At 45.0% G+C, this 276,579-nt stretch overlaps 3 protein-coding genes across 5 annotated transcripts; 2 read left to right on the top strand and 1 right to left on the bottom strand.

The window, feature by feature from the left end:
* Positions 1–97,229: 97,229 nt before the first annotated feature.
* sgsm3 (small G protein signaling modulator 3) lies at positions 97,230–212,541 on the top strand. Its single transcript, XM_073033464.1, has 25 exons — positions 97,230–97,360; positions 102,927–103,009; positions 106,480–106,552; positions 106,769–106,850; positions 112,849–112,934; positions 123,938–124,001; positions 126,027–126,235; positions 131,603–131,710; positions 135,626–135,769; positions 143,721–143,916; positions 150,978–151,123; positions 159,588–159,683; positions 168,138–168,269; positions 168,947–169,001; positions 173,675–173,805; positions 176,501–176,656; positions 183,815–183,869; positions 191,899–191,948; positions 196,276–196,428; positions 196,806–196,876; positions 204,572–204,620; positions 207,703–207,788; positions 208,813–208,935; positions 210,083–210,143; positions 211,121–212,541. The coding sequence occupies exons 4-25, from the start codon at positions 106,841–106,843 to the stop codon at positions 211,202–211,204; spliced, it is 2,265 nt and encodes a 754-aa protein (XP_072889565.1). The 5' UTR covers positions 97,230–97,360; positions 102,927–103,009; positions 106,480–106,552; positions 106,769–106,840; the 3' UTR covers positions 211,205–212,541.
* Positions 212,542–225,255: 12,714 nt separating this feature from the next.
* Positions 225,256–238,259, top strand: LOC140719322 (ER lumen protein-retaining receptor 3-like). The gene is made up of 5 exons (XM_073033873.1): positions 225,256–225,440; positions 227,085–227,185; positions 231,534–231,692; positions 236,359–236,611; positions 237,287–238,259. Exons 1-5 carry the CDS (start codon positions 225,350–225,352, stop codon positions 237,325–237,327), a joined length of 645 nt encoding a protein of 214 aa, XP_072889974.1. The 5' UTR covers positions 225,256–225,349; the 3' UTR covers positions 237,328–238,259.
* A 225-nt stretch (positions 238,260–238,484) lies between these two features.
* Positions 238,485–266,137, bottom strand: LOC140719320 (probable ATP-dependent RNA helicase DDX17). Of its 3 annotated transcripts, XR_012096892.1 has the most exons (14): positions 265,980–266,137; positions 265,107–265,260; positions 261,631–261,727; positions 260,146–260,279; positions 258,256–258,321; positions 257,564–257,705; positions 256,251–256,411; positions 255,897–256,069; positions 255,693–255,803; positions 255,111–255,172; positions 251,505–251,564; positions 249,288–249,373; positions 245,280–245,513; positions 241,988–242,123 (listed from the first exon to the last, which is right to left on the bottom strand). XR_012096892.1 is itself a non-coding variant. In XM_073033871.1 (13 exons), the coding sequence occupies exons 1-13, from the start codon at positions 266,024–266,026 to the stop codon at positions 241,471–241,473; spliced, it is 2,094 nt and encodes a 697-aa protein (XP_072889972.1). In that variant the 5' UTR covers positions 266,027–266,137; the 3' UTR covers positions 238,485–241,470. The 3 variants fall into 3 exon arrangements, 2 of the variants coding, with proteins under 2 accessions (XP_072889972.1, XP_072889973.1); XM_073033871.1 differs by lacking the exon at positions 249,288–249,373 and having other exon boundaries at positions 238,485–242,123; XM_073033872.1 differs by lacking the exons at positions 241,988–242,123; positions 245,280–245,513; positions 249,288–249,373 and adding an exon at positions 249,646–251,332.
* Between the last annotated feature and the right edge of the window lie 10,442 nt (positions 266,138–276,579).

Below are 276,579 nucleotides of genomic sequence, written 5' to 3'. Positions count from 1 at the left end.
AGGGTGGTGAGGGATTCTGTCCCAGGAGTGAGGGCCACACCCCACCACTCTTGGGGGTGGGCAAAGCTTTCTCATCGTTCCTCTTATCTCTATCGTTTCGACGCGCGGCTTGTAATTCCACACTCCCCAGTATGTACTGAGAACAGGAGCGCCTTTAGGGACTGAGTGCGAAAGTACCAAGTGCCCTTTGAGGTACTGCCTTCCCCAAAGGCGGATCTGTTCTAGCCCATCTGTCAGGAGCAGAAGCCCCGTGGGCGTTCGCGCTCAGCGCGGCACTTCCTGCCGGGGGCAGGTGCGCGATATGAAGCGGGGTTCTTCAGAAGCGGAGCCGTGAGCGTGTCCCCCGTACGTGCGCGGCGAGTGGCGGTATCCCTGATGCCCCCCGAGGAGCCAGGCAGGACACGGAGTAGTGAGTGACCATCTGCGGCGACGCTGCCGGAGGGTGGGTCACAGAGAGGGGCCTCGCTGAGTTACGGTGCGCGGGAGGAGTTCAGCGGGTCGGGCAGCGTCTGTGGGAGGCGAGGAGCTGTCAACGATACGGGCCGAAGTCCAGCGTCGGGCGTGAGAGTGGAGATGGGAGACAGCCAGCGACGAGGGGAGAGGGGCAGGGTCTGAGACAGGGGTCTGGGGCGAGGTAAGACGAGCCTCTTCACTCCGTTCGCCGCAGCAACCGGGATATTCCAGCGGCACCCATTAAACTCCTCATTCTCATATCGGCCCACGGCCTCCTCTACTGCCACAATGAGGCCAAAGGCAGGTTAGAGGAACAATTCCTCATATTCTGTCCGGGTAACCTCCAACCTGATAGCACGACTATCCTCATGGCTCGCCCATCACCTCCTCCCCTTTATACCTTGGTCTACTGTCCTCTCCTCGTTCTTCTTCAACCCTTTACCTCTTCCATCTATCACCTCCCAGCTCCTCACATCATCCCACCTCCCCCACCCACCCACTTTCCTCCTCATCTGGTCTCACCAGTCACCCTCCCCCCTCAAGAATCACTAGTCTTTGAATGGTTCCAGAGAAATGGAAAATTGCAAATGTCACTCCACTCTTTAAGAAGGAGGGGAGGCAAAAGACAAGAAGGTGTAGGCCAGTTAGCCCGACTTTAGTGGTTGAGAAGATGTTGGGGTTCATTATTAAGAATGTGCTTTTGGGGTACCTGGAGGCGCAACGTCAGCACAGTTTCCTTAAGAGGAAATCTTTCCTGACAAATCTGTTGGAATTCTTCCAAGAAATAACAAGCAGAATGGACAAAGAAGAGACAGTGGATATTGTTTACTTCGACTTTTTAGATTTAGCTAGATGCTAACATAGATTGAGCATGGGCAGGAGGCAAAACTTGGAATTAAGGGGGCATTTTCGGGTTGAATGCAGGGGTGTTCCACAGGGATCTGTGTTGGGACCGCTTCTTTTCCGGTTATCTATCAACAATCTGGATGGTGGAACCGATGGCTTTCTGACAAGTTGGCAGACGATACAAAGCTAACTGGAGGGGCAGATAGTGTTGAGGAAGCAGGGAGTCTGCGTCGATGGGGCACATTCTGGAGTTAGGGTACATAACAAATATTGAGTTCAACAGCAGCCAGTCTTCAGATTTGCATGTGGATAGCAGATGGAATTTAAAACTCAGCTGAGAACAATGGGTTTCCTGGAGCTGCAGGGCTGGGGTCAATTGCAAAGAAAAAAGCATTTCATCTAGAGCTCAGACGCCTGCATACGCATGGACGCAGCTCCGAGTCAGCGGGGTTGACGCTCACTCCGGGTGTCCGGAGTGTGGGTGCAAAGAAGCTGTTTGAAAACTACGTGTAATTCAAGGGAAGCACTGTAGGTACATTGTAACTATAGCATTGTCCTGTTGTTACCTTTGATCTTTAGCATATAAAAATGTCCTGTAATATTGGGCCAGGCAGGCCTCTTCTTCTAAGAAGTGTCTCGAAAGCAGAATGATTCCTGTTGCTGAATAAAACGCTTCTATATCCATGAGCTTCGGTGACTCTCTGGTGACCTAGTTCACATCACAGCAGTTAAGGACTTAGATTAGGAGAATTGGGCAAAATGGCAAATGGAAGTGTATGGTCGTGCACACTGGGATAAAGGGATAAAGGCATATTTTCTAAACAGGGATCAAATTCAGAAATCAGAGGTGCAAAGGGACTTGGGAGTACAAGTGTAGGATTCCTCAAAGGTTAACTCGCAGGTTGAGTCAGTAATTAGGAAAGCAAATGCAATGTTAGCATTCATTTCGAGAAGATTAGAATATAGAAGCACGGAGTTTAGAAGAATGAAGGGGGAGTCTCATTGAAACCTATTGAATTTTGAAAGGCCCAGAGAGGATGTTTCTATAGTGGGGGAGTTTAGGACGGGAGGGCACAGCCTCAGAATAGAAGGACCTCCCTTTAGTACAGTGATGAGGAGGTATTTCTCCAGCCAGAATATGGTGGAATTCATTGCCATGGATGGCTGTGGAGATCAAGCAGAGGTTGATAGGTTATTGGTTAATAAGGTGTCAAAGGTTACTGCGAGAAGGCTGGAAAATGGGGTTGCGTGGGATAGCAAATCAGCCATGATGGAATGGTGGAGCAGACTCGATGGGCCAAATGGCCTAATTCTGCTCCTATGGTCTTATGAAATGAGCTGTCAGACAAAGTGGCCAAGATGGGTACAATTGCAACATTTAAGAGGCACTTGGATAGGTACGTCGAGAAGAGGGGCTTTGGAGGTTATGGGCTGAATGCAGGCAACTGAGATTAGCAGAGAGGATGCTGTGTTCGACGAGGACTGGTTAGGCTGAAGGGCTTGTTTCCATGACTCTTTGATTAAGGTGACGGATTCAAGCCTCGTCCATGGACACTGGCATTAGAATTCCAGTTGACAGTCCATCGCTGCACTGAGAGCCTGCTGCTTTGTCACAGGGGCTCTTCTGGGAGGGTATCACACGGTCAGAGGGCTGCCCACTTCGGAGAAGCAATAGGGCAGCGAGGTATCATCACAGAAGGCCTGGCAGCGTCAAGTATTTCATTCCATCAGGATGACGGCAGAGGCCCCAAGGGCAGGGCATTGGGGAAGAAAGGTGCTGCTCAAGAGGGTAGAAAGCGAGGAGAGGGACATCACGGGTTACGAGGCCAAGAGTTCTGGATGAGACCATTCATGAACCTGAAGACAAAGATATAAAAATCAAGGCATTTAGTAACTGGGTGTTTATAACATTCAGAGAACGCGCTTATCTAATCAGTGACTGAGGTTGGGACCAGATCAGAATCAGATTTAGTATCACCAGCAAATGTCGTAAAATTAGGTGGCTTTGTAGTAGCAGTACAATGCAATACATAATGATAGAGAAAACTGTGAATTATAGTAATTATATATATTAAATGTTTAAATTGAATAAGTAGGGCAAAAATAGAAATGAAAAAGTAATGTAGTGTCCATGGGTTCATTGTCCATTCAGAAATTGGATGACAAAGGGGATGAAGCTGTTCCTGAATCGCTGAGTGTATGCCTTCAGGCTCCTGTACCTCCTTCCTGATGGTAGCAATGAGATGAGGGCATGTCCTGGCTGGTGGGGGCCCTTAATGATGGACGCCCTCCTTTCTGAAGCATCGCTCCTTGAAGATGTCCTGGATAGTATGTAGGTCAGAGCCCATGATGGAGCTGAGTAAAGTTTACAACTCTCTGCAGTAGACAAGCACCCCCCCCCCCCCCCAAATCAGACGGTGGATCAATGAGTTAGAATGCTCTCCATGGTACTTCTACAGAAATTTTTGAGTGTTTCTGGGGCAAAGATGTGGCAACAGTTCTGGATGCTTATAGTAAGGAAACTGGTCAGAATAGTATCAGAATTAGAACTAGATTTACTGTCAACAGCAGGTGGTTTTGAGGCAACAGTAAAGTGCAGAGGTATAACATTCCTATAAACTTCAAAAAATAAATACTGCAAAAGAAAAGAATAATGAGGTAGTATTCGAGGATCGTTCAGAAATATCTAAAGATTCAGAAGTAAATTTATTATCAAAGTATATGGCCCTGAGCTTCACCTTGCCCACAGACAGCCATGTCAAAAGAAAAACCGTGGAACCCGCCCGTTCAAAGAAAAACATCAGGCTTCAAACCCCCCCCCCCCCACTCAACACAAAAGAAGCAAAAAAAAAATCAAAAGGCGTCATTCAGTTCAGATTTGTCTTTTGGCTACATGGCAGCTAAAGCAATGCAGGTAGGGTAACAAAGAAATGCAATCTCTAGCATTTCTTTTGATTAAACACGAACTCATAGCATCTGTCTGGAAGTGTGATGTGATATAGACGAAAGGACGTAGATACCACAGCCACTAACGGCGAATTAGAATTCTTGTTAGTATGAAAATAGACCTATTTTAGGTTCTTTAGAACAGCTTTATAACGGTCCTGTGAGTGCTTGATTGAAATTGCAGAGGGATCTTTCCTCTAACCCACTGTTGTTTCTATCTGGGAGTTTATATATATATACACATATTTCATACAGTTGTGTTTTACTGAGATTCTGTTTGTGCTTGCTGTCTTGTGTGCACGGGGGACTGATCCTTGAGCCGCAGCGTCACCTGGGGGTGTCATTGAGCCAGTGCGGTGCATGGAGGCGGTGTGGCAAGGGGTCCAGGCTGGAGTTGGGCCCCCCCCCCACCACCAGTGATCACTCAGGGGAGGAGGGCAAGATCTGTTGGGGTCGACTGTAGACTGTTGAGGTGACTGCGATACCATTTGTGCTTGCTCTCTGGTGTGCGCTTTGTGCTGTGTGTGACTTCTGGTACTGCGTTTTGCACCTTGATCCCGGATTAACGCCGTCTCATTTAGCTGTATTAGTCCTACTGAAGGGTCTCGGCCCGAAATGTCGATTGTTTACTCTTTTCTGTAGATGCTGCCCGGCCTGCTGAGTTCCTCCAGCATTTTGTGTGTGTTGTCATGAGTATACATGTATGGTTTTGAATGACAATTAAACTTGAATTGAATTGAAATGAATAAGTAGTACATTATCAGTGTAGAATAAAGGAAGGAAAAGAGTGTGAGATAACACTGTGGAGATTAATGTGTAGTCAGATATAATCTTGGAAGATTATAATGGAATTGGAATCAATTTAGGTCTAAATAAGAAATAGCAAAAGAGCAAAAGGGAATGGAGATCTCATTGACAGGGTGATACTGAGGAAATCTGTGGGGTGAAATTTAAAAGTAAAGTGTCACCCATTTAAGGTGAAGATCAGAAGCTTTGGAAAGCTGTGAGCGCTGTGCAGACTTGAGTCACTAATTGGCGGTCAAGTTGAAAAAGATAGACTTCGGGATTAAGAAGGAATCAAAAGCTGTGGAATCAGTGGGAAAATTGTCGAGGACAAAGATCAGGTCAGCTGTGATCGTACTGAATGATAGAAGAAGCAGATGGCTGACTCCTGTTCCTGCTTGTATGTTAGGGGGAGTGAGCCACATTTCAGTCTCGTGATCGCTCACTGCTGGAGCTTTCCGGCACAAACCGGGAATCTCCGTTGGGAACGTGAGGCGGACTCAGGCACAGCCCTGAGATGTGTGAAGGATTCCTTTCATTCCTGCTCCAGCCTTCCTGGGCAGATCGTCAGGGTTGAGGGTAACTTGCTGCCACTACAGTTGAGAGGAGCTGGAGATGTCGGACACAAACCTGGTGACGGGGGCTGTCTGAGTACACAAGGGTACTTATGGACACCCACTCATTCAAAGCCATCAGCAACACATTTACCGTACGCATACCTGGACAGAACCACATACAGACGATGACCACACACCCAAAAATAGGACACATACAAACACACACACCCTGACCATGTATGTGAAACTGTACTATAAACAGATAGACATACTAAAATTCACTCACACAATCACAGGCTAAGCACGCAAAAACATTGACCACATTCAGTGATGCCACCATCACTGAATCTCCTACTATCAACACCCCTTACCATTGACAGGAAACTGAACTGGTCTAGCCATATAAAGAGCGTGGCTACCAGAGCAGGTCAAAGGCTAGGAATCCTGTGGCGTTTAACTCACCTCCTGACCCTACCTCCCCAAAACCTATCCACCATCTACAAGGCTCAGGTCAGGAGTATAATGGAATACTGGCCACTCAGCTGGATGAGTACAGCTCCATCAACACTCGAGAAGCTTGACACCATCCAGTACAAGGCAGCCCCTCGATTGGTACCCCTTCCACAAGCATCCAATCCCCCACCATCGACGAAGAGTTGCAGCAGTGTGTACTGTCTACAAGATGCACTGCAACAACACACCGAAGTTCCTAAGGCAGCACCTTCCAGACCCACGACCATTACCATCTAGAAGGACAAGAACAGCAGATACCTTGGAGATCCCCCTCCAAGTCACTCACCATCCTGACTTGGAAACTTGGTGGTTCCTTCATTGTCGCCGGGTCAAAATAATGGAATTCCCTCCCTCACAGTACTGGGGGTGTACCTACACCCCAGGGACTGCAGTGGTTCAAGAAAGCAGCTCATCACCACATTCTCAAGGGCAACCAGGGATGGGCAGCAAATGTGACTTAGCTAGCAACACCCACATCTGGTAAATGAATACATTTTTAAAAAACAAGCATGAACCACATATGCTTACAGATATATGGACCCACATGGACCTAAGTTCAAGCTCAAATTTCAAAGTTCAAAGTAAATTTTATTACCAAAGTACATACATGTCACAATATACAACCCTGAGATTCTTTTTCCTGTGGGCATACTTCGCAAATCTATAGAACAGTAACAGCATCAATGAAAGATCAAGTAGGGTAAATGCAAATATAAATAAATAATGAGAACATGAAATAGCAAGATAAAGAGACTTAAAGTGAGATCATTGGTTGTGGGATCATCTCAACGGATGGGCAAGTGAGTATAGTTAACATGAGGAAATCTGCAGATGCTGGAAATTCAAGCAACACACGCAAAATGCTGGTGGAACGCAGCAGGCCAGGCAGCATCTATAGGGAGAAACACTGTCGACGTTTCGGGCCGAGACCCTTCGTCAGGACTAACTGGGATCTTCAGAAGGTCCAAATGGAGAAGCTCAAAAACGGACCCTGAAGCCAACTAGAGTCAGCTGGCGGCAGAGACACATTCCAAGGAAGGATATATGGCTGTAATAGCGTGTAGTTATCCTGTTTTGTTCAAGAGGTTGCCAGTTGAGGAGCAATAACTGTTCTTGAACCTGGTGGTGCAAGTCCTGAGGCTCTTGTACCTACTACCTGATGGCAGCAGTGAGAAAAGAGCTTGGCCTGGGTTGTGGGGGTCCCCGGTGATGGATGCTGCTTCCCTACGGCAGTGTTTCACATAGATGGGCTCAATAGTTGGGAGGGCTTTACCTGTGATGAAATGGGCCGAATCCACTACCTTTTGTGGGTCTTTCCGTTCAAAGGCGTCAGTGTTCCGATACCAGGGCATGATTCATTAGCACGTTGGTACCACTGTGTCACACCTTCGCACGGTAACCGAAGTAATTCAGTGTCAGTCGCACCCACATAGTGTCATAGTCACCAGTGTAACTCATTGCCAGTCACACTCCCACAGTTTCAAACTGTGACCAGTATAACAGTGTGGTCACACACTCACGCAAGTTTTATAGTAACCAATATACAGAGCAAAAGTCTTAGAGGCACATGTATAAAGCTCGGGGGGGCTAAGACTTTTGCACAGTACTGGAACATTTTACCTGTTCAAAGAAAATATCAAATACCCAATGTGCGGGAAAAAAAGAACAAATCGTGTAAACAGCAAAGAAAGAGCGAATAACACACAGAATTTTAAAGATCAAACCACAGAGTCCTTGAAACAGTCTAGGAATGTTTAGTTCAATTTAGCTCTGTTTCAATTGTTGACTGCAGGCCGCAGACAGTCCACGTCAAAGTGCCCTGATCAAAATTGTGCAAAATAGCCAAACAAGGTGTAGCCAGACTAGAAATACGTGTAATATGAACCACAGAGTCCTCTAAAGACAAGTTCAATCCACCAGCTATGCCGATCGAACCTCACCCAAGACCCAAGATTCCTGCACCTTCCTCCGGCAGCAGTGAGTGGGGGGGAGAGGGAGACCAGTCAAATGCTACTCGGTGAAACTCAAGAAGCCTCTAGTGTCACCAGAGGCTGCCAGTCTCCGGATTTCCAGGGCTTTCTCAGTCCATCAAGAATCTTTAGCTCCTTCACCCTGAGCTGTGCCAATCATGGCCCTTATGACATCGTCAATGCTTAGATCCTGAATCTAAGATGCCTTGTATTTGTTTTGCTGGTGGAAGAGAGTGTTTGTGATGGTAAGATTTTGGTCAGCACATACAATAGACAATAGGTGCAGAAGTAGACCATTCGGCCCTTGGAGCCTGCACCGCCATTTTGAGATCATGGCTGATCAACTACTATCAATACCCAGTTCCTGCCTTGTCCCCATATCCCCTATCCATAAGATACCTATCTAGCTCCTTCTTGAAAGCATCCAGAGAATTGGCCTCCACTACCTTCTAAGGCAGTGCATTCCAGACCCCCACAACTCTCTGGGAGAAGAAGTTTTTTCTTAACTCTGTCCTAAATGATCTACCCCTTATTCTCAAACCATGCCCTCTGGTACTGGACTCTCCCAGCATCTGGAACATATTTCCTGCCTCTATCTTGTCCAATCCCTTAATAATCTTATATGTTTCAATCAGATCCCCTCTCAATCTCCTTAATTCCAGCGTGTACAAGCCCAGTCTCTCTAACCTGTCTGCATAAGACAGTCCAGACATCCCAGGAATTAACCTTGTGAATCTACGCTGCACTTCCTCTACAGCCAGGATGTCCTTCCTTAACCCTGGAGACCTTCCTGTTCTTACTCCCAAAGAGGATAACCTCACACTTATTCACATTAAACATCATCTGCCAAGTATCTGCCCACTCACCCAGCCTATCCAAGTCACCCTGAATTCTCCTAACATCCTCATCACATGTCACACTGCCACCCAGCTTAGTATCATCAGCAAATTTGCTGATGTTATTTTCAATGCCTTCATCCAAATCGCTGACGTAAATTGTAAACAGCTGTGGTCCCAATACCGAGCCCTGTGGCACCCCACTAGTCACCACCTGCCATTCCGAGAAACACCCATTCACCGCTACCCTTTGCTTTCTATCTGCCAACCAGTTTTCTATCCATGTCAATGTCATCCCCCCGATGCCCTGAGCTTTGATTTTACCCACCAATCTCCTACGTGGGACCTTATCAAATGCCTTCTGAAAATCGAGGTACACTACATCCACTGGATCTCCCCCGTCTAACTTCCTGGTTACATCCTCGAAAAACTCCAACAGATTAGTCAAGCATGATTTACCCTTGGTAAATCCATGCTGGCTCAGCCCAATCCTATCACTGCTATCTAGATATGCCACTATTTCATCCTTAATAATGGACTCTAGCATCTTCCCCACCACCGATGTCAGGCTGACAGGTCGATAGTTCTCTGTTTTCTCCCTCCCTCCTTTCTTAAAAAGTGGGATAACATTAGCCATTCTCCAATCCTCAGGAACTGATCCTGAATCTAAGGAACATTGGAAAATGATTACCAATGCATCCGCAATTTCCAGGGCCACCTCCTTTAGTACCCTAGGATGCAGACCATCTGGACCTGGGGATTTGTCAGCCTTCAGTCCCATCAGTCTTCTCATCACCATTTCCTCCCTAATGTCAATCTGTTTCATTTCCTCTGTTACCCTATGTCCTTGGCCCATCCATACATCTGGGAGATTGCTTGTGTCTTCCTTAGTGAAGACAGATCTAAAGTACTTATTAAATTCTTCTGCCATTTCTCTGTTTCCCATAACAATTTCACCCAACTCATTCTTCAAGGGCCCAACATTGTTCTTAACTATCTTCTTTCTCTTCACATATCTAAAAAAGCTTTTGCTATCTTCCTTTATATTCCTGGCTAGCTTGCGTTCGTACCTCATTTTTCCCCCCGTATTGTCTTTTTAGTTAAGTTCTGTTGTTCCTTAAAAACTTCCCAATCATCTGTCCTCCCACTCACCTTAGCTCTGTCATACTTCCTTTTTTTTAATGCTATGCAATCTCTGACTTCCTTTGTCAACCACTGTGGCCCCTTTCCCCCTTTGAATTCTTCCTTCTCTGGGGGATGAACTGATTTTGCACCTTGTGCATTATTCCCAAGAATACCTGCCATTGCTGTTCCACTGTCTTTTCTGCTAGGCTATCCGTCCAGTCAACTTTGGCCAGCTCCTCCCTCATGGCTCCATAGTTTCCCCTGTTCATCTGCAACACTGACACCTCCGAGCTGCCCTTATCCTTCTCAAATTGCAGATAAAAACTTATCATATTATGATCACTACCTCCTAATGGCTCCCTTACTGCGAGATCGCTTATCAAATCCTGTTCATTACATAACACTAAATCCAGAATAGTCTTGTCCCTGGTCGGCTCTCGTACAAGCTGTTCCAAGAATGCATCCCGTAGGCACTCTACAAACTCCCTATCCTGGGGTCCAGCACCAACCTGATTCTCCCAGTTCACCTGCATGTTGAAATCCCCCATAACTACTGCGACATTACCTTTACCACATGCCAATGTTAACTCCCTATTCAACTTGCACCCAAAATCCATGCTACTGTTTGGTGGCCTGTAGACAACACCCATTTGGGTCCTTTTGCCCTTACTGTTCCTCAGTTCTATCCACACAGACTCTACTTCTCCTGACCCTATGTCCCCACGTACAGTGAGAAGTAGTCCTCCATTTCAGTTGACGTTGCCAATCCCTTCCAAAGGTTGAAGTCGTGACCAACCCTGGCACTGAAGTACCCTAAGAGAATTATCTTACCCTCTTTGGGGATGCTCAACAGTGTCACATCTAGGCAAGCCTCAAAGGCCTCTTTTTAATCCTCGTGTGAATCTAGAGTTGGTGCATAAGCGGTCAGGGCAGTTGCCCTTTGGTCATTGGCAAACACCAAACAGATCATCACGAGACATTCACTGATCCCCACAAGAGGTTCAGAGAGTCCGGCTGACAAGCCAGTTCTTTATTGCAAATCCTGGGCTCGTCATCTGCCTTTCCTTTCCAGAAGGAGGTGTGCCCACTCTTCTCCTCCTTCAGTTGCCCAGCATCTGCCAGGCACGTTTCATAAAGAGCAACCAGGTCAGTCAGGCATCTCCTCAGTTCTCTGGTGATAACCAGTTTTCCTCTCTGGTCGATCACTGGTTGCACTCCCTATCAGAGTGCGTACATTCCAGGCTCAGAAGGTCATGCTTCTTCGCTTCTGACCACATATGGTGATCCCCCTGGACGTGGTAATCCGGTCTGGAACTCTGCCAGCTTCATCAGGGATACTGCCTAGGCGTGTCTAGTCCAGTGGTATATATAACCCCTTTCATCCATCTTTCCTGATTGGTTCGTCCTCATCCAATCAGGTTTCTGTTGTCCCACCTTGTTTACAATCGAATTCCAGCTCTTACTTAGAGCGAGACTTTCGTCTTTGTTAAAGTTGTTTTCTAAATTCTTTAACGAGGAGGAAGTTCTTGCTGTAAGTAATGTTACGTATCCCGTAACTGGATCACTTACCAGCAAAGATAGAGAGGTCCGCTGAAGTCTGATGGTACCATTTTTAAACATTTTTATTTATAAAGGGGCACAAAAGTAAGGTTAATACAAACATTTAGATAACATACGTCGTCAATACTCAATCTAAAGTGCAGGTATAGTAATAATCAATCAGAAATAAGCTCTATCGTTGTCTAGGGGATAATATATTGTCCATTTGAAAATATAAAAGTCATTCAGAAGTCTGCAGGCTTCAGCCTTTTGGGAACCGCTGGGTTTCCCGTGTTGGAGAGAGAGAGAGATTGGTGAGAAAAGGAACACTTGCCCGGGTCCTTACGAAGCAAAGCCGTGGAATCAGGGGAGCAGGCTTCCCTGTTGTTAGTTAAAAGCGGTTTTCCGTGATTCCAGCCACAGACTCCCGATTCGGAATCTAACGCACGTGGCTTCCTTCAAAATGGCTTCCCGCTACGACGGGATCGCTATCGTGTCTCCTTGGTGTGTGTGTCTCTCTCTCCCATTTCCTGTGTCTATTCAGCACGTCTCTCTCTTCTCTTGGGTCATTGACCCCTCCCCCCCCCTTCACTAGGGCTCTTGCGATTCTCACAAAGGAGGGGGCTGGGATCATAACAGTAAGAACTGGAATTTGATTGTAAACAAGGTGGGACGGCGGAAAAATGATTGGATGAGGACTAACCAATCAGGTGGGATGGATGACGGGGGCATAAATACCACCAGACTAGACATACCCAGGCATCATCACTGATGAAGACGGCACAGTCTGTCATTGAAACCTCGGTTAAAGTCGATATCTGTACCTGGCTGGAAGCCCAAGAAGAGTTTATTCGTTATGTACGCTGGGAAAGCTCTGGATGCTTTTTCCAGTCAGGAAGCTTGGAGGCAGGTTATTTTTAGGGCACTTTTTCCAGCCCCTTCCACGAGTGGGGTGAGCAGAATGGATCCAAAATGGCTGCTTAGTCATGAATGCAGCTGCTGAAGATCTCCTTCTGCCTCAGTCCAAGAGCCCAGCGACTGAATGAACCACCCACCACCCAATGTGCCAGCCCGTGACTTCTTTCAGTCCTCACGATCCTGTCCCCTTCACCACTTAATGATCATCGAGGGACTTATTCTGGGAGGTCGGGATGCCTGAGTGTGACCTTGCTTAAAGTGGGGAGGCTAATTCATGGGCAGCCACCATGCAGTCCTTTACAGATCAGAGTCAGGGTCCAGTGACGTGGAATACAAGACAACTGGGACCCTTCTCTGCCGTTTGGACGTGTCATCATCTTCCACCAGCTCCACCATCAAGGTCTTCATTGGATCGCGCTTTGTCTGAGACTTCCCCCTTGATCTTAACACCATGACCTTAATTCTCTGCGGACCATCACCTTGTCATTGCGGAGAGGCTTGTGAGTTCCTGCAATCTTGAGAGCGATGCATTTGGAGTTCAGCTCTGGGTAGGGTCAAGCAGACAAAGACATCCACACATACACACATCCTGACCACACATACGTGGACACATATGCACACTGTAAAGTGGACACAGACATACTTCCTCTGTTGCAGCCCCTTCTAGGCACCCACCACCTCTGTAAGAAAAAGTTGCCCCCTCAAGTCCCCTTTAAATAATTTACCCTCCCTATCTAAATCTATACCTTCCCCTACTCTTGGAGAAAGACCACGATCGTCCACCTTATCCACACCCCTCATGATTTATATTCTTCTGTCAGGTTATCCTCAGTACACACTATATATGCCAACTGTGGTCTCACCAACATCTTGGAGTCCTGCCATGTGCAGAAGTTCGCTGATGACACGGCCATAGTGGGGTGTGTCAGGAATGGACAGGAGGAGGAGTATAGGAAACTGATACAGGACTTTGTGATATGGTGCAACTCAAACTACCTGCGTCTCAATATCACCAAGACCAAGGAGATGGTGGTGGACTTTAGGAGATCTAGGCCTCATATGGAGCCAGTGATCATTAATGGAGAATGTGTGGAGCAGGTTAAGACCTACAAGTATCTGGGAGTACAGTTAGACGAGAAGCTAGACTGGACTGCCAACACAGATGCCTTGTGCAGGAAGGCACAGAGTCGACTGTACTTCCTTAGAAGGTTGGCGTCATTCAATGTCTGTAGTGAGATGCTGAAGATGTTCTATAGGTCAGTTGTGGAGAGCGCCCTCTTCTTCGTGGTGGCGTGTTGGGGAGGAAGCATTAAGAAGAGGGACGCCTCACGTCTTAATAAGCTGGTAAGGAAGGCGGGCTCTGTCGTGGGCAAAGTACTGGAGAGTTTAACATCGGTAGCTAGCGAAGGGCGCTGAGTAGGCTACGGTCAATTATGGAAAACTCTGAACATCCTCTACATAGCACCATCCAGAGACTGAGAAGCAGTTTCAGCGACAGGTTACTATCGATGCAATGCTCCTCAGACAGGATGAAGAGGTCAATACTCCCCAATGCCATTAGGCTTTACAATTCAACCGCCAGGACTTAAGAACTTTTTAAAAGCTATTATTAATGCTTTTTGAGATAGTGATTTAGATGCATATCATATTTTTTACTGAGTTAAGTATTGTATGTAATTAGTTTTGCTACAACAAGTGTATGGGACATTGGAAAAAAGTTGAATTTCCCCATGGGGATGAATAAAGTATCTATCTATCTATCTATCTATCTATCTATCAGTTCATGCAGCTAATGCCCTGGCCAATGAAGGCACACATGCCAAGTGCCATCTTCACCTCTACCTGCACGCTCTACCTGTGTCCTTGCCAAAATTTGTGGTGCCATGGACAGTGAAGGTGTTTATCTAAGATCTCAGCAGGGTGTAGATCAACTGGGAAAATGGGCCAAGGAATGGCAGATGGAGTTTAACTTGGTCAAGAGTGAGGTGTTGCATTTTTGGTCATTTCAATCAGGCGGGACACCCCATTAGGGGATTTCCAGTCAAGATGGCGTCTTTTACTTATTCTTTTTATCTTAATTGTGTTTCAGAAACTGTTGGAGCCCGGGACTTACAGTCTGGAGTTTGATCAAATGATCTAGCGCTGTGCTGTCCCCAAAGGAAATTCCAGGGGAGGACCGCGAGTACGTGTTGTCTCGTGCAGGAGACCGGAGACGGGGTGCGGAGCCGTTATTGACTCCACTTATCACCGATTGAAATGCTGTAGAAGACTGAAACATTGAGGCAATTGCAGAGAAGCGCAGGTCAGTGGTTGCTCTTCATGGAGGACATGTCAGGCCAGAGGTCAGGAGGCCAGAGGTCAGGAAGCCAGAGGTCAGGAGGCCACAGGTCAGTCGCTCCCCACAGAAGGACTGAGGTTGAGCTGTCATTCCCTTTGATACTGACGGAGGATGTTTTTGAAATTCGGAGACATACTGTATGTGATTATCGGTGTGGACTGTAGTTTACATTGGTCTCCTTCACTGTTTTCTTTCTTGGTGCTGATCGGCAGGTGGGTGATATGTTACTATTTTTGGGTGATAGAGGGGTTGGGAACAGAGTCTGACGTTGGTGATGTTCCTTGTGAGCAATCTGTTAGATTGTTGTGTGCGAGAGAGGAGTTGGGGGTTTGATGCTGTTGTTGCTGTTTTTTTGTATGAGGGTGCTTGGGGGTTAGGGGTTTGGTGTTTTAGCTGCCATGTCTGGGCGGGTGACCTGTGAGGGAGGGGTTGGTAAGTTTTGTTTCTTTTGCTTTCTCATGAGGGAGAGGGGTTGGTGTATTTTTGTCCAATGACTGCCGTGGTTTTTCTGTAGCTCATGGCCAACTGCAGAAGATGAATCTCAGAGTTGTATTCTGTGTACATACTTTGATAATAAAATGAGCCTTTGTACTTTGAACCTTTGAACATGCTTGGTCAATGTCAGGACCCTGGAGAGTGTCATAGACCTGGTGGTACAAGTACATACAGAACTGTGCAAAAGTCTTAGGCATATATTTATAGCCAGGGTGCCTCAGACTTTTGCACAGGACTGTATTTGTCAACGTGGAGCAGAGAGCAAGTTTGTAAATCTGGCGGGAGCAAAGGATGTTGGAAATGGTGAGGGTGGAGCACCGTGGGAGGGGTGTGGGTCAGGTGGCAGAGAAGGAGTGCTGGGACGGGGGACAGGGGGGTGCAGGTGCAGACACACCCAGCCAGGCGACACCAGGCAAAGTAACTTGACTTCAAACACTTGGTTTATTGATCATTACAGAATGCCTCTCTGGTGCTTCCCACTCGCTCCTCTCTCCCTTCCCCTCTTCCCAACCATGATCCCCCTTTCCCACTCTCCGTCCACAACAGGGGCCCGTATCAGAATCAGGTTTATCATCACTCATGTATGTCATGATTTATTTTGCTGCAGCAGTTCAGAGCAACACATAAAAATCACTCCAGCACTGTGCAGAAGTGTTCGGCACAATGCCTCAGGGCTGGGAATGTCTGCACCCGGGTCAATCCTCCCTTGCCACCTGTCCCACACACCTCCTGCCAAGCTCCACCCTTGCCATTCCCAACTTGTTTTGCTCCCCTCAGATTTACAAACTCTCTCTCCGCTCCACAATGACAGGTACCTGGCGGTCTGCACGGTACTGCAGGAACACATCACCCTGGCCCAGGATTCCCTGCAATAGACTGGTGGATGTTGTATGCTGCAGCCCATTCATTGCCCACATTAAGATCGATTTGCACTTGGCCGAGTGCGCTATCGAACCGTCTCTTTGCCTTGCTGTCCGTCTGGTTGCCTCTTTTCTCTCCCCGTTTCCCATTTTGCCCTTGTGCTCTATTTCCTCTATTACTTCGGGTACTCCATCCTTCAGGCTCTCTTATTGTTACTACAGCAACAGAAGACTACCACTCGGCCCACTGGGACCGTGCTGGCCCCTGAAGAAAATCTCTCCGGCCCCATTCAGCATTGCTTGGTTGCCCTCTACCCGGCGACCTATTCTCTCTCACCTCCCCTGACACTCTGTTCCGTTAACCCACACGCAAATGTGAGTGACGGCAGCCAATAAACCTGTTGGTTTATGGAAAGCAATGGCCATCCAGAGAAAACCCACGTGGTCAAAGGGAGAATGTGGTGACTCTGCACGGCCAACACCCAATGTCAGGGTTCTCTTTAGCCAGAGGGCCGTGAATCTGTGGAGTTCACTGTGGAGGCCAAGTCACTGGGTATATTAATTAATTTACTTATTTATTGAGATAAAGCGCAGAACAGGCCCTCCCAGCCTTTCAAACCTTGCCACCCAGCAATCCCCCGATTTAATCGGAGCCTAATCACAGGATAGTTTGCCCCACTAACATGATGAATTGAGACCGAGGCTTGGGCCAACACCGGCCCATTCTAAGGATTCAGATCAATTTGGTTCAGAATGCATGATTTGTGTTTTTCCCCCCTGTGCATCGGGTGTTGGTCTGTTTTTAAATTTGTTTTTTTTCCGGTTACTTGCTTTGTGGCTTCCTGTAAGCAGACAAATCTCAAGGTTGTGTAATATTCTTCGAAAGTAAGTGTACTTTGACTCTTTAAATTTACAAAGACCAATTCAACTATTTGGACGTCTCTGGACTGCGGGAGGAAACCAGAGCACCTGGAGGGAACACACGCGGTCACGGGGAGAAGGGACAAACTCCTTACAGGCAACGGCAGGAACTGAAACTGGGTCACCTGTGCTGTCGAGCGCTGTGCTTACCACAATGCCACCGTGCCGCCCTAATAGCCCCAGATCAGCACTGAGCAGAGGTTGATAGGTTCTCGATTAGTAAGGGCATCAAAGGTCACTGGGAGAAGCAGGAGAGTGGGGTTGAGAGGGATAATAAATCAGCCATGACGGAATGGCGAGCAGATTTGACGGGCTGACTGGCCTAATTTGGCTCTTGTGGTCTTTGGAGCAAAGAGGCACTGTCTGCTGTGATATCAGACCATCAGGCTACGTCTAATGATGGAGACATCAAACGCATGTATTACCGCAATACGTGTGGTTGATGTGTGGTAACGGGATCTGAGCTAACCAGAAGTAAGTCATAACTGTTCTGCTTACTGTGCCCCACTTTGTTTTCGGGTAAATGAGTGAGTCAGTCAGACACAACTCACTGTGCCAAGCAGAATACCTGAACTCAAACTCCACCTCAATGGCTGATTTCACTGCTGTGCTCAGGGCAAGGACCCAGCCCCGTTGTCTGATCTAATGCTGACTCCATTCACACACCAGGCACGGGTGAGTCCCCCGCACACAGCTGAGCTCTGCTGAACCCACTCTCCTCAGAACCCGCACCCCCCCCACCCACAGGGGCGGCCCTCGCTCTCCCCGCCCTGCACCCTCTCCTGCTGAACTGCCTCCTTCCTCCACCGATCCCTGCTTTCACTCCACTCCAACACCCCGCCACTCTACCTCTCTCTCTCCACCCTGCCCCTCCTTTCAGTACGAGCAGCTGAGGGCCGCAGTTGATGCCGGCCGCTAACTGGTTCAGCAGAACCCACAGCGAGCGCCAGCTGCCGGAGAGGGCGGGCTGTGTGAGCGAGCAGAGGCTAAGTGCACTGCAGACCCAGTGGGCACTCCATTAGCAGCACAGCCTCCGCCAGCCGTCGCCAGCTTCTCCCCGGATCGCAGCCTTTCCTCTCCCCAATACTGACATGGCAAAAGTTAATAAGGTGAGCAACTCTTACCTGCCGCCTTCGGGAAGAGAGGAACCGGAGGAGGAGGAGGAGATGGAAAAGGAAAGGCAAATGCAGGGGGAAGAAGCAGAGAGATACAAATAGGGGGTGAAGATAAGAGGGATAGAATCTGCATTCCCTAAACCTCAGAGCCTATTTGACATGTTCCCCATTGCCCCAACTCCTCATTGGGGTTACTCCCCACTGACCCCCACAACCCCTATTGGGGTCTCTAACCCACTCCTCCCACTCCCCATTCATGCCTCTCCCCCACTGCCTCCCACTCTCCATTGGTGTCTCTCCCCCACTGTCCCACTCCCCATTGGTGTCTCTCCCACTGCCTCCCACTCCCCATTGGTGTCTCTCCCCCACTGTCCCACTCTCCAACTCTCCATTGGTGTCTCTCCCCACTGTCCCACTCTCCATTGGTGTCTGTCCCCCACTGTCCCACTCCCCATTGGTGTCTCTCCCCCACTGTTCCATTCCCCAATGGAGTCTCTCTCCCCACTGTCCCACTCCCCATTGGTGTCTCTCTCCCCACTGTCCCACTCCCCATTGGTGTCTCTCCCCCACTGTCCCACTCCCCATTGGTGTCTCTCTCCCCACTGTCCCACTCCCCATTGGTGTCTCTCCCCCATTGCCCTACTCCCCATTGGTGTCTCTCTCCCCACTGTCCCACTCCCCATTGGTGTCTCTCCCCCACTGTCCCACTCCCCATTGGTGTCTCTCCCCCATTGTCCCATTCCCCAATGGTGTCTCTCCAACACTGTCCCACTCCCCATTGGTGTCTCTCCCCCACTGGTGTCTCTCCCCCCACTGTCCCACTCCCCATTGGTGTCTCTCCCCCACTGTTCCATTCCCCATTGGAGTCTCCCCCACTGCCTCCCACTCTCCATTGGTGTCTCTCTCCCCACTGTCCCACTCCCCATTGGTGTCTCTCTCCCCACTGTCCCACTCCCCATTGGTGTCTCTCCCCCATTGCCCTACTCCCCATTGGTGTCTCTCCCCCATTGTCCCATTCCCCAATGGTGTCTCTCCAACACTGTCCCACTCCCCATTGGTGTCTCTCCCCCACTGTCCCACTCCCCATTGGTGTCTCTCTCTCCACTGTCCCACTCCCCATTGGTGTCTCTCCAACACTGTCCCATTCCCCATTGGTGTCTCTCCCACTGCCTCCCACTCCCCATTGGTGTCTCCCCACCGCCCCACTCCCCATTGGTGTCTCTCCCCCACTGCCCCACTCCCCATTGGTGTCTCTCCCCCACTGTCCCACTCCCCATTGGTGTCTCTCTCTCCACTGTCCCACTCCCCATTGGTGTCTCTCCAACACTGTCCCATTCCCCATTGGTGTCTCTCCCACTGCCTCCCACTCCCCATTGGTGTCTCCCCACCGCCCTACTCCCCATTTGTGTCTCTCCCCCACTGTCCCACTCCCCATTGGTGTCTCTCTCCCCACTGTCCCATTCCCCATTGGTGTCTCTCCCCCATTGTCCCATTCCCCATTGGTGTCTCCCCCACTGCCCCACTCCCCATTGGTGTCTCTCCCCCATTGCCCTACTCCCCACTGGTGTCTCTCCTCCACTGCCCCACGCACCATCAACAAACCACTGGGGCCTCTATCTGCCAATACTCATCCATTCATGGGCTGTTTGATCCAACACTGCCTCTAAACCCATGTCTTCTGCAAGCTCCCAAACACATGGCTTATGGAGCTGTTGTACATCACTAATGGTACCATTTCCCCTTCCCCTCCCAACTTCCCCACTGACCTCAAACCATCGGTGTCATGACAACAACTGTTGCCTCATAGTCGGCAGAGCCGGTCATTGGCTTCAGGAAGGGGGCAGCACACATTCTCCTAACTGCACCAACAGTGCTGAGCTTGAGAGAGTTGAGAGCTTCAGGTTCCGAGGAGTGGACATCATCAATCGCCTATCCTGGTCCAACCACGTAGATGCTATGGCCAGGAATGGTCTCCCACCTCCACTTCCTCAAAAGGCTGAAGAAATTTGGCATGTCCTCTTTGATACTCACCCATTTGTACTGGTGCCCCATGGAAAGCATCCTATCTAGATGTAACATAGCTTTGCAAGAAAACTGCGGAGAATGTGGACACAGATGAGCTCCGCACATCGTGGAAGTTAGCCACCCCTCCATGGACTCTGCTACACTTCTCACTGCCTCAGTACGGCAGCCAACATAATCAAAGACTCCATCCACCCTGGACGTTCTCTCTGCTCCTCTCTCCCGTCGGGTAGATCACTCGAAGAGAATATGATGTTCTCCAAGGGAGTTGTCTGTTGTTGGCTGGGGAGGCCGATCAGGGATCTACGTAACCAGGAGACGTCAGGGTGGATTCCTTCAATGGAGAGCGTGTGTGTGTGTGATTTTGTTTTAACATAGGGAAGTTAATCCACGGACAGCCACCACATAGTTCTTGACAGATCAGGGTCAGGGTCTAGTGACCGGGAACCCTTTCTCCACCTGCCTTGCTATTGCAATATCATTACCTTCCACCAGCTCCATTGCTGAGGCCTGGGCTGGATCGCTCTTTGTCTGGAACCTTACCATCATGGGTGACCCTACAGGCCCAAGCATCAGATGGCTAAAGTCCATGCCCATTGGTCTCGGAATCCCAGGAACTCATGTGCCTCTCCACCACAACAAGGTGACAATCCTGGGAGAAGAGGTCAAAGATGCAAAGGCCTGAAAACACATACCACCAGACTCAAGGGTAGCAAGCTTCTACCCTGCTGTCATAAAATTACTCAACATTCCCTATGTATGATAAGATAGACCTCATGATCTACCTCATTGTGATCTTGTACCTTATTCATTATCTGCACTACACCGTCTCTGTACTGTAACAATTTATTCTACAATCTGGTGTGGTTTCACCTTGTCTAGCCCCCTCACTGCTGTGATTCTGTGTTTGAGAGATCTGCCGTGTAGCTGTCGGAGGATAGATGTCAGTAGTTTTGTGACTTGTTGTTTGGACTGGATTCATTTTGGTTTTTTGTCTGTTATATTCTGTGTTTTCATCCGTTCTTTCTGAGTGATTTAATTTTGACCTAACTTTTTAGTGTGTGTGTGTGTGTGTGTTGGGGGGGGGGGGGTTGGGATTTGATTTTCTTGCGTTTCGCTCGATCTGTACTTTTTTTTGCATGGGGAGGTGTTGTTTCTAATTGCAGTGTGAGTGATTTAATTTCCCGGATCTATGTTTATTTTGTGTGTGGGGGGAGGTGGTGTTGGGATTTGATGTTCTCACAGTTCACCCAATTTATCTGTGTGTGGGGGTGGGGGGGTGGATTGATGCTCTTGTTGCGTGATGCAATTTGGGACAATTTGTAAGTGCTTTTTTTTGTGTGTGGGGGGGTTGATGTTTTTCTTTGAATTACCATGGTTTTCTTTGTTCTGTGGCTATCTGGAGAAGATAAATCTCAGGGTTGTATACTGCATACATTCTTTGATCATAAATGGAGCTTTGACCCTTCTTTTCTTGATCCTTGTACTACCTCAATACAACGTTGTAAGGCATTGATCTGCATGATCAGTATGCAAGACAGATTTTCACTCTACGTTGGTACGTGACAATTATTAATTTACCAATTTTACTGAAACGATCTGACCACTGACCAACAAACCCTCAACCTACGTGGTCTCCTTCTCCCAACCACTCCCAAGGTGTTAACTCACATAGGCCCTCGTGTCCAAGCTCACCCCAAGCCTCTTCCAACAGCACAGCCTGAAAAGGACCTCTCTCTCTCCCCAGCACTCCCTAAACCTTCTCCCCAAGTGTGACAACAGATCAGGTGGTTGTTGCGATAGATGTGGTTGGATGTGGCAACAGGAACTGAGGCAACAAGGAAAATGTCACCGCTATTCTGCTTACAACTGTCTGCCCTTAGTGATCAGTGAGTGCATTACGAAGTGTGAGACTCATCTCCCTGGGTCCAGCAGGAAGTCCCAACCTCACCCTTCATCTCTACGGCTGATCTCACCGCCGTGCACAAGGCAGAGGCCCAGCTGAGTTCCCCGACTGAACGTTGACTCCAGATATGGGCAAGTCCCTTGCACAGGGGAGGGCTGAGGTTTGCTGAAGCTGCACTCCTCAGCCCTTCTGGGCCTATCTGGAAGTATCACGGCTTGATATGGGAACAGCTCTGCGTGTGACCACAAGGAACTGCAGAGAGCCGTGGACTCGGCTCAGCACGATGGGAACCGGCCTCCCTTTTATGGAATCTGTCCAGGCATTTCACTGCCTCAGTAAAGCCAACAACATAATCAAAGACCCTGCCCACCATGAGGGTCTTTCTTCCTCCCTCTTCCATTGGGCAGGAGACACAAAAGCACGTACCACCAGGGTCACAGGCAGATTCTTTCTTCCTGTTATAAGCCTATTAGATGGGGCTCCCTAGTATGATAAAGTGGCCTCTTGACCTCACAATCTATCTCGTTATGATCTTGCACTTTATTGTTTCTCTGCACTGCACTTCTCTGTAGCTGTCATCCTTTCCCATCTTGTAATCAATCTGCTTTCGATATACTCAATCTGCCCCACAACTTTGGGGGGGGGGTGGGGAGGAGGGTGCATTGTTCTGTGGTGCTCCATGAGTGGCGTTCATAAACACAAGAGATTCTGCAGGTGCTGGAAATCTGGAGTAACACAAAACGATGGAGGAATTCAGCAGGTCAGGCAGCGTCTACGGGGAGGAAAAAATCGATGTTTCAGACCAAGACCCTTCACCAGGACCGGAAAGGAAGGGGGGCAGTAGGCGAGTGGACCCTGCATTCCCTCTCCTCCCCCACCTACTACCTTCCCCCTCACCTGGCTTCACCTATCACCTTCCAGCTTGTATGCCGACCTTCTTATTCCAGCTTCTTCTCCCTTCCTTCCCAGTCCTGATTTCTTATGCATTTTTACAAATAAAGTTTATTCTTAAAATGAAGAACCTCCTATGTTAATAAGACAATCTATCTTCTAAGCTCAGGTGAGTACAGACCCAACCACCTCCATCTTTCTTCATTAGAGAATCCTCCATTCCCAGGACATCCCAATGAACTGCCTCCCTACACTCATCTCTGGAACATCTGGAGCATAAAGACATCTACATCAAATGCCTATTTATTGACTAAAGCTCTGCCTTCAGTATAAAATAGTGGATTGTACCCAGACCATCATGGGTGAAGTCCTCCCGACCTTTGAGCACATCTACATGAAGCATTATCATAGGAAACCAGCCGTCATCATCAGGGACCCCCATCACCCAGACCATGCTCTCTTCTCGCTGCTGCCATCAGGTAGAAGGTACAAGAACCTCAGGACTCACACCACCAAGTTCAGGAACATTTACTACCCCTTAACCATCAGGCTCTTGAACCAGAAGTGACGACTTCACTCAACTTCACTTGCCCCATCACTGAAATGTTTCCACAACCAATGGACTTACTTTCAAGGACTCTTCATCTCATGTTCTTGATATTTATTTTTATTCTTATCACGTTCTCATTATTTATATTTGCATTTGCACGATTTGTTGTCCTCTGCACTCTGGTTAAATGCCCTAGTAGGGCTGTCTTTTATTGATTCTGTTATAGTTACTATTCTATAGATTTGTTGAGTATGCCCACAAGCAAATGAAGCAGAGGGTTATATATGGTGACGTATACGTACTTCGATAATAAAATTTACTTTGAACTATAATTCCAGATAAACTCATCCCCAAACTCCTGGACCTGGGCCTCAGCACTACCTGCTGCAGCTGGGTCCTTCACTTTCTGACCAATAGACCATGATCAGTAAATGTAGGCAGCAACACCTCCAACACAATTCTCCTCAACACCGGTACCCCACAAGACAGTGTTCTCGGCCTTTGAGTTTACTCCCCATCCACTCACGGTTCCGCTCCAACTCCACAGTACAAGTCCACAGATGATACCACTGTACTGGGCCAGACCTGAAATAAGCACAAAACAGGGTACCGGAGGGAGACAGAGAGCCAGTGGCAGAGTGGCAAGACGACATGTTTTACCCCAAAACAAGAGAGCTGGTCATTGACCAGGAAGTGAGGTGGGGCACATGCCCTTCTCTGGTCGAGAACTCAAAATTCCTAGGTGTAGGGGCTGAGAGGGAAATGGATCAGCCATGGTGAAATGGTGGAGAAGACCCGATGGGCCAAATGGCCTAATTCTGCTCTTCTATCTTCTGGTCTTATGGTGTGAACATAAGCAATTTGCTTTGATCCAGCCACGAGGAGCAACAGCCAAGAAAGCACACCTGTGGCTCTGCTTCCTCAGAAGGCTAAGGAAATTCAATATTTTCCTACTGACCCTCACCAGTTTTTGTAGATACCCTGTAGAAAGCATCCTATTTTGATGTGTGATGGCTTGGTATGGCAACTGCAAGAAACTACAGAGAGTCATGGACTCAGCTCACCACAGAAACCAGGCGCCCTGCCACGGGCTCTATCTACATCTCCTACTGCTTTGGAAAAGCAGCCAGCGTAATCAAAGACCCCCTACCCACCCCAGACATTCTCTCTTCTCCCCCCGCCATCTTCCATCAGGCAGAAAATCCAAAGCAACACACACATACACACATACACGCACACACGCACGCACACACACACACACACGCACGCACGCACACACACGCACGCACGCACGCACACACACAATGCTGGAGAAGCTCAACAGGTCAGGCAGCAACTACAGAAATGAATAAATATTCGACGTTTCGGGCCAAGACCCTTCTTCAGGACTGGAAAGGAAGGAGGAAGACGGCAGAATGAAAAGGAGCTTGAAAGTGCACCACCACCAGGCTCAATGACAGCTTTACAGACCTCTTATCTGATAAGAGGTAGTACACTTTACCTTGCAGTCTACCTTGTTATGGTCGTGGCACCTTTTCGTCTAACCACACTGCACTTCCTGTGTTCTGTAACCGTAATTGTATATTCTCCATTCTGGTACTGTTTTTCCCTTGTACTACCTCAAAGTATTGAGGTTGTGAAACTGTCTGCCTGAATGGGATCAAAACCAAAGATTTTCACTCTGCCTCGGTACCTGTGATAATCATAAACCAATTACCAGTGCAGTGGTAATGTGTCTTGCTTTAAGTAACTCGATTAAAGCTCTTTCCAGTGCTCTGGATCTGGTCTCACTGGAGTCCTGCAGTAACTTTTACACTTCAGCTCCTCTGAGCCAAAAGCCTGCATTCTATTAGCCTCCCCTCACCCCCCACTCCCTGTGGCCACCAGCAAGATGGCATCCGGTGTTTTGTGCACAAGGACCCACAAATCCCCGGCGGCCTCAGCGTTTTGCCATCTTCCCCCATTTAAACTGTGCTCTTTAATCATGTTTCCCTTCAAAGTGGATACTTCCACAGGTTCCCCCTTCATGGTTGCACTTCCCTGATGTTCCGAATGATCCACAGACATGACAAACATGAAGCATGTGTGTCCTTCCTCTAAATCACTCCAATCAGCCGCAGCTCACCACTGGCCTCTGCGGAACCCCCTTCATCCCGTTTTGTTGCTTCCTCAAGTTTGTTCAATTGTCATTCATATGTACAGATTTATTCAGTTAACCGCAATATTGTTCTTCCTGGGCCAAAGTGATAAAGTCATACACAGCACGCACAGTCACAAAATAATATTCGCACAAGTCCCGGAGTAGCATGGTCTGAAGATCAGCGGTGCATGGGATGTTGTCCTGGAGCCATGTTTCTGCAAGAACAAACACACAGCAGTTCCTCATCTCACTCTAGGTCAGCTGCAGATGAAGGCAATCTATTTATTTATTTATTGTGATACAGTGCGGAGTTCCCCCTTCTGGCCCTTGAACCCACCTAGCCCAGCAATTTAATCCGAGCCTAATCATGGGATAATTTACAATGACCAGTTAACCTACCAACCGGGACGTCTTTGGACTGTGGGAGGAAACCGGAGCACCCGGAGGAAACCCACGCGGTCACGGGGAGAATGGACAAACTCCTCTCAGAAAGTGGCGGGAAATGAACCCGGGTCACCTGTACTGCCAAGCATTGCGCTAGCCGCTGTGCTTTCTATTGTGCATTGATAAAAATTGGTGAGGCTCAAAGGGGTCATGGCAGATTTCTTTAGCCTCCTGAGGAGGTAGAGGCAGTGGTGAGCTTTCTTGGCCTGGAGTCCATGGGGTTGGACCAGGACAGGCTACTGGTGATATTCACTCTTGGGAACCTGAACCTTCGACGCTCACAAGCTCAACTCCATTGATAAAAAAACAGGGGCATGTGAACTGCTTCCCCTCCCTGAAGCACCGTATGCCTTCTTAACCACAGAGTCAACCTGCGTAGCAGCTTTGAGTGTTCTATGGACTCAGACCTCGAGATCCCTCTGGTCCCCCACACCAGCTCTTTCCACACTTAGGGAAAAGTTGCCATCACAAAACCATGCCACGGGGCTATCTCCTGCCAGATCATCATGATATGATGATACTTCCTCAAAGACCTCCAATAAGCCCATGAGACTCGCTATTCCCCGTCCTGAACTCAGTTTTACTGGGGTATGAGTGTCCAGATCTTTAATAATTGATTCCAACAGTTTTCTATTAATAACTATTAGCCTAACTGGTCTATGGTTTCCTCAGGTCTTCCATTGGCAGATTTTGACCCTCTCTAGAGTCTAGACATTTTGAAAGATTCCACCTTCACTCTAACCACTTCAGGTTCGTCAACGTCCAACCTGGGAAGAGCACCTGAGGAAGGTAATGGGCAGGTAAGGAGATAAAGTGAGGGAGGGAAATCGGAATGGGGAATGGTACAGGGATGTTGGGGGGGGGGGGGGGGGTTTCAAGTCCGAGAAATCGATGTTCATGCCATCAGGTTGAAGCCCACCAAGGTGGAATATACGGTGTTGCACATTATTGGCAGAATATAGCATTAATGGTGAGACTCTTGGCAGTGTGGAGGATCAGAGAGATCTTGGGGTCTGAGTCCATAGGACGCTCAAAGCTGCTACGCATGTTGACTATGCAGGGATTGAGTTTAAGAGCCAAGAGGTAATGTTGCAGCCATATAGGACGCTGGTCAGACCCCACTTGGAGTACTGCGCTCAGTTCTGGACGCCTCACTACAGGAAGGTCATGGAAACCATAGAAAGGGTGCAGAGGAGATTTACAAGGATGTTGCCTGGATTGGGGAGCATGCCTTATGAGGATAGGTTGACTGAACTCAGCCTTTTCTCCTTGGAGCAACGAAGGATGAGAGGTGACCTGATAGAGGTGTACAAGATAATGAGAGGCATTGATCATGTGGATAGTCAGAGGCTTTTCCTCAGGGCTGAAATGGCTAGAATGAGAGGGCACAGTTTTAAGGTGCTTGGAAGTAGGTACAGAGGAGATGTCAGGGGTAAGTTTTTTTACGCAGAGGGTGGTGAGTGTGCGGAATGGGCTGCTGGCGGTGGTGGTGGAGGTGGAAACGATAGGGTCTTTTAAGAGACTCCTGGATGGCTACATGGAGCTTAGAAAAATAGAGGGCTGTGGGTAAAGCCTAGGTAGTTCTAAGGTAGGGAACGTTCGGCACAGCTTTGTGGACCGAAGGGCCTGTATTGTACTGTAGGTTTTCTATGTTTCTGTTAGTTTGCCTAATACTAATACTCTGGTATGGAGACATTATTAACTCTCCCCATACGTTTTGTATACATTGAAGTTTGCCCTTTTCTACACTAGGGGTTCTGTTTGGGAACTGCACGGAGGCATGGCTTATTTCTGGTCAAAACCCACTTCTTTCATGCTGGTCACTGATTGGTTCGTCTGAAGTCTGCGATGCTCTTTTCCCATTGGTTGGCCTGTGCACCACAGCACCTAGTGTCCAGTTTCAAACACCTCAGGGGTATAAAGAGTAACACATGGCTATCTGGAGAAGGTGAATCTCAGAGTTGTACACTGCATACGTATTTTGATAATAAATGAGCCTTTGAACCATCATTGTGTTCCTTTTTTTAATGTGTTCTTTATGCTTCTTCTGTGTTTTTAATGCTGCTTCTGATCCGAAGTAAAAAAACATTTTGTTCTCTTTGACACTCATGCGCTGAAGGATATGATAAACAATCCTGAATCTTGACTTTGTGAACATGTCTCTGTAATGGGAATGGAACACCCATCACCCAGGGAGCGTTTATTACCCTGGATAAAGAGCGACCCTGGACAGCTTCTCTTGCAAGTGGCCTTGCTCTGAACAACTCTGCACAATCACTGTGCAGCTGTGATTCTGTACAGCTGCACAGTGAATGTCCCTTTCTCTGCATCAGGCCGCGCTTCTGTAAAATTTCATAGCAAGTTCCTCAACACTGAACTAATAAATGGCTCTGCAGTTATGAAGTGTGCGACTCTTGCCCTTAATAAAGGCGCCACTGTAGCGTAGCGGTTAGCACGACGCTATTACAGTTCGGAGTGTCGGAGTTCGGAGTTCAGATCTGACATCCTCCCCATGGAATGTGCGCATTTTCTTTGGGTCCTCACATAGTCCAAAGATATACCAGTTAGCAGGTTAACTGCTGGTTGTAAATTGTCCCATGATTAGGCTAGGGTTGAATCGGGGGTCGCTGGGTGGCTCTGCTCGAAGGGCTGGAAGGTCCTGTTACTCATTGAAACCCTAAATGTAATAAAAATGGATCTATATAAAATGGGTGACCCTTATAAAACAATCTTTCTCCTCTACATTGTGAGTGATCCTGACTGCAAATGGACAGTGATACCAGGCGGAACACCCCTTTCTAGTGTGAGAGGAATAGAGTTGTACTCTCAGAAACAGGCCATTCGGCCCACAATGTCCGTGCCAACTTTTTAGCCCATCTACTCTAGTCCCATTTGCCTGTACAACCATGCCTGTCTGTGCCTTGCCCACTCAAGTGCTTGTTAAACATCTCCCAAATGTCATAATGACATCTAATTCCACCATATCCTCTAGTAGCAAGTTCCAGATGTCGATGACCCTGCAAAAGACTGTCACCTCAAATCCACTGCTCAATCTACACAAAGTCACGGGCACCTCTATAAGCAGAATATACCGGTGCTGGTGCACACTCTGAAACAGATCAGAGGATGGCGTTTATAATCAACGCCCATAGAATAAAGGTCTTCTACCTTTACTTTGGGGTGGCAGGGTGGAGATATGTCACTAACACAGGAGGTGTAACGTGCTCCTTTCCTCTGCTAGCCTGCAGGTCACCCTTGGGCAAGGTGTAGCACCTGCTTAGCCCCTCTGTGAAGGTGAAGCCCTTCAAGCCCTTCCCAGGTGAAGGCTTGGGCGCAGGTGGTGATGGTCGTACGAGCAGCCGGTGCATGTCACAAATCCTGGTTATGCAGCCACTGACGCCAGGCAGACAATCTCTGCAGAGTACTGGTAATGGCTGAGGTCACCCGTCTTAGAACCATAGAACATTACAGCACAGAAACAGGCCTTTTGGCCCTTCTTGGCTGTGCTGAACCATTTTTCTGCCTAGTCCCACTGACCTGCACCTGTAGAAAAATTTGCCAAGAACAGTCATGGTCAGGGAAAGACCATGATCGCCCACATCGTACAACACAGCACATAACAGACAAATGGCCAAGTGACTCTATTTCACACAGACAACAGAGGCTCACATTAATTAACTGCAAACAGGGACCACTTCCCATCCCTCAAAGGTCACCTTCCAGTGATAAAAGACAGTTTCACCAGTACTTCCAACAGCCTTCTTGGCTGGAGGAACTCAGCCGGTCAGGCAGCTTCTATGGAGGGAAATGGTTAGACACCAGCTCAGGCTGAGCCCCTTCATTTGGACTGTCCATTTCTATTCACTTCCTTACAGGCATACTCAATAAATGCGTAATAGAATCAGTGAAAGGCCGCACCAGCTTGGGCTTTGCTCCTGTGCAGGTGACAATAGACTTGACTCCGACTTCAACATCCTGTCTGACTAATTTGATGAAATTTTCGGGAGAAGTAGTGAAATGTGTTGAAGAGGGTGGTGCGGTTGATGTTAATTACATGGTCTTCAGTCAGGGCTTTGACAAGGCCTCACTCGGGCGGCTGAACCAAAACGGTCTGCGCACACAGGATCCAAGGCAAACTCGTCAGAGGGCAGAGCTGAGGATGATGGCGCCTACCGGCGACTCCTTTGCTTGCATCTTCGGAAACAGCTCTCTTTCTGTCTTCAATATCTCTTCTTTCCCTGCTCGGGGTTCTTTTGAAGACCCCCCCCGACCTGGAGTTACACGCTGGCTTCGGTTCTTTGCGGGAATGGGACCCGCCCACAGAGCCTCGCGACCGGCCCCTTTTCAATACGCCAAGTGTATTTCGATAGCGCGCCTTCAGGGTGCCGGATTTCCGCGGCTCTGGAGCCGGGTGGATTCGAGGTCGCCGCTGCCACCTGGTGTGTCGTGGGAGTGCACGGAAGATCGAAGGAAGCGAGCTGGCTGCTGGCCGTGTGCCCAGAGACTCCAGTTCTTTGGGCACAGAGCTCAGAAAAAGTGACGCAACAGACTTTTAACACCAGAAATCGGCGACTTGTTTTGTTACGTCTCCCCTCTCGCTGTGAAACGGGGACACCTCTTTTTCCCTTATTAGGGACAGAGAGAGAGCCTGTGGTGTGTTGAATTACTGGGTGAACGAGTAGTCTTTGTGGTACTGCAAGTCAGTGTCTTCATTGATGCTTTGCTGCACGCTTGAGTGCTCGGTAGAGGGTGCAGGTGCTTTTTTGCTGGTGGGGATGAGAGACATCACATCACTGCTGCTTACATGTGGGAGAGGGAGCTAGGGAGGGGGCTTTGGGGTTCTAACATTCAACCTTGATTCATTCTTTGGGGCATCTGTTTTCATGGATGCTTGCGAAGAAAAAGAATTGCAGGATGCATATTGTATACATTCCTCTGACATTAAATGTACCCGTTGAAGCTTATCGAAGTAGGTTTGACAACAGAGAGCAGAGGGCTGCGCTTGTTATGTGATATCTAAGGTCACAGATGGAGTACTGTGCGCGGTTCCGGCCACTATAGGAAGCTCAACAATCATGTGGAGAGGGCACAGAGGTCACCAGGAGAACACAATCACTGGTGTTATTAACAGGCAGGTCAATATTCTTATGGACCTATAATAGGTTATGGGAAGATAATGGTCCATTGTTAAGATGGGTAGAGCAAGGGCAGATGGAATTTAATCCGGCTAAGTGCAAGGTGATGCCTTTTGGATGACTAATAACAGAACATATATGCAAGAAGAAATGATTAAAGAGATTAAAAATTAACTTTATTTGTTGCATGCACATTAAGACATTGCCACACACAGTGAATCCTTGCTGGATTATGTGCAGCAAAGATTATGCTGAGCAGACTGCAAACGTGTCCGCGTTTCTGGTGCCAACGTAGCACGCCAACAACTCACTAACTCTAACCGGTACGTTTTTGGAACGTGGGAGGAAACTAGGGCGCACAGAGGAAACCCATGCGTTCACGGACAGAACGTACAAACTCCTTACAGACAGTGGTGGGTACTGAATCCCGATCTTGCAGCTGGCACGGTAAAACTCTGGGCTAACCGCTACCCTACCATGCCTGGTACAGTGGCATACAAGTCCAAGAATCCCTGAAGATGATGAAGAAGCTGGGGAAGATTATTAATAGAAGTGTGGTCCACCTGTATGAAACTTTGGCCATGCCACAGCTGGAAAACTGTGTGGTCACCACGTTGAGGAATTGATGAGTGTTCAGGATAGCGTGCAGAGGACATTCTCTGTTATGTTGCCAGGACTGGAGTATTTCACTTATAAGGAAAGAGGGAAGTGGGTGTAGCGGTGATGCACCATCAATAACTCTCCGAGACGTGAGGTGAGATAGTGGCTTTTATTGACTGGAAGAAAGAACAAGCAGCAATTGACCACCATGCTACATCCTGGACACTGAGGGCAGGGCTCAGGCCCCAATCGCCTTTATACCGGGGTCTGTGGGAGGAGCCACGGTCAGTGGGAGGAGCCACAGGAGCAGTCAGCAGGGGGGGGGGGGGGCGTGTCCAGACAGGTATATGTAGTTCACCACAAGCGGTTAGCGTGACGCGATTACAGCTCGGGACATTCCAGAGTTCAGAATTCAATTCTGGCATCATCGGTAAAGAGTCAGTGCGTTCTCCCCATGAAGGTGTGATTTCCTCTCGGAGCTCTGGTTTGCTCTCACAGACTCAAAGACATACAAGTTAGTAGGTTAATGGACATTGTAAATTGTCCTGTGATTTAGGCTAGGGTAAAATTGGTCAGCTTGCTGCCCCGGGAGGGCCTGTTCTACACTGTATCTCTAAATAAAAATATTAATATGTTAGTCATGATCTCACTGGGTGTTGAAAATGGCTACTCCTGCTCTTACACCTCACACCTCCGTTCGCTTATCTCTTCCTCCTGTATTCAACCGTATTTGCCGTGGTTTCCTCTGTGTTCAGGCACAGGATGCATCTGCGAGACTGTTGGCGAAATTTGCTGGGATGCAGCCCACCACAGGCCAGGCAGCAAAGTGCAGCCTGTCAAAGCAACCTGGATGCTGAACATAGCAGGGGAGGGGGGTGAATTATGCAAATTGATTGATCTGCTGTGGTATACAGACAGACAGGCAGACACACACACGCACGCCTCAGATCCTGCCGCTGTCTCAACTGATGGGAAGTGTTCAGGGTCAACTTGAATTGTGCTCTCCCCCGCGATGGACTAAGAGACTGAAGTTTGATGGGATCAAGTTCACAGTCGTCACTGGCCAGAAGTAAAATGGCCCTTTGTGTTGAGGTTAAATATGCTAGACGACCGGCTAAGTGTGCCGATTCGGGTCAGAGTGGTGTCTTCCTGCCCGGAGTCGAATGAGAGACCCCAGTATGAGGGCAGATCTATCAGCAGCTGCCATCAGCAGCCATAGTGATGACCTTTGAACCCTGCATTGGCAGAAAAGAGATGATCAAAGACCTGTTTGATGCTGAGGACTACACTGAGAGCTCTCACCCTGAGGGACCCCTCCACACTCCCCCTATGTCCCTGCTGTCACTTCCCTTCCTTATGGGGGCTGTCAGTATTCAGAACTACCCCTCATTTGTTCACCTTTCACCTGTAGATTTGGTTGTTCCACCTCCCAGTCTCTAACTCTTCAAGGAGGCACAGGCTGCGAGTGAGGACTTAAATGAATACTTCTCAGCTGTAGTCTCGAGGAAACAGAGAGCCTGCAGAAGGAATTCAACAGATCAGAAAAATCGGCAAAGAGGCGGCAGATGGAATGCAGTGTATGCCCGAGCACATCGGTGGAAGGATATAGATTATCATCTAAATGGGAACAAATTCAGAAATGGGATTTGGGAGTCCTCGTGTAGGATTCCCGAAAGGTTAACTTGCAGGTTGAATCAGAGGTGAGGAAGTCAAATGCAAAGTTTGCATTCATTTCAAGAGGATTAGAATATACAGTTTGGTGCAAAAGTCTTCGGTACACATATATAGACTTTTGCACAGTACTGTAATAATTTTATGTAATGCACTGTCCTATTACCGCAAAAACAAAATGATGACATGTGAGTGATTCTGATATGAGTTTATTGTAGACTGAAACTGGGAAGGGGGAAGGAAGAGGGGAAAAGGGGAAGGGTGCGGGAAGCACCAGAGAGACATTTTGTAACGATCAATAAACCAGTTGTCTGGAATCAAATGACATTGCCTGGTGTCTCAGGGCTGGGTGTGTCTGCACCAACACCACACACACCTCCCAACCCCAGCACTCCTTCTCTGCCACCCCTCCCTCAGCGCTCCACTCTCGCCGTTCCCAACATCCTTTGCTCCCGCCAGATTGACAAACTCGCTCTCCGCTCCACAGTAACAAACACAGTACTGTGCAAGAGTCTTAGGCACCCCAGCTGTACACTGTATATATGACTTCTTGAAGAAGGGTCTCGGCCCAAAACGTCAGCTGTTGATTCATTTCCATAGCTGCTGCCAGACTTGCTCAGTTCCTCCAGCATTTTGTGCATGTTGCTTTGGATTTCCAGCTTCTGCAAACCTTGCGTTTCTGTATTGAAAGGCCTAGATAGAGTGAACGTGGAGAGAATGTTTTCTCTTGTGGGAGAGTTTAGAACCAGCCACAGAATACACAGATGTCCCTTTAGAGCAGACATGAGGAGGATTTTCTTTAGCCAGAGGGTGGTGGATCGTTGCCACGGACAGCTGTGGTGGCCAAGTCAATGTGTATATTTAAAACAGAGGCTGATAGGTTCTTGATTACTAAATACAAAGGGTGATTGATAAGTTTGTGGCCTAAGGTAGAAGGAGATGAGTTATTAACTTCAAACTTTCTGCATGTGAATGTAACGAGAGCTGTATAACTCATCTCCTTCTACCTTAGGCCACGAACTTATCCATCACCCCTGCTGCAGACCACTTCTACAAAGGAGGGATCCGTATGCTCTACGACCGCTGGACTAAGTGTGTAAATGTAGGAGGGGACTATGTTGAAAAATAAATGTGCTAGGTTTTCTAAAATTGACTCCTTCTACCTTAGGCCACAAACTTATCAATCACCACTCGTACGTTAAAGGTTATGGGGAGAAGATGGGAGAATGGGGTTGGGAGAGAAAATAAATCAGCCATGATGAAATTGCAGAGCAGACTCAATGGGCTGGAATGGTTTAATTCTGCTCCTAGGTCTCATCATCTACAGACTTCGGGGAGGGACAGTAATATTCTGGAGCAGATTAATATAAAAATTAAGATTTTTTTCATCTTTGCTTGTTACAGGTGAGGGACAAGATGACTGGAGGACAGCAAATGTAGCAACTTTATTTAAAAAGGAGAATTACAGGCCCCTAAGTCTAGTGTCAAATGGGATAACGGTAAGGGTGTCAAAGGTTCCAAGGAGATTGTAGGAGAACGGGATTGAGAAGGATAATCAGCTATGACGGAATGGCAGAGCAGACTCGATGGGCCAATAAGCCTAATTCTGCTCCTATGCCTTATGATCCTAATGATCCAGGGCAAGCTGACAAAATGAAACTTGGCTTGGTAGTAGGAGACGGAGTGGGTGGCTGCTTTTGTGGTTGTCTCTGCTCAGTGTTGTAACACAGTGAGTCTGGTCATTAGTGGAATGGCTATATCCATCAAACAATCAGGAATGAATGCTGTGATGGGTGAGATTGCAGATACATGCAAATTGGTGGTGGTGTTGACAGTGAGCCAGGGTAGTCTTAGGTTACAGAAGGATATCAATCAGCTGGTAAACTGGCCAGAACAATTACCGTAAAGCTGGAATTTTAAACTCGACAAGTGCAAGGTAAAGCATTTTAGAAGATCTAATGATGGTAGGACAAACACAATAAATCAGGGAACCCCCAAGAAGTTTGGCGGAATAGAAAGATCTCAGCGTGTGAGCCTACAGATGACTAAAAATATCAGTGTAGGTAAGTAAGACGTTTAAAGGGGGAAGTTGGCTTTTATTAGCCCAGATGTAGAATGTAGAAGTCTTGATATGACTTTATAAATTCTGCCACTATGTGGTCTGGATGTGAGTATATGAATGGTATTTACCAGGATGTTGCCTTGAATGGAACATTTCGAGGAAATAAAGAAAACCTTTTCTGTTTGGCTGCCGGTGACTAATGGTCCACATTGGTCTGTGTTGTGACCGATTCTTTTTGCATTATATGTCAAAGATTTGGATGATTGAATTACACACACAAAATGCTGGTGGAACACAGCAGGCCAGGCAGCATCTATAAGGAGAAGCACTGTCGACGTTTCGGACTGAGACCGCTCTCGAAATGGCCTGAAACATCAACAGTGCTTCTCCCTATAGATGCTGCCTGGCCTGCTGTGTTCCACCAGCATTTTGTGTGAGTTGTTTGAATTTCCAGCATCTGCAGATTTCCTTGTGTTTGGATGATTGAATTGATGGTTTTGTTTCAAAGTTTGCAGATGATATGAGGATAGGTGGAGGGGTGGGTAGTTTTGAGGAAGTAGAGAGGGTACAGAAGGACTTAGACAGATTAGGAGAATGGGAAAAGAAGTGGCAGATGGAATACAGCGTCAGGTGGTGTATGGTCATGCACTTTGGTAGAAGAAATGAAAGGGTAGACTGTTTTCTAAATGGAGCGAAAATACAAAAAAAAATGAGATGCAAAGGGAGTCCATGTGTAGGATTCCCTAAAGGTTAATTTGCAGGGTCTGTCTGTGGAGAAGGAAGGCAAATGCGATGTTAGCATTCATTTCAAGAAGACTAGAATATAAAAGGAAGGATGGAATATTGAGACTTTATGAAGCACTGGTGAGGTTTCAGTTGGAATATTGTGAGCAGGTTTGGGCCTCTTACTTTAGAAAGGGTATTCTGAAACTGGAGAGAGTTCAAAGGAGGTTCACAAAAAATGATTCCAGGACTGAGTGACTTGTCATATGAAGAATGTTTGATGGCTCTGGGCCTGTATTCACTAGAATTCAGAAGAATGAGGGGTGACCTCATTGAAACCTATCGAAAGGTGAAAGGCCTTGATAGAGTGGATGTGGAGAGGATGTTTCCTAAGACCAGAGGACACAGCTTCAGAATGGAGGAGTGATCTTTTAGAATGGAGATGAGAAGGAATTTCTTTACCCAGACAGTGGTAAATCTGTGAAATCCGTTGCCACAGGCCGCTGTGAAGGCCAAGTCTTTATGTATATTTAAGGCAAAGTTTAATAGATTTTTGATTGGCCATGGCATGAAGAGATTTAGAGAGAAGGCAGGGGATTGGGGCTGAGAAGAAAATTGGATCAGCCATGATGAAATGGCGGAGCGCACTCGATGGGCCAAATGGCCTAATTCTGCTCCTATATCTTATAGTCTTATGGCTTCAGTTGCAAAGAAAGACCAGAGAGTCTGGGGTTGTTTTCCTTGGAGTTGATGAGGCTAAGAGAGGTACAAAGTTACGACAAGCATAAATAACAAGAACAACGTTCCCATATGGAGACGTCTGAGATCAGGCGACATAGATTTAAGGTGAGGATGCGAGAAGATTGGAAGACAGTTTTTGCACCCAGAGAGCTGTTGCAGTCTGCCTGCGAAGGAGGGGGAGGCAAGTACCCACACAATATTTGAAAGTCATCTGGCTCAGTACTTGAATTGCCAACATGTGCAAGGTTACAGACCAAGTGCTGGTAAACAGGATGACGGCAGATGAATACATGATGGATAGTGCCAGTGTCTTTGCCATGCAATTCCATGAATCCACAATCTACGTAATTTTCCCATAAGGGAAAGCCAAGAGGATATTAATGCTACAGCCAAGAAAGCCCAACAGCACCTCTTCTTCCTAAAAACTTGAAATGTCCCTACTGACCCTTACTGATGCATGATAGAAAACATTGTCACTGCTAATAAATGGACCCAGAACAACCGCAGACTTAACACTCAATTCTACTTTATTTTACTTGTGCACGAGGAGGACAGCGTGACCCCTGTCACCCACATGGTTCTGCAACCAGGACAGAAAAGAGCTAGTTTTATACAGAAACACGGGGAAATCTGCAGATGCTGGAAATTCAAGCAACACACACAAAATGCTGGTGGAAGGCAACAAGCCAGGCAGCATCTATAGGAAGAAGCAGTCGACATTTCAGGCCAAGACCTTTCGTCGAGACTAACTGAAAGAAGATAGTAAGAGATTTGAAAGTGGGAGGGGGAGGGAGAGGTCTGAAATGATAGGAGAAGACAGGAGGGGAGGGGTGAAGCTGAGAGCCGGAAAGGTGATTGGCAAAAGGGATACAGAGCTGGAGAAGGGAGAGGATCATGGGACGGGAGGCGATGGAGAAAGAAAGGGGGAGGGGAGCACTAGAGGGAGATGGAGAACAGGCAAAGAGTGATTGTGAGAGGGGCAGAGAGAGAAAAAAGGGAGGGGGGAATAAATAAATAAGGGATGGGGTAAGAAGGGGAGGAGGGGCATTAACAGAAGTTAGAGAAATCAATGTTCATGCCATCAGGTTGGAGGCTGCCCAGACAGAATATAAAGTGTTGTTCTTCAATATAAGGTGTTTTTTTTACACAGAATTGGCTTATCAGTTACAGGTATTGATCACTTAGTAACCATGAATATGTAACACCCTGGGAAGGGTTTCACTACTAACATATGTAACACCCTGGGAAATGTTTCACTGCTAACATTATCATGTTAGTAGTGAAACCCTTCCCAGGGTGTTACATATGTTTGAATTCCTCATTTGCAAGATCAATTGCCATTCACAATCGAGGTGTTAAAAGTCAATAGAAATGACAAGCTTCGCAGTTAGCAAAGCAATTGTATTTCATAACCTTCCATGATCCCCAGCACCCCCTCCAGTTAGCAAAGCAATTGTATTTCATAACCTTCCATGATCCCCAGCACCCCCTCCGGTGTAAAGGAAAGCTAAGTTCTTCAAAGCTCTTTCTTGCCTAGAATGTCTGGACTCTATTTTCAATCTATTCTTTGCCTGGACATTATGTTAACCCTTGCATCTCCACAGCTTCCACTGCATCCCACCTGGATGCATTACTGCTCGGTATGGCAACTGCTGTGTGAGTTGTGGACTCGGCTCGGCACGTCTCACGAGACCAGCCTCCCCTCCATGGCCTCCACTCATACTTCTCACGTCTCAGGAGAGCAGCCAGTATAATCAAAGACCCCACTCGCCCCTTTCCCATGGGGGAGAAGATACAAAAGCCTGAAAGCACGTACCACCAGGCACAAGACTGGTTAAATCTTGCTGTTGTAAGACTATTGAATGGTTCCCTGGTACATAAAATGGACTCATGACCGAATCATCTATGATCTTGCACTTTACTGTTAACCTGGACCACAGATTCTCTGTGGCTTTAATACTTTATTCTGCATTGTTTTTGGTTTACTTCTAGATCAATACACTGTGTTTAGTTCCTTAAGGTTGTTACAGCTGGGGATGGTAATGGGGATAAGCTCCCACTACCTATAAAATGCTCCCAATGGCGTACACCTCAAACAGCCTCTGACAACCGTCCAGCTCCTGGCCTTCACGTGAGGCTCAGCTACTAAGCCCGGCGGAACCGTCTCTACTGACAGGAGAAGGGGCAAAGGCAGGTTACAGGCACCTTAAAACCAGTCACTTCGGGCAGGTGGGGCTCATCAGCCGTGGATGGCAGCTCATCTAAGAGAAGGAAAGCTCTGATCTCAAACCTCTGCTGCCTTGCGGCCAGACCCACTCGTGGGGAAGGCTTCTGGGGTGAGCCCAAGGGAAAATTCCAGAGCTGGAGCCCCTTAGGCAGTCCTACATTGTGTTCAACGCTGACCGGCAACTCCTGCTGCTACCAAACTGTATCGGTCTCTGCCGCTCCTTTGGGTTCATCAGCTGCGTGGAGAGGGGGAGAGCTTGCTTGCTCTCCATATCGTACTGCCCGGGCTTGTGTATCTAGACAGCTAGGACGCCACATTCATGGTCAACTCTGGCCGATGGAGACCTCAGACATCAGACAGACACTGTGTAATGATTTGATCTGATCTGTACGAACAGTGTACAGGACAAGCGTTTCACTGTATCTCAGCCCATGCGACAATAATAAACCAATTCCAATACAGTACAATACAATGAAGCCGGCACACTGGATGACAGAAAGCACAGAACATACAAACCTGGTGACGTTATACATTAAAGTAATTCAAAGGAAGATACGGGAGTCCGAAATGAGAGTCTAACTTTAAGCGAAGCGCGCACGTATCACGAAACGTGAATCCATTAACCAGTGAACCGTGTGCACCGGACCACCTTCCGCCATCCTTGCTTCCAGATGTGTAGGCTCGGGGTGGGGGGGAGGAACTGAGTGTCCATGGACAACGGGCTTGAGGCGCGACGTGTGGAAGGTCAGCAGGTTTGATCCTGAGGGGTAACGGCAGCTCGAGACGGTAAGTGACTGGGCTGATGTGATGGGTATTCCTAAACAGGCCACCGAAACAGGGCGAGGGCCTGTGGGTGTCAATGCGCAGGGGCAGAGTTTGAGTGGACAGCCAGGCTGGTTAGCCTGGTGCCAATAAGTGCAGTTGGCAGCTAGGTTGACCCTCTGTGCCCTCCTCCAAGCATTCTGGCATCAGCGGATCAGGGTCCTGGTGAGCAGGACCTCCACCACTGGCTCCTCTGTGGAGAACAATGGGAACTGGTAGCTATGAAGCACTTCAAAGGGTGACATATCCGTGGCAGAGGAGGTGTGTAGATTGTGGGGCAGCTCTGACAGGAGTAGATACTTCTCCCATGTGCAAAGCATCACAGAAACTTCTCCACCCTCTGATTCGCTCCTTCTAAATGTCCACTGGTCTGCAGATGATGGCCAGAGGACAAACTCACTGAGATTCAGAGGAAGGAGCAGAAGACTCACCAGAAGCAGGAGATGAATTGTGGACACTGGTCTGGCATAACGTCCTGAGGGAAACCGTGAAGCCAAACTATATGTTGGGGGACCAGATCTGCTGTCTCAACAACGGACAGGTTTGGGGAGGGCAATGAAGTGGGCCGCCTTGGAGAACTGGTCCACCACTGTGATGATCACCAGGGGCCCATCGGAAGGTGGCAAGCCCCTGAGGAAATCCGTGGCAGTGTGAAACCATGGTCATCGAGGGAACAGTAGGGGCCAGAGGGCCGCTGGTTGGAGGAACTGGACTGGGCTCATTGAGGGTAGGCAGCAATGAACTGATGTACTTCGGCGATCATGATGGGCCACCAGAATCAGTGTAGCAGGTAATTCAGGGTCCATTGTGCACACAGATGGGTCAGAGAAGAGCGAGGAGTGGGTCAACTGGAGAGCTTCAGAGCGCGTGACCGCCAGCAGGTACAAGGCAGTTGTCTGGTGTGTCGGCCAGAGCAGGCTCAGGCTGTAGGGCCTAACAGGTCTGGTTCAAGGTCCCAGGTGATTGGGGCAAGGATCTGGGAGGATAGAAAGATGGGCTGAGGGTCAGTCTCTGTTTCAGCTGGGTTGAACTGTCATGACAGGGGGTCCACCCTAGCGTTCTTGAAGGAGATGGTGAAATTGAATTGTTCGAAAAAGAGGACCCGGCAAACTCGACTTGGGTCGAGTTGGTGGATATGAGGGTCAATCCGGACTCCGTGTTTCCCATCAGCCAGTGTCTCTATTCCTCCATGGCCCATTAATGGCGAGTAGCTTCCTGTCCCCTACTCCATAACAGTGCTGTGTAGAGTTGAACTTGCACAAGAAGTAGTAACTGGCACTTTTCTAACTTGCAGCTGATCTTCAAGGAGATGGTAAAAGACTGAATGGACCTGGGGGTCCATGACAAAGATGAGGATGTCACTGAGATAGATGAACATCTACTTGCGTAGCATATCTCGGAGGATCTCATCGATGAAGGCTTGGGAAAGAGCTGGACCGTTGAAAAGTCCAAAAAGCATCAACAATTATCCGTAGTGGCCAGTAGGTGTGATGAACATTGCCCTCCACTCACCCCCTCCCCCCAGCAGATGCACATCAGGTTGTGCGTGTTCTGTAGATCCAGTTTGGTGAGGACCTGGATGCTTTGAACAAGTCACCCATCAAGATGAGAGGGTAGCGATTCTTAATGGTGAAACACGCTGAGTCCATGGTGATCAATGCAAGGACCAAGGCCGCCATCTTGCTTTTTGATGAAGAATCCTGCACCAGCTGGGGACTGGGACAGTCCGATGAAGCTGTACTGTAGTGTTTCAGCGACATAGTCATCCGTGGCTTGGGAGGTGGAGAACAGACGACCTTGGGGAAGGGTGACGCCCGGAGGAGGTCGATCGCGCATTGGTGTGCTCTGTGAGGTGGCAGGGTGCTGGTTTCCCTTTTACTGAAGGCAACGGCTAATTCGTGATATCCCTGTGGGAGTTTGGCAAGGGTGCGGGTTTACTCCGTTTCCATGGAGTTAGCGGGTGAAGCCGACTGAGGTTGCGGGCAGGTGGTCGAGTAGCTGTCCCAACTCAACAGTGAGCCAGATTCAGTGGAGAACCAGGGGTGACCCAGGATGAGGGGAGATCGGGGGGAACCAGATGGCTCGCGGTGCTCCCCAGTTGTTGTGTGCGAGCTTGGACCATCCCAGACCCCATCCATCAATGGCCGTGACGCAGAAGGAGTCAAAGCCTCACACACTCACACAAACACACAGAGCCCGGTTCAGAAAGGAATCCCCCACAGCCTCCCGTGTGCATAGGGCAGTCGGAGGATGAAGGACGACAAGGAGGGCGAGTCGGGCTGTGGTGCTGGAACGAGGGGCCCGGGGGAGCCTACCACATAGAAAGCCCCTCGTCTCTACCTGTTTTCCTGGGTGCAGTGGGCAGTTGATGCGGGGGTGATCGGCAGCTCCACGGTAAGCACACAAGCTATTTCTCCACTCTCCGACCCTCGCGCTCTTGGGTGGGAGGGGATGTTCGGGTGTCCCTAACTCCCTGGGTTCTGGAGGAGTCTGTAATGAGGGACCTGCAGCCTGAAATGGTTCTGGGAACAGAATTGGGGTTCTGGCTGGAGGGTCATTCCATAAAACGCTTGTCAACTCAGAGGGTCAGGTGATGAGGCTTTTAAAGTCATTGGGCATCCTCAGGTAGATGGCTCATCTTTCAAAAGCTCTGAGACCATGATGGTAATGATCCACATTCCAGCCATACTCTGACTTGAAGATCTTGAATTCTGCTGTGTAACTCTGGACCGACCATGAACCCGCAGGCAGGCGAAGTATCCAATTGACTGCCTCCCATCCACCTCCCAGAAGGTTAAAAACCTGGCGCATCTCAGCAGTAAAATCTTCATACTGATTGCAAATGGTGGTTTTATTGTCGCAGTCAGAGGGGGCCCAGGTCAGAACTCACACTCTCAAAGCAGAGGTGACAAAGGCAATTTTGACTCAGTCCAATTGCTGGAGCTTGACGTGAAAGATGCCCTGGGACGGGAAGGTGCGGCTTTGGGTTGGGGATGCTGGCAGCGCCCCAAAGTGTTTGGGCACTGGAACCTGGGGCTCCAAGGGAAGCAGTTGACTAGTTTGGGGTTGCTGTGTCGAGACGGAGAGTTGGTTGAAAGTGGCGAGCAGCTGGTCAGTGGTTTACTCCAGCTTCGGGATCGTGCGCTCCTGTCAACGGATGATTTCCTTTAGGTGAGCATACCCTGCCGGGTCAATCATCAGTTCACTCCTCCTGTCAGGAAACGTAGAGAAGACTTGACACAAAAGCAGGGCAGTGGAGATGACCTGGCAGTAAACAACCTGCCAAATAATAATCTGCAAAATAACACCAGAGCGACCACAAAACTAGAGAGATCAGACCCTTAACACGACAAGGTATCTGACGACTAGGAGCGATGGGTTGAGGTTGGCTAGTTCATACGAGTGAACAAGGATCGTGAATGAGAGCTGGGCTTAAATAGGCTGCAGATGAGTTGGAAATGAGTGACTTCTGTTAGCTGGGTGGAGACAGAGAAGTGTCTGCCTGCACAGGCCTGAAAGATGTCCTGTCCTTCCTACAACTGAGCAAAATTACACACAATACTCCAACCCAAAGTTTTATATAGTTGCAACAAGGCTTCCTTACTCTTTATTCAGTGCCCCTACCAATGAGTGCAAACATGCGATATGCCTTCAGTAGCACCCTAAACACTTGCATTGCCATTATCAGATAGCTATGGACTTGACTCCCAAAATCCCTCTGTACTTTCCTCTTACCTTTGACCTCCTGAAGTGCAGCAGCTCACACTTTCCCAGATTAAAATTGTGGTGAACTACATATACCTGTCTGGACTGCTCCTGTGGCTCTTCCCACAGACCCCTGTATAAAGGCGAATGAGGCCTGAGCCCGGCCTCATTCTCCAGGATGTAGTGTTGTTCATTCTTCCAGTCAATAAAAGCCGATATCTCGCTCCTTACGTCTCAGAGTGAGTTATTGATGGTGCATCAAAAATCCACCTGGCATTTCTCTGCTCATATCAGTAACTGATCCATACTCTACTGTGCCCTCTGACAGCCCTCTTCGCTGTCCACAACTTCACAATCTTTGTTTCATATGAAAATTTGTGTCCTCTGCCAAATCACTGCTACTCCTTTTCTCGAAAGGTTTGACGAGTTTCCCCTCGGTCTCCAACCGAGTTTTTCTGCACGTCTGTGGTTTTTGTTTCTCTCTCAACCTCGATGCGTTGCAGACCAAAACTTGCTTCTGCAACCCCCTCCCTTTCTAGCAAATGTCACGGGCCCCAGCCAAGCACGCATGGATTCCTGCTGAAAGTTCACCCTGAACACAATTCTCCCACCTGGAACAGAGGAATGGTTCAAACTCTTTGGTGTTTCCCGAGGCAGCTTGTTCTCTTCACATCTGATTTCTGAATGGACTTTGAACCCATGAACACTACCTCACCACTTTTTTTATTTCTGTTTATGCACTACTTTTTTAACTATTTACTACACTCCCTGCAATTCACATTTTTTCTCTATTATTACGTATTGCAATCTTCTGCTGCCTCAGCGACAAATTCCACGACATATGCCGGTGATATTCAACCTGATCCTCTGACCCTCCCTGCTCACAGACTGTTTGTCCCACCGCCATCAGGGAGGAGGCTACACATCATCCCCGCCAGGACCACAAGACTCAAAAACAATTAAATCCCCCAAGCTGTCAATCCCTTAATCATTTCCTGTCACGGTCACCTTACGTACAGACACTCCTGTGCCTAGCACCACTTTATGCACGAACAATCAGTCAATGTATATAAGTTAATCTTACGTATTTATGATTATTGTGTTTTTATTATGTCCTTTATGCTTCTTGTGCACTTTTGTGTTGTAGCAATCATTTTTTTCTCCGTTACACTCGTGTACTCAAAAATGACAATAGACAATTTAGAATCTTGACGTTGTGAAAAGGGGGCTTTAAGCGGGAAAGGCGATTAAATGAGATGGCAAAGATCTGCAATTGACAAATAAGTGGGAAAATAAGGTACTGTCCATTTTGAGAAGAAAAAATAAGAAAGGAGCGTGCTCTCTAACTAGGAGATTGCAGAGCCCGGCGATACAGAGGGATGTGCACGATTTGCAGAAGGGGACTGTGCAGATACAGCATGTAATGAAGAAAGATAACAGGATGTTATTGTTCATCGCTGGGGTATTGAGTACAGGAGGACGGTAGCTCTGCTTCAGATAAATAGGGCAATGGTGAGACCACGCCTGGCTGGGGTTGAGAGGCAGAGCAGAGATACAGCAATTTAGAGGTCAGAGCACAAGCCAAGCGAGTATATATTGCAAGGACGGGTAGAACTGATAAACCTAGTGTTGATCAGCCAATGGGAAGATAACCTTCATTGTAATCACAGAAATATGCTTGAAAGAAAGGCATTTTTGAAACATTCCAGTTTCATCTATAATAGGCAGAGCTAAATGGGAGAGAGACATAGCAATACCGATTAGGGAAAACACTACTGAAGAACCTAGGAAGGATACCAGGGAAGGCTCTTGCAATAAGGTCAAATGGATGAAAATAAAATGGGACTTTACAGCCCCCCCCCCCATTCCTCAAGTCAATAGGAGGTAGAGAAGCAGATATACAGAGAATAGACACAAAATACTGGAGGAACTCAGCAGGCCAGGCAGCATCTATGGAAAAGAGTCAATGTTTCTTTTTTGAAACTCTTGGATAGGTACATGGAGCGTAGAAAAATAGAGGGCTATGCACTAGGGAAATTCTAGGCAGTTTCTAGAGTAGGTTACATGGTTGGCAAGACATTGTGGGCCGAAGGGCCTGTAATGTGCTGTAGATTTCAATGTTCTATGTTTCAGGCCGAGACCCTTCATCAGGACGGGAGAAATGAAGATGAGAAGTCAGAGCTTCACTTTCTCACCCTGACTTCTCACCTTTTTTTCTCCAGTCCTGCTGAAGGATCTCGGCCGAAATGTTGACTGTTTATTCTTTTCCATCGATGCTGCCTGGCCTTCTGAGTTCCTCCAGCATTTTGTGAGTGTGCTGCTTGGATTTCCAGCATCTGCAGATTTTCTCGTTTGTGATACAGACGACAGAATCAGAGTCGTAGAAAAGTACAGCACAGACACAGGCCCTTCTGCCCATCTAGTCCATGCCAAAACCATTTCAACTGCCTAATTCCATCAACCAGCACCAGGGCCATAGTCTTCCATACCCCTACCATCCACATACCTACCCAAACTTCTCTTAAACATTGAAATCAAGCTCACCTGCACCACTTGTGCTGGCAGCTCATTCCACACTCTCACCACCCTCTGAGTAAAGAAGTTTCCTCTCATGGTCCCCTTAAACATTTCACCTTTCACACTTAACCTGTGACCTTTGGTTGTAGACCCACCCAACCTCCGTGGAAAAAAGTCTTCTTGCATTTACCCTATCTATACCCCTCATAATTTTGTACACCTCTACCAAATCTCCTCTCAACCTTCTACATAATAAGCAATACAGTCCTAACCTATTCAATCTTTCCTTTTAATTCTGGTCCTCCAGACCCGGCAACATCCTTGTAAATTTTCTCTGCACTCTTTCAAATTTATTTACATCTTTCCTGTCGGTAGGTAACCAAAACTGCACACAACACTCCAAAATAGGCCTCACCAACATCTTACACAACTTCAACATAACATCCCATCTCCTGTACTCAGTACAATGATTCTTGAAGGCCAACATGTCAAAAGCTTTCTTTACAACCCCATCTACCTGTGACACTAATTTCAATGAATTATGGACCTGTATTCCCTGATCCCTTTGTTCTACCACACTCCTCAGTGCCCTACCGTTCACTGTGTAAGTCCTACCATGGTTGGTCCCACCAAAGTGCAAAACCTCAAGGTGAAGAAATATTTTAGAACAGTGAGGTTACAGTTGTTGGGGATTTTAACTTCCCCAATGTTGAATGAAAGTGCCTTAGTGCGAGAGGATCGAAAAGTGACAAATTCATAAAGAATGTCTCCAAGAGAGTTTTTGACCTAATATGTCGTGTATGAGAAAGATTCAAGATTGTTTAATGTCATTGCAAATACACACATGTAAAGGAGAACAAAGTAATTGTTAGCCGGATCAGATGATACAGTAACAAAAAACGAAACCACAATAAGATAAAGAACAAAGTAATTTAAAAAACGCAATAAACATAAATACATATGTTTATACAAGCTTATACAATAGCTTATACAAGTAGATTGGTTGTATGTCTATAAAGTGTCGCTAGGTACAGGAGTGTCTATACACAAGATGGCTCTGACAGGAAATGATAAAGTAGTGGTTTTGCTGGGTTAGTGTTTCAAAGGTTGTTCAGCATTACTGCATTAAAGTAACTGTTTCTGAGTCTGGTGGTCCTGTTGTGGATGCTACGTAGCCTCCTCCCTGATGGGAGTGGGACAAACAGTCCACGAGTAGGGTGGGTGGGATCGTTCATGATGTTACTGTCTCTTTTCTGGCACCTTTATGTCCCTGGTGGCGGATAGACCGGTGCCGGTGATGCGTTGGGCGGTTTTGACTACCCGTTGTAGAGCCCTCCTGCCCGCGACAGGGCATTTTCCATACCAGGCAGTGATGCAGCTTGTTGGGACGCCCTCATCTATAGAATGACGTGAGCATAGATGTGCAAAGTCCAGCTCTCCTCGGCTGTAGAGGGGTCAGTGAGCTTTCCTGACTACGTAGGATGTGTCCTGGGGCCGTGAGGGGTTGTGCGAGGTGAGCACTCCCAGGGGTTTGAAACTGCTCACAGTTTCCACTGCTATGCCGCTGATGTAAAGACGGGTGTGAATGGTGCAGGTTCTCCTGAAGCTGATCACCATCCCCCTTGCCTTTTGACATCGAGGAAAAAGTTATTTGCCTGGCACTTAAACTCTTCCACGTCCTCTCTGCAGGCCGTTGTATCGCTGTTTGTGATGAGCCCCACCACTGTCGTGCATACACTAATCCCATTTACAGGCATTAGTTTTAGTGGATGAAAAATAGAAGCAGGAGAAGGTTATTCAGTCCCACTTGTCCCCTCTGCCGGTCAATACTAACTGATTGCTTACGTCAGCGGCAATGTGCTTCAACCACATAACACGTAATTATCTTAATGTCCAGATAAGTATCTATATATGTCTATATATGTCCTGAAATAACTCAGCAATGGAGCCTCCACTATCCTTTATTATATATTGTTATATTTAATTAATAAATTATGTGCTATGTATTACACAGGACTGTGCAAAAGTCTTAGGCACATATATAAATCTAGGAAGCCTAAGACTTTTGCACAGTCCTGCAATTTTATCTGACCCAAAATGTCGACTTACACCTCCTGCCTCTGCAGAGTCTGCTCACTCACTAAATTCTTCCAGCATTCCGTTCCACGTTCCAGATCATCCTGAAGAACATAAGGACTGCCTTTATAGTGCAACTAGCCGAAACCTTTAAATTTCTTCGACTTAAATGCTGCACATCAGTCACCGACGCTGGGTTATGCTGGTGGGAGTGAGCTCACACTGTGGCCTAGCTGGTCACTGTGATATACCGGTCACAGCATGAGACTGGATGGGAGGTCATTTGACAATGAGTTACACTGGTCACACTGTGAGACTGTGGGAGTGTGTGACCACACTGAGTTACACTGGTCACACTGTGAGACTGTGGGAGTGTGTGACCACACTGAGTTCCAGTACTGTGTAAAAGCCTCAGTCATTTACATATAGCTAGAGATTTGCACAGTACTGTAGTAATTTTATGTACTGCTGCCACAAAAAAAAACAGATTTCATGAGATACGTGAATGATGCTAAACCTGATTCTGTTACGGGTTTCCATTGTGACTGAGAGTGAGTGGGACAGAGAGGGGAATCATGGTCGTGAAAAGGGGAAGGGAGAGGGGAGGGAACAGGGAACACCACAGAGACATTCTGTAATGATCAATAAACCAATTGATTGGAATCAAATGACCTTGCCTGGCATCTCAGGGCTGGGTTTGCCTGTGCCCCTGCCACCCCCTGTTCCTGGCACTCCTCTGCCACCTGTCTCACACCCCTGCCTCAGCACTTCACCCTCGCCATTCCCAGCATCCTTTGCTGCCACCAGATTTACAAACTCACTCTCCGCTTCATGATGATAAGCACGGTACTGTGTAAAAGTTTTAGGCGCCCTAGTTAAATATATGTGCTGAAGACTTTTGCACCAAACTGTTTAATATGTTATTATATATTGCACAGTTTTTATGTATTGCTGCAAAACAACAGATTTTTACAAAATACGCTGGTGATATTAAACCTGATTCTGACCCTCTTGGGCTGGCTTCTCACCACCCCCTCGGTGAAGAAATTCCTCCCGGTCTCTGTCCTGAAGAACTCAACCCCTTAATAGTAGAACTGCTACTGCGGTTTTCGAGGTTCAGTCAGGTGGTACCCGAACTCTGCGCCTGCCCTGTCAAAGCACGTAAGAATTTTCTATGTTCCAACGAGATCACCTGAGTTCTGGAGGATACAGGCTCATTCAGACAGACAGACAGACATACTTTATTGATCCCGAGGGAAACTGGGTTTCGTTACAGCCACACCAACCAAGAATAGTGTAGAAATACAGCAATATAAAACCATAAATGATTAAATAATAATAACTAAATAATGCCAAGTGGAAATAAGTCCGGGACCAGCCTATTGGCTTAGGGTGTCTGACACTTCGAGGGAGGAGTTGTAAAGTTTGATGGCCACAGGCAGGAATGACTTCCTATGACGCTCAGTGTTACACCTCGGTGGAGTGAGTCTCTGGCTGAACGTACTCCTGTGCATTCTACTTCATCTCTGCCCACAGGACAAACCCTGGAATCCATCAATTCAGTTAGCTGGGCCCCTGTTGTACAGGTATATCCTTCCTTTGAATTAGTTTAACGTTTCGAAGTTACAAAGCATAGCATCGGTGACGAGGTATTTTCAAAACGAAGCGCGGCAAGACGTTCGAGCGAACAGAACAATGCAGCGAGGAGCAGCGATTGAAAACAAAATTGCAGCCCAGCAGGTGCAGAGCCGCTTGAGTTTTTCTTTTAAAAAGCAGCGCAGCACGTGTCCTTTGGAAGGGAGGATGCAATCGAGGTTTTAAAAAAGAGGAAATCACAGGTTCATCAAGAGCAAGTACCAGGTGATGATAATTATAAAAATAAAAACAGAAATGCCTGGCTGCTTTGGAAAGATTGGTGTGCTTGATTCCACAAGATATCTCAAGTATTCTCAGCAGATTGAACAGTACTTTGAAGCAAATGTTAATGAGAAATAAGTACGAAGTTTGCTGAGTGCTTTGGGTTTAAAAGCATACAATTTACTTTGATGTTTACTGCTCCAACCAAATCATCTGAAATGAACTTTGCTGCTATTGTGACAGTGATGCAGAAACATTTAGGGCCATTGGTTATGGCAGAACGTTTTAGGTTTCATTAGTGGAATTAAAAAGAAAGGCAGATATCCACTAAGAACTTATACTGGAGAAATTAATCTCCATCGACGGCTCCTCGGTAGAGATCGTTAAGAGCACCTGGCAGAGAATCTCACCTGGTCCCTCAACACCAGCTCCATTGCAAAGAAAGCCCAACAGCGTCTCTACTTTCTGTGAAGGCTGAGGAAAGTCCATCTCCCACCCCCCATCCTCAACACATTCTAGAGGGGTTGTATTGAGAGCATCCTGAGCAGCTGCATCACTGCCTGTTTCGGAAATTGCACCGTCTCGGATCGCAAGACCCTGCAGCAGATAGTGAGGTCAGCTGAGAAGATCATCGGGGTCTCTCTTCCCACTGTTACGTACCCCGTAACTGGGTAACTTACCAGCAAAGATAGAGAGGTCCGTTGAAGTCTGATGGTACTATTTTTAACAGTATTTATTGATAAAAAATACACCAAATAATGTCAATGCAAACATGCAGATAATATACGTCGTCAATACTAAATCTAAAAGCGCGGGTATAATAATCAATAAGAAATAGCTCTATCGTTGTCCAGGGGATAATGTATTGTCCGATGGAAATATAAAAGTCACTCAGTTCATTCAAGCTGCAGCTTTTGGGTTGGAGAGAAAGACGGGTTTAAAACTTGCCCATTCCTTTTATGATGTCAATCCTTCGAGAGTCGTTGGGAGTTGGTTTCCCCGTTGTTAGCTAAAAACCTTTCGGCCGTGGAAAAGGGCCCACTGATTCCAGGGCAAATGGAACCGGACGCACGTGGCCTTTCCCCTGGTTTCTTGCTATTACGGGATCGCTGGCGTTTCTTCTGGTGCGTCTGAGGGGCTGTTCCCACAGACCCTCTTTTTATCCTGACTCTCAGGGTCTCAGATGTCAATCAGGTTGGGGTGAGGCAATCCCTCCACCAACCTCCCCCTCGTTTCATTGCCTGGGGGCGTTGATGCATCGTACAGGATGCAATACACAAGTCCGTCTCCAAGAGACAATAGCCGGCATCAATGGGTCCGCCTCTCGGAGGCCAAGACACATTCCAACGACTTGTGGATTCTGCATATCTTTCTCTCATTTCCTGGGTCTCCTGAATGGACTCAATAGTGATCTTGCGATTCTCACAAAGGAGGGGGCTACCCCGCACCCTTCGGCCCCGCAGAGCTGTGGTACATTCATAACACCACCCTTACAGACATTTACACCACACGCTGCATCTGCAAAGCAAACAGCATTATGCAGGACCCCATGCACCCCTCATACAAACTCTTCTCCCTCCTGCCATCTGGGAAAAGGCACCAGAGCATTCAGGCTCTCACGACCAGACTGTGTAGCAGTTTCTTCCCACAAGCTATCAGACTCCTCAATACCCAGAGCCTGGACTGACACCAACTTACTGCCCTCTACTGTGCCTATTGTCTTGTTTATTATTTATTGTAATGCCTGCATTGTTTTGTACACTTTATGCAGTCCTGGGTAGGTCTGTAGTTTTTCTCTGTGTCATTTTCACGTAGTTCAGTGTAGTTTTTGTACTGTTTCATGTAGCACCGTGGTCCTGAAAAACATTGTCTCATTTTTACTGTGTACTGTACCAGCAGTTATGGTCGAAATGACAATAAAAAATGACTTGACTTGACTTAAGAGAAAGCGTACGCAGCTGAATTGAAGAGATTGTCTGAGCATTGTCAGTTTGGTAATGGTGCACTGAGAGATCATTTAGTTTGTGGAATCTTACAAGAAAGCATTCACAAACAGCTCCTAACTGAAGTACAACCTGCCTTTAAAAGAGCAGTTGAAATCGCTGTTTCAATAGAAACCGCAGAGAGAGACGCAATTGAGTTGCAGTCAGGAATGAAAGTAATCGTGAACAAAATTGCAGCATCTAAATAGACACTGGCCTGGTTGAACAAATCCTGTTACCATTGCAGCAGGAGCTCATACACGCCAGACCAATGCAGAGTTAAAGGCGATACTTGCAGAAAATGCAACAAAGTCGGGCACATACAAAGAGCATGTCGAACTGATAAAAATAAATGAACCGCACAGAGAAGAGAAAATGCTAATAAGTCAAGTTGCAACTTCAAAAAGAGCATTAATCTGCATGCTGTTGATGAGAATGTCACTGGACTGGCTACCCTTAAAATTTACAATGTGAGAACTAGCAATAGACAAGCAGTATGGTTTACGCCAGAAGTGAATGGCAAATTAATTAAAAAGGAACTTGACAAAGGATTAGCTGTTTCAGTCATTCCACAAAATGAGTGAATGGCATTTCAGATACTAAACTGAAAGCTGTAGATATCCACTAAGACCCTGTACTGAAGAAAAGATAACTCCTGTGGGAATGACTTTCAACGTGTGAAATACAACAACCAACAAGCCAAAATGAGATTGTATGAGGTAAAAACAGGAGGACCAGCATTGTGGGACATGATTGGCTGAGACAGCTACAACTTGATTGGAGATCCATACACCATTTACATGCCACATCCCCTGCAACAAAGTCAAATGAAAGTGAATTAAGAAAGGTACTGGATGATGCCCCAATCGTCTCCATGCTATACTCCATGAATTGTTCCCCGACTGAGGACAAACAGGTGTTGGTGCCAACTTCTGTGCCTTGGTTGGGAAGCATATTGGACCAAGGAAGGACCATGCTGCTCAGAGGAATTGTGAAAGTGACGAAAGCAGTGGTCCAACTACAACAGTTTTTGTAGGCAATATTTCTGAGAAAGTTAATCAGGCAGCTACTTGCAAAATATAGCTTGGTTTTAAGCTGGAAGAGAGTTCAATGAGCTTCAGGGAAGTTGCAAGCATTCAGCTTTTGTGAGTATAAAGAACCAGAATCTATTCTGTGTGCATCCAGGTTATTGCATGAACTTCAAGTGGGGGAAGAAAAAGAAGCTTGTAAAAGTGGATGCAAAGACCAAAGCCCAGCTGGATGAATGGAAGGCCAAAAAGAAAGGAGTCAATGGAGATACGAAAACAGCAGATTCGTCAGATGACGTTGGGGGTCAGGAAACCAAGAGGAGAGATCGCATCGTAAAGGGCGCAATAGAAGCATTAGTAAGAGAATATTTCAATGAACAAATACACCTTCCTAAGGTCAAGATGCACAAACTAGAAGAAGAAGAAGAAAGGTGGCGACCACTGTCAGAACCACCTCCTGCAGTCTCAGAGTCAATTCCTACAACCAAAATGGAGGAGGCCTCAGAGCCTGAGAATCTTTTCATAGCCACAAGCTTCACCTACCAAACAGAGTGATCCCCCTTGTCAGGAAAGATATTATCCCAGAAGGGTAAGAAATCCTCCACCAAGATTAAATCTATAGGCCTGAATGGGGCAATTAAAAAATGTACTATGCTGCAGATGTCTGTATAATGGTTGTATTACCTACTGTACTGTGCATATCATTGAGATGCGTTCTATCGAATTGGAATTTATAGCTAAGCAGGGGGAGCATTGTGTATTTAATATCTTAGTAATCTTGTATATATATGTTTTGGATTAAGCAATTTTCTTTGTTTAAATAATTCATGATGGGTTATTTATATAAATATATGAGACACCTGCCACTCATTTCCAACTCATGACCTGCAGCCTATTTAAACCCAGCTCTCATCCACAGTCCCGGTTCACTCAGTGAACCATCCAGTCTCAACCGATTGCTCCCAGCTTTCAGTTACCTTGTTGTCTAAGATCTGTTCTCTCTTATTTTGTGGCCCCTTGTCATTTTGTAGTTTATTAGTAAAACATTGTTTACTGCTAAATCGTCTCCACTGCTCTGTTTTTGGGTCAAGCTTCCTCTACATTTCCCGACAGACTCCTTGGAAAGGGTTCGGAGAAGAGGTTTACCAGTATGTTGTCTGGATTAGAGGGCATGAACTAAAATAAGAAGTTGGGTAGATCCTGGAACATTGGTGGCCTAGGGGAGACCTGACAGAGGTTATAAAATTGAGAGACACAGATAGGGAAGACAGTCAAAATCTTTTTTTTCTCAGAGAAGAAATGTCAAGTATTAGTGGTCATGCATTCAAGGTGAGGGGTAAGTTTGTTACATAGAGAATAGCGGGTGCCTAGAATGTACTGCCGGGGTTAGTGGTGGAGGCAGATAAAGTGTGGTATTTAAGAGGCTGTTAAGTAGACACATAAATATGGAGGGAAATGGATAATGTACAGGCAGAAGAGAGCTAATTGGCATCATGGTCAGCACACACATAGTGGGCTGAAGGGCCTGTTCTTGTGCTATGCTCGAGGACAAGACTTCATTAAAAAATCTATGATGTGAAACATTAACTGCTTCTCTTTCTACGGGTGCTGCCTGAGCTGCTGAGTGCCCCCAGCATTTTCTGTTTCTATTTCCAATTTCCAGCATCTGCAGTTGTCCTGTCTTTTTTATATTTAAACTCGATATTGTTGCTCAGCCAATGAGAATGCAGTACATAAGAACGTAGGAAGTAAGAGCAGGAGTGGGCCATCTGGTTTATCAGATCTTCTGTGCAGTTTAATAAGATCACGGCCTACTTGGCCACGGACTCGTCTCCACCTACTCCATAACCCTTAATTCCCCTGTTATGCAAAAATCTATCTTATCAGTGCCTCTACTACTTTCCCTGCGCAGAAAATTCCACAGATTGGCTACTCTATGGAAGGAAAGTGGTTCGCCCTCAGCTCCATCTTAGATCTATTTCTTTGTTTCTTGGGACCATGTCCCCGAGGTTTAGTCACGCTTAGCAGTGGAAACACATTTCCTGCCTCTTTCTTATCTATCCTTTCATAATTTTATAAAATTCTCTCATTCTTTTCTGAATTCCAGTCAGCATATTTCCAGATGAATCAATCTCTCCTCACAGGCCAGCCCCCTCATCTCCAGAATAAACCTGGTGAACCTCCTCTGCACCATCTCCAAAGCCAGTACGTCAACAGATCTGCACAAGTACTCCAGGGGTGGCCTCACCGGTACCCTGTATATTGGCAGCATAACTTCCATGCTCTTAAATTCAGTTTCTCTCCCAATAAAACCCAACATTCCACTTACCTTATTGATAACCTGCTCCGCCTGCAAACCAATCTTTTGTAATGCTTGCACAAGCACTCCAAAGCCCCTCTGCAGAACAGCATGCTGCAATCTTTAAAGTAATAATCTGATTTTTTTCCCTTCAGAAGTGGATGACCTCACATTTGCTGTTGTAGTTCATCTGCCACACCCTTGCCCACTCGCTTAACCTATCTATATCTCTCTGCAGACCCTCCACATCCTCTGCACAGTTTGCTTTTCCACATAATTTTAGGTTGAACAAGTTAGGTCTTTTTTCTTTGGAGCGTAGAAGGTTGAGGGGGGGACTTGTTAGAGGTATTTAAAATTATGAGGGGGATAGATAGAGTTGACGTGGATAGGCTTTTTCCATTGAGAGTAGGGGAAATTCAAACAAGTGGACATGAGTTGAGAGTTAAAGGGCAAAAGTTTAGGGGTAACACGAGGGGGAACTTCTTTACTCAGAGAGTGGTAGCTGTGTGGAATGAGCTTCCAGTAGAAGTGGTAGAGGCAGGTTCAATATTGTCATTTAAAGTAAAATGGATAGGTATATGGACAGGAAAGGAATGGAGGGTTATGGGCTAAGTGCAGATTAGTGGGACTAGGTGAGAGTAAGCGTTCGGCACGGACTAGAAGGGCCGAGATGGCCTGTTTCTGTGCTGTAATTGTTATATGGTTATATACAATTTAATGTCAAAATGCTGTGTTGACCAGAGCTACAGTATCTGTAGTTTTGTGAAGGGACTTCTGTTTGATTATTTGAACTCCTGAGGTCTAGGAAAAGGACAGCAGCTGATAATCTGGATAATAGATGAAATTTACAATGGAAGACTACCAGTTCGGGTGTGAAACTGGAAGAGTGGAGCAATACTGCGTCAGTATGGAGGCCAGTGACTCTGAATCTGTAGAGCCTCCAGATGAAAGAAACCTTGCAGTGTTGATGGACTGTGTTGCAAAGGCTGAGGGGGAAATAGAGTAATTTTCTTGGAATGACTCAATCTGGGAGAACAGCTCCTCAGTAGATGGGGTTGTATTTGACGATACCTCCTGCTTAACCCTGGATTTCTTCAAAATGGAGGGGGTCACAGACTGGCCCAAGACCCAAGTTATCACGTCTTCCAGCACTGCTCTGATATGTTTGTGAGTTCACTTTTGGCAGCTGATGTTGTATTTTGTCTAAAAGATCAAGTGTATCGTATTAACAACGGAAGGAAAGGTGAAGAAGGAATGTAAGGGGAAAGCACTGTGTAGTAGAAGAAGGCAGAATCATGAGAGAAGTGATAGGCAGCTGGAGGAGGAGGCACAGTGAAACTGGGATGGGGGAAGGGGAGGGAATTACCAGAAGCTGGAGAATTCAATGTTCATACCAAGGGGCTGGAGGCTACCCAGACGGTATATGAGGTGTTGCTCCTCCAACCTGAGTTTGGCCACATCATGGCAGTAGAGGAGGCCACGTATGGACATATCCGAATGGGAATGTGAAGCAGAGTTGAAGTGGGTGGCAACTGGGAGATCCTGTCTGTTGTGGCGGACGGAGCGGAGGTGCTCGACGAAGCGATCTCCCAATCTGCGTCAGGTCTCGCCGATGTAGAGGAGGCTGCACCGGGAGCACCGGATGCAATAGATGACCCCAACAGACTCACAAGTGAAGTGTTGCCTCACCTGGAAGGGCTGTCTGGGGCCCTGAATGGTGGTAAGAGATGAGGTGTAGGGACAGGTGTAGCACTTATGCTTGCAGGGATAAGTACCAGGTGGGAGATCTGTGGGGAGGGACGTGTGGACCAGGCAGTCGTGGAGGGAACAATCCTGCGGAAAGCGGAGAGGGGTAGAGAGGGAAAGATGTCCTTAGTGGTGGGGTCCTGTTGAAGGTGGTGGAAGTTGCGGAGGATAACATGCTGGATCTGGAGGCTGGTGGGGACAAGGGGAACTCGGTCCCTGTTGTGGTGACGGGAGGATGGGATGAGGGCCCAATTGCTGGAAATGGAGGAGATGTGCGTGAGGGCATCATTGATGATGGCAGAAGGGAAATCACGATCCTTAAGGAAAGAGGACATTTGAGATGTCCTGGAACGGAAAGCCTCATCCTGGGAGCAGATGCGGCAAAGACGGAGGAACTGGGAATAGGGAATAGCATTTTTGCATTTGGCAGGGTGGGAAGAGGTATAGTCGAGGTAGTTATGAAAGTCAGTGGGTTTATAGAAGATGTCAGTGGACAGTCTGTCTCCAGAGATGGAGACTGAGAGTTCAAGAAAGGGGAGAGAAGTGTCCGAGATGGACTAAGTGAATTTGAGGGCTGGGTGGAAGTTAGAGGCAAAGTCGATGAAATTGAAGAGCTCAGCATGGGTGCAGGAAGCAGCACCAATGTAGTCGTCAACGTATCGAAGGAAAAGTTGGGGGAGCAGTACCAGTATAGATTTGGAGCATAGACTGTTCCACATAACCCACAAAGAGGCAGGCATAGCTGGGGCCCATGCGAGTGTCCATAGCTACACCCTTCGTCTGAAGAAAGTGGGAAGAGCCAGAAGAGAAGTTATTAAGTGTGAGTACCAGTTCCACCAACCTGAGGAGTGTGGTGGTGTTGAGGAACTGGTGAGGTTTATTGTCAAGAAAGTAGCAGAGGACTTTGAGGCCTTCTTGATGGGGAATGGAAATGAATAAGCGTATAGTGTAATTTTTAAGGTAGGGACAACTTTGTGGGCCGAAGGGCCTGTATTGTGCCGTAGGTTTTCTATGTTTCTATGTTAACTCTCAAAGTGGAAGCAGTGACTGATTTTGTCTTCCTCAGTTCTGGGGAGGGCAGCAATGGCAAATTTAGAGAAAATACTGAAGAGCAGAGACATAACATTGTCTTTGAAGATCCTTATAGTCAAGTCTATGGTATTTCCGTTGTGATGTATGGCTGTGAATGCTGAACTATTAGTAAGGCTGAATACAAAAGAATCGGCACCTTTGAACTTGGATGCTGGAGGAAACTGTTAAGAGTTCGTTGGACAGCAAGAAGATCTACTCTAGGAGGTTGGATTATGAGACAGAAGCTCAGATATTTTGGCCACATCATGAGAAGACAGGATTCCTTGGAGAAGACTCTCATGTTAAGTAAAACAGAAAGTAAACGAAGGAGAGGACAATGGATATGACAGATAGACAACGCATATGACCTTGGGCAGTTTCCAACAAGAAGGCCAGGTGTGAGGAGTCCATGAGGTCATGAAGAGTCGGACTCGACTTAAAGACTGAACAACATCAAGTGTGTCTATTCATTATTTACATAATAAACAACAGTAGACTATGGGGGTTCCACAGTGAAGCCCCCATTTATCACTCATAGGTAGAGAAATAAAGTGAACAGCAATTTTATCCCCTAACCCTAACCCTACAATAGTCAAGAATGTACCCCTTGAGAATTAATTCAGTTAGCATTCTTGCAACTGGGAATAACCCCGAGTGCTCGATGGTGTACAGTACGGATCTCCCTATTTCAGAAAGGATGTCAATGCATTGGAAGCGGTTTGGAGAATATTTTTCGCTTATGGAATTGTGAGTCTTTGCAACTTTCTTCTGCAAAGGGGGAAGCAGATTCCGAATTTTATCAACTCGGATAAAGGGCGAGCGTTCTTGCGGTCAAGGGGATCGCGCGGTTGAGGTTACCGCTGGATCTTGTTGGATTGCAGAGAAGGTTCAAGGATGGTTCCAGAGGCAGAGTGAACCTGAGAGTGAATAGTGTGGTAGGAAGGGAAGGAAACGGCACAGTGAGGGAGAGAAGAGAGACAGAGAGGGAGGGAGAAAAGCAGAGAGGCAGACAGGCACATGATATCTTTTATTATTATTTACACAGCTCAAACGCCATCTAGAGGTTTGCTGATGACACAACCATTGTTGGCTGAATTTCGGATGGTGACAAGAGGGCGTACAGGAATGAAATATATCAACTAGTTCGCTGATTGTGGACTTCTTTAAAGGGCAAGCTGAGGGAACACACACTAATCCTCATAGAGGGATCAGAAGTGGAGAGAGTGAGTAACTTCAAGTTTCTGGGAGTCAATATCTCTGAGGACCTATCCAGGGCCCAACATATTGATGCAGCTACGAAGAAGGCACAGCACTTGCTATATTTCATAAGGAGTTTGAGGAGATTTGGTACGTCACCAAAGACACTCGCAAATTTCTACAGATTTACAGTGGAAAGCATTCCAACTGGTTGCATCACCATCTGGTATGGGGGTGGAGGGGCTACTGCACAGGATTGGGAAAAGCTGCAGAGAGTTGTTAGCTTAGTCAGCTCTATCATGGGCACTGGCCTCTGTAGATCCAGGACATCTTCAAGAATCGATGCCTCAAAAAGGCACATCCATCATTAATGAAGCCCCTTTTTACTGGGAATGCAGCTCGTTAGCCCCTTGCTAACAGCCACTGGCGAGGAAGCCACCTTTCTCAGGCTCTGTACGTCTCGGGTGTATACGACTTTGGTCCCGCGAGGTTCGGATGTCTCGCCCACCCAGACCCCAGTTTGTACGAATGCTGTGTGATTTACTATCCTCCACCCCACAATCACCATCGGCAAGAAATAACAGATCGCACACTACATACAGTTATAGAGTATACTTATAAACATTAACTTAGCCAAAGAGTTGTTAAAGAAAAGAAAGAAAAAAAAAACAAAAAGTGCCCTTTATAATTAAACAGTCAAGTGCGCACATAAGTTGGAGTTCACCTTGAAGCTGTCTGTAACTCACGTGCTGGACCCTCGATCACACATCACCTTCCGTATGTCGCTCGAAATCCACCTCGAACAGAATCCCACGGGGTTACTGGTCCTTCCTCCTTGAAGCCATTCATCCACACCAAGCACCTTGTGCAACTGGGGCAGCGTCCTCAGCCATCTTCCCTCCTGCCTTCTCCCAGCTCCCGCCCGGCGTTCTCTAGAACCTTCTCCCGCTTCCACCATCCTGACTGGCTGACGCCACGTTCCCTAAGTTGAAGAAGAAAGCCCCTTATCTCAGCTGAAACCCAGACAAGCTGAAAGCAGAGCAGGCTGCCCTTACAGAGCTGCTAAAATGAAATACCCACTGCATAGCAGTAAAGCTCTTAAGCAGGGCGTTACATAAAGACAGCAAATTCCACGACGCATGCCGGGAATATTAAACCTGAATCTAATTCTGATTCTGATTTATTATCGCCACATAACCAAGACACAGTGAGAAGCTTGTCTTGTCTACAGCTCGTACAGATCTGATCATTACACAGTGCATTGAGGTAGAACAAGGTAAAACAATAGCAATGCAGAATAAAGTGGCCAGTCAGAGGCTTTTCCCAGGGCTGAAATGGCTGACACACTGGGGCATAGTTTTAAGGTGCTTGGAAGTAGGTACAGAGGGGATGTCACGGTTAAGTTTTTCACAGAGTGGTGGGTGCGTGAAACGCACTGCCAGCAAAGGTGGTGGAGGCGGATACAATAGGGTCTCTTAAGAGACTCTTAGATAGGTAGATGGAGCTTAGAAAAATAGAGGGTTATGTAGCAGAGAAATTCAAGGCAGTCTCTAGAGCAGGTTACATGGTTGGCACAACATTGTGGGCCGAAGGGCCTGTAATGTGCTGTGGATTTCTATGTTCGATGTTCTGTGTTCTGAAGTGTAACCGCTGCAGAGAAAATGCAGTGCAGGTAAATGATAAAGTTCACGATCTTCAAAGTTCATAGTAAGTTTATTATCAAAGTACATATGTGCCACCATATACAACCCCGAGGTTCATTGTCTTGTGGGCCTGCTCAATAAATCACTCATAGAATAATAACCATAATAGAATCAATGAAAGATTGCACCAACTTGGGCGTTCAACCAGTGTGCAGAAGACAACGAGCGGAGCAAATACAAAAATAAAGAAATAATAATAATAATAAATTAACAAGCAATAAATATCGAGAATATGAGATGAAGAGTCCTTGAAAGTCAGTCGATTGGCTGATGGAACAATTCAGTGATGGGCCAAGTGAAGTTATCCCCATTAGTTCAAGGGCCTGATGGTTGAGGGGTAGTAACCGTTCCTGATCCTGGTGGAGTGGATCCTGAGGCTCTTGTGCCTTCTTCCTGATGGCAGCAGCGAGAAGAGAGCATGACCTGGGTGGTGGGGTGGGGGTGTGCCTAATGATAGTTGCTGCTTTCCAGCAACAGCGCTTTGTGCTGCTGTGCTCAGTGGTGGTCATAATGACGTAGACTGTGCGGTCGTATCGTCCAAGAGGTCCATTCCAGAATTGGATAACAGTGGGATTGAAGCTGGTGGTACGTGCGGTGATTGAAGCGGTGAAGAGAGAATGTCTGGGGTGTCTTTGATTGTTCCGACTGCTTTACTGAGGCTGTGAGAAGTTCAGAAGAAGTCCACAAGGGGGAAGTTAGATCCTGTGACGTGCTGAGCTGTGTCCATAACTCTCTGCAGTTTCTTCCAGACATGTGCAGAGCAGCTGCCATACCAAGCTATTATGCATCCAGACAGAACATTTTCTATGGTGCTTCAATAACAAATTTTGCATGCTGAAGACAGCAGAAGCCTCCCCATCTGGGTCACCCCACCACTCATGTACAGCTGTCAAAACCATCCAGCATTGATAGAGCAGCGGAGCGGGAGTAAGGAGCGCTCGTGATCGACATACGACTGGAGATCGGAGGATCAGCCATTGTAGGTAGGCCGAGACCCTCGGACCTACCTGGAGAATACCTGAGGAGGAAGGTAAAGCTGCGCAGGCGCGGGTGACGTCAGTGGCGAGCGCGGGCTTTAAAAAGCGACCCACTTTCAGGAGCGGGCAGCGTCGGTGCGGGCAGCGGAGTGCGCAGGAGCAGAGTGCTGGGCTTTGGCTCAGCAGGCTTCGGCACAAGAGGACTTCGGCAAGAAGCCTGCTTTTCATTTATTCTGACTAATCTGGGATCAAGTAATGGGGGAGACAGTTAGAGCAGTGGTGTGCTCCGTCTGCAGTATGTGGGAGGTCAGGGTCAACACAGTTGTCCCTGATGACCACACCTGCAATAGGTGCATCCAGCTGCAGCTCCTATCAGACCGAGTTAGGGAATTGGAGCAGGAGCTGGATGAACTACGGATCATTCGGGAGGCAGAGGCAGAGATAGATAAGAGTTATCGGGAGGTAGTCACACCGAAAAGACAGGAGGTAGGCAAATGGGTGACAGTCAAGAGAGGCAGGGGGAGCAGACGGAGAGAGAAGAGCACCCCTGTGGCCATTCCCATCAAAAATAAGTATACCGTTTTGGATACTGTTGGTGGGGATGACCTACCAGGAACAAGCTGCAGTGGTCCTGTCTCTGGCACTGAGGTTGGACCCTCGACTAGGAAGGGGAGGAGGGAAGAGAAGAAAGCGGTAGTGATAGGGGATTCTATAGTCAGGGGGGCGGATAGGAGATTTTGTGGGGAAGATCGGGAGTCTCGGATGGTATGTTGCTTCCCTAGTGCCGGGGTCCGAGACATCTCAGATCAGGTGCAGGTTATTCTCGAGAGGGAGGGCAAGAATCCAGCTGTTGTGGTCCATGTAGGGACCAATGATGTGGGTAGGATGAGTGAGGGGGTCCTGCGTAGGGAGTTCAGGGAGTTAGGTGCGAAGCTGAAGAGCAGGACCTCCAGGGTAACAATCTCAGGATTGCTACCTGTGCCACGTGCGAGAGAGGCAAGGAACAGGAGGATTATAAAGATTAATACGTGGCTGAGAGGATGGTGCAGGAGGGAGGGCTTCAGGTTTGTAGATAATTGGGCCTTGTTCCAGGGAAGGTGGGATCTGTTCCGAAGGGACGGTTTACACCTGAACTGGAGCGGTACTAACATTCTTGCAGGGAAGTTTGCTAGAGCTTCTTGGGGGGGCTTAAACTAAATTTGCAGGGGGCGGAGATCCAGAATGTGAGAGAGGATAGCGAGAGGAAGAATAAAGGACAGGTGGGGACTACACGGTTCCGGAATATTAAGTGTGTAGTAGAGGAAGGTGGGGCAGAACAAGTGATAAGGAGGACTTGTGTACAGAGGGATGGTCTGATGGAACATGGAGTTAAATGTGTTGAAAGAATAAGTAAATGTAGGAAGGACAACAAAATTCTAGGGGCGTATAGCCCGATGGGAGTTCGGGGAGCTGGGTTAAGCACAATAGGCAGCGATTCAAACAGAGAGAGGAGAAATGGGTTAAAAATTCTATATCTGAATGCACAAAGTGTCAGGAATAAGGCAGATGAGCTTGAAGCCCAGGTGCGAATGGGTAACTATGATGTTGTTGGGATAACGGAGATATGGCTGCAGGGAGATCAGACCTGGGAAATGAATGTACAAGGGTATACGTGCTATCGTAGGGACAGAAATGTGGGCAGAGGGGGTGGGGTGGCCCTGTTGGTGAGGAATGAGATTCAGTCCTTTGCAAGGGGGGACATAGGGTCAGGAGAAGTAGAGTCTGTGTGGATAGAACTGAGGAACAGTAAGGGCAAAAAGACCCTAATGGGTGTTGTCTACAGGCCACCAAACAGTAGCATGGATATTGGGTGCAAGTTGAATAGGGAGTTAACATTGGCATGTGGCAAAGGTAATGTCGCAGTAGTTATGGGGGATTTCAACATGCAGGTGAACTGGGAGAATCAGGTTGGTGCTGGACCACAGGATAGGGAGTTTGTAGAGTGCCTACGGGATGCATTCTTGGAACAGCTTGTACGAGAGCTGACCAGGGACACGACTATTCTGGATTTAGTGTTATGTAATGAACAGGATTTGATAAGCGATCTCGCAGTAAAGGAGCCATTAGGAGGTAGTGATCACAATATGATAAGCTTTTATCTACAATTTAAGAAGGATAAGGGCAGCTCGGAGGTGTCAGTGTTGCAGATGAACAGGGGAAACTATGGAGCCATGAGGGAGGAGCTGGCCAAAGTTGACTGGACGGATAGCCTAGCAGAAAAGACAGTGGAACAGCAATGGCAGGTATTCTTGGGAATAATGCACAAGGTGCAAAATCAGTTCATCCCCCAGAGAAGGAAGGATTCAAAGGGGGGAAAGGGGCCTCAGTGGTTGACAAAGGAAGTCAGAGACTGCATAGCATTAAAAAAAAGGAAATATGACAGAGCTAAGGTGAGTGGGAGGACAGATGATTGGGAAGTTTTTAAGGAACAACAGAACTTAACTAAAAAGACAATACGGGAAGAAAAAATGAGGTACGAACGCAAGCTAGCCAGGAATATAAAGGAAGATAGCAAAAGCTTTTTTAGATCTGTGAAGAGAAAGAAGATAGTTAAGAACAATGCTGGGCCCTTGAAGAATGAATTGGGTGAAATTGTTATGGGAAACAGAGAAAAGGCAGAAGAATTTAATGAGTACTTTAGTTCTGTTTTCACTAAGGAAGACACAAGCAATCTCCCAGATGTATGGATGGGCCAAGGACATAGGGTAACAGAGGAAATGAAACAGATTGACATTAGGAAGGAAACGGTGATGAGAAGACTGATGGGACTGAAGGCTGACAAATCCCCAGGTCCAGATGGTCTGCACCCTAGGGTATTAAAGGAGGTGGCCCTGGAAATTGCGGATGCATTGGTAATCATTTTCCAATATTCCTTAGATTCAGGATCAGTTCCTGAGGATTGGAGAATGGCTAATGTTATCCCACTTTTTAAGAAAGGAGGGAGGGAGAAAACAGAGAACTATCGACCTGTCAGCCTGACATCGGTGGTGGGAAAGATGCTGGAGTCCATTATTAAGGATGAAATAGTGGCATATCTAGATAGCAGTGATAGGATTGGGCTGAGCCAGCATGGATTTACCAAGGGTAAATCATGCTTGACTAATCTGTTGGAGTTTTTCGAGGATGTAACCAGGAAGTTAGATGGGGGAGATCCAGTGGATGTAGTGTACCTCGATTTTCAGAAGGCATTTGATAAGGTGCCACATAGAAGATTGGTGGGTAAAATCAAAGCTCAGGGCATCGGGGGGAAGGCATTGACATGGATAGAAAACTGGTTGGCAGATAGAAAGCAAAGGGTAGCGGTGAATGGGTGTTTCTCGGAATGGCAGGTGGTGACTAGTGGGGTGCCACAGGGCTCGGTATTGGGACCACAGCTGTTTACCATTTACGTCAACGATTTGGATGAAGGCATAGAAAATAACATCAGCAAATTTGCTGATGATACTAAGCTGGGTGGCAGTGTGACGTGATGAGAATTCAGGGTGACTTGGATAGGCTGGGTGAGTGGGCAGATACTTGGCAAATGGCGTTTAATGTGAATAAGTGTGAGGTTATCCACTTTGGGAGTAAGAACAGGAAGGCAGATTATTATCTGAATGGTGTAGAGTTAGGTAAGGGAGAAATACAAAGAGATCTCGGAGTCCTTGTTCATCAGTCACTGAAGGTGAATGAGCAAGTGCAGCAGGCAGTGAAGAAGGCTAATGGAATGTTGGCCTTTATTACAAAGGGAATTGAGTACAAGAGCAAGGAAATCCTCTTGCATTTGTACAGAGCCCTGGTGAGACCACACCTGGAGTATTGTGTACAGTTTTGGTCTCCAGGGTTAAGGAAGGACATCCTGGCTGTAGAGGAAGTGCAGCGTAGATTCACGAGGTTAATTCCTGGGATGTCTGGACTGTCTTATGCAGAGAGGTTAGAGAGACTGGGCTTGTACACGCTGGAATTAAGGAGATTGAGAGGGGATCTAATTGAAACATATAAGATTATTAAGGGATTGGACAAGATAGAGGCAGGAAATATGTTCCAGATGCTGGGAGAGTCCAGTACCAGAGGGCATGGTTTGAGAATAAGGGGTAGGTCATTTAGGACAGAGTTAAGGAAAAACTTCTTCTCCCAGAGAGTTGTGGGGGTCTGGAATGCACTGCCTCAGAAGGTAGTGGAGGCCAATTCTCTGGATGCTTTCAAGAAGGAGCTAGATAGGTATCTTAAGGATAGGGGAATCAAGGGATATGGGGACAAGGCAGGAACCGGGTATTGATAGGAATTGATCAGCCATGATCTCAGAATGGCGGTGCAGGCTCGAAGGGCCGAATGGTCTACTTCTGCACCTATTGTCTATTGTCTATTGTCTATGCCTGGCAGTCAGCAGATAAAGAATGGGCTGAAGGGTCTGCTTCTTTGATGGAAGTCTCTGTGAATTCAAAAGTCCCTGAAAATTATCTTAAAATTTTGAAAAACTACCCACAGGATAAAAACATATTTAGAAATCAAAGATGAGAAAAATTGAAACAGTTAAAACACTCAAAATATTTGGCAAGTGTGGAAGATACACAAAAAAATTAAAAATAACTGAATTAATGCCGAACAGTTAACTAGCTGCCTCGTTGGGGCAGAGACAGGTTTCCAGGGGACCTGCTGACTCTGCCTCAGGAGTGGAGTGGGCCCCTCAGTGAGACCGTGCTCTCAGGAGAGGTCCTGACTGTTCGGTCTGGTCCTGCCCACAACAGACAGAGGATCACTGCATGGTACCAACACTGACCTCCCTCATTCACAGCAAGGTACTCGTCAATGGTTGGTATCTGGATCTATCTCATCCAGGGAACTATCCGCACAATGAGAGCGTCCTGACACGTTGCATCTCCATCTGGTCTGGGAGCAGCCGAGCATCATAGAAACATAGAAAATAGGTGCAGGAGTAGGCCATTCAGCCCTTCGAGCCTGCACCACCATTCAGTATGATCATGGCTGATCATCCAACTCAGAACCCTGTACCTGCTTTCTCTCCATACCCCCTGATCCCTTTAGCCACAAGGGGCATATCTAACTTCCTCTTAAATATAGCCAATGAACCGGCCTCAACTGTTTCCTGTGGAAGAGAATTCCACAGATTCACCACTCTCTGTGTGAAGAAGTTTTTCCTCATCTCAGTCCTAAAAGGCTTCCCCTTTATCCTTAAACTGTGACCCCTCGTTCTGGACTTCCCCAACATCGGAAACAATCTTCCTGCATCTAGCCTGTCCAATCCCTTTAGAATCTTATACGTTTCAATAAGATCCCCCCTCAATCTTCTAAATTCCAGTGAGTATAAGCCTAGTTGATCCAGTCTTTCTTCATATGAAGGTCCTGCCATCCCAGGAATCAATCTGGTGAACCTTCTTTGTACTCCCTCTATGGCAAGAATGTCTTTCCTCAGATTAGGGGACCAAAACTGCACATAATACTCTAGGTGCGGTCTCACCAAGGCCTTGTACAACTGCAGTAGAACCTCCCTGCTCCTGTACTCAAATCCTTTTGCTATGAATGCCAACATACCATTTGCCTTTTACACCGCCTGCTGTACCTGCATGCCCACCTTCAATGACTGGTGTACAATGACACCCAGGTCTCGTTGCACCTCCCCTTTTCCTAATCGGCCACCATTCAGATAATAATCTGTTTTCCTATTCTTGCAACCGAAGTGGATAACCTCACATTTATCCACATTAAATTGCATCTGTCATGAATTTGCCCACTCATCTAACCTATCCAAGTCACCCTGCATCTTCTTATCATCCAACTCACAGCTAACACCGCCGCCCAGCTTTGTGTCATCCGCAAACTTGGGAGATGCTGCATTTAATTCCCTCATCTAAATCATTAATATATATTGTAAACAACTGGGGTCCCAGCACTGAGCCTTGCGGTACCCCACTAGTCACTGCCTGCCATTCTGAAAAGGTCCCGTTTACTCCCACTCTTTGCTTCCTGTCTGCCAACCAATTCTCTATCCACATCAATACCATACCCCCAATACCATGTGCTTTAAGTTTGCACACTAATCTCCTGAGTGGGACCTTGTCAAAAGCCTTTTGAAAATCTAAATATACCACATCCACTGGTTCTCCCCTATCCACTCTACTAGTTACATCTTCAAAAAATTCTATAAGATTCGTCAGACATGATTTTCCTTTCACAAATCCATGCTGACTTTGTCCGATGATTTCACCTCTTTCCAAATGTGCTGTTATCACATCTTTGATAACCGACTCTAGCATTTTCCCCACCGATGTCAGACTAACTGGTCTATCATTCCCCGGTTTTTCTCTCTCTCCTTTTTTAAAAAGTGGGGTTACATTAGCCACCCTCCAATCCTCAGGAACTAATCCAGAATCTAAGGAGTTTTGAAAAATTATCACTAATGCATCCACTATTTCTTGGGCTACTTCCTTAAGCACTCTGGGATGCAGACCATCTGGCCCTAGGGATTTATCTGCCTTTAATCCCTTCAATTTACCTAACACCACTTCCCTACTAACATGTATTTCCCTCAGTTCCTCCATCTCACTAGACCCTCGGTCCCCTACTATTGCCAGAAGATTATTTATGTCCTCCTTAGTGAAGACAGAACCAAAGTAGTTATTCAATTGGTCTGCCATGTCCTTGTTCCCTATGATCAATTCACCTGTTTCTGACTGTAAAGGATCTACATTTGTCTTGACCAATCTTTTTCTTTTCACATATCTATAAAAGCTTTTACAGTCAGTTTTTATGTTCCCTGCCAGCTTTCTCTCATAATCTTTTTTCCCTTTCCTAATTAAGCCCTTTGTCCTCCTCTGCTGGTCTCTGAATTTCTCCCAGTCCTCAGGTGTGCCACTTTTTCTGGCTAATTTATATGTTTCATCTTTGGACTTGATACTATCCCTAATTTCCCTTGTCAGCCACAGGTGCACTACCTTCCCTGGTTTATTTTTTTGCCAAACTGGGACGAACAATTGTTGTAGTTCATCCATGTGATCTTTAAATGCTTGCCATTGCATATCCTCCGTCAACCCTTTAAGTATCATTTGCCAGTCTATCTTAGCTAATTCACATCTTATACCTTCAAAGTTACCCTTCTTTAAGTTCAGAACCTTTGTTTCTGAATTAACTATGTCACTCTCCATCTTAATGAAGAATTCCACCATATTATGGTCACTCTTATCCAAAGGGCCTCGCACGACAAGATTGCTAACTAACCCTTCCTCATTGCTCAATACCCAATCTAGAATGGCCTGCTCTCTAGTTGGTTCCTCGACATGCTGGTTCAGAAAACCATCCCGCATACATTCCAAGAAACCCTCTTCCTCAGCACCCTTACCAATTTGGTTCACCCAATCTATATGTAGATTGAAGTCACCCATTATAACTACTATTCCTATATTGCACGCATTTCTAATTTCCTGTTTAATGCCATCCCCAACCTCACTACTACTGTTAGGTGGCCTGTACAAAACTCCCACCAGCATTTTCTGCCCCTTAGTGTTATGCAGCTCTACCCAAATCAATTCCACATCCTCCAGGCTAATGTCCTTCCTTTCTATTGCGTTAATCTCCTCTCTAACCAGCAACGCTACCCCACCTCCTTTTCTTTCCTGTCTATCCCTCCTGAATATTGAATATCCCTGGATGTTGAGCTCCCATCCTTGGTCACCCTGGAGCCATGTCTCTGTAATCCCAACTATATCATATTCATTAATAACTATCTGCACATTCAATTCATCCACCTTGTTACGAATGCTCCTCGCATTGACACACAAAGCCTTCAGGCTTGTTTTTACAACACTCTTAGCCCTTATACAATTATGTTGAAAAGTGGCCCTTTTTGCTTTTTGCTCTGGATTTGCCTGCCTGCCACTTTTACTTTTCACCTTACTACTTTTTGCTTCTACCCTCATTTTACACCCCTCTGTCTCTCTGCACTTGTTCCCATCCCCCTGCCACATTAGTTTAAAGCCTCCTGAACAGCAGTAGCAAACACTCTCCCTAGGACATTGGTTCCAGTCCAGCCCAGGTGCAGACCGTCCTGTTTGTACCGGTCCCACCTCCTCCAGAACTGGTTCCAATGCCCCAGAAATTTGAATCCCTCCCCCTTGCACCATTATTCATCTGAAATATCCTCCTATTTCTACTCTGACTAACACGTGGCACTGGTAGTAATCCAGAGATTATTACCTTTGTGGTCCTACTTTTTAGTTTATCTCCTAACTCCCTAAATTCACCTTGTAGGACCTCATCCCGTTTTTTATCTATATCGTTGGTACCTATGTGCACCACGACCACTGGCTGTTCACCCTCCCATTCCAGAATGTCCTGCAGCTGCTCAGAGACATCCTTGACCCTTGCACCAGGGAGGCAACATACCATCCTGGAGTCTCGTTTGCGGCCACAGAAACGCCTGTCTATTCCCCTTACAATCGAATCCCCTATCACTATAGCTCTCCCATTCCTTTTCCTTCCCTCCTGTGCCGCAGAGCTACCCATGGTGCAATGAACTCGGCTGCTGCTGCCTTCCCCTGATGAGACATCTCCCCCAATAGTATCCAAAACAGTATATCTGTTTAGGAGGGAGATGACCTCAGGGGACTCCTGCACTACCTGCCTACTGGACCGCATCGGACCAGATATCCCTACAAAGGACTGTGCAAATGGCCGAGAGGATCATAGGGGTCTCCCTACCATCCATCTATGGACATAGGACCCTTAATGTTGTTAAGGATCCCACCCATCCATCCAGCATCCTCTCGGACTTCAATCAGACAGGAGACTCTGATTCATAAAAACAGTAACAGTCAGGATTAGAAACAGTTTCTTCCCTCAGGCCGTTAGGCTTCTGAACTCCCTGCCACATTGTATTCGAAGTGTCACTGGTTAACCTGTTCCTTACCGTACAATATTTAATATTAATACACTTTAGTTTGTTATTTATGTATGATTCGTCTGTAGATTTTATCCTCACCTTCATAGGTTATTGTGTGTGTTATGAGTACTACTGTGCTTTAGGGCACGGTTTGGACAGATGTTGCCTCATTTCTAAATATGATATTACATGTTATATATATGTTGGAGCGTGGCCAAGTGGTTAAGGCGTTCGTCTAGTGATCTGAAGGTCGCTGGTTCGAGCCTTGGCTGAGGCTGCGTGTGTGTCCTTGAGCAAGGCACTTAACCACACATTGCTCTGCGACGACACCGGTGCCAAGCTGTATGGTGCCCTTCCCTTGGACAACATCAGTGGCGTGGAGAGGGGAGACTTGCAGCTTGGGCAACTGCCGGTCTTCCATTAAAAAAACCTTGCCCAGGCTTGCGTCCTGGAAACTTTCGGAGGCCTACACTACACACATGTATATAGTCAAACGACAATAAACTTGACTTGACGAGTATTTTTATTCTCAATGCCTCTCTAGCTTTCAGAAAGCTTCCAACCTATTGACTAAAATCTTCCAGGCCACTCATCTTTTGGAGGAAAGAATGGTATCTCTCAGTTCTCCGTACCTTAGGGAAAGAGAACTGTGTCACTCTGCACTGCGTAGTGGAGAGAGTGAATGAGAGGCTTCAGTCAGCCCTTCCACAGGGAGGGGTTTGTACCTTGGTGTGCATCTCAGACCTCACTCCCCTACAAAATGATTGATTTAACTCAGCATTTGGTAGATATAGTACTGCACAAAAGTCTTAGGCACATATATATAGCTATGACTATTGCACAGTACTGTATTTGTCAATGTGAAGCAGACAGCAAGTTGTAAATCTGGTGGGAGCATAGGATGTTGGGAATGGCGAAGGTGGAGCACTGCAGAGGAAGGTGGGACAGGTGCCAGGGGTGGGGTGGGTGCAAACTTCAGAGAGTTGTGGACACAGCTCTGAACATCATGGATATCAGCCTCCTGTCCATGGACTCTGTCTATATCTTGTGGTGCCTCAGTAAAACAGCTAAAGGTCCCACCCTCCCAAACATTCTCTCTTCTCCCCTTTTCCATTGGGCCAAAGACACAAATGCCCAAAAGCACTGGGCTCACAGACAGCTTCTACCCTGCTGTTGTAAGTCTACTGAACTGACCTCTTGTACGATAAGATGGACTCTTGACCTCACGGTCTACTGGTTATGTCCTTGTACCTCACTGTCTGCCTGCACTGCATTTGGTCTGTAGTGGTAACACTTTATTCTGCACTCTGTAATTGATTTTCCCTTGTTCTGCCTCAATGCACCGATGTGATGAAATGGTCTGTATGGATAGTTCGCAAAACAAAGTTTTTCACATGTATCTTGATACACAGGATAACAATAAATCAATTTACCCATTAATAATTTAGAGATGCAGGCTGCTAGTTGATTTTCTCCCAGTTCCCAAATAATAAGTCTGTTCCCAGATCAGACCCACCCAGCCAAGGTTCTTCATTCTATTCATTTTCTCCATCACACTATGGTTATTTTCACTCTTACACACTCTTTCTCTCTCTCTTTATATATACAGTACATATTTTTTCTCTTCACCCACCATTCCCCCAACCATCCCCTCTTACTATTTCTCCCTCCCACCTCCTCTAATCCTTCTCTCAAACTCCCCTCTCCCACATCTCTCCTCCGCGGATGTTTCATTGAACATTATGAGGTTCTGGTCCTCACCATTCCCTCCCCTCCTCTTCTCGTCCCTCCCTCTGGCGTGACGTCATTGTCACCGTAAATGAAACCAGGGGTATAGGCTGAATGCAAGAAGGTGCTGTGAAGTTAGAGGGTCAGATATCAAGGGGTAAAACAGGCACGAGAAGTTGAATACACACTCCTGTTGCTATTTCGTATGATCTTCTCTCCCTTTACCCATGGAATACATTCCCTCTCTTCTCATTCCTTTCCTTTTCCTCATCCGTCACATCCTTTCTCATCATTCTTTTTTCCTATACCTCATTCTCCCTTGTCTCTTGCCCTTTCTCCTGACCCTCTCCTGTTGCCCTCACGCCTCTACCTCTTTTTCCAACCTCTGCTGATTGTTTCATCTCCTTTCTCTCCCCTTCCTGTCCCTTCTCTCTCTGCACCATCTCATTGTCCCTCCTATCCCACACCTACCCTGAACCCCCTCTCTTATAAACACTACCTCATATTTCTTCCATCCATTCTTCCTTCTCCCTTTCCTTCAATCTCCTTCTCCTTGTCTTTCACACCCGCTTACTCCCTCTTTCCATCACATGTTCAATCCCTCTGCCTACTTTTTCCTCAATCTACCCTCTTCTTCTTCCCATCTCCATCTCCTTTTCTCTCTCTTCCTCTTGCACCCCACCTACTCTCTTCTTTTTCATCACCCTTCTCATTTCTTTATTCCACCTCCCTCTGTATTCTCTCTCTCTCTCACTCTCTCCCAGTCTCCACCCCATCTTCTCACTCCCCTCCCCTCTTCCTGCCACTGTTCCCTGGCCTATTGATTCTGTTCTTTGGTCAATAATCCATGGCCCCATTCATCTCCTCACCGAATGGGCACATACTGAATGTGGCAGGGTGAGCCAGAGCACCAGCTGATTGGTTGCATCTAGGCAGAACCATCCAATGGGGAAGCACCTTGGAGGAGGAAGCCTCGCCCGGCTAATCGCAGTCACTGGGGAACAGAAGTAGACGCGCAACTGACATCCCATAATTTAGCAAGCCTCCTAATCACAGAACCTCTCCAACGACTTCCAAAGGTCAACATGCCCTTCGTTTCTGTCCTGAATGATTGAAAGTATTTGATTGTTCCAAGGATTTTAAATCATTCATTGGTCTCTGGAGATCTGGCAAAATGCAGAAGCTACAGCTCATGATGAAACAACACAAGGGGGAGGGGAAGAGCAGAAGGGGACACCCACTCAACAGCTGGGAGAAATAAGAAGTACCAGACCTCTATACCCTCCGGAGACAGACAGACAAGGGCATCTAGGACAGGAAGTGGATGGCGGAAGAGGGGGAAGAAAATGGGGGAAAGAGAAGTACAGGAAGTGAAAGATGAGAAAGGAAGGTGAGGAAATGAAGGGGATTGAGGGGAAGGAAACAGAAGAGGAATAGAGAGGGATGACAGGAGAGCAAGAAAACAGGGGAGAGGTTGGGGTGAGGGGGAAGGACAGAGAGCATTGGAAAGCAAGACGAGACAAGGTCAGGGAAAGGAGAGGGATTTTTATTACTGGGTCAAAGAGAATGGGCAGATGGAGTGCGGGTGTTGGGAGGTAGAGGGGTAGGGAATGTGGGCAAGGGTTGGGAAGGGGAGGAGGTGGAAGGGTTAGGGTTGTAGAAATAGAGATGAGGTGAGCAGAGATAGAGAGAGTGGATTGCCGGAAGAAAAGGGGAGAGAGTGAGAAGGGAAAGGAGGAAGAGAGGCTACAAAGAAAGGACCAAAGAGGGGTAAAGAGAAAGATGGGGAAGTGGAGAGAAGGGAAAGTGAGTGAATTTTCTACACCTCTATCAAAACTTCCCTCAGTCTTTTACATTCCAGGGAATAAAGTCCCAACCTATTCAACCTTTCCCTATAACTCAGGTCCTCAAGTTCTGGCAATATCCTTGTAAATTTTCTCTGCACTTTTTCAATCTTATTTACATCTTTCTTGTAGGCAGGTGACCAAAACTGCACACAGTACTCCAAATCAGGCCTCACCAACGTCTTAACAATTTCTCCTAACATCCCAACTCCTGTACTCAGTACACTGATTTAGGAAGACCAATGTGACAAAAGCTTTCTTTATAATCCTATATATCTGTGACACTACTTTCAAGGATTTGTTGAAATGTATTTCCAGATCCTTCTGCTCTACCGCACTCCTCAGTGCCCTACCACTCACCACGTAAGCCCTACCCTGGTTGGTCCTCCCAGAATGCAACACCTCACATTTGTCTTCATTAAATTCCATTTACCATTTCTCAGCCCATTTTTCCAACTGGTCCAGATCCCACTACAAGCTTTGATAGTCTTCCTCACTGACCATTGCACCCCCAATCTTTTTTTATTAGTTTCTACAATGAAAAAAACAGTAAAAAATAAGTTTATACAGTGCAAAACAAACATATCGAATGTACAGTTCACAACAGTTAAAGAAAAGCACTCATGGTAGAATCATATATAGATAGATAGATAGATAGATACTTTATTCATCCCCATGGGGAAATTCAACTTTTTTCCAATGTCCCATACACTTGTTGTAGCAAAACTAATTACATACAATACTTAACTCAGTAAAAAATATGATATGCATCTAAATCACTATCTCAAAAAGCATTAATAATAGCTTTTAAAAAGTTCTTAAGTCCTGGCAGTTGAATTGTAAAGCCTAATGGCATTGGGGAGTATTGACCTCTTCATCCTGTCTGAGGAGCATTGCATCGATAGTAACCTGTCGCTGATAGTTACCACCCCACCCTCCCATTCCCCAACTTCAAGCCAACCTTACAGTAAAATCAGAACTTTTATCTCTACAGAGCTGTATTTATAAAAAGGTATATTGCCTACTACCTGGGCTATTATAAGTTTACACATCAGATACCGTAAACCGAAAAAAGCTGGAAGTAAAGGATTTATATGCAGAAGGAAAAAAAGGGTTGGAGCTTTAAACTAAGCGGGAAATATGAAAATATTCAAGAAAAGGTCCTCACTTTACGTCCAAATTAAGAAATGAATAATGAATCTAACCAGGACATAATGTCTCTGAGCCACTGAGCAGGAGTGTGTGGGGCAGCATCTCTCCACCTAAGCAGAACACGCAGTCTGGCCAAAAGAGAGGCAAAAGACAGTGTGCAACGTTTAGTCGGACTCAGATGCGTGTCAACCTCTCCCAAGGTGCCGAAAAGAGCAATCAGAGGGTTAGGTTCCAAATAGTAATTAAGTATATGTAACAGTAATTAAAACGGCCTGGGAGCAAGATTTAAATTTTCCCTTGCCCAAGGATGTATGGGATTCAATTCTCGTCAGTTAATTCAACCTGACTGGGGTCCAAGGGCACTCCTTGCCAGGCCCTGGGCATTTATCCATCCTAATTTCCCTCAGAACAGTAAACTCCTCCTCTTCTGTAATCAGTACACGTTCCATGACTCACTGCTGTTTTGCCTCCCTTCCGCAGACTCTGTGTCCATCTCCCGAGCAAATACAGATGCAAAAAATCCAGTCACAATTTCCTCATCTTTTCAGCTCCACGCATGGGTTACCATTCTGATCTTCCAGAGGACCAATTTTGTCCCTTGCAATCCTTTTGCCCTTCGTATATCAGTAGAAGCCCTTCCACGTACAAAGTAGAAGTCCACATATCTTTTGTGTAGACAGATTGCGGGCAAATGTGCCTTCATGTATGAGTGTGTGTGTGAGAGAGACTGGATCTTTGCGTGCGTGTATGTGTTGTTTTTGTGTGCATGAGTGTCTGTGTGTAAGTGTGTGTCTGTGTGAGTGTGTGTGTGTCTGTATGCATGTCCGTGTCTGCGTGTGTGCATGTGTCTGTGCATGTGCGTGTGTGTCCCTGTGTGTGTGTGTGTGTGTGCGTGTGTGTGCGTGCGCATCTGTATGTGTGCATGTCTCTGTACGTGTGTGTCTGTGTGTGCATGTGAGTGTGAGTTCTGCGTATGTGTGAGTCTATGTGAGTGTGTGTGACTATGCATGTGTGTATGTATGAATGTGTGTGAGTATGTTTGAGTGTCTGTCTCTGTGAGTGTGTCCATGTGTGAGTGTGTGTATATTCGTGAGTGTGACAGCGTGTGTGTCAGTGAGTGTGTGTGTGTATATACGTGAGTGTGAGTGTATATATACGTAAGTGTGAGAGTCCGTGTGTGAGTGTGTGTATATACGTGAGTGTGAGAGTGTGTGTGTGTGTGTGTGTGCGTGCGTGCGGCCGTGCATAGGGGTGAGGTTGTGTGGATTTCACTCTCCCTTGCATTCATTTATCTTCTAAGCTGCTGTTGTGCTTCCCATTCCTTTGCAGAGTCGGGAACACCTGGGCGAGCCAGGAGGGGCAGAGGTGGGGGTGGGGGGAAGCCGGAGACAACTGGCGCTGTCACATACCCATTGCGCCCTCCCTTGGTGTTGGCTCCTTCCCGTGTGGCCCTACCGAGGACAAAGGACGTGACCATGTGGTGTGCCCTCTCAGTGCAGAGCCCCCCTGAATTCTGCACCCAGCTGCTGCTGGTGCTGAGGGTCCTGGCTACGTGCTGTACTGGAGCTGGGCCGGACAGCGAGGCTGTGACGCCGGCATCAACAAGATCTTTGGCGCCAACGGCGGCCGGGGCTTCCTGCAGCGGGCCTCGAGGTTCCGCAAGTGGCGGGTGAGAACAACAAACTTCTCCATTGCCTCTACTCCCACAGTGCCCATTCCTTACCCGTGCCCCTCTCCACATCCTACCCCACCAATCCCCGTGACAACTCCCCGCTGGTGATATTAGCTTCAGACCCCTACAAATCAGAATCAGGTTTATTATCACCGGCATGTGTCATGAAATTTGTTAATTTAGTAACAGCAGTTCAATGCAATACACAATATAGAAGAAAAATAAATAAATCACAGTACATGTATATCAAATAGATTAAAAATCGTGCAAAAATAGAAGTAATATTTACTTAAGAAATGAGGCAGTGTTCATGGGTTCAATGTCCATTTAGGAATCGGAATGCAGAGGGGAAGAAGCTGTTCCTGAATCGCTGAGTGCGTGCCTTCAGGCTTCTGTACCTCCTACCTGATGGTAACAGTGAGAAAAGAGCTTTCCCTGTTTGCTGAGGACGCTGCCTTTCTGAGACATCGCTCCTTGAAGATGTCCTGCGTACTTTGTAGACTAGTGCCCAAGATGGAGCCGACTAAATTTATGACCCTCCGCAGCTTCTTTCAGTCCTGTGCTGTAGCGCACCCCCCCCCCCAGACAGTGGTGCAGCCTGTCAGAATGTTCTCCACGGTATATCTATAGAAGTTTTTGAGTGCTTTTGTTGAAATACCAAATCTCTTCAAACTCCTAATCAAGTACAGTCATTAATGAAGACCCACTGATGGTCAATGCTCTCTCTCCCCTCCATCTCCCACTTCTCACTTGTGCCGCTTTTCCCCACTCCCCCTTCCACACTCTGTCCCCATGCCTGTTATCTTCCTGCTCCCTCACCATAGTCCCTGCTTTTCTTTCATTCATATTCCAACATAACTCACACTGCAGGGAAACGGGTCATTCAGACTCCACAAGCCACACCAGTCAATGGGCACCCATCCATATCAATCCCAACTTCCTGCACTTGGCCCAGAGCCCAATGCTCGGACAATTCAGATGTCCATCTACGTCACTCCTCTGCTGTCAGTGACTCTGCTTCCCCCACTTCCTCAGGCAGTGTGTTCCAGGTACTCTCTGGTTTGTGGGTAAAAAGAGACCCCTCAGGTCCCCTCTAAATCTCTAAAGTTCTACCCTAAATCTACAACCTCTTGTCTTATTTACCTCCCATATGGGGTTGTCTACCCTATCTATTGGTTGGTTGGTATCCGTCTGTCTCAAATGACAATGGGTGATGATGATCCTGAGATGCCCCTCTCGGCCTCACCAGTGTAGTCCAAAGGAAAGCTTATGAAGCAATACGTTTGTCACCAGCTTGGCTGCAGGAGCCGCTGGAAGGATGTTCAATGACGTCCAGCCACCTTAGGGGCTACACTCCGGATTTGCTGTCTGTTTGCTCCCGTAGCCTTCGTCTCTCCTGAGGCTGCCCACAAGGCAGTGGGGCTATTTACCCATAGCTGGGGATCTGTTTCACAAGCACCAGGGTGTGTCCACACACCGGTGGGCCTGTGTACTGGATGTGCAGGGCCCAGACCTCCTCCCCGCCCTCTGTAGTTCAGCCTGAGTCCAAAAGGAGTCCAGTTTCCGTGTGTTGCCAACATGAGGCTTGCTGTTGGGAGGCTAAGTACTGGATGTAGCTTATCTATACCCACCATAATTTTATAGACTTTGGTTAGCGTAACGCTGTAAAATTAGGCTCGATTCCTACCATTATCTGTAAGCAGTTTGAGCGTCCTTCCCTCCCATTCTGAAGTCACATGGTTAAGGTTAGTGATTTAGGGTATCTTATGTTGGCACCAGAACCTTACGATACTTGCAGGCTGCCCAGCACAATCCTCGCTGATTTGATTTGATTCAAAGATGCATTTCACTGTATCTTTTGATGGACATGGGGCAAATTAATTCAACCTCATGTCTCCTTTTAATAACCTTCTCTTTAGGGTGAACAAATTTAACCTCTCCAGCCTCTCCCTAAAACACTCTGTCCCAGGTAACATCCTGGTAAATTTCCTCTGTACCATCTCCAACACTATCACAACCTTCCAACAGTGCCTGTCCGGAGATGAATCTCAAGGCTGTATAATGTATACATACTTTGATAACAAATGTATTTGTTACCCACATCCTGTGGTGCCCATACTCTCGCTCCCTTGTTCCTGCTTATATCTCATCCCTACTCCCTCCTGGAAGACATTAAAATCCACCCGCAACCTCCCAATCTCCTGCTTCCTACCAGTGGAAATTATTGTCCTCCCACTACCCACCCCACCTTCAATAGACAATAGACAATAGGTGCAGAAGTAGACCATTCGGCCCTTCGAGCCTGCACCGCCATTTTGAGATCATGGCTGATCAATTACTATCAATACCCGGTTCCTGCCTTGTCCCCATATCCCTTGATTCCCCTATCCATAAGATACCTATCTAGCTCCTTCTTGAAAGCATCCAGAGAATTGGCCTCCACTACCTTCCGAGGCAGTGCATTCCACACCCCCACAACTCTCTGGGAGAAGTTTTTCCTTACCCCCACAACTCTCTGGGAGAAGAAGTTTTTCCTTAACAGTTTCCCTAGCCGAGCCCAGTTATACTCCCAATCCGACTTTCTCAGAATTATTCCACTCCCTGTTAATGTCCCGCCCCAGTTTGTCAGTCCTTGGCTCACCCTCTTACTGTCTCTCTCCCTCACCTGACAGATTTTCTGTTTAGGTAAAGGTCCCCATGTGAAGGACTTTGGGCTCATTCGCATGCCGGGACCCAAAAGCTACATGCACCACACCCTATCCATGAACACTGATCTGGATGGTCTGCTTAGCCTGCAGGATGTACAGTCGAGCCTCCGTCTGAATAGCTACGACTCGTACCCATAAAACAGCGACTCCTTGGGCTCCTTCCGCATTGCACCGGATGGTAGGTGGTCTCGGGCACAGCAAGATCTCACGGCAGCCTTAGAGGCCCAAGGCCCGAAAAGAAAAAGCGATCCAATCTCAAGCAAGAGAGAATCTGCAGATGCTGGAAATCCGAGCAACACACACAAAATGCCGGAGGGACTCAGCAGGCCAGGCAGCATCTACGGAAAAGAGTACAGTCAGTGTTTCGGTCTGAAACCCTTCAGCAGGACTTCTGTGGCTGACTGGAGAGAGGGATGATTCATGTTAAGTGAGAGCAGGTGTGTACAGTTGCCAGAAAGACCAGGTGGGAAATGGTGGGTGAGAACCTTCTTAAAACACCTGGATGCTGAGCTGTAGGGCCAAACATGGTTGTGGATGATGAACTGAGAACGGGGGTTAAACTAAGTCCGCAGGAACAATAGGCCAGAGAACATCCTTCTTTGCTATACTCTTGTGTTGTTCTGTGAATGAATGGTCTCTTCCCAGTCCTAAGAGACGGGCTGGAGGGTTTCACTGCTCTGCTCCTCTGGCTGTCCTCATGCTCACTGCTGATACCTACTGCCCAGTGAGCCCCAGACCCTCTCAATATAAGTATGAAAAGCATCGTTCATTATTTCTGTGGTGGTACAATGTCAATGGTGGCCTATGCAGCCAACAACCCTCTCTTCACCATGCCTACATCTACAAGTAAGAATTTACTATAATTTGTAGGCTCTGACTACATAAGCAACAAGACAGCCTACATAACATTGACGACCGTTGCTCAAATCCTCTCCCCTTGCTGAGGGGAGAGGTAAGTGCAGGGATACGGCTGAAGAGCTTCAATGGGATTTTGGGAGCATGGATACCAATGGTGGAGTAATAGAAATCCCGGATACAAAACTGGAAAAACAGAGATTTCCGAGATGGAGTGTGTGGAGAATGCGTGAGGAATGCAGAGAAGGACAGGCGGACATGGAGAACGGGGGAGAAATGTGGAGGGTTTCGATCAGGGAGAGAATTTCAATCCAGCTGTTAACGCTGGGCAACAGACATGGTGGGAGATGGGTGCTGGGGATCACAGAGTGGGTGACATCTGACGGGAGGTAAATGGTGGACAACACAAAATGTTTGACATATGGTGGGAGAGTGCTGGCAGGTGACACGATGCAGATTTGGATGATGCAAGTTCAGGAAGTGTAGAAGGAGTCCGGCCAATGGAGTAACAAAGATATAGGCGAGGATTTGAGCAACGGTAGTCAATGTTATGTAGGCTGTCTTGTTGCTTATGTAGTCAGAGCCTAGCACCCCATCAGACAAGGTTATACAGGGTCTAGTTTAGTCCCATGTAGTAAAAGAGCAATCCAACCCTTGCAAAGAAGGTTCACTTGTTTGAAGAACCACAGGCTCTTCAGAGAATCAGCAGGCCATTCAGGCTCTCAAGCCTGTTAATCAGATCCTGGTGTACACCCTGACTGAGCCCAATGACTGCTCAACTGAATAGAAAATTATGCACCTCAGATTTAAAATTTACTGCTTGCCTCCCGCTCAGAAAATGAGGCATGTGGCCCTTGTCATTTTTAAACACCACACAATCCCATTTCTGCTTTACTCAGGGAGTCACACTTTACTTTCCCTCGTTTATAGACTGTCAGAAACGAGCCACGCTCCCGAATAATGGCTTCAAGACAAATTCAAGGAAACAAAGTTTATTAACAGTTCTGCAGAGCTGGGCCCCCTTCAGAGAAGGGAACCCTGAACCTTACAGGGCAGCAGGTTTTATCCTTCTTCCTTACCCCTCCCCTCCCTGACTCGGGAGGTACATAGTCTTATCCCATTCCATATTTGGAGTTGTTTTTTTTACACGTTTCTGTAAAACAATAGTCCATATCTCAGGACTTCAATGATTCCACAAACAGTTAATTTTGTCAAGGCTTCTGCATTCATAATTAGATCACACTTGTTTACAGACTTTAACCCAGACATAATTAAATCACATTTGTCCTTTGACTTTAACCCGGACCTGTCAGAAACGCACATCTTAATTTTGAATCTTACATAGACCAGGACAGCAACGGCAAGGCCAGCAGTTATGGCTCATCCACAGCTGCCTTAAGGAGTTTGGTGGTTAGCCACTTTCTTGGACCACTGGATTCATTCCGGTGAGGAAGTTCCAGGATTTAAACCCAGCAATAATGAAGGGCTGACAGGATACCTGAACTTCCAAGTCAGGATCATGTGTGACTTGGAGCAGCACCTACAGGTAGTGGTAGAGTCATGCAGCCATAGAAATCTGCAGCACAGAAACGGATCTTTTGGCCCATCTAGTCCATTCCGAACCATTTAAACTGCCTACTTTCATTAACCTGCTCTGGCTCCATACCCCTGCCATCCGTCTACCTACCCAAATTTCTTTTAAACATTCAAATCAAGGTTTGTATGCACCACTAGTGCTTGGCAGCTCCTTCCACACTCTCACCCTCGGAGTGAAGAAGTTTCCCCTTAAACTTCTCACCTTTCACCCATGACCTCTAGTTGTAGTCCTACCTAACCTCAGTGGGAAAAGCCTGCTTGCGTATACCCTATCTATACTCCCCATAATTTTGATAACCTATATCAGATCTCCTCTCAATCTTCTACGTTTCTACGCAACCTATTCAATCTTTCCATACCACCCAGACCCGCAACATCCTTGTAAGCACAAAACACACTGCAGATGCTGTGGTCAAATCAACACGTACAAACAGTCCTGACGAAGGGTCTCGGCCGAAACATTGACTGCTTGTTTCCACATATTTGTACGTGTTGATAACATCCTTGTAAGCTTTCTCTGTACTCTTTCAACCTTAATTACATCTTTCCTGTAGGTAGGTGATCAACAAGACTCCAAATCAAGCCTCACAAATGTCTTATACAACTTTAACATAATATCCTATCTCCTGTTCTCAATACTTTGATTCATGAAGGCCAATATGCCAGAAGTTTTCTTTACAACCCTATCTACCTGTGACACCACTTTCAATTAATTACCTGTACTCCCAGATCCCTTTGTTCTACCACACTCTTCGTCCTCTACTGTTCACTGTGTAAGACCTAACCTGGTTGGTACTACCAAAGTGAAACACCTCGCAATACTCTGCGTTAAATTCCAACAGGTCCAGATCCCACTGCAAGTCATGATAGGCTTTCTCGATGTCCACTGCACACTTAACCTTGGTGTCATCTGCAAATTTGCTGATCTGGTTAACCACATTATCATCCAGATCATAGATATAGATGATAAACATCAACAGACCCAGCACCAAACCCTGCATCACTCCACTAATGACAGGCTTACAGTCAGAGAGGCAACCATCTACTTCCACTCTCTGGCTTCTCCCATAAAGCCAATATCTAATCCAATTTACTACCTCATCCTGAATGCCGAGCAACTGAACCCTCTTGACCAACCTCCCATGCAGGACCTTGACAGCCCAATGATTCAAAACTCTGAAGCCCACACCCCCTTCTACACCAACTCCTTACCAACATGTTAAACTCTTTGATTTTCCTATTTCTGGCCTCACTAGCATATGGCAAGGGTGGCAATCCTGAGATCATAATCTTGCAGGTCCTGCCATTTAATTCAGCACCTAATTCCTTGAACTCACTTTGCAGGACATTGCCACTCTTCCTAGCGATGTCATTGGTACCTACATGGACCATGACCTCTGGCTGCTCAACCTCCCACCTAAGAATACTGAGGACTGGACTTCCAGTAAGATGGCTATTGCTTAGCTGCTCCAAACTTTTGTTCCGTTATTGTCGCTATCTTTGCACTAAATGTCTCCATTTTTTAAACCTTAGTTAGGAACTTTTTTGGTTTCTTTTACTTGCCTGTGAACACATCTACATTACAATGTCTAGCAAGAGTTCTAAATCCGGGAGAAAGGAAGTTCCGGTTCTGTCGGCTGAGACCCTGGCTGCGCTTGAACAACTCCGAGACGATATTTTAAAGGAATTTAAAACCGCTTTCAAACAGCTGGAAGCCAAACTGGATCGGATCAACGATAGAGTGGACGAACATGCTGAACACTTATCTCGCATCGATTTGACTTCTGAAGATTCAGAAAGTCGTGTTCGATACTTGGAAACTCTCTGTTCCAGCCTAGAGGAAAAATGTAACAAACTCCTTTCCAAAATGGTGGATCTCGAAAATCGCAGCAGACGTTGTAACCTCCGAATTCTTGGGTTGCCAGAGGCCACCGAACAGGGATCAACTGTGAAGTTTTTCGCCAAGTTTCTCTGTGAGATATTTGGGAAAGACTTGCTTCCGAACCCACCTGAGCTCGAAAGGGCACACAGGGTCTACATTCCCCCCGGAATTCTGGGCTCCCGCCCGCGACCGGTAATTTTGTGCTTTCATCAATACCAGGTAAAACACCGTCTGATTATGGAGGCACGTCGCAGAAGTACTTTTACTTTCCAAAATACAATCATTCGCTTTGTGGAAGATTTTGCACCTCAGACCTTAAAGATGTGCGCTGAGTTTAAAGGCGTAATGAAAGTGCTTTATGATCGTGGTTTTAAACCCTCTTTTCGCAATCCTGCCGATTTATGAATCAAGCTTAATACTGGAAAATATAAGTGGCTTAAGTCAGTGAAGGAGGCTGAGGCATTTGTTGCAAGTCTTCCGGCTATCCAGTCATCTTCGGAACCCGATCGGACATCCTAAAATGGTGGATAAGTACTTCTCGTAGTAAAATTAGTTTTTTCTGGACTCAGACTTTACTTAAATCACTCAGACATTATTCATTGAAACTCTAGGGCTGTTGACAATCTCTCCCTGGATTTGGTGTGTCTTTTTTAAATAGACATTCTGTGCTTAATGTTTCCCTATGGTCGTTTAAATAGTACTTGTGTAATCTATTTTATTCTTGTATAACTTTATCTATAGAGTTCTACAACTGACTCTAACTTGTTTTGGAGGTTTGAAGTCTTTATTGAAGGCCTCCCTGTTTGTTGGTTCACAGTTTAATTGCTGATTTATTTTTTTCTTTTTATTTATTTATTTTTTTCACCTTTTTTTTAATCTTTGATTTTTTTTCTCCTCTCTGTAAATGGTTGATAAGTACTCTTCTTGAATTTATAATTTTCCCCTTCGTCCCTTTTTCTTTTTTCCCTTTCTCTTACTTTATTCTTCCATAATTTTTCGCGGGGAGGTTAGTTTTGGTTTTCTTCCGATTTTCTCTGTATTAAGTTTTATATTTCTGCAGAAGATGTTCCAGTTTGTAGTTATGTTTTCTAGTGCATAAACTAGTTACTATTTGTTATAGTATTTATACGGAACTGCTGTTAATGACACAGATCTGGAAGTTATATTTGGGTTAATTTTTTTGGTAGAGCTAGCTGCTTTTTTTGGTAGCCGTCTAGTTTTGGGTTGTGTGAGTGGGGTGGATTTTCCAGTTCCAACATCACTCACTGTATTTATTGTTTTTCTTTATTGCTCAGGACATGTTTATGTTCTGATTTTATGAATCTATGTTTACATCTCTGCTCCCAGACTGCTATTGTACTGCTTGACTTTTTATATGCCTGCTGCCTTTTATGCATTAGTAATTGATAATGGCTAGTGCACTTAAATTCGTGAGCTGGAATGTAAAGGGATTGAATCACCCTGTTAAAAGGAGGAAGGTATTCTCACATATCAAACAACTCAAAGCTGACATTGCTTTCCTTCAAGAAACTCATATTCGTTGTTTTGATAACTCCCGGCTTCTGTCAAAGTGGGCGGGTCAGCATTTTCATTCATCCTTTGCCGCTAAAGCTAGGGGAGTCTCCATTCTTATTAACTCAAATATTCCTTTTGAACTCCATAATAAAATATCTGATACAAATGGCCGTTTTATTATTGTTTCTGGTAAACTATATAACACTAAAGTTGCACTAGCAAACCTGTATGCCCCCAACTTTGATGATGTTAACTTTTTTGAATGGTTTTTTCCCTCACTACCAGACTTAAACTCATACTCTCTTATACTGGGTGGTGACTTCAACTGTTGGTTAGATCCTAATTTGGATCGATCATCCTCTGTTACCGGATCACCTACTAAATCTGCCTTAGCTATCCAATCGTTTCTCTCTAATTTTGGTATCTCTGATATATGGCGTTTCCTTCATCCTACTGAGAGGGATTATTCTTTTTTTTCACATGTTCACCATACCTTCACTAGAATTGACTATTTCTTACTCGACAACCAACTTATTCCATTTGCCTACTCTTGTGACTATCAGAGTATACTGATTTCTGACCATGCCCCAATTACTCTCTCTCTGAACTTTCCTGGTCTCCCTCAGAAGAATAAACACTGGCGGTTTGATTCAACTTTATTATCGGATGATGATTTTCTAAAGTTTATTAAGGATCAGATAACCTTTTATTTTAACACTAATACATCACCTGAAATGTCATCCCAGATTGTCTGGGATGCCATGAAAGCATACCTGAGGGGTCAAATAATCTCTTACACAGCAAATCTCAACAGAAGATCCTGTGCAGATCGATTAGACCTCATTAACCAGATTAAAGAATTGGATCGACTATATGCTCAAACTAAGAACCCTGAACTATACAAGAAGCGTGTTGAACTCCAAACTAAATTTAATCTTCTGTCTACTCTACCTGTCGAACGCCAACTTCTCGAAAGCAAGAGTCGCTTTTACATTCATGGGGATAAGTCTGGTAAACTTCTAGCCAATCAGCTGAGGCGTTCCAAAGCCAAACAACATATTACAAAGATCCAGAAGGAGAACGGAGACTTTACATCGGATTATTTAGAAATTAATGATGCATTTAAAAATTTTTATTCTCGGCTTTATTCCTCTGAATCTTTGAATGACAACATCTCTGTTGATCAATTTTTAAAGAATCTGAATATTCCCTCACTTTCATCTGATTTTAAAGCCAAACTTAATGCGCCTATATCATCAGAAGAAATATCTTTTGCAATCTCTGCACTGTCCTCAGGGAAATCTCCTGGACCTGATGGGTTTCCTGTAGAATTTTATAAATCATTCTCTTCACTTCTCTCTCCTCAGTTACTTTCAGTATTATCTGACTCGTTTAATTATGGCAAACTGCCACCCTCTTTCAATGAGGCATCTATTATTCTTCTATTAAAAAAGGGCAAAGACCCAACAGAGTGTTCCTCGTATAGGCCGATTTCTTTGCTCAATGTTGATGTAAAGATCTTAGCTAAAGTTTTGGCTCATAGATTAGAAACTGTCATTCCCTCCATTATCTCTGATGACCAATCAGGTTTAATCAAAAACCGTCTCCCTTTTTTTAACATTCGGCGTTTATTTAATATTTTATACTCACCTCCAACTGGGATTCCTGAATGTGTTATTTCCCTCAATGCGGAGAAAGCATTTGATTGTATAGAGTGGAACTACCTTTTTGCAGTCTTAGAAAAATTTGACCTCGGTCAAAGTTTCATCTCTTGGATCAAATTGCTGTACCTGTGTCCTACTGCTTCTGTTTTAACTAATTTTCAGAAATCCCAGGTATTTAATCTCAAACGTGGCACCCGTCAGGGATGCCCCTTAAGTCCCTTTCTCTTTGATTTGGCTATAGAACCTTTGGCGATAGCATTTCGAAATTGTCCTGAATTGACCGGGATTTGGAGAGGGGGTGTTGAGCATAAAGTTTCTCTTATGCTGATGACTTATTACTCTTTCTCTCAAATCCGTCTACATCCTTACCTCTAATGTTTTCACTTCTTGACCAGTTTAGCCAGATCTCTGGCTATAAACTTAATTTACATAAGAGTGAACTTTTCCCAATTAATAAAGAAACACAAGAACTAACATTTCGTGATCTCCCTTTTAAAGTAGTCCATAACCAATTTACTTATCTTGGAATTACAGTCACAAGGAAGTTTAAAGATCTCTTTCGTGAAAACTTTGCCAATCTTTCATATACTATAAAGCAGAGTCTGGCACAATGGTCACCTCTATCTATGTCTTTGGTAGGTCATATTAATGTTGTTAAAATGTATGTTCTCCCCAAATTTTTATACTTATTTCAATCTATCCCAATTTTTATTCCTAAATCTTTTTTTGATTCCTTAGACTCTATTATTTTGTCATATCTGTGGAAGAATAAGCGCTCTAGAATTAATAAAATCCACCTCCAAAAATCTAAAAAAGAGGGTGGCATGGCTTTACCTAACTTTTGCTTATATTACTGGGCAGCTAATATACGTTGTGCTACCTTTTGGTCTTTCTTCCACGGCCAACCCGAGTGCCCTAATTGGGTGGCAATGGAGTTGAGCTCCACTAAAGAATTATCTATCTCTGCACTTCTTGGCTCTGCACTCCCTAGTAGTCTGTCCAGATTAATAGCTAATCCTCTTGTTAGACACACCTTGCGTATATGGGCTCAGTTTAGGAAATGCTATGGTTTCCAGGGGTTTTCTGTTTCCAGCCCTGTCGCACATAATCACCTTTTTTTACCTACTACGTACGATTCAGCATTCCATGTTTGGTATAGGAAGGGCATTAGACATTTTGAAGATCTTTTCATTGATAATCGCTTCGCTTCCTTTCAGCAGCTCTCTGTAAAGTTCAATCTGCCCAATGCTCATTTTTTCAGATATCTCCAAATTAGACACTTTATTGCTCCTTTAATTCCTAACTTTCCTGAAATGCCTGCGAAAAATGCTATGGACTTATTTCTTTCCATTAATCCACTAGGTAAAGGTTTAATATCAATTATTCGAGATAAATTAGCAGCCTTACGACGGGCCCCTGTGGATAAAATTAAAATGGCCTGGGAGCAGGATTTAAATACCTCCTTATCTGATGAGAGCTGGGACTCGATTCTCAAATCGGTTAACTCAACCTCTCTTTGTACACGCCATTCCCTTTTACAGTTTAAGATTGTTCATAGAGCCCATATGTCTAAATCTAAACTATCTCGATTCTACCCTAACATTAGTCTGCTCTGTGATAAATGCAAGAGGGGCGTGGCCTCTCTCATTCATATGTACTGGTTCTGTCCTAGCTTGGAGAAATTTTGGAAAGATGTCTTCACTACGTTATCATATATTCTGAATCAGCACCTAGAACCAAACCCCTTAATTGCTTTGTTCAGTTTCTGGGGCGAGGCAGATTTACGTCTGAGTCCGACCAAATGCCGAATATTATCCTTTGCCTCTCTCCTGGCTAGACTCTTGATCCTCCTTAGATGGAGAGATGTTGCCCCGCCCACTCATGCGCAATGGCTTAACGACATTATGGCCTGCTTGGACCTCGAAAAAATTCATTACTCATTTCTTAATTCGGATCTAAAGTTCCATAAGGTCTGGGGACCTTTTATCGAGTACTTTCATAACCTTCCTCTTGACTAGGGTTTTTTTTTCTTTTTGGTCTCTTGCTTTCAGCTCCTTTTTTTTTCTGGTAGTAGGCATTATTATCCTCTGTTGCTAAGTGTATTCACAGTCTGGGAGTTTGATTGTCCTGATTTATATTCTCTATATTGTGTTGTGGTTGGTCTGGAGTTTTTTTTTGTGTTGTGGGGCTTGGGGAGGATACTAAGTTTACTTGTCTTTAATTTAGGTGCTTTTTTGTTAAATTCTCTTCCTTTGTAGCATATTGTCATTGTATGCTTAATTTTGTACTGTATCAATGTTCCTTATTATGATTTGGGGTTTTTTAATTTGTAAAATGTATAGAAAAAACTAATAAAATAATTTTTAAAAAAAGAATACTGAGGACTCAATCCGAGATGTCATGTACCCTGGCACCTGGGAGTCAATGCACCACCAAGGAATCTCATTATTGTCCACAGAACCTCCTTTCTGTTCTCCTACCTAACTAATCCCCTATCACCACAGCTCACCTCTTCTTCCCCCCTTCCCTTCTGGGTCACAGAGCCAGACTCGGTGCCAGACATGACTGCTGTGATTTCCTCTGTTAGGTCATTACTCCTTACAGTATTCAAAGTGATATGCCTGTTGTTGAGGGGGATGGCCACTCTGCGTTGGCTCCTTAATCCCTTTCCCATTCCTGTCACCCACTCTCCTCTGTCCTGCACCTTAGGTGTAACTACCTCTCCCTATGTCCTAACTATCACCCCTCAGCCTCCAGAGTTCATCCAGTTCCAGCTCCAACTCCTCAACATGTAGTGTTGGAAGCTGCAGCTGGATGCACTTCTTGCAGATGTAGTCGTCGGGAAGACTGCAGGTCTCCCTGCCTTCTCACATGCCACAGGAGGAGCATTCCACTATCCTGCTTGGCTTCTCTACTGAGCAAATATAAAGAAGGAAAAACAATGAATGGAGGAGAAAAAACTCTACCTACAGTGCTTTTGCCTTCATTCACTCAAGCCTCTCTTCTCTGAATCCTCAAAGAGCTAAAGCCTCAGAAACCCCACTCTAAATCCAACCACTCCAACAACGGCCACTCTGCTTGCCCTGCCTTACTTTAATTTGCTCTTGCCAATGCTGCTACTCAAAGCACCAAACTGCCTTTTCTACTCAATCAGCAAACATGAGTGAGCTATGTCTTCTTAGGCTTCCAATCTCTGAATGACCAATGCTCCAAAGCAGCATATTCTCACTTGTCTACTGCTCTTGTCCATTTTTGGTGGTAGAAGTCATGGGTTTAGGAGGTGCTGTCAAGAGTAGCTGGACATACTAACAGCTTAGCGATGACAAATGCCACAGATACTGGCAGCGATGGTAAAGGAAGTGAACATTTAGTGGATTGCTTTGTTCTGAAGTTTATTGTACTTCATGAGAGATAATGCCTCCGTGCTCATTCAGACAAGTACACAAATTTGCACCCCACTCCTGACTTGTAGATGCTGGAAAAGCTTTGAGATGTGAGGGATGAGCATTTGCCACAGGATGCCCAGCCTACGATCTGCTTTAACAATCAGAGTTTTTGGATATGACCAGTTGAGCTTCTGATCCTCCCCACCTGTCTATCTCACAGTTACAACCTCCTGTCCCTGGCCACAGACCGAATTTAATCTAGTTAATCTAATGGGTGCAAATGCCTCCTGAAATGCGGTGTCCAGATAATACCCCATCCTGCCTAATACATCACAATGCTTAAAGCTCAGATTCCAGGTCATCAACTTTGAGCCTGAGTTCCTCAAGCAGCCAACACTTGCTGCAGATGTGGCCACCAAGAACCATAACGGGGTCCACCAGCTCCCACATCATGCAGCTACAACACATCACCTAATCCTATGTCCCTATTTAATTTGTTGTAAGTTGGTATCTTTTTAGTTTTATAAAACTAATATTAATGTACTCTTGTCACGTGAAATGTCAATGATCCGGATAACAGAATTGGTGGCTTTGTGGCCAGGTTTGCAGAAAACACAAAGGTGGGTGGAGGAGCAGGTAATGTTGAGGAAGCAGGGAGCCTGCACAACGACTTGGTCAAATTAGGAGAATGGGCAATAAAGTGGAGGATAAAACACAGCGTAGGGAACATGTTGGGAATTATATGGCCATGCACTTTGGTAGTAGGAATAAAACCACAGACTACTTCTAAATGGGGAGTGAATTCAAAATTCAGAGGTACAAAGGGAGTCCTTTTGGAGAATTCCTTAAAGGCTAACTTGCAGGTTTTTATTTATTTATTAATTAAATTTTTAGAAAATTACAAAGAATAAATGTAATGATAAAATAGTAAGAGAAAAAATAATATTAACCCTCCCCCCTCCCTTAACCTTTGTCTAAAGAAAGAAAAAAAGAAAGAAGAGAAAGATTGCCTGGATATCGGAGGATCCCCACATGCTCCATGGAGTTCAAAATAATTTTTATTTTTATTTTTACTTTCCCCAAGTACTTTATAATTTTATCTTCAAAGGACCTATGTATTTAATCCTATCTTTTGTAGGTATGGGAGCCAAATTTTCAAAAATATATCATTTTCATTTCTTAGATTGTATGTAATTTTTTCAAGTGGAATACAACTATATATTTCATTATTCCAACGATCCATAGTTAAATATAAATCAGATTTCCAAGTAACTGCGATTATTTTTTTGGCTACTGCCAATGCAATTTTTAAAAAAAATTTCTGATACTTATTCAATTTAAGTTTCGGTATTGTCCCTTCAACGTCTCCTAATAAAAATAATATTGGACTATGTGGGAGTTGTGCTAACTTGCAGGTTGAGTCAGTAGTAAGGAAAGCAAATGAATGTTCGCATTCACTTTGAGAGGATTAGAATATAAAAGCAGTGATGTAAAGCTGAGACTTTATAAGGCACTGGTCAGACTGCTATTGTAATATTGCGAGCAGTTTTGGGCCCCTTTTGGGAAAGGGTGTGTTGGAATTGAAGAGGGTCCAGAAGAGTTTCATGAGAATGATCCTGGGAATGAAAGGGTTAACATACGAGGAGCATTTGATGGTTCGAGGCCTTTACTTATTGGAGCTCAGAAGAATTAGGGGGAATCTCATTGAAACCATCAAATACTGAAAGGGATGGATAGAGTGGACGTGGAAAGGGTGTTTCCAATAGTGGATGAGTCTAGGACCAGTGGGCACAGCCTCAGAATACAAGGGCGTCCCTTCAGAGTAGAGATCAGGAGGAATTTCTTTAGCCAGAGGATGATTAGTCTGTGGAATTCATTGCCACAGATGGCTGTTGAGGCTAAGTCATCGGGTATATTTAAAATGGAGGTGGATAGGATCTTGATTAGTAAGGGCGTCAAAGGTAGCAGAATGGCTCGAGAGGATAATAATTCAGCCATGTTCGAATGGTGGTGCACTTGAGCTGAATGGCCTAATTCTGCTCCTGTGTCTTATGGAATCTACAGGCTATTAGTGATGTTCACCCCTATGGACTCGAAGCCCTTAACCCTCTCGACGTCAGCACCTTCTACGGGTGAGGCCGCATGTTATGCATGCAGAGAGACTGGCAGTATTTCAGATTGAGACCCCGCATCGGGCTTGTGTAATTTCTGCTCCTGATTTAACCGTAAGAATCCAGGCAATACCTGGTCAGATTATGCAGCTCTCTCAATGACTAAAGTCTGAGGGCATGTTGTACTCAACTGACCCCTACTCTGTCTGGGCTTTGTACAGCTGCAACCTGACATCTGCCTCCATGTATTCACGTCCTCAGGAATTAAGGGCACTATTCAGCCTGAGGAGTTGGATGATCTCCCTATTCTATGCCACCTAAAAGTCTCAGCACTGTAAAACCCTGGTTAGACCACACTCAAGTCAGTTCTGGTCGCCTCATTGTAGGAAAGACGTGGAGGCTTTAGAGAGCGTGCAAAGGAGATTTACCAGGATACTGCCTGGATTAGAGAACATGTCTTATGAGGGAAGGTTGAGCTTTTTTTCTTTGGAGTGAGGGGAATGAGAGGTGACTTCATAGATGGAGGTGTATAAGATTATAGGAGGCATAGACAGAGTGGACAGCCAGCACCTTTTTCCCAGGGCCGTAATGGCTAATACCAGAGGACATCTTTTAAGGTGAGTGGAGGAAGATTTAAGGGGATGTCACAGGTAGGCTTTTTACACAGAGTGTTCAGTTTCTGGAATGTACTATCGGGGCTAGTGGTAGAGGCTGAGACATTAGGGACATCTAAGAGACTCTTAGATAGACACGTGGATGAAAGAAAAATGGAGAGTTGTGGTCTATATAGAAGGGAAGGATTAGATCGATCAAGGAGCAGGTTGAAAGGTTGTCACACCACCATGGGACTGTTCTATGTTGAAGAAGCCACTGGCATTCTGCTCCTCTCGGGAGTTGTGATAAAGGAGTCTCAGGTTAGGGGAAGGGGAGGTGAAGTTGAAAACTGGAGCGTTTTGGAATAGGGTTTGAAGTATCTGATTATGTGTTCTTCTGCTAATGATGGGCAGGATCTTCGAGATGTGGCTCCGTGCCCAGCTGGGAAATGCCTCCACCTATTCTCAGGACCTCTCTGTCCCACATGGGCACCGCGCTGATGATACAATACCACCCTTCATCCCGGTGGTGTCAAACCAAGACTTCATGAAGAGCTCACTAGAATTTGGCAATACACTTCCTACTCAGAAATGACCATCTGAACTGATCCCTAGACCCTGCTACCTCAGTTTACCATCGGCCTGCTCTTTTGTTAGTATTTCACCCACGAGGAGCACAGGAACGTGGTGGGGGTGAGTGGGTAAGGTTTCAAGGTGAGTCCAAGTCGCCCTATTTGAAAACATGCTTACCACTAATTCAACATCACGGCGTCAAAGTACAGCAGTGCTCTGTCCCTACTACTGCTGTGTGAATACCTGGACCCAATTCAAGAGGATAACATGCCGGGCCTTCCAAAGAATAGTAAACTATGAGGCAAGTCTGATCCAAATAGAACTTTCAATACAACAGAGATAGCTGAGGAGATTCAATTCTAACACACTTCAATTACCATGCAATTTTCTCAAAAGCTCACAATTCTTTGAGTGTGACCAATCCAAGGGATTTTGGGTCCGGAACTGTTCACAATCATCAAAATGGGGCTGAAATAAGATTCCATACGTCGTAATTTATTTAATTGTGTACATATTAAATTTTTGCTCGCAGCTCTTGGTGTCTCCTTATTGTAAAGGTCATTTAAGGAAGTGATTCTACTGGGGAAATAGAAAGCTTTGCATTTATACAGACCTGTTTCCAATCTCAGAACACTTAAGTGATCGACAGCAGTAAGGTTGGATCACTTCTTGGACAATATCAAATAAGCACAAACCAAAAATTAATCATACAAGAGGTCAAAATTGTAAGTACAGAATTTCCATTCACATTTCTTTCTTAATATCCGCTTTATTCCTAACACCTAGTAAGTACAACTGGGGACGTTTTTCTCTAGATTCATTGTACCATCGATTCTCAAGAAAGCAGGTTCAGCCGCTGCGGCCATTGCCCGAGAGGATTTGGGGCTGCACTGAACCTTCGCGTCAGATTGAAGTAGCAGGGCCCGGGCTCGAGTGTGGATAACAAACTGATGTTTGACAGACTGTCCCATGCACCAAATAGTCTGCATAATTAAAAAAATGCCTCTAACATCTCCTTTAAATTTCCCCCCCTTTCACCTTAAATGCGTGTTGTTTGGAATTAGCTATTTCTAACTGAGGGAAAAGATTCAGTCTCCTTTATCTGTGGCTCTCATAATTTTATAAACTTCCACCAGGTTTCCCTTTGGCATTTAGTGGGCTGCTGGGCGGTGCGGTTCATTGGAAAGGCCTGTTCCGCACTGTATCTCTAAATAAACAATAAATACACCTGAGAAAGGACCGGGGAAACCCTGTCTTCACCCTGGAGGGCAGCTGAAATCAACTTAGTCAATATATTCAAGGTCAGATAAAATTCTGAGAACCAGAAGCAAGCCATCTTTTGGGTTAGTGGTGGAGAGGAGGTCACTAAACGAACTGTTATCCATTATGGACAATCAGGCACATCCTCTCCAAGACCCACTGAATAAGCAGCAGAGCCCCCTTTCAGACAGACTCATTCAGTTCCACTGTCACAAGGATCGTTACAGAAAATCTTTCCTACCAAATGCAATAAGCATATACAGTAGTTCGACAGAAGAACACACATCATCATATAATCGTCTGTTACTATTTTGTACATTATTGCACATAAATTATTATTGTGCATATTGTAATTCTGTACTTTATTATTAGTTAATATTATTATATTTATTATTGCTAAGTGTGTTTTTAAATGTTGCTGCTGTAATGAAATAATTTCCCACTCGGGATCAATAAAGTACTTATTATTATATGTTGAAAAAGAAAACAGGCTATTAAATTTGGGAAATCAGCCATGGCAGAATTAATGATGAAGAATAGCCCATTTCTGCAGAGATTTTCTATGTTCTATTCCTATATGAAGGTGAGGGGAGAACACAAACAGCAGACTGCAACTGATCCCAGCGAGACAGACGGGAGCAGTCCCACAATCAGACCTTCAGTGTCGGTGGCCTCTCAAGCTCTGCCAATCTTATTTCAGAGGGTCTGATCAACCGTCCATTCACCTCCATAGATGCTGCCTGACCCGCTGAGTTCATCCAGCATCTTGTGTGCGTTGCTCTGAATTTCCAGTACCTGCAGGATCTCATTTCAGACCATGACATGGACCCCCTGCCCCGCTGTGCAGAGGGAGGATGGGATCCAGTCAAGCAGAGCGAGTGTGTGAGAACACGGCCAACAGAATACAATGTGGACAAATTAGAGGTTGCTCACTTTGACGTACAAAATCTGCAGAGTATATTGATGCGCCAAAGCACAAGTCATCTAAAGCTAAAACCCAGGTGTAGAAAACTGTTAGGAAGGCTCGATTACGAGAGGGTCTGCGTACAGGAATACAGACGTTTTGCAGTATTTATATAGCGCCTTGGTGAGATCTCCATCCCCCTTACCTGACAAAGATTTACTTGCTACAGACTTGCTAGGCTGGCTCCAGGGATGGCAGGTTTGCTATAGGAGGAGAGATTGAGCAGACTGGGAACTGTATTCGCTCGAGTTAAGCAATTGCTTTCAAAGCGGCGGGAGGAAGGAATGATCTTAGCGTGGGATGCGGGATTTAAAACATTTGGTTCGCTGTCTTTGCTTTTAAATAAACACTGGTCCCTCAGAGTGGAGAATGCATTGTTGGGTCAGCCGGAGTGGAGGACGGGGAGAGGAGTTGAGGGGCGGGAGCAGAGGCCGGCGCTGAGACTAGGGGACACCCGATCCCTCCGACACCACCCCGACCCCCGAGTGAGGACCAGACCGGACCCAGGGGTGGGGTGGGGAGGGAGACCTGGCCCCGGCGCCTCCACCTTAACCCGGACTTCCGGCTCGGACCCGACGCGGCGTAAGTGGTTCCGGGTGAAACAGTGACGTGTCAGCTGGAGCGAAGCGGCGACAGGTAGGTGTCGTGGCCCCTCGGCCCGTCTAGCCCGGCTCTCCCACAAAGGGGAGACGTGACACCCCGGACAACATATTGATCCTCCACCGGTCCGGTCATTCTGACCATCTGCCCCTGGTCCGGGCTCCCTACCCACCTCCCGACCGGTCTCTCAGACCCACGCAACCCGAGGTCCGGGGTTCCTGCCCGTCTCCCCTCCCCCGGTCCGGTCTCTCTGACCCACCATCCCCCTTTCACCCGGTCCGAACTCCCTGCTCACCGCACCATCCTCTCCCGGTCCGGGCTTCCTGCCCCTCTCCCCTCCACCCGGTCCCACTAACCCGTCTCCCATCCGTGCTACCTGCTACCCGCTCACCACACCATCCTCTCCCGGTCCGGTCACTCTGACCCACTGACCCTCCGTCCCCCTTTCACCCTGCTCACCGCACCGTCCTCCCCTGAACCGGTCACTCCGACCCGCTGCCCCTCTCCCTTCCACCCGATATAGACTCCCTACGCCCTGCGCAATCACACCATCCTCTCCCGGTCCGGGATTTCCCGTCCCTCTCTCCTCCACCCGATCCTGACTCCCTGCTCAACCGCATCATCCTCTCCCGGTCCAGGCTTCGGACCTCTCCCCTCACCCGACCCGGACTCCCTGCTCACCACAATCCCTACCTCCTGCTCTCTGTCTTTTCCCCGATGTGTCTCCCTGCACATCCCTCCCCCCGGTCCGAGCTCCCTGCGGACTCTCTCCCCCAGAACCTCAGAGACTGAATCTGCGACCTTTGATGTTCATTACATAATGACTGATTTGAACACGAGTGTCGTAGATAAGTTTGTAGAAGACACAGAAATCTGTGTTGGTGTTAGTTTGGAGAGCAGTTTTGTGTTGCAGAATGACGGTAATCAGCTGGTAAATGGGACTGAGGATAAACCTGATTCTGATATGGGTCGCTATTGTGGACTGAGAGTGGGAAGGGGAATCATGTTTGGGAAAAGGGGAGGGGAGCGAGAAGGACGGATTAATCCCAATAAGCATAAAGTGATGCATATTGTGAGGTCCAGTAAGTGTAGGACTCAAACCGTGAACCTGGAGGAACAAACTGGAAAATTGGTTTATTATTGTCACAGGCACTGGCAGTCTTGTCTTGCCAGATCAGAGCACTGAGGTACAGGACTGTGCAGAAGCCTCAGGCTAATATATATATATAGATAGATAGCTAGGGCTTTTGCACAGTACTGTCTTTGTTAATATGGAGCGGAGAGCGAGTTTGTAAATCTGGCAGGCCGAGGGTGAGCGCCGCAGGAGACGTGTGGGTCAGATGCCAAGTGTGCCGTTGGCAGGAGGTGTGACACACCCAGCCCTGAGACACCAGGTATCATCTTTTGATCCCAAACAGTTGGTTTATTGATCATTACAGGATGTCTCTGTGGTGCTTCCCGCTGCTTCACCGCTCCCTTCCCCTTTTCCCAACCGTGATTCCCCTCTCCCTGTCCCCTTCCCACTCTCGGTCCGCAATAGAGACCCATATCAGAATCAGGTTTATCGTCACTCGCATAGGTCATGAAATTTATGTTCGTTTTGCGGCAGCAATACAGTGCAATACATAAAATTACTACAGTACTGTGCAGAAGTCTTAGGCACCCTGGCTATGTGGATGTGCCTAAGACTTTTGCACCGTGTTGTAGAACAAGGTAAACCAGTAACAGAATGCAGAATAAAGTGTTACAGTTACAGAGAAAATGCGGTGCAGGCAGGCAATGAAGATGTCGATTGTGAAGCTAAGAGCCTATCTTTTTATACAAAAGGTCTATTTAGTTGTCTTAAAACAGCAGGACCTCCAAAAGGACCATGGTCTTGTTGTAGGATTCGGAGTCTTGCCTCAATGACCTGAAGAGCTACATTGGCTAGAGTCAGGGCCTTGTGCTTTGGCTCATGCCAAACAGGTCAAAGGGTAGAGGCCAGACTAAGAGTGGTCCACCAGTCCTCCAGGTTTGGGGGTCCAACCCTGACTGCTCAAGACAAAAATTTACGGAAACTGCAGGGACAGACAGAGATGGAGGACCTTCATTGCTACCCTAAACGCCAGTGGCATAAAGGGCAGAAAGTAGGTACATTCAGGGTAGAAGCTGTCCTGGAGCCTAATGGGCCATACTTTCAGGCTTTTGTATCTTCTGCCTGGTGGAGGTTGTCTGGGGTGGGTGGATTCCGATTATATTGGCAGCAAGAAGTGTAAGCAGAGTCCACGGAGGGGAGGCTGATATAAGTGAGCAGTACGGGTAGATACCTAGTGCAGAAGGAACATGGGATACAGGTCTTCACTAGCTGGACTGTAGGATAAAGCACATTGATGGCATAGTACAGCTTTATAACATGTGTAGGCCACAGCTGTAAGTACATCAACATACTGGAGAGGAGGCAGAGGGGATTCACCTGGCGGTTGCCTGGGATGGAATATTTCAGTTGCAAAGAGAAACGGATGGATTGGGTTGGTTTTCCATTGCATGGGGGAGGCTGAGAAGGGACCTCTTCAAAATTAAGAGGGGTATAGATAGGGTGGATAGTTGCCTGTAGTGGGGATGCCTGAAACTAGGGGGTGTAGATTTAAGGTGAGCAGTCAGTGAGTCAGAGGGATATGAGGAAACATATCCCCTTAACTCGCTTGTGAGGAAATATTTTTCACCGGGAGAGTGTTTGCAAGCTGGAATGCACTGCCTGAGCGGGTGATGAATTGCAAAGTAGGTCAGGTGCCATCTTTGAGGAAGAAAACAACAAAGCCAATGACACAACAGCAGTGGCTTTCTTCAGAACTGGAACGGTGAGAAAACAAGCCACGAAGGAGAGGAGTGGAGAGAACAAAAGGAGTGTCAGGGTGGAGACCAAGGTTGCCCGGGTGACGCAACAGTCTATTGCAGGATGATTGAGTGCAGTTACAGAGACGGAAAAACAAAATATCTCTGAGAGGCACTATATGCTGAAACCAGAAACAAAAGAGAGACTCAGACAGCACTTCTAAACTAAATATCGGATTAGGAACAGCCAATTATCTGAAATTGGTGAATTCAGTATTGAGTGCCGTCGGCTGCAGTGTCTAATTGGAGGACGTGGTCCTGTGCCTCAAGCTTACCTTGGGGGTTCATTGTGTACAGATAGGGTGGTTAGAGTGGGATGGAGAATTAACCTGAGAGGTGACTGGAGGCTCAGGGTCATTGCTTTGGATTGAACTGCAAAACTGTCATGTAATCTGATGTGTTTTCTGAACCATTTCTTCTGAAAGCACTGCTCCGGGACGGCAGGATGGGAAGTGGTGAAAGGGCAGGTGTTGCATCTCTGTTTCAGGGGAATGTGCCACAACAGGAAAATGGTTGGTGGAGTTGGAGGAGGGGATGAATCATTGTCAGTCCCTTTGAAAAGCTGAAAGGAGAATAGTTGGTGGAGGAATATGCTTGGAGATGGTTGGTTGGTGGAGATGGTGACTGGTTGTTGGAGATGGAGGAGTTTGATGGAGGGTGGAGAATGGTTGGTGTAGATGGTTGGTTGATGGAGATGGTGAATGGTGAAGATGGAAGAGTTTGGTGGAGGGCAGAGAATGGTTGGTGTAGATAGTGGAGAATGGTTGTGGAGATGGAGGAGTTTGATTTAGATGGTAGAGAATGGTTGGTGTAGATGGTTGGTTGGTGGAGATGGTGAATGGTTGTTGAAGATGGAGGAGTTTGGTGGAGGGCGGAGAATGGTTGGTGTAGATAGTGGAGAATGGTTGTGGAGATGGAGGAGTTCGATGGAGGGTGGAGAATGGTTGGTGTAGATGGTTGGTTGATGGAGATGGTGAATGGTTGTTGAAGATGGAAGAGTTTGGTGGAGGGCAGAGAATGGTTGGTGTAGATAGTGGAGAATGGTTGTGGAGATGGAGGAGTTTGATTTAGATGGTGGAGAATGGTTGGTGTAGATGGTTGGTGGAGATGGTGAATGGTTGTTGGAGATGGAGGAGTTTGGTGGAGTTAGTGGAGAATGATTGTTAGTGATGGAGGAGGGGAAGAGTCATTCACAAAAGGGTCAGTCCCTTTGAAAAGCTGAAAGGGAAGGAGACGATGCATCTGGTAAAACAATCTGGTTGAAGGAGATAAATTCTAGAGGAGGGAATTGGGAACAGTGTAGAAATGCAGGTGTTTATATTTTGATACACCTCCTCACAATATAGAAGGAAGTGATTTGGCCCATCAAGTCTTTGCTTGTCCATTCTCTCAGATTGTGCCCAATCCTCTTCTCCTGCCACCCATCCGTGCCAAGGATAAATCGGTTTATTATTCTCACATGTACCGAGGTACAGTGAGAGACCTGTTTTGCACACAGATCCTTTTATTACAAACACAAAGATTAAAGGCATTGCACACAGAATGTGGGAGGAACTCAGCAGGTCAGGCAATATCTATGGAGAGGAATAAGCAGTCAACTTTTTGGGTCGAGACCCTTCACCAGGACACTATTACCTCAATACAGTGTCAACTTCATTAGATCAGTGTATTGCGGTAGTACAAAGGGAAAATCAATAATGGTGCAGAACAAAGTGTTACAGTTATAGAGAAGGTGCAGTGCAGGTGGACAATAAGGTGCAGGGCCCTAATGAGATTGTTTGTGAGTTTGAGAGATCACCTAATTTACAGAATTTACAAGATTAATTTACAGAAACAATTTATAGAAACTTATGGGGTAATCGTCATCATTATGTGCTGTGTCATATGATGTGGGTGATCACAGTCTTCCATCTGTTTGTAATCTGATTACCGAGTGAGGGATCATTGACTGTGGGGCAGAACCCTTCATGCGGTTGCTCTTTCCACAACCATGACTGTTCTTGGCAAATCTTTCCACTGAAGTGCCTTCTTCTGGGCAGTGTCTTTACAAAACCAGCCGTCATCAACACTCTTCAGAGGTTGTCTGCCTGGCGTCAGTGGTTGCATATCCAGGACTTGTGATATGCAACACCTGCTCCCGTGGTTTCACGTGACCCTGATCGTGGGAGCTAAACACCCTTGCCTAAGGGTGACCTGCAGGGTAGTGGAAGGAAGGAGCGCCTTACACCTCCTTTGGTAGAGGCATATCTCTCCCCCCCACCCCCGGGCCATCCAGGGTAATACAAAAGCCAATTAACCACACAGTTACTGAGCGAACATGCAAACTTGATATAAATAGCACTCAAGGTTAGGATTGAACCTAGAGGTGAGATAGAAGATTAACACTAGTATTGATGAAAAGTGGAGCAAGACCAAAAGACCTACTTTTTATGGTCATTCTTATTTCTCCCTTACCCGTAAGTTGTAGCTCCAACTCTCCCTTTGCCCTGATGTTGCAACCTTGTGAACTCTCCCATAATCTAGACACTCCCATGCCTGCTCAAATCCTACACTCCTTTCTTCCCCTTGACAAGCCACCTCTCCCTCACGTGTCCTCACCAGACACGTACACTACAGTGAACATCAAACAATTGAAGTTATTGCAAGCCTGAAATGAAAACAAGTTACTGAAAACTGGTTAGGCAGTGTACAAGTCGATAATTTGCTTCCACAACCACATCTCTTTCCACAGCAAATGTCTCCGACTCCACATCATCAAAATGGATTCCAAATGAAGTTCCGCTCTTGGTAATTCGGATCCAGCCAGGATCAGAGGTACGTTCGAGCAATCCACTGTTTCTCCTGGCAGGGCTCTCCTTGTACTCTCAGGTCCACACATAATGCCATGCCTTTGGTTTCTCTGTGCAAGAGCACCAACACATGATCTGAAAATGACCTTATTCTGCAGCTCCAGTCTGTGCTTCCGGCATTTGTTTCTATAACAAAAGTCACATCCTTTCATATATCAAGGTTTGCAAACTTCAACTGTTCACTAATTCCAAAACTCAGCTTCCCCTTCACTTTGCTCCATCATCACCCGTCACCCCCGGGATGAAGCCATACTCTCCTTATCTGGACACTGTTTTCCATTCCCTCCTCTGGAATCACAGAGAAAAGAATCAGGCCCTTCAGCCCACTGTAGCTGTGCCAGTCATCAAGTGCCCACGTATCTTCATCCGAATTACCAGCAGTTGGTCTGTAGCCTTGCACGAGCTCATTGCTGAGGCTTCTGTCAGACCGCATCTGGAGTATTACGAGAAGTTTTGGGCCCCGTACCTAAGAAATTATGTGCTCACAGTGGACAGGGTCCAGAGGAGGTTCACGAGAATTATCCCAGGAGTGAGAGGGTTAATGTATGATGGGTGTTTCAATGGCTCTGGGCCTGTGCTCGCATTTAGAAAAATGAGGGTGGATCTCGTTGAAACCTGCTAAATAGTGGAAGGCCTAGATAGTGCAGAGGATGAATCTGTGAAATTTGTTGCCACGGATGGCTGTGGAAGCTAAGTCATTGATTATATTGAAAGCGGAGGATGATAGGTTCTTGATTAGTAAGGGTGTCAAAGGTTACAGGGAGAAGGCAAGAGAATGAGGCTGAGAGGGAAAATAAATCAGCCATGATCGAATTAGGAACATATTTGATGGGCTGAATGGCCTAATTCTGGACCTGTGTCTCACGATCTCATCCTGATACTTTTTAAATGTTGTGAGACTCCCTGCCTCCGCCAGCTTCTCTGTCAGCGCGTTCCTGATTCCCACCGTTCAGGGTGAAATGGTTTCTCCTCAGATCTTCTCTAACCCTCTTTCTCATTTCCTTAAACCTATGCCTTCTGTCTCATTACGAAGAAAACTTTCTAACTAGCCACCATATCTATGCCCTTAACAATTTTTATACACATCTATCAGGTCCTCTCAGCCTCCTCTGCTCCAAGGAATAGAACCCAGCCGATTTACTTTCTCCTCACAACTGAGGTGCTCCATCCCAGTGAACCCCCCCTGCATTCATGACTTTCTTACAGTGTGAAGACCAGGAACTGCACTCAGTACTCCAGCTGTGGCCTAACTAAAGTCTTATAAAGTTGTATAGTAACTTCCCTACTCCCACCTTACATGCAGTCAGCCACTCAGCCCCTCAACCCTACCACCAAATTCAATATGATCATGGCTAACCTACCCAGGTTTCCACAGAGACACAAGACTGCAGATGCTGGAATCTGGAGCAACACACAGAGCGATGGAACAGCTTAAGAGGGTCCAGATGAAGGATCTCAACCTGAAATTTCAACTATCCATTTCCCTTTGTAGATGCTGCCTGTCCCAGAGATCCTCTAGTGCAGGGGTTCCCAACCTGAGGCCCCCGGACCCCTTGCTTAATGGTATTGGTCCACAGCATTAGAAACATTGGGAACCCCTGCTCTAGCACTTTGTGTGTCACCCAGTTTACAAATGGGTTATCGGAAGAGCAGAGGCCATTCATTATGGTATTCCAAATGGTTACTTGCCAATTGTGATCTCCAAGCGAGTATTCCTCAACATTTTTATTTCCAAACCTTTCTCGTTATAGAGGCCAAAATACTAATTGCCTTGCAGGTTAATTTTATGTGTTTCTGTTTAAGCGCCTCTAGATTCGACACAGCAGCACTCACGAGTCTCACGGCATGTAAATAAATGGGTAAACTCACATTCTCGTGCAAATTTACTTTCCCATCTCCTTGCCCACGCACTTAACCTCCCCGTGTCACTGAAGACTTGTCTTTCTCCTCCTTGCAACTATCTTCATACTGTCAGTCAACTGGCTTTAGTTCCCATGTCCCCCCCCCCCCCCACACCACCCCCCAATTTCTTGGCTTGTGTCTGCTGTGAAACTTTTTTAGAAGCTGGGGGATTTTGACAGATTGAGGCAATTCAGCTTCCACCTACTTTAGCACCCAATATTGCAGGCAGTTAGCTTCCTTAGTATTTGTCTTTGGTAACAGTTGTTTATGTATTTAGAGATACAGTGCAGAACAGGCCTTTCCAGCCCAATGAACCGTTTCCTGTTGCTTCTTCCCTTTTTAATATTCTACATTTTTGTATGTTTTTGTGTCTTCCACTATGAAAAGCTACAAAGTGCTTGTTAAACATCACTTAGTTTGTTTTTTAACCGTGTTTCACGTGTCTCACCTTTCAGGAGATCAATTTTTTTTGTCCTCTTCCTTTAAGCAGGTAGAACTAATAGATAGATAGGCATCCGTTAGTCTCATGAGACCATGGATTTGTGCCTTGGAAGGTTTCCAGGGCGCAGGCCTGGGCAGGGTTGTATTGGAGACCGGCAGTTGCCCAAGCTGCAAGCCTTCCCCTCTCCACGCCACCGATGTTGTCCAAGGGAAGGGCACTAGGACCCATACAGCTTGGCACCAGTGTCGTCGCAGAGCAATGTGCCTTGCCCAAGGACACAATGCGCTGCCTCAGCTGAGGCTCAAACCAGTGACCTTAGATCACTAGACCAAAGCCTTATCCACTAGGCCATACGGGAACACAAGTAGAACTAATTAACATCTGTATTTTTTCCATTTTTGACATGCCTGTTGCTCCACTGGCATTTAGGACAGCAGTGAAGGTCCTCCATCTCTGTGCATCCTTAGCCATCAAAACCAATCATGGCCTTAGTCTTCCTTCACCATGTCAGTAGCTTCCTCTCGGTTTTCACTATTGTATGTCATGCAAGTCCCAGTTGGAGACTCAGGAATACCGCCGCACTTTGATGTAGAAGGATTCTTCACTGTTGGCTCCGTAACGATTTTGCTTTACCAGTCACGGTTGTTAGCCCTGAGCTGAACCACCGAACCAGGAGGACCACTCGACCCTTTGATCTGTTTGGCAGGGTGATCCTACCTAGAGCTGAAGCACAAGGCCCTGACTCCTGTCAACATAGTTCATTGAGGCACGCCAGCCTCCAAACCCTACGACAAGGTGGCGAGCCTCCTGGAGGAATCTGCGTTCGTGTTCCCTGTTAATTTCACTATGTGCTGCTCCTTTATATGTTTTTTAGTTGGTTTTGAAAATCCTTGCAGTCCTTCAGTCCATCTCCATTGTTTGCAACAGTGTCAGCATTTTGTTCTGATTCTCTATATCTTCTTTGACAATTGTGAAATATTCAGACATCTGCCGCTACTAATGTAGAATTGTATCGCTCAATCTAATCTCTCAGCCCACTTCAGCCATTTTTTTCCCCTCATGCCTATATGATTGTTTTTATTTAATTCAAGACTCCAGTTGTGTGATGGTGATCTGCGGGAGTAACCCTTGTAACAGCTCATGGTCTGCCAACTGTTCTTTCAGGTATGGTGAACTCTAATCCGATGCCTCATTTTCTGATATGCAGGTGGCTTGAATTTATGTGTTGATTAATATGTTGTTTATTATTGCCTGGAGAGGAGCTTAGTCACAGTGAACTGAAAGTGGTTGTTTTCCGAATCGGCTTTATTATTGATTTATTGTTTGTGATTTTGTCAACATATTCCACAAAGGTACCAATCATATTTTCTTGTTCCATAGTGCGGTGAACAATTGAGGCAAGGGAAACACAGCGGAGGCTTGTAAACTGGGAACCCTCCTGCTTGTGGTAAAATGACTTCAGGTATGGAATAAAAGACTGTGTCAAAGGGAGGGAAGGTAATTTAGAAATAGTACGTCACTGAGGAATATCATGTATTACACAGATTGACGAGCATGGATCGGTCTACGTCACCCATACACCCAGCCCTGATGATAAAATACTATTTTCACACAAATAACTGTAAATTTGCCTTTATTTCTAACAGCTTAGTAACTCATGTTGTCAGTATTACTTACTTACTTTTTTAAACATTATGTCTTCTTTTCCACGTTGGTTGTTTGTCAGTCTTTACTTACGTATAGCTTTTCAAAAAATCTGTTGTATTTTATTTTCCTGTAATGCCTGCAAGAAAATGAATCTCAGGGAGTATATGGTGACCTATACATACTCTAATAATAAATTTACTTTGAAATTTATTCCTCAACAGTCACAGTAAGGGAAGAGTTTCATGACTTAAAATTCGTGACCTTAACACTCAGCTAGCCATTTACAAATTGGTAATTGGGTTCTTTTATCTTGTATTTTGGTTCAACAACATGATTCACAGCTCTAGTCACTTACATCCACAAACGGGTTGTGAGGGAGGAGTTATACTGCATGACTGTGAGGCTAAAGCTCAGCACTGACTGGACATGTGAGCACAAAGGCACAGAAGGGTGTGTGTCACTGGTGGGTGTCCTGACTGGTTAGGGGGGCATTGAAAGAGGTTTGTGATAATGGGCCAGATTCCTGAACAAGAGGGCAAAGCAGCACCTCTAATTCCTGAGGAGATTCAGGCAGGTGAAACCTTTCCCTCCCCCTAACAGGAGCACCATTGAAATCGTCCTGACAAGCTGCATCTCCATCTGGTCTGAGAGCAGTGGAGCATCAGACCGGAAATCTCTATAAAAAGGACTGTGAGAATGGCAGAGAAGATCAGAGGGGTCTCCCTACCATCCACTGGGGACATTTATCAGGAGCGCTGCGTACACAGGGCCCTTAGTATTATCAAGGATCCCACCCGTCCATCCAGCATCCTCACTGACTTTCTACCGTCTGGCAGGAGACTCCGATGCATAAAGACAAGAACGGTCAGGATGGCAGACAGCTTCTCCCGTCAGGACAGTAGGCTTCTGAACTCCCTGCCGCCTTGCATGCGAAGTGTCACCAGATAATTTGTACCGCACCTGACTATATTGAACTTATGCTCTTTGCATTGTTTATCTATGCATAATTAATGTGTAGATTTAATTCTTACTTTCCTAAGTTATTGTGTGTGTTATGTGTTCTCCAGTGCTTTACACCCTGGTCTGGAGGAACATTGTCTCGTTTGACAGTACGTTGTTAAGTGACGATAGACGTAACTTGTGGGTGAACGTGCTGCACTGCTCCCCTCCATTGCTCCGTTGAGATAATTGAATTAGCATTTGAATCCAGGAACAAACACCACTGTGATACTGGCTTCTATAGCCAGAGGCAGCCGGAGGTATTTAATGCTGACAGTGAGCTCATACCTCTTACCTGTCTAATTTCTTCGCCCCACAGCATCTCATCCGCCAGGATATCAGTGCACCTGCTCATTTCTGTGTCTCTGCACTATAGCTACTTCCATAGTCAGACAACACACTAACAGCCCCCTCAGTCCAGCACATTGATGATGACCATTTCTACAATAATCTGTTTCCCATTACTTAGTCCGACCGTGCCTTTGTAATTCATATGCATGTATTGATATTATTTACATCAAGACATGCATATGAAGATTCTGGCTGCCTCTGTTACCTTCTCAGGCAATGCCTTCCAGGTTGCAGGAATAAAAGCCCTCACTTCTCTAAAATCTTTCCTCTAAAACACTCTTACTTCTCACATTAAACCTACGAAGGGTCCTGGCCCGAAACGTCAACTGTTTATTCATCTCCATAGATGCTGACTGACCTGAGTTCTTCCAACGTTTCGTATGTGTTAAACCTATGCCCTCTGGTTTTAGACATCTCCATTATGGGGGAGAATTTCTCACTATCCACTCTGTCTATGCTGCTCAGAATTTTACATTGCAGTGTGTCTTTAGACACAAATAACAAACCTGATGTGTGCATGTCTCTAGCTTTCACTGTCTGCTTTCAGAGCTACTACGCAAATGTAAAGTCTGCCAAAGTAACATTCATTAGGCTGCTCTACCTGCACCTCAGGAAGTTAAAATCCGTCCATTTCAATTGAAATCTGCTTCACCTACAGAAAATGCAGGAAATAATCAATAGGTCAGGCAGCAGCTATGAAAGGAGAAACAGCAAATATTTCAGACCTCCAAAGTCTGCAATTTTTGATTTTCATTTGTTTCAACAACAGTGCATTGCATTTCTAAGGTGCTTTTAATGTCAACTAATATCCCAAAGCATTTCATATAACTGATAGTTAAAAGATAATACAGAATCACAATACAAGAAATGAGAAGTGGTCAGGAGAGGCTTCATAAAAGGTGTAAACACAAAAGGAAAGTCAGAAGAAATTAGGTCAAGTATTCCAGGATTGAAGGCCCAGGCAATGAACATTACAAGTATCACTGAGGTAGTCTGGACACCAAATACAAATGATCTCAGAATATTATAGAACTGGAGATTGTGTACGGGAGGTAACGGAGAGATTTCAACATGGAAGGGGGAATTGGCAAGTGCCAGGGAAGCATTGGGTGCCAATGAATTGTGGAGTAAATGAAGATTCTGGCTGCAGAGTTTTGGATGTGAGGAGTCAATGTGGTGTCCTGTCCAGGAGAACATTAACCCCCAGTTGATTCTCGGGCCTAGGTGATAACAATGCCAACTGCATCTGTGACTGAGACTGTGCAAGTTCCTGTTTTTTCTGACTTTCTATGGAAGGATTTTGGGTTTGTTGTCCTTGTCTATTCCTGAGTTGAATGGGTCGAGGGCCATTGCCTTGATGGTGTGTGGGTCCACTCTTCCCTTCCTTGCTTTCAATTCTCCTTCCTCCTCCTCTCCCTCCATTCCAAAGATACTATGGATGGTTGGGTTCTTTCTAGACCGCCTTCTGTGGTGTCATAGAATCATACAGCATGGAAACAGTACATTTGACCCCCCTCCCCCCCCGCCATGCTCATAATGATCATAAGGTGACACCCCATTTATCAACACTTGGTCCATAGGCTTTCCTGCTCGTTTAAATACTTATTAAGTGTTGTAATGGTATCTACCTCAACCACCCATTCAGGCTTCAGATTCTACTAACCCCCTGGATAAAAACAGATCTCACATAAATTCCCTCTACACTTTCTACCTTTTAAACTAAACCAATCTCTTCATGTTTTAGTTACCTTGGGTGTCAGGAAATATTTTTCACTGTCTACCCCATTTGTGCCCTTGCTATGTACACCTCATATGTACACCCAGCATATCCAGTCTGTCTCGTAACTGAAATGCTCCATCCCAGGAAACATCCTGGGAAATCTCCTCTGCACCATCTGAAGACCAGAACTGCAGATGGTACTCCAGTGTAACCAAACATTTATAAAGTTATACATAGCCACCCTATTCTTAAATCCTGTGCACTGGCAAATATTCCGTATTCCTTCTTCACTATCTTGTACTGTCGTGTTTAGGAATCTCGATACTTCAAAGTTCAAAGTAAAATTGATTATCAGAGTATGTACACGCCACCACAGACAACCTGACATTCCTTTTTCCTGCAGGCATACTCAGCAAATCCATAAAGCAGTACTGTAACTGTAAACAGGATCAATGAAAGAGCAAGAGCATAGAAGACAACAAACTGTGCAAATACATATATTTAGCAATGAATTAGATCATGGAATAACACAATAAAGAGTCCTTAAAGTGAGATCATTGGTTGTGGAAACATCTCAATGGATGAGATCCTCTTTTGTTCAAGAGCCTGATGCTTGAGGGGTAGTAACTGTTCTTGAACCTGGTGGTGTGAGTCCTGAGTCACTTGTACCTTCTGCCTGATGGCAGCAGTGAGAAAAGAGCATGGCCTGGGTGGTGAGGATCTTTAATAATGGATGCTGCTCTTCTACGGCAAAGTTTCATGTCAATGTGCTGAATGGTTGGGGAGGACTTTACCCGTGATGTAACGGGCTGAATCCACTAACCTTTTGTAGGATTTTCTGCTCAAAGGCATTGGCGTTCCCATACCAGGCCGTAATGCAGCCAGGCAATACACTTTCCACCATACACGTGTAGAAGTTTGACAAGGTTTTTGATGACATGCCAAATCTCTTCAGACTGCTAAGGAAGTAGAGGCACCTGTCGTGCTTTCTTTGCAATTACTTTTATATGATGGTTCCAGGACAGGTCCTCTGAGATAGTAACACTGAGGTCCACTGTTCCTCAATAATCTCTAGGGTTTTTCCGTTCAAGTTTAGGTCTTAATCTTACTAATAAAGATTTATCGTCATTCAGTTCCATCTGCCTCTGCTGTGACCATTTTTCAATTGATCAATTAAAATCCTGCAGCCCAAGCCTACACCTCACAATCATCAAAACTGCCAATTCTGTTATTCTGCAAACTGATTAATCCTCGACAATCATATCCAAGTTATTAACATAGAAAATAAATATTAAAGGTTCCAGTGCTGATCCATCACTGGCCTCGGGCTTCCAGTCACTAAAATAACACTCCTCCATCACCGCCTGCCTCATTATTGCCAAATCAATTTTGGGACTTGCTGTGAATCCCCTGAATGGATAAAATGGTGAAGGAGGCACTTGGGATATTTGCCTTCATTAGCTAGTGCACAGAATTAAGTAGCAGTGAGGTTGTGGAATGGCACGGTAGTGTAGCGGTTAGCACAGCACTTTTACAGTACAGGCGACCCGGGTTCAAATCCTGTCACTGCCTGTAAGTGGAGTTTGTACTTCTCCCCATGACTGTGTGGGTTTCCTCTGGGTTCATTGGATTAATTGGGGGGGCGGGGGGAGTTGCTGAGCAGCATGGAATGGCCTATTCCACAATGCACTCAGTAAAAACTTATTGTCCATTGTCATATCTTGTAACATCAACTTCAATTCCCTCATCAATAAACTTTACTACCACTTTAGAAAAATTCAATCAAATTGTTCAGAAAAGGTGTCTCCCTATCAAAGCCGTGCTGACAATGGTTGCCCTAGAGAACAATCAGAAATGAAAGAAAAATTATGGCCTTGTCAATATCACCACAGCCTTCCTTCTCTTCCCAAATGTAGATTAATCCTGTCTAGTGTGAACCAGTACTCTTGTCCTCGCAGTACAGAATCGAGTTTAATATCACCGGCATATGTTATCTTTGTGGCAACAATACAATGCAATACATAATAAATATAGAAAAGTAAATAAATCAATTACAGTAAATATATCTACTTATATTAAATAATTAGGTTAAAAATAGTGCAACGGAAGTGAGGTAGTGTTCATGGGTTCAATGGCCATTTAGAAATCGGATGGCAGAGGGGATGCAGGATGAATGTGGCAGTATAGGGTGCTGTCGAGATCTATGGGGATGAGGCCAGGTTTGGAAACTATCTTGACAGTGGTTTTTTGTTTGGAACAAAGAAGAGGGCGCACTGATATCAGTGCTGTTTATTGAACTAAGAAAGGTCTGCACAAAGTGAATAGGAGGGGCCCTTTCCTTTTAAAGCTGGGCATAAAGGGCATAAACCCTTTTTATGCCATGGACCAATATCATTGATTAAGGGGTCTGTGGACCCCCAGGTTGGGAACCTCTGCTTTAAAGGATGATCAGTAATTAGGGGCATGGATCGGTGGAAGGACTAAGATGAAAGGTGAGAAAAAGTTGTTGGTGAGAATCTGATTAACAGCAAGAGCCCCGGCATCATTTAAACAGAATGAGTTTTAGTGAAACTCGTAGGGCTGTGGACAACAACTGGGATGTGAGATTAACTTGACATCCAGTTTTGACCGGCATGGTTACAGTGGGCAGAACGTTATGAGTCCAGGTTTGTACACGACTGATATTCTGAACGTGATTGTCCTTCCCTTCCCACTAACGTGGATGTCTGATCTTCCTTAACAGGCAGCAGTGCCCCTCCTGGTAGCGGACCCTTTACAGCATTGACTCCAAGCATGTGGCCACAGGATTTAATGACCAAGAGCTCCCAGGTAAGAGAGTATCCTTCTCTAAACAAGAGACTCTGTCCGAATGATGGGTAGCTTGCAGCTTTTCCTCGGATGGAATTAACATCTCAGCACTGTGTCCATGAACTTCATTTGTCAGCCTTGCTTTAATAATTGCATGGCAGAGCAATTATAGGAGTTGGAAATAACTGGGAAGATGCATAGCTGGGGTGGTTGAGTTGTTCTCTGATCTTGTCAATTTACTTGAAAACGATTTATCACCTTGTGAGGAGACATCGTCAGTGTGCTGTTGTTTGTGGTGTGTCCTCTGAATGCTTGGCCTTTATATACTTTTCAGTCAGCTGATTGGTCGAGATTCGCCCCCCCCCCCGCATATGACAATTGAGTTTCCGAAATGACAGCCAAATGGCGTGCATCTCTAACAGCCTCTGACGATCAAGTCCAACTCATGGCCTTCACGTGTGGCTTAGCCCAGTGGAATTGTTTCTACTGATACGAGAAGGGGCAAAGACAGACCACTGGTGCCTCAAAAACAGTTGCTTCGGGCTGGTGGGGCTCGACTGCTTTGGATAGCAGCCCACCTAGAAGAAGGAAAACTCTGATTTTAAACCTCCGCTGCCTTGTGGCAACAGGAAAGGATTCGGGAGTAAACCCTGAGGAAGAAATCCGGAGCCGGGGTCCCTCAGGCAGTTTGATGTTGTTTACAAGTTCAGTCTGGCAACCTCTGCGACGATACTGGTGCCAGGCTGTATCGGCGCTTGTCCTTCCCTTGGACTGTATCGGTGACGTGGAGAGGGGGAACCCACTGCATGGGCAACAGCCGGTTCTTCAAACCTTCCCGCCCAGGCTTGCACCCTGGAGAAGACACAGTCCACCAGAGGCTCAAACCCATGATCCCCTGGGATCGATGGCTGCCTACTACTATGCTGAAAGGGTGGTTAATATATTCTGAGTGGGAATGTGGAGCGACTTGGGGAAACAGGATGACAGAGGCTGTGGGAACGTGATCATTTTGTGAATGGTCCATCTGCTACGTCAGTAGTGAAGGGAATGAAAGCTTCAGATGGCAAATAGCGTGCTAACTCAGTGTTTGCTTTGTTATTATGTTATGGTGCAGACTTTCTTCAGTGTATTCATTTTCGTTTAGAGATACAGCGCACGGTAGGCCTTTCTGGTTCCTTAAGCCGTGCCACCCAGCAACCCCCAACAACCCTTGAGTTAACCCTAACCTAATCCTGGAACAATTTTCAATGACCAATTACCCTACTAGCCAGTACATCTTTGGATGGTGGGAGGACCTGGAGAAAATGCATGGCAGATGTACAGACTCCTTACAGAGGACGCTGGCATTGAACTCTGAACTCCGACGCACCGAGCTGTTACGGTGTCATGTGAGCCACCACAGTACTGTGTTATAAGGTGGCACAGTGGCACAGCTAACAGAGCCCATCTCCAGTGGCCCACGTTCGGTCTTGACCTTGTGGGGGGGGGGGGTGTTTGCACGTTCTCCACCCACCCCCACCCCGAAACCCTTAACAACTCTGGTTTCCTCTTGTACCCCAAAGATGTGCAGGTTGTTCCCCCCCCCCCCAGTTTGGTAGAATCGAGGAGAGGCTGATGAGAGCGTGGGGAGAATTGAGAATGGGATTAGGTAGGGTTGGTGTAATGGGCGGCTGATCTTCACGGTAGACCAGGTGGGCTGAAGAACCTGCTTCTGTGTGTTGTATCCTTGATTATTACAGTAGGGCAGCAGCGTGACACTATTATGGATTGGGACGGTTGGAGTTCAGAGTTCAATTCCAGCACAGTCTGTAAGGAGTTTGTGTGTCCTTCCTGCGGATGCTCCAGTTTTCTAAATGTACCAGTTAGTCGTTAATCGGTCATTTTACATTCTCCTGTAATTAGGCTAGTGTTAAATAAGTGGGTTGCTGGGCAGTGCGACTTCATGGGCCGGGAGGGCCTGTTCCGCCCTGAACCTCTGAGTAAGTTACAAATGGTGCAAATGGTGTCCGGAGTTGAATGGTTCACTCGGGATACCCAGCCTTGTAGACGTGGCATTTATGTGACTGGTCCAGTTGAATTTCTGGTTATTTGAGATTCCAGGATCAAGGCTTTGGCAATAGGAATCGGTATATTGTCCTGCGATAGCAGAGGAGACCAGACATTGAAAATGCTTTCATGTTGCCCATGGTTAAACCGATCACCTTCCTTAAAGATCTCAGTCTGGGTCCCTTGGACAAAGTAGCAGAAGTGTTTTGATTGGTGCACAGATATGCAAGGCTAATGGTAGAAGGGTGGTTATGAACGAATGGAGGGCCAAGTGAACAGAGCAGACTTTATGTGGCATGGTCAACAGGTGGTGAATATAGCTAAGCAAATGATAAACAGTTATTGCCCATCCCATATTGTCTTCACAAAGGTGTCGCCTTGAATTCCTGCAGTGCATGATAAAGACACACCCACTGTTGGGCAATTCCAATTTTTCCTGCCTTCTTCCGCTTATCCTCAATTTCCTTTGATTAAAAATTAATCCGTTGAACTAAATGGACAGTGTTTATTATAGTAATGCTAATTAATTTTTGAGCACTTTTCATGCAGACGATTCAGTTCAAAGTGATTTCCATTGGGAAATGAGTTGACACTTAGAGGTCTGGCAAATGTGGGGAAACAGTCACAGGCTTGTGCACCGAGTGACAAATAGTTACAGCTTTTATACAGAAAATACAGTTGCAGACAACTGGCCTCTGGTGCATTTCTCACTGAGTTACTCACTCTTACTGCCTCCACGTATTGCTGCATACAAGGGTGTGTATTCAGCCGTGTTTCCTGGCTTTTTGTTTTGCTGACATTGAGGGAAAGATTTCTGTCTTGACTCCCTGCCACTAGTCTCTCTGTTTGCTTCCTGTACTCCCACCTTGTCATTGTTTGAGATCCGGCCACTCTGGTGGTGTTAAATGCAACTTTATAAAACTCTGGTTAGGCCACATCTGGAAATTTGAGTACAGTTCTGGTCGCCCCACTGTAGGAAAGATGTCGAGGCTTTGGAGAGGGTGCAAAAGAGATTTACCGGGATGCTGCCTGGCTTTTAGGGCACGTGCTATCACGAGAGGCTGGATAAACTAGGGTTGTTTTCTCAGGAGCGCCTGAGGCTGAGGGGAGATCTGATAGAGGATTATAAGATTATGAGAGGCATGGATCAAGTAGAGAGTGAGTATTTTTTCCCCAGCTTGGAAATCTCTAATACCAGAATGCATTGAAGTGGGAGGAGGTAGGTTCAAAGGGGACGTGAGGGGTAAGTTTTTGACTCAGAGTGGTGGATGCTTGGAATGCACCGCCTGGTATGGCGGTAGTGGCCAATGCATTAGAGGCTTTTAAGAAAGGTTTAGATAGGCACACAAATATGAGTAGATGGAAGGATATGGACATTGTGTAGGTAGGTGGGATTAGTTTTGGGGGTATTTGATTTACTTTTTAGCTGGTATGGCACAACGTTTTGGGCTGAAGGGCCTGTTCCCATGCTGTACTGTTCTGTGTTCTACCTGCAAGCTTACAGATGGAGGTAAATGGTAACACAGGACGTGGAGGACAGTGTGGGCCACGTTAATGTGCTAGATCTTTTTGAGAATCAAGATGTGGTGATGTTGGATCTTTTGAACAGTACCAAGATAGATAAGTCCCCAGGACATGATATACTCAATCGCAGGTTATTGGAAGAGACAAGAGAAGAGATTGCTGGAGTCTTTACAAAGACCTTTGTATTGTCATGTGCACCATTCTGGTTGCCCCATTACAGGAAGGACGTGGAGGCTATGGAGAGAGTCTCGGGTTCTGCTTGGATTAAAGGGTGTGAGCCATAAGAAGAATTTCAACAAACTTGGGTTGTGTTAGAAGGCAATAGACAATAGGTGCAGAAGTAGACCATTTGGCCCTTCGAGCCTGCACCGCCATTCTGAGATCATGGCTGATCAATTCCTATCAATACCCGGTTCCTGCCTTGTCCCCATATCCCTTGATTCCCCTATCCATAAGATACCTATAATATTCCCCCATAATATAATATAATATAATTCCCCTATACATAAGATAAGAAGCTGACAGGAGACCTGATAAAACTTTATAAAATGATGAGCAACACATACAGAGTGAACTGTAAGAATCTTCCCAGGGTAGAAATGTCAAGAAATGGGAGTCATGCATTTGTGTTGTAAAGGGGAAGTTTAAAGGATATGTAGAGTAGGTTTTCATATACAATTCTCAAGGCACTCTAGCTATATATGCAGAATGTGTCTAAGACTTTTGCAGAGTACTGCTCCTCGAGTAGTAGGTGCCTGAAACGGGCTGCCAGGGATAGCGATGCAAACAGATACAACAGTGGTGTTTAAGAGGCTGGTAGACAGACTGATGATTATGCAAGGAACGGAAAGTTACGGATCACGTACAAGCGGAAGGGATTTAGTTTTATTCAGCATTGCGGCGCAGACGTTATGGGCTGGAAGTTCTGTTCCTGTGCTGTACTGATCTGTGTTCCATGGCAACACCTTCTATGCCTGGGCGATTCAAAGTGCTCGTCGAGACACTTCATAAGAGGTGTCAGTGACCCTGTTTTCACCAGTCTCTCAGGTAGCACTTTCCAGGGACCCACCACTTGGGTGAAAACGGTCTCCCTCAGATTCCTCTATACTTCTTCTCCCTTACCCTAATTCTGTAAGAGGTCTTATCTAACTCTGACATGAGGGAAAGTTTCCTGCAGTCTGCCCTTGCCCTATCTATACCCCATAATTCTGGACCAGTGCTGCTGGGGCCTGATCCACCCTGGCTGGGTCGCCTGGGTGAGAGTGTCTGAAAGACCTGAAGCACCCAGTGACCCCAGGTTACATCATCGTTGATGTGTCCCAATGTCATCTCAGCATCATCACACCTCAGCCATGTCCCCTCTTAAACTCCTCTCCTCCGGGAAACGAATCTGGCCTCTCCCTGTTCCCTCTGACTATTTATAAAGCATGGAATCTCTGGGACTCTGACAAATTGCACATGGCCATTGTGGAATCTGTGTCTTCTTCCGTCTGGTATCACTTCATCTATTACAGATAAATCATGAAGGATAAAGGCAGAGAGCCCATGCTTGTGAACAAATCCGTAAGTTACAACAAGGTGCCTTTCCTTCTTTAAGGTACCTTTAGGTTCCAAATAAAAGATGTTCTTCCCAGCACTTTTGTTCCCAGATTATAAAAAGAACACTTCCAGTCCTGCAAACAACACACAAAAGGTTAACAGCTTGAAGCTCTCAGCCTGACCTCTCATATTCACAGTTTCTTTGAGAAGCGCAACATCTTACCAAACACCATTAGTTTTTGTTCCCACACACCAAAACTATCTCCTGCTCTCACTCTCTCCAATGTAAATTGGCCAGGCTCTCTACAATATTTTAAAATTCAGAGCACCCATACACTTAAGCTCCATTGCTCGTGCCCTCTTTACCTGGACCATCTGGGTGCCTGATGTGGCCTGGGTAGGAACCAAATCTCCTTAAACAAGATACTCACACAACTTGTCCCCGTTCTCCCTCAGTGACCTTCACTCCTTGAATCCTGCCGACCATGCCAGACTGTCGAACTAGCTGGACAACAGTAGATAATAATTCATAGTCAGCAGTCTGGTCTCAAGGTGTAAATGGTTTAGACAGGGAAGCAGCTTACCTGTTGTGACGAATTGTGGCTTTTATCCAGAAGATGCAATTACACACCCTATAATGGGTGGACAATGAGCTGTGTTGTATTTATCAGAATCAGGTTTGTGTCCTGATGAAGGGTCTCGGCCCGAAACGTCGACAGCGCTTCTCCCTATAGATGCTGCCTGGCCTGCTGTGTTCCACCAGCATTTTGTGTGTGTTGTTTGAATTTCCAGCATCTGCAGATTTCCTCTTGTTTGCTCTTGATATCACTGGCATATGTTGTGAAATTGATGAACTTCGCGGCAGCAGTACATTGCAATACATGATAATATAGGGGAAAATTTCACAGTAAAGTTAAATAAATTACAATCTATGCCCTCATCACTGGGTCGTTCACACCTATCGCCACCTGAGGGGTTAAGAGATCATTCAGTTGGTTAACTGCCCCTCAGTGCTCTGTCCTGTATATTCTGTGTGTCCTATGAACTCTGCACGTGAGCTTCCCACACTCAATCAGCCGTGCATTGTCTTTGTGCTCTGCGTTCTCTTTCTCATTGAACAGATGAATTGACACAAGGCACAGAAACACCAATATCGCGCAAACTGTTAAGTACAATCACTAGTCCTACTTACCAGCCTTTGGTCCACAGCCTTCTGTAGAATCAAGTGCTCAACTAGATTCTTAAAAGTTTTGAAAGTACAGTATAGGCTTTCCCATCCCCTCAGGCAATGAGTCCCAGATTCCACCACTTATGAATAAATAAGTGTAACGGGGTTTTTTTTTCTTTTTCTTTGTTACTGTGTATGTAATCAAAATGGCGTCTTTGTTTGTTACAAGTAGGAATCCTGGCGCCTGTCTTAATGGTAGGAATGCTATTGTCTTTGTTATGATAAGTGCTGGAAGCTTGTTTGGGACTGTAAACTGATTGTTGTTGGGGACTTTTGGGAGTCGGGTGCGATGGAGTGACAGAGAGAGGACGGAGTGCTGGAAGCCGGGCGACGGAATGGACCCCGAGTGGTGGTCCCCGGCCCAATGTTTTCCTTGAGGAGAGGAGAGGGAGACAGAGGAGTGGGGGAGCATCTGGTCGACCACCGTGGGGGTCCCAGGAGGCGGGTCGAGGAGATCGGAGAGGATCGAATACCAGAAGACATAAGTAATTGAGCTCCAACGATTGTGCACGAAGTGGTTTGGACTTTGATAAGTTTGGCGCCTTTTCTTTTTCTTCTCTTATTCATATATACTGTATCGTTAGTAATCGCTTAGTTATAGTAATCGTTATAAATTGTACTCATTTAATCGCATAAGGTGTACTGTGTGTTTCTTTGGGCGAGGCGGGGACATCACACAGCATCCACACCAGCTGATTACCCAGCTTGGCGGGGCCGAAGGCCGCTCCCCCTAGACTAGAACGAGTTTGAGCGATGCCTGAGGTGACCCAGGGGTTACATTGTGGGTGCGATCGTCCGGGATTGATTTCTGTGGAAGCTGTGTGATCGCCCTCTTTGAATTGTGTCTGCGGCGAAGAGCTGGTGTGCCTTTGTGGGTGTGCGATTGCTGGTTATTTCTGTATGTGTGTTGGGTGTGGTAGTAGTTGGTAGCCCGGAGGTCGTCGTTCGAGTTCCGACTAGCGCTGACGAAATGGTGGTGGTGCCATGGGGTGTCCGTACTGTTTGGAGAGTGAGGTTGGGATTTTTCAGCTATGGCGGTGGGCTCCGCCGGGTTGTTGGGATAATGTCCAGCCCTAAAGGGGCGGAGACGTGGGCGGAGCAGACCTCTCAGTTGTTGGGTGAGTGGCAGTGCTTGGCTGAGGGAAAGCGACAGGGATTGGTTGAAAGTTTGAGTAGGCGGGCTGGTAGCGTTGTTAGAACTGTCGGGCGCAATTATCTCGAAGTGACAGCTGCCAGTTCTGGGAAAGTGTGGGAAAATGCGTGTGGTTCGACGGGAAGTCAAATACCGCAGCTGGGGGGCTTATCATATCCGTGGCAGGAGATTGGTGGGAAGTTTTTAGGGTATCCCTTTTGGTTAGGAGGGCAGATAAATTGCTTGCGGAGACAGGGGGATTTGTCAAGGGGATCAGTTGTTCCGTTGATCCGAGAGATGTCGGGAAACTTAGAGGAGGCCCAGTGGGGGAACGGCTTGGGGTCTCTGGGGGAGCACGTTCCCAGCAATGTACCAAGGAACTCCCGCAAGGAACAGACCCTATTCCTGAAGGCTTAGAGGGACCACGCACTCAGGTGTTGTTACGGATGGATGGAGGTCAAGTTAAAGCCATCCTCGGCACCGGGGCAACGGTTAAGTTGCTGTACAGTTTGTTTTATAACCGTTTTTGGAAGCCTTTACCCTTGATGACATTGACGACACTGGAGATTTGGGGTACCAGTGCCGGTGATTATAAAGACGACGGTTGTTGGTCAGTGAAAATGGAGTTCTTAGAGGCAAATGTGGAGGTGACTGAGGTTCGTGAATCGTTGATGCTGATGTGTCCGGACACTGTTGAGACGGGCAGCGTTTCGGTTATGGAGAGAACCAATATCCTGTTGGTGCGCTTGGGGGCCTGCCCGGAGGAGGCGGGTGAGAGCTGTTTGGAGGCATTATCGATGCACCCAGAGTTTCGAGCTGCTTGTGCGGACGTGTGTAGCAGCATTGGGCCGATACCGAATTCAAACCAGAGCCGGTGGTGGTATGGCCTGGAGGAGTATCTGAGGGTGAGGCCCTCTTAGTGGACGCTGCGAAATACCACCAGGGAGGGGAGTTGACTGCTGAAGACACCTCGGTGAGGCAGAGGTTGCGGCAACTGGCCCCTACAGCGTGGCAGACGTAGGCAGCGTGTGTGTGGATTATATTGGGCCGTAGAGGTGATGGCCTATCTGAGTGGTGCGAAGAGGTTTAAGGTGCTGGATCTGAGGAGTGGATGTTGCCAGATCCCGATGAGTGAGGCCGCCAAGGAGAAGACGGCGGTTAAAAGTTTCCTAGGAGTCTTTCCGGTCCGAAAAGATACCACAGGGTATCTCCGGAGCCCTTGCAACCTTCCTGCAGGGCATGTGGAAGACCATGGGGTGTGGAGGCGTTTGGAATTTTGACGTATGTGGATGATCTCCTGGTATTTGGATTTGCCTCAGGAGAATATGAAGTGAGGTCGTTGCCGGAGCGGCTGAGAACTACAGAGTTAGTGTTTTCTGGACACGGGCCAGGGCTGGCGAAGGTCGCAGCTCGTGAGTGTCTGTCTCTACGGAATCAAGTTTGAAATGAAGACTGAGAGACCAGAGAGAGTGATCTGGAACCATTTGAAAGACTTACAAGTTGGAGAGAACGAAGAAAGTTGTTTGACTGAGAGCCACAGCAAACTGAGAGCCTGGAGAAGGTAGTTTGTGGAGGTGAAGAAATTGCGGACAAATCTTGGAAGGGGGAAGCGGTAGCTTGAAGGGAACCTGAAGATGACCATCGACAGTTCAAATGAAGTGCAAACCTGACGGTTGATCTGGAAGAAGTCATGAGGAGAAAAAAAAAGAAGCTGGAGAGAAGTGCAGTGAATACTGAACTGGAGGGTGACCAATCGTTAACTGCTGCTTTTCAGGTCAGGGTGGAAGAAGCTGTTGGAGTAACTGCATTCCAGATTGAGATGGCCGGGATGCAGGAGTCAGAACTGCTGAGCCAGGGGCCAGAGAAGAGGATAATCTAAATTGCAGGAGGCTGAAGAGACTGCAGGAGCAGTGCAGGTCACGTGTTTCCGTTTGGAGAAGATCAAACAGCAGCTACCGATCAAAGAAATGAGGAAGAATGCGGATTCAAAGGCTGATGGCTGGATGTGTGGTACATGCTGCCTTTTGCTGACTTCCCTCGATTGAGGAAGAGACCTTTGGCCCTTCTTCCACTGAGTCAGGTGTAGTGGGGAGGGTTAGCTGTGTGCAGTGTGGGGTATGAGTGAGAGATTGAAAGAGGAGTTGGTAGTGGACCCAAGGTATCCCCAGCTGTGTCCTAGCCTAAGGGTTTAGGTGAGGGGGGTACGGAGGTCTCAGAAGGGTTAGGGAACGCCCAGATAGTTGGCCTATATAGCGCCTAAGGAACAGGGCGTGAGGTTTACTGTGTGGGGAGGAGATGTCACTGCTTGTGCTTGGGTTACGGAGTGTTGGCAGGAAAGGTGACGAGTTATCTAATAGTCATGAGGACATGACTTTTATTTGCTGGGGGGAGAGTGTAACGGGGTTTTTTTTTCTTTTTCTTTGTTACTGTGTATGTAATCAAAATGGCGTCTTTGTTTGTTACAAGTAGGAATCCTGGCGCCTGTCTTAATGGTAGGAATGCTATTGTCTTTGTTATGATAAGTGCTGGAAGCTTGTTTGGGACTGTAAACTGATTGTTGTTGGGGACTTTTGGGAGTCGGGTGCGATGGAGTGACAGAGAGAGGACGGAGTGCTGGAAGCCGGGCGACGGAATGGACCCCGAGTGGTGGTCCCCGGCCCAATGTTTTCCTTGAGGAGAGGAGAGGGAGACAGAGGAGTGGGGGAGCATCTGGTCGACCACCGTGGGGGTCCCAGGAGGCGGGTCGAGGAGATCGGAGAGGATCGAATACCAGAAGACATAAGTAATTGAGCTCCAACGATTGTGCACGAAGTGGTTTGGACTTTGATAAGTTTGGCGCCTTTTCTTTTTCTTCTCTTATTCATATATACTGTATCGTTAGTAATCGCTTAGTTATAGTAATCGTTATAAATTGTACTCATTTAATCGCATAAGGTGTACTGTGTGTTTCTTTGGGCGAGGCGGGGACATCACACAGCATCCACACCAGCTGATTACCCAGCTTGGCGGGGCCGAAGGCCGCTCCCCCTAGACTAGAACGAGTTTGAGCGATGCCTGAGGTGACCCAGGGGTTACATAAGCTTCTACTTTGAACCCCTCTAACTATACCCTAAACAAGACTTCTAATTTTAGATACATCTCTTCAGGGGAAAAGTTCCCTGCTATCTCCTCTCTCTACGCCCTTTATATGCCTGTGTACTTGGTGAACTGTGTACTCCGCCTGCTCCACGTGAAGGAAAGCAAACCCAGCCTATCCAATCTGTCTTCATAACTGAAGTTCTCCAGGCTCCATCCTCCCCCATAATCCCCCCCACCATTCTTCCTCTCAGTCCCCTCCCAATTTCCTTCCAAATCCCACGTCCACATCCAATTCCGTGCCAGTTTACCCCACATACTCATCCCCAGTGTTGAAGACACAGAGCTGTAAAAGTGAGTGGCTCCCCCTTTTTGGAATTTGACTGATTATGGGGTTTTCCTGGCCAGGGAGGACTTTCAGTGTCTAATCACTTGTCGATGCATACGTGGCATGGAATTCACCCGCTGCTTTTCTTCCAGGAGGATTCTGTAGCACACCCAGAGTTCCAGTACGATGTGTTTGGATTCCGTATAGACAAAGAAGGTAACCGTGCGTTTCTGTTCCAGGCTCTCTGCTTGTCCACCACTGCCAGTGACCACCTGCAGTTACAGTCCAAATTCACTTCGTAGGAGCTGTTTTCAAATAAAATTTCACACTAGATCTGCAAAGTTCAGTTGACCAAATGTTTCGACAAAGAGGGAGGATTTTATTATGGCAACACTGAATGAGGACATTCAGCCCATCAGTTCCATGCTAGGACCCGACAGAGCAATTTTTCAGTCCCATTTATTTCCCAGTAATCCTTTAATCTGTTCTCTCCTGCATGCCCATCAACTCCATTTGATTTAACTACACCAGAGTTACTGTGTAGAAATCAGTTGGCCTGCCGATCCAGTGTGTCTTTGGGATGTTGGAGGAGGTTACAGGACTTGGCAGGTGAAGGGAAGCCCCCGCGGTCACAGGAAAACTCCATATAGATGACACTGAAGTCAGAAGAGAGCCCAGGTCACTTGAGACAGCAGCACTAACTGCTCTGACGAGCGACTGAAAAGAAAGGAGGAAGGTTAGGGAAAGCAGTGCCAGGCGTGGAACTTCAATTGTCGAAGATACAGCAGCCAACAGTTGGATCATTAAAATTTAGATTTCACGAAAAAAACAGCTTTGGAGGAGTACAGAAATCAAAGAAGTGTTGTAGGCTGGTGAATGTTGCAGTGGGGAAGGAGAGTCTGAAAACTAGGATGAGAATTTTAGAACTGAGGAAATGGTGTTACGGGAGTCAGCGCAGATCAGTGTATAAATATGCGATAAGTGAACAGGGCTAGGTGCAAGCTGGAATGTAGCTAGAGAAATTTGGATGATGTTAACTTTATAGAGATTGTAAGAGGGACCGCAAGTCCCCCTCAACCATCAGGCTCTTGAACCAAAGGGGATAACTTCACTTGCCCCATCATTCAGATGTTCCCACAACCTATGGACTCACTTTCAGGGACTCTTTATCTAATGTTCTTGATAATTTATTGTTACTTATTTTTTATTACTATTTCTTTCTTTTTATATTTGCACAGTTTGTTGTCTTTTGCACACTGGTTGAATGCCCAAGTTGGTGCGGTCTTTCATTGATTCTATGATCATTATTATTATATTATGGATTTACTGAGTGTGCCTGCGAGAAAATGAATCTCAGGGTTGTATGTGGTGACATATATGTACTTTAAACTTTGAAGCCAGGAGAATCCTGGGGTATTAAAGGGTTTCAGCAGCACATGACCTGAGGCATACAGAATTACAGTGTTAAGGAATTTGAAGTTGGGGTGGTCTAAAGCTCACCTGATTCAGCAGGGAATGGATGTAGACAAGAAAGGGGCATATGATGAAGTTTGTTGGTTTCCTGGTGTTTAGCTGAAGAAAATTTGTGCTTAATAAAACTTAAGGGTTTCAAGAAAAGCTGTGATAAGTTGGAACTCATTGTTTCAGCAGACATTTGGAATCCATTATACTTTTGAAGGATGCTACCGAGGAGCAGTAAGTGGATGCGAGAAACCTGAAATTCACTTTCAGGTATTAATTAAGGAAGTCACAAGATTGGGAAAGACTACGATAATAGATTACAAACAAAGACAGTAACCTAATCACAGATGGCAAAGAAACCAGGGATAAAATGTGATATGAGTTGAGCTGGAGGGAGAGCAAAGGATAGATCTAATCTTAATGGATTCCTGAAGTAACAGCATCGGAGTAGGAAGCGAAACCACTGCAGGGAGCCCGCTGTCTGAAACGAGATAGGTATGAATGGAAACAGGGGATTGCAGTCCCACCCAGCTGGATAATGGAGGAGAGACAATGCGGAGAGATGATGGGATGGGATTTTGTAAAGGACTTCATTCTGGGCAAGAAGATTCTGAGACTTGGTTTATTATAGTCACATCAGATTGGTTACCGTTTTGACATTGATAAAGGTTTTAGTTCTGTGTCAGAGAAGAAATATAGTACGGATTCAGTTGTAGATCGATTCATTGATGATATAGAAAGCACCCAAAAGACTGATGTATCTTTGTTGTGATTCAATAGATGGATCAGAAACAAATCACCGGAGAGTTCTTGGAATCCCACTCCCAGAAGATCCTCAGCAGAGGCTGAGATGGCAAGCATACCTTGAGTTCACGCACAATCACGACGTCGGCGATCTGACGTGGGATAAAATTGACGTAGTACTGCAGCGTTCTCAGAAACTGCGAACTTTGGTCCTTTCCGGGATCCCGCACACCTTGCGACCGCAGGTAAACCCACTGGTGTCCTTTCCCCAACTTTGTGTTTGCATGCTAATAGTTTTCTAATCTGCTCTTTGGTTCATCTACTATTGCCAAATACAGTAATGAGTTACCCAGTGCGGCTGCTTAAATACTGGGTTATTATTATGCACTTAATAGTACTTCCATTTCCTTACCCCTTCATCTAGACCTTCTGCCCATTTAATTTTGGATAACTGACGTCAACATTTGCAAATTGATTTATTAACTCTGCATTTAAGAACTTTTGCAGCAATGCAATGCCATCAGCTCTTTTGGCCACATGACTCTCATCTGTGAATCCAGTTTCCAGCCATAATGCACATCAAATTCCCTTTCTTCTTTGTTGAGGTCACTGTATCATGAGTCATCATAATTTATTATTCAATTTTGTCCAAAGAAGCTTCTAAAGGCGTGCATTTCACCGAAGTCATAACCATTAATACTAAGCTGGATGTAATTAATAGAATTATAGAAATGCTCATCAGGTGGGCAGCAGACATCTGTTAAATCTTGCCACTTTTGTTGTGTACCATTCAGCTAGGTCTTCTAATATACAGTAACAACCTATGACAAATTCAGAGTGGATCAAATTATAGGCACATTTTATTCTTTTCTTACAAGGGAAGCCACTCCACAAATTATTGTCTGGAAAATAGCTTCAATCTTATAGCTTAAACAAACCACTTGTATCCTTTACAGATAAGCAATTAGGTTGTTCCATTACGTAATGGCATTCTTCTGTTTTCTGTGTCTGCCTCTTGTTCCTGACATTTGGCTTCAGAGGCTTCTTCCCCCATGATAGCCGTATTGTTGTCAAAACATTCCCCCATGAAACAGTAGGTGCAAGGGTCTAGCTGAGTTTGCTGGCTCTCCTGCAATGTTCATCCCTTTCTCCACGGCGCTGAGGCTTTGAAACAATCCAGCTTGCTATGCATTTTTGCCCCACTGCTGTGATGAACTGGGATCAAGTCTTGGGCTTACCCCGGCTACTCCAGGAGCAGATCTGGGGGGCTCAGTCTGGTTCGAAATGCTGTTAGCTTGCTTCTATAGTTGGCACAATTTGTGTTTTTTTTTTCCCCCTCTCTTTCTCTGAGCAGTAGTTTTTGGTCTTTTTTTTAATGTGGCTGCCTGTAGACAGACTAATCTCAAGGTGTATAATTTATATGTTCTTTGATAATAAATGTGCTTTGAATCTTTAGATCTTTGATTTGATAAAACACACACACACAGAAACTCCTTGTAAGTCTCCATCCAAGCAAACCAACAAACCAGCGAAGCACTCTGGGATCACACAGGTTCCATTTTGTCACATTACATTTTACAAAAGTTATAAATTCATAAAGAATTCAGGGTTACAGATATGTTGCACTTTCATGCTATTAATAATCTGTAACATTTCCTACAAATTTAAAATAGGCACCCTGAATGTCACCCCTAGAACTGCACTAAGTGGTACAAAGGGCAGCAATGTTATAATGGAGTAGAGTAGAAACATGGGACATCATGTTACAGATATACAACATGTTGGAGAGACTGCACTTGTAGTCTTGAGTATTGTTCTGGTCATCCTGTCAGAACTGGAAGGACATGATTAAACTTGGAAATGATTTACCAACATGTCGCTGGGATGCAAGGACTTGAGTTATGAGGTGAGGCTGAATAGGTTAGAACTGTTTTTCCTGGAGCAAAGGAAGCTGAGAGGTAAACTTGTAGAGATCTATAAAATCTTGAGGGGATTGGATAAGGTGAGGAAGTAGTAGCACTGCGTACAATTGCAATGTTTAGAGGAGATTTGGACAAATTCATGGGTAGAAAAGGTTATGGGACTAACTCCTGGTAGGGCACCTGGTTAACGTGAAAGAGTTGGGCTGCTGTGCTGTATGACTCTATGAATGTAAATCTATGAATAGAGAGAAGGGGTGAAAGATTAAGCGTATGGTTAGAACGTTGGAATCAATTGTCTACACATCTGAGTTTGAAAGAAAAAAAATGAATTTGTGGCAAAATGTGAAAGGAGTCAGGAGAGCAAGGGATCTTCTGACATTGCAATCTATGGCTTGTTTGAATAAGACCGTAAGGGTATAAAACATAGGAGCAGAATTAGGCCATTCAGCCTATCGAGTCTGCTCCACCATTCCATGGCTGATTTATTTTCCCTCTCAACCCCATTATCTTGCCTTCTTCCTGTGACCTTTGATACACTTACTAATGAAGAATCTATCAACATCCGCTTTAAATATACCCAATAACTTGGCCTCCACATGAATCAATTCCACAGATTCACCACCACCCTCTGGCTAAAAGAATTCCTCATCTCTGATCTAAAGGAATGTCCTTGCATACTGGTCCTAGACCCCCCACTATAGGAAACATCCTCTCCATGTCCACTTTGTCTAGGCCTTTCAATATATGATAGGTTTCAATGAGATTCACCCCCCCCCCCCCCACATTCTTCTAAACTCCAGTGAGTACAGGCCCAGAGCCATCACACACACCACACACCCTTTCCTTCCCAGGATCATTCTCGTGAACCTCCTCTGGACTCTTTCCTATGACTGAACAGGGGCCAAAATTTCAAACAATGTGCAGAGCTGCAGTATATTCCTCTTGCGGGTGCACTGCTGGTACAGGAATCGTTGCAGCAGAAAATTCTCGCGGGGAACTGTAAAGAGGAAGCTCTCTCCGAAACCAATGGTGTAACATGTGTGAAATACACAGAAAATTAGAGACACTCAGCAGGTCGGGCAGCATGCATGGGGAGAGGAACAGTTATTGTTCCAGATTGAAGACCCTTCAGCACAACTGAGTACGTTCTGATCGAAGGGGCTTTCCCAGTCCTGATGAAAGAATTCAACCTGAAGCCTCAGCTGTTCCTCTTTCCGTGGAAGCTGACTGACTGCTGAGTTTTTGCAGAATTTACCATTTTTATTTCAGATTTCAGGCATTTGTAAGTTGAGGAATGCCTCCAAGCTTGTTTTGTTATTCAGGACTCAAATGCACCCACCATTCTGCCAATGATAGGAGCTGTTCTATTGTATATTTCTGTGTGGATTTTAAAATCACAATGAAGTTCCATGTCATATGCACTTAACTGACAGTAGCAGTCACAAAAAAAGCACAAGTTAAGCATAAATTATACACAGCATTTACAAGAAAACACAATTAGACCAACATAACAAGTCCATTAAGGCAGAGTAATCAAAGCAGGTTATAGTGTTGCTAAACTGTAGAGACCTGGTTCCACTTGGTTCAAGAACTAAATTGTTTTCGGTGCTTGAACCTGGTGACATGTTTCTTCAAGTTTCTGTACATACTGCCCAAGGGTATTTGTGAGAAGATAGTATGGGCCAGAAGGTGGAGAACTTTCATGGTAGATGTTGTCTTCTTGACATTTAGATGCTGCCGATGGTGGGGAAGGACGTGTCCATGATGTATTGGGCTGAGTCTCTGCAGCTTCGTATGTCGATGAAACCAGTCAGGATATATTCAATACATTCATTCATTATGACCTGGGCGATCATGGTCTTGACCGTGATTGTTCTAGGCAGATTTTTCTACAGAAGCGGTTTGCCATCGCCTTCTTCTGGGCAGTGTGCCTTTACAAGATGGGTGACCCCAAACATTATCAATACTCTTCAGAGACTGGCTGCCTGGCATCCGTGGTTGCATAACCAGGACATGATATGTACCAACTGCTCACACGACCATCACCACCTGCTCCCACGGCTTCTTGTGACCCTGGTCGGGGTGGGGTGGTTGCAGGAGGGGATAAAGTGGTGCTACACCTTACCCAAGGGTGACCTGCAGGCTAAAGGAGGGAAGGAACTCCCTACACCCACTTTGGTAGAGGCGCATCTCCATCCCGCCACCCAAGTATTCAACAGTACATCTGAATTGAATTGAATTGACTTTATTACACCCTTCACATACATGAGGAGTAAAAATCTTTACGTTACATCTCTGTCTAATTGTGTAATGTGCAATTTATAGTAATTTATAATAAATAAATTTATGTACAACAAGATAGTCAATACAGTATAACGTAGAAATACAGTTGTGTCAACACGAATTAATCAGTCTGATGGTCTGGTGGAAGAAGCTGTCCCAAAGCCTGTTGGTCCTGGTTTTTATGCTGCGGTACCATTTCCCAGATGGTAGCAGCTGGAACAGTTTGTGGTTGGGGTGACTCAGGTCTCCAATGATCTTTCTGGCCCTTTTTACACACCTGTATTTGTAAATGTCCTGAATAGTGGGACAGATGAGCTGGGATGCCCGCACCACTCTCGCTAGAGTCCTGTGATTGAGGGAAGTACAGTTCCCATACCAGGCAGTGATGCAGCCAGTCAGGATGCTCTCAATTGTGCCCCTGTAGGAAGAAGAGGTTTGTTAATGTTCGGTGACAACCCCAATCTTCTAAAAATATAAAGGCACTTTCTTACTGGTGATATGACTTGTTATTCCTAATATGCACAGCTACTTCATATCTTCTTTTACTCTGATTATTTCATATTCAAAAATATCTTGTTTTCAGTTAATGTGTTTTTTTGCAGCCATCTCTCAGTTGCTTTTACAACATTTAGTTTTTGATTAGTGCCTCCAGTTAATAATGAACAGAATGTATTACTGTAAAATAAGTTTTATTTTAATAGTGGTTCTTATTTATTCACCATTTTGTTTAAAGTCTTCACTTAATACCTGGTCATAGAGTCACAGAAACAGGCCCTTTCGCTCATTTAGTCTAGTCTCATCGACCTGCATCCAGACCGTGGCACTCCATGCCCCTCCCATCCATGTACCTATCCAAACTTCCCTTAAACGTTGAAATCAAAATCACATCCAATACTTGTGCTGGCAGCTCGTTCCACACACTCACCATCCTCTGAGTGAGGATGCTTCCCCTTATATTCCCCATAAATGTTTCACCTTTCACCCTTAACCCCTGACCTCTAGTTGAGGTCTCACCCAGCCTCAGTGGAGAAAGCCTGCTTGCATTTACCCTATCTGTACCCCACATAATTTTGTATGCCTCTATCAAAACTCCCCTCAGTCTTCTATGTTCTAGGGAATAAAGTTCTAACTTCTTCAATCTATCCTAACAACTCAGGTCCTCCAGTCCCGGTAAATTCCTTGTAAATTTTCTTTGTACTCTTTCAATCTTATTGACATCTTTCCTGTAAATGGTCAGACACATATTTGTCCTTTAACTCCTGTTTTTAATTCAGGCTTATTTCTTTGTCTCGCCGATCCCTAACTCTCCCCAACCCCATACCTTAAATATGAAATTTCTTGCTCTGTTATTTCTCAGCCTGATTTTGAAGTTCTGCGATTTTTCTTATTAATCTTGTCTCTCTCTAGATCTGGATGCGGTTGTCAGGAGCTCTGCAGAAGAAACGGAACACTGAAACCTCATACCGTGACATCGTCAAAAACAGCTCCAACGATAGTGGCATTGCAGCTAAACAGGTGAAGGAGTCAGTGTAAATAACTTTAATAATAAAATATTATCCACAGAAAGTAACTTTATAGTGTTTTACTGTCCCACTGTGCCTCATGTAGGCACACCCAGTGGTCAAAGTTCAAAAGTTCAAAGTACATTTATGATCAAAGTATGTATACATTATACAACTTTGAGATTTTATCCTAACAGGCAGCCACGAAGCAAAGAAACCCATATTTATGTATATTAAAAAAGTCCATCGAGCACCCCATGTGCAGAGAGAAAATAAAACACATCATGCCCATAAAAAGAACCCATTAAAAAAAAAGGAACTGATATATATAAAAAAACCAGCCGAACAGAGAAAATAAAACCACAAGCCAGATAGCGTTCTGAACTGAGGTCCACCAGAGAGTCCCATAGTTCAGTGCAGAGCCGAATAAACGTGGATCAGCGAAGTGAATCAGCCGTCCAACTGGAGGCATTCAGTGTGGGTACATAGAACATGCACTTCGGTTCATTGAGAATGCATTCAGGGTGGCCAATTGGAGCTTTGCAGCTATAGAACTGTAGAGCCCAGAAACTGGCCATCCGGCCCACCACACCCACATGCAATACGTGTAGGCCTCCGTTAGTCTCGATAGACCATGGATTTGCGCCTTGGAAAATTTCCAGGGCGCAAGCCTGGGCAAGGTTTTTTTTTATGGAAGACCAACAGTTGCCCAAGCTGCAAGTCTCCCCTCTCCACGCCACCAATGTTCCAAGGGAAGGGCACTAGTCATTGCAATATAGTCATTCGAAGACACGACCATTAGTTGTGCAGTGAAAGGGAAGTGCTCAGAAGTTGCAATCAGAACATTGAATCCTGTGAGTAAACGTGCTGTAGGGTTGGAGCCGTTTACAGTAGGCCAGGAGGCAAGAGGACCGGAACCATTTTAAATGTGGCTATCTGCCACGTAGCTGAATATTAAGTCCTGCTGCAGCCTTACACCTCCCTCTTTTATCTCGTCACCCCTACCCTGATCAACCTCTGTCTTTCTTTCCTCCTTTAAGATGTAGTTAAAAATTTTGCCTCATTGACAGTTTGTGATCACTGACTAAATATCACACGTGAGTCAGTGTACTTTTCTTTGTGATTGTTCTCCTGTGAAGCAGTTTAAGATTATGTAAAGTTATTATATAAATGCCATGTGCTCTTTTTGAGGGCAGAGAGTCGGAGCAGTTTATGAAGCTTTCAAGGTACCTTTATGATCAAAGTACATATGCAGTATACGACCCTGAGGTTCTCCTTCCCCACAGACAGCCATGAAACAAAGAATATTACAGAACCCATTCAAAGAAAAATATTAAATCCCCCCCACACGCAAAAAAAATCATGCAACCGGCAACAAAAAAAAAAGAAAAAGACAGAATATAAAGCACAAAGTTGAAAGATTCCAGGCATGTTTCAGTTCAACTCATTGTTCATTATCTGCAGGCCGCCCCGATTCAAAATTGCCCAAAATAGCAACAAAAAAAGAAGCAACCAGAAAGCAGAAACATATCATAACGTGAACTGCAGAGACCAGTCCACAAACCACATCAACTAAACCTTCCCCAAGAACTCTGACAGCATCGAGGGAGAGAGAGAGAGTTTCCGAATGTAGGGACCTTCCTCTGGGAGCAGCAAGCGAGGGGGGAGAGGGAGAGACTGTCACATGCAAACACCTTACTCCAGCAGCAGCGAATGAGAGGCCGAACAACCCCCTCGCCTTCCACTCTCGCCTCGATGATTTCAATCTTCCTTGGCGCTTTAATCAATGAAAAACGGTGTTGGTCGTGTACCCTTGAGGCCACACGCCTCACGGAACACCCTCAGAGACAGCAAAGCGCCAGATCACTCAGTGGGCCCAAAAACACGCCACCAAAATGTAGATCGCAGGCTCCAACAGTAGCAGAACCACACTTGAAAGAAAAAGAAGTAGTTTTGTGAACTATCTGAAAGATGTCACCCTTGTCGAGTTGTTCACTGACACCATCTTCTTCCAGATTACAAATGCAAGGATGTGGGTTAAGATATGAGAAGAAGAATTCTGAATGAGTGGAAGGGTGTGAAGGGAGCATTGGAAAAGTTAAATTACTATATGGCAAAAGAATAGTTGAGGATTTCAGAAAGACTGAGTCGAGAGCTTGGGGAGAAAATATCAGTAGCAATTCTTTGCATTGTAGGGAATATAGTGTTGGAAGACTGAATAAGATTTCAGTAGCTTTTTTTTGTGAGTTTGAAAACTACTGGGAGGGAGAGTAGAGGCAGTAAATCACCAACAGAGTTTGTGGTGTTTCTAGATGAAATTGCAACACTTCTAAAATAGCTGATAATTAATTTAATTACTCAAGTCATGTAGAAGTGGAGACAAAGAGCTGTCTAAGGGCAGATGGGAATCTGAATTGCGTTAAGGTGAGAAGGGGAAAGTTTAAAGGAGATATATTGTAAAGATTAAAAATCTTTAAAGATCAGCTTTATTTACCATATGTATATTGGAACATACAATGAAATACGTTGTTGGTGTCAACAATTTACACAGTCCACATAATGAGCTGGGGGCAACTCATGCTTCCAACACCAACAGAGCATGCCCACAACTTACTAACCCGTACATCTTTAGAATGTGTGAGGAAACTGGAGTAGCCATAGGAAACCCATGTGGTCATGGGAAAAACATGCAAACTCCTTACAGAGAGCAGCGGAACTGAACCCAGATCGCTGGCACTATAGTAAAGTATTTTTACACAGCAAGTGATTGGTGCTTCAAAAACAGATAGGGGTGGAGGTGGAAGCTGACAGAATAGCAATGTTTAAGAGATATTTAAACCCATGACCAAGCAGGAATGTTAGAATATACAGTTCACTGTGCAAAAGTCTTAAGCACATAAATATATCGAGGGTGCCTAAGACTTTGCACAGTACTGTTTTTGTCAACATGGGGTGGAGAGCGAGTTTGTAAATCTGGCGGGAGCAAATGATGTTGGGAATGGTGAGGGTGGGGTGCCACAGAGTGAGGGGGGGGGGTGTGATAGGTGACAGGGAAGGCATGGGGTTGGTGCGCATGCAGACACACCCAGCCCTGAAACACCAGGCAAGATTATTGGATTCCATTAGGTTTATTGATCTTTATAGAATGTGTCCCATTCCCTCCCCTCTCCCTTCAAAGACGCTTGGCAAGGGAGTTCTGGAAGGGGGCCTGACGTAGTTTGGGAGGCCGCTTCACTGAGCACCTATACTCCATCCACCAAAAAAATCGAGATTTCCCAGTGGCCACCCATTTTAATTCTACCCATGACCATTTCAACATGGCAGTCCAGGGCCTCCTTAACTTCCACAATGAGGCCACACTCAGGGTGGAGGAGCAACCCTTTCTATTCTGTCTGGGCAGCCTCCAACCTGATGGTATGAACATCGATTTCTCGAACTTCCAGTAATGCCCCCTCTCCTTCACCATTCCCCATTCCCAATTCCCTGTCTCACCTTATCTCCTTACCTGCCCATCACCTCCTGCTGATGCTTCTCTCCCTTCCCTTTCTTCCGTGGCCTTCTATCCTCTCCTATCAGATTCCCCCTTCTCCAGCTCTCTTTCACCAATCAATTTCCCAGCTCTTTACTTCACCCCCTCCCCTCTCCCGGTTTCACCTGTCACCTACCACCTTGTACTTCTTCCTCCCCACCCCCACCTTCTTACTCTGACTTCTCATCTTTTTTCTCCACTTCTGATGAAGGCCTGAAACATCAGCTGCTTACTCTTTTCCATAGGGGCTGCATGGCCTGCTGAGTTCCTCCAGCATTTTGCGAGTGTTGCTCCTCAGAATCTATGCTAAGCCCGGACCTGACCTGCGTGGTTGGGTCCGGTCCGGTTAGGTAGCCAAGTTCTAATTTGGCTGCTAATTTGACTATTTCTTCATTTCAGATTGAAAAAGACCTGCTGCGCACAATGCCAAGTAACACCTGTTTCTCCAACATGGACAGCATTGGTGTCCCAAGATTACGGCGAATCCTGCGTGGGCTGGCATGGCTATATCCAGAGATTGGTTACTGCCAGGGAACTGGAATGGTATGAGCTTTTTCTCCATACTCTTGATATCCTTATTGGCTGAGATTGATGGAGGTTTGTTTACCTAGAACCCTTACACAGATCAATATTTTGTAGTATACTTCCCTTGGTCCCATGGTCTCACTTTATCTGTAGTACGACTTCCACTGTAGTCCATTGCAGACCATCCCTTTTATCCTGACTAACCCATGTCTTTGTCCATTCTCCTCCATCCTAAGTTCCCAATGCTCCACGCTCGCTGTTACTTCATGCAAGCAGAACCACCTGTGCCATTCGGAAATATTACAGGGATTATATTCATTTTATATATATCAGGAACACTTAGTATCTCTCAACTATCTTGAACCAAAGAGGATAACCACTCGCCCCATCATTGAAATGTTCCCACAACCTATGGACTCACTTTCAGGGACTCTTTGTCTCATGTTCTTGATATTTATTGCTTATTTATTTATTATTATTATTAATTCTTCCTTTTAATTTCTTTCTTTACCTTTGGTTCAAATGTATACAGACTCTCCTTCCACAGCCTTTTCAAAGATAGAGTTGGACAGTTTGTTGTGTTTTGCATACTGGTTGAATGTCCAAGTTAGTGTGGTCTTCCATTGATTCTGTTTTGGTTATTCTTCCATTATGGAGTTATTGAGTATGCCGCAAGAAAATGAATCTCAGAGTTGTATATAGCGACATATATATACTTAGATAATAAATTTACTTCGAAATTTTGAACTTTGACATACTAATCTAAGACACCCAGATATATCTGAACGCTTGTACTCATTAGTGACAAACTTTTTAAATAATATTCTGTTTTTCTATTCTTTTTACCAAAGTGGATAGCAAGAAATTTTCTCCACCCACTCCCACTTTTGCCCATTCGTTGAATCTGTCCACGCCCCTCTGCAGGTTTGTATGTTCTCTCTCACAGCTTCCTTTCCCATTTGGTGCTGCAGGCAAGCAAATGTAATACCCTAACAGTCATGGACTCTTTGTCTCTCCAAAAACGAACAGCCTCATAGACGCTCCCTGTTATACCATCACTCACATATGTCATGAAATTAGTTTTTTTGTGGCAGTGCAATGCATAAAATCACTACAGTACTGTGCAACTTTACTTTAAAAGAGTGTCCCAGTTCTTTATGCTCCCACAAGAAGAAACATTCTCTCCACATTTAACTATTAAGACCCATTAGTTGCCCCTTTTGACTCCACTAAACTCCCACAGATACAAACCAAGCCGGTCCAACCTTCCCTACTAAGGCCAACTATTAGTCAAGTTTCACTGGCGGGGTGGAGATACGTCTCTACCAACCAGAGTGTAAGGCACTCCTTCCCTCCACTTGCCAGCAGGTCACCCTTGGGCAGGGTCTAGCACCTGCTTAGACCACTGCCCCCCCACCCCAATCAGGGTCATGAGAAGCCATGGGAACACCTGGTGCATATCATAAGTTGTGGTTCTGCGATCACTAATTCCAGGCAGACAGTCTCTGAAGGGTATTGATAATGACTGGGGTCACCCGTCTTGTAAGGACATTGCCCAGAAGAAAGCAATAGCAAATCACTTCTGTAGAAAAAACTTCCCCAAGAACAACCATGGTCATGTAAAACTATGACCGGCAACGTCATATGACACGGCACATAACGAACAAACGAGTGGTCTCCAATGTCATAACGATTCTGTGGTTCCAAGGTTCTGTGTTCATCAATACTGTGTTCTGTTATACATTATGTTTGCCTTCCCAAGGTCCGTATCTCACACTGAGTTCCATTTGCTGTGATTTTTTTCCCCCCACTTAACCAAACCCTTGAGCTCTGATATGGAATCTCGGATCTGAGACACTGACGCTTATCCCTTTCCTCAGATGTGGCCTGGTCTGCTGAGCTTTTTCAGCATTTTCTGTTCTGGCTCAGATTTCATTGACATGTTTCCGTGTCCTTGTGCTTTCTCCCTGCTGTCAACCACATTGCAAGTTTTGGCATCATTGGCAAACTCAGGAACATCGATTTGGAGAGGCAATATTAAGCACTGTGGAACTAACACGAAGTATTGTTACAGAGGAGTGTGAAGTCAGAAGTTAGTCTACATAGACAAGAGTTCATAGAGGTTTACAGTATGGAAACAGGCCTTTCAGCCCATTTGATTCATACTGACTGATATATACTATCCAAGCTAGTTCCAGTTGCTAACATTTGGTGCATAATCTTCTAAACCTTTCCAATTTATGTACAATACTGTGCAAAAGTCTTAGGCACATCTGTATAGCTGCAGCAAAAAAAAATCATGACATATGTGAGTGATGATAAACCTGATTCTGATCTGGGTCTCTGTTGTGGACTGAGAGTGGGAAGGGGGCAGGGAGAGGGGAATCATGGTTGGGAGAAGGAGAAGGGAGAGAGGAGGGAGCAGGAAGCACCAGGGAGACATCCTGTAGTGATCAATAAACCAGTTGTTTGGAATCAAATAACCTTGCCTGGTGACTCAAGGCTTAGATATGTCTGCACCCGTGCCACCCCCACCCATAGCACTCCTCTGCCACCTGACCCACACCCCTCCTGCGGCACTCCACCCTTGCAATTCCCAACATCCTTTACTGCTGCCAGATTTACAGACTCGCTCTCCGCTCCACGTTAACAAAGTGCAGTACTGTGGAAAGGTCTTGGGCACCCTTGCTATATGTATATCAACTGTCTTAAAATTAGTTCTTGTACCCGTCTCAACCACTTCCACATTTTGGTGCGTGCTGCTCTGTGTAGAACAAAAATTGCCCCTCAAGCTTATATTAAATCTCTCCCCTCTTAGCTTAACCCTGTGCCCTCTAGTTCTTGATTCCCCAACTCTGGGAAGGACTGAGTGCGTTCCCCTTATCTATGTCCCTCACAACTTTATGCACCTCTGTAAGATAACCTTTCAGTCTCCTACACTGCAAGGAATAAAATCCTAGCCTGTCCAATCTCTGCCTATAATTCAGTCACTGCAACATCCTTCTACGTATTTTCCGCACTTTTTCCAGTTGAATAATGTCTTTGCCGTAGCAAATGGAACACAGTGCTCCCAGGCATGCAGATTGGTGTACTTGTGTGCAAATACATTTGAAAGAGGTCAACCCTCAGGGTGTCTGAAGCTCCAAAAACATGCGGCAGCCTCCCTGGATAACCTTATCTTTGTCAGCTGACAGTCCTGTTGTTCAGACCAGTTTCTCAAGTAAGTCATTAGGTCCATTTAAAATGCAAATATAGTGACTCATTTCAGGAAGAGAATTGTTGGCAGCAGCTCGTCCCTTGGAACCGAATGCTGCATAGATAATTGTCGTTGACTGATGGTGGCTTCAGGCAGCAGTGTTGTACGGCTGGGAGGACTGCTGCCTCACAGTTCCAGCAGCCGAGGTCCCTGGGATGGCATGGGGGTTTCTCCGGACGTTCCAGCTCCCCCCCACGCCCCAGTGACATTGGATTAATTGGCCGCTGTACCATTGCCCCTGGTGCAGGTGGGTGGGCTGATGCGAGTGTGGTGAGAGCAGGTTGTAGGGGAATGGAATTGCTTTGTGTGCCGTCGTAGACTCGATGGGCTGAGTGGCCTTCTACGCTGTTTTTGAAAAAATGGGTATTATGTGGCACACTTACTGAGTTTGTGCTTTGTGTTAGACTGTTTCAGACAAAGCAAACCCGGCAGTTGAGACTCTGGTTTAGCTCACGGCTGAGAAAGAGCAGGCTCAGCTGGATGACTCTCCTGATCTAGATGGAATGCATCTTAAGGCTGTGGGGGGGAGAGATCCTATATCTTCCCAGCATCTGTGGATTCACTGGTGCAGTGCCTCAGAAGACCGCACATTTTATTTGCCTGTTTAAAAAGTGGTTTACTGATAGTTACGTGACACACAAGTTAGGTGGCAGGGTGGAGATTCATCTCCAACAAAGGAGGTGTAAGGCACTCCTTCCCTCCACTAGCCGGCAACACATGGCACCTGCTTAGCCCCTCTGATCAGGGTCATGTGAAGCCATGGGATCAGGTGGTGGATGGTCGTATGAATAGCTGGTGCATATCACAGATCCTACTTATGCGACCACTGACGCCAGGCAGACTATCTCTGAAGAGTATTGTTAACGGCTGGGGTCACCCGTCTTGTAAAGACACTGCCCAGAAGAAGGCAATGGCAAACCACCTCTGTAGAAAAATTTACCAAGAACAATCATGATCAAGACCATGATCGCCCATATCATACGACACGGCACTGAACCATGATGACGTTATTTATAAAGGGTAATTGCAAACTAGTCCGTTTGACCCCACTTGTGGGGCATATTACAGAATCCATAATCAGTGATGGAATTATCAAGTGCTTATTGATGAGAGGGAGTCAGCATAACATTGTTAAGGTGACAAACGTGATAGTATTTGTAGCTTGCAAACAAAACATCATTGAAGGAAACGATGAGACAGATGGGGACTTGCTGAGCGTGCCACACAGCACAGTTGTTATCAGGGCTGTAGAATTGGGGATGCAGAGAAAGAAGTTGGTTCAGAGGCAGGAAAATAGGAGAAGTAAAAGAGGGAAGTGTGCAGTGGAGTTCCACAGGGACTGCTTTTCTGAATGCTTATCTGCGACTCAGACTTACGTGCATAAGATAGATAGATAGATACTTTATTCATCCCCATGGGGAAATTCAACTTTTTTTCCAATGTCCCATACACTTGTTGTAGCAAAACTAATTACATACAATACTTAACTCAGTAAAGAATATGATATGCATCTAAATCACTATCTCAAAAAGCATTAATAATAGCTTTTAAAAAAAGTTCTTAAGTCCTGGCGGTAGAATTGTAAAGCCTAATGGCATTGGGGAGTATTGACCTCTTCATCCTGTCTGAGGAGCATTGCATCGATAGTAACCTGTCGCTGAAACTGCTTCTCTGTCTCTGGATGGTGCTATGTAGAGGATGTTCAGAGTTATCCATAATTGGCCGTAGCCTACTCAGCGCCCTTCGCTCAGCTACCGATGTTAAACTCTCCAGTACTTTGCCCACGACAGAGCCCGCCTTCCTTACCAGCTTATTAAGACGTGAGGCGTCCCTCTTCTTAATGCTTCCTCCCCAACACGCCACCACAAAGAAGAGGGCGCTCTCCACAACTGACCTATAGAACATCTTCAGCATCTCACTACAGACTAAGCTATGCTTTCCAAATTTGTAGATGACACAAAAGTCGAAAGTGGAGGCAATTGTACGGTGGAGTGAACACTGTGCAAAGAGGTCAAATGATGAGAATAGTGAAGTGACCCGCTTTGTGGGACAGAATGGGCAGAGGAAACTTTAATCAGAGGAAGCAATAGCAGAAGGACTTTGAGGAGTAAAGTGAAGGCTGGTAGAGGATGATGAAAACAGTGAGGTTTATGGTTACATTTGTATAATTAATTGAAAATGGCTGGTCAGATGGAGGAAGTAACCCAGAATAAGGGCAGCCTGGGATAAAGGAAGGGGAGAGATGGGGCTGGGGTTTGAGGTAGCTTGAGGCCTTGTTGCCTTATTGCTTTTCTGTGGCAACACAGACCTGGAGCTGGGTCTCAGAATCAGAGTCAGGAATTATATTGATCACTATAATACTACATTCAGTGGCCGCTTTATTAGGAAGCCCCTATACCTAATAAAACTGCCACGGTGTTTACATTCATGGTCTTCTGCTGCTGTAGCCCATCTGCTTCAAGGTTCAACCTGTTATGTGTTCAGAGATGCTCTTCGGTACAACAGATCTCTGTTGTGATGCGTGGTTACTGAGTTACTGTCGCCTTCCTGTCAGCTTGAGCCAGTCTGCCCATTCTCCTCTGATTCTCATTAATAAGGCGTTGTTGCCCACAGAACTGCTCACTGGATGTTCTGTTTTGTTTTCTCGGTAAACTCTAAAGATTGTTGTGCATGAAAATCCCAAGAGATCAGCAGTTTCTGGGGTACTGCACCAGGATCATCCCATGGGGTCAAAGTCACTTACATCACATTTCTTCCCCATTCTGATGTTTGGCCTGAACAACAATTAAACCTCTTGACTGTGTCTACATTGAATTCCTGCCAGATGATCTGCAGATTAAATATTTTCAGATCTGCCTATTAAAGTGGTCTCTGAGTGTATATTGCAAATGTTGTTATTTTGTGACAGCAGTACAGTGCAAGACATTTTAAAAAATGACTATAAATTACAATAAAAAAGTGCAAATGAGGAATAGTGTTCATGAACCGACTCAACCTGCAAGTTAACCTTCAGGGAATCCTGTGCAAGGACTCTCAAGTCCCTTTGCACCTCTGATTTTTGAATTTTCCCTCCATTTAGAAAATAGTCTATGCCTTTACTCCTTCCACCAAAGTGCATGACGATACACTTCCCTACACTATAGTCCATCTGCCGCTTCTTTGCCCATCCTCCCTTCTGCAGACACCCTCCTTCCTCAACACTACCTGCCCCTCCACCTATTTTTGTGTCATCTGCAAATGTGGCCACGAAGCCATCAATTCAGTCATCGCAATCACTGACATACAATGTGAAAAGAAGCGGTCCCAATACCAGCCCCCGCAGGACACCACTCGTCACCAGCAGCCAACCAGAATGGGCCTCCTTTACTGTGACTCTTTGCATTCTGCAAATCAGCCAATCTTCTATCCATGCTAGTACCTTTCCTATAATACCATGGGCTCTTGTTATGTGCGGCATCTTGTCAAAGGCCTGAAAATCCAAGTAAACAACATCCACCAACTCTCCTTTGTTTATTCTGTCTGGTATTTCCTCAAAGCATTCCAACAGATCTGTCAGGCAAGATTTCCCCTGAAGGAAACTATGTTCACTTTATCAAGTGCCTCCAAGTACCCTGAAATTTCATCCTTAAAAATGGAATCCAGCATCTTCCCAGCCACTGGTGTCAGCCTAACTGGCCTATAATTCCTTTTCTTCTGCCTCCCTCCCTTCTTAAAGAGTAGAGTGGCATTTGCAATTTTTCAGTCCTCCGAAACTTGAAAGATCATTCCTAAAGCCTCCACAAGCTACCTCTTTCAGAACCCTGGTGTGTGGTCCATCTGATCCAGACCTATTAGCTTCCCAAGCACCTTCTCCTTAGTAATAGCTTCTCACTTCTGCCCCATGATGCTCTCGAATTTTCGGCATACTGCTAGTGTCTTCCACTGTTGAGAATGATGCAAAATACTTATTAAGTTTGTCTGCCATTTCTTTGTCCTCCATTACTATCTTTCCAGCATCATCTTTTAGTAGTCCGATATCCATTCTCACCTCTCTTTTATTCTTTATATATCTGAAAAAATTTTGGTATCCTTTTTTACATTATTGGCTAGCTTACCTTCGTATTTAATCTTTTTTTCTCCTTACGGCTTTTTAGTTGCCTTTTGTTGGTATTCAAAAGCTTTCCAGACCTCCAACTTCCCACTAATTTTTGCTATATTATAACCATCTCTTTTGCTTGAAAGTCTTTGACTTTCCTGGTCAGCCATGCTTGCATCATCCTCACTGAAGAATAGTTCTTCATCTCGGGGATATTTCTATTCTGTGCCTTCCGAATTGCCTCCAGAAACATCAATTAGTGAAGAGGGTGGTTGTGTAGCATTTGGGGAGAGGGAGCTGTTTGACAGGGCATGAAAGGATGGTCAATAGTACAGACCCCTGTGCCTCTGCCCTAGCCACCGCCCACCCAGCCGTGCTTGCTCCCTCTGCCCAGCCCAGACCTTATGCTCTGGCTCTTCCCATTGCCAGACCTCAGTAGCTTTCCTGATTTAGGTTAAGGCTACACTGTGGTGACTGCTCTTCATTAAAGCCGTATAGACTCCCATCTTCAACCAAGTCAAGTCAATTCACTTTTATTGTCATTTCGACCATAACTGCTGGTATAGTACATAGTTCCAGGTATATTTCTGATCAGTGGTTTAGCTGTGAGGTTTAATTCCTTGTCTTACTGCCTTCAGGTCGCAGCTTGTCTGCTGCTGTTCCTCGAGGAGGAGGATGCCTTCTGGATGATGTGTGCCATCATTGAAGACCTGGTTCCTCCTTCATATTTCAGCACCACGCTGTTGGGGGTGCAGACTGACCAGCGTGTTCTCCGACATCTGATAGTACAATACCTTCCCCAGCTGGACAAACTTCTCCAGGAACATGACATTGGTAAGTCGCAGTCTTTGCTGGGCTGATTTCATGGAGGTGGCAATGTTTACCTCAAGTTTCCCCCACTGAATTACTTACTTACTGCCCGTTTTAGGGCAGCAGTGAAGGTCCTCCATCTACTTGGCCAACCAATTTTGGTCTTGGCCTCGGTGGTGTTCATTGTTCTAGTAGCTTCCTCTCAGTTTTCACTACTGTCAGCCATGCTAGACCTGGGTGGAGACTTGGGAATACCATCACACTCAGAGGTAGAAGGATTCTTCATTGCTGTTTCCATAACAATTTTGTTTGACCAGTCAGGGTTGTTAGCCCTGAGCTGAACCCACAAACCTGGAGGACGGGTGGACCACTCTTATGACCTCTACCCTTTGACCTGCTTGGCATGTGTGACCCTACCAAGAGCTGAAGCATAAAAGCCCTGCCTCTAGAGATTAACAGAGCTCTCCAGGTCATTGAGGCATGCAAGCCTCCAAACTCAAAGACAAGGTTGTGGTCCTCCTGGAGGCTTAGTAAGTGTTGTATTGCAATTCTTCCCTACCTATCAACACCGAATTTTAATGTCACCCACACAACCACTTGCTACTACCCAAGAACATAGGTCGTCATGCCCAGAATAGTTGACTTTTGCTTTGTCTTTATTGAGATGATCCTCCAGGAGGACCACAATCTTCTTGTAGGGTTTGGAGGCTTGCATGCATTAATGACCCAGAGAGTTGTGTTGGCTAGAGTCAAAGCCTTGTGCTTTGGCTCTTGGTAGGATCAAAGGGTAGAAGCCAGACTAAGAGTGGCCCACCAGTCCTCCAGGTTTGAGGGTTCAGCTCAGGGCTAACAACCTGGACTGGTCAAAAACATTGTTACGGAAACAGCAATAATGACTCGTTTTTTATCTGTATGCAATGGTATGGACAACAGAGATGGAGTTCCTTCACTGCTTCTCTAAACGCCAGCAACGTAACAGACAGTGTCATTGAGAGTTAGGTCAATGAATATATCATCAGCCTTCCTTTGCAGTGGAAGCTTTCTGTAGAAGTATTGAGAGGTAGGATCACATAACAGCAGCTGCAGTTCGGTCTGAAAAATTGTAGATGCGAAGACCCACTCCATTAATTTAATTGCAGTGGACTTGTTCCAGCTTTAGCAATGCACGTCTTGTCTGCTTCCATTCCTTTGGCATCTTTTCCATTGCTGGATGACTGTTCTGCCTGGAAATCAGTGTTCATTTTCATTGGTCTTTGCCATCCCAACTGAGCAAAAGTGCACGTTGTGCAGTATCGCCGTCATTGGTTTAAATATTTATATTTCCTCTTACCTCTACATCGAAACATTCACTTCAGCTTCTTTTACTTTAGAACTTGTTTCATGTATTTCTTGCTATTTTCCTCTCATATTCTATCTTCTGTCTGAAACAATTTCTGCTCACAATTCAAATTTCTTGAATTTATATTGCTGCAGTTCTCGGACTTACCATATATATTATAAGTATTTTACTTTAGAGTCATAGAGCACTACAACACAGAAAGAGGCCCTTATTCTCCTCTTACTCACCCTAGGCCCATTGACCTAAGCCATAGCCCCTCCATACCCCTCCCATCCATGTACTTAACCAAATTTCTCTTCAGTGATGAAACCGAACCCTCATCCATCACTTCCACTGAGTCTACCACCCTCTGAGTGAAGACGTTCCCCCTCATGTTCTTCTTAAACCTTTCACCCCTCATGACTTCTAGTACTAGTCTCACCAAGCCCCAGTGGAAAAATCCTGCTTGTGTTTACCCTGTCCATAGCACTCATAATTTTATAGACCGCCATCAAATCTCCTACACTCCAGGGAATAAAATTCTAACCTATCCCTTTCCCTATAACTCAGGTCCTCAAGTCCTGGCAACATCATTGTAAATTTTCTCTGTACGCTTTCAATCTTACTGACATCTTACCTGTAGGTAGGTGACCAGAACTATACACAATATACCAAATCAGGCCTCACCAATGTCTTTTACAACTTCAACATAACATCCCAACTCCTGTACACAATGCTTTGCTGTATGAAGGCCAATGTGCCAACAGCTCTCTTTTCAACCCTGTCTACCTGTGACTCCAAGGAATTATGGATCTGTAAACCCAGATCCCTTGGTTCTACTACACTCTTCAGTGCTCTAACTTTCACAGTATAAGCTCTTGCTGAGCTTGCTGAGGCCCAGCACCAACTCTCAGATACTTCCTCTTATTTACCCCTCAAACAGGTCCCCACTAAGGAACCCCAGGCCATTGTCTCCCACACCATATCAGCTCTGGGGATATCCCATCCACTGCCACCAAGCTCATAGTTCCCACACCCCGCACCTCCCGTTTCTACCACCTACCCAAGATCCACAAATCTGCTTGTCCACGTAGACCCATTCCTTCAGCTTGTTCCTGCCCCACTGAGCTCGTTTCTGCATACCTAGACTGTTTTATCCCTTCTAGTTCAGTCCCTTCCTTGCTACATCCGTGTTACTTAACTCTGGATCTTTTCAAAGATTTCAAGTTCCCTGGCCCCAGTCATGTTATATTCACTATGGCTGTCCAGTCTCTATACACCTCCACCCCCACCAGGAAGGCCTCAAAGCTCCCCGTTTCTTTCTGGACACCAGACCCACCAGTTCCCTTCCACCACCACTCTCCATCATCTGGTCAAACTTGTCCTCACTCTTAATAATTTCTCCATTTCGCATGGGTCCTAGCTATGCCTGCCTTTTTGCCGGCTACATGGAACAGTCTATGTTCCAAGTTTACACTGGTGTCCGACCCCCACTTTTCCTACACTACATTGACAAATGCATTGGTGCTGCTTCCTGCACCCTTGCGGAGCTCATCAACTTTGCCTCCACGCTGCCCTCAAGTTTACTTAGTCCATTTCTGACACCTCCCTCCTCTTTTTTGACCTCTCTGTCTCTATCTCTGGAGACAGCTTATCTACTGATGTCTATTAAAAACCCATGGACTCTCACAGCTACCTGGGCTACACCTCTTCCACCGTTACTTGTAAAAACACCTTCTCTCAATTCCTCCGTCACCACCGTGTCTGCTATCAGGATAAGGCCTTTCATTCCAGACAAAGGAGATGTCCTCCTTCTTCAAAGAAAGGGGCTTTCCTTCCTCCACCACCAACGCTACCCTCAACCACATCTCTTCCATTTCACACGCGTCTGCTCTCACCTCATCCTCCCACCATCCTGCCAAGAATAGTTCCTCTCGCCCTCACCTACCACCTCACCATCCAGCACATAATTCAGCGTAATTTCCACCATCTCCAATGGGATCCCACCACCAAGCACATCTTGCTCTCCCACGCACCCCCCCCCCCCCATTTCTGCCTTCCACAGGGATCGCTCCCTATGTGATTCCCTTGTCTATTCATCCCTCCCCACTGATCTCCCTCCTGCACTTATCCTTGTAAGTGGAACAAGTGCTACACCTTCTCCCTCACTACCATTCAGAGACCTAAACAGTCTTCCGGGTGAGACAACACCCTGTGAATCTGTTGGGGTCATATACTGTGTCCGGTGCTCTCAGTGTGGCATCCTGTTTATCAGTGAGACCGAGGTAGATTGGGAGATTGCTTCGTTGAGCACACAGTGGCCACCCACTTTAATTTCACGTCCCATTCCCATTCCCATTCCAATATGTTAATCCATGGCCTCCTCTACTGTGGCAATGAGGCCACACTCAGGTTGGAGGAACCACACCTTATATTTCATCTGGGTAGCCTCCAACCTGATGGCATGAACATCGATTTTTCAAACTTCCGGTAATTCCCCCCCCCCGCAACCCCTTCACCATTCCACATTCCCATTTTCCTCTCTCACCTTATCTCCTTACTTGCTCAATGCCTCCCTCTGGTGCTCCTTCCCCTTCTCTTTCTTCCATGGCCTTCTGTCCTCTCCTATGAGATTCCCCCTTCTCCAGCCCTGCATCTCTTTCACTAATCAATTTACTTCACCCTTCCCCCTCCCAGTTTCACCTACTACCTTGTATTTCTCTCTCCTCTCCCCCGATCTTTTAAATGTACTCGTCATTTTTTCTCCAGTCCTGCCGAAGGGTCTCAGCCCGAAACATCGACTGTACTCTTTTCCATAGATGCTGCCTGGCCTGCTGAATGCCTCCAGCATTTTGTGTGTATTGCTCAGATTTTCAGCATCTGCAGATATTCTCTCGTCTGTATAAGTTCTACCCTGGGTTGTCCTTCCAAAATGCAACACCTCATACTTATCTGCAATAAATTCCGTCTACCATTTTTCCAGATGATCCAGATCTTTCTTCGAGCTTTGGTAGTCTTCCTGTCTGGCCAGTACAGCCCCAAATCTTGGTGTCATCTGCAGATTTGCTGATCCAATTTACCACATTATCATTCAGATTATTGATATAGATGACACCTAACAATGGGCCCAGCACCTATCCCTGAAGCTCTCCACTAGTCACAGACCTCCAGTCAGAGAGGCAATCATCTACTACCACTCTCGAGCTTCTCCCACAAAGCCAGTGTCGAATCCAATTCACTACCTCATCCTGAATGCTAAGTGACTGAACCTTCTTGACCAGCCTCCCATGTGGGACTTTGTCAAAGGCCTTGCTAAAGTCCATGTAGACATCATCCACTGCCTTGCCTTCATCTCTGAAAAACTCTATAAAACTGGTTAGACACGACATATCAGCACAAAGCCACATTGATTATTGCTAATCAATCTTTGTCTATAAAAATTCTTCATGTCCGGTCCCTTAGAATATCTTACAACAACTTACCCACTGCTGACGTCAGGCTCACAGGCCTATAATTTCCTGGCTTGTTCTTAGAACCTTTCTTAAATAATGGAACATTATCTATCCTAAATTAGATCTAATTAAATCTAACACTTTACAGAATAGTCACAATGGGGCTTCCCTATCCATGGGCTGCTTTACGTAATTAAATGTACGTCACTTGAAATATCTCTTCACATTGTTACTCTACCTTTTTAAATATAATTTCCCAATCTACCTTAACCAACTTGCTCCTCATGGTATGTGCTATTTGTCTTGCTTTGGATGAAGAAACTAGTCCTGAATGTTTTAGGATTTTGGAGCCACCCCCAAGGAAGCAGTGCACAGATCTCTGCTTTTCCCTTGACAGTTATTCCAGGATATACAGCCCACAACTTCCACATTGCAGATGATGTAGAACTTGGAGACATAATGAACGGTCAGGAGGAAAGCGAAGACAAATGAACTATTGGGGAGGAGTACATTATGGTGAAATGAGCCGATAGACTGCAGGAGAAACTTAATGCTGAGTAATATGAAGTTTGTATTTTGATAGGAAGAAAGGGAAGTAGCAATATAAGCAAGAAGGCATGATTCAGAAAGAGTCATCATAATAACACAGAGTTTTGCATTGGTCTAAGAGTAACACATTCAAAACTGGAACCTTAAATTTCTAAGTCCTAGTCAATAATTTTCTCTCAATTAATATTAAGGAAAATAAAATACATGGTCATTATCATGTAGCTTTTGGCTCTGTTCAAAAATTATGTCACATTTCTTGGATTGCAATATTTACTACATCAGAGGTTAAATTTAGGGGTTTCCAACCTTCTTAATGCCTGGACCAATAGCATTAAGCAAGGGATTTGTGGACCCCAGGTTAGAAACTCCTGTCTAAATAAACATCTCTCTTAGGAAGATTCCCAAGTTTGAGAGTGATTTGTTTCCAGTCTAGTTTTGTGGGTTTTGAGGCCAAAATAGAACAGCAAGTTGGTGGGCTAGTGGGTGGTTTTTGGGGTGTGCTCCCTACACCAGCTACACAAGGCTTCTCTGAACATCTGATACAAGGACTTAAAGGTCACAATGTCCCTTCTTTAGATACCATGGGCCAGAGTCTCTCAGAAGTTGATGGGGATGCTACATTTCTTCAGGAAGACTTCATATACATCCTTTAATCTTTTCCTCTGTCTGCACAATGATCTCTTTCCAGGGCAGAGTTCAGAATAGACCATCTGTTTTGGAAACCTGGTGTCAGATATGTGAATGACAGGGCCTGCCCCATATAATCCACTGTATATACTTAGGGCCCCAATCCTGGGGGGATGCTAGCCTGGACAAAGGCATCATCTCTCCACCCAGTGCATTTGGAGCATTTTGCAGGGACAGAAGTGTTACTTTACCAATGCTTTCCCACGCCTGCTGTAAAAGTATATCGGAAGACAGGGACCACTGCTGTCTAATAGAGCTTGAGTTTAGTGTCAAACCTGCGGTCTTCATTTTCAAATATACTTTTCCTCAGTCAGCCAAAGATTGTGCTGGTGTTGTCTGTCTTGTATAGAGGGTCTCCTGAGGTAGTATGTGCTTTATTTCAGTTATTTAGTTACTGATTGGTTGATTGATATGCAGTGCAGAGTTTGGCCTTTGAGCCCCAATTTAATGCTTGCCTAATCACAGGACAACTTACAATGACCACACTAATGGATGTGTGGAGCTGCCGAGGGGAGAGAAAGGTGAGTACAATTACAACACCTACAAGATGTTTATAGACAGATTCATGGTTACGGGCCAAATGCAGGTAAATGGGGCTACCTCAGGAAGACACCTTGGCCAGCATGGATGAGTTGGACCTGGTCCTGTTTCAGTGCTGTATAATTCTCCTCAAACTAATCTAATTAAGTCACAGAAAGTCCAGAGTAATGAAGTCCCTCTGAGATTTATCTTAATCATTTTTGCATGGTGATGCTTTGACTTCGCTCTGGTTTCCTGGACTAGATATAAGTAGAATGCTGTCTTCTTGGGGTTTTATATTTCAAATAAGGAAGGCACCTTACAGTTGGTGTCAAACCCATTTCCCTTTACCCTTTGGCCTGTAGGTTTACTTGAGTGCAATAACAAACAATCTGCTGGAGGAACACAGCAGGTCGAGCGGCATCTGTCATTCTGGATTGAAACCCTGCATCAGGACATATGAGGTCCTCCAGCAGATGTTTGCTCCGGATCCCAGCTGACTCTTGTGCCTTTACTTTAGTTGCACCTTCTAATGGTAACCTGTTTTGTGTTGTATCCAGAGCTGTCCTTGATCACCCTGCACTGGTTCTTGACAGCATTTGCCAGTGTAGTACATATCAACATCCTCCTCCGAGTCTGGGACCTTTTCTTCTGCGAGGGCTCTGTTCTGCTCTTCCAGATCACTTTGGGAATGCTGAAAATGAAGGTATGTATACAGCCATATTGAGTGAATCGACTGTATTTAGGAAGAGGTGTCCATACATTCCCCCATCCCTGTTGTTTATGGCAGTGCGACTGTTGTGAGCTTCACAATAGCCGTTCATGTTAATTGCTGAGGATCACAAAGGGTCCAGGGCTCTCAGTAGTTTCCTGCCTTTGTGTGTAGTGAATTCGGTTGGCACAAGACTGGCTTTTGCACTTGTGGGAATCTTTGTCAGAGCTTTGGCCATCCCCTTTGTTCACCCTTACCCCCTCGGAGACTGGGATACATCTCATGAGGCACTGGGCATTTTTTTCACTTTTTTAAAGCCTGTTTAAAACATCTAGTTCTTCTTTTTAATGACAACTTACTCTGGAATTTCACTTCGGTGTCTTCATGCTTTGTGAATAGAGATGAGACGTATTCATTTAAGACTAAACGTCCATCCACTAGCTCATGCATAGAGAGCCCATTGGTCTCGTGGGGCCCAATCTTTCCCTGGCTCTGCTCTTGCTCAAAGTATTAAACCAGGCTATAAGAGGTTGGAGAAGAATAGGCCATTTGGCCCATTGACTCTACTCCACCATTCCACCGTGACTGATTTATTTCCTCTCAACTCCAGTCTCCTGCCTTCTCCCTGTAACTCTTTGATGCCCTTACTAATCAAGGAGCTATCAACCTATGCTTTATATATACCCAAAGACTTGGCCTCCACACCTGTCTATGGCAATGAATTCCACAGATTCACTGCCCTCTGACTAAAGAATATTCATAAAGTGCTTTGGATTTTTCCTTAAATATCTCTGCCAGCAATGTGCCATGACCCTCTTTGCCTTCCTAAGCTCTTTAGTTCACCCTGGCACCTCTCCCATTTTCAGTTCTCTGTACCTGTTATATGATTTCCTTTTCTTTACACAGACATTGATATTATTTGACATCAATGGTTCCTTCGATTTGTTGTCCCAACACTTCATCCTCCAGGGAACATTGGCCCTGAACTCTCACCACGTCACCTTGGAGTGACTTACACTTGTTGGATGCTTCTCCCAGTCTACCTCTGACAGATTATGATGTTGGAATCCACTGTCATTCAACTTCCAGACAATCCTTATCCCATTCCATAACAACCTTGAACCTTAATGCCCACAATCTTCAAAAAGTTCTCCCCAAACACTCCAACCACTTGCCCAGTTCATCACTTAGATTGTCCAGCACTGCCTATCTCCAGTAGGGTTGTCCACATACCAGCTCATCCACATACATGTTAGAAATTATACTCCCTCTGAACCATTCACATAAAGTCAGTTGATACTGGGAAAGTTGGAATTCTCTGTAATTATAACCCCATTCCTCGTGATGGTGGTACATACTGTAGAGCATGAAACGACGCAGGAACAAGCCCTGCAGCCCACAATCCCTGTGCTGTCAATGCCAATTTTAACCTATCCCATCTGCTTACACATGGCCCCTATCCTTTGATTCCCTGACTGAAAAAAGGCTAATCTATCAATTCCTCACACATTTAATATATGAGGCGCTGACACTCTGGAGAAAATACTCCACGTATCTCCAAGCGTTCAATATAGATAATACAGTCTGATCCACAGCAACCTAGTGAAATTCTTCTGAAGCCTTCCCATCCTTCCTGTATTGTGTGCAACATCCCAAATGTGACCTAACTGAAACTTTATAAAATTGTGTGATTTGCCGACTTTAATTCTCAACACCTGACTGATATATGCTGTATGCCTTCTTCACCACACAATTTACTTGAGTTGTCACTTTCAGGGAGCTATTTTGGGTTTGCACCCCAAGTTCCCTGTGTACAACAAAGCTCCTAAGTATCCTGCCATTTACTGTAAGCTTTCATCATATACTTAACCTCCCAAAGTATAGCACCTCACACCAGTTTGTAATCGAAACCTTTCTAACTAGTCTATATCCAGCTGAATCATTTGACAATCTTCCTCACTCTCCACGACTCTGATTATTTGTATCACCTGCTGATTTAATAATCAGCTTACCAATCCAGATGTATATCCCTGCAGAATACCACTGGTCACAGAGGGCATGGATTCAGGACCCTGGTATGTTCGAGGGTGTACAGGAACTTGTGCCCCCGTGTGTTAGAGGGACTGTGGGAATCAGGGCCCCAGTGTATGAAAGGGACTGTAGGAACCTGGGCCCCAGTGTGTTAGAGGTACTGTGGGAATCGGGGCCCCGGTGTGTTAGAGGGAGTCTGGGAATTGGGGCCCCAGTGTATGAAAGGAACTGTAGGAACCTGGGCCCCAGTGTGTTAGAAGGAGTGTGGGAATCGGGGCCCTGGTGTGTTAGAGGGACTGTGGGAATCAGGGCCCCAGTATGTGAAAGGGAGTGTGGGAAGTGGGTCCCCAGTGTGTGAAAAGAACTGTAGGAACCTGGGCCCCAGTGTGTTAGAAGGAGTGTGGGAATTGGGGCCCCGGTGTATTAGAGGGACTGTGGGAATCAGGACCCCAGTGTATGAAAAGGACTGTAGGAACCTGGGCCCCAGTGTGTTAGAGGTACTGTGGGAATCGGGGCCCCAGTGTGTTAGAGGGAGTCTGGGAATTGGGGCCCCAGTGTATGAAAGGAACTGTAGGAACCTGGGCCCCAGTGTGTTAGAAGGAGTGTGGGAATCGGGGCCCCGGTGTATTAGAGGGACTGTGGGAATCAGGACCCCAGTGTGTGAAAGGGAGTGCGGGAAGTGGGTCCTCAGTGTATTAGAGGGACTGGGGGAAGCGGGGCTCCGGTGTGTGAAAAGGAGTGCAAGAACCGGGCCCCAGTGTGTTAGAGGGACTGTGGGAAATAGTGGTCCTGGTGTGTTAGAGGGACTGTGGGAATCAGGGCCCCGGTGTGTTAGAGGGACTGTGGGAATTGAGGCCCCGGTGTGTTAGAGGGACTGTGGGAATCTGGGCCCAGTGCTGAGGTCAGCAGGAAAAGGGGCCCTGCTGAGTGAAAAGCGCACAGGAATTTGGGCCCGGTGGGTAGTATGGATGCATGACAAACATTACCTGGTGTTCCAGACACCAGACTTCTGGGGTTTCCAAATAATCAGATAGTAAGTTATCAGGCTCTTATTGGATTGTCCAAAACCTGACTATCTCAGATTATTGTTTCATCAATAGTCCCATTCCATCAGGCCAGACATGGAGGTGGAGGCTGGAATTCCAAACATTTTCCACGTCCATGCCCACTGGCAACAAGGTCTAGACAATATTCTGGAAAAGGCAGGTCAGATTTCCACCATGCAATCGACCAACAGGAGAAAGTCGATGCATCTTTACCATTCAATAGCATTACCATCTTCAAGTTTATCATTAGTGCATCATCGTCCTGGGGTTAGCACTGACTGGGAGCTCAACTCAAACCAACCTCATTAATACTATGGCCACAAAGGTTTGGTTATGCTGTGGTGGCTGGTTACCCACCATCCCTATCCAAGCTCTGTAGACCCAATCCCTACCAACCATCAACAAGTTACCTCACAGCCATGCAGGAATACTGTACTGAGAACTGCAGCAACAACATTTTAGTCACCACACCTTTTAAAGAATGGGCCAAGGCGGAGAAACCTGCCTGGGTGGGACGGAGAAGCGAGTACTCTCACGTTAGAAGTATTGAGGTAAACACTTGAATTGCCAAGGTATAGCTGGTTACAGACCAACCACTCATTAATGGGGTTAATATAGACGGGTGCTTAGTCAGAATAGATGTAATGGGCAGAAGGGCCTGTTTTTGTGATGTATGACTGTAACCTGTAAAATCTTTAATTGGGGTTCCCAACTTAAAGGTTCACGGTCCCCTTGCTTAGTGGTATTGATCCATGGCATAAGCAAAGGTTGGGAACCCCTGCTCTACATTGTCCAGGATGCACAGAAATAATTACAGAGGAAAATAGCAAGCAAACCAGAAAAATAGACCATTTTGCAATGTCCCCAAGTGGAGCAAGTGTCCATTATGAGCTGCCTACATTCAGACAGTTGGTTGGAGAGTAATGGAGTGTTTTCGAACAGTGGGGATATTCTTGAATAGTAAGCAGCTTGGAGGAAAGTCTTGTATCCTGGTTTGATTCATTTGAACATTGGGGTAATGGGGCGATGGCTGTGCCAGTGCAAGCACCCACAGAGAAGGTGGAAAGTGAGAAGCTCAGCTATAATGAGCTCTTTTCCACTTAACCAAGTGGCATTGTTGCAGTGGAGAAGATTACACAAGACTCAAATCTCAAACCTGTTCACCATTCAGTATGATAATAGCTAAATTCTTATTCTTTCTTAAGCTCATCAACAGTACCAGCAGCTCACCAGAGTCGTCCGTCCTGGACCAGTCTTTCAAGTTTCCCTTAGATGCAGCCCACCTTCCTCTCCCGGGGATGAGTTCTTTGAGACTTCTGTTGGCATTTCTGTGGGTTTTTACAGGATGAGGTTGTTAGCCCCATGCCCAACATTTCTCCTTTCACAGCCGGGCTTGAACCATCCATGGCAGAGTTCTAGATTCTACTAACTCCATATTGCCCTCAACTCCCCTATATTTCTAAAACTCCCCTCCTTATTAAATATCTGGGTGGTTGAGTGGAGATGCGTCTACTGAAGGAGTGGTGGGACGCTCCTTCCCTCCACTGGCCTGCAGGTCACCTTTGGACAAGGTGTAGCACCTGCTTAGCCCCCCTGATCAGGGTCACGTGAAGCCATGGGAGCAGGTGGTGGATGGTCGTATGAGCAACTGGTGCACATCACAAGTCCTGGTTATGTGATCACTGACGCTGGGCAGACCATCTCTGAAAAGTATTGACAATGGGGCCACCCACCTTGTAAAGACACTGCCCAGAAGAAGGCAATGGAAAACCACTTTTGTAAAATTGGCCAAAAACAATCATGGTCAAGGCATATGACACAGCACATAATGAACAAGTGAACTAAAAATCTCCATTGATATAGCCTTCTCAACCCTCTATGTTCACCACCTTCTTCAAGAAGAAATTCCTCTTTGTCTCATTGTCCTTCCTTTGAGACCCTCCCACCATCTCAATGTCTATCTGTCTTGCTCATTCAGACCTTAAGTTTCAATAAGATATCTTCCTTTTCAAAATAACAAAATATAGAATGGCAGAGCAGACTCACTGGGCCAAATAGTCTAATTCTGCTCCTAATTCCGTCTTATGGTTGTAATAGAGATCTGAATTTTTATGTCATTCATGATAAGTCAACCCTTCCATCTCAGGAATTAGCCCAGGACAGCCACCAGGACAACACAGCCCACTTGATTGACACAACATCAACTGTCTAAACAGTCATTCCCTCTGTCACTGGCACATGGATGCCTCAGTGTGCACCATCTACAACAGGCACTGCTGTTACTCACCCAGATCCTGTCAAACGTATGACTTCTCTCACCAACAAGGAAAAGGGCAGTAGATGGCTGTGAGCCCCACTGCACTCTGTCGTGCAGCATTCTGCTTTGGAAATTTATCACTATTCCTCCATTGTCACTGGTTTAGAATCCTGACAATAACAAAAAGATTACCTTAGCTTAGGGATTTCTGAAGAGTAATTATGTACAGGCAGTAAATTTCAGAGTTTTTGTCAATTTCCAAACCCAAAGAATTTTGAAAGAGAAACCTAAACCACAAAGCCCTAGCGTTGACTTGATGGAGCAAACAGCTTTCTCTAATGCAATTACAATTACAATGTTGTAGTCCTATGCTTAAACAGCATAGGAAGACGTGGAAGACCCCAGTAAGAGATGGTATAAGAAGCAAATGTGTACTTGCAGTATTTAGGCAAGCAAAATTTAGATTGAGCTAAATAGATTAGATTTTGAATGAAATGTGATGTTCAGGATGATTTTCTGCAACAAGATGACCAAAACTAGCAAGAAACAAGTCATCTTAATTTAGTAATGGGCCAGATTTAGCTAACAGTCTTTAAAAGAGTGAACAATTATCTAATACCTATTATAATACGATTGTGTGCAATGGAAGGGAAATTGGAAGGTGATTCTAAGATTTTATATTTGGTTAAAGTTGTCCCTGACATTCTGAGAGTATCTGAGAGTGGATAAAAACAGAGTGTATTGGTGAAGGTAGAAGGATTAACCGTGATGTAGAATATTTTGTACATAGAACATAGAATAGTACAGCACAGGAACCGGCCTTTCAACCCACAATGTTGTGCTGGCTAAAGTAAGTTTTAAAAACCCAAAAACTAATCCCTCCTACCTACACAACATCCATATTTCTCCATCTTCCACACATTCATGTACCTCTCTTAACATTTCTTAAAAGCCTCTAATGTATTTGCCTCTAACACCATACTAAGCAACACATTCCAGGCATCCACCATTCTCTGAGTAAAAAAACTTACCCCTCACATCCCCTTTGAAACTCCCCCCTCTCACCTTTAAATGCATGCCCTCTGGTATTAGACATTTCAACCCTGGGAAACAGATACTCCTTGTCTACTCTGTCTTTGCCTCTCATAATCTTGTAAATCCTCTATCCGATCTCCCCTCAGCCTCCGACGCTCCAGAGAAAACAACCCAAGTTTATCCAGCCTCTCGTGATAGCACGTGCCCTCTAAACCAGGCAGGATCCCGGTAAACTTCTTCTGCACCCTCTCCAAAGCTCAACGTCCTTCCTATAGTGGGGTGACCAGAACTGTATGCAATATTCAAAGTATCCTCAAAGATAAGGGACATTCTAAAGAAAGAGAAAATCTGTACAATATCACAATGGCTAGTGCCAAGAAAGGAACAAAGAACAGTAAAAAAAAAGACAAAAATTGAGTGGAAACAGTGGAAATAAAACTGCATATATAAACAAAGTCAGCACAGTATTTTTTTTACAATTACAGTACTGTGCAATAAGTCTTAGGCACGGGTAAAAAAATTCTGTAAAGCAAAATGCTTTCAAAAGTAATGAAGTGAAAAATTTGTAAATATCAAAAAAATTACTATGAAGAGCAGTAAGCTAAATCAAATCAACATTTGGTGTGACCGCCCTTCAAAACTGTATCAATTCTCATAGGTACACTGTTGTGAAGTTTCGTAAGAAAATCAGCTGGTAGATTTTTCCAAGCATCTTGGAGAATTTGCCACAGTTCTTCTGCAAACTTTGGCTGTCTCGCTTGCTCCTGTCTCTCCAGGTAATCCCAGACAGCCCCGATGATGTTGCAGTCAGGGCTCTGTGGAGGCCACACCATCTGAAACCATATAAAAAATCTAGGGTACCTAAGACTTTTGCTCTGTACTGTAAGAGAAAATTAAGGCTGAAGGAGAAATATGACCTATTTTGAAACAAATAATGGTGATTTTGTAAATTGCTGGACATATTGAATTGTTACTTTGGGTCAGTATTTACAATTGAGAGAAAGAACAGTCTCTGGCCATCCCAAGAAATCTCCTACTAAATGGAACACAGGAACTTGCCAAAATTACTGAGTGCAAAATACTTTCAGGAAATCACAAGTCCAGAATTAAAGATAGAGTGATAGATTGAGAATGTTTACATGATTAGGGAGAGCCCGGATGAAATGTAATAGCATCACGCAGAGCAAGGAGAGGGAAATGTAAATGAATGTAAAAGGTGTTTTATAAAGCAGTTCACTAGAGACATAACTAAATTTGTAGCTTTTGGAATTGAAGTAAAATATTGAGTTAGTTAAAAAAACTTGTTAGATATTGAGCAAGTTTCAGTGACTACATCATTCCTCATGACTATTTGGTCTAAGTAGTGAGAATAGATCTAGCTCCATCTACCATACCTGGTTACCTTTACAATTTGCATTGTTTTACAAACATGAGTGTTACTCCAGACTCAAAAGCCTCCACAGCTCAGGAAATTTCTCCAAATTATTCTATACTGCTATTGCTTGCATGGTGGGGCGGGGTTGTGATGCAAGTGGGGGGAGGGCCGATGTTTCTACTTGTGCTGGGAGGGGGAAGAGGAGCTTTGGGGTTCTGAGTTACTGTCTTTCATTCTTTGGGGTTTCTTGTTTTGCGGGTGTCTCTGTGAAGAGTAAGAATTTCAGGACATATTCTCTGATATTAAATTGAACGATTTGATTTGAGCCAGTTATACTGCAGGTCAAATGCGGAGCATTCCTGGGCGTGTCAGCTCAGCCAGGATGTTTGCACAGCATTGTTTGATAAAGGTGTGTGTTAATGTTGGACGTCTTATCTTTTTAATTATTTTGTGTAAGGCTAGATACACCAAGTCACGTGAGTGCCCGCCGTGCTGTTTGAAGTTGCTCAGGGAGTTTATCAGTATTCTGAACATTACTCCTCTCTGAAGATACATTAAAACTCACCAGATGGTCATTCGTACAGTTCTCATTCCTTTGCTTTTGCTGTATAGAGTTACTCACATCTGAAATGCAGCCACACCTGTACCTGGTGAGATGCCTGGAGTAGGTACTAAAGTGCTTCATAAATTAAAATTCATTGCTCTCTTTTTTAGGAAGAGGAACTCATCCAGTCAGAAAATTCAGCTTCCATCTTCAACACGTTGTCAGACATTCCATCGCAGATCGAAGATGCCGATTCTCTCATAAAGGTCCAGTGCCGTTCAAAACTTATCACCAAGTCCAGACAAGGTGGCTCAGGCCAGCAAGCCTACTTTTGGGCTTGCTAAGTACAGTGGTGCTAAAAAGTTTGTGAAACCTGTAGAACTTTCTCTATTTCTGCATAAATATGACCTAGAGTGTGATAAGATCTTCACACAAGTCCATAAAACTAGATAAAGAGGACCCAATTAAATAAATAACAAGCAGCAGCAGACGCATCGATTCTCCCCCCACATGCAAGCAATAGCAAACAGCAGTATGGGATACTTTAGAGAAGTTACCCAAGCTATGGAGACGTTTGAATCTAGAGTATTACTCAGGTTTGTAAAACAATACTGCAGGGTTCACAAACTCTCTAGCACCACTGCATTTATTGGGTAATGGACCAGAAACGTCGACAGTGCTTCTCCTTATAGATGCTGCCTGGCCTGCTGTGTTCCACCAGCATTTTGTGTGTGTTGCGTGATGGAGGAGTCAGCTTGTGCTCTGGTATTGTTGTTTCACGGCCAGGCAGCAATTGGCAGCTGAGAAAAAAGTGATGAACAGCCGGTCAACGATAAACTACCGATAATATACTTTGTAGTGAGCTCCTAATAATTAACAAATGACCTCCACAGCCTTGTCGTACAGTTTGGAGGCTTGCGTGCCTCAATGACCTGAAGAGCGATGTTGGCTGGAGTCAGGGCCTTGTGCTTTGGCTCTAGGTAGGGTCACCCATGCCAAATGGGTCAAAGTGTAGAGACCAGACTAAGAGTGGTCCACTGGTCCTCCAGGTTTGGGGGTTCAGCTCAGGGTTGACAACCCTAACTGGTTAAAAAGATTTGTTAAGGAAAGAGCAATCAAGAATCCCTCCACACATGTGTACAACGGTATGGACGGACAATTGGAGGACCTTCACTGCTGCCCTGAACGCTGGCGACGTAATGGGCAAATGAATGAATCAATTAACAAATGTGATGAGAGGTGGTTCAGTGACAAATAGCCAGTTGCAGAGCGAGTGATAGTTCAGAAATAATTAACTCAAGCACTGTGTGTGACGGGGGAGTTGGTTACAAGTGAAGGACCAACAATATATTCCATTAAAATAATACCTCTGTATCGGAACAGTGTTCATAAAAGAAGACACCAAAGCAGGATGAGGGAAGGATTACTTGTTTATGACAGCTGAGAAGGAAGTGGTTCGGTTGTTTGGGTTAATCCCGGGATGTGCACAGACCACATCGAGCCCGCTTGAGATTTCTTTGCAGCGTGACCAGAGACTCCAGTGCAGCCGCAAGGGCTGAGTAGATGGGTAACGCACAGAAAATAATAAGTATTCCGGTTTGGGTGCTGTTGGGGATGGGACAATCTACCAGGGGGAAGCCACACTGACCAGGTCTCTGGCACTGAGGCTCAGAAGGGAAGGGGGGAGAAGTGGAGTGAAGTAGTGATAGGAGGTTCTGTAATTAGAGGAGCAGAAAGCAGATTCTGTGGATGTGGAAGAGACCCCCAGATAGATAGATACTTTATTCATCCCTATGGGGAAATTCAACATTTTTTCCAATGTCCCATACACTTATTGTAGCAAAACTAATTACATACAATACTTAACTCAGTAAAAATATGATATGCATCTAAAATCACTCTCTCAAAAAGCATTAATAATAGCTTTTAAAAAGTTCTTAAGTAGTTTACTTAAATACATTGAGTCCTAACCCCGGCACTTTAACATATCTTACTCAATGGCATTGGGGAGTATTGATCTCTTCATCCTGTCTGAGGAGCATTGCATCGATAGCAACATAGATGATATGTTGTTTCCCAAGGCCAGGGTCAGAGATGCCTCGGATCGAGTCCACTGCATTCTAAACGGAGAGGGTGAACAGCAGGAAGTCGTGGTACATATTGGTAGGGAAAGGGAGGAGGTCCTGAAGAGTGAATATAGGGAGTTAAGCCGAAAGCTGAAAAGCAGGACCTGTAGGGTAGTAGTCTCTGGATTACTGCCTGTGCCATATGCCAGTGAGGGTAAGAATAGGATGATTTGGCAGACGAATGCATGGCTGAAGAATTGGGGCAGGGGGAGGGTTTAAGATTCCTGGATCATTGAAATCTCTTCTGAGGAAGAGATCACCTGTACAAAAAGTACGTGTTACACCTGAACCCGAGGGGTACCAATAACCTTGGGGGCAGATTTGCTAGAGTTTTTGGGAGGAGTTTAAACTAATTTGGCAGGAGGGTGGGAACCAGAGTGATGGGGCTGTGGATGAGGCAGTTGGCGGGCAAGCAGATGCAGTGTGTAGTGAGACTGTGAGGAAGCACAGGCAGATGAGAGGGCAAAATTGCAGTCAGTGGGATGAGTTAAAGTGTAACCAGGAGCCAAAATCAAAAGGGTGGTGAATACAGGACTGAACGGGTTATATTTGCATGCAGTATACGGAATAAGGCAAATAATCAGTTAGAGGTTGGCAGGTATGACATTGTGGCTGAAAGAAGATCATAGTTGGAAGCTTAACGTTGTATCGAAAGGACAGGCAAGTAGGCAGAGGGGCTGACTCTGTTGTAAAAAATGAAATCAAATCCTTAGAAAGAGGTGACATAGGATTAGAAGATGTAGAATCTTTGTGGGTAGAGTTAAGAAACTGCAAGAGTAAAAAGACCCTATTACACAGGCCTTCGAACAATAGCTAGGATGTGGCTACAAATTAAAATGGGAGATAGAGAAGGCAGTTTACAAGGGCAATGTTGCGATTATCATGGGGGGATTTCAGTGCAGGTAGATTGGGAAAATTAGGTTGGCGCTGAATCCTAAGTCAGGGAATTTGTAGAATGCCTATGAGATGGCTCTTTAGAGGAGCTTGTGTTTGAGCCCACTAAGGAAAGCAGCAATTCTGGATTGGGTGTTATGAAATGGTCATGGAGCTTAAGGTAAAGGAACCCTTAGGAAGCAGTGATCATAATATGATAGAATTCATCCTGCATTTTGAGATGGAGAAGCTACAATTGGATGTATCAGTATTACAGTGGAGTAAAGGGAATTACAGAGGCATGAGAGAGGAGCTGGCCAAAGTTGATTTGAAGGGAACACCTGCAGGGATGATGGCTGAACAGATGGCTGGTGTTTCTGGAGGAAATTCAGAAGGCACAGGAAAGATACATCCCAAAGATGAAGAAGTATTCCATAGGAACAATGAGGCAACCGTGGCTAACAAGGAAGTCAAAGACAGCATACAAGCAAAAGAGAAGGTATATAATATAGCAAAAAACAGAGGGAAGGGAGAGGATTGAGAAGTTTTTCCTAAACAACAGAAGGCAACTAAAAAAGCCATTAGGAGAGAAAAGATGAATTATGAAGGTAAGCTAGCTAATAATATAAAAAAGTTTTTCCAGATATATAAAGAGTAAAAGAGACGAGAATGGATATCGAACTGCTGGAAAATGATGCTAGAGAGGTAGTAATGGGAGACAAAGAAGTGGCAGACAAACTGAATACACAAATTCACTGTGGAAGGCACCAGTAGAATGCCAAAAATGTGAGAGTATCAGGGGCAGTGAGTGTTGTTGCTATTACTGAGGAGAAGGTGCTTAGGAAGCTGAAAGGTCTGAAGGTAGTTAAGTCACCTGGACCAGATGGACTACACCCCAGGGTTCTGGAGGCATTGGTAATGATCTTTCAAGAATCACTAGATTCTGGAATGGTTCCCAAGGACTGGAAAATTGTCACTCCGTTCTTTAAGAAGGGAAGGAAGCAGAAGAAAAATTATTGATCAGTTAGCCTGACTTCGGTGGTTGGAAAGATGTTAGAGTCTTTTATTAAGGAATAAGGTTTTGGAGTACGTTGGACGTCAAAGTTAGCATGGTTTTCTAAAGGGGAAATCTTGCCTGACAAACCTGTTGGAATTCGTTAACGAAATAATAGGCAGAATAGACAAAGGGAAGTCAGTGGGTGTTGTTTATTTGGATTTTCAGAAGGCGTTTCACAAAGTGCCGCTCATTAGGCTGCTTAACAAGATAAGAGACATAGTGTTACAGAAAAAATCAGTAATAGCATGGATAGAGATTGGTTGGCAAGAGGCAGAGAGTGGGAATAAAGGGAGCCAAATGACTTAGACAGATTGGGGAAATAGGCAAAGAAGTGGCAGATGGCGTATAGTGTTGGGAAGTGCATGGCCGTGCACTTTGGCAGAAAGATTAAAGGTGTGGACTATTTTCTAAATGGGGAGAATATTCAAAAATCAGAGAGTCACAGGGACTTGGGAGTACTCATGTAGGATTCCCTAAAGGTTAACTTGCAAGTTAAGTTGGTGGTGAGGAAGTCAAATGCAGTATTAATATTAATTTTGAGAAGACTAGAATACAAGAGCAAGGATGTAATTCTGAGGCTTTAAAAGACATTAGTCAGACCGCACTTGGAGTATTGTGAGCAGTTTTGGGCTCCTTATCTAAGAAATGATGTTCTGACATTGGAGAGGGTCCAGAGGAGGTTCACGAGAGCTATCCCAGGAATAAAAGGCTTAACATCTGAGGAGCATTTGATGGCTTTGGGTCCTCACTCGTTGGAGTTTAGAAGAATGAAGGGGGAATCTCATTGAAACCAATTGAATATTGAAAGGCCTAGACTGAGTGGATGTGGAGAGAATGTTTCCTGTAGTGGGGGAGTCTGAGACCAGAGGGCACAGCCTCAGAACTGAGGAAAATCTATTTAGAACAGAGATGAAGGAACAATTTCTTTGGTGAATCTGTGGAATTCATTGCAACAGATCGCTGTGCAGGCCAATTCACAGGGTATATTTAAAGCAGAGGTTAATAGGTTATTGATTAATCAGTGCATCAGAGGTTTTGGGGGAAGACAGGAGAATGGGGTCGAGAGGGATAATAAATTAGCCATGATAGAATGATGGAACAGACTTGATGGCCCAGATGACCTAATTCTGCTCTTATGTCTAAAGATCTAAAGTGGTGAATCCTCCAAGAGGATCACAACCTTGTCGAAGGGTTTGGAGGCTTGCGTGCCTCAATGACCCAGAGAGCCATGTTGGCTGGAGTCAGGGCCTTGTAGGGTCACAAATGCCCACAGATCAAAGGGTAGAGGGCAGACTAAGATTGGTCCACCAATTGGGGGTTCAGCTCAGGGCTACCAACCCTGACTGGACAAAAAACAGTTGTTATGGAAACGGCATTGAGAAAACTTTATTGCTGCCCTAAGCACCACTGGCATAATGGGCAGTGAGTAAGTATGTGGAGAATAATGAAGTAGAAAGAACGTAATGCATCACAAACAGCACGAGTATAGGCAGGGAAAGCATGCCTGGAACAGAGGTATCGAAAACCAGAGAGCATAGGGGTTCCCAACCTTTTTTATGCCATGGACCCCCTACCGTTAACCGAGGAGTCCGTGGACCCCAGGTAGGGAACCCATGGTTTAGAGGTATCAGCTTTAGAAGGAATATAAGGAGTTGTTTCACCCAGAGGACGGTTGGAATCTGGAATGCACCACCTGAGAAGGTGGTGAAGGCAGAGACTCTCACAATATCTGAACCAGCACTTGAGTGGCCGAAGTTTAAAAGGCTACAAACAAAGTCCTGGTATATGGGATTGAAATAGAAGTGCACTCGATGGTCAGCATGGAGAGAGTGGGCTGAAGGGCCTCTTTCTGTGCTGAATGATTTTATGATAATTACCCTATAATACTGGAGGAGACCTCAATCAGTAGCAGGTAACAAAGGACTGGGTTACACTGGAGAAAGTCAGCAAGAATTAACAATAAAACGCTGCAAGTGACAGAAAATTCAGTCATGGACATTTGAAGCTTAATGCGTTATGTATAGGTTAAAGAAAGGAATTTGTGCTTCGGGTCAGAACATGTAGCTGAGGTTCTACATAAGTGTGTTGCATCAGTATTTACCGAAGAAAAGGATTTGAAAGAATGTGAAAACAAAGTAAGACATGCTAATGTGCTGGGACATTTTGAATTAAGAAGCAGGGAGTGTTGTGTCTTTTGAAAAGCATGGAGGTGGATAAATCCCCAGGGCCTAATGGCATATACCGCAGAATATTGAAAGAAGCAAGTGGGGAGGTTGCTGGGGCTTTGACAAAGATCTTTTTGTGTCCTCACGCAATAGGCAAGGTCCCAGAGGACTGAAGAGTAACAAACATTATGCCTTTGCTCAAGAAGGCAAATTGGGATAATCCAGGTAATTATAGGCCAGTGAGCCTCCTGTCAGTGGCAGGGAAGTCATACAAAGATCCACGGGATCCAGGGTGAATTGCAAGTTAGAACTCCGAACCAGCTTTCCCATAGAAGACAGAGAGGACAGGTGGCAGGCTGCTATGAAGTCCGTATTTGTGACATATAACCATGACTTGGATGAAAATATAGATAGGTGGATCAGCAAGTTTGTGAATGACACTAATATTGCTGGGATTGTGAACAGTGTAAAGGACTATTAAAGAATTGAGTGGGATACAGGTCATGTACAGATAGGGGCAAGACAAGTGTCAGAACATAATTTTCAGTGGTTCACTCATTGATTATTTAAAGCTCTGTATGATTCAGGAGTATAAAAATACATAAATTACAATATAATCATCAACTATTAAGGACAGGGTGAATCAGTAATAGACTGCTTAGAGCACATGTTTTGCACATGTAGGAAGAACTAAATAATTAAAACAAGGGAGAAGTAGATCATTAATAAATAACTTGAACCTTTTATATAGAATTAATGTTGCTGTAAAGTACATTATTGTGAATATGGAGAGGAAGACCAGTAAAATGCTAACTTGAAACAGTCATTAGACAGAAGGAAGCTGATAATAAAGTCAAAGTTGAGTTTAAGTCAAGTACACGTTGAAGTCAAAGTAAATTTATCATGAAAGTACGTATATGTCACCACATACAGCCCTGAGATTCATTTTCTTGTGGGCATGCTCAATAGATCCGTAATAGAATAATAACCATAACAGAATTGATAAAAGACCACACCAATTTGGGCGTTCAACCAGTGTGCTAAAGTCAAGAGACCGTGCACAAGAAAAACTTAACTTGGAGCAGCATCACAAGATAAACAAATTGTGGATAGCTTTTATCAAAAAAAGAACACAGAACAAAGAAACAAGTCCATTGTAGTGCAAGGTGATAAAGGAGAACTAAATCTGTCATTGATTTGTCAGTAGTTTGAAGTCCCTTACTTAAAGAAAAGATGTAATGTTGGGATTTTATAAGGCACTGTCGAGGCCTTGCTTGGGGTATTGTGAGCAGTTTTGGGCCCCATATCTCAGAAAGGATGTGCTGAAATTGGAAAGGGTTCAAAGGAGGTTCACAAGAATGAAAGGTTTGCCTTATGAGGAGCTCCAGGCCTTTACTTGTTGGAATTAATAAGAATTTGGAGGAATTTCTTTAGCCAGAGGTTGGTGGAATTCCTTGCCACAGGCTGCTGTGGATGCTAAGTCGCTGGGTATACTCAAGACAGAGGTTGATAGGTTCTTGATTAGTCAGGGCGTGAAATGTTACAGAGAGAGGGCAGGAGATTGGGGTTGAGAGGGAAATGGATCAGCCATGATGAAATGAGTAGACTTGATGGGCCAAATGGCCTGATTCAGCACAAATGTCTTATGGTCTAGGATCTCTTAAAGCACAGCGTGTTACGCAGGTGGAAGGAAGTTGTCGATTTCTCATCACCTTGATGGTTAAGTAAGTCTAGATCTGTATTCAGTGTAGTTCTCCAAATGTGATAAATCACTGGAACACTTGGGTAACGTGAGCCAGTCACCTGGTAGCTATTTCATTCATATGAATGGTTAATTTGGCTTTAGAGAATGTTCAAGCAGACTCGGAAATGTTTGGGAACTTCCAGATGGAAAAAGTCAGTTTATTCAGCAGCAACAACCTCATTGTGGTCACCCTAGTTTGCACAGAACCTCTCCAGCGATGGTTATCACCACTGATAGGGTCCTTGACCTGTGAGTAAGCGTGGTGGCGGGTGACAAGTTTGACATATTGAGTGGAGGAAGTCTACACTCACTGGAAGTTTAGAAGAAGGAGAAGTTGTCTTGCAGAAACGGGCCAGATTCCAAGAGTGCCAATGAGAAGGTGCTTCTTCGAGATTGAACAAGGGGTGTGGTTTCAGAATTAGGGGCTACCCATTTAAACTGGGCTGACAATTTGTGCCTGTCACATAATGTCCATTTAAGGCTGTGATAAATGGTTATTCCATGTTGTTGTAGGGAATGGACAGGAAGGTAGAGCTGAGACCCAGATCACATCAGCAGTGGCCTCGTCAACCATGGGAGCAGGCTGGAGGAGTTGGGGGTGAAGCCCACTCCCTACTCCCCACTGTCAACTGTCTGTGTGCTTTACCCTCTCTATAGCCCAGTCCAAACCATTTTAAACATGACCTGAGATTATTTTGTCAGCTGGCCTCCCGCTTGCAGATTTGTGCATTAAACAACTGATGATTTCTCTTCAGGAGTCGATGAAGATCGCTGGGTCACTGACAGATGGGGTGATTGAAGCGCAGAGGAGCAAACATCTGGCCTATTTGATAGCAGAGCAGGGCCAGCTGAACAACTCCCAGTCGCCACTGCCAAACTTTAACAAGGTGAGTGACCAGGCAGGGCTTTCTGTCCGGGACGCTGGTGGTGTAAAGGGTGTGATGGTCTTTCCGCGAGAGGATGAGGGTAAAACAGTCCTGTGCCTCGTGTGAGCAAGCTCTGGTGTGAGAGGTCAGGGGGACTGAGGGAGCCCAAGCAACATGCAGGTATGGGGTGGAGATAACGGCGGGGGGGGGGGGGGGGTGTCAGAGTCATAGAAGGGACAGGGAGTAATTGTGGCACAAGGGGTGGAGGGGGAGGGAGGCTGGACACACTGCAAGGGCTGTGTAGGCGGGCAAGCAATGGAGGGCATACTGATGTGGGATCAGCAGTAAAGGTGCAGGAGCTGGGAATGGGTGGGTGCAGGGGAAGTGATTTGGGAGTAAGGGGTCCGTGGCTTTTGAGGGACTGGGTCCGGAAATGCTCGCGTTAGTGCGGCTGCGCTCTGTGAAGACTGGCCGAGTGTGGTCTGTAAACTGGGTACTAGCCTCGGTTCGGAGCGAGGTAGTGTTTGTGTTGATGCCGTGGCCAGTCCACTGGCCTTGTCCAGGAGGCTCTTAAGCCTCCCGGAGATGCTTCTGCAAAGAAGATGCTGGGGGCTGAGCTCTGGGTTTGTTGCTTTCAGTCAACCTGAGGTTGAGCAGTGTTTTACCGTGGCCTCTCATTCCTTTGTCTTCATTTCCAGATAGTTCGACGACAGTCCCAGCGCAGGAAGTCCGGCCTGGGAGCTCTGCTCTTCGGTAAATTCACTTTCTGCTGTTCTGAGACGCACACTTGCATTTTCCTGAATCTCAGTGTGAAAGGAGGACTAGTTCTACTCATCCTCTCCTTCCTCCCTTCCATCTCCCCACAGCCAGCAACAACTCTCCCCTGCAGACACAAATCGCTTTTAAACACCGTAATTGAATCTGTCTCAGACCCCCAGCCAATGAGCAGGAGGGGTAACAAAACTGTCCTGTCACTCTTGGTTCTTCACTTGCCCCCCCTTTCTTCCCCTTTCAAGGGCTCTCTCGATACCCTTGATATATACCTATACCAGACCCCCTTGCAACCTCCGCTGTTTGTAACGATCTGCAGACTCAGGGCTCGATGGTAGAACTTAACGAGGAAGATCTATCTGGAGAATAATGCAAGGAGCAATCAAATTAAGAGCTCATTCACTGGGGACGAGCACACAGAACCTGAATCCAGAATTCAGCCATGAGTACTGGTCCAGGATAACCTTAAATAGAACATACTGTAAAACACAGGAAGCTGTTGGAACTCAGCAAGCTAGGCATCTGTCAAAAAGAGTAAACAGTCGACGTTTCCTTATGAAGGATCTTGGCCCAAAACGTTGACTGTTTCCTCTTTCCCATGGATGCTCCCTGACCTGTTGAGTTCCTCCGGCATTTAGTGTGTGTTGCTTTGGATTTCCAGCGTCAGCAGACTTCCTCTTGCTTTGTGATAAAACATGGGAAACCTGTGCAGGTCGAAATTAAAAACAAATCACGCGAAGCAGAGGGAAACCGTAATCACTTAATGAGTGTGACGAAAAGCACAGTGAGAGCCTAATAATAAAAGTAGTTATTAAACAACTCTAATGAACTCAGATAAATTACATTCAGGAGCTTGGAGATCTGCCACAATGTGACATCCCCTGCTGGTCGGAAGGGTTCATGACGTTGTTCCAACAAGAACAACCTTAGCTGCTCTACTCAATTCATCTCTGGAATCTCTTTGGGAATCACTTCCACGCCTTTTCCAAAGCCTTCACATCATTCCTGAAGTGGAAACGACACCCTGCAGTACTTTACCTGAGGATAAGCTAGTGAACTCCAGGATCTGTATGCTTTATAAATCGCTTCCTCTGTCACTCTACACCTTTCAATGAACTATCCACTTGTAGCTCCAGATCTCTCTGTTCTTGTACCCGTCATTCAGAATTGCGCCTCGTCCCAGTCTTGCTCCCAAAATGTAGCACTTTAGAATTTCAGCATTAAGTTTAATCTGCCCTTGCCAAAATGTAGCACTTTAGTGGCCCTTGCTTGCCTGCCTCAGGTCTCGTGTTTCTGAGATCTGTGCCCTTATATCCATCCTAATCGTCTGTGCAGTAAGAGAAGAGTGCAAAGTCCAAAACTCAAAGTAAAATTTATTATCAGAGTACATACATGTCACCACATACAACCCTGAGATTCTTTTTCCTGCGGGCATACTCAGCAAATCTATAGAACAGTAACTGTAAACAGGATCAATGAGCCACGAACTTTGCAAATGTAAATATAAATAAATTAGCAATAGACAACGAGAGCATGAAATAACAAGATAAGGTGAGATCATTGGTTGTGGGAATATCTCAGAAGCCTGATGGTTGAGGGATAGTAACTGTACTTGAACCTGTTGGTGAGAGACTTGGGACACCAGTACCTTCTGCCTGATGATGGCAGCAGGGAGAAAAGAGTGTGGCCTGGGTGGTGGGGATCTTTGATGATGGATGCTGCTCTCCTACAAAGTGGCAGAGTGGGTAAAGCTGCTGCCTCTCAGTTCAGCCACCCGGGTTCAACCCTGACCTTGGAATCGGCACGCTCTTCCCGTGACCCAGGGTTCTCTGGATTCCTTCAAAGTCCTAAAGACAGTCGGGTTGGTGTGTTAATTGCTCAGTGAGTGGTCCAGTTCCAGGGGAGTTAATGAGATTAATGTAACATTAGTGTAAATAGGGTTGTTGATGGTCAGCACGAAGATGAAGGGCCGAAGGGCCTGTTCCCATATTATATTACTCGCTGAAAGCAATGGTCCTTGTACAAACCAAAGGAAACACACCTAATTCAAGTTCAAGTTTGATTGTCATTCAACCATACACGTGAATACAGCCAAATGAAACAGTGTTGCTCCAGGGCCAAGGGGCGAAACACAGTCCCAGCAGTCACACACAGCACAAGGCACAGTTAGCACATAAAATTACAATAAAAGTAAAACATACTGTCACGAAAATAATAAGAATGATAAAGCCCAAGTCCCTGAGAGTTACGGCCTGTAGGAAGATGATTGTCCTGTAGTCATGCTTCAGCAGAAACTAGCACACAGCAGTTCCTCATCACGGGCTCGTGCAGCTGCAGGTAAACGAGATCCAGCTTGTCTTCTTGTACATTTCTCTCCATTTTTGACAAATCTTTTCCCTTTCCCTGTTATTTACCAACTTTCTGTCTGTGGTGCAACCTAGGCTCTGGTCTGAATGGAAGTGTTTACACCATAAGATATAGGAGCAGGATTAGAATCGAGTCTGCTCTGTCATTTCATCATGGCTGATCCATTCTCCCTCTCGGACCCAATCTCCTGCCTTCTCCCTGTAACCCTTCATGCCCTGACTGCTCAAGAATCTATCAACCCCTGCTTTAAATGTATCCAAATGCTTGGCCTCCACAGCTGCCTGTGGCAACGAATTCTGCAGATTCGCCACTCTCTGGCTAAAGAAATTCCTCCTCATCTCCGTTCTAAATGCACGCCCCTCTATTCTGACACCGAATCCTCTGGTCTTAGATTCCCCCCACCACAGGAAACATCCTCTCCATATGCACTCCATCAAGGTCTTTCAACTTCCGATAGGTTTCAGTGAGGTGATTCTTCCTCACTCCAGTACCTTGAGGCATCTTATCCAAAACAACACAGCAAAGCAGCTGTATTTCCCTGACAATTGTTGCTGTATCATTTTTTAAAAATGTAATAAGTTGTTCAAAGGAATAGAGCATGTTGGATGGAAGCAAGTTCAGAGAGAAAACAAGGAAATACAAACTGGGTTTAGAAAGTTTGTGAACAAGCACAGGATCCTGTGAATAGTGTTATTGAGCTATCGGCACGAATAGGCCAAGTAGGATTATGATGTCGAGTCACCAACTGATACCGGACTTGATGAAAGGACGGGGCTGTGCACTTAACCTTCAAGGTGCTCAGAAAGACGCAGGAATGGGGAAAGGAAGTGAAATGTTGTTACTAATCTTGGAAGATGATGCAGTTCTGGATGTTTGGTCCCAGATCAGGGGGTCTACAGAACCCTTGCTTAATGGCATTGGTCCACGGCATAGAAAAGGTTGGGAACCCCTGCTCTAGGGGGGAAGGCAGGAGATTGGGGCTGAGAGGAATTTAAAGGGTCAGCAGCTGTAGGGTGGGAGGAGTGACCGGTTGACAGCAGAGCTCCCGGGTCACTGCTGGCATCTGTGCTCTCTTCGGGAGTGAATTGGCAATTTAAACACGTGTGAAGCATAAAGTTCTATAATTATGTCGATGAGTTGTGGATTAGAGCAGGGGGTCCGTGAACTTGGATGAGAAGGAATTAGCATGTTTATTTTCACTCACCTCTAACTGAAATTTAGCATTTCCTTCAATTATAAGACTATAAGATATAGGAGCAGAATTAGCCCATTTGGCCTATCGAGTCTGCTCTGCCATTTCATCATGGCTGGTCCATGGGCTCCACTGGTCTGCCAAAGGGGTCCATGGCATACAAAAGGTTAAGTACCCCTGGATTAGACAAAAGATGAACAGTGAGGAGGACAGGAATAGACTGCAAGAGGATGTCCGCACACTGGCTCTGTGGGCAGGGGGCATGGCAGATGGAACTTGGAGGAGTGTGAATACTACAGGCCAGTATGAGCAGGGAGAATATCTCTGCGATGGCAGAGTAACGAGGAGCGTGCGCCAGCGGAGAATCTGGGAGTGCCTTTCTCTAAGTTCACCAGAGGCCCAGGACACGTTGAGGCAGCGGTTAGGAAAGCAAATGGGATCCTGCTCCTTCTAACTAGAAGTGCAGACCACAAGGGCAAGTGGGTTATGTGGACCCTTTTATGTAACACTGGCTAGATCACACCTAGAGCACATTGCCAGGATGTCCACAGAGTTCAGAAGATGCAGGGGTCGTGAGGGGAAACCTTTCTACAGCTGGGAGATGTGACCGGGAACTTCCTCCCTGTGGGGCTCGTGGAAACAGGATTAGGAAAGAGGCGCACACGGAGAAGAGGAATTCACAGGATTCTGGGGAGAAGGTGGGAGTTAAACTGCAACCCAGAGTCATAGAGAAGTACAGCCTAGAAACAGGCCCTTCAGCCCATCTAGTCCATGCTGAAACCAGAGGTAGAATTGATGGCTGAATAGCATCCTGTACCCATAAAGTACCAGAATATAAATAAACAAACATATTCTTAAAAATATTAAGAATTAAAAATGTAATTCTCACCGCACCCCTTCTGGGCATTATTCTCTTCCCTAGAATACTTCTTCCCCCCCCCCCCAACTCTCCCCTCACTATTTCCCGCCACTTCTTGCCCCTTCCCTTTCTCTCTACCGTTGCAGTCCTCCCACTCCCTCACCCCACTCCCCTCTCTCCTCCTTCTGCTGCCTCGTCTGCTCACGTACCTGCTCTCTCCACCATTCTCGCTGACAGGGGACAATGAAGAAGCAGAGGCACTCAAGGCAAAGAACATTAAGCAGACAGAGTTGGTGGCAGATCTGCGAGAGGCCATCCTTCAAGTAGCTCGGCACTTTCAGTGCCTGGACCCCAAAAACTGTACCATCGTAAGTAGATCACGCACCTCTCGGGGAAGGTTTCCTGTGTAGGTCATCACCCTGAAACCTCTCCACAGGTGTTGTCCAGTATTTTGAATTGTGTTTCATACTCACAGTATTTATTGAAGTTTGCTCTGTTAAATTTCAAGCAGATTTCTGCGTAAAAATAGCACCAGTTGGAACTTCACACTGTAGAATTTCGCACAGCTGTAGTTATACATGGAGACCACATGGGGGAGCAGTTGGGTACTGAGGCCCATCTTCTATTAGCCACCAGCCTTGTTTGCACTGGGGCCCTGTTAAACTTGATGTGATCACTGGCTGCAGAAACTATTCAAAAGCCTGATCCTCGTGCACTTTGGTGACCCACATTCACCCAGCCGGCTTATAAAGCACAAGAGGTTAAGATAAAAAAATAGGCTTCCACTAGTCTGTCAGTGTCAGCACAGCCCCTCATGAGATAAATCTGCCACACCAGGACCCAGTATGGCACCCTTCTGCTCCTGCTTTTTGTATTTTGCAAGAGCAAGCATGCTCACAGGCTTGTTGTATGAGGAGTGTTTGATGGCTTGGGGCCTGTGCTCACTGAATTCAGAAGAATGAGGGGTGACCTCATTGAAAACTATCGAATGATGAAAGGTCTTGGTAGAAGGGATTGTGGAGAGGATGTTGCCTATGGTGGGGGAATCTAAGACCAGAGGACACAACCTCAGAATAGAGGGACGTCGATTTAGAATGGAGACGAGGAGGAATTTCTTTAGCCAGAGAGTGGTGAAACTGTGGAATTCTTTGCCACAGGTGGCTATGGAGGCCAAGTCATTGGGTATATTTAATGTAGAGGTTGATAGATTCTTGATTAGTCAGGGAATGAAGGAATACAAGGAGAAGGCGGAAGATTGGAGCTGAGAGGGAAAATGGATCAGCCATGTTGGAAATAGCAGAGCAAACTCGATGAGCCAAATGGCCCAGTTCTGCTTCTATATCTTGTGGTCTTTTACCCATGGACAGGAATGAGCAAGGGAGAAGAGCTCCTTAGGATTGCAAGCAGGTAGAGGAGTGTCCCTGCTTATTGTTGCTGGATTAGAGGCTTAGCTCTGGGTAGTGAGACGTTTCTGTCTCCGAGGGGAGTCCCCACAGATGCATTGGCAGCAGGAGAGGATGCAAACCTTTCCTCATTAATGATTTGACCCATTGGCTGCTGGGGGAGTGCAGGGGTCAGCTTTTCCCAGTTGTTGAAATGGTTGAGTGGTGGCAGAGACCAACGCTCACAGAATGCTGCAGGAACTCAGCAGGTCGGGCAGCATATATGGAGGGAAATGAACAGTCAACACTTTGGGCCAGTTCCTCTTAGAATCACCGGCATATGTTGAAAAATTTGTTAACTTTGCGGCAGCCGTACAATGCAATACATAATAATGGAGAAAAATTGTGAATTACAGTATGAATACATAATAAAATATCAGATTGCGATATAGTGCTTTCCGCTGAGCCTCTGTCGGAATTTGGGAGTGTTTTTGGTGACGTACCTAGTCTCCTCAAGCTCCTGATGGAATCCTGCCGCTGTCTTGCCTGCATCAGGATTCAGCAGTTTTGTGTGTTTTCCAGTCTGCCGCGCCTCTGCAGCGGAGTGAGTGCTCAGGGGTAGGGAGCGTCCTGATTTGTCCGTGGCGGTGTCTCCTGAGGGCTGGTGGTGATCCCAGTGTGGGGTGGGGGGGGGGGGGTGTCGGCAGTGAGCTGGAGAAGTCAGAGCGAAGAATGAGGGTACTGGAGGAATGTGTGTGAGAGGGAGTGGAAGTGGGTGGTGGGGTGAAGTGCTGAAGTGAGGGGCGAGGCTGAGCACAAGGGGCTTGCCAAACCGGTTGAGTTAAAGAACATAGACCAGTACAGCATGGAACAGGCCCTTCAGCCCATCGTCTCTGCGCCAACCATGACGGCAATTTATCTCATCCTATTCCAGATACATAACAGGGGTGAGGAACTTCTTCAGCTGGAATATGGTGAATCTGTGGAATTTGTTGCCAAGAGGGGGTTGTGGAGGCCAAGACATTGAAGGCAGCGATTGATAGGTTTTGGTTGGTAAGGGAGTTAAGGGTTAGGGGAAGAACAGAAAAGAATGGAGTTGAGAAGTAAGTCATCCATGATTGAATGATGGAGCAGATTCAATTGACTGAATGGCTAATTCTACTCCTATGGCCTGGTATCCTTTGCCATCCACAGTCATTGCCAATTCTCACATTGACCGCAAACTGAATAACCAGACCACCTATATTTTCATGTACATTTACTGTATATCACAAACAGTGGGCCCAGCACTGATCTCTGTGAAACGCTGCAGTCACTGACCTTCAGTCAGAGAATTCCTCCATCGCTATGTCCTGTCTTCAGGGACCAAGCCAATTTTGTACCTATTGGCCCAGCCAGTTTGTAAGGGGAGAGATAGACAAATTCGCAAGAAAACCTTTATGTTGCATTCAAGAAAATGAAGTTTTTTCCCTGTGGCTGCTTTCTTAAATTGTTCAGTACCCACGGAGTTATGAAGACATTCCAAAGTTATTCAATTATTTTCACGTTTATCATATATTGTGCTTGATTTAGATATACCCACAACTCTTTACCCCCTCCCCAATCCACTCCACCTATAGAGAGCTTTTTATCACTGCCTGACTGTGCATTTGAGCTTTCAATAAACCTGCCTCCTTCACAGGAGCTGACGCCGGATTATTCCATGGAGAGCCATCAGAAGGACCACGAGACCTACATCGCTGTGTCCCGAAATCGAAAGCGCAGAGCCAAAGCTCTCCTGGATTTTGAACGCCATGACGACGATGAGCTGGGATTCCGAAAAAATGACATCATCACGGTAGGTAGAGTCGTTCACAGTAGATATCACATCCAGTTGCTCGTGCCTAAAAGAGTGATGGAAGCAGAAATCCTCATTATATTTAAAGAATCCGTGGGTGTGTGTTTGCAGAGCAATGATCTGCAAGGTTATGAACCCTGTGATGGAAAGAAGGGTGCCATTGTGTGTCCGTTATGTGACGTGTCGTATGACATGGGCGATCGTGGTCTTTCCATGACCATGATTGCTCTTGGCAAATTTTCTACAGAAGTGGTTTGCCATTGCCTTCTTCTGGGCAGTGTCTTTACAAGACAGGCGATCCCAGCCATTATCAATACTGTTCAGGGATTGTCCGCCTGGCATCAGTGCTCGCATAACCAGGACTTGTGATGCACCGTAGCTTCATGTGACCCTGATCGGGGAGGGGGGGTGCTAAGCAGGTGCTACATCTTGTCCAAGGCTAGCGGAGGGAAGGAGCACCTTACACTTCCTTTGGTTGAAATGCATCTCCACACCGCCACCCCATCCCAGTGTACTGTCACTAGGTCTGTTGGCAGTTCAAAGTCAGGTGGGCTAGCAATGTGATGTTGTATTCTGACGCATTGATCCAGCAGTCAGAAAAGAGGCACAAAACTTCTTGCTTCACAATCGTTTTAAGTGTTAAGAGAACAAAGAAATTTGAAAACGGTCAGTAACAGTTACAGAAAGGAGAGAAGAAGCAAAAAGATGGCAGAGCCTTGTGGACACTTTGCATACCCATGGATAAGCAGCATTCCGTTCAAATTTGTAGATAAGAGTCCACCAATCATAGAGCCTCTATTCAAATAATGCAGGACCAGAGAATCTTCCAGAGCTTTCCAGAATGATACAAGAACTGAAACCACTAGGAGACACACTGAACAACTGTGTGTGTTATATATATAGAGAGAGAGAGATACACATGCACAGTGGCCACAGTTACATGTATGTATGTAGTTATAAAAAAATACAAGCAGGTAATTAATTTTAAGCTGCAAAGAAAATAACAAACAGTCTAATTAAAGAATTAAACTGAATCCAGTGGTGAGGAGGATGCAAAGAGCCTGCAAAGGGATATGGACCAGGTGAAGATAGTGGGCAAGAAGTTGACCACCTGGGTCCTCAAGCCTGTTTCATAAGATTATAGCTGATGTACCCCAAACCTCAAATTCTCCTGTGTGCCAGATCCCCTTCACCCTCAATCCCTCAGAACTTTATTTATCTTCACTTAAAGTACTTCTAATGATTTAGCCTCCGCAACTCTCTAGGGCAGAAAGTTCCAAAGATTTACAACACCATGTGAGAAGAAATTTCTGTGTACTTCAGTTTTAAAAGATCATCCCCTTGAAGCTACATCTCCTCTTTCAACTCTTCCATTAGTATAAACATCTTGACATTTAACCTGTCTAGCCTCCTTAGGACCTTGCGGCTTTCAATAAAGTCACGCTCACTCATTATAGTTCCAAAAGCATTCAGACTCCAATTGTTTAGCTTCTCTTGATAAGACAACTGGCCCATCCCAGGAATGAACCTGGTGAATCTCCTTTAGACCATCTCCAATGCTACCATGCCCTTTCTTAGACATTCCTGCCGCTGCCTGTAAGGAGTTTGTACGTTCTCCCCGTCACCACGTCGGCTTCCGCCAGATGCTGCAGTTTCCTCTACAGTCCAAAGACGTACCGATTGGCAAGTTAATTGGTCATTGTAATTGTCCTGTGATTAGGCTAGGGTTAAATCGGGGGGTTGCTAGTTGGCGTGGGCCGGAAGGGCCTATTGCACCCTGTATCTGAATCAATTAAAAAATAAGAAAATAAGTAAGATGGACAAAGGATACCATTTCTTTCTCCCCCATTATAAAGACTCCACTTTTGACTATAATGAACCTTCATTTGTCTTGACTAATTGTTTCCCCCATCAGTCAGTTTCTCTGTTCTCTGCAATCTTCCTCTCATTTTATTTCTCTAGCACAATCCCTGATTAATTTTGAAATCCAAAGTTTAGCTTCCTTTGCTGCTGTTTACTCAAGTCAGGAATGAACCATTGTTATCATTCATCCATGAGCTCTTTAAAAGTTCTCTGTTGCCTCCTCACAGTCAAACCTTTCTGTTTTTATAGATAGGGCATGTGAGTATGCACAGAATGGAGGGATGTGGACATTGTGTAGAAGGGATTAGTTGAATTAGGTGTTTGGTTGCTGGTTCAGTGCGACATCGTGGGTCGAAGTGCCTGTTCCTATGCCGTAATGTTCTATGAGGAATGCTGCAAGTCCAATTCACTGATTTATTGGCGGACGGCGAGGGAGCTGCTGGAGTCGGTCGTAGCGATGACTAGGCCTCAAGCCATGGTGTCGCCTCTTTAACGGCTGCTCAGGAGACGGGCGTCAGAGTCCACGCTGGAGTCGGTGCTGCCACCCAGTGTTTGCACGGCAGAAGACAAGTGTTTGACTGCAGATCTCTGCAACGTTCATGGATTCGGGGTCTTGGACTGGAGGTTTAGTTTGTGTGACTGTGTTTTGCACCATGATCCTGGAGTAGCGCTGTTTTGTTCAGCTGCATTCATGGATATTCATGTACGGTTGAATGACAATTAAACTTGAACTAAGTTCTAGTGTTTCCCAATTCATCACACCCATCTCGCACATCGTTGTTTGCCTTTTATCGATTCGGGATGCTAGCTACAGAATCTGTCTCAGCTCCCTCACCCTACATCTTAATGAAGAATTCTTTTCAGTGATGGTTGCGTTTCCCCAAGGGAACCCCACTTTTCCAGAGGAAGATTAGTTATTCTTCCTTTCCTCATTACACAGTTCCCAGTCTGGAATGGCGTGCTCTCAACAACCTGTGTCATGGAGATGTACCACACAGAAATAGGCCCTTCTGCCCACCACAGTCACGCTGACCCTTTTGTCCAGCTACAGTGATCCTGTTTGTCCACATTAACACCTACGGTACTGTGCAAAAGTTCTAGGCACATATACGTATCTGGGGCGCCTAAGACATTTGCACAGTAGTGTAGTTATTTTATGTATTGCACTGTACTGCTCCTGCAAAACAAATCATGACATATGTGAGTGATGATAAACCTGATTCTGATATGGGTCTCTATGGTGGACTGAGAGCGGGAAGGGAACAGGGAGAGGGGAATCACGGTTGGGAAAAGGGGAAGGGAGAGGGGAGGGAGTGGGAAGCATCAGAGAGACCATTCTGTAATGATCAATAAACCAATTGTTTGGAATCAAATGACCTTGCCTGGTCTCTCAGGGCTGGGTAGGTCTGCACCCGCACCACCCCCCCCCCGCCCCCACCACCTGTCCCATACCCCACCTGCAGTGCCGCACCCTTACCATTCCAAACATCCTTTGCTCCCACCAGATTTATAAACTCTCTCTCACTCCACATTGACAAATAGAGTGCTAAGCAAAAGTCTTCGGCACCCTAGCTTTATATGTGTGCCTAAGACGTTTGCACAGTACTGTATTTAAGTAGGTCCAAATACCTTCCTATCGAAATACATCTTAAATAGTATTTGATTCTAGTAGTAGATTCCTGATATCAAACACTGTCTATATATGAGAAAAAAAATACCCCTCGGATCCCCATTAAATTATGCTTTCACTTTAAAACTATGCCTCTTGTTTTTAATACCCCTGCCATGGGAAAACATTTGACTATTTACCCCATCCCTGCCTCCCATGATCTCATATACTTCCACCAGGTCACACTCAGCTTCCGGTCCAGGGAAAGCAACCCCAGCTTATCCAGTTCCTCCCCACAGTTGAGGATCTCCAATCCAGGCAACGTCTTCAGAAATCTGCTCTCTGTTCCCTCTGCTGCAGCCACGTCTTTTTCTGGTGTGTGAGCGGGACTTTGCACAATACTCCAACGGTGCCTGGACCATTCTGCTGATATATTCTGTGCCCTGACCTACGAGGACACGGATGTTTATGCCCTCTTCACAACCCTGCGAATCTATGTTGCTGCTTTTAGTGAACCACGGTCTCTGTTCATCAGCATTCCTTACGTTCATACCATTTACTGCAGATACATATTCTCTCTGCTCCTCGTCGTGAATGGCTGTGATGCTTCACTCCCAGATGAGGCTCAACTGCTTTTATGCACGCATTGAAAGGGAGATTCACCTGTGCGAATCCCTGCAGCATCCGGTGACTCTGTGATCTCTGTCTCAGAGGCCGACGTCAGAACACCTTTCAAGAGGATGAACCCTCGCAAGGTGTAGGCCCTGTTGGCGTACCTGCTGGGTCTCTGAAAACCTGTGCCAACCAGTTGTTGGGAGGTGTTCAAGGACACCTTCAATCTCTCAGTGCTGCAGTCGGAGGTTCCCACCTGCTTCAGAAGGACGAGTCATACCAGTTTGGAAGTTTGGTTGACCGCCGAGCTTGGGACAGGGTTTGCAGACGTTCCATCGAGAAGCAGTTGAGGGGTGTTGTCTCCTCAGAGTGCCGGCTTATCTACTCCTCGGGGGTTCGAGTGGATAGCGATAAGACGTTGTGATCTGGGTGGCTGGTTCAAAAACGTGAGCAGTTTAGTAGTAGAAGGTTCTGATTCAGTGGGCTTCGAGGGAGCTCCATTGGAACTGCGCCCTCATGATGGCCTCATCGATTGGAGCCAAAACGTCTGCAAACACTTTGCCCAGCTCAGCGATCAACCAAAAATACCAAATAGCCAACCTGAGCTCCCAATATTCCGCAATATACCAGTGCCTAGAAGAGGAGGGTGAGCTGCTACAATGACCATCAGTGCACGTACATCTACTGTGATGAAATGCTTTGAGAGGTTGGACTTGGCTAGAATCAACTCCTGTCTAAGCAAGGACCTGGACCCACTGCAATTTGCCTATCAACACAATTGGGCTACAGCAGATGCAATCTCACTGGGTCTCCACTTGGCCTTGGATCACCTGGACAACAGCAATACCTATGTTAGGCTAAAGACTAAAGTCTATAGACTAAAGCACAGCGTTCAACACAATTATATCTTCAGTTATAAACAGCAAGCTCAAAGATCTGGGCCTCTGTACCTCCCTCTGCAACTGAATCCTTGAATTCCTCGCCAGGAGATCACGGTCAGAGCGGATTGGAAGGAACATCTCCTCCGCGTTGACAGTCGACACTGGCACACCTCACAATGTCGGGAAGACCAAAGAATTGATTGTGGACTTCAGAAAGAGGAAGTCCAGGGAACACACACCAGTCCTCATCGGGGGATCAGAAGTGGAAAGGGTGAGCAGTTTCAAGCTCCTGGGAGTCACCATCTCTGTGGACGTACCCTGACCCTAACATCTTGATGCAGTTACAAAGAAGGCACAACAGTGGCAATATTTCATTAGGAGTTTGTGGAGATTTGGTACGTCACCAAAGACACTCACAAATTTCTACAGATGTACCGTGGGGAGCATTCTAACTGGTTGCATCACTGTCTGGCATGGAGGGGCCCCTGCACAGGATCGAAAAAGCTGAAGAAAGTTGTAAACTCTGCCAGCTCCATCATGGGCACTAACCTCCCAGAATCCAAAACACCTTCAGAAAGGTGGCGTCCATCATTAAGAACCTTATCACTGAGGACATGCCCTCTTCTCATTGCTACCATCAGGGAGGAGGTACAGGAGTCTGAAGACACGCACTATGATTCAGGAACATCGTCTTTCCCTCTACCATCCGATTTCTGAATAAACCCTTCAACATTACCTCAGTAGTTTTTTTTCCACTACTTATTTAATCTTATTTTATATATAGTGATTTATGAATTGCAGTGTATTGCTGCCACAAAATAACAGATTTCACGATATTTGCCGGTGATATTCAACCTGATTCTAATTCTGATTCCCTGCTCACATCAGGCAGAAGATAAAAAAGCATGAAATCATATACCATCAGGTTCAAGGGTCAACAGGCTTCTATCCTGTTGTTATGAGGCTATTAAGATAAGATGGACTCTTGACTTCACTATTGAGCTCGTTATGGCCTTGCACCTTGTTGCCAGCCTGCACTGCCATTTCTCTGTAGCTATACTGCTTTAGCGTAGTGGTTAGCACAACGGTTTACAGTATTATAGTTTCAATTCCCGGTGGCGGTCTGTAAGGAGTTTGTACGTTCTCCCCGTGACCGTGTGGGTTTCCTCTGGGTGCTCCAGTTTCCTTCCTCAGTCCATTGGTCATTGTAAATTGTCCTGGGGTTAAATTGGGCAGTGTGGCTCTAAAGACCGGAAGGAACAACACTACTCTGTGCTTTGTTTCAATAAATACATACATACATAAATTTATTCTGCACTCAGTCTATCTCAACGCTCCTTTGTGATAGTTTGTTGCAAAGTGGGAGGAGAGTAGAGGAGAAAATGTCCAGGATAGGTGGATCTTTGGTTATGTTGGCAACTTTACCAAGGGCAGCGAGAGTGTAGTCCATGGAGGGGAGGCTGGCTTTTCTGATGTGCTGAGCTGTGTCAAGATTTCCCTGCGGTTCCTTATGGCCTCAGGCAGGAGCAGTTGCCATAGCAAGCTGTCATGCATCCGGATAAGATGCTTTCTGTGGTACATCTCGAAGAGTTGGTATGGGGTTTATGGGGATATGCCAAGTTAGGATGTCAAATAGGTGTAGGGAACTTTAGCAAAAGATGGCAGGGCACTGGGACTGTGAATCTACAGCGATGTCCATAGTTCCCTGGAAGTGGGCATAGATCGGTAGCTGTCAGTACCCTGGCCCTGCCTGGGATAAGGAACGCAGAGAATGGTCTCAGAGGCCCAAGGAAACAATATCTTGCCCTTCAAACATTGAAATATTTTTCTCAGCTTGCCTCCTGCCTCTCTGTCTGAAGTTCTGTAAGGTTCAAGGCCTGTTTCAGGACAAATAGACAAGCCAGGAGTTCAGTTTCCTGAGTCATTGAACATGTGGAAGCGAAGGCAATATCCCTTCCTCAACAAGTGGTTAAAAAGTATCGGATGGGCAGGCAATGCCATTCCTCAGCCGCAGGGGTTACACTGTGGGGTTTCTGATGACCCTGCTGACTGCATAACTTCATGTGAAGCGACCTGCTTTCGATCAAGTGCTCTGCAAACTCAGGTTATTCTTGCAATGTTCTTTCTTGCTTGGTTGTTGACTCTCGAAGCCTCTATTTCCATGTAACTGAGGTGGACACTTGTACCTTTCAGATTATCTCTCAGAAGGATGAGCATTGCTGGGTGGGAGAGCTGAATGGATTACGAGGTGAGTGCCTCACATTGCCCTTCAGTCTATCAGCTGTGTGGACAGCCCAAGCTGGGTCGATTGAGGGGCGTCTGGGCTCGGGATAGACACCTGCCCACCTGGCTGCGGTGTGTGACAGGTAGAAATTATAGTCACAACAGCTTCTGCAGATGCTAGAAATCCAGAGCAACATAAACACAGAAAATTCAGGAAGGAACTCAACAGGTCAGGCAGCATCTATGGAAGGGAATAAATAGTCAGCGCTTTTGGCCGAGACTCTCCATCGTTACTGGAAAGCAAGTGGGGAAGGAGCCGGGGTAAGAAGGTGGGGGAGAGCAGGGAGTGCAAGATGGAAGGTGAGAGGTGAGGCGCAGTGAGCGGGGACGAAGTAAGAAGCTGGAAGTGAGAGGTGGAAAAGGTAAAGGGCCAAAGGAGGAATCTGTTAGGAGAGGAGAGTGGACCATGGGAGTCAGGGAAGGAGGAGGGGGCACCGGGGGAGGTGGTGGGCAGGTGAGGAGAAGAGAAGAGGTAAGAAAGGAGCTGGAATGGGGAATGGAAAAAGAGAGAAGGGGAGAGGGTTTTAATTCTACCTTCCAGCTCCTCACTTCATTCCCACCTTCCCCCCCCCCCCACCTGGTTTCACCTGTCACCTGCCAACTTGTACTTCTCCTCTTCCTTCCCCACGTTATTTTATTTTATTTTGGAATACAGTGTAGAACAGGCCCTTCCAGCTCAGCACCCCACCTGTTTAACCCTTACCTAATCACAGAATAATTTGTACTGACCAATTAACCTGCTACCCCGTATGGCTTTGGACCGTGGAAGGAAACCGGAGCAGCTGGAAGACATCCACGCGGTCACGGCTAGAACGTACAAACTCCTTTCAGACTGCGCCAGAATTGAACTCCGAACTCCGATACCCCGAGCTAACATATCATCATACTAACCGCTACACTTCCTCTCCCTTTTTTTCCAGTCCTGATGAAGGATCTCGTCCTGAAACATTGACTGTCACTCCCCTCCATAGATGTTGCCTGACCTTGCTGAGATCCTCCAGCACTCTGTGGCTGTTGCTGTAGACCAGGTGTTTCCAACCTTTTTAAAGCCGTGGACCCTTACCACTAACCAAGGGGTCAGAGGACCCCAGGTTGGGAACCTCTGCTCTAGAAATTATATTGTTGGCCGTGACTTACCAGAAGCTCCCAGCATACAGCAGCACTGAGCCGTGAATCATTCTGGCACAGAGGCAGCCTGTTGCTGCTGGAGCAGTTCCTTCAGTCCCATTCCCCACTTTCCCCCACTGCCCTGCAAATCAATCTTCCTCATTTTTAAAATTCGCCTTCAGGATGTTGCTAAGTCCATCGTTAAGGAGCTGCTGACAACTGCTGGAGTCCACAAGTGCTTTACTGTAGAGATGCCAGGTCTGGAAAATGAGGCTGAGATGGAAGATAGTCTCGACAGCTGTCAAAACAAACTCAAAAGGTCAAATAGGCTTCTTATTCACTTCACCAATACCCCACAGGCAGTGAGACCCAGATCCAAACTACTGACCACACGAGGAAGATTTTGTCACATACCCTTTTGCTCAAAATCTTAAAATCTGTGCCCCAACCTGCTGCCCTCTCTTGAATCACCTGCTGGTGGGAACTTCAATCTCCCCCCCGAACCATTCATGATCTGGAGCAGAGGTTCCCAAACTGGGGTCCGTGGACCCCTCAACTAACGGCAGAGATCCAAGGCATTAAAAATCTCTAGACTTGTCTACATCAAATCACCGCTCAACCTCAGATGAAATCAGCAAATGTTGGAAACACTCAGCAGAACAGGCAGCATCTGTGGAGAGAAAAACAGATGACAACCCATCATCCAAACTCTCAGCTCTCATAATTGTTAGGAAAGCAGGCACAACCTCTCCCATCCTAACCCTGAGGCTGACCTCCTCCCCCCACCCTTAACCGTCATCTTTCTAAACTCTCTGGAATACAGACCTAGGTTGTCGCGCTGCTCCTCATAGTACAACCCTTGTCCCAGGAACCAGCTTGGTGAATGTCCTGTAACCCTCTTCCTTATTGAGTTGGAAATTGTTACATAGCCAGGAAGTTCTGCTGAATGTATTTCAGAAAATCCTCTGCTGCTTTGCCAAATAGTCTAGCCTTTGTTCCAGACTCCAGTTTCCCAAGTCACCACTGCCATAGTCCATCAGCTTTGCTTTTCTCTCTCCCTCTCTCTGCCTCTCTGCTTCTCTCCTTTCTCCCTCTCACTGTCCCACCCTCTTTCTCCCTCTCCCTCTCTCCATCTCCTCCCCATTCCCCTTCTCTCTCCCTCTCTCCCCTTCCCCCCTCCCCTTCCCCTCTCCCCTTCCTCCCCTTCCCCTCTCTCCCCTTCCCCCTCCCCTTCCCCCCTTCCCCTTCCCCCTCTCCCCTTCCCCCTCTCCCCCCTTCCCCCTCCCTCTCCCTCTCCCTCTCCCCTTCCTCCCCTTCCCCTCTCTCCCCTTCCCCCTCTCCCCTTCCCCCTCTCTCCCCTTCCCCCTCCCTCTCCCACTCCCTCTCCCCTTCCTCCCCTTCCCCTCTCTCCCCTTCCCCTCCCTCCCCTTCCCCTCCCTCCCCTTCCCCTCCCTCCCCTTCCCCTCTCTCCCCTTCCCCTCTCTCCCCTTCCCCTCTCTCCCCTTCCCCTCTCCCCTTCCCCCTCTCTCCCCTTCCCCCTCCCTCTCCCCTTCCCCCTCCCTCTCCCCTCTCTCCCCTTCCCCTCCCTCCCCTTCCCCTCCCTCCCCTTCTCTGCCTCTCTGCTTCTCTCCTTTCTCCCTCTCACTGTCCCACCCTCTTTCTCCCTCTCCCTCTCTCCATCTCCTCCCCATTCCCCTTCTCTCTCCCTCTCTCCCCTTCCCCCCTCCCCTTCCCCTCTCCCCTTCCTCCCCTTCCCCTCTCTCCCCTTCCCCCTCCCCTTCCCCCTCTCCCCTTCCCCCTCTCCCCTTCCCCCTCTCCCCCCTTCCCCCTCCCTCTCCCTCTCCCCTTCCTCCCCTTCCCCTCTCTCCCCTTCCCCCTCTCCCCTTCCCCCTCTCTCCCCTTCCCCCTCCCTCTCCCACTCCCTCTCCCCTTCCTCCCCTTCCCCTCTCTCCCCTTCCCCTCCCTCCCCTTCCCCTCCCTCCCCTTCCCCCCTCTCCCCTTCCCCCTCTCCCCTTCCCCCTCTCCCCTTCCCCCTCTCCCCTTCCCCCTCTCTCCCCTTCCCCCTCTCTCCCCTTCCCCCTCTCTCCCCTTCCCCCTCTCTCCCCTTCCCCCTCCCTCTCCCACTCCCTCTGTCTCCCTCCCTCCTTCTCTCCCTCTCTCCCTTACTCCTTTTCTCTCTCCCTCTCACCATCTCACCTGTAGAACTCCCTCAGTAACATTTGGTATCCTCACTGAGCTCCTCCTCTGGAGTAACTGACCTACCTTTAGTGTGAAAAGCTGCTAAAGTTTCTGTGAGGAGCTTGATTTTGTTTATTCTCTAAACAATGGTCTTCTTTCAGCAGATTGCGAGTTTGCAGTTTGCCCATTCATGCACAACCCTTCTCTCTTGGCTGAAATCAGAGTCAAAGGTCCTTAACCCACAGATGGCAAACTCACAATGCCTCCCTTTCTCTTCCTCACATTCCTGCCTCTCTCTAGTTTTCAAACATTCTCTTTCCGACATGCCCGCTCACAACCACACTCTCTTTTAACTTTCACTCTTGTCTTCCTTAACTTCCTGCAGCCCCATCCTTGCACCCTCTGACACACCCTGCCCATTAGCCTGTGAGTGAACTCCTTCCCTCTCACTCATTTCCTCCCCCTAGCACACATCATCCAACTAGCTCCCTCCACTTTTGAGTTAGCCTGTTTCCCCATCTGTGTCGTTCTTACCCTTCAGTCCGTTCCCCCTACGTGTGGTCACCCGCTCCCCACCCGTCAGGCAGGCTCCGTCACACGGGCAAGGAGGGGGATGCGAGGGAGATGTTACAATGTATAGATAGATTCATGTGTTCAGACAAACACTTTGTGTTTGACAAGGTCCCTCACAGGATGCTTAACCAGAAGATGAAAATACATGAGAACTGAGCAATTGGATTCAGAATGGGTTTGCCTGCGTTTATTAGTCGAGGCGTTGAACTCTGAAGTCAAGAGGTTGTGTTGCAGCTTTATAAAACTCTGGTTTGGCCACATCTGGAGTATTGTGTACAGTTCTGGCCATCCCACTATAGGTCGGATGTTGAGGCTTTGGCGAGATTGACCGGGATGCTGCCAGGTTTAGAGGGCACGTGCTATCACAAGAGGCTGGACAAACCTGGGTTGTTTTCTCTGGAGCACCGGAGGCTGAGGGGAGATCTGATAGAGGTTTATAAGATTATGAGAGGTACAGATAGAGCAGACAGGGACTATCTTAGAAATGTCCAATACCAGAGGGCATGAGTTGAAGGTGAGAGGGGGTAGGTTCATGGGGAATGTGAGGGGTAATTTTTTTATACTCAAAAGAGTGGTGGATGCCTGGAATGTGCTGCCTGGTATGGTGGTAGAAGCAAATATATTAGAGACTTGTGAGAGATGTTTGGATAGGCACATGGACGTGAGGAAGAGGGAGGGTTGTATACATTGTGTAGGTTGGAGGGATTAGTTTTTGGGTTTTTTTTAGTTTACTTTTTAGCTGGTTTAGCACAACATTGTGGGCTGAATGGCCTGTTTCTGCGCTGTACTGTTCTGTGTTTTAAGAGAGAGGGTAGTGGTTGATGGGACTTACTCTAGCTGGAGATCTGTGACTAGTGATGTTCCTTGGAAATCTGTACTGGGACCTGTTTGTGATGTATATGAATGACCTGGGTGAAAATGTAGAAGAGTCGGACGGTAAATTTGTAGGTGATACAAGGATTAGACATCGGGTATAGAACCAGATTGGTGATGTTGTGAATCACACAAAAGACTGGCAAAGGGTATATTGGGATAGAGATTAGTTGCAGTTATTGGGCTGAGAAATGGTGGATGGAGTTTAGCCCAGCCAAATGTGAAGGGTTGCACTTTAAGAGATTGAACGTAAAGAGATAGTACGTTATCGTAGTGGTTAGCACAACACTATTACAGCAGGAATTCCGGAGATCGGAGTTCAATTCCGGCGCCACTCTCTGAGGAGTGTCTGTACGTGCTCCCTGTGGAATGTGTAGGTTTTCTCCCAGTGCTCCAGTTTCCTCCCACAGTCCAAAGACGTACCGGGTAGGTTAACTGGTCATTGTAAAGCAGGTTAGAGTTAATTGAGTTTTTCGGGGTTGCTGGAGTGGCGTATCTCGAAGGGCCGGAAGGATCCACTCCGCGCGGTATCGCTAAATAAAAATAATGGACAGACCCTTAACAGTGTTGATGTGTAAAGGGACCTTAGGATCCAAGTCCACCTCTCCCTGGTTGACAGGGTGGTAAAGAGGGCGTGTGGCATGTGAGTTGAGGAACTGAGTTCAAGAATCAGGAAGTTGAATTGCAGCTTTCTAAAACTCGAACTGTATTAGGAGTCATTTCTGGTTGCCCCATTTAAGAAGGATAGAGATTATTTGGAGAGGTTTACCAGGAAGCTCCTGTTTCAGAAGGTATGTGCTAAAAGGAGAGGTTGCACAAACTTTGATTGTTTACTCTGGAGTGGCAGAGACTGAGGGGATGCCTGATAGAGGATGATTAGATTATGAGAAGCATAGATAGAGAGCCTGTTTCTTTTTCAGATGCCTAATGCCAGAGGATATGTATTTAAGGTGAGAGGGGTTAAATTAAAGAGAGATGTACGGAGCAAGTTCTTCACACAGAGAATGGTGAGAGCCTGGAACTCAGGTACGATAGCAGCTTGAGAAAGACTCTTAGGGAGACATTTGAATGCCCAGGATATGGACATTATGTAGGCAGAAGGGTTTGTTTAGTTGGACATTTGATTACCGATATAATTATTTGAGGGCCATATTGTGGGCTGAAGGGCTTGTCCCTGAGCTGTACTGATCTGTGTTCTATGTTCTAGAAACAGGCTCACCCTATCCATGCCAGTCATCTGTACCAATCCCGTTTGCCAGTGCTCAGTCTTTGTCTTGGTAATTCAGATACTCCTCTAGATACTACTTCAATGGTGTAAGGGTACCTGTCTCCGCCACCCCCCTCAGGCAGTCTGTTCCAGATTCCAAACTCCCTCTGGATGTACAGTAGTGGATCTGGGTGAGAGGGATGGTGACGACGGTTGATGGAAGTATTTCTGAGGGAAAGCTGGCTGGATATGGGAAGGACAGGTCAGCTCTGAGGGAGTTAATGGAATTTTATTGAGGACGTAAAAACACAGCAAAAAGGGAGCTGCAATAGATAGTCTAGCCCTTCGAGTTGTTTGTATATTCATCAGGACCTTGGCCCATCTCCTACGCCTGTGCCATTTCTCAGCGTTGTCCACATGTCTTTTGATTCCCTCAGTGTTCACAAATCTCTTGATCTCTGTTCTGAATGGATTCAGTCATTTACGCTCTTGCAACAGCTCGGGATGGAGAATTCCAAGGGTTCATCCTCCATGTTAAAAAAAAAACACTTCTCTGAGCCGTGACCTCAAATTGTTGATTCCCCAGCGAGGGATGTCTCCTCCCTGCATCCATCCCTGTAATGAGTTAGTAAAGTTTAATGAGATCGCCCGCCACTCATCTAAAGTCAAGAGAATACTGGCTTAGTCTATTCAAGCTCTCCTCACACAGCAAACCTGCCGCCCCGGACCCATTTTTGTGAATTTTCATTATACTTTCTTTATGACAAGTGCATCCTCTTTTAGGGAAAGAGACCAAAACTACCAATGCTGCTCCAGGTGTGGTCTCACCAAGGTCTGTATAACCGTACAAAGACTCCTTACCCTTGTCCTCCATGTTGTCTCATAATTAAAAGTCAATAGAGCAATTGCTTTCCTAACTACGTCCTGCCCTTGTGTGTTGGCTTTCAGTGTGTACAGGAAACCTAGGTCTCGTTGAACGTTAACATGATCCAGTCTCACCATTTTATAGTCACCCCACATTTTTCCATCTCTCAGATCCCTGGTTTATATTGACAGTAAACTTGAAGATCTGGCATTTTAACCTACATCCCTCATTGGCAATATATGGGACACAATGAATAGCTGTCACCGATCCCTGCTGTGCCCTACTAGTCACAGCCTGTGAAGTGTCCATTAATTTCTGCTCTTATTGTCAACCAGTTCTCCTTCTTGTTTGTCCATCGTTCCTGAGTCTATGTGCTCTCACCGTGTTGGCCAATCTCCTCCTTTGTGGGACCTCACCAAACACACCACATCCTCCCTATTTATTCTCCTGCTAACATTTGCTAAAGTTAGTGAAATGTGATTTTCCTTAAAAAAAAATCCACATTGATCCAGCCCGATCCTAGATGTTGTTTTTGCATCCCTCATTTTCCCAACTACCAGTGTCAGATCAGCAGGTCAGTACTTCCCTGTTCCATATTTGCCATCCACCAGTCCACAGAAACCATTCCAAAATGTGTAGAAATGTGAGACAATAGTTATCTTCACTGCCTCCATATCGAGCTCTCCCAAATCTCTGGGGCGTGGATCATAAGATCCTTGGAGTCTGTCTCACTATCTTCTCTAGAACATAGAACAGTACACAATGTCTGCACTGAACATGATGCCAAATTAAAGTACGTCTCTTGTGCCTGTACATGGTCCATATCCCTCCATTCCCAGCATCTGGAATGGCACTGTCACATCTGCCTCCGGCACTTCTCCCTGGCAGTCTGTTCTCAGCACCCACCACCCACTGTGCAGCTAAAAGCCAAACATTGCCTCACACACGTGCTTTAAACTTCCCGCCTCTCCCCCTAAACGCATGACCTCTGGTACTTTTTAACTAATTCCCCTCAGTTCCTCACTCTCACTCAAGGCTTTGTTCATCTGTAGGTTGTTTGCGTCTCCGGTGAAGACGGACGCAGCGTTCCTGTTAATTCTTCTGCCTGTTGCTATTTCTTGGTGGATTCAGAGGCGGGGGAGAAGGAGTTCGCTTTGATTCTAATAAACTCTTGAACCTTTCCTCCAACAGGCTGGTTTCCTGCGAAGTTTGTGGAGATCCTGGACGAACGTAGTAAAGAGGTGAGCTCACTGATGGGACGGCTGCTTTGGTCGTGAGTAGTATCCATGCTTGTGCACCTAGCACTTACACGCAGTATAACTGCAGTCACCTGCACAGGATGCACATCCTTCTCATTCTCTCCTGAGAATGACTTTGCGCTTAATGACAAGGCAAACATGTTTCCATGCTGGGTAACTTTATGAATCTATAAATGCCCTTGAGCCACAGCAGGCAAAAGTAGAATTCTCACCAAGTGACGATGTATTGTGTTTGACTGCAGACTGCCACAACACAATGTTCCCTCTAAGGTGTGAGCGTGTGCACGAGCACAAAGAAATTTAAACTGCGCCCAAAAGGTTGTTACCTTCTACATCGTTGGCACGTTAAGTATATTTTACAATTGTACACAGTCACATTTCCTTTTCCGGTTTCCGACACGGACAGTGTTGACAACGTGGCGTTTGCGATGTTTTGTCTGCAGATTTTAGAACTGGCTTATTTATACTTTTTTTATTGAAGAAATTATTGATTCACTGTCAAATTCCAAAGAAGCATGAAGGGCAAAAGAATTGCTAGTTCATATAAAGCGGAATGGCTTAATGAAACAGTAGAAACTGCTTCACCGAGAGCTCATGAGGTCAGGAACGTGCAGCTACGAGATATATTTATGTACAATCAGGAAACTGGTGTTACCTGTGTGTATTGTCACAATGCAGAAGTTGCTGGAGAATTTGCAAGTGGGAAGAAGCAGAGCGATATTTGGAAACTTTATTTTTTAAGGTGTTATTTAGCAAACAAATCACTCATGGACATTGTGCAAAAGCTCTGGCAAGAAAATCCTTCATTACCCATTACAGGCCTGCTACGTGTGTTTTGTGAGAGGGCAGGTGAATGAGAGCAAAATCAAACCCAGAGGGGTTCAAAGTTCTTATTGACAGTGTTTTGCTAGCTGCTAAAAGGAACACCTCTAGATGTAAAATTCAGTGCGCACATGTTGTTGTCACTGGACAAAGAATCGCACAGCACAAGATTTTTGCGCACACTGGTCATTACAAATTAGAGGGAACATTGCGCAACATTTATGAACTCGGACGTGGACTATTTTTTTGTGTGACTATTATTGATATATGTTCTTGCTATCTTATATGTGCTATATTTTCTTTGTGCTGTATATGACGGTTAGTACTGTGTTTGGAGTAGCGCTGTTTTGATTGGCTGCATTCATGTGTATGATTGAATGACAATTAAACGTGAACTTGAATTGGAGGGCGAGGCTGTGTGTGATTAGTCTACAGAGGGAACACCAGAGCTAGTGACCGGTGAGTGGGAGCAGAGCCAGTATTGGCAAATCTCTCCCTGTAGCCGGCCATATAAAAATGGAATCAAGCACTCTGTGGTGTAATTTAGAGGGGAATGGATGGGTTGCAATTAGAAAGTTTATCACTGATGTCAAAATTGGTTGAATGCTCGACAGTGAGGAGGAATTCCTAACCCTCAGGATGGTCCCAGTTGAGTGGGCATAGAGGTGCCAGGCAGAATTCACTCTGAAGGAGGATGTGGTAGGAGGAGTCAGAGAGGGCCAGCAAGGCAAGGGAATTCACAGAATGTTCAAATAGTGAGAAGCGAAAAAGAATATGGGAACTTCGAAGAACTTGTCCACATATCACTGAAGGTGGTAGAACGGGTAGATCAGGTGTTTGGAAAGGGATACAGGATCTGTATCTCAGCCAATAACGATGAGAGTGGCAAGGACAGACTAGAACCATGTTAAACATGAATTAGGCCACAGATACATGAGTTCCGACCTCCAAGGAGTACAGGAGTGATGTCAGAGCACAGGGAGAGTACAGAGGAGAGAATTAGAGAGAGAATTATAGAGTGATAGTTATAGAACATAGAAACAGGCCCTTCGGCCCAACTCACCCATGCTGACCAAGGTGCTTTAGAGACTCTACTTTTAACTCAGGTTGACAAGATCATTTGGCAGAGCTTTTCTGCACATCCTTCCTATAATGTAGCAACCAGAACTGAACACATTACTCTAGGTGCGGTCTCACCAACACTACAGCTCAAACGTGATTTCCTAATGCTTCATGTCGTGTCCAAAGAAGGCAAGTGTGCTTTTCGCCTTTTTCATCACCTTATCTACCTCATTTAGGAAACTGTGTACTTGTACTGCAATGTTTCTCTGTTCAACAACACTCCCAGGGCCCTGTTGTTTATAGTGTAGATCCTGCCCGGGGTAACTTCCCAAAATCCAGCACTTTGCACTTGTCTAAATAAAATTCCATCTGCTATTTCTTTGCTACATTTCCAGTGGATCTAGATCCTTAGACGACATCTTCCCTTTTCACCACACCTTTAATTTTGCTGTCATCCACAAACTTAACCATTCATGCCACCTACCTTCTCATCCAAATCATTAATATGGCAAATGACAGTGGACCCTGCACCGATCCCTGTGAAACACCACTGGTCCCTTCCATTCTGAAAACCAACTCTCCACCACTACCCTCTGACTCCTACCAGCAAGCCAGTTTCGTACTGAGTCACCCTGAATTCCACGTGATTGCACCTTGCAGATCAGTCTACCATATGGGGCCTTAACAAAAAACCTTTTAAGTTCATGTAGACAATGTCTGGTGTTCTGCCCTCATCAATCTCTTTGCTCACCTCTTCACAAAAACTTCATTAAACATGCCAAGCCACACACAAACCACGCTGACCATCCTAATTAGCCTTCCCCTTTCCAAACGCGAGTAGATTCTCTCTCTGTAAATTCCCTCCATTAACTCTCCCATCTCTGCCCTGTTGTTCCTTGGCTAGTCCTTGCAGCTTTTCTTAAACAATACTGACCACTCTCCAATCTTCCAGTGCAGCAGATGTTAAGGAAGTTATAAATATCTCTTCCAGGGCCTCAGCAATTGTTTCCTTTGCTTCCCACAATGTCCTTGTATACATTTGGCCAAGTCTGGTGATTTCATAATATGGATATGTTTCAGTACATTGCTCTTTCTCTTCCCTGAATTCCCTAGCTTCTGTGACCATCCGCAACATATATGAGAAAAGTTAATTTAACACCTCATCGGTCGCCGCACATAGACAACCACAATAATTCTTAAGGGGACCTATTCTCTTCCTCGTTACGCTGTTACTCTTAATATAGAATCTCGAGATTTTCCATTACCTTACCTGCCGAGGAGTTTTAGGCTAACTTTTCGCCCTCCTAGTTTCCTTTTAAGTGTACTTCTACTCTTACAGGATATCAAGAGGGAAGTTGTCCACACTGCAGTTCTGTTCTTATACAATTCTAAAATACATAGTGTAAACAACCAAAAACCGTAGCAGAGAGGACAGTAACGCTTGGGCATTGGCTGAAGTTAACTATTAGAAGAGTTTGAGGAGAGTTGAGGAAATACTCCTTTGATTTCTCTGAATTTCGAAGACCTGGAGGAGCCGGATTGGGTTCGGAGGAGCTGCCAGCTACTCGGAGGCATCGGAGTTGGTGAGCAAAGGCAGCGTGCAGTGTAGCCATGGGTGATTGTCTCGAACATTCCTCTTGCGATCGCAAGACCCTGTTGGACATTGGTAATGTAAGATGCCGAAGGCCTGCTTCCCTTGTTTGGTGGCACGACAGGCGGCAGGAAAGCTCAAAGCACAAAAATACAACTGCAGATGCTGTGGATCAAAGAATATGTACACAACGCTGGGAGAACTCAGCAGGTCAGGCAGCATCCGTGAGAAAAGAGTAGCCAACATTTCGGGCCGAGACCCTTCATCAGGAAAGCTGCTTAGCCTCAGCTGTAGGGAGGACTGGGCCTCAAGCCACGGGCTTGCCTGCTATTGCAGACTAGGAGAGGAGACGCCTTGGGCAGTGCAGCGTGGCATCCGTGCTCAGTGGGGTTCTGGGCTCTCCCATCAGTGCTGCCCTCCAGTGTTCAATCGGTGAAATAACAGGTTAGACTGTGTGTGCCTGCGCGCTGCTGAGAACCGTACCATCAATTTGTGGGAAGCGTAGCTCTGGCTCTTAGGCTACATATGTGTTTTTATTGCATGACTATGCTTTGTTTTTGCACACTTTTTTGAATGTGCTGTGTATCTTTTGCACCTTGGCCCCAGCAGCACGCTGTCTCGTTCAACTGATTCCATGTATGGTTGAATGATAATTAGATTTGATTTGATTTGACCGACATTCTACACATTCTTGTTATTTTCTTACTGTGCTGAGGACAGGCACCCTGTCCTCTAGGTTTTCATTTCCACATTCCAGACTTACTGCTTTGTTATGAGAAGCATTCCCTGATGTGTCTCTGCAGCTGACAGGGTGATTTGTGTTCCCGTTCGCAGTATTCTGTGGCTGGAGATGATTCGGTTACGGAAGCTATCACAGATTTGGTACGGGGAACACTCTGTCCAGCACTCAAGGCGATATTTGACCAGGGTTTGAAGAAACCATCCATTCTCGGTGGTCCATGTCACCCCTGGCTTTTTATTGAAGAGGTAACGGCAGCTCACCCCAGATTCTAAACGTCTCAATTTGTTAAATATTTCTCACTGCTTTTGTGCAGAAACAAGTTGTAGCCTGCTCATTAATTTGTGTTGTTTCTTCTCTTTCTCTATTCCTTCCTCCTCTTCCTTATTCTCTTTCCCACAACATTTCTATTTCCTTTGTTCCTTCTTCCTTTCCCCTCTGTTTTTCAATCTCCTGCTCACTTTCGTCTCACCTCTTTCCCCACTCCCCTTACTCTTGTCACCTATTTTCATCTCGTCCCCCTTCTCTACCCTCATACATTTTCCTCACTCTTTAATTCCCGTCCTTGCTTACTGCCTCCTCTTGCCCCACTCCTGTCCTCCACCGCCCATTCTTTATCACCCAGGCTGCAGGGAAAGAGGTGGAGCGAGACTTTGACTCAGTGTATTCTCGACTGGTGCTGTGTAAGACGTACAGGTATGTTCCGCTGCCTTGTGCAAGTTAGAATTTGTTTGATTGGTAAAACAAACAAAGCCTTGTTTGTATTTAATGCATGCTTTACGTGCTTACTGTAAGAGTCTTTGATGGGACAAAGTTAAGAAATTGGCTAGTTGATCTTGTTTGATTGTTACACCATATAGGAACACTGGGTTAACAGACTTGATATCAGCGTGACTAGCGCAAGGGTTCCCAGCATTTTTTATGACATGAACCCCTACCATTAACCAAGAGGTCCGTGGACCCCAGTCTGGGGAGCCCTGCTCCAGCCCACATCGCTGTAAACAGCAGATTTTACTATGTCTTTCTAACAGCGATATTGTTCTTCTCCAATTCCATGGTTTTAAATTAATGACAAGTAATTGGTGCAAGCACATACTCTACATGGATCAGTTCAGCCTCCATCACAGGCTTTTGTTGCTCCTGGTTGCCCCAGTATCCCAGGAGTTCTGATAACCATTTGCCTCTGCTCCTGTGATGAACCAGAGTCTGACTACCCCTCAAAGTGCAACAGTCCTGGCAATGGTGGCATGCATCACCCATCCTAATCCCTCCTGATCTAAAGGGGCTGTTGAGAGACTGCGAACTGAATGAAGTCAAACGGCAGGTCAGTGAAGCAAATGGGATTTTATGACAATCCACTTTAATTATCCAGACATTTAGTTACTCGGATTTAAAGTCCCTAAATGCAGTGGTGGGATTCAAATTCATCTCTGACAAAATGGGCCAGAACTGTGCCTGCTCAGTCCAATAATGTAGCATTAGCCCTTGCACCATGCCCTTCTTCCTATAACCCACGTGTTCGCTCCAAGTAATGGTTCTTGCAGCTACAAGCTCCATCAGTTCTCAGATAAATCTGAAATCTCCAAGCTCTGCTAACACATCGGGAGCCAGCACGTTTCACATTACCTTGCGTGTCTAATGCAAACATTACCGCTCGATGACGGTCACTCTTAGAACCTTTTTATTTTTGGCCTCATCTCTACAAGTCATAATGAGTTTGTAAAGGGGTAATATTACATTTTGTTGATTTATTCCCGAGGAGCCAGGCTGGCAAGGTCAATATGCTTGTTTCTACTTGCCCTTATGAAAGCGGTGGTAAGTCACTGCTGTATCTGTGGGAAAGATATTTTCACAGTGTTGTTATGTAAGGCATTTCAGGATTCAGACCCACGTACCACAGAGGAAAGGCAGGTCAGGTAATGTGAGAGATTTGCAGTGCACCTTCTGCCTGTGTCTTCTCAATAGTGCAGCTTGTGAGAAGGGGTGGTGGAACTGGAACTGGTCCCACGTACTGAGATACAGTGAAAAGCTTGTCTTGTATACTATTCGTACAGATCAATTCATTACGCCATGCAATGAGGTATAGTTGCAAGAAAAATACCTCATTTTATGCATAATCAATGCAGGAAACCAGGTAAATTGCAAAGGGTTCACAAACTTTTTCTTGATTGTGTGGGTAGCTAGAGGCTTTTTCCCCAGGGCTGAAATGGCTAACATAGTTTGAAAGCGTCGCTGAAAGTGCTTGGAAGTAGGTACAGAGGGGATGTCAGGGGTAAGTTTTTCACACAGAGTGGTGGGTGCGTGGAATTCACTGCCAGCGACAGTGGTTGAGGCAGATACAACAGGGTCTCTTAAGAGACTGTTAGACAGGTACATGGAGCTTAGAAAAATAGAGGGCTATGTGGAAGGGAAATTCTAGGCAGTTTCTAGAGTGGGTTACATGGTCGGCACAACATTGTGGTAAAACAATAACAGAATGCAAAATAAAGTGTAACAGCTACAGGAAAAGTCCAGAATAGGTAGACAATAAGGTGCAAGACCATAAGAAGGCATACTGTGAGGTCAAGAGCCATCTTAGCTTACTCAGAAACCATTCCATCTTAACCACGAGGTAGAATCCGTCCTTGATACTGGGCGTACGTACTTTCAGGAAGAGAGGATGTCCAGGCTGTGTCGGGTCTTTGATATGCTAGCTGCTCTAGCGAGGCACGACAACATGTAATCAGAGTGTATCGAGGAGGAGGCTGGTTTCCCTGCCGTGCTTTCTTGGGGTCACGTGCAGAGCAGCTGTCAATATCACGCCCTTGCACGCCCATATGGGATTGGAACTGGTTTACCGTTGACATGTGCTGAGATACAATAAAAAGCTTATCTTGCATACTGTGCATATGGATCAAATCATTACGCAGTGCGTTGAGACAGAACAAGGTAAAACAATAAGAATGCAGAATAAAGAGTAAAAGATAAAAGAAAATGCGGTGCAGGTAAACAGTGTAAAATCATAATAAGGTAGATGGTGTTATCAGGAGTCCAGCTTATCATACGAGGGAACCATTTAATAGTCTTATTACAATGGAGTAGAGATTCTCCTTCAGCCTGGTGGAACACACTTCTGCCCAATGGAAGAGAATGTCTGGGGTGGCACCTTGGATTCTGCTGGCTGCTAAGGCTGTGGGAAGTACAGGACAGAGGTGATAGAGGAGAGGCTGGTTTCTGTGATGCATTGATAAATATTTGGTGAAGATCATCAGGGCACGGCCAGTTTCTTTAGCTTCGTGAAGAAGTTGTGGCATAGGTGGGCTTTCTCCGCTGACATGTCGACATGGTTGGACCAGGACAGGCTATTGGAGATATTCACTCCTAGGAGCTTGACGCTGTCAACCCTCTCAACCTCAGCATGTTCACTGCCCAGCCCCATCATGAAGTCAGTGACCCGTTCTTCAGTTTGTTGACATGACACCATGTCACTAAGCTCTCTATCTCCTTCCTGTACCTCGGCTCATCGTTATTTGAGATACAGGCCACAATGGTGGTGACATTTGCAAACTTGTAGAAGAAGTTGGAGCAGACTCGGGCCACGCAGTGAGAAGTGGAGAAGGTGGCTGAGAACACAACCAGTGTTGAGAATAATCATCGCAGATGTGTTACTGCCATTCCTTACTAATTGAAACCTATTGGTCATGATCCAGTTGCAGAGGGAGGCATTGACTCCCAGAATTCAGAGTTTGGGACCAAAGAAAAAACCATGACAAATCAGTGCACAATAGTCTCAATATTGATACTAAGGTGTCTTGGTGGTGAACAGGATGCCAGTTAAGTGGTCTGTTTTGTCTTGGGTGGTATGATCTTGGAGTTTCAGCCATCTAGGCAAGTGGAAGGTCTCCCATGTGCCTCAGAGATTTGAGAAATCTTTGTGGAATTAAGTGAAGGCGCATTTCCTACATCAGACACAGCCAGCCTCTGTATTTGTATGCAACATACACAAAATGCTGGAGGAACTCGGCAAAGAGTACAGCCGATGTTTCAGGCTGAGACCCTGCAGCAGAGTTAGAAGGTGGGTGGAGGGGAGGGAGAGACACAAGGTGGTAGGTGAAACTGGCGGGGAGGGCTGAAATAAAGAGTTGAGAAGTTGATTGGTGAAAGGGATACAGGGCTGGAGAAGTGGGAATCTAATAGGAGAGGACAGAAGGCCATGGAAGAAAGAAATGGAGGGAGGAGCATCAGGGGGAGGTGGTGGGCAGGCTAGGAGATAAGGTGAGAGAGGGAAAAGGGGATGGGGGATGGGGAATGGTGAAGGGTGGGGGGGGGGCATAACCTGAAGTTAGAGAAATTATGTTCATGCCATCAGGTTGGAGTCTACCAGATGGAATACGAGATGTTGCTCCTCCAATCTGAGTGTGGCCTCATCGTGACAATAGAGGAGGCCATAGACTGACATGTTGGAATGGAATGGGAAGTGAAATTGAAATGTGTGGCCACTGGGAGATGCCACTTTCTCTGGCGGATGGAGCATAGGTGCTCGGTGAAGCAGTCTCCCAATCTACGTCGGGTCTCACCGATATACAGGAGGCCACACCGGATACAGTAGATGCCCTCAACAGACTCACAAGTGAAGTGTCACCTCACCTGGAAGGACTGTCTGAGGCCCTGAACGGTATTGAGAGAGGAGGTGTAAGGCCATTTGTATGAATCCCAACTTGTTGAGGGTGAGGAATTCAGTGATGGTAATTCCAATGAATGTCCAGTAGTGGAGTTTGGACTCTCTTTAGTTGAGATGAGTGAGGAGCAGATGTTACTTTCCATTCGTCGGCCCCGTTCTACCCAGATGCTGGTGCACGAGGGCGTGCACTGTATCATTGTGTGAGGAGTTGTGAACGTTGGGAGGTCAGTACTAGTGAATATCTCACGCCTGACCTTACGTTGGCTGGGTGAAGGTTCATCAAAAGGTCAGGCATGAGATGTTCACTGTAGCATAGCAACTGGCATGATGCCATTAGAGCTCAGGGCGTCAGAGTTGAGAGTTCAATTCTGGCATCATCTGTAAGGTGTCTAATGTGTGGGTTTTCCCAGTTGCTGCAGTTTCCTCCCCCAGTCCAGACGGGTACCAGGTAGGTTAATTGGTTAGTGTAAATTGTCCCGTGCTTAGGTTAGGGTTATATCAGGGTTGCTGGGGTGTCACTGCTCAAGGCCAGGCAGGTTTATTTTCCACACTGCATCGCTAAAATAAAAATTTTAAATTAGGAGGTCCCTTATGATGGGTCCTTGATGAAGCAGCCAACATTGATTCGACCCAGGACCCTTCCCTGAGGAACTGCTCAGCAAACCAGATGACTGACCTCCAACATCCACAAGCAGGTCTTTTCTTCCACAATGCGGATCCCGTTGCTTGCTGCTGACTTCAGTTGTACCGTGGCTTCTCCGCGCCACACTGCTTCAGGTGACATCAAGGGCAGGTGGCCGGCAATTCAGCTATTCTGATCCCTATTTCGACCAGCACCTTAACCAGGTCTGGAGCTGGTGAAACCCAAAATAACCCGGTTAATGCTGAGAAGCATACACAGAGTGCTGGAGGAACTCAGCTGGTCAGGCAGCATCTATGGAGGCAAATAAACAGTCGACCTTCGGGGCGACAGTCTTCAGCAGGTGAGCTGTTCCCGTTTGATGACATTGTCAGAATCTTTTCTTCAGAATTAGAATTTTATTTCTTAACATCCATCTCACAACATGAGGGAGTAAAAATCTTTATGTTGCGTTTCCGTCTCTCACATGGTGGATTGGATAGTGGACTACTTGACAGATAGACCTCAGTATGTGCGGTTGGGAGACTGTAGGTCTGACACGGTGGTCAGCAGCACAGGGGCGCCGCAGGGAACCGTGCTCTCTCCGGTCCTGTTCACCCTGTACACATCAGACTTCCAATATAACTCGGAGTCCTGCCACGTGCAGAAGTTCGCTGATGACACGGCCATAGTGGGGTGTGTCAGGAATGGACAGGAGGAGGAGTATAGGAAACTGATACAGGACTTTGTGATATGGTGCAACTCAAACTACCTGCGTCTCAATATCACCAAGACCAAGGAGATGGTGGTGGACTTTAGGAGATCTAGGCCTCATATGGAGCCAGTGATCATTAATGGAGAATGTGTGGAGCAGGTTAAGACCTACAAGTATCTGGGAGTACAGTTAGACGAGAAGCTAGACTGGACTGCCAACACAGATGCCTTGTGCAGGAAGGCACAGAGTCGACTGTACTTCCTAAGAAGGTTGGCGTCATTCAATGTCTGTAGTGAGATGCTGAAGATGTTCTATAGGTCAGTTGTGGAGAGCGCCCTCTTCTTTGTGGTGGTGTGTTGGGGAGGAAGCATTAAGAAGAGGGACGCCTCACGTCTTAAAAAGCTGGTAAGGAAGGCGGGCTCTGTCATGGGCAAAGTACTGGAGGGTTTAACATCGGTAGCTGAGCGAAGGGCGCTGAGTAGGCTACGGTCAATTATGGATAACTCTGAACATCCTCTACATAGCACCATCCAGAGACAGAGAAGCAGTTTCAGCGACAGGTTACTATCGATGCAATGCTCCTCAGACAGGATGAAGAGGTCAATACTCCCCAATGCCATTAGGCTTTACAATTCTACCGCCAGGACCTAAGAACTTTTTAAAAGCTATTATTAATGCTTTTTGAGATAGTGATTTAGATGCATATCATATTTTTTTACTGAGTTAAGTATTGTATGTAATTAGTTTTGCTACAAGTGTATGGGACATTGGAAAAAAAAGTTGAATTTCCCCGTGGGGATGAATAAAGTATCTATCTATCTATCTATCTATCTATCTATCTATCTATCTATCTATGTACAAGCAGTAAGGAAGGGAGACGTGGGAAGATATTGCCCAAACACTAAGATTGTATACAGACTTGTTTTGTGTACAGGTATGTAGTCAGATACAATGTACAGTCATAGACACACAATCAGATCAATGTGTATTGATAAATCCGATGGCCTGGTGATAGAAGCTGTCCTGGAGCCTGCTGGTCCGGGCATTAACGCTGTGGTACCGTCTGTCAGACGAAAGCAGCTGAAACAGTTCTGGCTTGGAGTCCCTGACGATAATTTCAGGCCCTTTTTACGCACCTGCTGCTGTAAATGTCCTGAATAGAGGGAAGTTCACATCCACAGATGCGCTGGGCAGTCCGCACCACTCTCTGCAGTGCCCTGTGATTGAGGGTACTACAGTTCCCGTACAGGTGGTGACACGGCCAGTCAGGAGGCTCTCGGTGGTGGCCCTGTAGGAAGTCCTGAGGATCTGGGGATCTGAGGTGAAAGAGGAGCTGTTGTGCTTTTTTCACCACACAGCCGGTATGTATAGACCAGGTGAGATCCCCGGTAAAGTGTACACTGAGGAACTTGAAACTGCTCACCCTCTCAACTACATTTTAATGTCACTGACATAGGTTGTGAAATTTGTTGTTTTCTGGCAGCAGTACCATGCAGACATAACAAGTCACTGGAAGTTACAAAATAAATCAGTCGATAAATATTGCAAAAATAGGATCCTGTTCACGGACCATTCAAAAAGCTGATAGCAGAGGAGAAGAAGCTGTTCCTAAAACATTGAGTGTGGGACTTCAGGGTCCTGTCCTCCTCCCTGGATGGTAGTGGTGAGGAAGACATGTCCTGGATGGTGGATCATGATGGATGCTGCCTTCTTGATGCAGCCCTTAGCTGAAGTGTGAATGGTGACAATTGAATAGGGGAAGGGAACTCCGAAGGGCTGTGACCTCCTGGCAAAATACAGAGCTAGGTCTGATCATAATCAACAGAGGGACCTGAACACCCGCTGGTCCGGGCATTGGAACACATTGTTACCCAAGCGAGATATCATAAGCATGTGCCCAGCACCTGCCCCTTGAGGCTGATTGGACTGATCACTGGGATAGAGGGTTTCAATAAGGATATGTGTGTGGGTGGGATGGGTTTGTGTCCCTTGGACTGGAGGAGGCTGAATGGGGACCTGACTGAGATGGGCAAACCACGAGTAACAGAAGCAGGGTAGGTAACAGTAAACCGCTCTCCGTTACTGGGCGTAAAAAAAAACAAGAGGACATTTAAGGGGAAGAGGCTTACAAGGGATTTGAGGAAAATTGCTCTCACCCAGAGGGGCTTGTAATCTGGAACACAGTGAGGGGGTGATGGAGGCAGAGACACTCACATCTAAAAAATATCTTGATGATCCCTTGAGTCACCAAAGCGTAGAGGTCTAGAAATCAAGCATAAAAGGAATCGGTGTAGATGGGTAATTGATGGTCAGCATGGGTGTGATGGGCCGAAGGGCCTGTTTCTGCATGATTTGACTCGATGTCTATATCACTTTAACAGACCTTCATTCCTACAGGTTGGATGAAGATGGCAAGGTGCTGACGCCCGAGGAGCTCCTATATAGAGTGAGTAATGGGGAGGAGGGGTCAGTTTCTGAGCAGGGAGGGTTCTTGCATGTGGAATTAGTTCCTTGGGGTGAGAAGAAGGGACGTGAAGTAGGGATAGCAACTGGAGAGGGTTCAGGTTCTCTATCGTTAAGGAGTTAGGGCACAAATAGAGGAAATTAGTGTGGGCCACCAGTTACTGGGGGAACTGGGGCCGGCCAACAGTAACTGGAGCAGTGGGAGGGTGGGCGATGGATTCTGGCCTTCATGCAAATGGCTGTGTGTGGTGTGACTCTCTGCTTCTGGCCTCATAGTGCTCTCAGCTTTGTCATACTTGCGTAGGTGTCAGTCATCTATCTCCGTGTCTCTCTGGAAGGTGTTTACATTTAGGCATTGCAAAAGTCAGTTTCAACCATAATACATAGGTACAGAATTAGGCCATTTGGCCCATCAAGTTTGCTCTGTCACTTCCTCATGGCTGATGCCTCACAGCCCCAATCTCCTGCCTTCTCCGCGTTCTCTTCATGCCCTGACTAACCTATCAACTTCTGCCTTAAATATACCCAATGACTTGGCCTGGCAGTGAATTCCAGAACTTACCACTCTCTGACTAAAGAGAGTTCTACTTGATTTTACACCTCAAGTTCAGGTAATCCCATAAATTCTGTAATATTCCTAATTGTGTGATTTTCCCTTTGACAAGAGCAGTGCAGGCAATTTTCATTGTTGTTGGAACAAATTCACTGTTGGCCAAAGGCCTGAAACCTGATGATCGTGGCAACTAGCTGAAGTCGCCTTTGTGAAATGGCAGTTCCTTATCCATCCTCAGGATCTGTGGAGCACCAAACAGCACAAAACCCAATCGAGCTTTCGTAGACATAGTACTGACCATTTCTGCGTAGAGGGATCGACTACAATCACAAGCTGGAGATTACCAGAGTTTAGAAGTCAACATTAACCTGTGGACCCTCGGGTAACTCCTGTAATCAAGTCAGATTGTGCAGGTTTGACATGGTTGTTACTTGACCACGAGGCATTTTTCATGCTGTTGTTCGTTTCCTGGAAATGATGCTTTCTCTTTTAATAGTTGCTTAGCTTCAGAATTCCCCCGGAATCTTAATTGGCAATGGTTAGAATGTATTCTCTAAGCAACTGTGAGACAGTGCACAGAATATAGAAGCAGGGAGGTTATGCACAGCACAAAAATACAACTGCAGATGCTGTGGATCAAAGAATACGTACACAACGCTGGAAGAACTCAGCAGGTCAGGATGAAGGGTCTTGGCCCGAAAAGTTGGCTACTCTTTTCTCACGGATGCTGCCTGACCTGCTGAGTCCTTCCAGCGTTGTGTACGTATACTATAAAGCACTAGTTGGAGGACAGCTGGAGTATTCTGTGCAGCTGTGGTCACTAACAAGAGCAAGGATAAACTTGCACTGGAGAGGGCAAAGAGCTGATTCACTGGGATGTTGCTTGAGATGGAACATTTCAGTTATGAGGAGAGGCTGGATTTGTTCGACTTGAAGCAGAGGGGGCTGGAGAAATACGTACAGAGCCGTGCAAAAGTCTTTAGCAAATATATAGAGCCTGGGTGCCTAAGACTTTTGGACTGTACTGTAGTAATTTTATGTATTACTCTGTACTGCTGCTGCAATAAAAACAAATGTCATGACATCTGTGAGTGATGATAAACCTGATTCTGATGTGGGTCTCTGTTGTGGACTGAGAGTGGGAAGGGGCAGGGAGAGGGGAATCATGGTTGGGAACAGGGGAAGGGAGAGGGAAGCTCCAGAGAGACATTCTGTAATGATCAATAAACCAATGGTTTGGGATCAAATGACCTTGCTTGGTGTCTCAGGGATGGGTGTGTCTGCCCCCAAGCCACCCCTCCCCGGCCCTTGTCACTTCTTCTCTGCCACCTGTCCCACACCCCTCCCACCCCGTGGCGCTCCACTCTTGCCATTCCCAACATCCTTTGCTCCTGCCAGATTTACAAACTCGCTCTCCGCTCCATGTTGCTGAATACAGTACTCCACAAAAGTCTTATGCACCCCAGCTATGTATATGTGCATAAGACCTTTGCACAGTACTGTAGATAATGTTGTCTACAGAGGTATAGGGCTTTAGAAGGAATCTGGGAAAGAATACTTTTCACCCAGATGGTATTTGGGATTTAGAACTCACTGATGGAGGCAGGGCCTCAAAACATCCAAGGAATATTTGGGCGGGCTCCTGGATCCCAAGGCTATGATCCAACTGCTGGTAAGCGGGATGAATATATTCAGGTGCTGCAAATTTGAAATAAAAGCTAAAAGCCTGGAAACAGCGTCTTTGAAGAGAGACACAGTGGCATGATATGCATTGACACCCAAGTGTGGAGGAAAGACAGGCTCCAATGTAGAGGCGGCAACGAGAGTTGATTCATAATCATTCCAAAAGATCATCGGTGGCTTAGTCAAGAAGTAATATTCTCCAAACTACGACCCCGTGATTACCGCTAATCAGGCATCCACTTAAGTCCAAGGTGGTAGGTGAAACTGGGAGAGGGGGAGATGGTGAAGTACAGATCTGGGAAGTCAATTGATGAAAGGCTGGAGAAGGGAGAATCCGACAGGAGAGGACAGAAGACCATGGAAGAAAGGGAAGGGGAGGAGCTCCAGGGGGAGGTGATGGGCAGGTAAGAAGATGAGGTGAGAGAGGGAAACAGGAATGGGAATAGTGATGGGGGGGTTGGATTTCCAGCATCTGCAGATTTTCTCTGTACCCCCTCTCTGACGAAGACAGTGTGTCCTGGTGCTGGGGGTCCTTCATGACAGATGCCGTCTTTTTGACTGGTGTGCATGTGGATTGAGTGGAAGTAGTTGGAGCAGGTACAATGGTACAAGTTAAGTCCTTGGACAGATACGTGGAGGGGCAGGGCTGGCAGAGAGATGGGCCAAGCACAGGAAATCTGGACTGGCTGGTTGAACAAGGAGATCAGCGTGCAGTGGTTGGCCGAGGGGCCTGTGTCCGTGCTGTAATGCTCTCTGACGGTCCGAGTGCACGGTGACCCGACCGTTTCGCTGTCTGAACCCAAGTCTCCACAGAGTGCTTTTCTTTCAGGCTGTGCAGTCCGTCAACGTGAGTCACGATGCTGCCCACGCACAGATGGACGTGAAGTTTCGATCGCTGATCTGCGTGGGGCTGAAGTAAGTCACCATCTCCACTTCTCCTATTTAATTAATTGGTTTATTATTGAGATACAGTGCAGAATAGTCCCGTCCAGCCACGTCTCCCAACACTTTATTTCCAAATCTGCAGATGCTGGAAAGGCAAGCAACACACTCACAATGCTGGAGGAACTCAGCAGGCCAGGCAGCATCTATAGTCGACGTTTCAGGCTGAGACCCTTCAGTGTCCAGTACTCTTTTCCATAGATGCTGCCTGGCCTGTGACATTATATACAGCCCAGCGTCACTTTATGGACAAACGATCTGTCTGTATATGAGCTTTCTTATGTATTTATATTTATTATGTTTTGTATTATTACTCTGTTCTTTATCTGTTGTGGGGTTTTTTTGCGTGCATCAGATCCGGAGTAACAATTATTTCATTCTCCTTTACACTTATGTACAGGAGATGATGACATTAAACAATCTTGAATCATAAAATCAATGGCATAGAGTCGTAGAGAGTGACAGGCCCTTCAGCCCATCGAGTCCGTGCCGTCTATCCATCAACCGTTTTACTCTCCTCCAACCCTCACTCACAGTACTCTCCCCACGTTCCCGTCAACTGCCCCGGGTTCCACCACTCCCCTCCGCGCTACGGCCAGCTTACGGTGGCCAGTTGACCCACCAACCCGAATGATTTTGGGATGGGGGAGGAAAGCCAAAGCACCCTGGGAAATCCTCGCAGTCGCGGGGAGAACAGCCTCCAAGGTGAGGATCAAACCCAAGTGACCAGAGCTCTGAGGGTTCTTAGTTCTGCCCGTAAATAGCTTCTGCCGCTGCAGTGTTCAGTTCGTTTTGCAGGATAAGGAATGCTCTCAGTTTACCACAGAGTTATCCAACTGTCTCTGATTGGAGCACCCTTGTGGTAGTTTTCCAATCAAAGTGGGATTTCCAAGATAGTTATTTGGTGTGCAGGGGTCTCATTCTTGCTAATAATTGATGCATTCGCTGTCAAGTGAGCCTGCCTGAGGGGATGATTACAGACCCTGTCTTTATGTAGTGAGCAGGTGCTGCCCCTGTGGCTGGAGGTGCTCTGTTCAAGTATACAGACCGTGGAAAAGTGGTACCAGCCATGGTCGTTCCTCCGCAGTCCCGGATGGGTCCAGATCAAGTGTGAGCTAAGGTAAGAAACTTCTCTCGCACCTGTGTCTCTCTTCTCCTTCACCCCTACAGCCCCTTGTCTTCCACCCCCGGAGTGATACAGCATAGAAAGATGTCTGTACTGACCATCCGGTCCCCGTCCGCACTAATCCTTTCATCCACACTTGGTCTTCTGGGCCACCTTGCGATTCAAATGATTGTCCAGGTACTTCTGAGGTGCTGGAGGAGTATCTGGTTCCAGCACCTCAGATCCAAGCACCCTCTGGTTGAAAAATTTGTCCTTGAGTTTCTTTAAACATTTTTCCCTTTACTTTAAATGTGTACTCACATATTAAACAGCTCTGCTTTGGAGAAATGTTTCTATGTATCCCATCTATACCCCTCAAAACTTCATCTCATACTTCTCCCACCCAGAAAAAGGACAGGGTTCTCCTTGATTTTGCCTCCCTCCAGATTAATTTATTTTGTAACTTACCCCATTTCCAACAGGATTCCACCACCAGACACATCTTCCCTTTCCTACTCCTTGATTATCCTGCCAGCACTGCTCCGACAGCGTGCAGTGTAAAGTGAGTCCAAGGACGGAGATTGGTTTGTGTGATGTGCTGGGCTATGTTCACGATCTTCTGCAGCTTCTTCCGGTCTTGGACAGGACAACTTCCATACCAGGTAGTGATGCACCCTAGAAGAATGCTTTCTACGGTGCATCTATCAAAATTAATCACGGGATAATTTACAATGACCAATTAGCTTACTAACCCATACATGTTTGGACTAGGAGAAGAAACCCACATGGATGAATGTATAAACTCTTTACAGACAACGGCAGGAAGGAGAAGAGCTCCATGAATATACTCAGTAGTTGAGTGGCCACATTCCCCTGTGTAGGGAATCCCGAAGTTTCATAACCCTCTGCACGAGGAAGTTCCTCTATCATCTCTCCCAGCCCACTGCCTTCACCAACCCTTGTTCGCACAACTCACCTTCACACCTCTGGTCGGGTTTGCGTTGAAGAATAGCTGAAGTTGATCAGTCCAGGTTCTGCCCTGTCCGCTGTCTACAGGGTAGAGGTCTAGAGAGTGCCAGCCTAAGTCACCTCCGCTCAAATTAATCTGCAGGACTAAGGCATCACACGTTCGCTGAATAGGTTTTCTTCCTCTGTCTTGCAGAGTGTTGTCCAGGTTTGCCTTCAGCCTTTCACAGGACTGGGAGCTCCCTGTCAAGAAAGAGGTAAAGGAGGATTGAATAATGGACACTGATTTATATTGGCCATGGGGGGGGGGGGGGGGGGGGGCTGGTGTGTGTGTGTGTGTGTGTGAGTGTGTGTGTGTGAGAGTGTGTGTGTGTGTGTGGGTGTGTGAGAGTGTGTGAGTGTGTGTGAGAGTGTATGTGAGTGTGTGTGTGTGTGTGAGAGAGTGTGTGTGTGAGAGTGTGTGTGTGTGTGTGTGTGAGAGAGTGTGTGTGTGTGTGTGTGTGTGTAGCAGGGGTTGGGAAGGATATGAGAGTACATGAAGGCAGTGCTTGTGGTGCCAGGTGCGGACGGTGAGTGTGTGTGTGTGTGTGTGTGTGTGTGTGTGTGTGTGTGTGTGTGTGTGTGTGTGTGTGTGTGTGTGTGTGTGTGTGTGTGTGTGTGTGTGTGTGTGTGTGTGCGTGTGTGTGTGTGTGTCAGAGAGTGTGTGTATGTGTGTGTGTGTGTGTGTGTGTGTGTGTGTGTGTGTGTGTGTGTGCATGTGTGTGAGAGTGTGTGTGTGAGTGTGTGTGTGTGTGTGTGAGAGAGTGTGTGTGTGTGTGTGTGTGTAGCAGGGGTTGGGAAGGATATGAGAGTACATGAAGGCAGTGCTTGTGGTGCCAGGTGCGGACAGTGAGTGTGTGTGTGTGTGAGAGTGTGTGTGTGAGTGTGTGTGTGTGTGAGAGTGTGTGTGTGAGTGTGTGTGTGTGTGTGAGTGTGTGTGTGTGTGTGTGTGTGTGTGAGTGTGTGTGTGTGTGTGTAGCAGGGGTTGGGAAGGATATGAGAGTACATGGAGGCAGTGCTTGTGGTGCCAGGTGCGGACGGTGAGTGTGTGTGTGTGTGGCACGTTGATCATCGTGCCTCAGTGGGACTGATGTCTAAGCCATACACGGGAGCTGAGTGATCACACCCCCAGCTCCACCTCACCAGACACTCCACTCTGAACAGTTTGCACCTGAACTATTTCTTTGCTCATCAGGAGAAAGAGAAAAAGCCTCTGAAGGACGGAGTCCAGGACATGTTGGTGAAGCACCACCTCTTCAGCTGGGACATCGACGGTTAACTAGCCACACTCCTCCAATCAAACAATCGCACTCCAAACCCACACTGGCGGTTGGCACTACAGGTGTTTGTGTACATAGCACACCAGCTTTGTATGCGTACACCCTAAAGGGAAGGAGACAGTCACCTCGACAAGGAATGTTGCATCATTATGATTCTTAAAACTTTTGGGAACTAATATTCTGTTCTTCTCCTTGCTGTCTGTAAAATAAGTTCAGTTACACAGCATCCTTACCTAATTCTCATTGGTGGCAATTGGTAACTTGGTTTCATCTGGGTCGATTGACCTGCACTGTAATCTTTCCCCGTTCCTGTTCCCTTCCCTGCTGGGGGGGGCACTTTGTGCATCAGATCAGAGCCGGGATTTCCGCCCGTTACCGCGGAGCTCGGCTGGAGGTGTTATCATGCCAGGAGTAAGGAAGTGACAAGCAGCGCAGTTACAGCACGAGGGGGCGGTGCTGAGCGGGTTTGAAAAGGGTTTGGGACACAGTAAAGACTTTACAAGATCACTGAGATGAGGAAACGATACATAATACTCTGTGTCCTAAGGCAAAAGTCACCGGTTGACTACTACCAACCCCTCAGTGTTGTTACTGGAAGCCTTCACGAGGAAACTAGCCAACAGCGAAGGGCGCCTTATCAATCAGTCCTCTGCAGTAGCTGTATATGTACAGCTAAAAAAGATAAAATTCCAGCAGCCTGCATGATTAGGATGCTTGGAATCCAACACACTCTGTTCAGTTCCAATAAATAGAACCCGTGCAGAGTAGCCCACCAGTGCCGTAGCATACGGGGTAACCGTGGGACCCAGGGCAATTATCTGAGACATTTTAAACAGACTTGTTTAAGCCCCTTTGAGTCCCTGATTAAACAGTTGTCAGAAGTCATTCCATAACAGGACGGCTTTGACCTCTGTTCCGGGTAACGCCTGTGTCCAGGGAATCAGCACACCCTCTTTTCACAGTTACCCCTCAGTTCTAATGCTCCCCTTCTCCAAGTCCCTGGAGTTTGGACTCTACCCTGATGCCTTTAGTGGCTTGTCCAGTGTGGGAATCTGAGCTCACCTGCTCGTCAAAATTGTCCCCTTCTCCAGCACACGGAGAGCAGACAGGAGGGAACTTCATTCGGAGTTTAACTTGAGGATTGTATTGCAGTGCAGGTGTGTGGGAAATCAGATCTTAGAGATTAGTCCACAGTTTGAGTCTGATGATAGCAGGTTTTAATTTATTCCTTGTCTTCCCTAATTTTTATTTGATCATTACCCAGTCTGTATGTAAAAACTTTATATCGTGTGAGCTATTTGTATATAAGTAATAAAGGAACCCTGGTTTACTGGCAGAGTGCATCACTTCATGTCCCCTTGTGGCAGTGGCTTTCTGACCTGTTGGCAGGGGGAGCATTTGGAGCACAGCTGGTTACCAGTGGGGTGAGGGACAAGGTTACAGCTTAACTCTGGAGTTAACTCTGATTCGACTGACCGAAGGGACAAGGACAAGTGCAGGAGGAACAGGTGGGTACCAGCCTGGGTCACCGTAGCAATGGCCGACTGGGCCAGCGAGGGGATTTGGCCTTTCCTGCTGAAATCACCAGGATTAGAATGGCGGCCCTCAAACTCTTTTAACGCAACAAGAATCGGTAGGGCAAAATGTGCGGCTGCTACAACGCCCGTGAAAGGGGCAGTACGGACCCGATGGGCTGAACGGCCTGCTTCGCTGATTAAACTATCCCGTGGAACTCATGCTCATGGTCAGACTGAAGATGTGGATGCTGCCTTGCATTTAATTGCCTGATGATGAATGGACGATCTGTGTGACTTTATGTAGCATTAACCTCAAACTATCCAAGGCACCCTCACTCCCACCAATCAACCCAATCAAGGTGAGTGAAAGGAGCATGTGTCTCTTTTCATTTTAATTTTATCCTAAGGTTAGTTGTTGAGGTGAGTGACCTTCACAGTGATATCCTCCCAGGCATGAAGCTTTTAGCTGGAGCTCACAGGCCAGGGCGAGGGGGACCCAATTGTATGTACTTGATATTAATTGAAGGGCGATTTCAGCCGGCTGGCCTAATGCTGTTTGGATGTGGGAGAAATCACAGCAGGATTTTATCACCGCAGCTTCAGAGAATGGACTTTGGTGTGTAAGGAGCTCGTGTCTCTGGGAACTTCTCACCGCAGGCGTTTGGTCGGATAGTGTGACTTTGATCCCAGTCAGGTCACTAAATATTCTCAAGTACTGTAATGGAGTCTACAGCATAGAAAACAGACCCTTTAGCCTAACTGGCCTCTGACAACCAAGATACACATCTCAGCCAGTCCCAACTGCCCGCATGTGGTCCATATCCCTATAAATCAGGGGTTTCCAACCTGGGGTCCATGGAATAGTAAAGGTCAATGGTATCAAAATGTTGGGAACCTCTGCTTTAAATCTTTCCTATCCATATATCTGTCCAAGTGCCTTTTTAAATACTGTTAGTGCACCTGCCTCAACCACTTCCTGCGGCAGCTTGTTCCATATACTAGGCACTCTCTGGGTGAAAATGTTGCCCATCAGGAAGAGGGGTTGGGTTGTGGTTTTAAGAGGCTCAGTCCCGTGTGTCACCCGACTTGCAGTATGAAGGAAATCCGAAACACTCCTCACCTTCACGATGACCACCTCTGCAGGGGCTGCCCCGCTTTGGATGCTGAAGTGTGAGTGACCGTCTGCAAGCTGATCAGGTTGTTGGAGGTGGCTCAAGGAAAGGGTGACCTCCGGACAAAGGGAGCGAGGCTGATAAACACGGAAACCTCAGGATGCATCTCACCATGTTAGAAAATGGTGGGAGTGAATGTCTCCCTCTGAGTCCAGTCAGAGCTACGATCACGTCACAGTGGGTAGCGCAGCTACTCAAGTGGAACAACAATGGTGGCCAGAGCTTGCGCAGTGAGGAGGATGGACAAGCCAGGTGTGTTACCTCCCTGGTACCGGGGCCCAGGACATCACAGAACAGTTGCCGGACATTTGGGTTTCTTGTGTTACTATTGTCACATGTACCAAGTCAGGGTGAGTAGCCTGATCTTCATTCAGATCAATTCATTACACGGTGCATTGAGGTTGGTTGGCATCCACCTGTCTCGAAGGACAGTGGGTGACGATCATCATCACAAGCCTGAGCGGAAGGTATGGAGATCCTGAGAGGCCCAGTCATCAAGATGCCCCTCTCGGCCTCACCAGTGTAGTCCGAAGGAAAGCTTATGAAGCGATGTGTTTGGCACCAGCTTGGCTGCAGGAGCAGCTGGAAGGACGTTCAGTGATGTCCAGCCGCCTTAGGGGCTTCACTCCGGATTTGCTGTCTGGGTTTGCTCCCGTAGCCTTCGTCTCGCCTGAGTCTACCCACAAGGCAGCTCATGAGCACCACACACCGGTGGGCCTGTGAGCTACGTGTGCAGGGGCCAGATCTCCTCCTCGTCCCCTGTAGTTCAGCCCGAGTCCGAAAGGAGCTCAGTTTCCATGTGTTGCCAGCGAGGAGGCTTGCTGTTGGAGAGGCTGTGTCCGGGCGGGGAGAGACTTACACATCCAGCTCTCCTTTTCATGGGATTGCTAGACGTCTGTGGAAGCTGAAAGTGAGAGCAACAAGCACTACCCACTACACTACCACACTGGACACATCACAACAACCAATTTGACACCCGCTTGTTGAGGTAGAACAAGGTTAAAGCAAAAACGATGCAGAATGAAGTGTGAAAATGCAGTGTAAGGTAAACAACGTGAAGTGCAAGATTATATCAATGCAGACTGTGAGGATAAGAATCCATTTTATACTAGGAAACCGTTATGCATCCAGATATTGTAACTGCTGTGCACATGCCCGCAAGAAACTGCAAGGATGCTTTTTAAGATGTACTGCTGAGGTTTTATAATGCACTGGTGTGGCCTCACTTGGAGTAAAGTGAGCAGTTTTGGGCACCTTATTTTAAAAAATGATGTGCTGACATTGGAGACGGTTCAGAGGAGGTTCACGAGAATGATCTGGGAATGAAAGGCTTTTCGTATGAGAAGCAATTGGTGACTCTGGGACTAGATTCATGCTGCAGAACCTCATCACTGTGTGGACTCTGACCTCCTCATTTAAAACAGGTAGAGAGCTTAGTGACATGATGTCAATGTCAACAAAAGAGGTGGTCATTGACTTCACAAATGGAGACGGCGCACAAGCTCCGGTTTACATCAAAGGTGTTGAGGTTGAGAACTTCAAGTTCCTAGGAGTGGACATCACCAATAAGCCTGTCTTAGTCCAACCACGTTGACGTCACAGCTGAGAAAGGTCGCCAATGTCTCTACTTCCTCAGGAGGCTGAAGAAATTTGCCATGGCCCCAGCAAGCCTTGGCAGTCTTTATCATTGCATGATGAAAAATACCCTATCTGGATGCATACAACACACACACACACACACAATGCTAGAGGAACTCAGCAGGGAAGGCAGCATCTATGGAAAGAGTACAGTCCAAGACCCTTCATCAAATGATGCCATACTGGTAGAGGTTAGGAGCAAAGAGGGGCCACTCAAATGACTTGTGTTATATTACAGGTTTCTCAATAGTCAGGAGGGAACAGCAAAGCAAATCACAGGAATATATAATTTCAGGTACCTTGGTGTGAAAGGTTCTTAGGAAATGTATTTTTTTATGGTCCTTTCACAAGAGCTTTTGAAGCTGGTTTGGTTTGTTGACAGTCCTACAAGAAGGGGGAGTCCTGAACCAAACCTCAGGGAATGAAGCCAGGTAAGTGAGTGAGCTGTCAGGGGGAGAGCATTTCAAAGATCCTGACCACGACTCCCTACTTTTCAAAGTGGTTATAGGAATGGACAGGACAGACCAGAAGTGAAGATCCTAATTTTGGAGTGGGGAGATTAATTTTAATATCATTAGATGGGACCTAGAGACAAAAAATAAACACACTGGGAGAAGCTACTTGTAGGAAGTCTACCTTTCATGGTGGGAATTATTTATGATAATATAATGAGAGTTCAGGGCCAGTGATCCTTGAAGAGTGAAAGATAAGGCCAGGTCCAAGGACCATTGGAGATCAGGAACTATATGAAGAAAAATAAGCCAATAGCAAGTACAGAACTTTGAAATGGGAGGCCGTTCCAGAGCATGGAATGTGTAGGAAATAAAGAATAAAGAAAATAGGGCAAATGAGAGACATTAAATATTGGAGGACGTGGTTAATGAAAATTTCAAATCATTTTATTAGTATGTTAAGGGCAAGAATGAACCAAGGAAAGAGCAGCAACCAAAGAGTAGCCAAAAGATGTGGGTAGGGTTTTTAAATGACTTCTCATCTCCATTCTCTAAGGAGAAGGATGTCAGATGTGGATAATTCAGGGAAGGTGATGTAGTGAACATAGAGACAATGTTATTAAAACAGGAGGAAGTGGGTTTACATCAGAATAGATCACCAGTGCTGAATGAGGTGTATAGAGCGAGGCCTGTGGTGGAGGAAAAAGTAGGGCACTGACAAAGATGACTAAATGAGAGCTGGTTTAATGTCACCAAAACCAAGGAGATGATCATCGATTTCAGACGGTCTCAGCCTGAGCACACACCCCTCAGCATCAGCGGCTCCACAGTGGAGAGAGTGGAAAACATAAAGTTCCTTGGGGTGCAGATCTCGGACAATCTCACCTGGTCCAGGAACACCACTGGGATTGTGAAACGAGCCCAGCAGAGATTGCACTTTCTGAGGAAGCTTAAACAAGCATCACTCCCCACTAACATCTTAACTACATTCTACAGAGGCGTGGTTGAGAGTGTGCTGACCTTTTGCATCACAACCTGGTACTCCAGCTGCAGTGCTGCCGACAAAAAAGCCTTGCAGAGGGTGGTTAGGGGAGCAGAGAAGGTTATTGGGGTCTCCCTACCTTCTGTCCAAGACCTCTTTCAGAGTCGATGCCTCCAGAAGACACGGTACATCATTAAAGACCCCTCATACCCTCTCCATGAACTGTTTGTTCTTCTGCCATCAGGTAAACGTTACAGGAGCATCAAAATTAAAACCACAAGGCTACTAAACAGCTTCCTCCCACAGGCAGTCAGACTGCTAAATAGCTGCTCTACCTGACTCTGCTTTGGACACTTTTAACTTGCACTGGACACTTATAGCTTGTTTTTAACTGACATGTGGCTGTTGTGGTTTACTATTTATTGTTATGTTTATTATTTAGTGTTGCGTTTGTTATGTTATGATTGCACTGCTCCTGGGAAACGCTGTCTCATTCTGCCCTGCAGAGCTGATGTACGGTTAGAATGACAATAAAGTTTTTGAATCTTGAATCTAAATCTTCACTAACCACAAGTAAGGTGCAAGACGACTGCAGAAAAGCAAATGCACTTTTATTCAAGAAGGGAAGGCCAGGAAATTATACCCAGTCAGTCTAATGTAAAAATGTTCCAATGGAGAAAGTTAATCTCTGCTTGAAACAGCAGGAATTAATCTAAAATAGTCCACATGGTTTTGTTAAAGGGATATCCTGTCTGATTAACTTGATAATTTTTTTTCTGGAGAAGTAACTAATTGTATTGATGAGGACATGTGTTTGATGTATTCTACACAGACTGTTAATCCCTGCACAATCAGCCAACATAATCATGGCTGATACTCTGAACACTGTCTTCCTGCTCTCCCTCTTCCCCTTACTCTTTGATGTCTTTTGTGCCTGGAAGTCTATCTACTTCCTTTTGTGGTAGTGAACTCCATTGTGTTACCACCCTGTGAGAGAAGGAATGTGTCCTCACCTCGGTCTAACAGACTCCTAAATGTCTACCCTGTATCCTGAATCCTCTAACCCTCCTCCCCACCATTCCAAACTCCCTGACCCAGGAGATACTTCTCCCAGCATTACAGCGTGAGGTACCCAATGTGATCTCACCTCATTCTTCTAAACTTAGAGGCCCTAGTGCCCCAATTTCATTATAAAACTAATCCCACCATCTCAGGACTGTCCTGGAATGTAACATAACTTCCTTACTCCAGCACTTGAAGCTTCATGCAATGAAAGCCAATGTATCTTTTTTTTCCTCTTGTATCCCTCCACTTGCTCCAAGCTGGTACACAAAGACTCCCTGGCCCCTTGGTAAGTAACGTTTGCCCCTCCATCTCCAGTTAAACAGCATGCAGCCTTCTGCTTTCCCCGCCAAAATGGTCACATTACGCTACATCTGCTCTGATTTCCACTCTTCCGTTCATTCATTATCAGCCATGTGGGCAATCATGGTCTTTCCACGATCACGTTTGTTCTTTGAAACTTCTTCTACAGAAGTGGTTTGCCATTGCCTTTTTCTGGGCAGTGTCTTCACAAGATGGGTAACCCCAGCCATTATCAATACTCTTCAGAGATTGTCTGCCTGGTGTCAGTGGTCGCATAACCAGGACTTGTAATCTGCACCGGCTGCTCATACAACCATCCACCAGCCACTCCCATGGCTTCGTGTGACCCTGATCGGGGGCTAGCCAGGTGCTACACCTTGCCCAAGGGTGACCTGCTGGCTAGCGGAGAGAAGGAGCGCCTTATACCCCCTTTGGTAGAGACCTATCTCCACCCCCCCCCCACCCATGCACTCTTCACATCCTCCTCAGAACTCACAATCGCACGATCCCACAGAGTTTGTTGTTGGCAGATTTGGAAGTGGTACATTTCCTTGTCAAAATATTGCTGGTGCCCAAGCATCTCTCCCTGCAGCTCCTGTGTACCACAAAACACCCATTTAATACTCCTCCCGGTTTCCTGTACATCAACCAATTTTCAGTTCCAGCCAATATTACCCTCACTCGTGTGCTTTAATTTTGCTGACCTCTTCAGTGGGAGTTTATCAGTGGCCTTAATTGCAGTATAACCATTTCAGCTCTTGTTCCCGCTCCTCTACACTTTCCCCACTGCCCTGTACTCTCTCCTCGGTCCTGCAAATTCTTCCCTTTCAGGTACTCCATCCAGCCTGTTTTCAAACACTGCAGTTGAATCGGTCCCCACTTCCCCTTCCAGCGCCATTACCGCATTTTACACCATTCACCGTGTTAAAGCGTGGCCTTGTTTCGCTTTCCAGTTCAGTCCCCATCCTTTGTGTCCTTGGATCTCATCTCCTCCACAGGTTCTCCCTGTCTACACACTCCACAAGGGCGTCAGATCTCCTCACGACCAGCCCGATCCCAGCTTCTCCACCGCAGGCACATGTAGATGTCCCTCATCCCTGGGAGTAAATCCCCTCCGCGCCCTCTCCCAAAACTTCACAGCCTGAAAATACAGAGTCACAAGTGGACGCGTGCTCCGTGTCACGTAAATTCTCGCCATCGCACTCGTAATCTGTCACTATCAGTACAGTAACCACATACCATTCTGCACCTCCCTGACCTTGTGGCCTCGGAGATTATCCTGCCTCTTCTCGATCTTCTTAGCGAGACACACCTCCTCGTTCTATCAGCAGCCCCATGTGCTGTACGTTCACAGCCAATGTTGCCGTCCTCTCTGCTCGCCACGTCGCTGGGCCGTTTCAATAGCTACAAACACTAGAACATCTGCAGATGCTGGAAATCCAAGGCAACGCTAGCAAAATAAGTGGAGGGGCAATACCATTTATTTAATCGATTTCTCGTTCCTGTAAAGAAAATTTCCTTCCCCCTCCCCTCTTCTTCTATTCTCCACTCTGGCCTCTTACCTCTTCTCACCTCCCCCGGGTACCCTCCTCCTCCCCTTCTCTTACGGTCCACTCCCCTCTCTTATCAGATTCCTTCCTCTCCAGCCCTTTACCTTTCCCACCCACCTGGCTTCACCTGTCACCTCTGGCTACCCTCCTTCCCTCAACCCCCACACCCCCCATCTTTTTATTCTGGCGTCTTCCCCTTCCTCCCCCGTCCTGAAAAAGGGTCTCGGCCTGAAACGTTGACTGTTTATTAATTTCCTGACCCTCTGAGTTCCTCCAGCGCTGTGTGGGTGTTGCTTTGAATATCTAGAAGTTCTGCCCTTTAATGAGCATCCAAGTTATAAATATCCAGGAGGGAACGCGGTGATCATCCCAGTAACAATCCCCAGACAGCCTGACTGTTCGTTCTCTCCCTCTCCCTCTCCCTCCCCTCCTCCTCCTTAACATCTCTAACCCGCGGGGCTCGGTCTGTTATCTGGCACCGTGTCAAACTCTCTTTGGAAGTCCATGTAAACCACATCAACAGACTTTCAGTGACTCCCGTAGTAACTTCATCAAAAACCCGTTGTCAGTCAGAATTTACCTCGCCTGCTTTCTCTAGTCAATCCATGCTTATCGGCTTCTGTTCCCGATCCTTGTTTCTAGAACTCTCTCTCCCTCAGTCTCCCTGGTTGAAGAGAATAAAACGGGGTGTTTTCTCCCAACCCTGGGGGTGATGTGATTTAGTATAATCAGGTTAGGAGACATATTTTGCTGTGCAATAGTCTTAGGCACATATATACAGCCAGAGTGCCCAGACTTCTGCCCGGTACTGTATCTGTCAACCCGGAGCGGAGAGTGAGTTTGTAAATCCGGCGGGAGCAGAGGGTGTTGGGAGGGGTGCGGGAGCCACACCTCGCCCAAGGGTGACCTGCAGGCTCGTGAAAGGAAGGAGCGCCCTGCCTCTTCTGGTAGAGACGCACCTCCACTTCCCCATGGTAGCGGCATTAAAAAGCAGGAGGGCAGAGGTTTAAGGAGAAGGGGTGAGTCTAATGGGGATCTGAGGGGGAAGATTTTACAGAGGGGTTGATTTCTGGGGTGCACAGTCTGAAATGCTGGTGGAATCATTCAGAAGTGAAATAACGAGGGTTCAGTGCCAACATGTTCCCGTAAGGTAAAAGGTGCAAACAGTAGGTTCAAGTAATCGGGGGTAGTGTAGTGATTAGCACAACGGTTTATTGTACCAGTGACCAGGGTTCAACTCCCGTCACTGCCTTTAAGAGTTTCTTAACAACTCCAGTTAATTGGTTGAATCGGGGAGTTGCTAGGCGACGCGGATCGAAGGTTTCAATCAAGATCATATGATTCATGGACCAAGAATTGAAAACAGGGCAACACGCTATCAATGCGGGAGGAACTCAGCAGATCAGGAGGGGAATAAAAGTGTCTGGCCGAGCCCCTTTTTATCAGAACGGGAAAGGAAGTGGGTAAGAAACCAGATTTTAAACATCCTCGAGGATGAGAAAAGATACACAAAGTAACATACTGAAGTCGAGAGGTATAACTGGGGAAAGATTATAGTCATTAGGGCAACCCTTGCAGAGACAGAGAACTAAGTGAGGTATTAAACTCTCGCCCTCTGTCACAAGCAAGAGAAAATCTGCAGATGCTGGAAATCCGAGCAACAGACACAAAATGCTGGAGCATCTACAGTGGTAGTTTTGGGTTGAGACCTTTCGCTGGTCCTGCTGAAGGGTCTGGGCCTGAAATGTCAACTGTACTTTTCTCCATAGATGCTGCCCGGCCTGCTGAGTTCCTCCTCATTGTGTGTGTGTGTGTGTTACTTGTCCTCTGTACTCGTTGAGGACTTGGGGGATTGAATGGGAGGGGGAGTGGTGAAATTCCACAATCTGCTACCGTTAAAAAGTTGCCTTCAAGGGCTTAAAGGTGGAGAAATCCCCAGGACCGGATCAGATGTCCCCCAGGCTCCTTTGGAAAGCAAAAGGAGGAGATGGCTGGGTCTGAGGCAGATGATTTTTGAAATCTTTGCTGATCACAGGGTGCCAAATGGCCAGATTGTGTTGCCTTTACCCAGGAGGGGCGGTGAGGAAAAAGCAGATAGTTACAATCCCTCGAGGCTAATGTCAATGGTAGAGACGTTATTGGAAAAAATAATCTGAAGGACAGATTTAACCTGCACTTGGAAAGGCAGCAATTTATCAAAGATAACCAGATGAATCTGTGGCTGAGGCACTAGTGCAGGGGCAGGGGTTCATGTTCTTTGCCCCATTGGGATCTCTACCGGGGTAGGGGTGACCTGTATGGGAGGGACGGTGTGTACTTAAACCAGACAGGAACCAATATCCTGGCAAGGATACTGTTCGGGAGGGTTTAAAGTAGGTTGACATGCGGCTGGGACACTGAGCAGGAGTGAGGGCTTACGTTGGTCAAGATCGATCATGGATGTGGTTTCCCGGCTGTCTGATCCACAAGCCGGGACAGTACGATGTGGAGAACAATGTAGCGGGCTCCCCCTCTCCACACAGCTGATAAATCCATAGGAACGGCAGAGACCGATACGGTTTGACACCGGTGGCATCGCAGGAGTCGCCAGTCAGCGTTGAACTCAACTTAGGACTGTCCGAGGGACTCCAGCTCCGGATTTTTCCCTCGGGGTGTACGCCCGAAGCCTTCTCCATGAGTGGGTATAGTCACAAGGCAGTGGGGGTTTGAGATCAGAGTTTTCCTTCTAGATGAGCTGCGAACCACGGCCGATGAGCCCCATCTACCCGACGCAACTGGTTTTAAGTCGCCAGTAACCCACCTTTTCCCCTTCTCCTGTCAGTAGAAGTGGTCCCAGCGGGCTTAGTGGCTAAGCCACATGTGAAGGCCAGGAGCTGGACGGGGTTGTCAAAGGCTATTTCAGGCGCACGTCATTGGGAACATTTAATCGGCAGTGGGAGCTTGTCCCCGTTACCAGCCCCGGCTATAACAGCCTTAAGGAACCTGAGGAAGAGTAAGACGAGGGACAAAGTGGCAACCAGCGAGAGAGCAAGTTTAGTAATCAGGATAGCCAGGGACTGGGAAAGGAATACACATTAAACTCCATTTACTTCAATGCATGAGTGTTAACAGGTACAGTCAATGAACTCAGAGTGAGGACTGGGATACTAAAACCGTAACAGAAATGTGACCGAGGGAAGGGCAGGACTGGTAGCACCGTGCTCCAGGGTACAGATGCTACTGACATGACAGAAATACAGCTAGTGAGGATGGGCTGATGCCTTTTAGCTGAGGGAGCTCACAACAGCCTTTTCAATCCATCTGGCCCAGCATTTATATTGTCCAAACATCAGTCCATACCTCGCTCCAAGACCCTTTGCCATTGGTTATTTGTGTGAACGATTATGAAAGGCTTGATCATCAAGTTTACCACGACACAAAGTTAGAAGGAACTGTTTGTAGTGAAGAATTTCAGATCACAGTGGAATCTTAATCAGTTAGGGAAGTGGGGAACGGATTTCTGTACGGGCACTGATGCACCATCAATAACTCACGCTGAGACTTAGGAAGCGAGTTATTGGCTTTTATTGACTGGAAGAATAAACAGCACTACATCCTGGGGAAAATGAGCGGAGAGCAGCAGCCCACAGTCGCCTTTATACAGGGGTCTGTGGGAGGAGCCACAGGAGCAGTCAGACAGGTATATCTAGTTCACCACAGGCACTGTGAGCTGATGTATGTTGAAAGCTTAAAATAGCATAAGACACTTGAAATTTACTGTAACCGAGTGACCAGGAGTGCAAATGCACAGTTCATTGAGAGCAGCATCCCGGGCAGATTACATCATTTAGTAACCGGCTTTCAGCAGTCAGGGCACTGAGTACAGGCATTGGGGATTGTGTTACAGTTGTATAAGTTATGGAAAGGCCACACATGGTGTTCTATAAAGATGAGAAATTCACAGACACTGGAACACACAAAACGCTGCAGGGACTCAGCGGGCCGGGCAGCATCTATGGAAATGAATGAACAGTTGACGTTTCGGGCTGAGGCTCCTCTTCGGGGCTGCATGTGCAGTTTTAGATTGTGCTGCTCTGTGTCGATGACCAACTATGCGCCGGGAGGCAGCCCGCACGTGTCGCCAAGCTTCCGACGCCAGCGTAGCGTGCCCACAACTTACTAACCCCTGGGAATCCGGATGTGGGGGGAAACCGGAGCAGCCAAGGGGAGAACAAACAAACTCTTTACTACAGGCGACAGGAGGAACTGAAGCCCAGTCACTGGCACTTGTGAAGCGTTATGCCAGCCATCGTGCGACCAGGCCGCCCTGTTACAGGGAAGACGTGGTTAAAATTAGGAAGAGTGCGGAAAAGATTTATGAGGATGTTGCCGGGGCTTGAGGGCCGGCGTTAGAGGGAGAATCTGATCAGGTTAGGTATTTATTTCTTGGAACAGAGGAGAACAGGGTGTAGAAGTGTTTAAGACTATGAGAGGCCAAAGGTGGATAGTGACAGTCCTTTGCCCAGGGTCGGTGAGGCCACATTGGCAAGGCCCGAAACGTCGCCTGTTTGTTCATTTCCATGGACACCCTGGTACAGGAAACATGCCATTAAGCTGGCAAATGCACAGAAGAGATTTACCAGGATGTTGCCTCAGATGGAGTGAGTGTTCAGAGCTGAGAAGAGACTGAATAGTCCAGGTATGTTTTCCTTGGAGCGGAGGAGGCCCAGTACCCACCTGATAGAGGCATACAAAATTCTGAGGAATATTCATATTCGCAGGAAGCTATAAGGATGTAAAACAGGGGGCGTGTTCGGAGGAAGGGCTGCGTGAGGTGATCTGAGGAAGTAGATTTTGCTCGAGGGTTGTTGGAATCTGCAGTAAACACCTTGTGTGGGTGGAGGGGTCTGAGAGATGCCAGGTGAATTGGATTTCAGGTTGTCAGTATGGACAGGGTGGGTGAAGGTATTGTTACTCTATGTGTGTCCACACCGATATGCACAGGGTGCTAATGTCTGAGAGAGACACCAGCTTTAACAAGTACAATCAGCTGGGGGGGGGGGGTCATTTCTGAGTCTCTGAGGATGTATTAAGACGGACTGGTGAAATTTCAGCAAGATGTTTGATCAGGAAAATAAAATCCAAGGACCTAGCCCACTAGTCTGTGTCATCCATTAACCGCCCATTAATCCCATTACCCCCAGGTTCTCCCACTTACCTGTCTCTCCTCTGCACTCCCCACCCCGTCCCTTTCCCTTTCTTTCGCCCCTTCCTTTTTTCCTCCTCTCCTTCCCCCATGTATATTTGTTGGTATTTTTGCCTACTTTCTATTGGTTGTTCCCCGTGCCTTTAAGATATTATGTGTCGGTGGACAGAGGCCGCCTTTAAGCGCCGCGCTGGAGCTCCAGCCACGTCACCGAGGGGGAGCCGCGCCGCAGCCGAAAGTTTGCTCCGAGTCCGGGGAAGTTTGTCCGACTGAATCGGGAGAGATGAACGTGTTCAGGCTGGCGGGAGACCTCTCCCACCTCCTCGCCATTCTCATCCTGTTGATGAAGATCTGGAGCACCAAGTCCTGCGCTGGTGAGAGGGGAATGGAGGGAGGAGTGAAGACGTTACTGAGGCAGGAGTGTTGGGGGAGAAGGAGGGGAGTGAGGAGGAATTAGGAGATTGAGGGGGAAGGGAGGGTGTAAGAGGATATCGTGGTGGAGGGAGTGTGAGAGAATGAGTGGACGAGAGGGAGTGGGAAGAAATGAATAGGCGAGAGATGGAGAGAGTGTGAGAATGAGTGGGCGAGGGATGGAGGGAGTAAGGGGTAGAGTGATGGAGGGTATATCAGGAAGGGAATATAGAGTAATTGAAGGTGAGTAGATTTAGAGTGAATAAGGAGGAGGTGGTGTGTGAGGGGTTGGGGGTTGGAGATAGTGAAAGAAAGGCAAGCATCACATCGGCCATTGGGAGGTGATGTAGAGGGAAAGGTTGGAGTATTGGGAAGGGTTGGAGTATTGGGAAAGGGAGTGTGAGTTGGGATGCAGAGGGAAGGGTTGGAGTATTGGGAAAGGAGATGTGAGTTGGGATGTAGAGGGAAAGGTTGGATTATTGGGAAAGGAGGTGTGAGTTGGGATGTAGAGGGAAGGGTTGGAGTATTGGGAAAGGAGGTGTGAGTTGGGATGTAGAGGGAACAGTTGGAGTATTGGGAAAGGAGGTGTGAGTTGGGATGTAGAGGGAAGGGTTGGAGTATTGGGAAAGGAGGTGTGAGTTGGGATGTAGAGGGAAGGGTTGGAGTATTGGGAAAGGGGGTGTGAGTTGGGATGTAGAGGGAAGGGTTGGAGTATTGGGAAAGGGGGTGTGAGTTGGGATGTAGAGGGAAGGGTTGGAGTATTGGAAAGGGGGTGTGAGTTGGGATGTAGAGGGAATGGTTGGAGTATTGGGAAGGGTTGGAGTATTCGGAAAGAGGGTGTGAGTTGGGATGCAGAGGGAAGGGTTGGAGTATTGGGAAAGTGGGTGTGAGTTGGGATGTAGAGGGAACAGTTGGAGTATTCGGAAAGGTTGGATTATTGGGAAAGTGGGTGTGAGTTGGGATGTAGAGGGAACAGTTGGAGTATTCGGAAAGGTTGGATTATTGGGAAAGTGGGTGTGAGTTGGGATGTAGAGGGAACAGTTGGAGTATTCGGAAAGGAGGTGTGAGTTGGGATGTAGAGGGAAGGGTTGGAGTATTGGGAAAGGAGGTGTGAGTTGGGATGTAGAGGGAACGGTTGGAGTATTGGGAAGGGTTGGAGTATTCGGAAAGAGGGTGTGAGTTGGGATGCAGAGGGAACGGCTGGAGTATTGGAAAGGGGGTGTGAGTTGGGATGTAGAGGGAATGGTTGGAGTATTGGGAAGGGTTGGAGTATTCGGAAAGAGGGTGTGAGTTGGGATGCAGAGGGAAGGGTTGGAGTATTGGGAAAGTGGGTGTGAGTTGGGATGTAGAGGGAACAGTTGGAGTATTCGGAAAGGAGGTGTGAGTTGGGATGTAGAGGGAAGGGTTGGAGTATTGGGAAAGGAGGTGTGAGTTGGGATGTAGAGGGAACGGTTGGAGTATTGGGAAGGGTTGGAGTATTCGGAAAGAGGGTGTGAGTTGGGATGCAGAGGGAACGGTTGGAGTATTGGGAAAGGGTTGGAGTATTGGGAAAGGGGGTGTGAAAGGGGTATTTGGTGGTTCTCCCAGCTGATTCCTTTTCCCCACAGGGATCTCCGGGAAGAGTCAGCTTCTCTTTGCGCTAGTGTTTACAACCCGATATCTGGATTTGTTCACCTCGTTTATCTCTGTCTACAATACCAGCATGAAGGTGAGAAGGGTGGGGTGGGGGGTGGTCACTAGCAAGTGGAGACGAACCATAGATTTCTCCTGGAGAGTAAACCAGGCTGCACGCTGTCTAACCACTTCCATCCTTGCAATGGACTCCAAGAAATCTGGGTGGAGATTGCAGGCAACCACTCTTCTCTCTCGTCCACATTCTCTGCCAGTCATCCCTTCTTCCCTTAACTCCTGTCTCTCCAACAAACCTTTGATCAGCTGCTTCAATATCTGAAACGTTGACTCAGTTTCTGTCCCCACAGGCGCTGCCTCCGCGGACTGCTGAGTGTTCCAGCATTTTCTGTTTGCATTAGGTTTTGGGGATAATAGCGGCTAATTCTAATTTGTATGATGTGGCCTCAGCTCTAATAATGAATGTTCCAAAAGTCGAAGAGAAACTTACAATCTTGAAGCGATGAAACTTAAGCGTACCCAAGTGTAAGTTAAGCAAGTGGTCAGCAAAAAATATGATATCCGTCGGTCCCCAGCTGCAAACTATCACAAGTAAAGCAAGAAGACATAACTTATTCACACCCCCACTCACGTGACTAGTTACCATAAGAACCATAATGCACGCATAACACAAAGTACAATGCAGATAGAGAACAGATGTATGATTCCCTACACGGGTGTCCACAGGACAATGGGGCATCCTTAAAGTCCTCCGAGAGGACGAAGATTTGCGGGTTGTGTATGTGGCCCTTTCTACCCCAGTGAGCTGTGTTGAGATTGAGGGTGATGAATATATTTCCTAGATTGCAATATTTATCCCAAACTTTACCAATACAATTGCCTCAGAAGTTTTTTCAAGAACTGAATAAAAATGTAAGGAAATTTCTTTGGAAAGGAAAGATGTCAAGAATATCATTGGAAAAATTGACATATAAATTTGATTTAGGAGGGTTACAACTTCCAAATTTTAAGAATTATTATAAAGCAAATCAACTTAGATTTATTGCGTCTTTTTTTGATGAAGAAAAACCTGCATGGATTAGAATAGAGTTAGATAAGATAGGAGAAAACATACCGGAAGATTTTATATATAAATGGGAATCCAAATGGATACGGGAAAAAAAAGAATCTCCTATATTAAGACACGATTGATTTATGGAATAAGGTAAATATGGACGATGAGATAAAGAAATCTTTATTAGCAAAAAGAACTTTAATTCAAAATAGGCTTATTCCTTTTACAATGGATAATAAACTTTTACATAATTGGTTCCAAAAGGGGATTAAATATATAGGTGATTGTTTTGAAGGAGGTATATTGATGTCGTTTGATCAATTAAAAAATAAATATAAAATATCAAACAACAGTCTTTTCTGTTATTTTCAATTAAAGGCTTATTTACGAGAAAAGCTGGGTCAAACAATGTTGATGCCAAAACCTAGTGAAATAGAAATATTAATTCAAAAAGGAAAAATTAAAAAATTTACATCCTGTATGTACAATTTGATTCAAAATCAATTACATCAGGAATTCATAAATCAAGACAAAAATGGGAATCTGATTTGAATATTAAAATTGATGGAAAAAGCTGGTCAAGATTATGTTCTGATAGTATGAGAAATACAATAAATGTTCGACTTGGATTAGTACAATATAATTTTTTACATCAATTATATATAACACCACAGAAAATAAATAGATTAAATTCAAATATGTCTGACCAATGTTTTCGATGTAATCAAGAAATTGGTACCTTTTTACATTCTACTTGGTCTTGTTTTAAAATTCAATCATTTTGGATAAATCTAAGACTTTTATTGGAACAAATTACTGGAGTACAACTCCCACATAGTCCAATGTTATTTTTATTAGGAGACATTGAAGAGACAATGCCGAAACTTAAATTGAATAAGTATCAGAAAAAATTTATAAAAATTGCATTGACAGTAGCCAAAAAAGTTATCGCAGTTACTTGGAAATCTGATTTATATTTAACTATGGATCGTTGGAATAATGAAATATATAGTTGTATTCCACTTGAAAAAATTACATACAATCTAAGAAATGAATATGATATATTTTTGAAAATTTGGCTCCCATACCTACAAAAGATAGGATTAAATACATAGGTCCTTTGAAGATAAAATTATAAAGTAATTGGGGAAAATTAAAAATAAAAATTAAAATTATTTTGAACTCCATGGAGCATGTGGGGATCCTCCGATATCCAGGCAATCTTTCTCTTCTTTCTTTCTTTAGGCAAGGGTTAAGGGGGGGAGGGTCAATATTATTTTTTCTCTTTCGTACTATATTATCATTACATTTGTTCTTTGTAATTTTCCAAAAATTTAATAAATAAATTTAAAAAATAAAAAAAAAAGAGATTGAGGGTGAGGCCCAGTGTCGCTGACTGAAGTGGCGCAGGAGATCGAGACAGCGGGCGCAGCTTTTAGGGGCCTTTGCGCTCGAGCGATCTGTGTCCCTCTGACCCCGTCTCTCTCTCTATGGTGAGAGAGTCTGTTGGCTCGGAGTTGGGGGAAACTTGCAGACTGTAACATCGAAACAGCGAACTGTTGGTCTCCCCTCTCACTGTGGCAGGAGTGTTATCTCTCGCTCTTGTTAGTGAGGGAGGTTTGCGATGTCAAAGTGTTGGGGTGGACTGTGGGGGCTAGCTATTGCATGGTGGGTGGTAGGTTGATGTTTTTGTGCTGCTGCTAGTGTGTTGGGGGTCTTTGGGATTCTAATGTTTTGCTGTCATTCGTTCTTTTTTTCTCTGTTTCGTGGATGTCTGTGAAGAGTAAGAATTTCAGGTTGTGTACTGCATACAATTGCTGATTTTAAATTGAACCTTTGAAAATGAAGTGACCATTTGGACGGGAAATGCTCAGTAAGTCGGGCAGCATCCATGGAGAGAGAAACAGAGTTAAAGTTTCAGATCTATGACCCTTTGTCAGTGTTGGGCTACAAGGGAATGGGGAATGGACGTTGGCCACAATTCTACTGACCAACAGAGCAGGCTCCAAGTGGTCATCTGCTCTGATCTAATATCGGACAGTGGAAGGTGGAGGGTGAGGGTGAGGGTGAGGGAGCAGAGACACTGTTGTCCCCAAGTCCAGCGTGAGGTTCACTCTAAATGTTGTGGATTTGGGCAAAATCCGTAGGTGACCCAGAGTTTAGGAAGGCAGTGAGCACCCAGGAGAAGAGGGTGGGCTACAGCATTGGGAAGATGGATGAATGAAAAGCGGAGTGGACCATATGGAGAAATTTGCAGTGATTAGGAGGGGAGGGAATAGACCACAGTCCAGACAGGTTTATAAAAAGTGCAGACTTCTTTAATTATGTTTTTGGAATTAGGATTTTTAAGTAAAAATTGAACTGTTCTTGGACTTTTCTAATGGTGATATGAAGGAAGGGGAAATTATACTTAAATCCTTCTCAACCCTGAAGAGAGAATTTTGTCCTGGACACCATGTCACGTGTCTGGAACTGGGCACGCAGAGCTTCTGAATATCCCTGTGGATGAGGTGATTACAGGGGGAAGTGCAGAGGTACATTCCTTAAAGCAAGATTTAATAGAAATTTTCACAATTTTGGAGAAGCCAAGAGAAACCATTCTGTGAGCACAGATTCTCTGTAAGCATGTGGGCTTCTATCGTTATTGTTCTGAGAAACTTCTCTTCATCTCTCCATATCCCTTTCCCACAAAGACGTATCTGAAAGCTTCCAATCATGGCTCAGAAATGGCCTGTTTCAGTGTTGGAGATGAGGGTCAAGTGGTAAATGTATCTGTGGATCTGAGCCACAGCACTCCCTATCCATTCCCATCTCCAGCAGGATTACCGCGGGGGCGCGGTGGCCAGCTGCAGCCTCTCAGTTCCGTCATCCCTGGTTCTGCCAGTCTGACAACCAGTCACCAGCTTCAGCCCAACCTACTGTTCCAGCATCCAGAACAGGGCGACCATAAATTTTCTCCAACGTAGTACTTGGCCGACCTGACTCATTTAAAAAAAATTACTGACGGTTACTCTATCAGCCATTGGAACAATTTTGTACCCCGCTTACCTCAGAATAAACCAGCCCAAAGACCTCTCGCTCACGGGCAGGTATGATCCTATGTGCAACACTCACAAAATGCTGGAGGAAGTCGGCAAGTCAGGCAGCGTCTACGGAGGGGAATAAGCAGTCAATGTTTTGGGCTGGGACACTTCATCAGGACTCAAACTGTTTGTTCTTCTCCATAGATGCTGCCTGACTCTAGCATTTTGTGTGTATGTGTGTTGTTCGAGATTTCCAGCATCTGCAGAATCTTGTTTACTAATTTATATGATGTTTTTTTGTCAGATGTGATTTATTGCCACATTTAACTGGTTTCCAACTTGTTTTCTAGATCATATTCCTGCTCAGTGCCTACATAACCATCTACATGATCTACTTCAAGTACAGTTCAACCTTCGACCGGGAGAACGACACATTCCGCGTGGAGTTCATCCTGGTCCCCGTCGCTGGTCTCTCCTTTCTTGTGAACCACGAGTACACTGCAATGGAGGTGAGGCTGGCTTTTCCTTTCTGTCAGGCTGCTCCTCGAAGGTGGGGCAGAGCAGCAGCTCTCCTGGTGAAGCTGCTCCTGCTGTGCGGTGTGGAGGGGTGGGATCACAGGATTTATACGCAGTGACGATGAAGGACCAGGTCAGGGTGGTGTCGGACCGAGAGGGGAACCCGTACCCCTTTAACCCTCCTTGGTGATGGAGATCCTGGGTTTGGCTGGGTGGCAGCAGTGGTGTAGAACTGCTGCCGTGTGTTTACCACAGCCCAGTAAGTGAATTTTTCATGAATGATAAAAAAAAATATTGTGCTGAAATAGCTTTATTTTACAGTTTGTTGTCTTCTGCCCAGGTTGGTGTGGTCTTCCATTGATCCTGTTATGGTTATTATTCTATCATTTATTGAGTATGCCCACAAGAAAATGAATCTCGGGGTTGTATATGGTGACATATATGTACTTTGATAATAAATTTACTTTGAACTTTCAGTTTGCAATCGTAACCAAACATCTAAATCTAGGTCACCCTACCATTTCAGTCTACCCTTTTATACCCTAGATGATTTGAGATTTTTCTACAGTATATTTTCATTACTTAACCTGTCTATATTCCCTTCACAGCCATTGATCTCCTAGCTTAATATCACCATAAAATATAATTCATTTGGTCACAGCCTCCTCTGCTGCCACCGATGAGGCCACAGTCAGGTTGGAGGAGCATCAGCTTCCGTCTGGGTAGCCTCCAACCTGATGGCATGAACATTGACTTCTCTAGCTTCTGGTTATTTCCCCCCTCCATTTCCTCCACCATTCCCCATTCTTGGTTCCCTGTCACACCTCCTCCCCCTTCCCTTTCTTCCATGGTCTTCTGTGCTCTCCTGTCAGATTTCCCCTTCTCCAACCCTTTACTTCACCCCATCCTCCTCTCCCAGTTTCACCCTATCACCTACCACCTTGTACTTCCTCCTCCCTTATTCTGCCTTCTTCCCCTTCCCTTTCCAGGTGAAGGGTCTCGGCCTGAAACATCAGCAGTACCTCGTCTCTATGTACGTAATACATTTGGCCTTCTTTGTCCAGATCATTGATACAAACCATGACCTCAACATCGATCCCTGTCACAGGGTCACACCTGAAAATAACTCATTTATCGCTACTGTCCATTTCCTGAACCAATCATATCCATAATGTTAGCTGTAGAATCCTTTCCTCTGGTCTTAATCAACGCTGCATTGTATCTAATCAAAAGGCCTAATGCACGACACCTAAACTCTTCCCTTCATCTATTTTATAATCTCCAATAAATTCAACTGGCATTAATTGTAACCCTTCTCTTGTATTCTCCGCTCCCTTAGTGATGTTTTATTCTCCTCGGGTTAAATCCAAATTCTCCAAATCTCTGTGCTCGTTGCTTTTTGTTTGACACATCCCTACCTCTTCCCTTTGGAATTTTCTTGCCGTCCATAACTATGTCACTTTTTCTGCTGGTGTTTTAAAGGACATACTGATTCCCATGCTGGGCACTGTTCATTTATCATTTAATAGTTTTTGGGTTTTCCATGACTGGCACGTACTTCGTGCCTTTGTAGTCTGATTTATGAAGGGTGATTGATAAATTCGTGGCCTAAGGTAGAAGGAGATGAGTTATTGACTTCAAACTTTCTGCATAATCACACAAAAGAGTGGAACTGCATGTGCATGTAACGAGAGCTGTATAACTCATCTCCTTCTACCTTGGGCCACAAGCTTATCAATCACCCCTCGTATTTTATTTTCAAACCCTGGTTTTCCAACTGAATTTAACAATTTACAAACCTGATATAAACCTGTCATATTTTTGTCACTTCTCCGTGAGAGCTTCTTGACTGGGCCATCTCTTTCACAATATGCAGTAACAGTTTCCTTTATTGGCTTTGCAATTGGCTAATCTAGAAAACCGTCTCTTACAAACTGAAGTTCATCCTTTGGACCATTGTTGCTGATCTACAACCCGTCCCCTAGTGATCACTGGCACATCTAATTTATACTATAGCCTGCATTCATCGCTGTCATTATGTGCCGTGTCGAATGACCTAGATGATCATGGTCTTTGGCAGAGACGTAGCTCCACCCGCATTACCCCTCCTGTTTGGGGTTTACCTAACTTTTTGACTCTTGTCCTTTCTTAGCCCCATCCAGACTAAAGTTTTTACTGATTTATCTCCTCCTTTAAAGTTAGGGCTACCTTGTTTTTTTACTGCTGCCACAAAGTCAAATTTTATGACATGTGCTGGTGACATTAAACCTGATTGATTTTGTTTTCCATTTCACCTCTATTCCAAGAATATTCTAGGATATTCAATTCTCAGCCCTGGCCAGCTTGCACCGAGGTCTCAGTACATGGTGATTCGTGTCCCTGTTTATTCCAGTCATTATTATGCTTGCTTTATTACACCTGTTGCATATATTTGCATGAAGAGCCAATGGTTCTAACTTTGTACCTATTCTCTGCTCTGTGAAGGTATTTCAATGTTTTCTAGGCTCCATCCCTCCTAACTTACTCTGGTCATTATCCTGCATTGTGTGGTTCTTCTCCTCTAACTTGCAGTTATGCCCCCCACCAGGACCTGGGTCTCTCATTGCTCAGTTATAGGATAGTGGTCCCAGGACAAGTGAAGACCATCCCAGTATGGATGGCTTCCCCAGTCCCCTGTGGTCGAAGATGCCTTGCTTCCAGTCTGGTTCTGTGGGTCATGAATGTGGAAATCTCAGCCTTTATCATAGTCGGGGCAGATTGATAGTTTGATACTGTGTTCCTGCGTGCTTCCGACGCATGGACTCAATACCATCCCAAATGTCCCTGTGCTAATTTCTTCCCTTTCAGAGGCAGGAATAAAGCACCTGTTCCAAGACACAAAATGCTGGAGGAACTCAGCAAGTAGCATCTATGGGGGAAGGGGTGAATGAACAGTCAACATTTCAGGTCAAGCCCCTTCATCAACTTAACTTGCTCAGTTCCTTCAGCATTTTGTGTGAGTTGCTCGGCTTAACAACATCTGCAGTCTTTTGCTTACCCGTTTCAGGAGCTGGCCATGCAAGTGATGGTGTCTTGGTTTAATAACGGCTGAGTGAGTGCTGCGGATGTTGGCCACAGAGAGGTTCTGACATCAGTTTTAATGATCCTTTCAAAGAATTTGGGTGGAGGGGGCTTGTATGGAGACAACATTGGTGGTCTCTCGCCAGTGCCTTGACGCATCTGCTGTAGGGAGTGCTTGATAAATTTCTGCTGTTAGTGGTACACAGCTCATTTTGAGCTGCCTGATTTGTTCTGAGGCCATCCTATTGACTGCCAGCAAGATAGTAGGTCTGCTATCAAGCTACTCTCCTCAGCTGGAGTACACACTTTTCCCCAAGTGCACAAATTGAGGTTTAAGGATGTTGGGTGGTTTTCTTGTCCATTGCATTTATGGGATCTTCAATTAACGTTGAGGACTCCCTCCTCCCTGTATACCACCGTACTTGCTCGCTGCCTCTGGTGTCTCCCCCTGCTGGTGAGGCAGATGTCCCAGGGGATTGTGGATAATTAAATATTCATGTCATTATCAGTCAGGTATGATTCTGTGAGTTTAACAATATTGTTGTTTGATTAGATTGAACTGGGCTCCTGAGACCAGTCTCTGGACTGAATGTGATTGTTGCTGTGATGAGAGGTTGGTTACCTTCTCCTGGATTCATGTTCTTCCAGAACTCTGCGACTGCTGGCCAATGGGCAAATGTAGTTGTATTTAACTGGATTTTCTTTCCTGAATGATCAAGATGGGGTTTTTAACAATCTAAAGTTTCATGATCATTACCAAAAGTAGTTAATTCACTTATTCTGTCAAGTTCCTCAGCTGCCATAATGAGTTGAATATGCATTTGTCTGATTCAGTAACAGCTCTCTGTCATTGTTACACATTTTGCTTTTCCAATGACTGGTGCCCGGGGCCAGTAATGTTTGCATCTGTCAAGATTGCTCTGGAGTTAATAGTCTGAATTAATGTACTCTGTGTCGGCTTGCTGGTCTAGTTTATTACTGGCCCATTACATCACTGCAATGTTTTATGAAACCTGACTTACTCCAATGCCATCTGCCATGCTGTTCCATAAACACAACTGACCAAGCATAAGCAGCAAATGTTACAAATAAAAAAATCAAAACTTGGTTTGGGTTGCAGACAATTGTAAGTGATGCTTTGTGAATGATTGTGCAGAGTGTAGGGATTTCAGTGATATGCCCAACCTCCAGTGGCTTTTCCATCAGCTAAGCATTTGGGATTCAATGCTGCCATCCTCAATCTCAATATAGCTTCTAGATCTAGTACATAGTTCCCAACTCCATGTTTGTAAATGTCAAACCACTATTTATTCCTTTTTTTTCTATGCTATTCCTTGCACTGCTAATGACAATTAAATAATATCTACTAAAATCCTTTTCCAATTTGACCTACTGTTTCAAAAATCTTCAGAACCTTTTCTGTCCTTGGCTCCCTAAATCATTCCCAACTTCCCTCTGAATTCTTAACCAATTTGGCTCATCCAATCTTCCCCAAATCTAGCGCTGATGGCTTTGCTACAAATGTAAACCGTGATACTCCAGTGGAGTTATTACATGCTGATTTTCCACTTTAGATTCAATTTTGCCTTTAATTTTCAGATTTGTTGGACATTCTCCATTTACCTGGAATCAGTTGCCATACTGCCACAGCTTTTCATGATCACCAAAACTGGCGAGGCAGAGACGATTACTACTCACTACCTGTTTTTTCTGGGAGTGTATCGGGCTCTATATCTCGGCAACTGGATCTGGCGTTACCAGACAGAAGGGTTCTTTGATCAGATTGCAGTGGTGTCTGGGGTTGTGCAAACAATCTTCTACTGTGACTTCTTCTACCTCTACATCACTAAAGGTGAGTACCTATCCTCTCGGCTTTCTTCTGGGTGTGGCCACAATTGAGTTCTATAAATGTCAAATTTAATGCAAGGGTTAGTTAGTAATGCTGTAATTTCCAATGTTTGCTTGAGACACTGAGACGTGTGGTGAAATGCAAATTCAAAATAGTCTTGCTACCATACAGCTGGGACACATGCCCTTCGCCTACCCAGCTAGTCCTGATTGACTATTCAACCTATATCCCTCCATGTACCTAACCAAGAGCCTTTTAAAAGGACAGAAAAGGTTCTATGCTTTCACTAAAGGGACTTTATATGCATCACCACTACTTCGTCAGCAGAGTGAGAAAATTAGGGGAGTGATAAAGAGTTCAGTAGTCCAGATTGAATTCACTTCAAAGAAAAGCTGTGTGAAGCACACAGTAGTAGTCAAAGATTCAAGGCTTATGTTTTAGGCAGATATTTTAACTTTTGTTCTTTGTAATAAAGATAGCAAATTGAAGACTTGATAATGATTTGTCCCAGAATGGCTTGGGCAGAGGATTCAACATCAGGATCAAACACCCGAACATTAGGGTGGGACCTCTCATCTCGTTCACCTAGGTGTTTAGGCCATACTGTTCTTACTAACTGTGGTATGCTCAAATTAGGTCTTCATTTCTTGCTCCTGATTTTATATTTTTATTTTTCAGTGCTGAAAGGAAAGAGCCTGGGCCTTCCCTTACCTGTCTGAGACCAGCTTCACATACCATGCAAGCAACACACCACAGTGCACACGGACAAGTGAAAGATGGGAAGTGGTTTTTAATATGAGAAGCAGAGATGATAACAGGAGTGTGTGGGTGCTGAACGGCATTATTCTTCAACCATGTAATTAGCACAGCTGACAACCTGCACAATTGCCAAGTCTCTCTTACCAAAGACCCAAAACCATTTCCTAACCCTCACTATGGGGACACAAGCTCTTCCCACCTGACAATTAACAAAACTTACTTATAATGTTCAAATGTACCTTTTAATTATGTGACCCATGATATGTTTATAATTGTGCAATGGAAGTCAACGTGAACATAGGGCATCTATATTAAAAAAGTAAATCATTTCCCCTAGTTACTTACCTGTACTGCAATACATCCTTACCCCAACCTAGCATAAAAAATCCAGAAGGAAGATGAGCATTATGAAAAGATGAATTACATTTGGGAGATATTAGATGATTTACATAGGACCACCATAGGTACAATAGGAATGTTTCATTCTACATGTGACATTTAAATAACTTTTTCAGTAGCCCCAATTTATTCCAAATTACACTACATTGTTCCCCTTATTTAGAATCAAAATACTTTTAAACTATAACCCAGGGAGCAATTTGCCTAAATCACTTACCACTGATGCTTTAACTTAAAACTATTCGTTAACACCACCATGAAGACAACAGCCATTATTCCTGGAAGAGAGGGCGGGATAACCAGTAACATGGGTGGTCCTGCAGCTGTGGTCAGAGCAGAACCCAGACAACTCTCTGCGTTGTCCATCAAGTGCTTCATACTTTGTATTTCTATTATTACTTTTGTAAAAATATTAATATAACCATCACTGTAACTGCCTGAAATGTTTCCAGCAAGTTTCTTCTTTCCTGATAATATAAAGGTTACAACGCTATGTAGAATGGTCATCACTTCTAACCCTCTGCAAATTGCAGAATGAGAATGGAGCAGAGACACTGGAAGATTATGGAGGGATGTGGTGGAGACAGAGCATAATAGGGAGGGTGGGTGAATAAATCGGTACAGTATTGGCTCTACAATAGACTATATTTTGAACCCCACAGTGTTTCGAGTATTTATTTGTTTCCAGCCTAGCTTGCATTTAGAAAGCAGACATTCCTTTGGTAAATCTCTTTATTACTGGAAATGCAAAATACAAGAAAACCAGTACAGTATCAAAATAGCACATTATTAAGACTGACACTGGGTACAACTTCACAAGGTGAAACACAGCCTGCCTAAATTGCTGAGATGATTCACCAGCTGCAGGATTCCTAGAGTTTAGGAGCAGTCATGGGTGGGCCTTATCAAATCCCAGAGAATTTTTAAACTGTTTCAATTGCATAGAGCAAATCATCAATAACATCAAAGTCAATTGTGGCACTGTTAAATCCTGCAATTTGTTCAGTGACGGGGGGAACCTCATCCGAACAAGTTTTAAAGTGTGCAGTGATGCTATCAGTGTGATGGCCAATACTTCTCACTTTTCCTAGAACCTACTGGTTCAGTCCCTTGGCTGTTTATTTTCTACTGAGCAGAATGTAACCAATTAATGAACACTTAACAACTGACAAAATTACTAATAAGCATAAGACTCCTGCCTATAGCAGAATCTAACTTGGGAGAAATTCCACAGGCTGCAACCAAGCTGCACACAGGAATGTGCAAAATGGTTTGCAACAAATAAACCTCAAGACACTGGTTTCTGCTTGTATCTCTCTTAGAGAATGCAGCAGTATTGTGGGAAACATACGATCACATAACTTACTGCGACCACGATTTGCTTTGAACAGGCACTAGCAACTGGTAGAAGTGCTGACAATCTACTCAGGGAGAAAAAACTTGGTCCCAGCTGCCCACTGACACCTTCATAAAAGTACAGACATTACACTGCTTCATTTCTTTCACACATTAATTTCAGAACATCATTATTTAAATTACCTTCACTGACCACCCCCCCACCTCTTGCTCTAAATCAGAAATATCTACAGGAGCTACCTTTTGAGTGCAAGTGAAAGGATTGATGCTGGATCCAAGACTAATAAAATTTTGCAAAGCCAAGTCACCTCCATTTATGGTAATCTGTTATTGTTACCAACAGGAAAAAAAGTGCATGTCATGAACTGAACTTCTCACCCGACAACCACTTTAGCATCTTGCATCAACACATTTGCAGACATAAAAACCAGATTCACAGCAATTCAAGTCTTTTACAGGAATAATGCTACTAACTGAAAGCAGAATACTGTGCACACAAGAGACAGTAAAGGTTATTCATTTTGCTGTGTGGCTAGGGATTACAGCCCAGAGTTTTTTTTAAAGATCAAATTTCAACCAATTTGCATCTTTTTATTACAACTTCCTAATTAGTAACGATAGTAAATTTGGACCTATGAAGAACTCTAGGAAAGTAGTTCTGAAGCTTTGCCATACAATCTTAACCCTACTTCTAATAAAACTTTCAAAAAATCATTTAAAAATTAAATTCAGCTAAAATAGCTTTTCTATTATAATGCCTCCAAACAAGTGAATGGACTTTAAATGAGCTCATTTATGAAACACCTACCTTCAACGAAACATCCAGCATTCAAACATTTGGAAAAAATGTCAATAGCATGAATGGCTAACAACATAACTAAAAACTGGCCAATTATACTTGAGAAAATAGTCAAATTAACTTGAACATCAATGCAACAGGAACAAGCCACTGATACTAAATATGGAAAAATTGCTCAGATAATGGTGGTCTGAAGTATTAGATTGATCCCATCTATCAGTTAGCTTTAGTACCTGAAGGATTGCACAACTGTTCTTGGGTAATGGAGCGAGAGTAACAGGCTGGGGACCATAGGAGACTTGTTGAGTAAATTCCAGTTTTTCAGGTTGTCAATTTAAAGTATTTGGAAATCACTGAGTCAGACCTCACTGGGATATTACTGCAACAAAACATGTTCACTTTATAAAGGAAACTAGGAATAACCTGTATCATCAATGTGAAACTGTTAAATCCTTCCCTCCCCACAGGTGCTAGCTGACCTTCTGTCTTTATATTGGAAATGACCCAAGTATTCAATCAGACAGGCTTGGGTAGTATGGGGACTGGTGTTTAGGTGGTGTCAGCTGAACGTCACTTTCAGATTAGCTTACTGTGATGCCAATCCCACTTCCCCACAGGCTGCCACTGTTCTAATTTTTGCCTATGTATGGTACTCGTGAAAATTCAATGCACCATCTAGCATGGCAATAACTGACACCATCATCTATCATCTCAACCTCCAGGTTAACGTCCAATTAATCTTTCCACCACTCTCAGCTTCCCTATCCCCAGCACGTTGTGACAATTTTACAGCCAAGGTGTTCAGTCAAAATGCCTATACTTGGTAAAATTTATAAATATAGAACCAAAAAGATTTTTTTGTGAACTTTAGTCCCCCCACAGATGACAAGAGTAGCTATAATAAATTTCAACACTATTAAGAATTTCCAGTAAGAAACCTAAAATGAAGCATAATTTTTGATGGATTTTGCAAAAACTGAAAAATGTGACAACTTTTTCACTTGTCATATTATAACAATTATTTTCATTTGAAATTTACGTTGTCACAATGAAAATAAAGGGTCAAATCTGAACCTCTGGCTTCAGATTATATCTGAATTACAGGAATATTCCACATCTTGATAAAATTGCACTGTATTTGCAGACACACAAAACCTACCTTCTTAAAATATATAATTGTTTAAAAATATTTCTGGAGAGTGGTTGAACCCAAAGCACCATGGAGCTTGCTCACTCACTAGGTTCTAAGGGTCAAGCAGTAATCCAATGATCTGCCACTGATTCACAGAGTGATCAGCAGCTCAGCTCTGTGCCATGATTTGCAAGTATTCACACTTGTGCAGACCATGTATCAGTTCAGTAAGAGTTAAGGTGGACTTAAGTAAACGTTTAACAAGTGGATCAATGTCACAAGGTTTGCTGTGCAGCAAAGGTGAATACAACTGTATAATTTACTTTTTTAGTTTTACTGTTCAGTAGAAAATGGAATTGATGCCTATATCTTTATAAACAGGGGAACAAAACATGTATTTTAGAAAAGAAAAATTATTTATTTTCGGGTTGTTCCCTGTGAAGGGGGAGGTGGTGGGGGTGGTGGTGTGTACTGGTAGCTCCCCTGGGACATATAACCCAACAATGAGTTGCTCTGTTGATATGTTTGAGATAACAGTGGCTGTGGCTGTGGCTGGGGCTGGGGCTGTTGCCCCATCCCATTCTGCCGGTATTGCGGTGCTGTCTGTGACGGCCGCCCTCCACTGGCAGATGTCGTAGCATTGAAATTACTTGAGGCATAAGCCACAGCTTGAGCAGCAGCGCCATAACCAGAGGCTCCAAATGCAGCTGCTGGGGTTGAAGTTTGGAAAGTACCTGATTTTCCAAATGCTGTCTGGGAAGCAACTCCATATACAGTTTGGTTAGTAGCCCCAAAAAGCCCACTTTGGGTAAAGTTAGGGTACTGGATTGACTGCTGTCCAAACACGGTACTCCCAAAAGCGGTTGCCTGTGGAGATCGGAAACTCTGCTTATTTAGTGGACCTGTAGCATCACGGGACTCTCGCTGCCCCCCAAACCTGCTCCCACCATCTCCCCTATCTCTGCGGTCCCCATCGAGGTCTCTAAAAGACCGGCCGCGACTTCTGTCTCGATCATCTCTGTACATGGTGTTAGGATTGGATCCAGTGGGCCGATAACGGGAACGGCCTCCTAAAGAGGGAAAAGCAAGTTCAATATAGTACTTAGAATGAAATTGTACAACAACATACCATACAAATCTTAACCGTCATCTTTTACTGCTTTAAACAAAGCTGATCATGCACAAATTCTCTAAGCTTACTGCGAAGCTCAAAGTAACTCTATGTAACCCTGCTGCTTCAGCTCATTCTCTCAAGCACATGAAAATCTTTCTGGTAGAGCACAATTGATTAGCTTCCCAGCCACAGTACATCAAAATTTGCAAAAGCTCAGCCCATCAAGTGCCAGTAGACAGATGACTTCTAAAATATGAAAGCTCAGGTTCTGCTTTTGCACAGAGCTGACAGCATAACCTATCTGACCATTCCATAATACTGCACATCTGCCCTTTTATCTTAAGGATAAATGCAAGATTGCTTAGATAATTATGTAATAAAAATAGGGAAAAACAAGCTTTAAACCAAATTAATGCAAAACTAGTAAAGCCAATTTATTACAATAAACCCAAGTAAAAATGCTGGAAACAATATGTGCGAAATGAGAGACAGTTAAAGGATGTGGGGTAGTAAGTATTGAAAGGATGCAGCTTCCCAAGAACTACAGCACAGAAATAGGCAGTACACCCTGCTATACCTGTGTTGACAATGATACAAATCTCATTCCACCTGCCTGCACATTGCTCATTGTGTCGAAAATGCTACTACAATGTCACAATCATATCTGATTTCCCCCACCCCGCCAGTCCATTCTAAACAGTTACCACTGTGTTATAAAAAACAATTGCTTTGTACAACTCATTTACACTTTCCCTTTCAGCTTAAACCCACGTACTCTAGTACTTTAGATTTTCACCCTGGGGAACATCTATACACTCAATTTTAACTAGATACCTTACACTGGATGTTAGCTTTGCTTCTCTCTCTCCAGATACTGCCCTGAGCTGCCCAATATTTCCAGCATTTTATGTCTCTCAAATCCTTTATGTTGTGTACAGACTCTTGACTATAAGCTTGGTTTTATTTTAAAGCCCCTTTTCATTTTCAGTTTTAGAAAGATGCAAGTGGCAAACATGGATTTCATTTATTTGAGGTAATCTGGTTATTTGGAATGTGGAGCTTGGTGAGTTAAAGCAATAGAAAGAAATATTGTATGATAGGTAGTATGTGGGGGTTAGAACCGCACTTGATTACCAAGTTATAAAGAAAGTGGCATAGGACAAATAATATTAAAGAACCTAACGGCTGGCTCATTAATTGCTGTCAGAGAAATAGCACAAGAACTTTGGAAAGAGGGAGCTATTCTATTGGGATGGGCTTTACCTGAATTTAGTTGGGACCAGTTCCCAGCAAAATGAATTAGGCCTGTAGATAGGCTTTTAACTAAATAGTTGGGAGTAGGTGGTTTGCACACAGGATATTTAGAAAACTGAAGGAAAAGACAAAGTAATTACCGGAAGTGCTTAAGTACAAGACACAGAAAACCTTCTGGAAATAGTGGAGAACTACAGCTCTGGAATAAATGAGCTCGCAGAAATAAGCACTAGTTTACAATTAACGAGACTAAAAGCTGATACACTTGCAGTGTCTCATCCTCCAAAATAATTACAGATGCTATAACAGTTCCCCCAGATTGAAAAGGAGGGAATCCAAGCGAACACAGCATTATGACAATTCTGATTATGGAAATTCACCCCGAGTTCAAAAAGCCAGGAAAAAGAATGAAAAATCCCTCACAATATTTACATGGGAAGGAAATAAATTACATTTCCTCAATCGGCAATTCTTGATGCATGCATAGATGATATGGATTTGTTATATGGAAAACTGTGACATGGGAAAGAAATCACCTGTATACCCCCACTTGCTAAGGAGGGAGAGGTAAAGCAGGAACTATAGATCAATCAGCCTGATATCAGTGTAGAATAGAAAACAAAGGAATGTATTGTTAAGGAAGAAGGGCACTTGGAATGCTGGACAGAATCAGAATGGATTTGTTGGTAGTTCAGAAGTTGCAAATAGCAGAACAGACAAGGGAAACCAGTACACTCAAAATGCTGGTGGAACGCAGCAGGCCAGGCAGCATCTATAGGAAGAAGTACAGTCAACGTTTTGGGCCGAGACCCTTCGTCAGGACTAAGGGAAAACCAGTGTTGGACTTGGACTTTCATAAGGCACAACAGAGAATATTATTAAACAAAATTACACCATGGCATTGTGGCACTACACTGATTTTACGATTCATTCCTGGATTTAAAAAAAAACAGTAATGAGCAAGTCAGTTCCTAGTTGGGAGACTGTGACCAACGGAGTGCTAAAGAGATAAGTGCTGAGGCCCAAGTCCTTCACAACTTAAATCAATAATTTTGGGTAAGTGTAATAAACTTGTTTGCTGAATACACAAAGCTAATTAGCAGGTTGGGCTCTGAGAAGGATGCAGAGATGCTTCGGGATATGGATGTGTTAAGGTATGGCAGGATATAAGGGACTAAATGACCTACTAATTTAAGAAATGGCAGCAAATACCTCATTATGGACCATGGCTTGCTGGTAAATACCAGCAATTCTTGACAACCAGAGTTCAGGATTCCCACAAATGCACAATCCTTCTAGACTGAGTGCCACAGGTTATTTTTCAACTGTAGTCTGACGCCAGGGCTGCACAGCATTGTGATTTTAGGATTCTAATATTTCTGAAGATCTTTAACAGAGGTCTAACAACTGAAGCAACCCCTGAAAACAAGTTCACTAAAGTAATTCTGCAGAAGCCGAGTTCTTGATCACATCTGTTAGCAACAAGCACAGCAAATTCTGGTTTGGCAGTTCCAGAGCTACCTTTAATAACACTGTCCAACTACGGAGAAGCTTAAAAGCAGGATTCAGGTCTTTGTGCTCAAAGTGAGTAATCAATAGTTTAATCAGGAAGAGTTACACAATTTAGATTTTATCTGACACCAAGGTAGTTTTACATATTGTTATTACCACAGTGCAGATCCCAAGCTGTTCATTTAAAATATTAATCACTTTAACTCGAAAGACACTGATAATCTTGTACAATTGCAGTCAATCCCACATAACCGGCCCGCAAGCAAAATGACAGCTCCACTAAAGAAGCATTACCTGGTGTCTCAGCTGGATTTCATACTTTCCAAAGTAAAACAAAAGCACTTACCTCTTCCACTTCCTCTTCCATGATCAACAAGCTGTAGAAGCTTTGGATTAATGGCTTGGCTGGCCTCTTCCAATACCTTGATTAGCTCCCTAGCCTGTTTCACATTGCCCGGTGTGAAGAAGGTGTAGGCTGTGCCTTTATTTGTACTGCGAGCTGTGCGACCAATGCGATGCACGTAGTCTTCAGAGGAATTAGGGTAGTCGTAATTGATGACAAATTTGATATCTTCCACGTCTGTAAAAGCAGAATTGCAGTGTGGTGTGGAAAGGTGGGGGATGTGCCAGTTTGAACCAGCACAAACAGTACACCACAACAGCCAGGTAGAGAGAAGAGTTAGAACAAGATTTAGTACAAGTACCCCTTACAGTCCATATTTACAGTATTGGCCTTCCATGCAAAGAGCTTAAACCCACACCATGCTTTGAGCAAAAACTTCACAAACCAAAAGGCAGAACACTGAGCACAAAAGTATAAAACAAATATATTACTGATCCACATTCAGTGTTCAGAACCCTAATACACCCACCTCAAGAAAATGGAAAAACTGAGGCCTGTTTCATTGAGTAAGCCTGCTCCTCTTTGCTTAAGTTGCAGCTATAAAGTGGAAGGCTTATTTGATTTTCTATCAAATTCTAACTATTTTACCCACTGGGTGGATATAAATCTGAACGAGGAGAAACTATGATTGAAATAAATTTTTACAACAGACTGTGCCATCTTTTAAACAATTCCAAGGAATTGTATGTTTATTCTCATCTCAAAGTTCAAATACTACCATAACCTTTGCTTTTGTGCTTCCTGTAACAATCGAACTAAATAGCTAAAATGTTGTTCAGCTTTTCAAATATCTTATTTGCTGCAACAATTAAACCTTTAAAATAGATCAGGAGCAGCTTAGGTCTAAGGCAACACTATGCCGCCAAGCTTAACCAGTTTCTGAAGTCAGATGAAGCCAGTCACATAGTACCACTTCACACTCTGCTTGCCATTATGGAAGTACACTGAGACAATAACTGAGAACCAATGAAATATCAAAACCTTTACAACTTTGAAAATATACCTCAGAGATGACATATGGAAGAACTAAACACTTGAAAATATCCTCCCTGAAATTTCCACTATGAATCTGACAATCCATAAGCTTCAGAATTAAGTTCCAATCTATCCCTGACAACTGACACCTCCAAGCAACATTCACCAAATTATATGAACCACCAATAAAACTTATCAGATGAATGCATGCTTATACTACTACTCTCTGGAAAAGAAACCTGTGGGCAAAAATACAGATTAGATAAATTCACACAATACATTACCGCCTGAACCTTTATATACAGCAGTACACAGGTATCCCACCAATTTACCATATTTAAAATACTACTTCCATGGACGCAGTTACAAAAAAGGGAATTTTTTTTAAATCTGGAAGACTCAGAGATAAGGCTACTTTTCAAACAATGAAGACTAGACCATTGTCTTTTGTTTTTCACCAAAGGTCCGAAACATAACCAGTTCAAATTTAAGTGCAAAATATTATTATTTAATTCCGGCCTAAATAGGTAGTAAAGGAATACTCCCTTGTTTGCCTTCTTAACGCAGCATTATTATAAATCTTCAAACATTATGGTTGTCAGGGTTAGAAATTACCATATAATTACTGGTCCATGAAAATCTCAGAATCTATCCGCACAAAACCAAGAAGGTGGACCATAAATGGTAATACTGGATCTGAACATGCTATTTTCAATACAAAAGCTATTGTCATTTCAGGGAAGTTCAGTAACACATATCAAAAGAAGTCACCTTTTGTTCAAATTATGAAAACTAGAAAGATCAAATACTGTTTTTGAACTTATAATACTGTAAGTGGCAGATTACTTGGTAGCTCAATTGTAAATCCACTTCATATTAAATATAAATCTCTGAATAGCCAAGAGGAAAGGTATCAATGTCCAAAACCCAGGAGATTAGAACTACAAAAACAAGAATTTGTTATGGAGCCGAAAGATTGTGACCCATCCCTGTTTAGACTATTACACCGCCACCCACTACAACACAATCACTGCTTGGACCAGCATTAAAATCTAATCCTGATATTTGTGGATAAGGATTTCAAGGTTTGTTAATCTGACACCATCTGGGGTTCAGTTTGGAAAATGACAGGGGTGCTAGAATGCAGAATCCTGATCTTCGATGTAATTCATTCACTGCACTAAGCTAATGAAATCAGTTTGCTTACCAGTCACTGTATGGTAATTTTTAACCCAACAGACAACTCCAGATTTGGCATGTTGTCATTGAAATCCAGAATAAATTTCGACTTCCTCCCTTCTGTGTTGAATAGTATTTACCAGTCCGATGCACACTCCCGTTTCTCTGGTTCTGGCGGTCTCCTTTCGACCTCCGCCATGCGACACGGGACCAGTGGAGCTGGGAGAGCATGCATCGAGCATTCCCTTGTAGCGAGAAGTCTCACACGTTGGGATGGATGGCTTTTCTGCAGCCCGACTTTCATGTAGCACCAGAGGACCGCAGTCATTAAATAAGGTCCTCAAACCAAATCTCTCCAATAACTCCCAGCCCACACTGCATCTATTGCCCAGACTCAAATTATTTTTTTTCTTTACAATTTACTGACAAACTATTTTTCAAGTCTGTTTCTCATTACAAAAATGGGCTCAAGTTTCACTTGCTATTCCTTATTTCATTGGCGAGTGTTTCTATGTTGAATCCCAAGACAGCGATAAACAAGAGACAGAGAGGAAAAGTGTACATGAGAAATGAAAAATATTCATATTAAAGCACATATTGATATCAAATAGAAATGGACACAAACAATGTACACAAGATACAGATCTCAGGTAGCCAGCTTTGATCTGTACCCCATTCTAAAAGGGCAACTCCATTTATATCATAGTGAAGCCAAAAGCTTACACCATCATTGTAATCTACTGTGCAAAGTTGTTGCCAGCATCCTCTTTAGGTTCTAATCTCACAATTCACATTCCAGGGTGCATTTTACCACTTTAAGCTGTAAATGATTGCAAAGCCCAACTTTTTTTTTCTACTTCTTGGATCACCAAGAACTCCAATAAAAATACTGGAAATTGAATATAGTGGCACCCTCTTATTGACTGAACAGTGGAATAGCCTAAAAATAAAAAGAAGTGAAGAGTACACAAGAAAATCTACTAACAGCACCTGTGTGCTTCATGGTCAATCTGACGATAACCCCACTTGGACTCTAAGCCCTATGTTGGCTGACTTGTGTACTTCAAATTACAGATGTTTTTTAGTATCCTATTACCTTGAGAAACAATCAGACTGACAAACCCAAACAATAACAATATTTGGTGATTCACGATGCAATACAAGAGTCTTGTTCACCGTCTCTATTTTTATCCCTGTCCAGTAGCACACTTCCCACTGACTGGCAAGAGATGGCTCTGATAGTGCAGCTGTGGAGACCTTCTGTGGAGTAACTCCTGCAAATCCAATCCTAGCTGATGATACAAAGGACAGGAAAGTTATTATGTTAAGGAATAGGGACAGGAAAAAGTGTGGAACATTAAAGTCTAGATTCTCTCAAGTATTGTTTTGAATAAGCTTTAGCATAATCCTGCAACAGCCTGTATACAACATAAACTGCATATTAAAAAAAAAATCTGAGCCCATTGTTAATGCCAGACTGGGAAAAATACTAGGTAATGCACCTGTTGTGGACATTTGATCAAAATGTGTCGTAGCTATACTAGTTTTTATAATTGAGCCTTCTTGGAAAGTTTTCCATACACCTCAAAGCCCCAGACCCAAATATGCACCTTTAAGGTGGCACCTTGACAAAGTTGTCCATTGGTTCTCCTATGCCTCAGAACAAATTTTTCCCAGCCTGCTGTAATCAATAGGTAACAAGAAACAGACTGACCTAAATGAAATAGTTCTCAGTTTTGTATCAAATTCAACAGTGTCTAGGCAAGATGCAGAAAGCAGCAATCTACTCATTCCTACCTTCAAACCTTTTTGCAACCCGCTTTTCGGGCAGTGAAACCTCAGACAGGCCCAAGATGTAACCGGACAAGCCCCGACATGACGTCCTGTGAAGGTGAGGGAGATACTTGGCATGCTTGGCAGTAGGGGTTTCACAATAGTTGAGAGTAAACTGTTTGCACCACATTACTCCACTTCATAAGAAACCATACCCCGAAGATTGCAATAGAGCCACAAATCCACAATTTTCCAGATGGATCAGTTGGCCTCTTGCTGCGAACCAGCGGGGATCAAGTAGTTTCTTCTGTATCCGTACTAAGAATGAGCAAACTGTTCCAACTGGAATTCCCCCATTAAGGGACATTTTTTCCAAAGATGACATAATCTAAACTTGTAGCCAAATCCTGCAGAGACCAAGGACACAATACCATTAATTCCTATCTTACTACCTTTGCCCGTTAAAGGGGAGGTTATTTCGGAACAGTCTGTCCATCTCAGTCTGAAATAGTGGGCCAGTAACAGTCAGTCCATGCAGTCTTCCCATCCACATCAGTGGCTAGAAAAGTTTATTTCTAGCTCCAAGTCACTTAACAGATTGATTGCAGAACTGGCCTGCCATTTAAATGCAGTGCTCGGTGTGAAACCCCTAATCAGCAGACATTTCCACACGCCCCTTAGTTTCAGCAAGTAAGCCAATTATCAGGTGTGTCAAATTTGAATGAGAGGAGAAAGTCAGATTTCAACAGGGGAATTTTGGTTCTGCTTTCAATTTTCTGATCTTGGAATTGGCTTGTGCTGGTTTTAAATGAACAGGGCTTCAGATAATGATGCTTGCCAGTAAAATATTAAGATTGTACTGGATTCCAGCAGTTAGAAAATTAAAGCAGTATAGCTGTAAAAGAGCTCTTCTGGACCAAACTGGGGATATACCATGTTAAGTTGTATCCGCCTCTTTAAAAAAGAAAGCTAATCCCATTTCAACGCCAATTATCAGCGCACCCACAAGTATTGCAGGCTGAATCAACTATCAAAACTACTCCATAGTAATCACTTACAAATACAAGCTCTTTAATCAAAACTGCTTCAGCAAGTAAGTCATAAAAAGTATTTTACATGTGCACGTATAGCAGATCAGTAGTGCTGCCAACCTACCAAATACCAAACTGCCTGCATCTGTCAAGAAATCAAGCATTTCAGTCAAATAATACAAACCAATGACATTAGTATATAACAAAAACGTGCTTCAAAGGGAATGCTTCAATGTCCCTTATTGGGCATCTGAATTGCCCCACTGTGGTCTCCAAACTTCTAATATGTATTCCTCTGAATTATTGCATAATTTGAAACTATTACAGTGCCATATACGTTACACTGAAAAATTGCTGTTCCGTAGAAAGCAACTAGTATCATTACATGGATTCCATACATTTTAACTCCTAATAACTTTTTACTGGCATTAAACTGCCCTGTGGTTAAGTATTAAATCTGGTGACCACCCAAAAATAAACATTACTAAATACTTATATCTGCTTCTTCCTTAGCCACAAAACCAAGAATCTTACCTAAATCGAGAGTTCACAGTGCACAGCGCCATTAATCCAGCCCCACTGTACACTAATCTGAAGTAGATGGGGAAGATTACCTGGAACTAAAATGGATAAAGCTCCACTGGTTCAGTGCTACACTACGCTAGTTTGATAGGCAAGTCAAGATGTTTAAGATATTCTCTTCAAAAGTGGCTGGGGGTGGGGCTTAAACTCTAAATGAGCAAGCCATGCTGGAAATTCAGTCAGTTGACAAGCACATCATCTGAAGACCCTATTTATTTTAATGAACCAATCTGCTGCAGAGGTTGAACCAGACAGTGCCAGGGCGAGCTGGATAACAGTAGATGGGGTAAACATTATCCGTAGACCCCGAATTTTGGACAGCCAGCCCAGTGCATAGGGGTTAAAGGCCCCACATGGTAAGGCTAAGCTTGGTTTATGTAAGTGGCGGTAGATGGATATCTCCTCTCCCTCTTGGTGCTCGTTTTGTCATGCCTAGGCCTTGCCGCAGGCCTGTACCTTAATATAAAAACAAAGAGATATTTTAAAAAACAAAATTAAGCCACTTAGTTAACATACTCAAGATGGTGAGGATATCATGGTTCATCACTTTAACTACAATCTCTCCCACGTCAGTAAATTTCAGAGTCTGTTTGAAAAGCATTTTTCTGTAAACAAGTCAAGTACAAACCTAAACCTCGAGATGCAACATCAGTTGCAATAAGGATGGGTGCTTTTCCTGATCGGAATTCTGCAGAGAGAACAGAAAAGTGCTTTACTTAAGAAAGGCAAAACCAGACTACTTTCTCTTTCAATTCCCTCATTTTTGCAGTTAAAGCAATTAAAATAGAAGCCAGCCTAAAGGATGCAGATTTTCCTGCAGAATACTCTTGCTCCAAGGAGAACAAGAAGATAAACAATAATTTGTGCAGAACAGAATGATTTCTCATGTCCAAGTACAGGACATCAGCCCAAGACACTTCACACCAGATCACATAACAAATATACACCAAAAAGAATTGTCAAATACGTAAATTTGATGGAAACATAAGGCTTGCTCATCTTCCAGAATGTTGAACAGAAAGTGGATTATAGTCAAAGTGAGTACACATTTGGAATACGACATTCAATAAAACTGAACAGCAGTTCAATGAACACTGTTATACTTAAAGTGACTGTTAACATATTAACCACTGCAAAGGGGGTAGAGCTTCTGGAGAATGGAACTGAACCCAATTTAATATATTTATGCCAAGCAACATAAATATTACATCTCCAGTATAAAAATACACAAATTTTTAAAACAGTCATGAACGGAGGACAAATCAAAAGGTAAGAGCACAATCGAAAAACAATTGTAAATAAATAACAACTGAACAACCAGAGAGATCATCAAAATCAGCTAAAAATGTTCTGTTAGGTACATTAATATTAAATATCACAAATGAGGATCAGTGAACTCCAGGCATTATCACTCCTCTTTGCTTGTGACCTTAGCTAACAGTAAGGGCAGTATAAATTATGTAAAGCTCACTGTGAAGAGAGAGCCAACAGCTAGAAACAATTGACATTCTGCACTAGTGGCAGGATGAACCGCAAAATAAAAACCCATTTAGGGAGATACTGTAGAACCGGGCACCATAGTTTCAGAATCATGCAAAATTTCTGAAAGGCATTCAGAGTAAGGATCCAATTTGTTTTGATATAAGAAAGCTCAAGTTTTAAGGAAATTAGCAGAATCAGAAAATAATCAATGCATTAACAAATAGACAATAAAGGACAACCTAACATAGATGGAAGGGGTGGAACAAAGATAAGAGTTTTTCATGTGAAGCAGCTGCTGAATTAAGTATTACAATTCACATCATGGGGATCTAAGTAAAAAGAAGTATTTAACTCATAAATACTACCAACAGGTTATTTTGAATATTGCCTACGTATATTCTAAAATTTAGATTCAACAAGATGAAAGACCGAAATAATAACTGTCTCTTTCTCTGGAGATGTAGACTGACCTGGTGAGTACAAAGAGCATTTCTGATTTTTATTCAGATGTAGCCTGAGCTGCTGAGTATACACAGCATTTTTGGTTTTCATTTAACTTCCAGTATTAGCATTTTTTTGTTCTGACTGTGGGAAAACATGGCATTAAGATGATGCCGATTCTAACTAATTAAGAAGTAAAAGAGCCAGACTGAATATCCTGACGTGGATATATACAACAGGATCGCAAGAGCCTGACAGTCATTCAATCTGAAGTGTTCTGGGACAGCACTGACATAGTGGCACAATCCTGTTATCATGGGAATTGCTGCACTCCAAGGTTGGAAAAGTAATCTAGTTAATGCATAAAAGCCAACTAGATTTTAAATAACAGTAGCAGAACGTAAATTTTGTGCCAGGTATTATCTGAGGTACCATGAAGTTTTCCTTTCAGAGTAAATAGTTAAGTCCAAAAATGTTCAATGGACGGAAGACTCCTCTAAGTTCTTATGTATTATGAAACCCACTTTTGATCTGTAGGTACTATGCAATGAGTAAGGATGTATTATAAAATTTAAAAACAGCTGCAGTTCATCTAATGCATAGGTGTCAAACACAAGGCCCGCGGGCCATATCCGGCCCGACGTACAATTATATCCGGCCCGCGAGATCATTTTAGATAGATCTATTATTTTAATTATTAATGGCCCAGCAATATGAAGCGCTGATAACACACAAACTACAGATCCCATAATGCAGCACAACAGCTGCCGATAGGCGTCTTAAACCTTCAGCTCCAGGGACGTGACCGCATGATCACTGACATGTATGATGCAGTGAAGGCATTTCAAGTGAAGCTGCTCTTATGGAAGACACAAATGCACCAGTGTAACTTGCCTCATTTTCCCTGTTGCCAAGTAATGTTGAACCAGGTTGGCGCAATGATGTTCCCAAATGCGCACTTTGTTGATAAACTGAGCGCACTTCGCACTGAGTTCGCACGGCGCTTTGGTGACTTTGAAGCACAAAAAATTAATTTCGAGCTGCTTTGCAACCCATTTGCCGTCGACGTGGAAACTGCACCTGTACAGATTCAGATGGAGCTGATAGAGCTGCAGTGTAATGGAACACTAAAGGCAAAGTACGACACTGCAGGGCCCGTACAGTTTATTCGCTCCATTCCTGAAGCAATGCCTCAGCTCCGTCTACATGCGGCTCGAACCTTGTGCATGTTTGGCAGCACATATCTGTGTGAGAAGCTTTTCTCAGTGATGAAGATTAACAAAACATCACACAGGAGTCGTCTCACTGATGAACACCTGCAGTCCATCCTGAGAATCTCCACAACACAGAACCTTACACCAAACCTAAACGAACTTATTGCCAAGAAAAGATGCCAAGCATCCAGCTCTGACAAAACGGCATAAGAGCAAAGAAAACTGAGTGTTTTGATTTGTTGTTGTTTTAACTTTTGCTGAAAAGCACAAATTTTATTTATATTTTCAGGGTTTTTTTTGCAGCATGCTCATATTTCTAACTTGTGTAATACTGACAGGAGATATTTTTATGGAGAGGAAAATATTTAAGTTATTTAAAGTTTTAGTTTATTTTTTCTGGAATAATATTCCTGTCTGTTTTTATTCATATTTATGTTCAAAAAATGTTTAGTTTTAGTGTGTTCAATAAATGTTTATCCTGTTCGGCCCGCGACCTAAAGTGTGCTTTGAGTTTTGGCCCCAAGTGCAATTGAGTTCGACACCTCTGATCTAATGTTTAAGCAACTCATTACAATACTCATGTGAGCACTGACTGCATTTTGTTATTTATATATAAACTTTGCTTGCAACAGCCAAATATGAAAGTACGTCTGTTCCCCCCCCCCCCCGCCCCCCCAATCCCACCACCATCTCTGGCGATTCCAGGAAGAGGTTGACAGATGAAGAACGGTTAAACAAGTTGATCCTCACGGAAACTCAGAAGAGCTAAGTGACCTTCTTGAAACATAACATTCTGAAGGGGATTGGTAATGGATTGTTTTTCAAGATGGGTATATACAAGCAGGAGGTATACCTTCAGTCATCAGCTTCAGGTGGAGACGGGGAAGAATGTCTTTTATAGCTGGAAATTCTCAGAATTCTTTACATTAAAAAGGTGTGGAGACAGCACTACTAGATATAATCAAGATAGAGATTGACAGACATTTAAATTACAAGAGTCAGAAAGATTGGGCAGAAGATTTGATCAACCACAACAGTGAGAAAGTAAACCCAAGGACAAAGTGGCTTACTTCTGTTTCTTATGTTAATATTCTTACCATTAAGGACCCAATCTCTTTCTGGCTGACTTTTATCTCCATGAATGCACATTGCTGGCCAGCTGAAAGGAGGAAAAAAAATGTTGTACAATCTTTTATGCGACACAGCCCAACATAACACTGCTGCTTCTAATTTTCCAAATGTAAACACAGGTTTGCGTTCCTATCCACCACTCCCTCAGCACCAGCATTCATCTATTCTGCCTCATATTGCACCAAATGCCTACCACAGAAAGAACACTAATCCTTCAATGTATTGCGCCCAAATCTTGCAACTCTTTATCACTAACCTGAAATGGTAACTAATTTCCTCCTTCACAGCTGCTCCCCAAATGCTGAGAATCTTCATTTTAAGTTTCTATTTCAGATTTTGAGCTTCGTTACTTTTTTTAAATTTTTCCATTAAATATATAACCGCAATGCTTTTCATCCAGTCAATTATGGTGCTCCACTTAAACTAGTAATCACAGGAAATAATCTAAACACACCTGAACTACACTCTGGAATACAACAAGAAATCTAGATTCTTAACATTTATAAGCTAATTGTTCCAGCTCTGAGTTCATGATGGCTAAAGCGTACCCATCCCTTCTCATCCTGCGGGTCAAGTCATCACAGCGACGTTTGGTTTCTACAAAGATGATTGTTTTATTTTCTTTCTCTGCCATGATTTCTTCCAGCAGATGGAGCAATCTACAATTAAACACAAATTCAAACATCACAGTCTTTACATACCACAAAACTCAACTTCAGCAAGATAAATTATAAAAAAAGATTACAACTCACTTCAGATCCTTCTCCGTCTCCTGACATACATCAACAATCTGAAGGATGTTGTGGTTGGCACTCAGCTCCAGGGCTCCAACATTGATCTGGATGTAATCCCGTAAGAAGTCCTCAGCTAGTTGCCTGACCTCTTTTGGCCAAGTGGCACTCCACATCAGAGTCTGTCTGTCCGGCTAAAAGAAACAAAGACAGTTTTTTGGTCTCCACCATGAAACCATGTCACCAATTATGATCTCCCATAATTTCAAGTCCCCTGAAATTACTTTGGCATTACTTTCCATTGTGATAGAATGAGGAATTCTATTTGGGTTCAAGTTATATAATAGTAATTGTTATAAGAAAGGGAAATCCTACCCGAATCTGCTCCACAATTTTTCGAATCTGAGGCTCAAAGCCCATATCCAACATACGATCAGCCTCATCGAGTACCAGGTAAGTGCAACGACGGAGATTAGTCTTTCCAGCTTCCAGAAAGTCAATCAAACGGCCTGGTGTTGCAATACAGACTTCCACTCCTAGAACAAGGCAAAATTACAACAGAATGCAAATGATCCATCTTAAGCAACATCCTAGTGAATTTCTTCTCCAACTACAATCATGTTCTTCTGCTACTTTGGTGATACTCTGCTCCAGAGGCAATCTAATCAATCAGTTATAAAGTTGTATCATTAATCACACTGCTATTACATTCAATGCTCAGGTGAAAGAACAGCATCAAATGGACCTTCTTCACCACCTTACATAATTGTGCTGCCCCTTAAAAGTATTCTTGGACTTGTATATCTACATCAACCTCAATACTCTGAAAACCCCATCACACTGTGTATATGCTACCCAGCCAGTCTGCAAAAATGAACAGTCTCATATTTATCGCGATTAAATTCCATCAGCCACTGCTGTTAATATCTTACCAACTCATCAAGGTTGTGGTTTGTCCAAAATCATGCTCCTTAACATCAACAACACAATTAACTGCATCATCTGCAAACTTGTAATTGTACCTTCCTGCACTCATATCTGAATAGTTTGTATAAACAGCAATCGCTACGGTATACACACATTAATTAAAGGCTTCCAATCATAAAAGCACACTTCTACCATCATCCTGTCCCCTACTGCCAAGCCAATTTTAAATTAATTTTCCAACTTTCCATGGGTTCCCTGGGCTCCAACTTTTAGGACCACTCTTCAACACTCCTCAGACAGGATGAAGAGGTCAATACTCCCCAATGCCATTAGGCTTTACAATTCAACCGCCAGGACTTAAGAACTTTTTAAAAGCTATTATTAATGCTTTTTGAGACAGTGATTTAGATGCATATCATATTTTTCACTGAGTTAAGTATTGTATGTAATTAGTTTTGCTACAACAAGTGTATGGGACATTGGAAAAAAAAAGTTGAATTTCCCCATGGGGATGAATAAAGTATCTATCTATCTATCATGGTAACTGGTATTTAAGCCCATGTTGACCATATCAACTGCACTGCTCTCAACAATACTTTTTGTTACTCTTTTAAAATAAGCTCAATGATGGACCAGGATGGCCTGAAATTACACAAGCAACCAGAGCTTCAGAGTAAGATCAACATATACAAGAGGGCCCAGAATCTGCACAGCCGTAATCCTGTGAAACAAAAAATACAGCCTGTCATTGTCCCACATACCTCTCTCCAGGTCCCGGATCTGAGGGCCTTTAGGGGCACCACCATAAATACAGGTACTCTTTATTCGGGAAGATTTTCCATAGTCTTCAGCAACCAGCTGCACCTGCTGTGCCAGCTCTCGTGTAGGTGCCAACACCAAGCACTGTAGAAGGAGAAACACAGAAAGACTCTCAATACCCAGTTATGGGAAAAGAAACTGGTCATGCAATTCTATTTCATAATACTGTATCTCCCTTGGTATCCAAGTTTCAAACAGGCTAGATATTGAGTTAGTAATTGAAATGCTTAAACTGCTGAGAATAATTAGCAAGCCAGATAGCATTTGTAGAAATAGCAGGTGGAAAGAAAGATTGTTTTCCAGCAGTTCATTTTTTTTGTTCCAGATTCCAGTACGAGCGCTCTAGTTTCTCCAATTCCTGTACAGGAAATTCACAACCCAACAGATGAAGCTGGTGAGCTCAGGGCTCTTAATACTAGGTTGCCCACTGAATGTTGGGTCTTTAAGGTTTCCAAGTTCCTTACAAGTTCTGTTTAGATTGCTCTTATATAGGGCAATATACATTTAAGGCATCTTTTAAATATCATAATTTGGTGAACTTACTCCCAACTATAAAACTACCACAGAAAACAAGCAATTTAACAAAGATTAACAAAGATACACGTAATGTAAAAGTCTAAATTAAAGAACTCACAATGGGGCCGTCACCTCGCTCGAGGAATGGCTGGTGGTTAATGTGTACGATGGCTGGCAATAAATACTGGGAAATAAAGAAATCCTCAGTCACAAATTAATCATTTAATATATTTACTTACAAGATGATTCAACTCCTATTAAAACTATCAAAAATTAAATTTGTAATGCCACATAAACTAAATCTTCTATATATTCAAACTAACCAATATATGTGAAATACAATGTGCCTGCTGCTCTTGGAGGTCGTGAATTTGGAAGATGCTGTCAGAGCCACCCAGCCAAGTAATTGGAGTGCATTTTGTGGAAGGCTGCACAGCTTGTGCCCACACAAGTTTAACCATGGCCCCTTGATGCCACTTGAAATTCTGCCTTCTTGTTGTTAGTAGTCACTCCCAGCTCTGAAATTCACCTCCCAACACTCTGCTAATGACTGAGTGTAGAACACATTGCAATCCAATCTGGCTAATTACCAAACAAATACCGGGGCAACTTTCTGCATTGTTCGGTAGATGTCACAATTATAACTGCACTGGAACATTTCAGCTAAAAGCATGCCTAGTTCTGCAGTGAAGTCTAGCTCTATAGTTGGGACATTATCTTTTCCCACAGTCTTTACAGAAAATCCATCCCTTAGGGCGCTCAGATGTTTCATCAGGGAGGAGGCTATATAGCATCCAACCAGGACTATCGGACTCAAAAAGTTACTTTCCCAAGGCAGTAAGGCTGATCAAGCCCTCCACCCACTAACCCATCTCTCCACACCCCCAACCATCTCTACTTTATCATCTTTTGTTAGTCACCTTATGTACAGCCACTCCTTTGCTTAATGTCAATTTATGGACATATAATTCATAAATATATAACTGCTATCTTCTGTATGTATTCAATAATGTGTAGAAGTCTCAGGCACATATACATATAGCCCTGAGACACCAGGTAAGGTCATTTGATTTTACAGAATGTCTCTCTGGTGCTTCCCACCCCTGCCCAATCATGATATTCCACCCCCCCCAACCTCCCTACCCCCTTCCCACTCTCCGTCCACAAGAGACCCACATCGGAATCAAGTTTATCATCATTTACATAAGTCATGAAATTTGTTTTTTTCTGTGGCAGCAATACAATGCAATACATAAAATTACTACAGTACTGTGCAAAAAATTTAGGCACCCCAGCTATATATGTGCCCAAGACTTTTGCACGGTATCGTATTTACTGTATTTTTAGTTTAAAAAAATGATCATGGTGTCCCTTATACCCTTATATTATTGTCTTTTTTTGTGCTGCATCAGATCCGGACTAACAATTATTTTGTTCTCCTTTACACTAGTGTACTAGAAATGACATTAAATGATATTGAATATCAAATAATAAATGGTTTCAGATTGAGACTGGCTTCATAATCATTCATTCAATGTTAGTGGATGATCATGATTGTGAATACTTTTTGCTTTAACATTAACACTCATGAGTTCTCACCACTTTTGACTAAATGTGAATGTGACAGGACAGTTGAGGATTAATTTGATCTGGGTTGTTGAATCATTATCCCTGAAATACTACATCCTGCATTTCCTATTCAGAGCATCTGTAGTTTTCACAACACTGGCACTTAATTTTCTTGGCATCCCTGATGCTGTTCCCAATATGCCTTTTGGCAGTCTGCACTGACCGAGTATTGAACCTCAGCTTGCCTGCAGCTGTGACAAGAATATGGTGGGCCATAACATTACTGACTGTGGTGCTCTACATTTCTGTGGCATCAATGAGAAAAATGCAGCTATTGATATTGAAGGATTCAAACCCGCAGACCCCTTTGCACGTTACCGTAACAAAAACCATATTCAAGCGTTGCTTGCTCGAGTGGTATGAAAATAAAAGTACGTACAGCTAGAGTTTTGCCAGATCCAGTCTGTGCAATTCCAACCATATCACGCCCACTAAGTGCTACCGGAAAGCCTTGGCACTGTATTGGCGTCGGCTCCACAAAATTCAGCGAACACAGAACATCCATCACATAGGCTAGGAAAAGTAGCAAAATATTAATGCTAGACACTTTAAAAAAGATCTAGAATATAGTACAGTAAACCAATTAGCCAATACCAGAGCAGAAAAATGCTGTGGCCAGGCTGATGTAACATAACACTCCATCATAATGCAAATCAAAGAAGGTTTGCACTCTGACAAGAGCTTTGTATTGGAGATTTTGCTTTTCTCCATTCGTACCCCATCTTCTGTTCTCAGGTAACAAGTCTACTACCAGACAGTCTGGACTAAAATGTGCTCAGTGCAGTTACTGATGTTATACAACATGCTGCATCATAGTGAAAGCATGCACTCTAATCCTTCATTTAACAGCAAATTACAAAAAAACTGCAAGACATCTAAAATGAAGCAAAACACTGGAAATATTCGGTTCGGACGCTTTCTATGAAGAGAAACAGAGCTTATATTTCAGGTTGATAACTCTACATCAGAGGTAACAGGTAATTTATATAAATTACAGGAGTGACCTGATAAGGAATGTAGCGCGCACACAAAATACATCTAGATCAAGTAAAACATTTCTGTTCAACTATAATTAGTGCTACAGAATTCCCAACACACTGGACAAAATGTAGTCAGATAGTAATGTGAAATTATACTGAAAACATTGTTTTTAGATATATACTCCCATGATAGCAGATCCTGACCAGAAAGCTTAAGGTAAAATGACCGAAGAGCACTATAATCCAATTCCTTCTAAGTATTTAACTGTATATCTCTTCCTCAGAACTACAGATTCTTTTAACATTATCAATGGGACCTCGCACAGAGTGGAGTAGCATCGAACTGCTTCTAGAAGGGAGAAGATGTAAGCTATTCCGTGCCCTCTACTGATGCACTTTGACCTTGACCAACTGTCAGCAGTCATTAATAAAAGCATTTACAAATGGTATGGTGGTTTTTTCTAAGTCTGAAGCATCAACTTGCTGAATAAATTGCACAAGGAGTGTGTTTCCACTACACTGCAATCACGTGTCATGGAATACACTGACGCTCAATTCAAATATTAAGGTACATATGATTACAGGAATATCTATAAGAAGCTTCAATTTGCAAAGGACTGGAAGTGTTCAATTGAAGCAATGGTGCCAAGGTCAACCAGATTTCACACTCAATTGAGAAAGCCTTCCGTAATTTTTGTTAACATAATCAATGAGATATTGTAAACACTAATCAACAATACCTGGATTCAAAATGATTTAGTACAATAGACTACTGCACTGAAAGAGCTGCTTCCTTATTTTCACAAGCTGCAAAATTAGAATCTGGCAATTTCACTGTAAATAAGCTGATGAAATGAAAGTGACACCACATTTGATAAACTCACAAGGGAAATTGGCTTGATGAAACTGGAACACTGGCTTTGGACAGTCTGTTCCCTTTGTAGTAATTTCTTTCTTCCGACGGAAATCATCCACTTCAAACTGCCAAGAGAGTCAAAAAGCAATCCAAATTAAGTTTTCAACTTCAGTAATAATACCACCGGCATTCCTTCAATTTATCAGTCCAAATATGTTTCCAGGTTTTTCCAAAATCTGCTAAATTACATGCCACTTACCTTAAAATAATACGTTCCCATTATTGTCCCTAAAACCTACTTGGCAGAACCCAACCCGTGTCCCTTACCAAGCAGTCTATTCTCCAGTTCTGGCAGACCTTGTATGAATCAATTTTCCAATCCCTCCTGCTTGTCAATCATGACCTGAGAGGTGAAAACTGCAAATTTACACGTTCACTCCAAGTTCTTTATCTCTGGAAATAAATCCCAACAATTTCACATTTTGCTAACCTATAAACGGTGCTTTCCAGACCCGTCTATCTGTAATTTTAGTTCCTACTGCCAGAACAATTTAAAAAAGCAGAGTTCACATTTCTATCTTCCTAATGAAATGTGTATGCACACACCTGCATCCACAATAAAGCTCTGTCAACTTAACACCTTGCTTCATCTTACTGCACTGTTAACTAAACAAATAATCACATAATTACCTCCCCAATTAACTCACCTGACCTGTGTATTCTGTACCATCATCTAGGATATTCAAGCCAAATCTTAGTAACTAGTTCCCCAACTTTTTTTAAAAACGCTTACTAACAGAATTATCGAACAGATTTATTGGTGTCATCAGGTACACATGTTGGAAAACATCTTCAATTGCAGACTGAAAGCAACAATATTTTTATATTTTTCATTTGCACTCCACAGTACGTAAGAACTTACATTACATTCATAAACCCTATCCCCATTGTCGCAAATTTTTGTCAGTTTTCTAAAACTGACAGATTTCTAAATTGGATGTCAACTGTCACAAAAACTTCCCACAATCACAGAGAAGGTTATAGGGTCATTTGAATTATTCAAAATGATGCAGGTTTGGTAAATGAAGATACAATTCTAGCATTTAGTATCCAGAAGCCACAAAGATCTCATTGGCAAGATTCCAAGAACAGATTGTAATCTAGAATATACTACCTCAAATAAATTCACATCTTCTGTTTGACCGAATTTCATTTCTAGATACTCAACTGTTATTTTGAGACAGTGATCATAAATTCTAGACCCATAAATTAGGGAAATTATAGTCCTTGCATCTATCCTACCATGTCCTATCAGATTTTTTTTCAATGGCTAATCTAAACCAAGAAGTTCCAACCTTTTTAATGCCATGAACCCCTATCATTAATCTAGTCCACATTAGCCGTAATTACCTGTATAGTTGGTTAGTTTCATATCAGTAGCAACCTTGGCAATGTAAAAAAGAGATCAACACTGTGCAGAAGTCTTACCATTACTTAACTGCAGCAACTTAATACCCACAGGCTGGAGTGGGATTCTCTGCCAAGGCAGATCAATTCCCAAATATATTCTAAGCTGAGGTGACTGACTTTGATATACAGAACTGTGCAAAGTCTTTACATCCTAGATTTTTTAATATAAATTTTGTTTTTGACGGTTATTTTTTGTCTTCTAATAATACTTTATTGATTCTGAGTGGTAAATTCTCTTGTCGCAGCAGCAACATTTAAAAACACTTAGCAGTATACTTAACTGATAATAAAAGTGTAAAATCGTAATAATCTAATGATAGTGTACCAATGTGCAATAACGTACAAAATAATAAAGCAGGGTCTATGATGTGTGTTCGCCTGTCACACAGAGATGAACTGTTGTATATGCAACATATTCTGCAAAATGCATTTTCTTCATTACTGTCACTAGAAAAGAAGCAAATTTTAGATTTCCAAACATTTTCCAAAAAGTTAAGAGATTTTTTTGTATTTCATTAAAGAAGTTAATACATTAAGTGTAGGCCATTCTTCAAATAAAAATTTGATTACTTTGTAGGTATACAGCCCAATGCGTGATTAAATAAAGATAACAAACGAGCTAGTGATCAGTGACATAATGAGTTGAATGAACTGAACTGATTATCTAAAATGGAGACTGGTATAGAAGGAATCAAACTTGACTGAGGACAATTAAACTAAAATACATGGGTGTAGCAGAAGTGACAATTTAACCTTCGAATCATTTCTTACATCATGGCAAGAGTGAGCATAACAAGACACATGGTTATCCTGCATCAGCAAGTTGTCTCCCAAGCTGAAATTCCGCAGCAGACAGGAGTTTCAAGACATGTTGTCCAAGCTCTTCTGAAGAAGCAAAGAAACGGGCTAGGTTGAGGATCAGAAACACTGGTTGGCCATGGAAACTGAGTGCAGGAAATGAGAGATACATCAAACTGATATCCCTTCTAAATTGGAGGAATCCACTGCTATCAGCTCTGAACTCACAGAGACCATTGGAACCCAATTACACCCTTTTATAGGCTGGAGAAGCCTTGTCAGAAGTGATCTTCATGGAAGATTTGCTGCCAAAAAGCCATTCCTCCAAAATGGAAATAAAGCCAAGAGATTCACCTATGCACAAAAGCACAGAGACTGGGGTGCTATGGACTGACAAAGCAAAATGTGGAATTTTTGGTCCAAACAGGAGGCAGTTTGTCTAAAGAAGAGCTGGACAGCACTACATGGACAAATGTCTGCAGCCAACAGTGAAGCATGGCAGAGGTTCTTTGCAGGTTTGGGGTTGTATTTCTGCAAATGATATTGGTAACCTAGTCAGAATTAATGGAATCGTCAATGCTGAGAAGCACAAACAGATTCTTATCCATCATGTAATAGCATCATGAAGGCGTCTGATTGGTCCCAACTTCATTTTGTAGCAGGAATATGACCCAAACATGTGGCCATAGTCATAAAAATTATCTTCACTGGAAGAACAAGTTCTGCAACACATACTATGGTCTTCACAGAGCCTTGATCTCAACATTAACAAGGCTGTCTAGGATTATCCAGAGAGACAGAAGCAAGCGAGACAGCCAAAGTTCACAGAAGAACTGAGGGAAGTTCTCCAAGATGCCTGGATCAACCTACCAACCGACTTCGTTATAAAACTTCAGGTTAAACCTAACAATGTACCCGAGAGAGCTGATGCAGTTTTAAAGGTAAAGGCAAATATTGATTTGATTTAGTTTTTTTTCATGTTCACTTTTTTAGGTATTTAGAAACTTTTGATTTCATTATTTCTGAAATAATCTTCATTTTACATGTACTTAAGGCTTCTGCACAGTACTGTAGGTTGTGGATTGTTAGGACCAAGAGCTAAGGTAAAACTAGTAACACTGTGGCTGTGCAAAAGGTCTGTGCCAATATCATAACCCTAACATCCAATTCAGCAAGCAGAACAAGCACCATAACATGAATTTCACTCAGAATATTATACAACAGAATGATACGTACTGGGGTTAATCTAACCACTTCAGGATGCTCTACGTAAAAATTCTTCTCAAATTTTGGTAGCTCATCCATGTCCCACTTCTTTTTTCTAAGACGTTCCCCAGGCTGTCCAAACTTCTTTCCCAGTGATGAGCCTCCACCAAACCGTGGTCCATTGCTGTTGCAGAGAAATCAGATCCGTCAGAAACAAGAACACAAACAACACTTGTGTATGCACTAGTCATATTGATTATTGAACTAACATTGCAAGTGAGATGTTAAAATATTTTCTCTACAGAGGTTATCTAATCTGCTGATTATTTCCAGCATTTTTTTTGTTTGTGGGTATCTGCGGTTTTATTTTGAATTAAAAACACATGGTCAAGCAGCATTTGCGGGCGGAGTTCACAGGGACTCCGAGAGGCCTCGGTCTTGGCGATGCAGTACCCAAACCTGCCTCCCAACTTCCGGTCTCTGCTGTCATTTACGTCATCACTGCATCGGACAAGGGCCCGGATGTGAGTGGAATGATAATTGACACCACCATGACCAATCGGAATGAAGAATTAACCAGCAGGCAGAGTAACCAGTTAGAGGAGGAGTAGACACCAATCCCTCCAATCCGAGCTGGAAAACAACGGAAGGCGGGACCAGCTGCGTCTATTCACGGTAATCGGCACCAACCGGAATGAACTGGCTTACCCAAACGGTGAGCCGCATAAGCCAGGCCTAGAGTCATTACTGTCAGGCATCGATGGTTCGCGGCTCGGGCTACTGATAATTTAGCCGTCAGTCGGGTGTTTCGACAAGGCCCGAGTCTGGTGCTGCCTAATTAATCGGTTTTACCTCGATTCTCGGCCTCACCCCTCCTGAAAGTAGCCCAGATCCTCGCCTTACCTTCCCCTATCTCGGCCACGATCGCGGTCTCCGCCAAAACCTCTCATTTTCCGTCGATTTTCCTCCTGAAGGAACAAGGAAAGAGCCGTGCACGTCGTTCGCTCGCTCGCTCGCCCGCCCGACCCTCAGCTCCACCCACCGGAACCCGCTCCGCCCAGCAACAGTGACGTCAGCGGCCGGTGGCGTCGCGCGCCCCAAACGGCGTCTCCACCAATCACCGCGCGCCGACGTGGTGGGGGGGCGGGGGGAAGTCGGATGTTTGTCCTTCCTGCCCCGGTGAAGGGTCTCGGTTCTCGGCCTGAAAGGTCCATAGACCGGGGGTGGACAACTTTTTACATTCCACGAGATGCGCCATACATCTCCTGTAAAACCCCATTCAATCCTTGTAAAAATATGTTAATACAAATTTAGCATTTTTACATGATATATTGATTTAATATACAAACAAGATAAACATTACTTACCTTAATGAGACTTTTAACAAATATTTTGTCTTCTTTTGAGTTCTTCCTTTTTCTTAATCACATATTCTTTCCATAACTCAGACCCAAGTACTAGCTTCAGTTTTCCTTCTATTTCAGTCTGATTTTGAGTTTTGTAGTGTCTATTAAGATCATGTCTTCTATTATGTGAGAAAGTGTTTTCACAAACAATGCACAACGGTTTTTCTGATGGACCTGCTATAAATAAGAACTCATTTTCCCACTGTTAATTGAATTCATGCTTACTATTGCTTTCTGCTTTTGCTCATTTTCTTTTGCACTGTGATGGGTAACAATGTAAAAACAAGGCTTAATTTTCGAAAGAGTACAAAACTGCAAATGTTCACAAAGGACGAACAAAGCACAACTCCATAGTGCACAAGTGTCAATTGTAAACTGACTGGCAAAAAGCTGTGACGTACTGCTGGTGCAGATGCCTGGCGCCTCAGGATCAAACAAGTATCAAACGTGCATTGAACAGTTATGGAACGGCTGCAGAACAAAAATCCTTCTTTCCTAGTTTGACTCATTGAACATTTTTTAAAATTGAAAACAGATTCATGTGAAAGAAGATAACATTCGCCAAAAGATATGCACAAAATAATAAAAGCGCTAAAAATAATTGCTAAGTTTTAGATTTATTCTCAGTAAAACCCATTTCTAGCTCTAAGCACTGCCCGTCGTTGCGGGCAGTGGAGTGAGCCGGGAGTAGAGTGAAGGCTTAAGGGCTTTGGCTCAACGGGCTTCGGCGGAACCGGGCGAGGCGAGGAAGACCAGAGCTGCAGAGCTCTCACAGCTAGTTGCTTGGTAAGTATTGGTAAGTAGTCCTGCTTCCTTTTACACTTATAACTTTAAAAGTATTGTTAAATAGTGTGATAGTTAGCTGTATTGGGGCAAAGGGTTCTTGCATAACTAATACTAGTACATTAAATTAACTATATAGCATGGAGCAGGTGATGTGTTACTGCTGCGAGATGTGGGAACTAGTAGACCCCATTGAGGGACACGGCGACTACATTTGCAGCAAGTGTTTGTTGCTCGAGGAACTCCAGCTTCGTATTGATGAGCTGCAGTCCGAGCTTCAGACACTGCGACACATCAGGGAGGGGGAGAGTTACCTGGTCTCTGTGTACCAGGAGATAGCCACACCTAATAGATTAACTAATGTAGATTGCAGTCAAACACAGGATGGTGTGGCTATGAGTGAGGCAAGTAGGGGAATCCAGGAGGTAGGGCTGGAGGAGATGCAGGCCTTGCTCTTGTCCAACAGATTCGAGGCTTTAACTCCCTGTGAGGGCAGGAGCGGGGACTGTGGGGAGGATGAGCAACCTGCCCATAGCACCGTGGAGTGGGGGGCCATTCCAGAGGGGGGAGTCAATAGAAATGTTGTAGTAATAGGGGACAGTATTGTCAGGGGGATAGATAGGGTTCTCTGCAACCGAGAGCAAGAGTCCCGAAGGCTATGTTGCCTGCCTGGTGCCAGGGTTAAGGACATCTCTTTTGGGCTGGAGAGAAACTTGCAGTGGGAGGGGGAGGATCCAGTTGTCTTAGTACACGTCGGTACTAATGACATAGATAGGACAAGGAAGAAGGTTCTGTTACAGGAATATGAGCAGCTAGGGGTCAAATTAAAAAACAGAACCTCAAGGGTAATAATCTCTGGATTATTACCTGAGCCATGAGCAAATTTGGCTAGGTTAACTAAAATTAGGGAGTTAAACGCGTGGCTCAAAGACTGGTGTGGGAGAAGTGGGTTTTGCTTCTTGGGACACTGGCACCAGTACTGGGACAGGAGAGAACTGTTCCGGAGGGACGGGCTTCACCTGAACCGGGCTGGGGTTAGTGTCCTGGCGAATCAAATAACTAGGGCTGCAGAGAGGTCTTTAAACTAACTATTGGGGGGGAGAATTCTAGAGAGCAAATAATTAAAAAGACAATGGAGAAGGTAATGGATGTAGGTAAAAGTGGAGGAATAAAAAGACAGAGTGTGTCAGGAGGGGAAAGAATGTACGGAGATAAGCGTAAAGTTGTACAAAAGGAAAAGGTAGGAAATAAGTGTCAAACATATTTGAAAGTCCTTTATTTGAATGCACGTAGTATTAGGAATAAAACTGATGAGTTGACGGTACAAATAATTACGTATGGTTATGATATTGTGGCAATTACGGAAACATGGCTGCAGGGTGACCAGGACTGGGAATTAAACATACAAGGGTATTCGGTAATTAGGAGAGACAGGCAAGAAGGAAAAGGAGGTGGGGTGGCTATGTTAATAAAGCAAGAAATCACTGCAATAAAGCGAAATGATATTGGCTCAAAGGATCAGGATAACGAAACAATTTGGGTAGAAATAAGAAATAGTAAAGGGAAAAAAGCAGTGGTGGGAGTAGTCTATAGGCCTCCAAACAGCTGTAACTCAGTTGGTCGGAGCATAAATCAGGAAATAGTTGGGGCTTGTAATAAGGGAACAGCTATAATTATGGGGGATTTTAACTTTCATATTGACTGGACTAATCAAGTCGGACACGGCAGCCTTGAAGAAGAGTTTATTGAGTGTATTCGGGATGGGTTCCTTGAACAATACATTACTGAGCCGACAAAGGGGCAAGCAGTCTTAGATCTGGTCCTGTGTAATGAGACAGGACTAATAAAAAATGTCCTAGTAAAGGATCCCCTTGGAATGAGTGACCATAACATGGTCGAATTCCATATTCAATTAGAGGATGAGAGGGTTGGATCTCAAACAAGCATACTGAGCTTAAATAAAGGAGACTATGATGGTATGAGAGCGGAATTGCTTAAGATGGATTGGGAAAATAGATTAAAGGGTAGATCGGTACTTGATCAGTGGTGTATATTTAAGGAGTTATTTTACAACTATCAAGAAAAATATATTCCACTGAAGAAAAAAGGGTGTAAAAGAAAAAATAGTTATCCGTGGCTAAGTAAAGAAATAAAGCAAAGTATACGACTAAAAAGAAAGTTATATAAGGTAGCTAAATCTAGTGGGAAGATTGAAGATCGAGAAGCTTTTAAAGATCAGCAGCAAATAACAAAAAGATTGATTAAGAAGGGGAAGATAGATTATGAAAGTAAATTGGCGAAAAACATAAAAGCAGATAGTAAGAGTTTTTATAGTTACATAAAAAAAAGGGTGGCTAAAGTAAATGTTGGTCCCCTAGAAGATGAGACCGGGAAATTAATAGTAGGGGACATGGAGATGGCGGAAACGCTGAACAAATATTTTGTATCAGTTTTTACAGTAGAGGACACTCAAAATATCCCAACACTGGATAAATAGGGGGCTCTAGGGGGAGAGAAGCTAACTACGATTCAAATCACCAAGGAAATGGTACTTGATAAATTAATGGGACTGAAGGTGGATAAATCCCCTGGACCGGATGGCTTGCATCCTAGGGTCTTAAGGGAAGTGGCGGTCGGGATTGTGGAAGCATTAGTGATAATTTTTCAAAACTCGCTGGACTCGGCAATGGTCCCAGCAGATTGGAAAAATGCTAATGTAACTCCTTTATTTAAAAAGGGCAATAGACAGAAGGCTGGGAATTATAGGCCAGTTAGCCTAACATCTGTGGTTGGCAAAATGTTGGAATCGATAATTAAGGAAACAGTAACAGGGCATTTGGATAAACATAGCTTAATAGGACAAAGTCAGCATGGCTTTACAAAAGGGAAGTCATGTTTGACAAATTTGTTGGAGTTCTTTGAGGACATAACATATAGGGTAGATAAAGGGGAACCAGTGGATGTGGTGTACTTGGACTTCCAAAAGGCATTTGACAAGGTGCCACACCAAAGATTATTACTTAAAGTAAAAAATCATGGGATTGGGGATAATATTCTGGCATGGGTGGAGGATTGGCTTTCTAACAGAAAACAGAGAGTTGGGATAAATGGTTTATTCTCAGACTGGTAGTTGGTGACTAGTGGTGTTCCGCAGGGGTCGGTGTTGGGACCCCAACTCTTTACAATCTATATTAATGATTTGGAGAAAGGGACTAAGTGCAACGTATCGAAGTTTGCTGATGACACAAAGATGGGAGGGAGTGTAATGAGTGCGGAGGACATTGAAACCCTGCAGGGGGACATAGATAGGCTGAGTGATTGGGCAGACATTTGGCAGATGAAATATAATACTGCCAAGTGTGAGGTCTTGCACTTTGGCAGGAAAAATAATAGAGCAAGTTATTATCTAAATGGAGAGAAACTGGAAAGTGCTTCTGTGCAAAGGGATCTGGGGGTCCTGGTGCAGGAAACACAAAAAGTTAGTATGCAAGTGCAGCAGGTGGTCAAGAAGGCCAATGGAATGCTGGCTTTTATTGCTAGGGGGATGGAGTATAAGAACAGGGAGGTCTTACTGCAGTTGTACCGGGTATTGGTGAGACCACACCTGGAGTACTGCGTGCAGTTCTGGTGTCCATATTTAAGAAAGGACATACTGGCTCTTGAGGCAGTGCAGAGAAGGTTCACTAGGTTAATTCCGGGGAAGGGTGGGTTGATGTATGATGAGAGGTTGAGTAGACTGGGACTCTACTCATTGGAGTTCTGAAGAATGAGAGGCGATCTTATTGAAACATATAAGATTGTGAAGGGGCTTGATCGGGTGGATGCGGGGAGAATGTTCCCAATGATGGGTGAAACTAGGACTAGGGGGCATAATCTTAAAATAAGGGGATGCCGTTCCAGGACTGAGATGCGGAGAAATTTCTTCACTCAGAGGGTAGTGGGGCTGTGGAATTTGCTGCCCCAGAGAGCTGTGGAAGCTACTACACTCAATAAATTCAAAACGGAGATAGACATTTTCCTGGATAAAAATGGCATTAGGGGATACGGTGAGCGAGCAGGTAAGTGGACATGAGGCTAGGTTTAGATCAGCCATGTGATCTCCTAGACCAGTTTTCGATAGCCTGGATGGGTCAGAGAGGAATTTTCCAGATTTTTCACATGGGTTTGGGCGGGATGAATAATAAAATAAAATGGGCGGCATGGTGCCCTGTTGGTTGGCACTGTTGCCTTGTGGGATTCGGTGAAAACTAGAGTTAAGATTGGATCAGCCATGATCTTGTTGAATGGCGGAGCAGACTTGAGGGGCTGATTGGCCTACTCCTACCTCTTATGTTCTTATGTAAGTTACTTGAATTCCTGTTATACTTTTTACATGAGTAGGCTTACATTTTTATTATTATCACTGGGGTGCAATGCGCCACTTTTGGCACAGGCACCAAAGATTGGCCATCCCTGCCATAGATGGTGCCTGGCCTGTTGAGTTCCTCCAGCATTGTGAGTGCCCCCTGGATAACCAGCATATGCAGGTTTTCCTCGTGTTTGTGAATAGATATTTACTGTGACCAGGGGCTGGACATAGCCAAAATGGGAGTAAAGGTCAAACCCCTCTACTCTGGGTTTGTGGAAAGGCTAAAGCCCATTGCTTAGGTATATAGGTAGCAAGGACAAATCCTCTTAGCCGTGGTGTAGGAATCAAGAAGCCCCATAAGCCCAGTTGTAGGGGAAGATCTAGGCCCCACAGCCCAGGTGTACCGGGAAGGTCAGAGCTCCACAGCTCAGGTGTATGGGGAAGGTCAAACCTCATAGACCAGGTATTTGGGGGGGGGGGGGGGGGGCGAGTCTAAGTCTCATAGCCCAGCTTTAGTTGGAAGGTCAAAACCCACTGCTGAAGTGTACAGGGGAGGTCAAAGCCCCATAACCCAGGTATACAGGAAAGGTCAAAGCCCTAGAGCACAGATATAGGGAAAGGTCAAAGCTGGTGAAGTCCATTGTGGGAGGAAAGTTCACACGTAGAGCCCTGCTGCAGGGCAGTTCCAGCAATAGAGGGTTTGGGGAGTGGGAAAGAGAAAATGAAAGTGAAATAACTCAGTTTTTAGCTAAAGGATGTGCACAAAACTAAAATATCTGAAACCACACCCCTAACCACTTCTACTGAGGAGGCCCTCAGGGCTTAATGTTTATCTCTGAAAACTCATGAGATTTTAAAAAAATCTGTTTTTGAGGTACTAAATATTTGGGTGACCTACAATGTGAAACTAGAAATCTTTGTACTTAGTGTCTGCAGGAGACCAGCTACGATTTAAACTAGTTAGACAAAAGTATTTCTGAGGAAAAAACTAAATTTAACAAGATACCAAATAAATGTCTGTTAAGGAGGCCGTTTACATTGACCAATGTATGCTTTTATTGGAAAGGGATAAACTTCCCTTATTAATGTACTTTGACTAATTTTTGAATAAAAAGATAGTTGCCCTCCTCAAGGCATCATTACTTTTGACCGAATGAAAAACTTTCATTCAGCTTTGAAATTCTCTTTAAAATGACATGGAGATTCCAACATGTAATGCTGGTTAAGGAACTGCAAAGGTACAAAATTTTAAAAGACCGTAAACTTGTCTGTGATGATTGTTTGGTGGTTCACAAAGAATTGAAGCACTATATCATTGTTAGGTCTTGGGCACAATAAATTCGAAGGAGCTTTTTTTTTGTGCTGGCTGGAGATTTTTGTCGAGCATTACTTGAAGGACAGTATTAAAACATCTGGGTTTATGGAGTGTCCAAGTGAAGGGGGTTGTGGTGTCTACTCCGGGGCAGCTCACTCACCTTTAGATCCCATCAGACACTCAGCTCTCACCTATGGCTCCAAGTATCTGTTTGCATGTGACAGCGGCCACACTCCGGTACACCACTTAAGACAGGTGGCCTAAGCGAAGTGAACGTAGCTGGCAGTTCTTACAGCCCATCGAGATAGGGACCTGCCTGTCCAACCATGCAAAGTCAGCTCTGATGAACTAAGATCCTCAGTGGGATCCAATGGCCAGGAGGGCAGTACAGCAACGCCTCATGGAGAGCGAAGGGCATGGCAAGGCACGGAAGGTCAAGGAAGATCCCAGTTTGTGATGCCAGTTTGTACTGCTGGACCTGGACTACTGAGGTTGTGAGAGTGAAACTGCCCCAGTCCAACTGCTTTTCCACTTTAAAAACTCTCCTGCACAGGTTCCCTCAGATCGTCGGACATGATGGACAACCATCACATTAAAACATCATACCTTTGGGAAAATGATAAACAATTACACTTGGAACACCTGTATGCAAGTATGTAATTCATAATCATAATCACCAGGTAATTCGTCTGCAAGAAAGTTTGCTTTGAATGTACTCAAATTAGAGAATGGGGAAATTAAACGTGAAGGCTCAACAGGAATGATTTCAATGAGACACTTTGCCCACTTTATGCTGTAAGTTGTTTCCCCAAGTGATATTCGGCAATCATGTTACACAGAAATTTGGATCCACCAGCACTATGCATGGCACAGGATTATCAATTCAAAAATTACAATCACTTGTAATTGAAGCTATGATAATGACTGGTAATGTCTTCATCCCTCAGATACTAATTCCCTTTTTGCTACGAATATTAAGAAAGTGCAAGGTACAATCACTAGAAGTTGTTGGCTGTAATTTCTAAATTCACTGCTTACTCCATGATCAGATACCATACACATAGGAGTAGAATTAGGCCAATCGACCCACCATTCGTTAGTGGTTGATTAATTATTCCTCTCAGCCACATTCTCCAGCCTTCTCCCTGTAACCTTTGACACCTTTATTAATCAAGAACCTATCAATCTCTGCTTTAAATATACCCAATGATTTGGCCTCCACAGCTGTCTGTGGCAATGAATTACACAGATTCACTACCCTCTGGCTAAAGAAATTCTTCCTTACCTCTGTTCTAACGGGACATCCTTGTACTCTGAGGCTGAGGCTCCCCACCATAGGAAACATCCTCTCCACAAACACTCTATCAAAGCCTTTCAACATTTGATAGGTTTCAATTAGGTCACCCCTCATAGTTGTATCAGGTCTACTTTTACCAAGTCCTATTTTATGATAATTGGAATTGGCCATTTCCTATTTCAGTATTCTAATTCCAAGCCATACATATCCCTTTCCACATTCTCCCTGTGACAGCATGGGTTTCCTCTGAGATTACTGTTTTCATCCCAACCCCAAAGAAGTGTTGGTCGGTAGGTTATTAGTTCACAGTAAATTAACCCTACTGTGTAGGTGATTGTATGATCTGAGTGGGGGAATGTAGTTGCAATAAAATAGGATTACTGTAAATGAATGCTTGATGATAGGCACAGACATAGTGAGCTTAAGGGCCTTGATGTATGACTCACCGACTATAGCTTCAAGGAAATAATTATTATTCATTGAACTAAACAAATACCTTGAATAGGTAACTTGTTATAAGTGGAAAGGTTAGATAGGCTGGTTTGTATCTCCTGTAGTTCAGTGTAATGAGAGAATCAGAGAAGATTTTGAAGGATCTTGACAGGGTAGATGTGGAGAGGAATATTTCCTGTTTACAGTTTAAAAACAGGGATTTTTAAAGCAAGCATGCAGGTACAGCAGGCAGTGAAAAAAGCTAATGGCATGCTGGCTTTTATAACAAGAGGAATTGAGTATAGGAGTAAAGAGGTCCTTCTGCAGCTGTATAGGGCCCTGGTGAGACCACACCTGGAGTATTGTGTGCAGTTTTGGTCTCCAAATTTGAGGAAGGACATTCTTGCTATTGAGGGAGTGCAGCGTACGTTCACAAGGTTAATTCCCGGAATGGTGGGACTGTCATATGTTGAAAGATTGGAGCGACTGGGCTTGTATACACTGGAATTTAGAAGGATGAGAGGGGATCTGATTGAAACATATAAGATTATTAAGGGATTGAACACACTGGAGGCAGGAAGCATGTTCCCGCTGATGGGTGAGTCCAGAACTAGAGGCCACAGTTTAAGAATAAGGGGTAGGCCATTTAGAACAGAGATGCGGAAAAACTTTTTCACCCAGAGAGTGGTGGATATGTGGAATGCTCTGCCTCAGAAGGCAATGGAGGCCAAGTCTCTGGATGCATTCAAGAGAGAGTTAGATAGAGCTCTTATAGATAGCGGGGTCAAGGGATAGGGGGAGAGGGCAGGAACGGGGTACTGATTGTGTATGATCAGCCATGATCACAGTGAATGGCGGTGCTGGCTAGAAGGGCCGAATGGCCTACTCCTGCACCTACTATCGATTGTCTATTTAAGACAGAGATGACAAGGAAGTGTTTCTCAGATTCAGAAATTTTTGGAACCCTTCTTCAAAGGGCCCAAAGTAAAGTATCTGGATATAGATTCTTCATAAATAATTGGATGAAAGATCACAATGGGTAGATGGTAAAGTAAAGGTGAGTTTACAGTCAGTTTAGTGAAGTAGCCATGGAGCTGAGTTGCCTACTCCCAATTCTAATGTCAATATTTGTTTATCAAGTTCTGAAGGACTACAAAAATATTTCTTCTGGGATACCTTTTGCCACTTCTTCATTTTAAGAGTTCTAACTTCAAAATTGTTCAATTTGTATTCACTTGCTTTATCACCACAGACATATAAAATGTTAATCATAATATAGTCAAAGTACCTGGAGCCTTCCTGACATCAATGGGTTAGCTAATATTTACTGATGAATGTTTTCACTTGCCACATCATATTGAAGCTCAGTCTCGATGCTCAGCATGTTTCAGTTGACCATTTGTGTTGTGAAATCAATCATGAAGTAATGTGTGATTTTGAGACGCATACAATCTTCAACTGTTTTTATAGAAATAATTGTTGTTATTCTGACGATATCTTCAAAGAATAAGTTTACTTGGCTCAAAAAAGATCTTTTCCTGTTGTAAATCTTTTTATTCATTTCACAGTTTGGAAAGAGGCCAGAAATAAGTTTAATCTGTGAGGGACAGCACAGGCAGAAATAACAATAGATATGACATGGTAAAATTTAGAAGTTTTCAACAACCATTGAAAATTGTGTCTTATAATGGTTATAAGAAACATGCCAGAGAGTTGGAAAAAAGATGTGTATCATGTTGTGTATCTTTAAATATTAATAAGTTATTCAAATTGCTATTTCCTCTTCAAAGATTTACAGATGAGGAAAGCTCCTGACCATTAAGAATAACAAATATAACAATTCAACATTTTGATAATGCCAATTAGCAGTTTTGATTTCTAGTTCTGCTTTTGAAATAATCTAACAAGAAAACAAAACTAAG

The sequence above is a fragment of the Hemitrygon akajei genome, chromosome 31 (genome assembly GCF_048418815.1).
Source record: "Hemitrygon akajei chromosome 31, sHemAka1.3, whole genome shotgun sequence".
In the NCBI taxonomy this organism is placed as follows: Eukaryota; Metazoa; Chordata; class Chondrichthyes; order Myliobatiformes; family Dasyatidae; genus Hemitrygon; species Hemitrygon akajei.
The sequence above is the reverse complement of the archived record's forward strand: the minus strand, read 5'-3'. Positions and strand labels throughout refer to the sequence as shown.

Bases quoted from the DNA above. Each gene is read 5' to 3' on its own strand.
- sgsm3 (XM_073033464.1), top strand. The intron at 176,657-183,814 runs GTAGGTAGAGTC...TGTACCTTTCAG, and splicing joins GAAAAAATGACATCATCACG to ATTATCTCTCAGAAGGATGA. The intron at 204,621-207,702 runs GTGAGTAATGGG...CTTTTCTTTCAG, and splicing joins CCGAGGAGCTCCTATATAGA to GCTGTGCAGTCCGTCAACGT.
- LOC140719322 (XM_073033873.1), top strand. From the start codon at position 225,350: ATGAACGTGTTCAGGCTGGCGGGAGACCTCTCCCACCTCCTCGCCATT. The intron at 225,441-227,084 runs GTGAGAGGGGAA...TTTTCCCCACAG, and splicing joins GAGCACCAAGTCCTGCGCTG to GGATCTCCGGGAAGAGTCAG. The intron at 231,693-236,358 runs GTGAGGCTGGCT...TTTAATTTTCAG, and splicing joins ACGAGTACACTGCAATGGAG to ATTTGTTGGACATTCTCCAT.
- LOC140719320 (XM_073033871.1), bottom strand. From the start codon at position 266,026: ATGAGAGGTTTTGGCGGAGACCGCGATCGTGGCCGAGATAGGGGAAG. The intron at 265,261-265,979 runs GTAAGGCGAGGA...TCTCTGCAACAG, and splicing joins CGTGGCCGAGATAGGGGAAG to CAATGGACCACGGTTTGGTG. The intron at 260,280-261,630 runs GTGAGTTTATCA...TACTTTTCCTAG, and splicing joins TCATCAAGCCAATTTCCCTT to CCTATGTGATGGATGTTCTG.